Source organism: Pelophylax lessonae, assembly GCF_965119305.1.
Source record: "Pelophylax lessonae genome assembly, chromosome: 5".
Classification (NCBI taxonomy): Eukaryota; Metazoa; Chordata; class Amphibia; order Anura; family Ranidae; genus Pelophylax; species Pelophylax lessonae.
The window spans coordinates 560,374,866-560,663,223 of NC_138772.1; the positions used below are offsets into that span (position 1 = coordinate 560,374,866).

A 288,358-nucleotide genomic window follows, 5' to 3' on the forward strand; every position below is an offset into this window, starting at 1 on the left:
CCTGTGTGGCTGGAGGAAAAGGAGAGGGCCCCCTGGGTGGCTGGGGAAGAAGGAGAGGGGCCCCTGGGTGGCTGGGTAAGAAGGAGAGGGCCCCTGGGGGGCTGGGGAAGAAGGAGAGGGCCACTGGGTGGCTTAAGGAGAAGGAGAGGGCCCCTGGGTGGCTGAGGGAGAAGGAGAGGGCCCCTGGGTGGCTGAGGGAGAAGGAGAGGGCCCCTGGGTGGCTGAGGGAGAAGGAGAGGGCCCCTGGGTGGCTGAGGCAGAAGAAGAGGGCCCCTGGGTGGCTGAGGGAGAAGAAGAGGGCCGTGCGTGGCTGAGGGAGAAGGAGAGGGCACCTGGGTAGCTGGGGGAGGAGGAAAGGGCTCCTGGGTGGCTGGGGAGGAGGATAGGGACCCTGGGTGGCTGGAGGAGGAGAAGGATAGGGACCCTGGGTGGCTGGAGAAGGAGAGGGACCCTGGGTGGCTCAGGGAAAAGGAGAGGGCCCCTAGGTGGCTAGGGGAAAAGGAGAGGGCCCCTAGGTGGCTAGGGGAAAAGGAGAGGGCCCCTGGGTGGCTAGGGGAAAAGGAGAGGGCACCTGGGTGGCTGAAGGAGAAGGAGAGGGCCCCTGGGTGGCTGAAGGAGAAGGAGAGCACCCCTGGGTGGCTGAGGGAGAAGAAGAGGTCCCCTGAGTGGCTGAGGGAGGAGGAGAGGGCTCCTGGGTGGCTGGGGGAGAAGGAGAGGGCCCCTGGGTGGCTGGGGGAGAAGGAGAGTGCCCCTGGGTGGCTGGAGGAGGAGAAGGAGAGGGACCCTGGGTGGCTGGAGGAGGAGAAGTAGAGGGGCCCCTGTGTGGCTGGAGGAAAAGGAGAGGGGCCCCTGGGTGGCTGGGGAAGAAGGAGAGGGGCCCCTGGAAGGCTGGGTAAGAAGGAGAGGGCCCCTGGGGGGCTGGGGAAGAAGGAGAGGGCCACTGGGTGGCTTAAGGAGAGGGCCCCTGGGTGGATGAGGGAGAAGGAGAGGGCCCCTGGGTGGCTGAGGGAGAAGGAGAGGGCTCCTGGGTGGCTGAGGCAGAAGAAGAGGGCTCCTGGGTGGCTGAGGGAGAAGAAGAGGGCCGTGCGTGGCTGAGGGAGAAGGAGAGGGCACCTGGGTAGCTGGGGGAGGAGGAAAGGGCTCCTGGGTGGCTGGGGGAGGAGGATAGGGACCCTGGGTGGCTGGAGGAGGAGAAGGATAGGGACCCTGGGTGGCTGGAGAAGGAGAGGGACCCTGGGTGGCTCAAGGAAAAGGAGAGGGCCCCTAGGTGGCTAGGGTAAAAGGAGAGGGCCCCTGGGTGGCTAGGGGAAAAGGAAAGGGCCCCTGGGTGGATAGGGGAAAAGGAGAGGGCCCCTGGGTGGCTAGGGGAAAAGGAGAGGGCCCCTGGGTGGCTAGGGGAAGAGGAGAGGGCACCTGGGTGGCTGAAGGAGAAGGAGAGGGCCCCTGGGTGGCTGAAGGAGAAGGAGAGGCCCCCTGGGTGGCTGAGGGAGAAGAAGAGGGCCCCTGGGTGGCTGAGGGAGGAGGAGAGGGCTCCTGGGTGGCTGGGGGAGAAGGAGAGGGCCCCTGGGTGGCTGGATGAGGAGAAGGAGAGGGACCCTGGGTGGCTGGAGGAGAAGGAGAGGGCCCCTGTGTGGCTGGAGGAAAAGGAGAGGGGCCCCTGGGTGGCTGGGGAAGAAGGAGAGGGGTCCCTGGGTGGCTGGGGAAGAAGGAGAGGCCCCCCGTGACGCCAGAGTCAGTTGTGGAGCTGAGCCAGTCCTGCATATCTGACATCAAAGCCAAACATGGTGGAGCTGGAGCCCTTTGCTCTACACAATGACAGCACCCGAGGTGGAAGGTGAGGGGTAGCGGGGCTGTGACATTATATAGCATATGGACTCTGTACATTATTGGTAGTTTTGGTTGGAGTTGTCCTTTAGATGTTTAACTCTGTTGTTTTTCCCCCCCAGCTGTGAGGGACTGAGGAATGACAGCCCAATATGCTGGGACTTATAGTGCCCTAGAATGTGGAGGACTGAGGAATCCTCAGTCCCTCACAGAGGGCACTACAAGTTCCAGAATAGCAGGCTGCCATGCCTTAGTCCCCACAGAGGGCACTACAAGTCTTAGCATAGCAGGCAGTAGTTCCTCAGGCCCTTACAGAGAGCAGTACAAGTCCAAGCATAGCAGGCTTCCATTCCTCAGGGAGGAATGGCAGTGCACTATACTGGAATTTACAGTGCCCTCTGTGGGGACTCAGGTATGACAGCCTTCTGCAGTGGGACTTGTCGTGCCCTAGACTGTGGCGGACTGAGTAAGGGAAGTGTAAGGGGGTCTCTGGAAACTCTGATGCAAGGGGGAGCTTTGGTGACCACAGAGTTTCCTTTTACACCAGAGTCCCCAGCTTTCCCCCTCAAATCAGGGTTCCCAGAACTCTCCTTACATCAGATTTTCCAGCATCCCCCCTTAAATTGGGGTTCTTAGAACTCCTCTTACAGTGTTAGGGGGAAACTCTGGAGACTCTGATGTAAAGGGGGCTCTGTGAAATTTGATTTAAGAGGGGGACTCTAATGTAAAGAGGAATTCTGTGGACTCTGATGTAAGGAGGAGATGCTGGGGGGAATCTGATTTAAAGGAGAACTCTTATGTAAGGGGAGACACTGAACTCTGATGTAAGGAGGGACTCAGGTAATCATGACCTATAGGGAAATGCTGGGGACTGGAATGTAAGAGCAGACATATATATATATATACATACATACCCGATGTTTAATGATCTTTGATTAAAGAAAAATAGGTTGGAGAAAATTCTAGAAACTGTGAATTCATAGTACAAAGGTTAAGGCTCTTAACCACTTGCCGACTGCGCACAGTATATTTACTGTGTATATTAGTCTACGTCGCTCGCCTGTCACTCCTTCTAGAGCCAATAGCGAGCGAGCGCGCGCCCGCCTCGGCTCGTTCACGGAGGAGTGCGGGAGTGTGACTGGCGGACCCGATGTCCGCCGGTCACACTATGATCGCCGGTACAGCGGGAGAAAGACAGAGCGGCTTATGTAAACAAGCCGCCTGTCAGTTCTCCCTGTGTAAAAATGAAGATCAGATGGTTCTACTATGTAGAACCGTTGATCTTTTTTTTTACACCAATAGGAATGTCCCACTAAAGTTAGAAGCACGCCCCTAGGACACACTTAACCCCTCCCTGTCCAATACAGTTAACCCCTTCCCTGCCAGTGTCATTTTTGCAGTAACAGTCCATATGTATAGCACGGATTACTGTAGTAATGTCACCGGTACCCCCAAAAGTGTCAAAAATGTCAGTCAAGGGTCCGATCTGTCCGCCGCAATGTCGCAGTACCGCAAAAAAGAATCGCAGATCGCCGCCATTACTCGTTAAAAAAAAAAACACCAAAAATGACAAAAATCTTTCCCTTTGTTAGTAAACGCGATAACTTTTGCGCAAACCAATCAAAATACGCTTTTTGCGATTTTTTTTTACCAAACATATGTAGCGTAAAACAAATTTTTTGGGGGGGGGAATTTCATATAAAAAAAAGTGAAAAATATTGTTATTTTTGCAAAAATTACGCTTTTTTTATTTATAGCGCGTGATCAAAAAATCGCACAGGTGATCAAATACCACCAAAAGAAAGCTCTGTTTGTGGGAAAAAAAGGACGTGAAATTCGTTTAGGTACAGCGTCGCACGACTGCGCAATTGTCCGTTAAAGTCACGCAGTAAAAAATCGCAAAAAACCCCCTGGTCTTTTAGCAGGAAAATCCTCCGGTGGTAAAGTGGTTAATATATGCAATTTATACAGTTAATTTTTATCGCTTGAATTATTTTTCCAATTATGGGCGTGAGTGGGACCTCATGTCCAAGTTTTGCCTTAGGCCTCACAAAGCCTAGAGCCGCCTCTGCTGATCAATGTTTATAAACAATGTTACTTTGTATCTCTCTATCTTCTGTCTGATCAATGTTTATAAACAATGTTACTTTGTATCTCTCTATCTCCCGTCTGATCAATGTTTATAAACAATGTTACTTTGTATCTCTCCATCTCCAGTCTGAGCAATGTTTATAAACAATGTTACTTTGTATCTCTCCATCTCCCGTCTGATCAATGTTTATAAACAATGTTACTTTGTATCTCTCTATCTCCTGTCTGATCAATGTTTATAAACAATGTTACTTTGTATCTCTCTATCTCCTGTCTGATCAATGTTTATAAACAATGTTACTGTGTAGCTCCCTAAATAAAAGTGCCTATAAAAGCTTTCGATGTGAAAGGGAAATGAATCCTGTCTTGCTGACCTCACTGCTGAGTGCCCCTTGTGGGAGTGTCAGTCTGTCGGGTCCCCCGCCGCGCCCCCGTCCCTCGGTGGTTCCTCTTGCCTACAGCTATGCTACTGCTGGACACAGTACAGGAAATTAGTGACATGGGGGTCAGCAGGTGGAACCACCAATCACAGCGGGGGGACACAGAAGATTGACAGAAGTATGGACCTGACGGGGGGGGTGGGGGTTAATACACAATCCAGTGGCTGCAGCCCCCAAGATTGTGTGTAAAACTGGCAGGCAGACTCCTACCAATCAGGTGAAAGCATTGCTGCCGCCTGATTGCTCACCTACCAGTGCCCCCCCCTCCCCCCTGCGCGCACACGCCCCTGCCATGCTTACCAGGCTCTGCTTGCCCATCTGCTTGCCCGGGAGTGAGATGGTGGGTGCCGGCTGTTGCGTGGGAAGGAGAAAAGTGGGCACCCGCTCTCCTCCCCTTCTTGCTGTGACCTGGAAAGCGCCGCCTTTGACGTCACTTCTGGGTCAGCGCCTCGGGGTCCTCGGCTAACTCAGCCGGGAAGTAATGTTTTGCAATGCGATCTGCATTGGATCCCATTCAGAGGAGTCCAAAGTAGACATTGGGGGGGGGGGGGGTCTGGGGGGTCATATCTCAAAAAAGAGAACCTGTTACCTAAAAATCATCACATAGGGGACTTATTTGTGAAGTAAAAAATATATATATATATATATATATATTTTTTTTTTTTTTGCAAAAATGTAAGTTACACCTAAGCACATAACATCCCCCACTCAAAAAATGTTGAGCCCCCCCCCCCCCCAGCTCCGCAAATACGCACGAACGGACGTAAATGCATTCATCCAGGCCGAGGCGTAACTAGAACCTCCAGGGCCCTGGTGCAGGAAACCATGAAGAGCCCGCCTGGCCGGGGCCCTTCCCTGGGGCTCTTCCCACTGATCCTGGGGCCCTTTACTCCCATTGTGGGGCTCTTTATTACAGTCCCGCAGCGGGGGAGCACACAGGGGCCCAGAGACAGCATAGGAGGAATGGTGGGGGCAGCATACAGAGGAACCAATCTCCTCCATTTTCCTCCTGCAGCTACAGGAGGAAGAAGGAGGACAGTGATATCTCCTCATGCTGCCCCCGCCACCCCCCTCCTATGCAGGTGTACAGGGGAGCCGCACAGGAGCATGGGGCCCGGTTGCAATTGCAACCCCTGTAGTTACGCCCCTGCATCAGGGTCGCCTACGTGTGAAAACGTTGATTGCGATACACATCTAACACATCGCCGCGCACGCTGGAGAGAGAGCAATAATTCGAGCAGCAGACCTCCTCCGTAACACTAAACTGATACCCAGGGCTTTTTTTCAGCGGGAACGTGGGGGAACGCAGTTCCGGCACCTTCAGCCCTGAATGTATGTAATGGCAAGGAGTGCTGGGTTGTGCTACACTGTCTATTGATGCTGGCTGCTGCGGAACCTATTATTGCTGGAGGGGATCTATTTCTGCAGGAGGATTTATTACTGCTGGGAATATCTAATGCGGCTGCTGGGGGATCTATTGTCTCTGGAAGAGATCTCGTTTTGCAGGGGGGTCTATTGTTGCTGGGGTGGGTCTTATGTTGCTGAGGGGTTAGTTGTTGCTGGAAGGGATATACTGTTTAGGCAGCAGTCTATTGATGCTGGCTGCTGGGAGATCTGTTGTTGCTGCTGAGGGCCCATTGTTTCTGGCTGGATCTATTGTTGCTGGGGGATATATTGTTGTTGGCTGCATGGGATGTATTTTACTGCTTTTTTGTTATCATTAACAAATTCCATACAAATTACTTAGTACCAGAAATGTTACTTTGTTCTGTATTTTCTAAAAGGGGTGGTACTAGGAGGTGGGTAGTGGGAGGAACCAAGGAACGGTTCACGGAGGTAGGTAGGGGCAGAGACAAGGGGTAAGTCCAAAGGAGGGAGTTCCTGCACCTATTCTCTGAGAAAAAAAGCCCTGCTGATACCTATAGGGGGGCTTTTGAAGTGTCGCCTATAGAAAATACGCAGATTTAAGGTTTGGCATGTTGGGTATCTATTTACTCCTCCTCTTCTATATTTTACCTAAGAATTTGGGGAGTTCATTGCGATTGTTTGCTCTAAAATTCATTTTTAGTGTGTTTTTTACTGACATTTTGCGTTTCCTAGACCGTTGCGGTAATGAGGTGTGACATAAAAAAATTGGAACTACCGCTATTTTATTCTCTAGGGCGGCTTTTTTCAACTAGGGTGCATTGAGACTTTTTCAGGGGTTCCTTGGCAAAATGCCTAAAAATTTATGAAAAATGTTGTTGAAGCCGGCGGGTGGATGAAGCCTTTTAGTTACCCAGGCTTTCATTATTCACCATTACGACTTTTTAACCACTTCCCACCGAAGGACATGCCGTATGTCCTCGTGCCGTATGTCCTCGTGCCGTATGTCCTCGTGCCGTATGTCCTCGTGCCGTATGTCCTCCTGCCGTATGTCCTCGTGCCGGATGTTCTCCTGCCGTATGTCCTCCTGCCGTATGTTCTCGTGCCGTATGTCCTCGGGTTTGAGTGGTTTCACCGGGATGGCGGGCGCATCTACAGGTATCATCCCGGTACCGTTATTTATAGGCCGCAATTCTCTATAAAGCAGAAGTGATCTGAGTGGCTATTTTCTGCAGGTGGCACCCCCCTCCTGCCGCCGCCTCTTCTGGGCTCTCCTGTCCCATCGCGGTGCGGCCGACGGTGATGACTACCCTGTACAGAGAGAGCGGAACTGACATCATTCCCCTCTATCTTTAACCCTGGAAACCCGGGATCAACAAGTATTCGTCATTTCCGGTTCCGCCTCTTTATTTACCTGGCCACCAGAGGCCAGAGAAGCAGCGGATAGGGCCGATCTCAGTCTGATCAACTGCATGGGAGGCCAGAGGAGATATTTGGGGTGTAATAGACCCCAAATCTCTCCATAATGAGGACCTGGCACGGCCCATGTTATCACAAGGGAGGTTGTTTATCTCTTGTGATAGCAATAAAGTTTGTACAAATAAAAAAATTAAAAAAAAGTGTAAAAAAAAATGTATAAAATAAATTAATAAAATAAAAAATTAAAATTGAAAGAGCTCCAGTCCCACCTTGCTTACGTGCTAAAAGACCCCAAATCTCTCCATAAAAAGGGGCCTGGCATGGCCCATGCTATCACAAGGGATGTTGTTCATCCCTTGTGATAGCAATAAAGTTTGTACAAAAAAAAAGTATAAAAAAAAGTATTCATCACTTCCGGTTCCGCCCCTTTGTTTACCTGGCCACCAGTGGTCAGAGAAGCAGCTGATCGGACCGATCTCGGTCTGCATGGGGGGGGCCAGAGGAGAGATTTGGGGTCTAATAGACCCCAAAATCTCTCCATAAAGAGGACCTGGCACGGCCCATGATATCACAAGGGATGTTGTTCATCCCTTGTGATAGCAATAAAGTTTGTAAAAAAAAAAAGAAAAAAAAGTGTAAAATAAAAAAATGTATAAAATAAATGAATACAATAAAAAAAATAAAAATTGAAAAAGCCCCCGTGACACCTTGCTTACGTGCTAATAGACCCCAAATCTCTCCATAAAGAGGACCTGACACAGCCCATGCTATCACAAGAGATGTTGTTTATCTCTTGTGATAGCAATAAAGTTTGTACAAAAACATTTTTTTTTTTTAAAAAAAAGTGTAAAAAAAATAATGTATAAAATAAATTAATAAGATAAAAAAAAATTGAAGCGCCCCATCCCACTGTGCTTACATGCTAATAGGCCCCAAATTTCTCCATAAAGAGGACGTGGCAGGGCCCATGTTACAACAAGGGATGTTGTTCATCCCTTGTGAGAGCAATAAAGTTTGTACAGAAAAAAAATTGTGTAAAAAAAAAAGTTCTATAAAATAAATAAATAATATAAAAAATAAAAATTGAAGCGTCCCCGTCCCACTGTGCTTACATGCTAATAGACCCCCAAATCTCTCCATAAAGAGGACCTGGCATGGCCCATGCTATCACAAGGGATGTTATTCATCCCTTGTGATAGCAATAAAGTTTGTACAAAAAAAAATGTGTCACTTCCGGTTCAGCCCCTTTGTTTACCTGGCCACCAGTGGTCAGAGAAGCAGCCGATCGGACCGATCTCAGTCTGATCGACTGCATGGGGAGCCAGAGGAGAGATTTGGGGTCTAATATACCCCAAAATCTCTCCATAAAGAGGACCTGGCACGGCCCATGCTATCACAAGGGATGTTGTTCATCTCTTATGATAGCAATAAAGTTTGTACAATAAAATGTATAAAAAAAAAGTATTTGTCACTTCTGGTTCCGCCCCTTTGTTTACCTGGCCACCAGTAGTCAGAGAAGCAGCCGATCGGACCGATCTCGGTCTTATCGGCTGCATGGGGGGCCAGAGGAGAGATTTGGGGTCTAATACCCCAAATCTCTCAATAAAAAGGACCTGGCATGGCCCATGCTATCACAAGGGATGTTGTTCATCTCTTATGATAGCAATAAAGTTTGTACAAATAAAAAAATGTTAAAAAGTGTAAAAAAAAAATGTATAAAATAAATTAATAAAATAAAAATTGAAAGAGCCCCCGTCCCACTGTGCTTACGTGCTAATAGACCCCCAAATCTCTCCATAAAGAGGACCTGGCTCGGCCCATGCTATCACAAGGGATGTTGTTCATCTCTTGTGATAGCAATAAAGTTTGTATAAATAAAAAAATTAAAAAAAAAAAAAGGGAAAAAAATTTATAAAATAAATTAATAAAATAAAAAATAAAAATTGAAAGAGCTTCCGTCCCATCTTGCTTACATGCGAATAGACCCCAAATCTCTCCATAAAGAATACCTGGCACAGCCCATGCTATCACAAGGGATGTTGTTCATCTCTTGTGATAACAATAAAGTTTGTACAAATAAAAAAATAAAAAAAGTGTAAAAAAAATGTATAAAATAAATTAATAAAATAAAAAATAAAAATAGAAAGAGTTCCCGTCCCACCGTGCTTACGTGCTAAAAAGACCCCAAATCTCTCCATAAAGAGGACCTGGCATGCCACAAGGGATGTTGTTCATCTCTTCTGATAGCAATAAAGTTTGTACAAATAAAAATAAAAAAGCATTTGTCACTTTCGGTTCCGCCCTTTTGTTTATCTGGCCACCAGCGGTCAGAGAAGCAGCCGATCGGACCGATCTCGGTCCGATTGGCTGCATGGGGAGCCAGAGGAGAGATTTGGGGTCTAATAGACCCCAAATCTCTCCATAAAGAGGACCTGGCATGTGAAAGCAATAAAGTTTGTACAAATAAAAAAAATGTGTCACTTCCAGTTCCGCCCCTTTGTTTACCTGGCCACCAGTGGTCAGAGAAGCAGCCCCATCGGACCGATCTCAGTCTGATCAACTGCATGGGGGGCCAGAGGAGAGATTTGGGGTCTAATAGACCTGGCACAGCCCATGCTATCACAAGGGATGTTGTTCATCTCTTGTGATAGCAATAAAGTTTGTATAAATAAAAAAATTTAAAAAAAAAAAGGGAAAAACAATTTATAAAATAAATTAATAAAATAAAAAATAAAAATTGAAAGAGCTTCCGTCCCACCGTGCTTACATGCGAATATACCCCAAATCTCTCCATAAAGAATACCTGGCATGGCCCATGCTATTACAAGGGATGTTGTTCATCTCTAGTGATAGCAATAAAGTTTGTACAAAAAAAATGTATAAAAAAATTATTCATCACTTCCGGTTCCGTCTCTTTGTTTACCTGGCCACCAGTGGTCAGAGAAGCAGCCGATCGGACTGATCTAGGTCTGCATGGGGGGGCCAGAGGAGAGATTTGGGGTCTAATATACCCCAACATCTCTCCATAAAGAGGACCTGGCACGGCCCATGCTATCACAAGGGATGTTGTTCATCTCTTATGATAGCAATAAAGTTTGTACAAAAAAATGTATAAAATAAATTAATAAAATAAAAATTGAAAGAGCCCCCGTCCCACCTTGCTTATGTGCTAATAGACCCCAAATCTCTCCATAGAGAGGTCCTGGCTCGGCCCATGCTATCACAAGGGATGTTGTTCACATGTTCACAGCCACGTCATGCGATTTTGATGCAGGGAAAAAAGGGTCCACATTTGCACCAAAATGTTGTAGGACCCTTCCCCCGCACCTAAATCTTATCGCAGGGGTGTGAACATTCATGCAACGTGATTCTGGCATGCATTGCATTGTGGGAAAGTGGGAGTTACTAAAATAGCAGAGAGGTGATTATTAGCTAAAAAAGCTAAAAACCGCTGCAAAACTCGCTACAAAGATACCGGCGTTTTTATACCGTCCGGTGTGCAGGAGGCCGACAGCAAGAATGACTTTTTCCTGGCGTTACCCTCTTAGTCGGTGGGCAGTGATGGAAATACGGAACAGCAAACATGCAAAGAGAAATGCAAACGACTTCCTGTAAGTGTTACAATAATATATAGTGGGTGTGGCTAAAGACAGGAAATGTATTTCATCCAATCACAGGGTGCGGCAGAGAGGATGAAGAGGAACTCTAACAATAGAAAGAAGGACAGACCGCGCTCCGGATCCAGAAGTGCGATTGTGTCTCTCCCAAACCGAAAGGTCAGAGTTCATTCTGGCAGCAAATTTCCAATTTTAGCCGTATTTTAGTCATCTGAATTGTTTTTGTTTTAGTCATATTTTAGTCGAGTCAAAATCTCACATTTTAGTCAACTACAAATCAAATGGGTTTAGAGAAATTGTAAATACAGTATCTGACAAAAGTAAGTACACCCCTCCCATGTGACAACACTGAAGAAATGAGACTTTGCTACAATGTAAAGTAGTGAGTGTACAGCTTGTATAACAGTGTAAATTTACTGTCCCCTCAAAATAACTCAACACACAGCCATTAATGTCTAAACCGCTGGCAACAAAAGTCAGTACACCCCCTAAGTGACAATCTCCAAATTGGGCCCAGTTAGCCATTTTCCCTCCCCGGTGTCATGTGACTCGTTAGTGTTACAAGGTCTCAGGTGAGAATGGGGGGCAGGTGTGTTAACCACTTAAGGACAGCCCACCGCAGATTTACTGCGGCAGGCAGCCCCTTCTGTGCGAACCGATGTCGGTCTCGTGCCTGCTGCTAGGGGGAGAGCACCCCTACTCGGCAGCGGGAACTCCGATGCATGGGGCAGGCGGCTCCGATTGCCCCCTGACACCTGCGATCGTTCCCCACTGAGAGAGAAGGACGGTCAGATGTTGTAAACACAGCTGACCGTTCTTCTCTCTGGAATGATCACAGAGCTCCTTCTATATAGGATCACAGGTCTCTATGGTCATTTCAAAAGCTACACCCCCCACAATTAGAAACACTCCCCTAGGCTTACATTTAACCCCTTGATCACCCACAGTGTTAACCCCTTCCCTGCCAGTGTCATTAGTACAGTGACAGTGCATATGTTTAGCACTGATTACTGTAGTGATGTCACTGGTCCCCCCAAAAGTGTCTAAAATGTCAGTTAGGGGTCCAATCTGTCCGCCGCAATGTCGCAGTTCCGCAAAAAAATTGCAGATTGCCTCCATTACTAGTAAAAAAAATTAAAAAAAATGACATAAAACTTTCCCATAGTTAGTAAACGCGATAACTTTTGAGCAAACGAATCAAAATACGCTTATTGTGATTTTTATTTACCAAAAATAGCAGAATACAAATTGGCCTAAAATGATGAAAAAATTTGATTTTTACATTTTTTTTTATTAGGAATGTAATATAAAAATTTTTTTTTTTTTTTTTTTCAGAATTGTCGCTCTTTTTTTGTTTATAGCACAAAAAATAAAAATCGCACAGGTGATCAAATACCACCAAAAGAAAACTCTGTTTGTGGGGAAAAAAGGGCATCAATCTTATTTGGGTACAGCGTCGCACGACTGCGCAATTGTCAGTTAAAGTAACTCAGTGCTGAATTGCAAAAAATGGCCTGGTCATTAGAGGAAAATCCTTTCAGACTAGAAGTGGTTAAAGGGATGAGGTGACAACCCAACCACCCCTCCAAATGTGTTCTCTAGAATGATTACATTGTATCTTTTGTTACAAAGATCTCTGTATTTCCTGTGCTCCTCGGCTCCATCTGGTGGCCACATTGAGGTATTTTACTACTGTCCAATAAAACATCATTTGTTCAGAAGAGGAAAATACCCCAAAAAACATTTTCACCCAATTCACCGAGAATGAATGTGCATGGAGATTCACCGGGTGAATATATAAATACACCCCACTGTATTGTACTGAATATATAGTTATTATGTTATATTTATATATAATGAGACGTCATTTTGTGAGTCCTTAACGTTTTATCGCAATATTTACTAAATCTACCATGCTGCTGGGACGGGGGGAGTTTAGGTGTGGGGGAGGGGGGAATTTAGGTGTGGGGGAGGGGACAGTTTAAGTTGTGGGGGAGGGGGGAGTTTAGGTGTGGGGTGAGGGGTGCAGTTTAGGTGTGGGGGAGGGTGGGAGTTTAGGTGTGGGGGAGGGGGGAGTTTAGGTGCGGGGGAGGGGGAGGGGGGGTTTAGGTGTGGGGGAGGGGGCAGTTTAGGTGTGGGGGAGGGGGGGGGGGGTTTAGGTGTGGGGGAGGGGGCAGTTTAGGTGTGGGGGAGGGGGGAATTTAGGTGTGGGGGGAGGGGGGCAGTTTAGGTGTGGGGGAGGGGGGAGTTTAGGTGTGGGGTGAGGGGTGCAGTTTAGGTGTGGGGGAGGGTGGGAGTTTAGGTGTGGGGGAGGGGGGAGTTTAGGTGTGGGGGAGGGGGGAGTTTAGGTGTGGGGGAGGGGGAGGGGGGGTTTAGGTGTGGGGGAGGGGGGGGAGTTTAGGTGTGGGGTAGGGTGGGAGTTTAGGTGTGGGGGAGGGGGGGTTTAGGTGTGGGAGAGGGGGGAGTTTAGGTGTGGGGGAGGGGGGTGCCACCATTGCTGTTTTCTTCTAATAATAATCTTTTTTTTATTTTTATTTTTAATTCTAGACTGACTTTCTGCCGTCCGTGGCATGAATCCCCGCCCACTGCGATCCTATCTGACCGTCTGTGAACTTCCATTGTACCAATCGCATTTTATACCCACATTTCTATATAAATATATACATACAGCCACTCCGATATTTTCATATATTAATAAAAAATGTATTATTGTTTGTCTTCACATCGAAGTGTCAGCTCTTCTGTCTGGAATCTGGAATTATATTCATCTCATTGTATGGTAGAAGGTAACAATTATGATTATTATTATTATTATGTTTTGCTGTTGTAGTAAAATACCTCAAATACAGTATTATTATTCATTTTAATAATAACAATACTTATTATTATAATATTATTATTATTATTATTACAGTTATTATGAATAATAAATAATATTTCAGGTATTTTTATACAACAAATCCATTCACCAGTCATTGGACACTGATTAATATAATTAGTTACTGTTGTATTAAACTACCTCAAATATTATAATTTATAATTAATTTTTATAATAATAATTATTATTATTAAATACGATTAATAATATTATTATTGTAATGAATAACAAATAAATAATATATATATAAGTACCTGAAATAATAATAATAAAAAATAATATTTGAGGTATTTTTATACAACAAATCCATACACCAATCATTGGACACTGGTTAATATAATTAGTTACTGTTGTATTAAACTACCTCAAATATTATAATTTGTTATTAGTTTTTATAATCATAATAATTATTATTATTAAATAATATTAATAATATTATTAGTATTGTAATGAATAATAAATAATATTTGAGTTTTTTTTATACAACAAATCCATTCACCAATCATTTGACACCAATTAATAATATTTGTTGTTGCATTAAAATACTTCAAATATAATTATTTATTATTCAATTTAAAAATAATAGTTATACATTTCAATATTATTATTAATATTACTAATAAGAATATTAACAATTATTATTGTTATTGCAATTAATATTAAATATTTGAGGTATTTTTATACAACAACAAATCCATTCACCAATCATTGGACACCCATTATTATTATTTACTTTTGTATTATAATACCTCAAATAATATTATTTATTAATCATTGTTTAATAATAATAATTATTATTATTTGCTGTTGTATTAAAATACCTCAAATATTATTATTTATTATTCATTTTTTTAATTATTAATAATAATAATATTAATAATCATTATTATTCATGTTACTATTAATAATAATCCATTTACCAGTCATTAGACACCAAATGCTGGTTGGAAAATTTGGTACTTTTTACAAATTTCCTGCACATTCGGCATCATGAAAATGAGGATTTTAGCCGGAGAGCCTCCTTTTGCATATGGCAGGACCTGGCCCAGGGGAAGGGGGAGGGGGGACCACCGAGTAAATCCATAAACACCGATCAGCCATAACTTTGAGACCACTTATTGGGTAGGTCCCTCTTTCCTGAACCTCCAGGCCTCTGAAGGTCCGCTGTGGTATCTGGCCATCACCAGCAGATCCTTTAAGTCCTGTAAGTTGGGAGGCGGGGCCTCTGTGGATCGGAATTGTTTTTCCAGCACATTCCACCGATGTTTGATTGGATTGAGATCTGGAGAATTTTTGAGGCCAAGTCACCACCTCCAACTCGTCGTTGTGTTCCTCAAACCATTCTTGAACCATTTTTGCAGGGTGGCAGGGTGAAATATCCTGGTGAAAGTGGCCACTGCCATCAGGGAGTACCATGTCTATGGAGGGTCTATGGAGGGGTGAATTTGGTCACCAATAAGGTAAGAGGTACGTGTCACAGCCACATGAATGGGAGGAGCCAAGGTTTCCCAGCAGAACATTTCCTCCGCCAGCTTGTCTTCTTCTCATACTGCATCCTGGTGTCACCTCTTCCCCAGGTAGGTAATGCCCCCGGCTATCCACATAATTCATCAGACCAGGACACCTTCTTCCATTGCTCCGTGCTCCAGTGCTGATGCTCATATGTCCAATGTAGGCGCCTTTAGCAGGGGACACGGGTCAGCATGGACACCCTGACTGTCCTGTGGCAACACCCCCCCCCCCCATACACAACAAACTGCGGTGCCCATTTTCTCTTATGGCTGATCGATGAAGGTGATTGGCCTTCCCCATACTTTATTAATAACTTTTGTTCTTTTTTAAATGCTGCGTTATGCACAAACGTACCCCCTTAGACCCAGCCAGTCTGGAACAATGTGGCCACCTGCTGACTCGGCATCATTCACAGGCAGCTTAACTCTTCAAAAAGTCACAGAAGTTGAATCCACCAGAATTATATTTCAGATAATCGCAGTACAGAGAATGTCTTTCTGGTCTTCAAAGAGTACGTTAAAACAGGAGGGGGAAGACAGAGGAAGAAACCTAAATGACATAGTAGACATAGTAGATGTCCGCATACTACAAACAATAGTAGCCTGATGCAGTTTAATACAACTTACAAAAAATAGATATGTGGGGGCCGAACATTTACTCGATAGCCCCCTGTAGTATCCTGTGACCTCTGTGTATGTTTGGAGGTTCTCGGGAGGGTTCTCCATCATTGAGAGCCCCCTGTAGTATCCTGTGACCTCTGTGTATGTTTGGAGGTTCTCGGGAGGGTTCTCCATCATTGAGAGCCCCCCTGTAGTATCCTGTGACCTTCGTGTATGTTTGGAGGTTCTTCATCATTGAGAGCTCCCTGTAGTATCTGGTGATCTCTGTATTTTTGGAGGTTCTCGGGAGGGTTCTCCATTGATGATAGCCCCCTGTAGTAACCAGGGACCTCTGTGCATATTTGGAGGTTTTCAGAAGGGTCCTTCATCATTGATAGCCCCCTGTAGTATCCTGTGATCTCTGTACATTTTTGGAGGTTCTCGGGAGAGTTCTCCATCGTTGATAGCCCCCTGTAGTATCCTGTGATCTCTGTACATTTTTGGAGGTTCTCGGGAGGGTTCTCCATCGTTGATAGCTCCCTGTAGTAACCAGGGACCTCTGTGCATATTTGGAGGTTTTCAGAAGGGTCCTTCATCATTGATAGCCCCCTGTAGTAACCAGGGACCTCTGTGTATGTTTGGAGGTTCTCAGGAGGGTTCTCCATCGTTGATAGCCCCCTGTAGTATCCTGTGATCTCTGTACATTTTTGGAGGTTCTCGGGAGGGTACTTTATCATTGATAGTCCCCTTACATTTATTTACTGGTTCAAGGTGATCTACAAAATTAACAGCCCCTATTGTAGCATGACTGTCCCCTCCCCCTCACTCCAGACACCTTGTCAGACATTTTGGTGCGGGGACATTGTAATGATTTGAGAAGACACATTGTCTCCATAGGCCGTTACCGCCATGCATTTAGTGTATATAGGAGAACGTCCTATATGTAGAACTTTGGGTGTGTTTTCCATAATATTACAACAATTTAACTCAATTTACACTTTAAAATCACATCCAATGTGTCCAGTCACTACAAAACCCACCAATACAACCTGAACACGGCACGGTATAATCCATGAGATCTGACGTCTCACATTACCCTGTATACAGTATGAATCTGAACCGGGACATTCATGACCAGCACTGTTAGGTAGCTAAGGCCCCTTCTGCCCCCCACCCAGAGTGCAGGGGCCAGTAGTGTATAATACACAGAGTGCAGGGGCCAGTAGTGTATAATACACAGAGTGCAGGGGTCAGGAGTGTATAACACACAGAGTGCGGGGGTCAGGAGTGTATAACACACAGAGTGAGGGGTCAGGAGTGTATAACACACTGAGTGAGGGGTCAGGAGTGTATAACACACAGAGTGCGGGGGTCAGGAGTGTTTAACACACAGAGTGCGGGTGTCAGGAGTATATAACACACAGAGTGCGGGGGTCAGTAGTGTACAACACACAGAGTGAGGGGGTCAAGAATGTATAACACACAGAGTGCGGGGGTCAGGAGTGTATAACACACAGAGTGCAGGGGTCAGGAGTGTATAACACACAGAGTACAGGGGTCAGGGGTGTACAACACACAGAGTGCAGGGGTCAGGAGTGTATAACACACAGAGTGCAGGGGCCAGTAGTGTATAATACACAGGGTGCAGGGGCTAGTAGTGTATAATACACAGAGTGCAGGGGTCAGGAGTGTATGATACACAGAGTACAAGGGTCAGGAGTGCATAACACACAGAGTGCAGGGGTCAGGAGTGTATAATATACAGAGTGCAGGGGTCAGTAGTGTATAATACACAGAGTGCAGGGGTCAGGAGTGTATGATATACAGAGTGCAGGGGTCAGGGGTGTATAACACACAGAGCACATGGGTCAGGGGTGTATAACACACAGAGTACAGGGGTCAGGAGTGTATAACACACAGAGTACAGGGGTCAGGGGTGTACAACACACAGAGTATAGGGGTCAGGAGTGTATAACACACAGAGTAAAGGGGTCAGGGGTGTATAGCACACAGAGTGCAGGGGTCAGTAGTTTATAACACACAGAGTGCAGGGGTCAGGAGCGTATAACACACAGAGTGCAGGGGCCAGTAGTGTATAATACACAGAGTGCAGGGGTCAGGAAAGTATAACACACAGAGTGAGGGGTCAGGGGTGTATAACACACAGAGTACAGGGGTCAGTAGTGTATAATACACAGAGTGCAGGGGTCAGGAGTGTATGATATACAGAGTGCAGGGGCCAGGAGTGTATAATATACAGAGTGCATGGGTCAGGAGTGTATAACACACAGAGTGCAGGGGTCAGGAATGTATAACACAAAGAGTCACAGAGTGCAGGGGTCAGGAGTGTATAACACACAGAGTACAGGGGCCAGGAGTGTATAATACACAGAGTTCAAGGGTCACGAGTGTATAACACACAGAGTGCAGGGGTCAAGAGTGTATAACACACAGAGCACAGGGGTCAGGAGTGTATAACACACAGAGTGCAGGGGTCAATAGTGTATAACACACAGAGTACTGGGGTCAGGAGTGTATAACACACAGAGTGAGGGGTCAGGAGTGCATAACACACAGAGTGCAGGGTCTGGAGGTGTGTCGTTGAGTGCCCTGATTCTTGATGTGTGCGGTTGAGTGCCCCGATTCTTGATGTGTGTTGTTGAGTGCCCTGATGTCTGTGGGAGTGTATAACACACAAAGTGCGGGGGTCAGGAGGGTACAACACGAAGAGTGGCAGGGTCAGTAGTGTATAACATACAGATTGCAGGGGTCAGGAGTGTATAATATACAGAGTGCAAGGGTCAGGAGTGCATAACACAAAGAGTCACAGAGTGCAGGGGTCAGGAGTGTATAACACACAGAGTACAGGGGCCAGGAGTGTATAATACACAGAGTTCAAGGGTCACGAGTGTATAACACACAGAGTGCAGGGGTCAAGAGTGTATAACACACAGAGCACAGGGGTCAGGAGTGTATAACACACAGAGTGCAGGGGTCAATAGTGTATAACACAGAGTACAGGGGTCAGGAGTGTATAACACACAGAGTGCAGGGGTCAGGAGTGTATAACACACAGAGTACAGGGGTCAGGAGTGTATAATACACAGAGTGCAGGGGTCAGGAGTGTATAACACACAGAGTACAGGGGTCAGGAGTGTATAACACAGAGAGCAGGGGTCAGGAGTGTATAACACACAGAGTGAGGGGTCAGGAGTGCATAACACACATAGTGCAGGGTCTGGAGGTGTGTCGTTGAGTGCCCTGATTCTTGATGTGTGCTGTTGAGTGCCCTGATTCTTGATGTGTGTAGTTGAGTGCCCTGATGTCTGTGGGAGTGTATAACACACAAAGTGCGGGGGTCAGGAGGGTACAACACGAAGAGTGGCAGGGTCAGTAGTGTATAACATACAGATTGCAGGGGTCAGGAGTGTATAATATACAAAGTGCAAGGGTCAGGAGTGTATAACACACAGAGTGCAGGGGTCAGGAGTGTATAACACAAAGAGTCACAGAGTGCAGGGGTCAGGAGTATATAACACACAGAGTGCAGGGGTCAGTAGTGTATAATACACAGAGTGCAGGGGTCAGGAGTGTATGATATACAGAGTGCAGGGGTCAGGAGTATATAACACACAGAGTGCAGGGGTCAGTAGTGTATAATACACAGAGTGCAGGGGTCAGGAGTGTATGATATACAGAGTGCAGGGGTCAGGGGTGTATAACACACAGAGTACAGGGGTCAGGAGTGTATAACACACAGAGTACAGGGGTCTGGGGTGTACAACACACAGAATACAGGGGTCAGGAGTGTATAACACACATAGTAAAGGGGTCAGGGGTGTATAACACACAGAGTGCAGGGGTCAGTACTGTATAACACACAGAGTGCAGGGGTCAGGAGCGTATAACACACAGAGTGCAGTGGCCAGTAGTGTATAATACACAGAGTGCAGGGGTCAGGAAAGTATAACACACAGAGTGAGGGGTCAGGAGTGCATAACACACAGAGTGCAGGGTCTGGAGGTGTGTCATTGAGTGCCCTGATTCTTGATGTGCGGTTGAGTGCCCCGATTCTTGATGTGTGTTGTTGAGTGCCCTGATGTCTGTGGGAGTGTATAACACACAAAGTGCGGGGGTCAGGATGGTACAACACGAAGAGTGGCAGGGTCAGTAGTGTATAACATACAGATTGCAGGGGTCAGGAGTGTATAATATACAGAGTGCAAGGGTCAGGAGTGTATAACACACAGAGTGCAGGGGTCAGGAGTGTATAACACAAAGAGTCACAGAATGCAGGAGTCAGGAGTGTATAACACACAGAGTACAGGGGCCAGGAGTGTATAATACACAGAGTTCAAGGGTCATGAGTGTATAACACACAGAATGCAGGGGTCAAGAGTGTATAACACACAGAGTGCAGGGGTCAGGAGTGTATAACACACAGAGTGCAGGGGTCAGGAGTGTATAAAACACAGAGTGCAGGGGTCAGGAGTGTATAACACACAGAGTACAGGGGTCAGGAGTGTATAATACACAGCGTTCAAGGGTCAGGAGTGTATAACACACAGAGTGAAGGGGTCAAAAGTTTATAACACACAGAGTGCAGGGGTCAGGAGTGTATAACACACAGAATGCAGGGGTCAAGAGTGTATAACACACAGAGTGCAGGGGTCAGGAGTGTATATCACACAGAGTGCAGGGGTCAGGAGTGTATAACACACAGAGTACAGGGGTCAGGAGTGTATAATACACAGCGTTCAAGGGTCAAGAGTGTATAACACACATAGTAAAGGGGTCAGGAGTGTATAACACACAGAGTGCAGGGGTCAGGAGTGTATAACACACAGAGTGCAGGGGTCGAGAGTGTATAACACACAGAGTGCAGGGGTCAAGAGTGTATAACACACAGAGTGCAGGGGTCAGGAGTGTATAACACACAGAGTGCAGGGGTCAGGAGTGTATAACACACAGAGTGAGGGGTCAGGAGTGTATAACACACATAGTGCAGGGTCTGGAGGTGTGTCGTTGAGTGCCCGTTTGTTGATATCTGTCGTTGAGTGCCCCGATTCTTGATGTGTGTGGTTGAGTGCCCTGATGTCTGTGGGAGTGTATAACACACAAAGTGCGGGGGTCAGGAGTGTACAACACACAGAGTGGCAGGGTCAGGAGTGTATAACAGAGTGCAGGGGTCACAGAGTGCAGGGGTGAGGAGTGTATAACACACATAGTGCAGGGTCTAGAGGTGTGTCATTTAGTGCCCCTATTCTTCATTCTAAATGGCTTCCCAAACACGGTGCGATTTTGCCACAATTGTCACGCAATTGAATTGCACTGTAATCGCAGTAAAACAGCGGCTTTCATAATGGCAGGAAGCTTGTCACCCAAGAAGCAGCAGGGTTTCTTCTTGGGTGACAAACACGCATGGGGTAGCCCATTGATATGAATAGACTGCCCCGATGCCTGACACACAGAATCGCGTACAAATCACCCGCAGAAAATCGTGAGCTGGGAACGCCAACAGCGCTTTACAATATAAAGGGAGAAAATACAGCAACAATACAATTCAATAGAAGAGGGTTATAGAATGTTCAGCATGCTGGAAATTTATTGGAATAACACGCATTTTCCAGGTTCATCGTTACCAGGAAGGTTGGGATCTGTGGCACTGATTGTACAGATGTGATTGTACAGATGTGATTGTATGGTATGGGGAGGGCTGCGGTGTCATCGCTCTGTGCAGGTCAGAGTCAAATCTACACCCAGAATTCAAATTCTGAGAGCAGGAAAGATGTGTTTGTGTCCTCTGTACACACTCCCCCCTCCCCCTCCATAGTACTGGGGAGGAAAGGGTTACTGAGCAGCCCTGCCTGATGGACTCTACCATTCCACACATCAGAGGGGGGGAAGGGAGGAATGCTATGATCAGTTCCAGCAAAGGCCACAACCAACAATGTGAATCCCCACCCCCTCCTAATGGTTCATTCCACCCTGAGAGAGGATCATGGCCGATCACTGAGGTACAGAGGAGAAAACATTTACTAAATATACAAATAATATCACACCGATATACAATGTAACATCATATAATACAATGTAACATCATATAATACAATGTAACATCACACCGATATACAACGTAACATCACACCATATGATACAATGTAACATCACACCGATATACAATGTAACATCATATAATACAATGTAACATCACACCGATATACAACGTAACATCACACCATATGATACAATGTAACATCACACCGATATACAATGTAACATCACACTGATACAATAATAACAGAAAGCAAAACATTTACTAAATATACAAATAACATTACACCGCTATACAATGTAACATCATATAATACAATATAACATCACACCGATATACAATATAACATCATGTAATACAATGTAACATCACACTGATACAATAATAACAGAAAGCAAAACATTTACTAAATATACCAATAATATCACACCGATATAAAATGTAACATTACACCGATACAATAATAAGCGAAAGCAAAACATTCATACTAAATAACATCACAAATACAAAACAATCACAAATACAAAGATTCGTCCACATCACACCGATACATCACCACCATAGACTATCACCGCACTCCCATCATCCCACCATAGACTATCACCGCACTCCCATCATCCCACCATAGACTATCACCGCACTCCCATCATCCCACCATAGACTATCACCGCACTCCCATCATCACCACCATAGACTATCACCGCACCCCCATCATATCATCCCACCATAGACTATCACCGCACTCCCATCATCCCACCATAGACTATCACCGTACTCCCATCATCCCACCCTAGACTATCACCGCACTCCCATCATATCATCCCACCATAGACTATCACCGCACTCCCATCATATCATCCCACCATAGACTATCACCGTACTCCCATCATCCCACCATAGACTATCACCGCACTCCCATCATCCCACCCTAGACTATCACCGCACTCCCATCATATCATCCCACCATAGACTATCACCGCACCCCCATCATATCATCCCACCATAGACTATCACCGCACTCCCATCATATCATCCCGCCATAGACTATCACCGCACTCCCATCATCCCACCATAGACTATCACCGCACTCCCATGATATCATCCCACCATAGACTATCACCGCACTCCCATCATATCATCCCTCCATAGACTATCACCGCACTCCCATCATATCATCCCACCATAGACTATCACCGCACCCCCATCATATCATCCCACCATAGACTATCACCGCACTCCCATCATCCCACCATAGACTATCACCGCACTCCCATCATATCATCCCACCATAGACTATCACCGCACTCCCATCATATCGTCCCACCATAGACTATCACCGCACTCCCATCATATCATCCCACCATAGACTATCACCGTACTCCCATCATCCCACCCTAGACTATCACCGCACTCCCATCATATCATCCCACCATAGACTATCACAGCACTTCCATCATATCATCCCACCATAGACTATCACCGCACTCCCATCATATCATCCCACCATAGACTATCACCGCACTCCCATCATCCCACCATAGACTATCACCGCACCCCCATCATCCCACCATAGACTATCACCGCACTCCCATCATTCCACCATAGACTATCACCGCACTCCCATCATCCCACCATAGACTATCACCGCACCCCCATCATATCATCCCACCATAGACTATCACCGCACTCCCATCATATCATCCCACCATAGACTATCACCACACCCCCATCATCCCACCATAGACTATCACCGCACTCCCATCATCCCACCATAGACTATCACCGCACTCCCATCATATCATCCCACCATAGACTATCACCGCACTCCCATCATATCATCCCACCATAGACTATCACCGCACTCCCATCATATCATCCCACCATAGACTATCACCGCACTCCCATCATATCATCCCACCATAGACTATCACCGCACTCCCATCATCCCACCATAGACTATCACCGCAACCCCATCATATCATCCCACCATAGACTATCACCGCACCCCCATCATCCCACCATAGACTATCGCTGCACCCCCATCATCCCACCATAGACTATCACCGCACTCCCATCATATCATCCCACCATAGACTATCACCGCACTCCCATCATATCATCACCACCATAGACTATCACCGCACCCCCATCATATCATCCCACCATAGACTATCACCGCACTCCCATCATATCATCCCACCATAGACTATCACCGCACCCCCATCATATCATCCCACTATAGACTATCACTGCACTCCCATCATCCCACCCTAGACTATCAACGCACTCCCATCATATCATCCCACCATAGACTATCAACGCACTCCCATCATATCATCCCACCATAGACTATCACCGCACTCCCATCATCCCACCATAGACTATCACCGCACTCCCATCATATCATCCCACCATAGACTATCAACGCACTCCCATCATATCATCCCACCATAGACTATCACCACACTCCCATCATCCCACCATAGACTATCACTGCACCCCCATCATATCATCCCACCATAGACTATCACCGCACCCCCATCATATCATCCCACCATAGACTATCACCACACTCCCATCACTGGAGTCCACCTTTTATAAAAGTGCACCCTGAAAAATGTAATCCTTAGCGTTCCTTCTGTCTGCACCACTCAGCTTTGCTGTATTGAAGAGTTCCCCTGCTGGTAGACTCTTCAGCACCCAAAACACTTCCAGGAGAATCAGATTTCTGGTGCCCAACCTGTGGCCCGAGGACCAGTGCCATCTTAATAGCATTATGAGCCCCTAGGCAAAGTAATGCAATGGGCCCCTACCTTCCTGCATCAGGTGTCTCCTTCACAGGGTCCCAATACATCAGATTCCTCCATCACAGGGTCCCCATACATCAGGTTCCCCATCAAAATGCTTAATGCACTGGGCCCCCTGCCACCCTGCATTAGGTTTCCCCATCACAGGGTCCCCATACATCAGGTTCCCCATCACAATACCTATATACATCAGGTGTCCCTATTAGTATCCCCTTGCATCAGGTGTCCCCATACATCAGGTTCCCCCATCACAGTGTCCACATACATCAAGTTCCCCCATCACAGTGCCCCCATACATCAGATGTCCCCATTAGTATCCCCTTACATCAGGTGTCACCATCACAGTGCCCACAAAAATCAGGTTCCCCATCACAGTGTCCCCATCCATCAGGTTCCACCATCATAGTGCCCCCTTACATCAAGTGTCCCCATTAGTATCCCCTTACATCAGGTGTCGCCATACATTAGGTTCCCTGATCACAGTGTCCCCTTACATCAGGTGTCCCCATCACAGTGTCCCCTTACATCAGGTGTCCCCATAAATCAGGTTCCCCCATCACAGTGTCCCCATACATTAGGTTCCCTCATCACAGTGTCCCCTTACATCAGGTGTCCCCATCACAGTGTCCCCTTACATCAGGTGTCCCCATAAATCAGGTTCCCCCATCACAGTGTCCCCATACATTAGGTTCCCTCATCACAGTGTCCCCTTACATCAGGTTCCCCTTCACAGTGTCCCCATACATCTGGTTCCACCATCATAGTGCCCCCTTACATCAAGTGTCCCCATTAGTATCCCCTTAAATCAGGCATCCCCATTGCAGTGTCCCCATACATCAGGTGTCCCACTGGGTCCATTGGACTCAGGTCGGCACTTGGAGAGGGGCAGCAAATTGGCGCCCAAGATTTTTTTTTTCCAGCAGCTTTGTGTGTCATCCAAGGGCAGCCGTACTGCTGCCCTCAACATGCATACTAATAGCTGCTGGGCGCGAGGGTGCTCACGCACAGTTTAACACTGGCTATTAAACACCCGATTACACACTGTGAGGGATTAGCTCGGTGGCGGGTGTGGATGACCCCTTGGGGGGTGCGTTTTCCCAGAGAGGTAGCCGACAAGTGCTTGCAAACAAACAGTGTGGTTTATTAAATGGTGTTTTCTTCACCAGGCTGTATGCAGCAAAACATCCAAAATAAAATAAAACAGAAAATAAATCCTTGCCTCTGTGGGCGGCTACCTTCTCACAACTGGAACCTGCCTAAGTGTCTGTCTCCAACCTACCGTCGGGCAGACTTCCTTGTCCTCCAGCGGACACTCAATAGTCCTTTTATAATAGCTTCACAGGGCAACACAGTCCTTTTGTTTCTTTCACATCAACAGTTCGTCTTCTCACCTTTGAGACGTATTCACCCTTGGTTACCGTCCCGGGCACACATCACTCCGGGGGGTCTTCTCCCAGGCCCACACATCCTGTCGGGAGGCACACGCTGACTGTCCTCCTGCTCCCAGCCCACATGGCTTCAGGATGCAGCTTCTGGAGGCAGCAAACAATAGGACTTTCTCTGAACAAATTATAGAGCCTTAACTCCCTCATTCTGAACAGGTGAAGGCCTTTCAACTTCCTGCTGGCTAGCTCTGTAGCCAACACCCTAAATTAATTAATGGACTTTCTAAATCAGGTGGAAATGTATCTCCTTCCTGTGACTACATTCCCAGATTTAGCTGACTTCCTGTCACATACCCCCCCCTCTTGTTTCAACCCTAGGGTTGGGACACATATTTCCAGGCACGCATGTGTCAGGCACTGCTGACTCACTGATAAGCCTCCTATTATCCTCAAGCTTCCGGATGAAACTGTTTTGTCATCTTCATTGACGGATTTCTCATAAATGCCACACAGTTTGTCTCTCATCTCATATACACATTCTTCAACTGCATTTTTGGCATCATTTTGCTCCTTCTCGTTTCTGTCATCTTCATTGACAGCTTTCTCATAAATGTCAGACAGCTTGTCCCTCATAACCGTCTGTCCAATCCACCATGGAGGACCGTGATCCATAGGCAACTCAATTGGGCTAGTCTTAATGTCTTCAACATTCTTAAGACGCCTCTCTCTGCAATCCATAAATGTTTTCCACAAAACTTTGAGAACCTTTGCTTCACTAAGCTTTGTTCCAAGTAGGGACTCTTGACATCCCTCTGTGACTTGAGTTGCCTCTCCATACATCTGTACACAATCATTGACTTTTTGTTGTAAAAGGGAATGATCTTCCTTCTTGAGCTTTGCTTGCTCTAAGATGCTGTGCAGAGGATTTTCCAATTGAGACAACAGGCTGTCACACATTTCTTCAAAGTGACCCCTGTTCCTTTTCCCAGAGACATCAATATCATTCACCAAACATTTCATATTCATAGGCAGATCTGAAGCATTTGCACTCATCAACTTCTTAAACTTGTAGCACCACCCCCGCAGGAGCTGCTGATTATATTATTGGGTCTACACCCTGCCTAACAACCCAATCAAATTGGCTCGATCCCTCCTCAGGCACAACTGACCCAGAATAGGACTGGACTATCAAATAGATACACAGGTTGGAATACAATACTTCACTATGCAACAATACCTTGTTACCTTCTTGAATAGTAGTCCTTCTGGGTGACACAATGGAACAACGCACAAGATTGTAATTAACCAAACTTAGTTTACTATATATCAAATTGAATAGGGGAGATACAATACAATACAATACAAGTCCATAAAAGGTTATTTAAAACAGCTTTAAAAAGGTAAAAGAATACCCCCACACTCCTCCTGCATTAAGGCTAGACACAGTACCAGGTAGGTGGGCCTATCTGAGTCCCTCCCCCAGAGTTCTCTTCTTTCTTGTTGATCTTCGCTAGCAAGGTTATTGAATAGAGCTCATTTGTAATCCAGATTAGGAATAAAGATCAAGAGAGAGAAAACAACGAGCTGTTAGTTGTCACCGCAGGGTGTCTGCGTAACTGAGCAATAACTTCTGCGAGAGAGATAAGCCTCTGGCGACTCCTTTACAGACCTTATTGTTTGTCTATGAGTCTCCTGAGAGAGTATGGTGATAAACCCCGGGGTTTTATCACCTCCTGCTGCGCTACCGCTATCTGTAGATAAAACTGTCTCTTCAGCAGATAAAGTCAGTTATTGGGCATGTGCCCTCTCACCAACAGAAGTTTCTCCTTCGCGCGCTTCCACTGCGGTCTCAGTCCTTTGGCTATATGCCAGCCGCGCGGGGTCCTTCTGGCGGATGACTTCCGGTCTCGGCAAACAGCAGTATGACCTCCAGGAATGTGCCTCGTGCTTGAGATGGGACGGTTCCACGTCGTCCCTCCAGGCTAAAAGGCTCTGGCCCAATATCCAGTGTCAGTCCTTCACTCTCGCTCGCTGGTTCCTCAGAGTCCAGCGCAGAAAGGCGCCCCTTTCGCGCGCTTCTCTCTTCCTTTAAATAACCTCCCCCATAGTGCCGTGCGGTGCAGCCGTGCACCCTGGATCTTGCAAAGCAGCCTGGGAGATGTAGTTTCTTCATCTTGTGAAAAGGAAGTCACAGCCTGGGAAATTCCATGCAGCTACCACTAGAGGGAGCCTAGTTCCTGGATCTTGCAAAGCAGCCTGGGAGATGTAGTTTCTTCATCTTGTGAAAAGGAAGTCACAGCCCAGGAAATTCCATGCAGCTACCACTAGAGGGAGCCTAGTTCCTTCCCACATATCAAACAGTGTCTTTAGGCATGTTTAACCCCGCTACACACTCCCCCCACTTGAGAAACTTTGGTCCCCAAAGAGGTCAACAGTATGTACCCTAGTGCATAGGTTGGCATTATACAACAAAAACATTAACATTTTGCTGAAATAAGTCAATCTGAATATATCCAATTTTGTATTCTAATAGCAGTGCAACAGTAAAACGATAAAGTGCAATTAATAAGCAAATAAGTGATTTCTACAGTGTTAATATAGTGCTAATTTCTAGTGCTTTTATATAGTGCTCCTTTAAAAAGCACATGTGCCTTTGCAATTTCTTAAACACTTACATCTTAAAGTTTGTGTTGAAAAAAAAACATCAAAAGGTGAGAAAGAAAAAAAACATATAGTGAGGTCAGAGCAACAAAATGTGCGCAAACATTAACTCACAAAGTAAACCAAATTGTGAACCTCAAAAACTGTGCTTATTATAATGGCCAAACCCAATATCCTTATGTACAAACTTAAATGCAAACGTTTTCTACTTCAATACTTTGTTCTCATGATCTCTCACAGACCCCCCAAAACTTGGGTGGCTTGTACAGTTGTGCCTGGGGGTGAGCTAGGGTTGTCCCCCACCAAATCTACAGTGGAGGAACTAGGCTGGTCAGGAGACCTTTTGGAGATAAAAACAGCTTCTTCCGAACATTCACCCAATTGATCATAGGTCAGTCTCTTAGGTGGGTGAATGACTCTCCTTTCCCTCTGTTCCCGTGGAGGCATGCTCTCAGAGGTACTAGGATCAGGCACTTCTGAGGATTCTTCCATGTCCCCCTCCTCATGTTCCAACACAGAGGCACCTGATGGCTCAAGAGAGGTCAGTTCTTCTTCAGAGAAGGGTGCAACCTCCTCCTCAGGATCTTCATCCTCAGCTGCTTCTTCTGGAAGCATATGAAAGGGTATGAATTCAGGGGCTTCTGCCCGAAGGGCTCCTCTATCAGCCAAGTCAGACGAAGACAGGGAGGCAGGTGTGGGTTCTGGCAACTGAGATGACCACAACCAGTCGGGTACCTCCTCTTCATCTTCCAAATCTTCAGATGGAGAACTTCCCTCTCCCTCATCTGGGAGCATCGTCTGAGATCTGGTAACTGGTCTGGACCGGCGAGAAGTCGAAGGGGCCGCTGACAAGTCTTCCACAGGGGGCATACGAACCGCTTCAGAGAGAGGCAGCAAATGGTTCCGATGCCAAGCCTTCAATGGACCCACACTTCCCTCAGGCCGAATTTGGTACACAGGAAGGTTTGGCAGTTGCTTACAGATAACATAAGGTTGGGACTTCCAGCGGTCTGCCAACTTGTGTTTTCCCGGGACACCCAAGTTTCTCAACAAAACCCTGTCCCCTGGTTGCAGGTCATGGATCCGAACTTTTAGGTCGAAATTTTTTTTATTCCGCAGACCACGTTGATCAGATGTGGCCTGAGCCTTGTCATAGGCCGCTTTCAGACTCTTCCGCAGTCGGTCCACATATCCTCTATGCGATGCTGAAGAGGTATGATCAGGCGAAATGCCAAAGGCCAAATCCACTGGCAACCGAGCCTCCCTTCCAAACATCAGCCGATAAGGGGAATATCCAGTAGCATCACTGACAGTGCTGTTGTAGGCATGCACAATGGCAGCTACGTGCCTGCCCCAATGCTGTTTCTTCTCTGAGCTCAAAGTCCCCAACATATCCAAAAGAGTCCTGTTAAATCGTTCAGGCTGGGCGTCCCCCTGTGGATGGTAGGGAGTGGTTCTAGTCTTTTGAATGCCTAACATATCTAACAGTCTCTTGATCAGTCTGCTTTCAAAGTCCCTTCCCTGATCAGAATGGAGGCGCTGTGGTAACCCATAATGTACAAAGAACTTCTCTACAAGAACTTTGGCTACCGTTGAGGCCTTCTGATCCCTTGTTGGGAATGCTTGAGCATATCTGGTAAAATGGTCTGTTACCACAAGGACATTCCCCTGGCCACTCAGATCAGGCTCTAAGCAAAGGAAATCAATGCACACCAGCTCCATGGGTCCCTGACTTTGTAGATGGCCCATTGGGGCTGCTTGACGTGGCAGAGTCTTCCTCTGTATACACCGGACACAAGAATGACAGTATCCTTCAACTTCGGCCCTCATACAAGGCCAATAGAACCTGTCCCTGACAAGCTGAAAGGTTCTTTCGGGCCCCAGATGGCCATGATTATCATGAAGAGCGGCCAGAACTCCCTCTCTGTATTTAGCTGGTAAGAACAGTTGCCACTTCTCCTCCAGATCTTCAGATGGACCTCTCCGGTAGGCCACTCCTTCTCTGATCTGTAACCGGGTCCACTCTCTATGCAACAGACGGGCCCCCTGAGGGGAGTCAGTTAGAAGCAACTCAGGGCTCTGGATCTCCAGGGCTTCCAAGAGAAGTTTTCCCAAAGGGTCTTCCAACTGCTCCTTCCGCAAGTCCCTTTTGGACAGCCGGGGCAAACCCTCCCCTTCAACTTGGGTCACCTGGCAGTAGCATTTGGGTACTCCGATAGCCGAAACCCCAATCTCTTCTGCTCTTGACCCTCCTCGGGATCGAAATTCAGTTCCCTGATATAGGACACGCACCCCTTCTGGAGCCAAATGAGTCCATTCTTCCGCAGGTTCCTGTGGAACATGCAACCTTCTGGATAGGGCATCTGCATCCCTATTTCCGATTCCTGGCCGATACTTCAGGCTAAAATTGAAGCTAGAGAGGGCAGCCAACCATCGATGTCCTGTTGCATCCAGCTTGGCCGTAGTCAACAGATAGGTGAGGGGATTATCATCTGTCTTGACAATGAATTCAGCTCCGTACAGGTAGTCTTTCAATTTGTCAACCACTGCCCACTTCAAGGCCAAGAATTCAAGTTTGTGAGTAGGATAATTCCTTTCAGCAGGCAGTAGGCTTCTGCTCACATAGGCAACAGGTCGCAGATGACCCTCATGCTCCTGATAAAGTACCCCCCCCAGCCCATCTCGGCTGGCATCAACATGCAGTTCATATGGTTTTGTGGGGTCCGCATAGGCCAACACAGGGGCAGTGGTTAGGGTTTCCTTCAGCTGGACAAAGGCCCCTTCGCATTCCGGGGTCCACTGATCCTGGATGGATTCCTTAGCCTTCCGGGGGCCTATGGTGGACTTCGCCGGCTTTACCAACTCAGGGACATCATCTTCTTCATTCTTCAGGAGCTCATTTAGGGGTCGGGCAATCTGGGCGAACCCCTCCACAAACCTCCTGTAATAGGAGCAAAAGCCCAAGAATGACCGGAGTTCGGTCACATTTGTGGGTCTCGGCCAGGAAGCAACAGCATCCAGCTTGTCCGGGTCAGTGGCCACCCCTTCTTCAGACACGATATGGCCCAGGTAATGGACCGAGGACTGATAGAATTGGCACTTCTCAGGAGAAAGTTTCAGACCTTCTTCATGTAGCCTCTTCAAGACCTTTTCCAACCTCTCCTCATGTTCTTCTAAAGTTCTGCCAAACACGATAACATCATCCAAGTATACCAGTACCTCTATCAAATTCATATCTCCAACGGTCCTCTCCATCAGCCTTTGGAAGGTAGCAGGGGCCCCGGACAACCCCTGAGGCATGCGATTGAACTCAAAGAACCCCACAGGGGTGATGAAGGCTGTTTTCTCCCGATCTTCGGGGTGCATGGGGATCTGATAATACCCACTCTTTAAGTCCATCACACTGAACCACTTCGCCCCTGACAGACTCTGTAGGGCATCTTCGATTCGAGGAGTGGTATACTGGTCTGGGATGGTTCTTCTGTTCAGCGTTCGGTAGTCGATACAAAGCCTCAAAGATCCATTTTTCTTCCGGACTACCACTATCGGGGAAGCATACGGGCTCCTGGATTCTCGGATAATCCCGATCTTTTTGAGCTCTGCCAGCTGTTGACGTAGATCTTCTAAGTCACCTAAGGGGACTCGCCAGACTCTCTCCCTGAAAGGCTTGTCCTCACTCAGGCGGGTCTTATGAGTGGCGCTCCTGGCACATCCCACGTCAAACTCGTCCTTAGAGAATATTTCCCTCCATCGAGCAAGTTGTGCCTTGGCCCTCTTCACCCATTCCGGCGGGAGGGCAGCGCTTCCAGAGCAGAGCTCCTCTATAACCGCTTCACCCTGTTCCTTTTCTTTGAAATCAATGGGGGCAACTGGGGTAGCCGGGTTGACTTGGCCCAGGAGCACTCTGGCCGGTACCTTCACTGGTGTAATAGAGGTGTTTCTGACACTCACTAAAACCCTTCCACGGTTTTCCTGTAACACCTTCAAAGGGATCACCTCAGGGATCACTTCTATCCCTCTCTGTCTCTCCTTTTGACCTGATTCAAAGATAATGAAGGGACCCGGCTGTTGCCATGTGAGTTTAACAGAAGCCTTAAAACAGGCCACCTCTCCTGGCTGTAAGACCTTTTCTGCTCTATCCAGCTTCCAGAGTCGTCCAACTCCTTCTGCGGGGGTCTCTTGCTCCAACACTAATCGTTGGTAGGCCTGCCGTAGCATGGGATGGATCCTTGGCGCCTGAGCATCTTGTCCCTGGACCAGTTGTATCAGAAGGCGCCTTACCAGGTCAGTGTTTGTTCCTACGATGAGAGAGCTTTTGTTGGCCCCTGGTGGACGAGGACAGACCACCGCTAAGGTGTCGAAGGTTTCCGCTTCACCAGCCACTGATGGATCAAAGGTCAACTTGATTGGCAGATACCCGTCATAGGGAAAACTTTGGGTCCCAATACCCCATATCTCCAGATCTTCCAACTTCTGCAAAGGTAGATGGGTAAGATATTTATCATAGAAGTCTCTATACAAAAGAGTCACCTGGGCCCCTGTGTCAAGGAGGGCTCTTGTGTAAATTCCTTCCACCTGAACCGAGACCACTGGGGAGGGCCCGACCAAGTTAGTTGGGAATTCTCTTGATGTAGCCTTGTTATCTGATTCAGTTCTCTGTACCCTGGCCCTCTTCTCCTTTTTCTTCCTTGATCTAGGCCCCCGCCGAATCCGGTGTGCATTGACTTTCCTTCCCTCAGTAACCCGGAGTCTAGAACTGGGGGTGTTATATTTGGGTCTGACCCCCTGACTCAGTTTCCCTGATCCTGCACCACTTCTGGAGTCCCTTAAGACTGGCGGACACCCGGTTGACTCCTTCACCGGTGTCCTCTGAAGTTTCCCGCTGGCTCGCGAGGTTTCGCGGCAGCATTTCCTGAGCTGGGACATACCCTTCTAACATGCCCAACTCCCCCGCAGTTGAAACAAGTTAACAATCTTGCAGGCCGTGGCTCTGGATCTGTGCTGAGACTAACAGGTTCATGTGGCCTCTCCGATATACTCCCCTTGGGTAGAGTGGATACCTGACCAGTCAGGATGGACACCATTTCTATCAACTGAGACACTTGGGTCTTTAGGAGTTCAACTTGAGAGTCACCCTCTTCCACACTTATCACTCCAACCCGGGCAGTTGAGTCAAACTGCCGACTTTTCTTCTTGTTGTCCAACATGACCTCTTCCTCTCTGACCATTCGAATCAGATCGGGGTATTCTAGAATGCCGCCATCTCGACGAGTTCGTAACAGTATGGCAATGGGATCTAAAGGTTGAGCCCCTTTCAGAACCTGTCGTGCACGAGTCTCATCTATTTTCCGGGGGTCTATTCCTTTCTTTAACAGAATCTGGTGGATAATCCTATCCAGACGTTTAATGAATTCGGACAACTTCTCCCCCTCTTCTTGATAACAGTGGTCCAACTGGTAGAGAAGTTCAGCCGCGTTCTCCGTCCGACCAAACACATCTTGCAGAATGTCCAAATAATCCTGTGCAGTGCAGTTCTTCTTGCTAAGCTTTAGATTACGTACAGCCTCTAATGCAGGTCCCCTTAAACTCTCTGTGATCCTCTGCTTCTTGTGCTGTTCTGGTACCTCCCATTCCTCCAAAGCCTGAGTGGCGGTATCTAGCCACTCTTCGAACCCATCTTCTGCTGAAGGCACAGGCTGTTTCCCAGAGAATGTCCGGAGCTTCCTATATCCAGTCATCAGATAGCTCGAGGAGTCCCTGCTACATTTTGCCACAATCTCCCCAAGAACAGCACACAGTTCTGAGCTAAAAGTCGACAAAGGTGATGACTCAGGATGCCCTTCTTGGACACCTTTTTCTTGGCTGGATACCCCAGGGGTGGTGGATGAGGGACCCGCAGTAGGAACTCCTGGATGTATCAGGAAAAGTTCTGTTTGGTCAATAGTTTTTACACTGTTTCCATTGAAATAATCAGGGACCCCTTTCCTCCACTCACACAGTGCATACGTGTGTGGGGCAGTGGTGTCAGTTTTTATGTCAATCACCCAGAATTTCCTGTCTGTGGATAGTGCCCTTAAAACAGGGAGGAGCTTTTCTTCAGTCCAGGCTTCTCCCTTGATTTCAACCACCAGGCCATTTTCCACTATGACATTCTCTTCCTTGCACCACTCAGCAGCAGCAACAGGATCCATTTCTGCGTGGGAGGGGATTCTGGGGCTGAGAGGGTTGTGTTGCAGGACTGTAGAAATCCCGGACGAGCCCCCACGTGTAGCACCACCCCCGCAGGAGCTGCTGATTATATTATTGGGTCTACACCCTGCCTAACAACCCAATCAAATTGGCTCGATCCCTCCTCAGGCACAACTGACCCAGAATAGGACTGGACTATCAAATAGATACACAGGTTGGAATACAATACTTCACTATGCAACAATACCTTGTTACCTTCTTGAATAGTAGTCCTTCTGGGTGACACAATGGAACAACGCACAAGATTGTAATTAACCAAACTTAGTTTACTATATATCAAATTGAATAGGGGAGATACAATACAATACAATACAAGTCCATAAAAGGTTATTTAAAACAGCTTTAAAAAGGTAAAAGAATACCCCCACACTCCTCCTGCATTAAGGCTAGACACAGTACCAGGTAGGTGGGCCTATCTGAGTCCCTCCCCCAGAGTTCTCTTCTTTCTTGTTGATCTTCGCTAGCAAGGTTATTGAATAGAGCTCATTTGTAATCCAGATTAGGAATAAAGATCAAGAGAGAGAAAACAACGAGCTGTTAGTTGTCACCGCAGGGTGTCTGCGTAACTGAGCAATAACTTCTGCGAGAGAGATAAGCCTCTGGCGACTCCTTTACAGACCTTATTGTTTGTCTATGAGTCTCCTGAGAGAGTATGGTGATAAACCCCGGGGTTTTATCACCTCCTGCTGCGCTACCGCTATCTGTAGATAAAACTGTCTCTTCAGCAGATAAAGTCAGTTATTGGGCATGTGCCCTCTCACCAACAGAAGTTTCTCCTTCGCGCGCTTCCACTGCGGTCTCAGTCCTTTGGCTATATGCCAGCCGCGCGGGGTCCTTCTGGCGGATGACTTCCGGTCTCGGCAAACAGCAGTATGACCTCCAGGAATGTGCCTCGTGCTTGAGATGGGACGGTTCCACGTCGTCCCTCCAGGCTAAAAGGCTCTGGCCCAATATCCAGTGTCAGTCCTTCACTCTCGCTCGCTGGTTCCTCAGAGTCCAGCGCAGAAAGGCGCCCCTTTCGCGCGCTTCTCTCTTCCTTTAAATAACCTCCCCCATAGTGCCGTGCGGTGCAGCCGTGCACCCTGGATCTTGCAAAGCAGCCTGGGAGATGTAGTTTCTTCATCTTGTGAAAAGGAAGTCACAGCCTGGGAAATTCCATGCAGCTACCACTAGAGGGAGCCTAGTTCCTGGATCTTGCAAAGCAGCCTGGGAGATGTAGTTTCTTCATCTTGTGAAAAGGAAGTCACAGCCCAGGAAATTCCATGCAGCTACCACTAGAGGGAGCCTAGTTCCTTCCCACATATCAAACAGTGTCTTTAGGCATGTTTAACCCCGCTACAAACTTTTCGCCCTCCTGAGCGAGTCGCAGTAAAGGCCTACTATTTGATTTGATATTCAGTTTATATTTCTTGCCAAACTCTTCACAGAAGAAGCCAACCAGAACATCATCAACTTTCCTTCCACCAACATAGGGGTCAAAGGCAACAACACAGTTGAACCCAGCGATCTGGGTGGTATCCATTATAGACCTCCTCTCTGCATCAGTGAAGAAGCATGGAACTGCAACACATTCTTTTACAGGTTTCTTCAATGCACTTTCTGCTGAACTATTTGACCGCTCAAGGTCACCTAGTTCTTTTTCTCTATCTGAATTCCACATGGAATGCATCTCAAGATCACGATCAAACTTCTGCCACCCGTCTTTCACCAGTTCCATTTTGGAAACACTCCCTGAAAGGCACTTATTCATTTTCTTCACGTTTTCACCAACAGCCTTAGTTTTCTCCACTAGGTTTTCAGCCTGAACTGAGAAATCATCACATTTCTTACTCAGCTCCTTTGTTTGCTGAAGTTCTAATGATACATTTTCCAATGCTTGAAGTTTTTGAAGGAACGGTTTATTCCAAAGGGGTGATTCAAGCCACATGTCGTCACATTTCTGAGGCTCACTCAGGACAGACCCCAAAACACTGATCCTTTTAAAAACTGCATCAGGCACACTATCCCCTCTTTGGGACAGATCCTCTGTTGCCTGGAATTCCTCTTCCAGTTCCTGCAACGGAATCTTCATCTCTTCTACTTGCTGTTCTAAGGCTCGCTTAGACTTTTCTAGCTCCTGAACGCTTTTCACAACATCATCCTTGGAGCTGACCAATTCTTCCATTTCTGTACGCAGCTGTTTAACACTTTCTAGTTCAGCCTTACACTCTAGAGCTTCCTCCAAAGAGCGAGCCAAGAACAGGGCTTTGCTCTCGTTATCACGCACCTCCGTTTCTGCACGGGCACGTTCTTCTGCATATTTTGCAGACACAGTCTTCTCTTCACCAAGCATCTGATCAAACTTCTTTTTCACATCTTCAACACACTGTAATGAACCAACGCTTTCTTCCATGCGTTTTTTCATATCCGCTATCTGAGCTTGCAATGTTGCGACTTGCTCTGATAGGTTTTTCTTTGCTTCCGCCTCCTCTTTTAATTGTTCCAGGAAGCCATTTTTCTCATCTTCCATTTGTTTGAGCTTTGTGCTAAAACTCAGCCTTTGACACCTCTCTTCCTGTAAGAGTTCCTGCGTGTCTTGCAGCTGCGATTCCAAGATAGAAAAATCTTCCGCAATTTCTCTAGATTTGCTGTCTGCTTGAGAAAGCTGATTTGTAACATTGTCCAACTCAACCTGCAGTCGGTTTGCCTTCTCTGACAGCTTAGCACACAATCGGTCACCTTCTGACACCTTGACTTGCGATTCCAGAAGCTGTGCCTCTACTTTTTCCCTCTTATGTTCACAATCTTCTTTTCCCTGCATAAGAGCCTTCACCTCATTGGCTAGCATCTGGGAATAAGAATGTAATTCTGCCACACAGGCTTCTTTCTCCTTTAACTGCTGCTGGACACGTTGGGCTTCATCTTTCCAACTTTCACAGTCCGCACGCCATTCATCTACCACATTGCTCAAAGTAGTGAGCTCATACACAGTACTCAGTAATTTAGCCTCTCTTTCACTTTTCTCTTTGTCGCTGAGAGACAATGTCGCTTTCAGAGCGACATTCTGTTCCTGCGACTCCTGCAGGTCTATTTTTGTAACTTCCAAACACTGAAGACTTTTTTCCAGCTGATTACGCAACTCCAACATATCAGCCATACTTTGCTTCTGCAAAGTCTGAATTTCACTTTCCTTTTCCATGAGGATGGTATCTTTCTCCATTATAGTCTCTCTGCGTTTTTGCAACTCGACCAAAAGAAGAGCAGTGGATTCTTCCCACTGTAACACATGAGACTTGAGTAGTTCATTCATTTCCTGCAAGTTTCTATGCTCCATTTTAAGCAATTCCAAGGCTTGTTCCTTTTCTTCCATTTTCCGTTGCAAGGCATCCAACTCAGCCCTGCACACATACTCGGTTTCCTCCAAACCGATGGCCTCCATTGGCTGCTGGCGTCTCTGTTTCCAGCCTGCCATGCTCTCTTGATGAGCCTTTTGTTGAGCTGCAAAGCTCTGCTGAAAATCCGCATTTGCCTGCTGTTGAGCTGCATTTGCTTGCTGTTGAGCTGCATTTGATATAATCAGATGTTTCAACATCTCCTCCATTTTGAGTTTACTTTTCATCTGAGCACACTGCGTCTCCATAGCGGTTTCATCAGTGTTGCTAGGGACAACAACCTTCCTCTTTAGTAGACTCTCTTTAGGCATGGATGGGGCTGGTTCAGACGGCAACATCCCCTCCATCCATAGAATCCGGTCTCTCATTTCATCTATCTTTGCATTCTTCAGGCGTTTTGAACGCCCCATCTTCAATAACTCCACAAACAAATTTTTCACAGTCCAGCAAAAAATTTTCAGACCACTGTCTCTTTAACACATGTAGTTTTTCTCTCTCTCTTGCAAGATCTCTTTTCCTGCACACACAGTTTGTGCAGTCACTTGCACCAGACACAACAAAGTTCACCAAATAATTTTGAGACCGCTGTCTCTTTAAAACACTTTTTTTTTCTGTCAGGATCTTCTCTCCTGCACACATAGATACATAGATTGTGCAATCTCATGCACCAGATAAAGTTCATCAAACATTTGCACTTCCTTGCAGGGATCTCTGCTTATGCCCACTGCATACCTCCACCATATGTGAGGGATTAGCTCGGTGGCGGGTGTGGATGACCCCTTGGGGGGTGCGTTTTCCCAGAGAGGTAGCCGACAAGTGCTTGCAAACAAACAGTGTGGTTTATTAAATGGTGTTTTCTTCACCAGGCTGTATGCAGCAAAACATCCAAAATAAAATAAAACAGAAAATAAATCCTTGCCTCTGTGGGCGGCTACCTTCTCACAACTGGAACCTGCCTAAGTGTCTGTCTCCAACCTACCGTCGGGCAGACTTCCTTGTCCTCCAGCGGACACTCAATAGTCCTTTTATAATAGCTTCACAGGGCAACACAGTCCTTTTGTTTCTTTCACATCAACAGTTCGTCTTCTCACCTTTGAGACGTATTCACCCTTGGTTACCGTCCCGGGCACACATCACTCCGGGGGGTCTTCTCCCAGGCCCACACATCCTGTCGGGAGGCACACGCTGACTGTCCTCCTGCTCCCAGCCCACATGGCTTCAGGATGCAGCTTCTGGAGGCAGCAAACAATAGGACTTTCTCTGAACCAATTATAGAGCCTTAACTCCCTCATTCTGAACAGGTGAAGGCCTTTCAACTTCCTGCTGGCTAGCTCTGTAGCCAACACCCTAAATTAATTAATGGACTTTCTAAATCAGGTGGAAATGTATCTCCTTCCTGTGACTACATTCCCAGATTTAGCTGACTTCCTGTCACAACACGAAGAGCTCAGGTGTGTGTGCTGCCAGGTGTGGGGTACCCACAGGAGACAGACAGCAATGAAAGATCCCTTCCCCACTGTCATTCTTGGACCCAGGCAGCAGAGTGTCCTGGGTCAGCCCTGCCCATCACAGTGTCCCCATACACCAGGTTCCCCATCACAGTGCCCCCATACATCAGGTTCCCCATCACATCATATCCCCATCAGTGCCCCCATACATCAGGTGTCCCCATCACAGTGCCCATATACATCAGGTGTCCCCATTAGTATGCCCTTACACCAGATTCCCGTTCACAGTGCCCCCATACATCAGGTGTCCCCATCACAATGCCCCCATACATCAGGTGTCCCCATCACAGTGCCCATATACATCAGGTGTCCCTCCCATTAGTATGCCCTTACACCAGGTTCCCGTTCACAGTGCCCCCATACATCAGGTGTCCCCATCACAGTGCCCCCATACATCAGGTGTCCCCATCACAGTGCCCATATACATCAGGTGTCCGCCCCATTAGTATGCCCTTACACCAGGTTCCCCTTCACAGTGCCCCCATACATCAGGTTCCCCATCACAGTGCCCCCATACATCAGGTATCCCCACACATCATATCCCCATCAGTGTCCCCTTACATCAGGTGTCTCCATCACAGTGTCCCCTTACATCAGAATTGTGCTCCCCTCCCCTTATACCTTCTCCCTGGTACTCACAGATCACAAATGCTGTTCCCACCTGCAATGAAGTCAGCTCCTCTTTCCTCTCCTGCGCTGAGATTGAGGTGCATTCTCAGTCTCTTCCGCCCCCTGCAGGAGGAAGGAGAAATCTGAATCCTCTCTCCTGCAGAAGAAGCCTACCACTGCTCCTTCTAACAGGAGTGACACTGCAGTTTCTGCTGCCTAAGAAGAGTGGCACAAACAGCCAAATCACCAGTGCACCCCCCCAACACAGCGTCTGCCCCCCACCTTGTCCTGGATCTCATTCTGGGGCCCCCCTGCATCTGGGTCCCTCCTTCCTCTCCCATGCTGAGACTGAGGTGCGTTCTCAGTCTCTTCCACCCCCTGCAGGAGGAAGGAGAAATCGGAATCCTCTCTCCTGCAGAAGAAGCCTACCACTGCTCCTTCTAACAGGAGTGACACTGCAGTTACTCCTGCCAAAGAAGAGTGGCACAAATAGCCAAATCACCAGTGCACCCCCCAACACAGCGCCTGCCCCTGCCTTGTCCTGGATCTCCTCCTGGGGCCCCCCATGCATCTGGGCCCCTCCTTCCTCTCCCGTGCTGAGACTGAGGTGCCTTCTCAGTCTCTTCTGCCCCCCGCAGGAGGATCGAGAAATCTGAATATTCTAATATTCTCTCCTGCAGAAGCCAGCTGCTGCTCCTTCTAACAGGAGTGACACTGCAGTTACTTCTGTCAAAGAAGCACGGCACATACAGTCAAACGCCAGTGCAGCCCCCAACACAGTAATCACCCCCTTCCCCCCCTATCTTGTACTGGCTCTGTAATGGAGCCTCCATGCACCTGGGACTACCTGGGCCCCTCGTTTCTCTCCTGCTCTGAGACTGAGGTGCATTCTCAGTCTCTTCTGCCCCTTGCAGGAGGGAGGAGAAATCTGAAGCCCTGGCAAGGACCACATGTGGGCTTTTGGTGTTTGAATTGCGGCCCCAGCAGTCAGTAGAGGGAGCATTTATTTGTAAAGAGTCCCTTAATTGTAGTAAAATCCAGTGGTCCTATGCAACATGTCCTCAGTCTCTGACGGTTTCCTATAGCATGACCTCAGTTTCCAACCCATTCTAGTAGAATAATCTCTGCCCATTTCCTCTCATAGATCTTCAGTCTATGGCAGTTTTCTGTAGCATTACATGTAAAAAATGTTATATGTGGCCCTTTGGAGACATTAGGGGCCATATTTGAGGCCCCCTTTCCCTTGCAAGTTGACCACCAGTGCTCTAGCCCCTATATCACTACAGTAACGATGTAGAGGCTATTGCAGCGAAGCAGCAGATGCAATAAGGAAGTGTTGAATGGTGAACATTCTTCAGCTACCAGAAGTTTGAAGCAACTCTGTATCTAAAATAAATTCACCCAATTAAAGGAACCCCTTTTATTAATATAGTGACATGTGCTCACTGCTCACCTCTTCCATCACCACCAAATGCTGCTGAAAGGAAGACAAAAACAAGTGAATGAGGACTGGTGACATAAGGATAATCTGGAAGAACTAGTGAGCAGTGCAGGGGTCCAGGGCATGGACATTCCTGGAAGTGGGGGGTTCTGCAGTGTCTTCAGGATCTGCATTCTAGTTGTTGCTGCTGCTTGATGCACATTCCTTAACCACTTAAGCCCCGGAAGATTTTACCCCCTTCCTGATCAGGGCCTATTTTGCGATTTGGCACTGCGTGACTTTAACGGACAATTGCACGGTCGTGCGACGCTGTACCTAAACAAATCCTTTTTTTCCCCACAAACAGAGCTTTCTTTTAGTGGTATTTGATTACCTGTGCGATTTTTTGATCATGCGCTATAAACAAAAAAAGAGCGTCAATTTTGCAAAAATAACAATATTTTTCACATTTTTTTTATATGAAATTCCCCACAAAAAAATGTAAAAATCAAATTTTTTTAACATTTTAGGCCAATTTGTTTTCTGCTTCATATGCTTGGTAAAAAAAAATCACAATAAGTTTATTTTGATTGGTTTTGCGTTTACTAACTAAGGGAAAGATTTCTGTCATTTTTGTTGTTTTTTTTTAACGAGTAATGGCGGCGAACTGCGATTTTTTTTTTGCGGCGGATAGATTGGACCCTTGACTGACATTTTTGACACTTTTGGGGGTACCAGTGACATTACTACAGTAATCAGTGCTATACATATGCACTGTTACTGTAAAAATTACACTGGCAGTGAAGGGGTTAACTTTACTGGTGAAGGAGGGGTTAAGTATGTCCCTAGGGGCGTGTTTCTAACTGTGATTGGACATGGCTACTGGTGTAAGAACAGTGATCAACGGTCCTACATAGTAGAACCGTCTGATCTCCATTTTTACACAGCGGAGAATGACAGGCGGCTTTGTTTACATCAGCCGCCTGCCTTTCTCCCTTCACGGTGGACGATCGCGAGTGACCGGCGGACATCGGGTCCGCCGGTCACACGCGCGGACTCGATAGGGAATGAGCCGGGGCGGGAGCGCGCCTTCGGGGGCGCGCACTCTCCCACTATTGGCTCCCAGGCTAGTGACGTACCGATACGTCACTTTGCCTGGCCGGGGCTGACCGCCGCAGTATATGTACTTGCGGCGGTCGGCAAGCGGTTAACCGGTGGTGCAAGGGGTGAGCAATATGTTCTTTCCAGGGTAATCTTTTTTGGGTACATTTAAAGAAGAGTAATTCCAGTATAAAATAACTTTTGTGGTAGAATTTACATGTCCCCAGCATTCCAGAAGCTATATATTAATTATTTTTTATATTTTCTCTGATTGATGCAGGATGTCAATACGTCCAGGGATGTACAGAAATCAGGACTTGAAGTCTGCATCACTGGAAGCCTCCATTTCAGAATATACAGGGCACTTCAGAGTCTCACCAGATCACCAGAGACCAGATCCGCACACCGAAATTCCATCATGTAAGAGTTGATTTAACCCAGCATGGCTTTACATTTGTCTCCGAGAGGAAGGCTAACCACCAGGGCTGCCGTACAGAGTACTGAGATGTCTCCTAACAGGAAGAACCAGGCAGTGGAGACCGAGTCTAACCCAAACCTCCATCCAGCAGCTGATCCAAATGAAGTGGACTTTGTGAAAGTTCAGTATCTTGCAAAAGATGGAAATGACTTCAAAAGAGTCCCTGAAATTGAAATCAAATTGGAGTCAAGTGATGAGGAGGAGGACAGGTCTGAAGAAGGTTCCACCTGTTCGGCTCCTCCTGACAAAAGGAAAAATGGACCCAGCACACCTTCCAATGTATTCTCCACTGTACAGGGAAAAGGACACTGTGGGGAGGATGGAATTCTCTCTTCGATGATGCGTCCAATCAGAAAGAGAAAGTCCACCTCGGAGGTCTGGCAGTTTTTCTCCCGTAATCCCACCAACATCACCAGAGCCATATGTGGACTTTGTAAAATGAGCGTCAGCCGAGGGAAGCTCGGGGGTAATTTTGGAACCACAGCCCTGAAGCGCCATCTAGAATGCAAGCACCCGCTGGAATGGGCCCAGCGGAAGTCCATGAGACTGCAGAGAGCAGAGCTGGAGGAAGAAGAAAAGGAAACCTTTGATGCTGATGAGGAGAAGGATGAGGTCTATCAAAGTCCAGCCCCCGAGGCTCCACCCAGTGCACAACATGCTGCTCAGAAAGGTGTACAAACTAAATATTGCTCTTTTCTACCTTCTCAGGATCCCATTTCACCAAAAACATATGAGATCATTGATTCCAGCGATGAAGAGGAAGATAGAGGGGAACAAAATCTAGAACAGCTTGAAGAAGGCATTGAAAGGAAAAGAAATAAATTGGAGGACGTTGATAAGGTAACCCTTCCAAATGGCCATTTTACTATTGACACAGGAGACCCTTCCAGTGCTTCGCTTGGCATAGAATATGCCCAGCCTTCAAGTTCACTAACCTTCACAATCCCGGACTATTCTGCCGTGCCCCTAGGAGCTCGTCGAAGGAAATCCATTTCTGCCGTGTGGCAGTTTTTCTGCCTTGACCGCACGAACATCTGCAGAGCCATCTGCACCTTATGTCAAACAAGCGTCAGCCGCGGCAAAATGGGTGGACATTTTGGGACCTCAGCACTGATGAGACATTTGGAGGGCAAACATCCCGTAGAGTGGGGGAGGGGGAAGTTTAATAAACTGAACATTACCAATGCCATAGAAGTGGATGATGAGGAAGATGAAGACATGGATGAGTCGGTTATGTATCCAGAATTTCCATTCAGCAATTTTGGACCAGCAGATCTCTCTTTGTATTCTAATATGCCAGATGCTTTGAACCAAATGCATTATAACATGCCAATCGAGTACAACTTTGACAGTGAGGAACCTGTGATGGACAGTAGTGATGTCTCTTCACCGATATCTCTGCCATCGTTTAAAGGGAATGTTGCTGCACCAACAAACCGTAAAATAAAACCCATTGGCAGGTATCCCCCCAACCACCCGAAAGCCCAATCATGGAACAGGAATATCACTGAGCTTCTCTGTGAGTTGGCCTTACCCTACTCTTTTGTCAGCTCCAAGGCTTTTAAAAGATTTATGGGCAGAGCCGACTCGCAGTACTCCGTCCCCACAAAATCGTTTTTCTCTAAGAAGGCCGTCCCTCAGCTCTATGAAGCTGTGTGCGAGAACATATCGAGAGAGCTGAAGAGGTCATCGTGTCCCTTCATTCACATCACCGCCCATGTGTGGAGTGGTGACCTCACAGCTTACTATCTGTCTCTGACGGCACACTGGTCAGTTATGAGCCCCGAGGCTGACCAGCCTACCGAGAGGAAGTACGCTGTCCTTTGCGTTAAACGCTTCCCAAAAGAATTCACCGAAGTCAGCATTCAACAAGAACTAATTCGGCAGGCCAACCTTTGGCTTACATCGAATGCTTTAAGTCCTGGCTTTTTCATCTCCAATAGAGACTTTAATCTCGTTCAGGCCATCAAAGGCGCCAATTGCACCTACATTCCCTGCTTTACCCATTCCCTGTATTTGTTGGTCAAAGACTTTCTACAGAACAACCGTTACATTGCAGGCATGCTTGCCGTGGCCAGAAAAGTATGTGGACATTTCATCCACTCCGCCAGAGCAAGGAGAATCCTTGCAGGATTACAATACCAAAATAACTTGCCAAAGCAACCTCTAAAACTAGAGACAGTTCCTCACTGGACTTCCACGTTCTACATGCTGCAGAGGCTTCTGGAGCAGCAAAAAGCCGTCCAGGCATACTTCCTGATGCACAAAGTGGATACAGTGGACACCGTTCTCAACCCAAGTCACTGGAACCTTATGCTGTCCTTGGTGGATCTCCTGCAACCATTTGAAATGGCCACCCGTGAGGTCAATTCCCATAACTCCTGCCTCAGCCAGGTGTTGCCAGAACTTCGTTATCTCCATATCTTCCTGAAAAAAATCAGAGGACATTTCGAAAGCACGGGGGATGCCAATGGAGTTGTCATAGCCGACAGTCTGGCTCTCAAGCTTTCTACAGATTATGGAGTCAATGAAATGTTCCAGAAGGAAGAGTATGTTCTGGCCACATTGCTGGATCCACGATTCAAAGGAAGGATAGAGGCCATACTGCCTCCAGAGTCGGATATTGACCACTGGAAACAGGTCCTAGTAAAGAAAGTAAAAGAGGTCATGTCTTCCTCTAACTCCTCATCCCAGGGGAGTAGGACAGCTTGCCAGTTTCGGGACAGTGGAAACTCAGAGTCTGAGTTTCTTTCTGGTAAGGTAGGGAACTTGGAATCAGGTGGCCCTCCATGGAGTAGGAACATGGCTGCCGCACCATTAATTTACAAGGAGAAGTCTTTAATCGAACACTTGGAGAGTGTAGGCCTTCTGGCGTCAAAGTCTACAGGGGCCTCCTTGTCGACAGAAAGCCACTCTGCAAACGTCATGGTGGAGAACTACCTTCAGGACAATAAAACTATCGGAGCCAAAGATGACCCCCTGATCTACTGGCAGAAGAGAACGTGGCTGTGGCCGGCCTTAACCAAGCTGGCGATCATGTACCTGACGTGCCCATCCTCCAGTATTTTTGCAGAGCACGTTTTCAGCTCTTCTCAGACGTTTATGGACAAGCAGTGTTCTTCGGATGTCATGGAAGGAATGGAGCCCATCGTCTTTCTGAAATGTAACCTTGAGAGCTTTCCTAACTACAACCCTCCCCCGCTAATCTTCTCCTCTGACAACGAAGCCGAGCAGAGCGACTCTGATGAGGGGTTTTAATGTCAATGTTAAATGTCGTGAGGAGGATTAGGGAAATCATTTGCATATCATATTAGTTATCTCTTATTACATCATCACAGGCTCTTGAAGTGTCAGTGTGGTCATAGGGAAATGTTACTAGTTGGCACAGATAAGGAATTGTACATGTAGTCTATATTCTGCAGACTGCCATTCAGAGGTCCAAGTGGCCGAACATTTCTCAGCGGATACTTCCAGAGCCGGTACAGCTGCAATGGAAGACAGAATGTTTTATTTCTAGATTTAATAAATTTCATGTTTCTGCTTTACAATGTTGTCATAACGACCCCGAATTCTTCATCCCAAAGAGGAGCACACGGTACAACACTAAGAACCGATAGAGCAAATGACACATTACGGCCAGCAGGGGGTGCTATAGTGAGTGCTGGGCTCCTCTACATAGAGGCCCCCAGTAGGCATTATATAATGCATCTACCATGGATTGCATAAGGACCCCGCTAGGGATTACACATAGCCCCCACTAGGTATTATATAAAACCTCCAATTTGGATTATATAATGCCCCCACTAGGGATTACATAGCACCCCTGCTAGAAATTACTTGGTACCCCTACTAGATATTTGGTAGTAGTCCACACTAATGATTACATAGTGGCCCCCCTTGGGATTACATAGTGCCCCCCTAGGGACTACCTAGCACCCCCACTAGGGATTACATAATGGCCCTCTAGGGACTACCTAGCACCCCCACTAGGGATTACATAATGGCCCTCTAGGGATTACTTAGCACCCTCACTAGGAATCACTCAGCTGCTGCAACTAGGGATTATTTGGAGGACCCCACTAGGGACTACACAGCACCCCAACTAGGGATTACATAGCAGTTTCCACTAGGGATTATAGAGAGGACCCCATTTAGGATTACAGAGAGGACCCCACTAGGGACTACACAGCACCCCCACTAGGGATTACATAGCAGCTCCCACTAGGGATTATAGAGAGGACCCAGCTAAAGATTACACAGCACCCCCACTAGGAATTACATAGCGCCCTCACTAGGGATTACATAGCACCCTCACTAGGGAATTACATAGCACCCTCACTAGGGAATTACATAGCACCCTCACTAGGGTTTACACAGCCCCCCCACTAGTGATTACATAGCACTCTCACTAGGGATTACATAGCAGCTCCCACTAGAGATTACATAAAGGACCCCACTAAGGATTACATAGTGCCCGCACTAGGGACTACACAGCACCCCCACTAGGGATTAAAAACTAGTACCAAATAGGGATTACATAAAACCCCCACTAGGGATTACATAGAACCTTCCACTAGGGATTACATAGAATACACCACTAGGGATTGCATAGAACCTTCCACTAGGGATTACATAGAACCCCCCACCAGGGATTACATAGAACCCCCCACCAGGGATTACATAGAACCCCCCCCCCACTAGGGATTACATATCAGCTCCCACTAGGGATTACATAGAACCCCCCACTAGGGATTATATAGAGGATCCAACTAGGGACTACACAGCACCCCCACTAGGAATAACAAAGCGCCCTCACTAGGGATTACAAACTGGTACCAACTAGGGTTACATATCACAGTCACTAGGGATTACATAGAGCCCCACACTAGGGACTACACAGCAGCTTCCACTAGGGATTATATAGAAAACCCCACTAAGGATTACATAGTAAATATAAAATATGCAGGTTCTGGTGTCTGACCATTTAGATCGTGCCATTAACCACTTCTGGACCGGAAGATTTTTCCCCCTTAATGACCAGGCCCTTTTTTGCGATTCAGCACTGAGTTACTTTACCTGAAAATTTTGCGGTCGTGCGACGCTGTACCCAAATAAAATTGACGTCCTTTTTTTCCCACAAACAGAGCTTTCTTTTGGTGGTATTTGATCACCTGTGTGAAAAAAGAGCGACAAAAAAAAAAACAATATTTTTTTTTACTTTCTGCTATATAATATTCCCAATAAAAATGTTAAAAATCTAATTTTTTCATCCTTTTACACCAATTTGTTTTCTGCTACATATTTGTGGTAAAAATCACAATAAGTGTATATTGATTAGTTTGTGCAAAAGTTATCGCGTCTACAAACTACGGGACAGATTTATGATATTTTTTTATTTATTTATTTATTACTAGTAGCGGCGGCAATCTGCAATTTTTAGCGGGACTGCGACATTGCGGCGGATAGATCGGACCTCTAACTGACATTTTTGACACTTTTGGGGGGACCAGTGACATTACTACAGTAATCAGTGCTAAAAATATGCACTGTAACTGTACTAATGACACTGGCAGGGAAGGGGTTAACACATTAAGTGATCAAGGGGTTAAATGTGTACCTAGGGGCGTGTTTCTAACTGTATGGGGGTGGGGCTTGTGAAATGAGGTTAATACCAGGGGTGATCACAGGGTTAAATGAATGCCTAGGGGGTGCTTTTTAACTGTGAGGGGGATGGTCTTATGGAATCAACACAGAGACCTGTGATCCTAAACAGGAGAAATACAGGAGCCTGGTGTTGATTGATGACAGAACAACGGTCTGCCATGTTGTACAACAGCCGACCGCCGTTCTGTCTTCCAGGGGAGCGATCATCTTCCCCTGTAGTAAATCGCCGCGCGCGCCCACACGCTCGCTTCCAAGAAGCGATGTGTACAGGTACGGCGATTCGCGCAACCGAGCCAGCCTGCCGCTGTATATCTGCGGCGGGCGGTCGGCAAGCGGTTGAGGCCTTGGATAGAGTTGAGTGGCCATATTTGTTGGCCGTTCTTGAAAAATTTGGTCTTGGCTTCACCTTTTGCCAATGGAATTGCCTGTTGTTTATTACTTCTCCTTGAGCCTCAGTCAGGGTTAATGGCCTTCAGTCTCCCTCTTTCAGACTCTCTCCAGGTACTAGGCAGGGGTTCCCATTGTCTCCCTTGCTCTTTGCTATTGCCATAGAGCCCCTGGACGGCCTCCTGCGGACTTCTTTGGACGTTACTGGTCTGGTAAGAGTCTGGAATATTGGCTCATTTCTGCCTGGCAGTAATGAGATATGGTAATGAATTTGGCAAATTTTCAGGGCATAGTATAAACTGGGAGAAATTTATCTTATTGCCTTTAGACCCTTTCCCAGACTCTTTACCACCTACACTGTCTCATATTTAGGGGATGTCCTCCATAAAGTATTTGGGTATAACTATGTCAGCTTCTCCTTAGTCGATCATCTCCGATAATATTGCTCCAATACTGTCTAGATCAGCTTTTTTCAACCAGGGTGCCTTGAGGTTTCTCCAGGGGTGCTTTAACAAAATCCCCCAAAATTGATCCAAAATTGTATACAAACCAGCAGGTAGATTAAGCCTACCTTTAGGCTACATGGGTTTTCAATATGCACTATGTAAGGCATCACCTGGCACCCTGACTGGGTACCTCCGTTGACGGATGCTCCTAGTGCTTCCTGAGGGCTCCAAGCACTCCACCAGACACCATAACCACCGTAGACACCATGAACCTCCGCAGCTTGGTTGGGGTCTCGCCATCTCCTACCCACCCTAGACCTACGACAAGGCTCCAGGTTCCAGTGGGTGAACCTCTCTTTCCCCAGAGAGTGAAGCAGGAACAGGAACAAGCTCTTACAAGAGCTTAGTGATTATTCAAGGGAGTATGAAGAGCATAGCAATCCCTTGTAGCAGATTCCCCCAACGAGAGACAGGACTCTAGATTGAGGGTGAAGTAGAACTGTTTATTGAACCCACTCACACACATTATATACACTATCAGGTCAGGTGAGTCTGATTACATTATCATATGCAGATAAAATTGTATACAGAAACAGAATTAACCTGAAGTGTGTCTGCTTCCACAAATAACTGGGTGAGGCCAAGTTAGAGTTGTCCTTATCTACTGTATATAGTTCCAGTTGGAGTATCCCACTATTCCTTTCCACATCTGTAACGGATCAACTGGCACCCCGACTGGGTACCTCCGTTGACGGATGCTCCTAGTGCTTCCCGAGGGCTCCAAGCACTCCACCAGACACCATAGCCACCGCAGACCCCACGAACCGCCACAGCTTGGTTGGGGTCTTACTGTTTCCTACCCACCCTGGACCTACGACAAGACTCCAGGTTCCAGTGGGTGAACCTCTCTTTCCCCAGAGAGTGAAGCAGGAACAGGAACAAGCTCTTACAAGAGCTTAGTGATTATTCAAGGGAGTATGAAGAGCATAGCAATCCCTTGTAGCAGATTCCCCCAATAAGAGACAGGACTCTATATTGAGGGTGAATTAGAACTCTAGGTTTAATGGTACAGTGGCTCTTTTATACAGTTTTCCCCCACAAGGTTACCGCCCAGGTGGACCTTGTGGGGAACAGGACATGAAATTCACAATATAATAAAAACAGAGTTTTACACTCAGTCACTCCCATACAGTGTACACAATCCCTCCCCTCTACCTGATTACATTATCCTATGCAGATTAAATTGTATACAGAAATAGAATTAACATATCTAAAGAATAACCAACACAAACAGTATATTTCCACTCAGCAACTAATAGATGACAGTGATTCAATCAACCTGAGCCAATTAAGTAGCAGACGGCCATCTTCGAGCTCCTGCAATACAATACACAAACAATAGGTGTAAATACAGAACCAATTGTAGATAACAGGTGAGTACATCAGCATATTCAACGATGTCTGGAAGGCAGGTGGTTGAGCCGATGATATTAGCATATTGTCTGTCTTTCATTCCCAGTGTCACACACCATAACTACTTTCTAGACACTGGCATCCTAAAAACCAGTGATGCCAGATGATAAGGAGGATGTCTGTTGTTGCCTCCGCAGCATCCTTGTTTGACCCTCCTATGGCCTTCTCCCTCAGCAATGGGGTCACATTAGCTGACTGATAGAGAGAAATTGAGGGAGAAGAGAAACTTTGGTGTACTAGTCAGTACCAGTATGCTAAAGTGTAGTTGCTTTGGAAGAAAACATCACTTCTAAGGTTGGGTGTCCTACCTGTGGATGTTGCGGCCTTATGTAAAACTATTAGAATCGTTTTTTTACATTTTAGAATGGGGTGCCCGAGACTGTCCATAATTTCAAAAGGGTGCCCTGAGATTGTCTATAATTTTAAAGGGTGCCTTGACTGAAAAAAGGTTGAGAAACGATGGGTCAAGATTTCAAACCCAGAATAAAACTTGGAGTAAATGACCCCTATCTGTAGAAGGTTGTATTACCCTACCGAAGATGACATTGGATGCCTCAGCTCCTGTAATATTTATACAACTCTCCTCTTTGGATACAATCACGAAATCTTCATTAAGATTAATAGCATATTTAGGGGTCTAATTTGATGAAAGAAGGCCCCTCGTATAAAATTACAATACCCCAGGGATGCCGGAGGATTAGCAGTACCCAACCCCAGGATATATTTTCCTGCTGCCCAACTACAGCATTTTGCAGGATGGGATTCCGAACTACCACCATGTGCCTCTTACTTGTTTATTTTCTCAATTGTTTGGAGGTCGGCCACCATTGTATGCACTGGTGGGGGGTTTACTTAGTACTATGCCTACCTTGGGCTCAGGGGCAGACTGGCAACTTTCGGCACAGGGGGGAAGTACAAACCAGAGGCCCATGATGCAGAGACTCGGCCCCCTCCCACTCTTCCTTTTTCCGGACTCCTCCTGACCCCCATTCCAAACTGAAGCCCTGCTCCAGATACTCTCTACTTACCGGCTGAATTCGGGTTCCTGACCTGACCAACAGGGGGCGGTTGGGGGGGAGCTGGGGCTCCAGTGGGGCATGGATCCATCCTCTGCTCAGACACAGTTTACACCATCCATGCTGGGGAGGGAGGCCTGTGCTTTGTCCTTGTCTTCAACCCGCACTCCTTTAGGCATGTCTGTGGCAGAAGCGGTGAAGCCTTTTTATGGGGCATCAGAGCAGCCCAGGGGGCAATTGCCCCCCTGCCCCCTGGTCCAGTCCTCCCCTGCTTGGGCTTAATGTGTAAAGTATGGGAGGGATGCTGCTCAGAAAATTATAGGGATTTTCTAGTCTACTAGATACACCCCAATTCGGAGAAATTATAGGTTCCCCATTCTTTCTGTTCTCCAGGTCTTTCGGAGATGGGAGAGAGCTGGGGTAACTTACCTTAGTACAATTATATGAGAATGTCTCTCCTAAGACCTATGAGCAGCTGAAGACAGAGTTCTCCCTACATCCAAGGTGGTTTTATCAGTTTCTTCAGCTGCGTCGAGCATTACGTGCCCAATTCTCCTCAGCAGAAGTGATCTTTTCTACCACCTCTGCCCTGGCTAGAATATTCCAAGGAGGTCAACCAAGGGACTCATCTCTGCTACATACAGGAGCATCTCCGAAAATTAGAATATCATCAAAATTGAATTTATTTCAGTAATTCAATTCGAAAAGGTAAACTCCTATATTTTATATACAGTGCCTTGCGAAGGTATTCGGCCCCCTTGAACTTTTCGACCTTTTGCCACATTTCAGGCTTCAAACATAAAGATATAAAACTCTAATTTTTTGTGAAGAATCATCAACAAGTGGGACACAATCATGAAGTGGAACGAAATTTATTAGATATTTCAAACTTTTTCAACAAATAAAAAACTGAAAAATTGGGCGTGCAAAATTATTCAGCCCCCTTAAGTTAATACTTTGTAGCGCCACCTTTTGCTGCGATTACAGCTGTAAGTCGCTTGGGGTATGTCTCTATCAGTTTTGCACATCGAGAGACTGAAATTTTTGCCCATTCCTCCTTGCAAAACAGCTCGAGCTCAGTGAGGTTGGATGGAGAGCGTTTGTGAACAGCAGTTTTCAGTTCTTTCCACAGATTCTCGATTGGATTCAGGTCTGGACTTTGACTTGGCCATTCTAACGCCTGGATATGTTTATTTGTGAACCATTCCATTGTAGATTTTGCTTTATGTTTTGGATCATTGTCTTGTTGGAAGTCAAATCTGCGTCCCAGTCTCAGGTATTTTGCAGACTCCATCAGGTTTTCTTCCAGAATGGTCCTGTATTTGGCTCCATCCATCTTCCCATCAATTTTAACCATCTTCCCTGTCCCTGCTGAAGAAAAGCAGGCCCAAACCATGATGCTGCCACCACCGTGTGTGACAGTGGGGGATGGTGTGTTCAGGGTGATGAGCTGTGTTGCTTTTACGCCAAACATAACGTTTTGCATTGTTGCCAAAAAGTTTGATTTTGGTTTCATCTGAGCAGAGCACCTTCTTCCACATGTTTGGTGTCTCCCAGGTGGCTTGTGGCAAACTTTAAACGACACTTTTTATGGATATCTTTAAGAAATGGCTTTCTTCTTGCCACTCTTCCATAAAGGGCAGATTTGTGCAGTATACGACTGATTGTTGTCCTATGGACAGAGTCTCCCACCTCAGCTGTAGATCTCTGCAGTTCATCCAGAGTGATCATGGGCCTCTTGGCTGCATCTCTGATCAGTCTTCTCCTTGTATGAGCTGAAAGTTTAGAGGGACGGCCAGGTCTTCGTAGATTTGCAGTGGTCTGATACTCCTTCCATTTCAATATTATCGCTTGCACAGCGCTCCTTGGGATGTTTAAAGCTTGGGAAATCTTTTTGTATCCAAATCCGGCTTTAAACTTCTCCACAACAGTATCTCGGACCTGCCTGGTGTGTTCCTTGTTCTTCATGATGCTCTCTGCGCTTTAAACGGACCTCTGAGACTATCACAGTGCAGGTGCATTTATACAGAGACTTGATTACACACAGGTGGATTCTATTTATCATCATTAGTCATTTAGGTCAACATTGGATCATTCAGAGATCCTCACTGAACCTCTGGAGAGAGTTTGCTGCACTGAAAGTAAAGGGGCTGAAAAATTTTGCACGCCCAATTTTTCAGTTTTTTATTTGTTAAAAACGTTTGAAATATCCAATAAATTTGATTCCACTTCATGATTGTGTCCCACTTGTTGTTGATTCTTCACAAAAATTTCAGTTTTATATCTTTATGTTTGAAGCCTGAAATGTGGCAAAAGGTCGCAAAGTTCAAGGGGGCCAAATACTTTCGCAAGGCACTGTAGATGGGTTACACACAGAGTGAGAGATTTCACACATTTCTTTCTTTTAATTTTGATGATTATGGCTTACAGCGAGTGATACCCCTAAATTCAGTATCTCACAAAATTAGAATATTACATAAGACCAATAAAGAAAAAGAATGTTTAATACAGAAATGTTGGCTTAGTGAAAAGTATTCTAAAATAATTATAAGTAACAGTGTATCACTTTCAAAAGTGGCGCTGTGAAAAAAACATGTACAAACGCGTAATATATACATACACTATCTCAGAAAAGTAAGTACATCCCTCACATTTTTGTAAATATTTTATTCTATCTTTTCATGTGACAACACTGAAGAAATGAGACTTTGCTACAATGTAAAGTAGTGAGTGTACAGCTTGTATAACAGTGTAAATTTGCTGTCCCCTCAAAATAACTCAACACACAGCCATTAATGTCTAAACCGCTGGCAACAAAAGTGAGTACACCCCTAAGTGACAATGTCCAAATTGGGCCCAATTAGCCATTTTCCCTCCCCGGTGTCATGTGACTCGTTAGTGTTACAAGGTCTCAGGTGTGAATGGGGGGCAGGTGTGTTAAATTCGGTGTTATCGCTCTCACTCTCTCATACTGGTCACTGGATGTTCAACATGGCACCTCATGTAATCCAGTAATCCATGTCCTAAGTCTGCTTGTCTTCAGCAAACTGTTTGCGGGCTTTCTTGTCCATCATCTTTAGAAGAGGCTTCCTTCTGGGATGACAGCCATGCAGACCAATTTGATGCAGTGTGCGGCGTATGGTCTGAGCACTGACAGGCTGACCCCTCCCCCACCCCTTCAACCTCTGCAGCAATGCTGGCAGCACTCATTTCCCAAAGAAAACCTCTGGATGTGATGCTGAGCACGTGCACTCAACTTCTGTTGTGGAACTGTTGTGCACTGTTCTGAGTGGAACCTGTCCTGTTAAACCACTGTAAGGTCTTGGCCACTTTGCTGCAGCTCAGTTTCAGGGTCTTGGCAATCTTCTTATAGCCTAGGCCATCTTTATGTAGAGCAACAATTCTTTTTTTTCAGATCCTCAGAGAGTTCTTTGCCATGAGGTGCCATGTTGAACTTCCAGTGACCAGTATGAGAGAGTGAGAGCGATAACACCAAATTTAACACACCTGCCCCCCATTCACACCTGGGAACTTGTAACACTAACGAGTCACATGACACCGGGGAGGGAAAATGGCTAATTGGGCCCTATTTGGACATTGTCACTTAGGGGTGTACTGACTTTTGTTGCCAGCGGTTTAGACATTAACCACTTGCCGACCGCCGCACGCCGATCTACGTCGGCGGTCAGCCCCTCACAGGCAAAGTGACGTAGGGCTACGTCACTAGCTTGTGAGGGTCTAGGGAGCGAGCGCGCGCCGCCGGAGGCGCGCTCCCGCTCCCGCGTGGTCACGGACCCCCCCCCCCCCGCGTGTGACCGGCGGACCCGATTTGTCCGCCGGCCAATCTGCGATCGGCGGGGGAGAGGGCGAAAGTCAGGCAGCTTGTGTAAACAAGCTGCCTGTCATTCTCCCCTCTGTATGAGAGCTGATCATATGGATCTACTATGTAGATCCGTTGATCACTCTGCATACAGCTGAAGCCACAGCCAATCACAGTTAGAATCACGCCCCTAGGGACACACACAGCCCCTCCCTCTCAAATAAAGTTAACCCCTTCACTACCAGTGTATTTTTACAGTAACAGTGCATATATATATAGCACTGATTACTGTAGAAATGTCACTGGTAACCCCAAAAGTGTCAAAAATGTCAGTCAAGGGTCCGATCTGTCCGCCGCAATGTCGCAGTACCGCAAAAAAAATCGCAGATCGCCGCCATTACGCGTTAAAAAAAAAACAACAAAAATGACAAAAATCTTTCCCTTAGTCAGTAAACGCAATAACTTTTGCGCAAACCAATCAAAATACGCTTTTTGCGATTTTTTTTACCAAACATAGGTAGCATAAAACAAATTGGCTGAAAATGTTAAAAAATTTAGATTTTTACATTTTTTTGGGGGGGAATTTCATATTAAAAAAAGGGAAAAATATTGTTATTTTTGCAAAATTGACGCTCTTTTTTTGTTTATAGCGCGTGATCAAAAAATCGCACAGGTGATCAAATACCGCCAAAAGAAAGCTCTGTTTGTGGGAAAAAAAGGACGCCAAATTCGTTTAGGTACAGCGTCGCACGACCGCGCAATTGTCCGTTAAAATCACGCAGTGCCGAATCGCAAAATACCCCCTCGTCGTTTAGCAGCCAAATCCTCCGGGGCTTAAGTGGTTAATGGCTGTGTGTTGAGTTATTTTATGGGGACAGAAAATTTACTAATTTACACAGGCGATTTGTTATCCCATCACCAGCACTGCTCGGTCCAGGGTAGAAGCACTTTCTCACCTGTGTAAGCTGTCCGGGAGGCCTCGGAGCGTTGTAGGGCTGCTGGTTGGGGTAAATATCTGCTGACATTGGATCAGGCTAAGGCCTTTGATAGGGTTAATCATGAGTACCTATGGCTCCTTCTTGGCAAGTATGGCCTGGAGGGGGGTTTCATTGATTGGCTCAAGATTTTGTACTAAGGGGCTGAAAGCTTTCCTCTGGTTAATGGTTGGGTTGGGCAGCCCTTTGTGGTTGGCTCAGGTGTGTGTCAGGGGTGTCCTTTGGGTCCTCTGCTATATGCGTTTGCAATCGACCCCTTCATTAGAAGGCTAGAGAGTGGACCATTGTGTGGGGTACCTTTAGGCATCGCTGGTGAGCCTCCTTTGAAGGTTGTGGCTTATGCTGATGACGCTTCTGTTTTTGTCTCTGGGACTGGGGAAGCGCAGGAGGTGGTCTCAGTGACAAGGCAGCATGCGGACGCATCAGGTTCAAAGGTCAACCAGGACAAGTGTGAAGCTTTCTGGATGGGCGTGGAAGGTGAGAGCTTTGTTCTGCCGGATGACTTCCCGGAGCCCCAACAAAAAAGTTGAGTTCTAAGCATTGAATTTGGCCCAGGTGACTATGGTCATGCAAATTGGGTGAACAGGCTGGAGAATGCCAATGCCAAGGTGGCAAGCTGGAAAAGTTGGCGGTTTTCCTTAAGGGAAAAGGATAATCTGATCAAAGGTTACCTGATTCCAATTTTTCTGTATGTCAGTTTTGTCTGCGTTTTGCCAGTGTCTCTCTATACCAGGATCTATAGTTGTTTCTTCCAGTTGTTATGGGGGAACAGAATAAACCTTGTCAAAAGGAGTGTGACTTATCTTCCTAGGCGGGAGGGTGGTCTAGGAATGATCAACCCTGTAGTCTTTTTCTCTCTGATGTTTGTAAAGTACAACCTGGGTAACATGTTGGCAGAGAGACCGCCTGGGTGGGTGGGTATTTTCAAGTCCTGGTTTAGGCCCTTTCTGCGAAACTGGTGGACCAGTGAAAAGCCTGAGGGTCAAGCATGATAAGCTCCCGGCTTATGTTGCCCCGTGTTTGAAAATACTTCGGCAGTGGCAAGTAACGGCAGGGGAGGTCAGAACTCTTCAAAGGAAACTTCTTAAGAAGCGGATCATGAGCTCTGTTTTTTGCGAACCACTGGCCTTAAGGGGTTGCCCAAGCCTGGTTTTGGGGGAGGGTTTGCGTTTGATTAATTTGGAGAGAATCCCAATGAAGTTTAGGGATCAGGCTTGGCTCGCTTTCCATGGAAAACTATATGTGAAGGGCAACCTGAAGTTTCTCTCTGTGAGTGATCAGGCTGCCCGAGAGTAGAGTGTGGAGGAGCGGTGGAGTCCATGGATCATTTTCTGCTTCAGTGTAGTGATGTCGCGAACATAAAATGTAATGTTCGCGAACGGCGAACGCGAACATCGGCAAATGTTCGCGAACCGGCGAACATTGCGAACCGCCATAGACTTCAATAGGCAGGCGAATTTTAAAACCCAGAGGGACTCTTTATGGCCACAATAGTGATGGAAAAGTTGTTTCAAGGGGACCAATGCCTGGACTGTGGCATGGCGGAGGGGGATCCATGGCAAAACTCCCATGGAAAATTACGTAGTTGATGCAGAGTCGGGTTTTAATCCATAAAGGGCATAAATCACCTAACATTCCTAAATTGTTTGAAATAACGTGCTTTAAAACGTCCAGTGTGTGTATACGATCAGGTATGATGTTGTATCGATCAGGTAGTGTAAGGGTTACGCCCGCTTCACAGTGACAGACCAAACTCCCCGTTTAACGCACCACAAACATCCGCAAACAGACCAGAACCGACCAAAATGGGACAGGAACTGGGCTTTAAGGGTTAGGGTTAGGTTTAGTGTTAGGGGATTGTAAGGTTCTGGCACTCTCAGTGCCTCCTATCACATTATTTCCGGGTGATTTCCATCTACCTAGATAGAAGAAACACATATAGGTGTGTTTCCCTTTAAGACTGATGCTGTCATCACTCAGCGCCGGACTGGATGGCTATTTAGATCACCGGCTCTCACTCACATGTGTTCGTTCAAACACCCTTACCTGGATGCTAACTTGGCTTGAAGCTTTCGTGCTTGCAAGCATACCTCGCTGACGGAACCTCGCTGCATAGTAAAGACTATTTATCACATCTGCATATCTAGATTGCTAGCTCTTAAGACTACTGCTACTTATTCCTGCACTGGGTTGATCTCTCTTGTATGTCCACCTGCTACTCTGTCATCTGCTACCATACATGATTGCTAAACCTACCTGCATCCATCTGCTACTGTCTTACCTTCAAGTGTCTGTCACCTACCACCTCCACTCAACCTGTCTCTTAAATCTTCATCACTGTGTTACTACATACATAAAGTCACTCTAGGAACCAGCTTGTTGAGTGTGTGTATTTACTAGCTGAATTAAGACCTTCCACACATGATGAGTCATTGAGGTTGGGAATGGTATCTCAGCATTTCTCTTACATGACTACTGAAGTGGAATATTTCTGCAGCTGAAAATCCACACCATACATGAAACGCAGGAGCGTTACAGGGATAGGGTTAGGGCTATGGTGAGATACTTAGGGTTAGAGTTAGTAACCCTACCCCTATGCCTCTAACCCTAACCCTCTAACCCTAAGCACTAAAAATAACCCTAACCCTAGCCCTAACCCTAATTCTAATTTTTTTTCTGGTTCTGGACATGCTACAGAGCTGAAACTTCACAGGTACACTTTTTAGACCCCCCAGACACCAAATCACACAAAAAAAGTTCTTAAAAATTGTCATTTTTGATAGAGAGCCAATTATTGGAAAAATGAAAAAAATAAAAAATAATAAAAAATTTCTTTGGATTTAGTGCCTGTGGGGTCTAAAAAGTGTACCTGTGAAGTTTCAGCTCTGTAGCATGCCCAGAACCATAAAAAAAATTACGAATTAGGGTTAGGGCTAGGGTTAGGGGTTTAAGTTTAAGGTTAGAGGGTTAGGATTAGGGTTAGGGCTAGGGTTAGGGGTTTAAGTTTAAGGTTAGAGGGTTAGGATTAGGGTTAGGGCTAGGGTTAGGGGTTTAAGTTTAAGGTTAGAGGGTTAGGGTTAGGATTAGGGTTAGGGCTAGGTTTAGGTTTAGGGTTATTTTTATGGCTAGGCTTAGAGGGTTAGGGTTAAGGTTAGAGGGTTAGGGTTATGGTTAGAGGGTTAGGGTTAGGTTTAGTGTTAGGGGATAGGGTTAGAGTTAGTAGCCCTACCCCTACCCCTCTAACCCTAACCCTCTAACCCTAAGCACTAAAATAACCCTAACCTTAGCCTGACCCTAACCCTAGCCCTAACCCTAACCCTAACCCTAACCCTAATTCTAATTTTTTTTCTGGTTCTGGACATGCTACAGAGCTGAAACTTCACAGGTACACTTTTTTAGACCCCCCAGATACTAAATCCAAAGAAATTTTTATTTATTTATTTATTTTTTCCAATAATTGGCTCTCTATCAAAAATGACAATTTTTAAGAACTTTTTTGTGTGATTTAGTGTCTAGGGGGTCTAAAAAGTGTACCTGTGAAGTTTCAGCTCTGTAGCATGTCCAGAACCAGAAAAAAAAGATCATTTTTCAGTAGAGCAGGGATGGTGGGAACCCCTTTTACACCTATATGATCTTTTTTTCTGGTTCCGGGCATGCTACAGAGCTGAAACTTCACAGGTATACTTTTTAGATCCCCCCCCCCCGACTCTAATCCCAAAAAAGTCATGCCTGCCTCCAAAAATGCCTGATAAATATATAGAAAAAAAATACTCAAATACCAGCCCTAAAAAGAGCTTTTGGGGACATATATATATATATATATATATATATATCCAAAAAAAAAAAAAACCTCAAATACCAGCCCTAAGAAGGGCTTTTTGGGGTGCTGTCCTTACAGCAGGAGTGTACCAAGAACACTGACTAACAAGACCAGGAACACTGACTAACAACTGTCCCTAGCTATTAACAGCAGCAGCAGCACTTTCCCTGCTCTCACTACACACACTGCTTCAGAAATGATCTAAGATGGATGCTGCCCTTGCTTATTTATAGGAGGTGGGAGGGTGTGGGAGGGAGGTATGCTGATTGGCCTGGAATGTGTCTGCTGACTGTGAAGTTCAGGGTCAAAGTTTGCCTCAATGATGATGTATAGGAGGCGGACCGAACATAGCATATGTTCGCCCACCAAGGCGAACGCGAACATGCGAAGTTCGCCGGGAACTGTTCGCCGGCGAACAGTTCGGGACATCTCTACTTCAGTGCCCTTTTAATATAGAGGTGTACAAGAGGGTAGGGAGGGCTCTGAGTATTCCCTTCCTCCCCCATATGAGTTATGCAGAGTGGGTGTATGGGGCATTCCAGACTCGCCGGGATTATGATTTTGAAACACTTTTTTTAGTTAGTCTAGTAGTTTGTTATTTCACGTGGAGTGCACGGTGCCAGGTATCCTTACGAAGTAAAGTCCTCCCTGTCAAGGTGGTGGTGCAGAACATTCTGGGTGAGGTTGGGAAGATTTGGGGTCTTGAGAAAGACAGGTGGCAGCAGAAGGCCTGGATAAAGGCGTGGAGGAATATCAGGACTCTGTAGCTGCTGCCTGTTGATCTCGGGGTGTGCGGCTTTTCTTTCTGTCCTTGCTTCACTCCCCTAGATTTTCAGATAAAAGGCTCCATGCATGGTGACGGTGATGTTCCTTAGTCCGGCTCTCTCATAGGGTTTATGCTGTGCGCTATTCGGTTTATTTATTATGTTCTTGTTTTGTATCGTTATATTCAATTATTTAGTAAATATGTTATTTATAATTTATTTATTATGGTTTTATTGTATATAAGTTGTTGTTTGTAAGATTTTTCAATAAACAAAATTAACCCCTCATTATGGGCACAGCGGGGGTACAGACCCAGGAACTCAGCACAGGGATGGTGGGAACCCCTCATAATGGATTTATCTGGCTCAGTCTCCCCCCAAAATGTGTATGGCTACCTTTAAATATTCACCTGGAATACAGAATAAGAACAGATACCGAGAATTACACCCGGCATACAGGACAGGAGAAGTAGTACTGTGCAGAGTCCATACATACAGAATAAGAACAGATACTGAGAATTACACCCGGCATACAGGACAGGAGAAGTAGTACTGTGCAGAGTCCATACATACAGAATAAGAACAGATACCGAGAATTACACCCGGCATACAGGACAGGAGAAGTAGTACTGTGCAGAGCCCATACATACAGAATGAGAACAGATACTGAGAATTACACCCGGCATACAGGACAGGAGAAGTAGTACTGTGCAGAGTCCATACATACAGAATAAGAACAGATACCGAGAATTACACCCGGCATACAGGACAGGAGAAGTGGTACTGTGCAGAGTCCATACATACAGAATAAGAACAGATACTGAGAATTACACCCGGCATACAGGACAGGAGAAGTAGTACTGTGCAGAGTCCATACATACAGAATAAGAACAGATACTGAGAATTACACCCGGCATACAGGAGAAGAGAAGTGGTACTGTGCAGAGTCCATACATACAGAATAAGGACAGATACTGAGAATAGTATACAGGGAGGGGTGGATCTCCATTCACAGTGTGGGATGGTCACCATGGTGACAGTGTTGAGTGTTGAGCTGTGGACACGCCCCATCCAGGGTGTTATAGGAAGGAGATCGGATGCGGTGACCCCATTGCGTCTGATAGGTGAGTGACATTAACCCTCTCACTGCCAGAAATATGAGAGATGATCCCATCCCCCCGGGGAGAGTATATATCATATCATTATACAATAGTATACAATGTATCTATCATTAGATGTATATTATACAATGTATCACAGATCATCATATAATATTATACAATGTATGATCTGCTCTTCAGATCCCCGGGGATTCCTCCACTGTTCCCATGGTAACGGCGTTCGCTTTTTCCGGGCACGGTGGAAGATTTGGATGCCTGGGGTCGGTGGGGTCATGTGACCGGACTATAATGTCCATCACACTCTATACTGACCAATGGAAGAGCAGAGGAATATACACCAGGATACGCTAAGATTTGTAGTTCATCAGCAAATGGAGGTCTATAGGTTACCTGAGTCAGGTGTATAGGGTGGGGGAGGGGGATGTTGTATTATAGGGGGTGTCTGTTTATAGATCCCAGGGATATAGAGATAGGAGAGGGGATCAGAGAATGGGGGGAGGGGGGAATGAGATAATGGGGGAGGGGCTCTTTGAAAACACACAGACGCAGCATCCTGGGCCCAGGCAGCGACATCGCAGTGAGTGACAACGTATCGCCTTCTATCCAAAAATATTCCCCCCCCCCCCCCTCCCACGTTACATCTCATCCCCCATCCTATTATTTGTGTTATACCTTTATTTATTTATATTTATTTATATAACATTGAAACCCAATGATGTGTGTCACAGGAGCTTACACTCCAATGTCCCCTCCCCCACAGTCACATCAGTCTCTGTACCACAGGAGCTTACACTCTAATGTCCCCCCCCCCCCCACAGTCACATCAGTCTCTGTACCAGAAGAGCTTACACTCTAATGTCCCCTCCCCCCACAGTCACATCAATCTCTGTACCAGATGAGCTTACACTCTAATGTCCCCTCCCCCCACAGTCACATCAGTCTCTGTACCAGAGGAGCTTACACTCTAATGTCCCTCCACAGTCACATCAGTCTCTGTACCAGAGGAGCTTACACTCTAATGTCCCCTCCCCCACAGTCACATCAGTCTCTGTACCAGAGGAGCTTACACTCTAATGTCCCCTCCCCCACAGTCACATCAGTCTCTGTACCACAGGAACTTACACTCTAATGTCCCCTCCCCCACAGTCACATCAGTCTCTGTATCAGAGGAGCTTACACTCTAATGTCCCCTCCCCCCACAGTCACATCAGTCTCTGTACCAGATGAGCTTACACTCTAATGTCCCCTCCCCCACAGTCACATCAGCCTCTGTACCACAGGAGCTTGCACTCTAATGTCCCCTCCCCCACAGTCACATCAGTCTCTGTACCACAGGAGCTTGCACTCTAATGTCCCCTCCCCCACAGTCACACACTACAAAAAGCCCCCCCCCCAAACCTCTAATTGGAAGGATTTGAATATTTGTGACTCCGGTATAATTCCCAGCAATGTGGAAATTTTGGTGAATTCGGTGACTTTGTATCTCCGGGTGTCAGACTTAATTTCCTCATGGGAGCTCTGTAATCGCCCTCTAAGGGCCGGCTGTATCTGTAAGACTAGAGGACCCCACCCCCTCATCCCCTCACATCACAGTGCACCCCCCTTACCTTGTGCTTCTGCTGGGAATAAGCTGGGAAGCAGGAAGTGCAGAGTCTGGAGCAGGACCAGAGGAGGGCTGGAGTCAGCTGAATGCTAAGACTAGGGAAGGCAGAGACAGGGGCAAGCTGAGCTTATATGAGAGAGGTGCAGTATCTGTAGTGGGTGTTTTGTCCTCCTCTCTGTTGCCGACTGCTGAGATGGGGGCAGAGACGATCCTCTTTGCAGCTGCATAGAGAAGTGCAGGATCTGGTGGAGGAGTTCTGTCCTCTCTGCTCCTGACTGCTGAGGCATGGTGGGGGCAAAGACGAGGGGGTGCTGTAGCTATATTAGAGAGAAGCAGGATCTGTAGTAGGTGTTTTGTATTCCTCTCTGTTACCAACGGCTGAGATGGGGGCAGAGACGATCCTCTTTGCAGCTGCACAGAGAAGTGCAGGATCTGGCGGAGGAGTTCTGTCCTCTCTGCTGCTGACTGCTGAGTCATGGTGGGGGCAAAGACGAGGGGGTGCTGTAGCTATATTAGAGAGAAGCAGGATCTGTAGGAGGTGTTTTGTCCTTCCCTCTGCTGCAAACTGCTGAGACCTGGTGGGGATGAAGGGGGTGCCACGGCTGCAGGAGAAGTGCGAGGGCCACGTGAAAGACACTTGTGGGGGGCCGCATTCAGCCCTCGGGTCTTGTGTTTAACATGTGTTGTAATCAGGGCTTTTTTTCTAGGAGAATAGGTGCAGGTACTCCCCTCTTCTGAGTCACCCCTTGTCTCCACCCCCTACCCACCTCCGAGAGCTGTCCTTTGGTTCCACCCTCTGCCCACCTACCAGTAACCCCCCCCCCTTTTAGAGAATACAGAACCAAGTATCCTGTTGTGGTTCTAGGTAATTTCTATGGAATTTGTTAATGATAACTAGAAAAGCAGTAAAATAGATCCCCTGGAATCAGCAACAATAGACCCCCCCCCCCAACAATAGATCCCCCCAGCAGCAATAAATCTTCCCCTGCAACAATAGAAAAAACAGTAAAATAGATCCCCTACAATCAGCAACAATAGACCTCCAACTACAATAAATCCCCCCCCCCCAATAAATCCTCCCCTGCAACAATAGACCCCCCCCAAAAAAAACAATAGCCCCCCAGCAACAATAAATCCTCAACGCGTTTCGTGAACACAATTCACTTCGTCAGGAGTAGGCAGTAAAAGTAAGTACAGTTCAAAAATCTGAAAAAAGAAATACATAAGGTAAATAACAATATATGTCCAGTGAGCAGGTAGACCTGAGGCACCTGACAGTGATGTAACTTACAATGCGATATCAGTTTGAGTTTTCAAGGGGTAACCAGATTGTTCGGGAATATGTCCAACCTGGGAGCTGAAGGAGCGAAACCCCCGTGCATCGTGCAGGTGTATATAATATAGAGTGTAGAAGGCGGCTCTCAAACATGGGGGGATCCCAGAACTTAACCATAGTAATTGGGTATGTCTGTAAGAATATGAACGCTAAATGGGTAAATGTTATAGGCAAAGTATGCATGATAATATAGGGATACATATGGTAGAAACCCCAGGAGGGCCTGAGCCACGAAAAAGTGAAATAAGGTATAATGTAGTGATTATAGCCGTGCCAAACATATCAAGGGTAGGTGGGACTAGGAAATAGCCAATTGAATATAGCCATAGTGAACAGACAAGAGACTGTGAGATCGTGTGAAACCAACCAGGATAGTGAAAGGGAAAAAAGGAATGACCCGTGGACTAAGATTGTGATTGGTGAAAACGATATCTGAAATAGGTAATTACAATGAGACTAAGAGTGGGTGGCAATTTGCCGTGAAAAGGATGAGAAGAATACGATGGAGTAAAGTAAAGAGTGAAACAGCCGAAGATGTGCTCACCTGCATAGATCCACAGCGAGAATCGCACCCAGCGTCACACTAATGCTCAAACGTTGGGAAGCCGCCGGGCCAACTAATGAGTTCTACCATATACCAGAATGTATTAAGTCTAATTGTATTATCTGATTACCATTATTATTGTCTTTAGATCACTTATACCCATATGTATTTCATTTATGTAATTCCCACTACCATGGGATGCATGTGTATAGTGAATACTTTGGTTCTACCTATATTTGGTCCATAGACTTTTTAATAAATGATTTACTTTATCTCTACCTATCTGGTTCTTTCTACCATATATTTATAATTTAATTTTACAGCTGGACACACCTCATTTAAAGTCCCACATTGCTTTTATCTTGTGTTAACCAAATTAGGGATGGAGACTCTTTTGGTCAGGAGTCTCATATAAAGTCCCACTTTCCCTCCCCTTGCTTCATGTAACAATAAATCCTCCTCTACAAGAACCCCCCCCCCCATAAATCCTGCCCTGCAACAATAGACCCCCCCAACAACAATAGCCCCCCAGCAACAATAGTTCCCCCAAGCAACAATAAATCCTCCACTGCAAAAAAGCCCCACCCACAACAAAACGCCCACCAGCAACAATAGATTCACCCCAGCAACAATAGATCCCCCAGCAGCCTGCATCAATAGGCCCTTCAGCTCACCCCGCTGACCCCAGCACCCCTTTGGCATTGCATACATTCAGACTGGAGGTTCCGGAACTGCGTTCCCCCGCGTTCCCGCTGAAAAAAAGCCCTGGTTGTAATGAATCAAAGTTCGGGGGATTTGTTCATTATTGGTTCATTTCTCTCACACAGAAAACCAGGAGGGTGGGCATTTTCTAGAATACACAGGAACCTTGTATTACATGGCCCTAGCCTCACGATGGTCTCACTTTCTTGTTTCAGATTGTCCTGACGCCATCCAAGACTATAAAACAATGGAAGCCCAGTTGTAAGCCTGAGGAAAAGGTGACCAAGAAAACTCATCAACGTTTGGATGTGGCAAAGACCATAAAATGAGAAGTTGGTGGACTTTCTGAATTGTTCCCTCAGCCAAAGCCATTCACCTTATAAGTGGTCATTGTGGGGAGGATTGTCTCCAGCTTCTATAAGTGACTTCTGTTGATCACTTGTTGGGTGTCACTGCTCTACTGACACCAACCTTCTCCTCACCTACTGACTGACTCCACAGATCCCAACCCTACCATTAACCAGTCCAGAGTAGGTGACCATTGGGAAACCTCCAGACCATGGATAGCCGAATCAGCAGAGAGGAGAACTCGGACAATTCCCGCATCACTCCAGAGATGCTGAAATCCCGGACTGGCGAGTTTGACCTGGAGTCCATCCTTTTCCTGAAGCTGCGCTCTCTGGGGATCCATGAGTTGGGTTGTATCGGAGAGTGCCTAAACCTAGAGCGATTAGATCTCTCAAACAACAACGTCACCCACCTGGCTCCGTTATCCTCACTGAAGATGCTGGTGGCCCTTAACTTGTCCTGTAACCGGGTTTCCTCTCTGGAGCCCCTGGCCTCCTGCGACAACCTGCAAACCCTCAACGTGGCTGGGAACTCGCTGTGCAGCGTGGACAGTTTGCAGTGCTTAAAAGGACTTCGTAAGCTGGAAAGCATCCGGTTGAGGGATCCTCTCTATAACCTGAGTAACCCTTTTTGTGCCAACGGCTCCTACAGACATGCCGTGCTCAGTACCGTACCCAGTGTTAGAGTGATCGATGGTGAGAGGGTCACTGGCAGCGGCAGCGAACTTTACCATCTGTGCCGGGACATTGATAACTCCTTAAAGAGATTCACCACCAGCAATGGGATGGTGGAGATGCCGGGCTCTGTCAAGCCATGGGTGGAGGATGGCTACTTTGACCTGAAGCCTTCCCAGAGCACCATCATCGAAGAGGCCTACAAGCAGTTTAATGACATTCTGCAGGAGTGTAAAGAACTGAGCAAGAGGGCCGATGATGCTATCGCACAGGCGGAAAGAGCGCTCAGCATCAGAAGTGACACCAATTCTTATGTCTTCTGATTACCTGACTTCCCTTTCCACAGCCTGGACCTGCAGACCCTCCATAGCTGATCATTCCTCCTGCTTTTCTACACATTTGATCTACTAAAAGCTAGAGATACCTGGAAATGTTGAAGCCATGAGAAAAAATGAATCGCTTGATGAATGTTCTGATTTTCAGGTGTAATTTTCTCTATAAATGAAGGGATTGTGTATTTTTGGGAGGTTGTGGTTTGTAACACTTCCTTACCTGAAGATGCTGCTGGTGAAGAAACACTTTGTGATGATCCAGAAGCAGCAGAACGAGTGTTTCTGGAATAAGAACTCTGGAGGGAAAAGCTCCTCGCTCTTTCATTCCGATCCTCAGCATTTCATCGTATACATTGTATACTATTATATGATTATCTGTGGATGTGGAAAAAGACCATAAAATGAGAAGTTGGTGGACTTTCTGAATTGTTCCCTCAGCCAAAGCCATTAACCTTATAAGTGGTCATTGTGGGGAGGATTGTCTCCAGCTTGTATAAGTGACTTCTGTTGATCACTTGTTGGGTGTCACTGCTCTACCAACACCAACCTTCTCCTCACCTACTGACTGACTCCACAGATCCCAACCCTGCCATTAACCAGTCCTGATAAGGTGACCGCTGGGGAAACCTCCAGACCATGGATAGCCGAATCAGCAGAGAGTAGAACTCGGACAATTCCCGCATCACTCCAGAGATGCTGAAATCCCGGACTGGCGAGTTTGACCTGGAGTCCATCCTTTTCCTGAAGCTGCGCTCTCTGGGGATCCATGAGTTGGGTTGTATCGGAGAGTGCCTAAACCTAGAGCGATTAGATCTCTCAAACAACAACGTCACCCACCTGGCTCCGTTATCCTCACTGAAGATGCTGGTGGCCCTTAACTTGTCCTGTAACCGGGTTTCCTCTCTGGAGCCCCTGGCCTCCTGCAACAACCTGCAAACCCTCAACGTGGCTGGGAACTCGCTGTGCAGCATGGACAGTTTGCAGTGCCTTAAATGCCTTCGTAAGCTGGAAAGCATACGCTTGAGGGATCCTCTCTACAACCTGAGTAACCCTTTTTGTGCCAACGGCTCCTACAGACATGCCGTGCTCAATACCGTACCCAGTGTTAGAGCGATCGATGGTGAGAGGGTCACTGGCAGCGGCAGCGAACTTTACCATCTGTGCCGGGACATTGATAACTCCTTAAAGAGATTCACCACCAGCAATGGGATGGTGGAGATGCCGGGCTCTGTCAAGCCATGGGTGGAGGATGGCTACTTTGACCTGAAGCCTTCCCAGAGCACCATCATCGAAGAGGCCTACAAGCAGTTTAATGACATTCTGCAGGAGTGTAAAGAACTGAGCAAGAGGGCCGATGATGCCATCAGAAGTGACACCAATTCTTATGTCTACAGTCTTCTGATTGCCTGGCTTCCCTTTCCACAGCCTGGACCTGCAGACCCTCCATAGCTGACCATTCCTCCTGCTTTTCTACGCATTTGATCTACTAAAAGCTAGAGATACCTGGAAATGTTGAAGCCATGAGAAAAAACGCTTGATGAATGTTCTCCTGAATTTCAGGTGTAATTTTCTCTATAAATGAAGGGATTGTGTATTTTTGGGAGGTTGTGGTTTGTAAAACTTCCTTACCTGAAGATGCTGCTGGTGAAGAAACACTTTGAGGTGATCCAGAAGCAGCAGAACGAGCATTTCTGGAATAAGAACTCTGGAGGGAAAAGCTCCTCGCTCTTTCATTCCGATACTCAGCATTTCATCCCATAAAGTATTTTTAATGTCTTTGGGGAACCTCTGGCATGCCAGGATGGGTTTTGTCATCCGTGTAGCATTTGGAAAAGAAGATTTCTTCTCACAATTTCTGATAATTGTAGCTTTGCTCCCAGCGGAAATCGCACTCTGGAAATGTTTCTAAATTCGAAATGTTGGTCTCACCATTTTACTGAGAGGAGGAAAAGAAGAAACTATTTTCTGAGCAGACTTGTGCTGTGATGCTGGAGAACATTCCAAGTAATCATTTAAAGGTTATAAAGATAGACGAATAGACAAATTGATCCTGTTACATGTTAAATAAGGCCTCAGAGGACAGAAACTATCATCGACTGCAGGGGTCTCCAAACTTTCCTAACAAAGGGCCAGTTTACTGTCCTTTAGACTTTGAGGGGGCCGGACTGCGGCCAGTGGGAGTAAAATATGCCCTGGTATCAATGGGAGTAAAGAATGCCCAATCATTGGTACTAGAGGGAGGAATAGTGCCGCCATCATTGGTGTCAGTGAGATATACCCAACATCCCTGATCCAGTGCTTACCATGGTTGTCACTTTATAGTGATGGTGATTTCCCCTCAGAAATCGTACCTTGCTGGACTCTACCAGAAACCTAATTTCTCCTCAGTGTTTCCTCTTGGACTTCTCACCCTCAATTTCTTGTCAGGTTCAGTTCATATGTCTTGTATTGTGGACTGCACATCCCCCAATAAATGTTCTTCCTACTGGTTGGACCTCCTCCGAGCTTTTGTCCTTTCTAGAACCCTCATTTACAAGGCAATTCACCTGTGTAACTTCAGCAATTTCAAGGTTATATTTTTATGGAGTTGTATGATGTGACGGGACAAGGTCATCTAAAGCCCAGAGTGGACATGCCAAACTGCCCCTACCCCCCCCCCCCCCAAGATGTACAGTATGAGCATTAAGTGTGAACAAAAATCCCCCCCAAAAAAGACTAAGCATAAATTTCCCCTCCTCCCAGTACAAATCCCCCCCCCACTGAAATCCCCCCTCCCAGCACAGATCTTTGCCCCCTCCATCCCCCCAATCCCACCAGCACAAATGCTCCCCAAAATGAAAAACACCCCTTCTATCACAAATCTACCACCTATCAAATGTCCCCTCCAAGTACGCATCCTCTCCCCTCCACTCCAAATCCCCCACCCAGCACAAATATTCCCCCCCCCCACACACACACACACACACACACACACAAACATTTCCCCTCCTAGCGCAAATACCCCCTAATCATCCCTACTAGCAAAAATCCCCCCCCCCAAAAAAACGAAACAAAATTGAACACTAATCTTAGACTAAGCATAAACTTCCCCTCCTCCAGTACAAATACACCCCCCTGCTGAAATCCCCCCTCCCAGAACAAATATTTGCCCCTTCCATCCCCCAAATCCTCCCCAGCACAAATGCCCCCAAAACGAAAAAAAATTCAACACCTCCGAACCCCCCACCCAGGACAAATATTCCCCCCAATCCCCCCTCCTAGCACAAATTCCACACACACAATCCCCCCCCCCCCACACACACACACACACATTTCCCCTCCTAGCACAAATACCCCCTAATCATCCCTACTAGCAAAAATTCCCTCCCCCCAAAAATTTTCCCTCCTAGCATATATCCCCTTCCCACTCTGCTATATCTCCAGCACAAACCCCCCCAAGTCCCCCCCTCCTAGCACAAATCATTTCCCCCCTTCCATCACAACCCCCCCCCCTCCTTTTTAGGAGCAAAAAAGAATAGAATTGATGAGATGATTGATGTAAATGTACAATATATGTGTAAACTGACAGCGCTATATAAAGTAACAAATAAATAATAACTATGTGAAAAGTAAAGTAACTCAAAGTAAACAACAGGAATATTCAGTTGAATTAAGTAAAATGAGATCTGGTTGGTTGTTGTCGGCAGTGCCTGGACAAGATCATCCAAGATGTCAAAGGACAACCCCCCCCCCCCCCCCACTAATTTCCATTATATACAGTATCTGACAAAAGTAAGTACACCCTCACATATTGTAAATATTTTCATCTATATTTTCATGTGACAACACTGAAGAAATGAGACTTTGCTACAATGTAAAGTAGTGAGTGTACAGCTTGTATAACAGTGTAAATTTACTGTCCCCTCAAAATAACTCAACACACAGCCATTAATGTCTAAACCGCTGGCAGCAAAAGTGGGTGCACCCCACTCACTCATTGGGCCCAATTAGCCATTTTCCCTCCCCGGTGTCATGTGACTCGTTAGTGTTACAAGGTCTCAGGTGTGAATGGGGGGCAGGTGTGTTTCAATTTGGTGTTATCGCTCTCACTCTCTCATACTGGTCACTGGAAGTTCAACATGGCACCTCATGGCAAAGAACTCTCTGAGGATCTGAAAAAAAGAAATGTTGCTCTACATAAAGATGGCCTAGGGCAGTGATGGTGAACCTTGGCACCCCAGATGTTTTGGAACTATATTTCCCATGATACCCAACTACACTGCAGAGTGCATAAGCATCATGGGAAATGTAGTTTTCAAAACATTTCGGGTGCCAAGCTTCACCATCACTGGCCTAGGTTATAAGAAGTTTGCCAAGACCCTGAAACTGAGCTGCAGCACGGTGGCCAAGACCATACAGCGGTGTAACAGGACAGATTCCACTCAGAACAGGCCTCGCCATGGTCCACCAAAGAAGTTGAGTGCACGTGCTCAGCGTCATATCCAGAAGTTGTCTTTGGGAAATAGACGTATGAGTGCTTCCAGCATTGCTTCAGAGGTTGAAGGGGTGGGGGGTCAGCCTGTCAGTGCTCAGACCATACGCCGCACACTGCATCAAATTGGTCTGCATGGCTGTCGTCCCACAAGGAAGCCTCTTCTAAAGATGATGAACAAGAAGGCCTGCAAACAGTTTGCTGAAGACAAGAAGACTAAGGACATGGATTACTGGAACCATGTCCTGTGTTCTGATGAGACCAAGATAAACTTATTTGGTGTCAGATGGTGTCAGGCGTGTGTGGGGGCAACCAGGTGAGGAGTACAAAGACAAGTGTGTCTTCCTACAGTCAGGCATGGTGGTGGGAGTGTCATGGTCTGGGGCTGCATGAGTGCTGCCGGCACTGGGGAGCTACAGATCATTGAGGGAACCATGAATGCCAACATGTACTGTGACATACTGAAGCAGAGCATGATCCCCTCCCTTCAGAGACTGGGCCTCAGGGCAGTATTCCAACATAACGACCCCAAACACCTCCAAGATGACCACTGCCTTGATAAAGAAGCTGAGGATAAAGGTGATGGACTGGCCAAGCGTCTCCAGACCTAAACCCTATTGAGCATCTGTGGGGATCCTCAAACAGAAGGTGGAGGAGCACAAGGTCTCTAACATCCACCAGCTCTGTGATGTCATCATGGAGGAGGGGAAGAGGACTCCAGTGGCAACCTGTGAAGCTCTGGTGAACTCCATGCCCAAGAGGGTTAAGGCAGTGCTGGAAAATAATGGTGGTCACACAAAATATTGACACTTTAGGGTCCAATTTAGACTTTGTCACTTAGGGGTGTACTCACTTTTGTTGCCAGTGGTTTAGACATTAATGGCTGTGTGTTGAATTATTTTGAGGGGGACAGTAAATTTACACTGTTATACAAGCTGTACACTCACTACTTTACATTGTAGCAAAGTCTCATTTCTTCAGTGTTGTCACATGGAAAGATAGAATAATGAGAGGGGTGTACTTACTTTTGTGAGATACTGTAAATGTAAAAAGACTTAACATTAAAAAAAAAAAATAGAAGTTTTTATTAGTTTCTGTTATTAAATTTTGCAAATAAAAACTATATCTTCATAAATTTAGGCCAAAATGTATTTTGCTTCATTTCTTTGGTGAAAATAACCCAAATCTGTGTATTATTTATCTGTAGGAAACTTATAGAGTCCACAAACTATGAGATATATATCTGACAATCCACCAATCATTTCTTGAGGACAGTACAAATACACCCCAAATCACCCCTTTTTGGAAATTAGACAATCTTATGTATTTAATAAGAGAAATGGCGAGTTTTTTGAATTTGTCGATTTTTTTCCCAATTTTTTGGAAATGAAGACATTAAAAAAACAAAAAAGTTATTATTATTATTTTTTTTTTTTTACCATACTGTCACCAGTACAGTACAGCGCCATCATATGACTGGTGTGAGGTGATCAGGGTGTCACCAGTACAGTACAGTGCCATCATATGACTGGTGTGGGGTGATCGGGGTATCACCAGTACAGTACAGCGCCATCATATGACTGGTGTGAGGTGATCAGGGTGTCACCAGTACAGTACAGTGCCATCATATGACTGGTGTGGGGTGATCGGGGTGTCACCAGTACAGTACAGCGCCATCATATGACTGGTGTGCGGTGATCGGGGTGTCACCAGTACAGTACAGTGCCATCATATGACTGGTGTGGGGTGATCGGGGTGTCACCAGTACAGTACAGTGCCATCATATGACTGGTGTGGGGTGATCGGGGTGTCACCAGTACAGTACAGTGCCATCATATGACTGGTGTGGGGTGATCGGGGTGTCACCAGTACAGTACAGTGCCATCATATGACTGGTGTGGGGTGATCGGGGTGTCACCAGTACAGTACAGTGCCGTCATATGACTGGTGTGGGGTGATCGGGGTGTCACCAGTACAGTACAGTGCCATCATATGACTGGTGTGGGGTGATCGGGGTGTCACCAGTACAGTACAGTGCCATCATATGACTGGTGTGGGGTGATCGGGGTGTCACCAGTACAGTACAGTGCCGTCATATGACTGGTGTGGGGTGATCGGGGTGTCACCAGTACAGTACAGTGCCATCATATGACTGGTGTGGGGTGATCGAGGTGTCACCAGTACAGTACAGCGCCATCATATGACTGGTGTGGGGTGATCGGGGTATCACCAGTACAGTACAGCGCCATCATATGACTGGTGTGGGGTGATCGGGGTGTCACCAGTACAGTACAGTGCCATCATATGACTGGTGTGGGGTGATCGTGGTGTCACCAGTACAGTACAGCGCCATCATATGACTGGTGTGGGGTGATCGGGGTGTCACCAGTACAGTACAGTGCCATCATATGACTGGTGTGGGGTGATCGGGGTGTCACCAGTACAGTACAGTGCCATCATATGACTGGTGTGGGGTGATCAGGGTGTCACCAGTACAGTACAGAGCCATCATATGACTGGTGTGAGGTGATCAGGGTGTCACCAGTACAGTACAGCGCTATCATATGACTGGTGTGAGGTGATCAGGGTGTCACCAGTACAGTACAGTGACATCATATGACTGGTGTGGGGTGATCGGGGTGTCACCAGTACAGTACAGTGCCATCATATGACTGGTGTGGGGTGATCGGGGTGTCACCAGTACAGTACAGTGCCATCATATGACTGGTGTGGGGTGATCGGGGTGTCACCAGTACAGTACAGTGCCATCATATGACTGGTGTGGGGTGATCGGGGTGTCACCAGTACAGTACAGTGCCGTCATATGACTGGTGTGGGGTGATCGGGGTGTCACCAGTACAGTACAGTGCCATCATATGACTGGTGTGGGGTGATCGGGGTGTCACCAGTACAGTACAGTGCCGTCATATGACTGGTGTGGGGTGATCGGGGTGTCACCAGTACAGTACAGCGCCATCATATGACTGGTGTGGGGTGATCGGGGTGTCACCAGTACAGTACAGTGCCGTCATATGACTGGTGTGGGGTGATCGGGGTGTCACCAGTACAGTACAGTGCCATCATATGACTGGTGTGGGGTGATCGGGGTGTCACCAGTACAGTACAGTGCCATCATATGACTGGTGTGGGGTGATCGGGGTGTCACCAGTACAGTACAGTGCCATCATATGACTGGTGTGGGGTGATCGGGGTGTCACCAGTACAGTACAGTGCCGTCATATGACTGGTGTGGGGTGATCGGGGTGTCACCAGTACAGTACAGTGCCATCATATGACTGGTGTGGGGTGATCGGGGTGTCACCAGTACAGTACAGTGCCATCATATGACTGGTGTGGGGTGATCGGGGTGTCACCAGTACAGTACAGCGCCATCATATGACTGGTGTGGGGTGATCGGGGTGTCACCAGTACAGTACAGCGCCATCATATGACTGGTGTGGGGTGATCAGGGTGTCACCAGTACAGTACAGCGCCATCATATGACTGGTGTGAGGTGATCAGGGTGTCACCAGTACAGTACAGTTCCATCATATGACTGGTGTGGGGTGATCAGGGTGTCACCAGTACAGTACAGTGCCATCATATGACTGGTGTGGGGTGATCAGGGTGTCACCAGTACAGTACAGTGCCATCATATAACTGGTGTGAGGTGATCAGGGTGTCACCAGTACAGTACAGTGCCATCATATGACTGGTGTGGGGTGATCAGGGTGTCACCAGTACAGTACAGTGCCATCATATAACTGGTGTGAGGTGATCAGGGTGTCACCAGTACAGTACAGCGCCATCATATGACTGGAGTGGGGTGATCAGGGTGTCACCAGTACAGTACAGTGCCATCATATGACTGGTGTGGGGTGATCGGGGTGTCACCAGTACAGTACAATCATATGACTGGTGTGGGGTGATCGGGTGTCACCAGTACAGTACAATCATATGACTGGTGTGGGGTGATCAGGGTGTCACCAGTACAGTACAGCGCCATCATATGACTGGTGTTGGGTGATCAGGACGCTGAGCGGTGACAATACGAAAAAATTAAAAAAAATTTTTTTTAATTATATATTTTTATGATTTTTTTTAAAGCACACTTTGACCGAAGCAATATAATGTTCCCATGGTAACATTGTACTACTCTGGGGAAGTGATGAGGATTTTTCTTTGCTCATTATGTTTGCTTATAGTAATGAATTTCATTGCTATAAGCAAAGCATTTAACTGAATAAAATCGGTTCATTGAGTTTGTTCTGTTGTGATGGGCTGTGATTTTCCACAGCTGATCACATGGCACAGTTGGGCTGTGATTGGTCCTGTCTGTACCATGGGATCACTGTGACCAATCACAGCTAGCTACACAATTGTATACAATGAATGGCATGAGAGGAAGTCATCCATTGTGTGCAACCTGCTGTGATTGGTCACAGGGGTCACATGGTATAGGCAGCGGGCCAGTAGTGATCGGTCATCACACAGCGAGGCACGATTCGGGAGGACATCATATGACATCCACCCAGATCAACGAGAGACCCACCCAGCCATTGATTTACTTTTGCCCAGGCAGAAACTGGTTAAAAACATTTTTTTTCATTTTAAATACCAGTGTTATACGAAATCATTGCATCCAGCCAAATTCATTTTTTGGACTGGTATTTGTTCCCCTCCCCCTATATTTTTTTTGAAAAAATTTTTTGCCTATTAGCCCAGAAAACGGCTATATTTTTGATTTGACAGATTTGGTTCAGGTTCAGCATCCGAATTTCTTTGAAGTTCACTGAATCCCACCTAAACCGACCCCAGAGCAGTGCGACTCATCCCTACTCTTCACAGTATGGTCAGAGACCCCTGTCACCAGACCACTCACCTTCCCATAGGATTATATTCAATGTATTTTATCCGTGTCGTTTACCTGTAAAGCCTCCCTTGTGTGAACATCCAAAAGTCCTGAGCCTGCTACTGGGTGCCGCCATCTTGGATGTGATGTCAGCAGCCCTGAGAGCTCAGAGCTGTCACTCAATATTCCTCTTTAATCCTCCCCCAGCAGTGACGTAAATGTTATGTAGAGATGTGAGGGGGAGAGGCAGAGTAGCTGGGCCAGCACAGACAGTAAGTAGACACTCCCAGAAGAGGAGAGGGCTATGACCTGCAAGAAGACACGATTGGTGACGGAGGCCTGAGCATGCGGCCTACTGAGAGCGGAGCCCATCCTCAGCGGTGCAGATGCTGGTTTGAGGGCTGTATTAGGGAATTGCATGGCCCAGTGGGTATGGAATGGGGTGCAAATTTACAATTCCTGTGTAGGTGATGTGCTCCCCCATACCCTCCCCCCAGGTATACAATGGACACATTACAAGTTTTGTTACTTTATTCCATCCTCTGCAGGTGATTTCAGTGTCAAAGCTCTCCATAGACATAAAGATAGATTGTCCCATTAGTGGGGGTCTCTGGTGGCCTCATTGTCACGTCTCCTCTTCCCATCCTACAATAGTGTGACCCTTCTGTACATACATCACACTCTGCTACAGGACTATGGCTGTAATATTCATATGGAAGTGCTCTTATACTATATACAGATACAGTGGACTCTGTGTATATGGGATCTTCCCCACTGTCTGGGATTCAGGATCTTCTCATCCAACGTCTAGACTGGACCTGAAAACAAAGACAGAGAAATAATCAGTGTGGAGAATGAGGGACAGTTCCAAATCCTAAAACCTAACCATCCCCCCATTCTCTGTCCATATCGTTCCTCCTTCTCCTGCCCAACCTTGTCCATATCATCCCTCCTACTTCTCCTGCCCAACCTTGTCCATATTATCCCTTATACTGCTTCTGTCCAACCTTGTCCATATCATTCCTCCTACTGCTCCTGTCCAACCTTGTCCATATCATCCCTGATACTGCTCCTGCCCAACCTTGTCCATATCATCCTTCCTACTCCTTCTGCCCAACCTTGTCCATATCATCCTTCCTACTCCTTCTGCCCAACCTTGTCCATATCATCCTTCCTACTCCTTCTGCCCAACCTGTCCATATCATCCCTCCTACTGCTCCTGCCCAACCTTGTCCATATCATTCCTCCTACTCCTTCTGCCCAACCTTGTCCATATTATCCCTGATTCTGCTCCTGCCCAACCTTGTCCATATCGTCACTCCTACTGCTTCTGTCCAACCTTGTCCATATCATTCCTCCTACTTCTCCTGCCCAACCTTGTCCATGTCATCCCTGATACTGCTCCTGCCCAACCTTGTCCATATCATTCCTCCTACTGCTCCTGTCCAACCTGTCCATATCATCCCTCCTACTGCTACTGCCCAACCTTGTCCATATCATCCTTCCTACTCCTTCTGCCCAACCTTGTCCATATCATCCCTCCTACTGCTCCTGCCCAACCTGTCCATATCATCCCTCCTACTGCTCCTGCCCAACCTTGTCCATATCATCCTTCCTACTCCTTCTGTCCAACCTTGTCCATATCATCCCTCCTACTGCTACTGCCCAACCTTGTCCATATCATTCCTCCTACTGCTACTGCCCAACCTTGTCCATATCATCCCTTATACTGCTCCTGCCCAACCTTGTCCATATCATCCTTCCTACTCCTTCTGTCCAACCTTGTCCATATTATCCCTGATTCTGCTCCTGCCCAACCTTGTCCATATCGTCACTCCTACTGCTTCTGTCCAACCTTGTTCATATCATCCCTGATACTGCTTCTGTCCAACCTTGTCCATATCATCCCTTATACTGCTCCTGCTCAACCTTGTCCATATCATCCTTCCTACTCCTTCTGCCCAACCTTGTCCATATCATCCCTCCTACTGCTCCTGCCCAACCTGTCCATATCATCCCTCCTACTGCTCCTGCCCAACCTTGTCCATATCATCCTTCCTACTCCTTCTGTCCATATCATCCCTCCTACTGCTCCTGCCCAACCTTGTCCATATCATCCCTCCTACTGCTCCTGCCCAACCTTGTCCATATCATCCTTCCTACTCCTTCTGTCCAACCTTGTCCATATTATCCCTGATTCTGCGCCTGCCCAACCTTGTCCATATCGTCACTCCTACTGCTTCTGTCCAACCTTGTCCATATCATTCCTCCTACTGCTACTGCCCAACCTTGTCCATATCATCTCTGATACTGCTCCTGTCCAACCTTGTCCATATCATCCCTCCTACTGCTAATGCCCAACCTTGTCCATATCGTCCTACCTACTCCTTCTGTCCAACCTTGTCCATATCATCCCTCCTACTGCATTAAATTTTGCAATCAGTATGCAGTGCTAACCTGAACTCTGCACATAACGCACCCTCGAATTCTGCACGTTGCACACCCCTGAACTCTACACTATGTACGTAGCATACCCCGAACTCTGCACTATGTATGTAGCTCACCCCCTGAACTCTGCACATAACACACCCCTGAACTCTGCACTATGTACGTAGCACTCCCCTGAACTCTGCACATAACGCACCCCTGAACTCTGCACTATGTACGTAGCACTCCCCTGAACTCTGCACATAACGCACCCCTGAACTCTGCACTATGTACGTAGCACTCCCCTGAACTCTGCACATAACGCACCCCTGAACTCTGCACTATGTACGTAGCGCACCCCTGAACTCTGCAATCAGTATGCAGTGCCCCCCTGAACTCAGCACTATGTATGTAGCGCACCCCCGAACTCTGCAATCAGTATGCAGTGCCCCCCTGAACTCAGCACTATGTATGTAGAGCACCCCTGAACTCTGCACTATGTATGTAACACTCCCCTGAACTCTGCACATAACGCACCCCTGAACTCTGCACTATGTACGTAGCGTACCCCCGAACTCTGCACCATGTACGTAATGCACTCCTGATATTTAATGCCCCTTTAATACCCTCCCATTGTCTGAAATTTGACCACACCATTTATTTGATTCAGGTTGGGGTGTGTGTGCAGGGGGGGATTTTGGGGGGGGGGGTGGTGGTTGATTTTCTGCACCTATTTTATGGGAAGAAAAGCCCTGGGAGAGCCTGTATGTGCATGCACATCGCCGTACCCAACACCCTTATAACTGAAAGAACTAAAACACATGGAATGAAAGGAGTGAGCCAGGCATAGCCAGTTTGAGGGGGAAAGGGCTAGATGATGCTGGGCGTCCTTTAACCAGAAAATGAGGCGGGCTCTATCTATCTGTTTGGAAGCTCACAGTGTGCGGTGAAATCAGAGGATGCCGTTTCAGTGGAGCGGAGGAGCCGGTACACCTGTGCAGGACTGAAGGGAAGGCCGGGGGTCAGATTTAAGTGCAGTTACACTTGATTTGACTAACAATACCAGAAATAATAAACATGTTATTCGATTTTTACTCCAGGAGTATAGAATGTTCGGCAGTTCCAACGAAATAATGCATTCAAATTTAACTAAACCCATTTGATTTTAGTCAACTAAAATATGACTAAATCTAAAACAATTCAAATGACTAAAATACGACAAAAACTAAAATTACATTTTAGTCAAAAGACATCTATTGTTCATACATCTTGGGGGGGCGTGGTTTGGCATGTTCGCCCCGGGTTATAGGTGACCTTGTCCCGGCTCTGCTCCTGCAGCACAGCTGTCCTATGGGTGGTCAGCGCTCAGATGTCTGATATGGATACTTTGTTGCAGCAGCCCAGAGTTTGGATTGCGGTGTTCTATGATAGAACATTGTACTATTGGTAGAACATTGTACCATTGGTGGAACATTGTACCATTAGTGGAACATTGTACTATTGGTAGAACATTGTACCATTGGTGGAACATTGTACCATTAGTGGAACATTGTACTATTGGTAGAACATTGTACCATTGGTGGAACATTGTACCATTGGTAGAACATTGTACCATTGGTAGAACATTGTACCATTGGTGGAACATTGTACCATTGGTAGAACATTGTACTATTGGTGGAACATTGTACCATTGGTAGAACATTGTACCATTGGTAGAACATTGTACTATTGGTGGAACATTGTACCATTGGTGGAACATTGTACCATTGGTAGAACATTGTACCATTGGTGGAACATTGTACCATTGGTAGAACATTGTACTATTGGTGGAACATTGTACCATTGGTAGAACATTGTACCATTGGTAGAACATTGTACTATTGGTGGAACATTGTACCATTGGTGGAACATTGTACCATTGGTAGAACATTTTACCATTGGTGAAACATTGTACCATTGGTAAAACATTGTACTATTGGTGGAACATTGTACCATTGGTAGAACATTGTACCATTGGTAGAACATTGTACCATTGGTAGAACATTGTACCATTGGTGGAACATTGTACTATTGGTGGAACATTGTACCATTGGTGGAACATTGTACCATTGGTAGAACATTGTACCATTGGTAGAACATTGTACCATTGGTGGAACATTGTACCATTGGTAGAACATTGTACTATTGGTAGAACATTGTACTATTGGTAGAACATTGTACTATTGGTGGAACATTGTACCATTGGTGGAACATTGTACCATTGGTGGAACATTGTACTATTGGTGGAACATTGTACCATTGGTGGAACATTGTACCATTGGTAGAACATTGTACTATTGGTAGAACATTGTACCATTGGTAGAACATTGTACTATTGGTAGAACATTGTACCGTTGGTAGAACATTGTACCATTGGTGGAACATTGTACTATTGGTAGAACATTGTACTATTGGTAGAACATTGTACTATTGGTAGAACATTGTACTATTGGTGGAACATTGTACTATTGGTAGAACATTGTACCATTGGTGGAACATTGTACTATTGGTAGAACATTGTACCATTGGTAGAACATTGTACTATTGGTGGAACATTGTACTATTGGTAGAACATTGTACTATTGGTAGAACATTGTACTATTGGTAGAACATTGTACTATTGGTAGAACATTGTACTATTGGTGGAACATTGTACCATTGGTGGAACATTGTACTATTGGTGGAACATTGTACCATTGGTAGAACATTGTACTATTGGTAGAACATTCTACCATTGGTAGAACATTGTACCATTGGTGGAACATTGTACCATTGGTAGAACATTGTACTATTGGTAGAACATTATACTATTGGTAGAACATTGTACTATTGGTAGAACATTGTACTATTGGTAGAACATTGTACTATTGGTGGAACATTGTACCATTGGTGGAACATTGTACTATTGGTAGAACATTGTACCATTGGTAGAACATTGTACTATTGGTAGAACATTGTACCATTGGTAGAACATTGTACCATTGGTGGAACATTGTACCATTGGTAGAACATTGTACTATTGGTAGAACATTGTACTATTGGTAGAACATTGTACTATTGGTAGAACATTGTACTATTGGTGGAACATTGTACTATTGGTAGAACATTGTACCATTGGTGGAACATTGTACCATTGGTAGAACATTGTACTATTGGTGGAACATTGTACTATTGGTGGAACATTGTACTATTGGTAGAACATTGTACTATTGGTAGAACATTGTACTATTGGTGGAACATTGTACTATTGGTGGAACATTGTACTATTGGTGGAACATTGTACTATTGGTGGAACATTGTACTATTGGTGGAACATTGTACTATTGGTAGAACATTGTACTCAGTCAGCGGAGAGGTTATCACTGGAGGTCCATTCCTCCCGGATCACTCCAAGATCTCCATCACACTCACCTCCTTTCACAAAGCTGTACCTCCCCAAATTCTTTTTCCCATTGTCCTTCTTCTCCACCTCCATACACGATTCCTTCCTCCGATCCTGACGCGCCTATATAGAGAGAGGAGGGGAGGTCACATTACACGACCGCTTTGCCAATATTAAAACCAAGAGCCAAATATGATAATAATATAAATAGGGGTTTTGTTCTCTCCTTTTTGGGCAGTTTAGGGTCACCTGGGACACACAGGTAGAGCTCTGTAGTCTGGAGAGCAGACAGGAAGGATCTACCAGATCTTAGACCCTCTGAGCTTACCTTACCTTACCACATTGCTGGTGGTGTAGGAAGGTGACTGGAGTTTCTTCCATGGGAGCCACACCTGGAGAGCATATATGAGGCTTGAATGTTTGGAAGGATCATATCCAGGATCTTATGTTGAGACCCCCTGAGCTTACCTATAATCCTGAGAGGACTACTGATCCTGTAATCCCAAAACCCATATGCCCACACCATGAGAATGGGGGGGGGGGGCAACCATTTCTGGTAAGAATCCAACTAATGGGAGTGGTGTTTGCACATTGGTGGTGGTGTAGGAAGGTGACTGGAGTTTCTTCCATGGGAGCCACACCTGGAGATCATATATGAGGCTTGAATGTTTGGAAGGATCACATCCAGGATCTTATGCTGAGACCCTCTGAGCTTTCCTTCAATCCTGAGAGGACTACTGATATCATTATCCAAAAACGCATATGCCCACACCATGAGAATGGGGGGGGGGGGGCAACCATTTCTGGTAAGAATCCAACTAGAAGCCAAATAAGGTGAAAACTCTCCGATCCCGTTCACCACGCCATCGTACCCTGACACATGTCCAGCATGTTCTGTATAAGATTTGTAATCCTCACACGTGTTACATGAAGAAGGAATATTCTTTAGAATTTTTTGGAATTCGCAGCCAAGACCCAGCAAAAGAAATAAAACATCCTTCACCTTTATTGCAGCAAACCGCAACGCACAGCATGTTCCTTGGGATGGGCGGCAGTGCAGATCTGTCCACACCTCCTGTACTTGTGCACCAGCTGTCATTATAAATGTGTTGCAGTAACGTGCGTGTTCTGTTCCACTTTTCTATATTTTTTATGTCTCATTGAACTGAATGAGGCCATTATAGTGTAGCTCTGCCCCCGTAGGGCTTGCTGTGTGGACCTCCCTCTGGTTACCTGTAGACCGTTGCTGGGAATTCGTTACACATCCCTCCTTACTCCCAGTTGCTCGTTACTCAATGAACAGTCCAGGGGTTTTGGTTTGGTATTTTTGTTGAACTTGGATGGTGTGACGGTACTTACCGTCACTGGGGGTGAAAGACAGATACTTAATGGACACTGAGAATATGGGAGAGTAATATTTATCAACAATATCTCTCAAGAAATATGAAGAAATATGAAGATTTGATCCCACTTTACACTGTGAGACCTATAGCCTGTTGCCTTGAAGTCTGTGGCACCTAAATAATCATAGCAATATGTAGATGTGTATTCCATGTACTTCAATGTAGGAGTCTGCCTGTCCCATTGTTAAATGTTAATGACCTCACATTGTTCTGTCCAGATGGCTAGATAATTAGTTCAGGTTATTTCTGTTTCTGTATACAATTCCATCTGCATATGATAATGTAATCAGACTCACTTGACCTGATAGTGTAAATAATGTGTGTGAGTGGGTTCAATAAACAGTTCTAATTCACCCTCAATCTAGAGCCCTGTCTCTTATTGGGGGAATCTGCTACAAGGGATTGCTATGCTCTTCATACTCTCTTGAATAATCACTAAGCTCTTGTAAGAGCATTTTCCTGTTCCTGCGTCACTCTCTGGGGAAAGAGAGGTTCAACCACTGGAACCTTGAGCTTTGTTGTGGGTCTAGGGTGGGTAGGAGACGGCGAGACCCCAACCAAGCTGCGGAGGTACGTGGGGTCTGCAGTGGTTATGGTGTCTGGTGGAGTGCTTGGAGCCCTCAGTAAGCACTAGGAGCATCCATCAACGGAGGTACCCAGTCGGGTGCCAGTTGATTTGTTACAGATGGGGGAAGGGAATAGTGGGATACTCCAACTGGAACTATATACAGTAGATAAGGACAACTCTTACTTGGCCTCACCCAGTTATTTGCGGAAGCAGACACACTGCTTTACCCACACTGCCACTTGCATGGAAGAATTAAGTCTTCTTGCTTTCTCTAGCAGCAGACTTGAAGCAACTACTTTATCTTCAGGACACTCTCTAGCATCCCCTTGACTGACACCTGTCCCCTGACTCTTCCACTTGAAGGGGTGGCCCTCACATGACACAGATCTGTACTCACTGTAAGCAGAATCAGATCCTTTCCAGTGTCTCCCTTCCACTCAGCTCTGCAGAACATCTGGGTTTAGCTTCTCTCTCTCTCTCTCTGACTTTCAGGCCCTCATGTCGACCACCCAAGGCCGCATGGCAATTTCTACAGAGAAGGGGCAGCCATCCGGGACTCCCTCTCCAGCTGAAGACCCCAAGCCCATGAGCCCCTGGCATTTATACAGTCACCCGGCATGCAACGAGGCACATTCCTCTGCCAATAGCTAGGGCTGTAACAATGCCTGTGCCCTCACTTGTCAGGTTTCCTCCCACTGTCCAACATGCCTCCTTATTGGACCAGTCTGAAACATTTAGACAAGCTGAGCTGCACCTGAGCACCATGAGCAGACCCTATCAATAGATCCTGCTCTCTGGTAGGCAGAGAGCCAGGGGCAGCCCGTCCATGGATAGGGGGGGGTAGGTGCTGCCCCCCCTATCCATGCGTCCGGCCCCCTAATCTACATGCAGGGCGCCGGAGGCATGGATTCCAATAGGGGATTTTTTTTTTTTTTTTAAAGGACATGATTAGAGCCAGAGGCTCTAATAGGATTCAAAAAAGGGTGAGCTTGGGGTTTGTACACAGGGGGGCCTAGTCATGCTGGAACAGAGGGTCTTCACCAAACTGCTACCACAAGGTTGGAAGAGCACAATTGTCTCCAATGTCTTTGTATGATGGAGTATTACCTGACCACCAATGTAAGAAACACTCTTTCCACTGATCACCAATGTAAGGGACATTCTTCCCACTGACCACCAATGTAAGGAGCATTCTTCTCACTGATCACCAATGTAAGGGACATTCTTCCCACTGATCACCAATGTAAGGGACATTCTTCCCACTGACCACCAATGTAAGGAGCATTCTTCCCACTGACCACCAATGTAAGGAGCATTCTTCCCACTGACCCCCAATGTAAGGAGCATTCTTCCCACTGACCATCAATGTAAGGAGCATTCTTCCCACTGACCACGAATGTAAGGGACATTCTTCCCACTGACCACCAATGTAAGGGACATTCTTCCCACTGACCACCAATGTAAGGAACATTCTTCCAAAAAACAATAAGGTGTAACCACCCTTCTCCTGCGCTTGGTATCCAGACCCCTCGACCACACACTTTGCGGGATTGACAACTGGCTTCTCAGATGGCTCAAGTCTTGCTGCCCTTAACGGACTGGGGTAGTCCACCGGTACTAAAAGCAAAAAAGAACAAAAAAGGGCGCACCGACCTAGCGCATTATCCTCAATATAAGGCTTTATTAAATAACATAAAAATGGCTACTCACAGACGTAGATATAAGTAAGGCGTATCAAGCTGGATTGCTCGAGAGTCCGTGTTTAGTCCATATAATTGTCCATGATGAGATGACTGACGCGTTTCGAGGCCTAGTCTCTTCCTCAGAGTCACTCTGAGGAAGAGGCTAGGCCTCGAAACGCGTCAGTCATCTCATCATGGACAATTATATGGACTAAACACGGACTCTCGAGCAATCCAGCTTGATACGCCTTACTTATATCTACGTCTGTGAGTAGCCATTTTTATGTTATTTAATAAAGCCTTATATTGAGGATAATGCGCTAGGTCGGTGCGCCCTTTTTTGTTCTTTTTTGCTTTAAGGAACATTCTTCCCACTGACCCCCAATGTAAGGAACATTCTTCCCACTGACCACCAATGTAAGGAACATTCTTCCCACTGACCACCAATGTAAGGGACATTCTTCCCACTGACCTCCAATGTAAGGAACATTCTTCCACTGACCCTCTGATAAGTTAGATTTAGTGAATTTTCTCTGAGAACTGAAAATTGCTTCAAGAGTTCCTCTGGGGTAAAAGGGAAAACTGTCCTACACATATACAGGAGCATCTCATAAAATTAGAATATCATCAAAAAATTAATTTATTTCGGTAATTCAATTCCAAAAAGTAACCTCCTATACTTTATATAGATGTGTTACACACAGACTGATATATTTCACGCATTTCTTTCTTTTATTATGGTTTACAGCGAGTGACACCCCAAAATTCAGCATCTTCCACATGATTATTTAACCTACTGAACCAGACTCAGAGACCATTTAAAGCAGCCTTTCTCAACCTTTTCAACACAGAGGAACCCTTGAAATACATTTCTGGTCTCGGGAAACCCCTGCTAACAATTAAAAATCTACAACTCATGACACATTAGTGTGACAATCAGTGGGAAGAATGCTCCGTACTCTTGTCATCATTGGGAAGAATTACCCCCCTTACAGATAGCTAAAAGGAACAATGGTGTCATTGGGAACTTATCGTAGAGGCAGAAACTGTCCATTTCTCAAGGAAGCCCTAGGAACCTTAGGAGGAACCCCTAGCAACCTCAGAAGGAGCCCCTAGCAACCTCAGGAGGAACCCCTAGGACCCTCAGAAGGAACCCCTAGGATTCCACAGAACCCTGGTTGAGAAACCCTGATTTAAATGTTCAGTTGGAGTTAATTAGCTGATTAGAGTGTGACAACATGAGTCTACAATATTCAACTTTTTTCTAAGTATTCTAAATTTTCTGAGATACTGAATTTTGGGGTGTCACTAGCTGTAAGCCATAATCATCAAAATTAAAAGAAAGAAATGCTTGAAATCTCTCACTCTGTGTGTAATACATCTATTTAAAATATATGAGCTTCTCTTTTTGAATTGAATTACTGAAATAAATTAACTTTTTGATGATATTCTAATTTTTCGAGATACTCCTGTACTATATATAGTCATTGATGGAAGGATTTGAGAAAAAAAAAAATGAATCAGTAAAAAAGACATAAAGGAAAACTTGTCACCTACAGGAGGCAACTCCACACAACTGGGTAAGACTGAGGAGTAATAGCAAGAAGTACTGACTGGGGTTATAATTTGGGATTTACCGCATTTAGGTGTCGTGGCAGAATGCATTCTTCAACCTGAGACATAACAGAGTAAGATTCGTGTTCAAATTTGTAACAACCGAAGCAGTTATAGGTCTTCTGTGGAGACAAAACAATGGGAACACAATGTCACCAGGTGAGGTCAGAGAGTATTATAAGTCACAATGTCACCAGGGGAGGTCAGAGAGTATTATAAGTCACAATGTCACCAGGGGAGGTCAGAGAGTATTATAAGTCACAATGTCACCAGGGGAGGTCAAAGAGTATTATAAGTCACAACTGTCACCAGGTGAGGTCAGATAGTTCTATAAATCGCAACTGTCACCAGGTGAGGGCAAATAGTAATATACAGTAAGTCAAAACTGTCACCAGGTGAGGTCAGATAGTAAAATAAGTCCCAACTGTCAGCAGGTGAGGTCACATAATATTATAAGTCACAATGTCACCAGCTGAGGTGAAGTACAGATTGGAGTAGTGTGGAGTCAAAAATTTATAATGCACAGGGTACATCAGTGTGCAGTAGTTCATTCGCAATGTACAAGGTGGAGCAGTGTGAAGTAATTAATTCTCTATGTACAGGTTGGAGCAGTGTGGAGTCATTCATTCACAATGTACAGGGTAGAGCATTGTGGAGTAATTTATTCACAATGTACAGAGTGGAGACGTGTGGAGTAATTCATTCACAATGTAAAGGGTGGAACAGTGTGCAGTCATTTATTCACAGTGTACAGAGTGGAGCAGTGTGGAGTCATTTATTCACAATATAGAGTGGAGCAGTGTGCAGTCATTCATTCACAATATACAGAGTGGAACAGTGTAAAGTAAATAATTCACAATGTACAGTGTAGAGCATTGTGGAGTCATTCATTCACAAAGTACAGAGTGGAGCAGTGTGGAGTAATTCATTCACAATGTAAAGGGTGGAGCAGTGTGGAGTCATTCATGCTCTATCTACAGGTTGGAGCAGTGTGCAGTCATTTATTCACAAAATACAGAGTGGAGCAGTGTGCAGTCATTCATTCACAATATACAGAGTGGAACAGTGTGAAGTAATTCATTCACAATGTACAGTGTAGAGCATTGTGGAGTCATTCATTCACAAAGTACAGAGTGGAGCAATTAATTCACAATGTACAGAGTAGAGCAGTGTGGAGTAAATCATTCATAATGTACAGAGTGAAGTAGTGATTAGTCATTCATTCACAATTTACAGAGAGGAACAGTGTAAAGTAATTAATTCACAATGTACAGTGTAGAACTTTGTGGAGTCATTCATTCACAAAGTACAGAGTGGAGCACTGTGGAGTAATTCATTCACAATGTAAAGGGTTGAGCAGTGTGGTGTCATTAATTCTCTATGTACAGGTTGGAGCAATGTGCAGTCATTTATTCACAAAATACAGAGTGGAGCAGTGTGCAGTCATTCATTCACAATATACAGAGTGGAGCAGTGTGCAGTCATTCATTCACAATATACAGAGTGGAACAGTGTGAAGTAATTAATTCACAATGTACAGAGTAGAGCAGTGTGGAGTCCTTCATTCACAATGGAGCAGTGTGGAGTCATTCATTCACAATGCACAGAGTATAGCAGTGTGGAGTCATTCATTTACAATGCACAGAGTGGAGCAGTGTGGAGTAAATAATTCATAATGTAAAGAGTGAAGTAGTGATTGGTCATTAATTCACAAGGTGGAGCAGTGTGGAGTAATTAATTCGCAATGTACAGGATGGAGCAGTGTGGAGTAATTAATTTACAATGCATAGAGTGGAACAGTGTGGAATAACTCATTCACAATGTACAGAGTAGAACAGTGTGGAGTAACTCATTCACAATGTACAGAGTGGAGCAGTGGGGAGTAATTCAATCACAATGTACAGAGTGGAGCAGTGTGGCATAATTAATTTACAAAGTATAGGGTGGAGCAGTGTGGAGTAATGTTGAAAGGCACCTGAACTCCGCCCCCTATACTTCACCCTGGTATATAACCCACCAATCGCCAGGCTTGTCAGACACTTACTGCTTTTTTTTCAGTCTTACAGTCCGGTTTGCTCCAGTCTTGTTTGCGGCATGACGTCTGTTTCACCAGAAACTCCACATTGACGAATATCCCGGCAACGTACAACTGCAAGAAGATGAAGACAGTGAAGGGGCGGGGTGACATTCGCTCTATTGCTCCGCCCATAACGCTTCTCACATGTGTAAATGATCAGCCCTTGTGGGGAGGAGTTTTCACTTTTATATTGTTTTGATGTATAATACATACAGATGTAGAGAGTGTGCGCCCTTCCTATGGGGTGCTGTATGTAGAGTAGGGGGGGTGCACACTTGTTACCCTCAGCCATACAAATAGCCGCCCGCCTGTCCGGTGTACCATGATCAGGATGGGAACCGCTCAGATTTTATTTTAATGTTAAAACTGAATGAAGCCCAACCAAATTTTCACTTTAAATCATCTGAATGAGTTCCAGGAGCTTTAAAACTAAAGGTGTGCAAAGTCCTACAGATTGCATTCTCTAGAAAGCAGCCACAACTTGATTTAGAAAGCCTGTCCCCTGCCAGCCTGCTGCAGAGAAGGGCTCGTGCTTTCTGCCGATTGGAGAGCTCTATCTCTGACTGGGGATGGGAGGTATCAGACATCTGCAGAGAGGCCACTGCTTCCACACAGACAACAGGGGTCCCTCTTTGGGCATATGGCATATTATCAATATGGCAGCTTCTCAGCTAGTCTCTGCCAGTATTTCCAGTATTACTTCCAGGATCTTTTCATGTGCTTCCAAAGTACTTCTAGAATTCCTACCAGCACTTCCAATTGTATTTCTACAATTTCTGCCAGGAATAATAAAAATACTTCCAGAAGTTCCATGAAATGATGCATGATGTGTCCCGTAACCAATATGGTATTTATGCTCCAGGGCTGGAAGTGGCCAATGCTGGGTCTTTTCCCCATCTCCCCCTTGTTACAAAGAACTATGATACTTACCTGTAAGATTGCCTATGCTAACCTGGATTTTATTGACTACCCTCTTGATTTCTGCCTGCCTTGACACCTGCCTCTCTTGATTGCTGCCTCCCTCAACCCCTATCTGGATCTTATTAATCTTTTGATTGTTGCCTGCCTCGACCCCTGCCTGGACCTAACTACTCTCTTCATTGCTGTCTGCCTGAACCCTTGCCTAGACCTGTGTAAGGTTCTGGCACTCTCAGTGCCTCCTATCACATCATTTCCGGGTGCTTTCCATCTACCTAGATAGATGAAGCACATATAGGTGTGTTTTCCTTTAAGAGTGCTGACATCATCACTGAGCGCCGGACTGAACAGCTATTTAAATCACCAGCTCTCACTCACATGTGTTCGTTCAACCTGCTTTGTGCCTTGATGCTAACCTGTCTTGAAGCTCTCATGCTTGCAAGCATACCTCGCTGTCGGAACCACGCTGCGCTGATCCCTGTATCCCGCTACCGGATCATCCGCTCTTGTCGAACCTCTCCTCTACTACATTGCTACTAGTGATAAGTACCCCACAGGGGAAACCTCTATAACCTTCATACTAAAGCTTACACTGTCTAGCTCTGCATACTAAGGACTATTACTACATCTGCACTATCTAGATCGCTAGCTCTTGAGCCTACTATCATCTGCTCTTGCACTGGGTTAGTCTCTCCTGTATGTCATCTGCTATCCTATCATCTACTACCATACATAATTGCTAACCTATCTGCATCCCACCTGTCACTATCTCATTCTCAAGAACATTTCCTTTCAAGTGTCTGTCATCTACCATCTCTACCCAACCTGTCTCTTCAGCCTATCATCACTGAGTTACTATATACATAAGTCACTCTAGGAACATCTTATTGAGTGTGTGTATTTACTTGCTGAATTGAGATCATCCACACATGATGAGTCTTTGGGAGTCGGGATTGGTGTCTCAGCGTTTCTCTACATGACTACTGAAGTGGAATATTTCTGCAGCTGTAAATCCACATCATACATAAAACGCAGGAGCGTTATAGATTGAACGAACCAGATAAAATGGATTCAGCAGAAATGACCACTCAGGTGACACAGTTAACACAACAAGTACCTGCGTTAATACACGCACTTACTGAATTAAAAGAAGACAATCAGGCTCTGTCGCAGCAGGTGGCCAGACTGACACAGCCTACTGCTGCTCAACCCCCAGAACCTCTTGTCCTTCTACCAGACAGGTTTGATGGTTCCCGTTCCTCTTTCCTTTTTTTTCGTATGGATTGTGAGCTCCTATTTATCCTTAAGCCTAGGACCTATCATAATGACTTTATTAAAGTGCATGCTGCCATTAATTTGCTTTCTGGCAAAATGAAAACGTGGGCATACGAGAAACTGCAAGAAAAAAGTCCGATCCTAGACAATTGGGAATCATTTGCAATTGCGATGCACTCCCAGTCTCTCCCCTCCCAAAAATCTATTCCTAAACCTGCTCCAGGTAACTGCAGACCCCGGCTACCTAGGGAAAAAAGGAAACCAAATGAATATGGTGATCCTGCCTGGTCATGGTCCAAGCCTGCCTTAAACAGTCAGCCTTGTCACTCTGACACATCTCATTTGAACCCTGATCCTACAGAGATGGATGAGGAGCCTATGGAGATTGGTGCCGTACATACTAAGTTGTCCTTACAAAAAAAAAGAGATCACAGGAGAATCTGTGGCCTTTGTTTTTATTGTGGAGAAGGGGGACATTTCATTACATCCTGCCCAACCCGACCCCATAGGCCTAAGGCTCTCCCAATGGAGGCCAGGCGAATCCGAACTGTCTTCCCTGAAAAACAGCCTGGAAATTACCAAGGCTGTTGCCAGCCCTGTCCCCGTTCTATATCAGAAAAGGACACCCAGAAATTGGCAGATGTTGGAATAGATATTCCTTCAACTCCAGTGAACTCGATACCACGTTCTAAAAAACCTCCTGTACCACCTCCTGAGGATACTCTTATTTTTGCAAGCACATTTTTAGCTTCCAATGAAAACATTGAGATTCTTGCACCTGACTGCATACGCGCTTCTAATGGCACGGTGGTATGTAGGAAGGATCTGAGGATGTTTGAAGAAGCATTGGTTGCTAGGACTACTAGGATTACTTCGGATGGTTATGCGTCCGATTCTAGTGAGGGGTTCATGTAGCAGATACCCTAACAACAAGTCCGATCCGATTCTCACATCGGTTACCAACCTGATCCGATTCTCATATCGGCAACAAGTGATCAGATTCTCGCATCGGTTACCAACCTGATCCGATTCTCATATCGGCAACAAGTGATCCGATTCTCACATCGGTTACCAACCTGATCCGATTTTCATATCGGCAACAAGTGATCCGATTCTCACATCGGTTACCAACCTGACCCGATTCTCGTATCGGCAACAAGTGATCCGATTTTCACATCGGTTACCAACCTGATCCGATTCTCATATCGGCAACAAGTGATCCGATTCTCACATCGGTTACCAACCTGACCCGATTCTCGTATCAGCAACAAGTGATCCGATTCTCACATCGGTTACCAACCTGATCCGATTTTCATATCGGCAACAAGTGATCAGATTCTCACATCGGTTACCAACCTGATCCGATTCTCATATCGGCAACAAGTGATCCAATTCTCACATCGGTTACCAACCTGATCCGATTCTCACATCGGCAACAAGTTTTTTGTTTTTTTTTCGATTTTCACATCGGCAACCAGTCTTATCCGATTCTCGTATCGGCAACCAGTCTTATCCGATTCTCGTATCGGCAACCAGTCTTATCCGATTCTCGTATCGGCAACCAGTCTTATCCGATTCTCGTATCGGCAACCAGTCTTATCCGATTCTCGTATCGGCAACCAGTGTTATCCGATTCTCGTATCGGCAACCAGTCTTTTCTGATTCTCACATCGGCAACCAGCTTTTTCCGATTCTTATATCGACAACCAGCCTTAGAGGCCTTCCGGAGCCGGCCTTACGGGGGGGGGGGGTACTGTAAGGTTCTGGCACTCTCAGTGCCTCCTATCACATCATTTCCGGGTGCTTTCCATCTACCTAGATAGATGAAGCACATATAGGTGTGTTTTCCTTTAAGAGTGCTGACATCATCACTGAGCGCCGGACTGAACAGCTATTTAAATCACCAGCTTTCACTCACATATGTTCGTTCAACCTGCTTTGTGCCTTGATGCTAACCTGTCTTGAAGCTCTCATGCTTGCAAGCATACCTCGCTGTCGGAACCACGCTGCGCTGATCCCTGTATCCCGCTACCGGATCATCCGCTCTTGTCGAACCTCTCCTCTACTACATTGCTACTAGTGATAAGTACCCCACAGGGATAACCTCAATAACCTTCATACTAAAGCTTACACTGTCTAGCTCTGCATACTAAGGACTGTTACTACATCTGCACTATCTAGATTGCTATCTCTTGAGCCTACTATCATCTGCTCTTGCACTGGGTTAGTCTCTCCTGTATGTCATCTGCTATCCTATCATCTACTACCATACATGATTGCTAACCTATCTGCATCCCACCTGTCACTATCTCATTCTCAAGAACATTTCCTTTCAAGTGTCTGTCATCTACCATCTCTACCCAACCTGTCTCTTCAGCCTATCATCACTGTGTTACTATATACATAAGTCACTCTAGGAACATCTTATTGAGTGTGTGTATTTACTTGCTGAATTGAGATCATCCACACATGATGAGTCTTTGGGAGTTGGGATTGGTGTCTCAGCGTTTCTCTACATGACTACTGAAGTGGAATATTTCTGCAGCTGAAAATCCACATCATACATAAAACGCAGGAGCGTTACAACCTGACTACTCTCTTGATTGCTGCCTGCCTTGACTCCTGCCTGGACCTTTTTACTCTCTTGATCGCTGCCTGCCTTGACCCCTGCCTCTCTTGATTGCTGCCTTCCTCAACCCCTATCTGGATCTGACTACTCTCCTGATTGTTGCCTGCCTTGACCTCTGCCTGGACCTAACTACTCTCTTGATTGCTGTCTGCCTGAACCCTTGCCTAGACCTGACTACTCTCTTAATTGCTGCCTGCCTTGACGCCTGCCTGAATCTCATTACTCTCTAGTTTTCTGCCTGCCTCAACCTCTGCCTGAACCTGACTACTCTCTTGACTGCTGCCTGCCTCGACTCCTGCCTGGACCTTATTACTCTCTTGATTGCTGCCTGCCTTGATGCCTGCCTGAACCTCATTACTCTCTAGTTTGCTGCCTGCCTCGACTCCTGCCTGGACCTGACTACTCTATTTATTGCTACCTGCCTCAACTCCTGCATGGACCTTAATACTCTGTTGATTGCTGCCTGCCTTGGCTCCTGCCTGGAACTGATTACTCTCTAGATTGCTTATTGAATCCCTGCCAAGACCTGAATACTCTCTTGATTGCTGTCTGTCTCGACCAATGCCTGGGTGAGACTACTCTCTTCTTTGCTGCCTGAACCCTTGCCTAGACCTGACTACTCTCTGGATTGCTGCCTGCCTCGACTCCTGCATGGACCTTATTACTCTCTTGATTGCTGCCTGCCTTAACTCCTGCCTAGACCTGTCTACTCTATTGATTGCTGCCTGCCTCGACTCCTGCATGGACCTTATTACTCTTTTGATTGCTGCCTGCCTTGACTCCTGACTACTCTTTTGATTACGGCCTGCCTTGACTCCTGCCTGGAGCTGACTACTCTATAGATTGCTGCTTGAATCCCTGCCAAGACCTGAATACTCCCTTGATTGGTGTCTGTCTCGAACCATGCCTAGGTGAGACTACTCTCTTGTTTGCTGCATGAACCCTTGCCTAGCCTTGACTACTCTCTTGATTGCTGCCTGCCTTGACTCCTGCTTGAACCTGACTACTTCCCTGTCTGCCCCTGGTGTACCTTCTCCACATCATAGCCACCCCTGTTCCTGCTGTCCTCTTTGTGGAGTGATCCTGAGGGTCAAAGCCTGGTGACAAGTTACAGCAAAGCAGATTGGGACCGCTAGGATCTCTGACAAATCTCCACCTCCAAGGAGCTCTAGTGAAGACCACCAGTCACCTAGATCCCGTGCCTCGGTGATCCTGTGCCACCTGCCAGGGTGCCACCCTAACACAGCTGTAAGACAATGAATATACACTATATTACCAAAAGTATTGGGACGCCTGCCTTTACACGCACATGAATGGCATCCCAGTTGTTAGGATTATGTTTTATTTAAATGATATATAGTCATGCTTAAGCGAATAATGTGTAAATTAGACATTTTTACTGTTGCGGATGTAAATTTCCTCCCATTGTTATCTGAGTTGTGAGATCATTTTTTTTTTTTTTGCAGGATATTTTGCTATTCTGAAAAGTTGTTTCTTGAGTTTGCTTTCCTGTTGTATATACATCTGTTTTCTTTACATAAAGGCGTATTTTAGGGGGTCTCTTGCTGACAATTCTGCTGTTATGCAATGATTCTATTTTATTATATGTAGAATATGACGTGTATAGACTGGAAATATTTCCTGTTTTGTATACCGTATATAAGAGCCAAAGACTGAAATTAACCACTTTAAGACCCCGCCTATTTTTGACACTTGGTGTTTACAAGCTAAAATAATTTTTTTTGTGCTAGAAAACTACTTAGAACCCCATTTATTATATATATATATTTTTTTTAGCGGAGATTGTTGCAATATTTTTTATCACACAGTATTTGCGCAGCGGTCTTCCAAACTCAATTTTTTTGGAAAAAAATTCACTTTTTTTAATTAAAAAATAAGAAAACAGTAAATTTTTTTCCATAATGTGAAAGATAATATTACGCCGAGTAAATAGATACCCAACATGTCATGCTTCAAAATTGCGTACCCTCGTGGAATTGCGACAAACATTAGTACTTAAAAATCCTCATAGGCGACATTTTAAAAATTTCTACAGTTTACCAGTTTAGAATTGCAGAGGAGATCTAGAGCTCAAATGATTGCTCTCATTCTAAGGATCGTGGCGATACCTCACATATATGATTTGAACACCATTTACATATGTGGGCGGGACTTGGGTATGCATTCAGTTCCGCGCGCGAGCTAACGGGGACGGGGCGCTTTCATTTTTTTTTTCCTATTTATTTCATTTATTATTTTTAATTTTAATACATTTAAAAAAAAAAAATGTTTTGATCATTTTTTATTCCTATTACAAGGAATGTAAACATCCCAGAAATAGGCATGACAGGACCTCTTTATTGTTGTGAGATCTGGGGTCAAAAAGACCTCACACCTACACTAAAAAAAAAAAAAAAAAAAAAATTGCTGAAAAAAAATTGGCCCTTTAAACCGGTTGCTAGGCCGGAGAGTCAAGTGGGGGCCATCTTGCCCTCACTGGACTTCCTGTCTGTGAGGAGCGCGGACCGGACAGTTTTGCCCGCTGCCGGCGGGTCCGGTAAGTGGGGAAAACGACTGGGACACAGCGGGAGGTGGGGGGGGGGGTGGCACTTCTTCCGCCACACCGTAAGGGTGATCCCCTGGCGAATCCGCCCCTGGGACCACCCTTATCTTAAAGAGGACCCCCCATAACTGGGGGTTATGGTAGTTATCTAATGCCATAACCCCGTAATTTAGCGTCAAAGGACCGACGTATAATGACGCTAAGTAAGTCGGTAAGTGGTTACATTTAAGTAACCCATTCACTGTGCTCTTGGCTGGGTGTGAGGGAGTTGCTTCCAGGGCCCTGAAGTCTGGAAGTGGGGAATGGAAAGATCTGCCGGCAAAGGTTAGTAGAGATTACATAGACAGATAATATAGAAAGGGAGAAATCCCTCAGATAGAAAGATACAGTTCTGGGATAATCTTTTAATTATAATAAAGTAATATATAAGGGAATATGGATATGTACCAATAACTTGTTATATATCAGGTATAGTATTCTTTTACCAGTCTTAGTCCGTAGGGTTCAATATTGAGTTGGCCCACCCTTTGCAGCTATAACAGCTTCAACTCTTCTGGGAAGGCTGTCCACAAGGTTTAGGAGTGTCTATGGGAATGTTTCACCATTCTTCCAGAAGGGCATTTGTGAGGTCAGGCACTGGCTCGCAGTCTCCGCACTAATTCATCCCAAATGTGTTCTATTGGGTTGAGGACAGTCAAGTTCCTCCACCCCAAACTCGCTCATCCGTTGTCTTTATGGACCTTGCTTTGTGCACTGGTCCAAATCATTTGGTGGAGGGGGGGATATGGTGTGGGGTTGTTTTTCAGGGGGTTGAGCTTGGCCGCCCTTAGTTCCAGTGAAGGGAACTCTTAAGACATCAGCATACCAAGACATTTTGGACAATTTCATGCTCCCAAATTTATGGGAGGAGTTTGGGGATGGCCCCTCCCTGTTCCAAAATAACTGCGCACCAGTGCACAAAGCAAGGTCCATATGGTAATATAGTGTATATAGAGAGGGATCCCAATACTTTTGGTAACATAATGTATTTGGTTTTATTGCACCTGGCTGATTAGCTGATTTCAATTGGGCTTTCCTGGAGGAGTCCTATGGACAATATGAATCAGAGCTGCAACATTTTTCATCTTAAAATCATTTTTATAAATCCAGTGATGAATATTTCACTGGGGGGAACAAAGCCATTTACATGATCAGTATTGGAAATCTAATGATCAGCATTGACTACAAATATTGGCCCTTTAGGATTCTGACTACAGTTATGTTGGGGTCCTCCGGCCCGCAGCCCGGAATATTCTGAACTCCCCTACCCAGGCGCTCACCTCCTCCTCTGCCTTCACTACGGACGTCATCCTGTATCCATGCTGTAGATCTCTCTGATGGAACTTCTCCATCACCAGTCGGATCGTCTTGTCCTGGATCTCAGTCAGTTCCCCTGCCGGGACATCTGCCTGGACTCTCAGGACCAGCAGAGCGCTGGCCAGACACCATCCAGCAGCCAGTTTCATGGTTGTCCTTTTTGGAGTGGAGCTTAGTCACCTGATAATAAAAGTCAAAATGTCACATTGGTCACAGATGGAACTACACAGGAATAGGAGGACAACAGCTGGAAACAAGGGACTCTGATCTAAGAGGGTGTTATATTATCCAACAAATACCCGAACTGTACTGATGTAGCACCCTGCTCTAGGCTGGATACATTTAATTTTTTGGCTCTGCAATGCTTCGTTGAGCAGCAATCTATTATCTAGGTCTGGTCAGGTTTCCCTAAGTCTGGGGGTTGATTGCTCCTCCCTGCCTCTGGAAGAAGCTTCCACAGAGTTGGAGGGTCAGCCACTGGGTTATGAATATTTGATCCTTTCCGGTTCCTTGGCCCGGTCCTTAATGATATTTAAGATATTCTCAATTCTATATCTATTGATTGAGTACTTCTATCCTGGTGATTTGAACTGGAACATTGTGGTCGCGATACTTTAGGGGTCTCTTAGTAACCCTTTACTGGGTACCTTTTTTACTAATATTGTGCAAACAAACGGTTGATTTCCTTTCTTTAGATTCCAGTGCTGTATGGTGTCAGTGTATACTAAATGGCTTATTGTATTGACTCCCAGATTGAGCAAGAGATCGAGGTAGCCTTTGATACCCAGCCGGAATCATCCATTCCTAACTCAGAACCCTTGGTTGAATTGTTTAAGCAACATAAAAAACTGGTGATTAAATCATTAAATAGGAAGTGGGACATAGCGTCACTACAATCACATGTGTCTAATAACATTATCCCAAGGGGTCTGAGGGAAAGGGTGATTCCGGCCCAGCATCTTCATACCCCCAGATTTTTGGCATTATGGAAGGAGGATTGTATCGCTCGAGGTGTCCATATAATGAAATTGATTATTGACGAAGAGAAGCTTCAGTTGCAGGAATTACAGGCAGAAATAGTTAAGAGTTCATTGGCCTTAGAATCCTTCCAAGAAAAAGAAGAATTTATAAAACTTAACGAGAGTCTTAAAAAAGAGGTCGAACGAACTCAAAAAAATCTAAAAACTACAAAACAAAATAAATTTAGGCAGAATTTAGTAGACTGTGAGCGAGAGGATCTCTTTGATCCTACTCTTGTGAGGAGCAGAAGTAGATCCCGCGGCAATTATAGACAGAGGAGGCACCCCAGTAAATTCAGGGGAAACTCCTCTGGTAGTGATACTGAAGATAAATCGGTCTCTTTTTTGGTGCCAGGGACGGAGGAGGAAGACAGCGGTGGTCAAGCACAACAATTAGACAATCTAAAGTCTGTACACAGGGAGAGAGTCAATCAGAAAGTAAAAAACAAACAAATTCAACAGAAAACAGCCCCTCCCAGGGCCACTCGATCCAGCCAGAGACAGCAGAGGTAAATCAGTTGAGTCTAGATCTTAAGGTGGTTAATCTATCTGAATTTAATTTACAAAAACGTCATATTGATTTACTCAGCAAGGGCCTTTCTTTTTCTCCCACTTCTACCATGTGTGAATTTGAAGTTTTTAAGGACATTAATTTGTTCCTTAGAAGGGTCATTTTTCACGTTTCTAGTACTGAGTCTAATCAGGATACCCCACTTTCTGAACAGGACAGGGAGGCACTGGAGGCCCTTACATCCCTGTTGTTGGAGAATGTCTCATCGGATGATGAGTCCAATGACCCTTGTCAGATTAGAAGGGATGCCAACATCCGCATTAGATCCACGAAGATGCCCCCATTCACCAAATATAAAAATATCAAAATTTTCCTCGATCTAGTACAAAATGACCTTAGGAAAATTAACTGGGGGGACATAAAGAAACCGGATAACCTTTCTAAATCAGAACGACAGGCACTTAGAGAATTGGAGACAGCACCCAATTTGGTTATTAGGTGTAGCGACAAGGGCGGTAACGTCGTCCTATTAGGTGAAGAAATGTATGAAAGGGAAGTACTGCGTCAACTCAATGACACGAGTACTTATACCAAACTTAAACAAAACCCTTTCCCCTCCCTTGTCGCTACACTTAACCATAAAATTACTTTGGCGAAGGAAGTTAATTTAATATCCAAAAAAGAGGCGGACCATCTCCTTGTCAAGTGCTACAATGTGCCAACTTTCTACACCATCCCTAAGTTACATAAATCAGTAAGTCAACCACCGGGAAGACCGATTGTTTCGGCCGTCGGTGGACCCTTGGAGAAAGTTGGCAAATTTGTGGATGCATTGATTAAGGGGATGGTCTTTGAACTCCCCTCCTATGTGCAGGATACTAGAGACGTACTCAGTAAACTGGTTAACATCAATGTTCCCCCCGGGGTGATCTTTGTAGGCATTGATGTCGAAAGCCTGTACACGTCAATACCCCATGAATGTGGTCTACAGGCTGTGCATCACTTCCTGCAACGTAAATTTCCTAACTTGGGAGCCCATAATGAGTTTGTGGTGGAATTGCTGCAGTTTATGCTCAGCAACAATTGCTTTCAGTTCCTTTCCTCCTATTTCCAGCAGACCAGGGGCACCTCCATGGGGGCACCGTGGGCCCCGGCCTACGCGTGCCTCCATTTGGGTCTCTGGGAGGAGCAGGAAGTATACCCATCCCCGATGTACCTCGGCCATTCCCTTCTATGGCTGAGGTACATCGATGATGTACTGCTCCTCTGGGGAGGAACCTTGACGGAGCTGGAGGCTTTTGTTGAGGGGCTTAACTGCAACAATAGAAACATTAAACTGACTTACACTGCGACGGCCAATCATTTGCCTTTTCTAGATCTTCTAGTTTCCAGGGTGGGATCCACTGTTAAAACGACTACGTACCGCAAGGCAACGTCGGCCAACACATTGCTCTTTGCGGAGAGTCACCATCCACGATCTTTAATTAATGGTATCCCCGTCGGGCAGTTTCTCCGCCTCAAGCGGAATTGTACAGATGAGGCCGATTACCAAACTGAAGCTAGGGATCTACATAGACGCTTCAAAGAGCGAGGCTATTCCCATAACATCATTAGACGGGCTCGCAAGAAAGTGGGACCAAGACAGAGATCTGAACTACTCCTCAAAACGGATGATTCTTCATCTCTGACTGGGTCTGTTCAGCAAACCCATCCTAGGATTGTAACACGGTATGGCTCACAATGGGATCAGGTCAGGGAGGTGATCACAAAACATTGGCAGGTCCTAACCGTATCGCCTCTAATAGAAAAAATAGTGGGACCCAGACCCCTGATCACTGCCAAACGTGCAAAAAACCTTAAGGATGCCCTAGTTCATTCGGAGTTTGTGCGAACAAAAACCCAGCGTACTTGGTTAACCTCTTTACCTCCAGTTAAAGGGATGTTTGCATGCGGAAAATGTTCAGTATGCAAACTAGCGATAAATTCTAAAACCTTCTTCAGTTGTGATATGAGCCAAGAATTTACCATCAACAGTTTTATAAATTGTCAAACAGAAAGAGTCATCTATCAGCTCATATGCCCCTGTAATAAATCCTATATTGGGAAAACCAAACGCCAATTGAAGACTAGGGTTTTAGAACATTTGGCTGACATTAGGAACAAGATTGATAATAAAACTATACCCCTGCACTTTCTGGAGTACCACAGTGCCAACCCGGATGGATTACTATTTCGTGGCATTTATGCCCTCAAGCTCCCCGTGAGACGTGGAGACTTTGACACTGTGTTACTCCAGAAGGAGAAGTTATGGATATACAAAATGCTGAATGTGGAGTTCAGCTTGAAGCCATTCTTGTCCCCCTAATAATGTACGATGTTGTTCATCAGTTATCTTTACCCTGCCATTCCTGTCCATTCCTCTCAGAAATTATTTCCCTTTTGGAAGCCCTTATGGGTATGTCCCATGTGCCAATTTATGTATATTCTTTGTATGGTTCTCTACATATATATATATACATATAGTAAGTAACCATCATGGACATACATCCTTTAGGGGGACCACTTTTGTCCATAGAGTTCTGAATCTTGGTTTTCTCTCTGTGGTTCATTTTACTTTGGTTACCGTCGCTGGTGATACTTCCCTTTGATCATTACCTGGGAAGGATGGTATATTTACCCCCTGGAATTTTTCCAATATGATATCTGGGTTAGTCTGTTGATATGGCATTCATTATCAAATCCATTGCTGGATGTACAATTCAGCATCTTTTATCATTAACTATGTGTCACCAACCAGCACTGTGTATCTTTAAGCTTCTTCAGTCTTCAAGTTTGACTTTATTTGCACATTCTATATGATATTTGGTTATTAGCACCCCTGTGCACAGTGGGTTCTTTGAGACCCCTAATTTTTAAATTTTAATTTTTTAATCATAATTGTTTACACTCATATGAGCAGCTATACTCTACCACATCAGATAGCTCTTGTTTATCCCCTTGTTTTCAATGAGCAGTATATTGAGCAATTGTGGTTTAGCATTAGCAGCCAGTGAGATGCATTCTGTACAAATAACGTTAGGGGGAGTTGCATGGTTTCCTTTATAATATGTAAATGGCATACTGACATCTGGTGGCCAAATAATGGTTATTCACCTTAATGATTTTTTGTCTGGTTTTACACATCTGTGTTTGATCATTCAATTATTATTCACTATATAAAGGAACCCATGACCCCCCATGAATTAGCTCCGATTAAACCGACGTAAGGTCGGTGAAACGCGTCAGCAAGCTTAACAACCGGATTGCGCCACCCGGACCCATCTCTCCTGAGTGTTTAGGCGATCCCCGCAGCCTTGGCTTAGCTACGGCTCCCTTGATTCCGCTGCTCGCCACTGCCGGATGTGACGTGGGGCCGGCCACCTCGGACCCGCTCGTCACTACTCGGAAACGAGGCTGGAGCAAGCACTGAACGGGACCACGCCGTCTAGCAGTCTGCACGAGCCGCCGGGATATCGCTGCTCCACACTCGGAGGTATGAACTATCTTTAAATTGGCTTGATTATCGCATGGTATACATCCCTTTCTATAGTCGGCACGGAGGACCTACCCGCATTCTTCCCCCGCCACCATTGGGGTATGATATGTAACCGAACATGAAACAAGCAAAGATAAAATTCCCAGTTCAATTTGCCAACCAGTCTGCTTACCAACCAAATTGGCCTGTCTAACAGTTTGCGTCAATACAGGGGTTTAGTTAGCACACATTTGCAAACGCATGTGAAAGCTGCAGGGCCACGTCAAGGCTCCCTGTTACCTGCAGTCCTAACTCTAATGAATTTTAAAGAGTCTCCACAGTGGGAGCACATGCAAGCTAATGGATAGATGGGGGGCAGGTGAGCCTGGAGGTGGCCCATCCCTCCTGAAAGGTAATTGGGGGCATAATGGAAGCCCAGCTGATAGTATTACAGCAAAGGCATTTCTGATTCATGAGAGTAGGACTGCAGGTAACAGGGAGCCTTGACGTGGCCCTGCAGCTTTCACATGCGTTTGCAAATGTGTGCTAACTAAACCCCTGTATTGACGCAAACTGTTAGACAGGCCAATTTGGTTGGTAAGCAGACTGGTTGGCAAATTGAACTGGGAATTTTATCTTTGCTTGTTTCATGTGCATTGCCCTTCCATGTGTTCTTTGCTATGAAGGCCAGTAATAGGTGGGGGCAGAGGCCATTTTCTTTGTTTTATGATATGTAACCACAGAACGGATAGCCTGTAACTCCACAAACAGTGCTCACGATACTTAAAGGAGGAAACTATACCTGCTTTTTGGCCGGTTCACATCATCAGGGACAATATCATCTATTGGTGCCTATATCATCCACTTTGTAAAATTTCTTCTACAGCATTACTAACAGCACCATCCCAACCCCTTCATTCAGGATTGGAAATTGATCAAGCGGACCTTTCCTCTCTATCTTTTTTCCTGCAGGTTTTTGCTACAGGTTTTTCAACCATCTTTTTTCATTTTATACAGGCATACCTGTGATTATATTCAGGAACTTTGCAGGCAGCATATATCCTCATATATGGGTTGGGTCCATGATCTCTAATCTACCTTGAACCACCCAAGCATATAATAATTTTTCTTAATTGTGGTCTGTGTTGGTGCAATCCATTGTATGTACATGGTTTTAATGGTTTTTCATGTATTGTGTCTATTCATGTTCACAGTTCATTCACCAGGCACAAGAGCCTTAATAAATTCATTGCTATTTTTTCACCACCACTCAGCCATCATGTGTTTCCTTGGTGCCTATATCTGATCACCCTTGATTTGTGAAGAGTTTTGGAAGCAATCCTTGTTTTCATTACATTCACAGATGTTGTTTGTATGGGTTATGAATATTTATCTGGCCGCAGCCAATCCCTAGGAGGGGGCACCCAGAAGGTGGCTGGGGAGAACACAAATGTTTGGGAGGAATGTTCAGAGCTCTCTCTGGCCTGGAAGGCAGCCTGTGATACTGAAGATCCATTGTTTTCAGGCTTGACTAAAGCCTCGTACACATGCGTCGAAATTCGGCCGGGGATTTTCGTCCGACGACCGATCTGCCGATTTTCGGCTTGTTAGTATGATGCTTCCGACAACCGACTCCGACTTTTCGGGCGAAAAAATCCTGGTGGCTATAAAATTTTTGTCCACCATCAAAACACGTCCGATTTTCTTGCAGTCAGTACAGATTTCGGCAGGGGAAAATCTTATGAGCAAGACTGGGCATGCTCAGAAATGAAAGAACACATTCAAAGCAATCCAACACATGACATCACTTCTGAAGTAGAATTTTGTCGTGCGGGAAAATTTGTGTGCAGTCTAGGCACATTCCAACCAACAAAACACCACTTTGGACAAAAGATAGACGTCCGGTCGACAGAAATTCATTGCGTGTGTACTAGGCTTAAGGGACCTGAACCCATTTGCTGGAGGACACTACCCGAAGAAGCTGGACTGGACAGGGAACCCTTTCACTAAAGAGTGTTGCAGGGGAACTAGTGTGGAGTTGTCTCATTGTGAGTAGGACCTTCTGCTTATAGCTCCAGGTGTCCTTGTCCTTTGATGGTCAGATGTCAAAAGTTACTTCAAAGACTGTGATTGCTCCTACAGAATCTCAGATGGACTGGCTGACCCATTTACCTCCAGCAATAGTTAAAGTTGCTGCTAAAGGAGGTTTGCTTAAGAATCATTCCTCCTGTACCCATTGGTGTTTTTGGAGTACCCTGTAGCCTTTTTCCTCTCCCCTGTCCAAATACAGTAAAAACTCAACAAAAAAGACATCTGCTAGACTGATCCTGTGTTTGTTGGTGTGCTTGGAACTGCTGTCTGGGCCTGGCAGCCTCTGAACAAGTAAGAGGGACCTGGGTAATTTCCAGTGCCCCCTGGGGGTTAGCTAGTAGGCAGGTGTTGTTAGCCACTTTGCCACTAGGTGGCTCTTTATCAGAATAGTATCTGTTACAGCAGATATTGACACTAGGTGTTAGGCCACTTTTAGGTAGAACCCTCCCACCAGTGATGTCAGGAGTCAGCACCCACATATAAGCTAGGTGGAGAAGGGGCACAGAGAGACTTGGGGCATAGGAGCCAAACACCCCACACCTGTGAGCATGTAACCTACACACATGGGCCCTGGACAGGGGGGGAAGCCAGGTGGAGTGGACCTGTATGCAGGAGGAACTGTAGCCCAGGGGCGTAACTACAGGGGTTGCAGGGGTCGCAATTGCAACCAGGCCTCATGCTCCAGGGGGACTGTGCGGCTCCCCTGTACACCTAGATAGGAAGTGGGGGCAGCATGTAGAGAAATCACTGTCCGCCTTTTTCCTCCTGTAGCTGCAGGAGGAAAATGGAGGAGATTGGTTCCTCTATATGCTGCCCCCGCCACTCCTCCTATCCAGTTCACTTGTGTTCTGTTGTCTCTGGGCCCCTGTGTGCTCCCCTGGTCCCCCCCCCCCCCCCACACACACACACACACTGTGAACTGTGCTCCCTCCCCTCTCCTGCTGGCTGCTGCAGGGGATGTGTCACAATAGAGAACCAGGAAGGGGTCGGCAAATATGTAATTTACCAGCTCCTTCCTTTTCTGAATGGACAGAGTCATAGTCAGTAACATTGTAAAAAAATTTAAATAAAATGATAAAAAATAATACAATTAAAATACCAGAAAATAAAAACTACTGACACCAGTGGATGAGCTTCCAGGATCACAAAGGTCACACTTGCGACCGGACCCTGGCATTCCACCACCGTGGGGAGGCCCAAAGATGGCAGGAGGAGAGCCCACTGCAGAACGTGTGAAAAGGTCCCGCCATAATAAAGATTTCCACAACGAGAGAAAAGGGCCCCAGGATCAGTGGGAAGAGCCCTAGGCTTGAAGGGAAGGGCCCCAGCCAGGGGTCCAGGGGGCCCTTCATGGATTCTTGCACCGGGGGCCCTGAAGGTTCTAGTTACGCCTCTACTGTAGCCATTTTGTCCCTTAGGGAGATGAAGGTTAGGGCGGATTGAAAAAGGTCTTATAGGCCAGGCTGGAGATCCCTGTGTGAGGCTGCTTCCCTGGAGGGTTCTAGGGAGAGATGTACCCAGCTAGGAGGTGACTTCAGAGAGCACAGTTCTGTTTGTACTAATGACCCCAGGAACAGTAGGGAGATGACTGGGAAGTGCTGCACGTTCTTTCACCTGAGACTACTGCGGACCGGCCACTTTATGTGATTGACTGTATATGTCACTCCGGAATGTATGTTCTTGTGATGTGACTGTCTTGTCATTGCCTGAACAGCCCCAGTAAGGTGCAGTGAAGCCCCACTATCTTGTGGGCATTCCTTCTTCTGGATAGAAAGGTCTATGGCCAGGAACCTCGTAAGGAGGTCTATGGTGAGGAGCAGGGCACAAGATGGTGAAGGAGTCGGCCTCAGCAGGTGGTCACATGTTTTAGCGGGGTAGGATCAGGGGTAGAGACTTGTGCTTGGCATCAAGATTAGCCAACCACGAAGCCCCTCTTACACTAGTATCATAAAAAGTCTTCTGTTATCCTAAGCACCCCGCTGTCTCAGCTTCCTGTATCAGAAATCACATGATAGGTGTGAAGCTGTGAAAAGCTTCATGGTGCCGACACTTGTTTAGGTTTACTTTTGTGAGAGACAAGGAGGAGCCTGCGGGGGGGGGGGGGGGGGGGGTTGTCTGGGAACTCCATTCCTACATCACAAGGCAGGGATCCCAGATCACCAGGTCACAGGCAGAGGTGTTGAGTGATGTAGAACTCATCTGTTCCTCAGCCTAGTGCTGTGTCTTCTCCACAGTGTGTGGTGGCTGACACTTCCAGGTCTCTCCCGGAGCAACTGTGCCACGGCCAATCAGAAGACAGCTCTTCTGATTGTCACCCGTTCAAAATGACAAAGTGATACATGGCTCTCCATTTGAGCAATGCTTCACAATGTTAAAGCGGGGCCCCCTGCTCCCATGCCCTCCAGTGACCTCAACAATCCTGAGCCCTCCAAGGACTCCTGCTTCCCTATGCTTCCAGTGACTCCTGCTCCCCTGAGCCCTCCAGTGCTTCCTGCACCCCTATGCTTCCAGTGACTCCCGCTATCCTGAGCCCTCCAGTGCTTCCTGCACCCCTATGCTTCCAGTGACTCCCGCTATCCTGAGCCCTCCAGTGCTTCCTGCACCCCTATGCTTCCAGTGACTCCTGCTCCCCTGAGCCCTCCAGTGCTTCCTGCACCCCTATGCTTCCAGTGACTCCTGCTCCCCTGTGCCCTCCAGTGCTTCCTGCACCCCTATGCTTCCAGTGACTCCTGCTCCCCTGTGCCCTCCAGTGCTTCCTGCACCCCTGTACTTCTAGTGACTCCTGCTATCCTGAGCCCTCCAGTGCTTCCTGCACCCCTGTACTTCTAGTGACTCCTGCTATCCTGAGCCCTCCAGTGCTTCCTGCTCTCCTGTACTTCCAGAGACTCCTGCTATCCTGAGCCCTCCGGTGCTTCCAGCACCCCTGTACTTCCAGTGACTCCTGCTCCCCTGTGCCCTCCAGTGCTACCTGCACCCCTGTACTTCTAGTGACTCCTGCTATCCTGTGCCCTCCAGTGCTACCTGCACCCCTGTACTTCCAGTGACTCCTCCTATCCTGAGCCCTCCAGTGCTTCCTGCTCTCCTGTACTTCCAGAGACTCCTGCTATCTTGAGCCCTCCAGTGCTTCATGCACCCCTGTACTTCCAGTGACTTCTGCTATCCTGAGCCCTCCAGTGCTCCCTGCACCCCTGTGCCCTCCATTGCTCCCTGCACCCCTGTACTTCCAGTGACTCCTGCTCCCCTGTGCCCTCCAGTGCTCCCTGCACCCCTGTACTTCCAGTGACTCCTGCTATCCTGAGCCCTCCAGTTCTTCCTGATCTCCTGTACTTCCAGTGACTCCTGTTATCCTGAGCCCTCCAGTGCTCCCTGCACCCCTGTACTTCCAGTGACTCCTGCTCCCCAGTGCCCTCCAGTGCTTCCTGCACCCCTGTACTTCCAGAGACTCCTGCTATCCTGAGCCCTCCAGTGCTTCCTGCACCCCTGTACTCCCAGAGACTCCTGCTATCCTGAGCCCTCCAGTGCTTCCTGCACCCCTGTACTCCCAGTGACTCCTGCTATCCTGAGCCCTCCAGTGCTTCCTGCACCCCTGTACTTCCAGTGACTCCTGCTATCCTGAGCCCTCCGGTGCTTCCAGCACCCCTGTACTTCCAGTGACTCCTGCTATCCTGAGCCCTCCCGTGCTTCCTGCACCCCTGTACTTCCAGTGACTCCTGCTATCCTGAGCCCTCCGGTGCTTCCTGCACCCCTGAACTTCCAGTGACTCCTGCTCCCCTGTGCCCTCCAGTGCTACCTGCACCCCTGTACTTCTAGAGACTCCTGCTCCCCTGTGCCCTCCAGTGCTCCCTGCACCCCTGTACTTCCAGTGACTCCTGCTATCCTGAGCCCTCCAGTTCTTCCTGATCTCCTGTACTTCCAGTGACTCCTGCTCCCCAGTGCCCTCCAGTGCTTCCTGCACCCCTGTACTTCCAGAGACTCCTGCTATCCTGAGCCCTCCCGTGCTTCCTGCACCCCTGTACTTCCAGTGACTCCTGCTATCCTAAGCCCTCCGGTGCTTCCTGCACCCCTGTACTTCCAGTGACTCCTGCTATCCTGAGCCCTCCGGTGCTTCCAGCACCCCTGTACTTCCAGTGACTCCTGCTATCCTGAGCCCTCCGGTGCTTCCTGCACCCCTGAACTTCCAGTGACTCCTGCTATCCTGAGCCCTCCAGTGCTACCTGCACCCCTGTACTTCCAGTGACTCCTCCTATCCTGAGCCCTCCAGTGCTTCCTGCTCTCCTGTACTTCCAGAGACTCCTGCTATCTTGAGCCCTCCAGTGCTTCATGCACCCCTGTACTTCCAGTGACTTCTGCTATCCTGAGCCCTCCAGTGCTCCCTGCACCCCTGTGCCCTCCATTGCTCCCTGCACCCCTGTACTTCTAGTGACTCCTGCTATCCTGAGCGCTCCAGTGCTTCCTGCACCCCTGTACTTCCAGTGACTCCTCCTATCCTGAGCCCTCCAGTGCTTCCTGCTCTCCTGTACTTCCAGAGACTCCTGCTATCTTGAGCCCTCCAGTGCTTCATGCACCCCTGTACTTCCAGTGACTTCTGCTATCCTGAGCCCTCCAGTGCTCCCTGCACCCCTGTGCCCTCCATTGCTCCCTGCACCCCTGTACTTCCAGTGACTCCTGCTCCCCTGTGCCCTCCAGTGCTCCCTGCACCCCTGTACTTCCAGTGACTCCTGCTATCCTGAGCCCTCCAGTGCTTCCTGATCTCCTGTACTTCCAGTGACTCCTGTTATCCTGAGCCCTCCAGTGCTCCCTGCACCCCTGTACTTCCAGTGACTCCTGCTCCCCAGTGCCCTCCAGTGCTTCCTGCACCCCTGTACTTCCAGAGACTCCTGCTATCCTGAGCCCTCCAGTGCTTCCTGCACCCCTGTACTCCCAGAGACTCCTGCTATCCTGAGCCCTCCAGTGCTTCCTGCACCCCTGTACTCCCAGTGACTCCTGCTATCCTGAGCCCTCCAGTGCTTCCTGCACCCCTGTACTTCCAGTGACTCCTGCTATCCTGAGCCCTCCGGTGCTTCCAGCACCCCTGTACTTCCAGTGACTCCTGCTCCCCTGTGCCCTCCAGTGCTCCCTGCACCCCTGTACTTCTAGTGACTCCTGCTATCCTGAGCCCTCCAGTGCTTCCTGCACCCCTGTACTTCCAGTGACTCCTGTTATCCTGAGCCCTCCAGTGCTTCCTGCACCCCTGTACTTCCAGTGACTCCTCCTATCCTGAGCCCTCCAGTGCTTCCTGCTCTCCTGTACTTCCAGAGACTCCTGCTATCTTGAGCCCTCCAGTGCTTCATGCACCCCTGTACTTCCAGTGACTTCTGCTATCCTGAGCCCTCCAGTGCTCCCTGCACCCCTGTGCCCTCCATTGCTCCCTGCACCCCTGTACTTCCAGTGACTCCTGCTCCCCTGTGCCCTCCAGTGCTCCCTGCACCCCTGTACTTCCAGTGACTCCTGCTATCCTGAGCCCTCCAGTTCTTCCTGATCTCCTGTACTTCCAGTGACTCCTGTTATCCTGAGCCCTCCAGTGCTCCCTGCACCCCTGTACTTCCAGTGACTCCTGCTCCCCAGTGCCCTCCAGTGCTTCCTGCACCCCTGTACTTCCAGAGACTCCTGCTATCCTGAGCCCTCCAGTGCTTCCTGCACCCCTGTACTCCCAGAGACTCCTGCTATCCTGAGCCCTCCAGTGCTTCCTGCACCCCTGTACTCCCAGTGACTCCTGCTATCCTGAGCCCTCCAGTGCTTCCTGCACCCCTGTACTTCCAGTGACTCCTGCTATCCTGAGCCCTCCGGTGCTTCCAGCACCCCTGTACTTCCAGTGACTCCTGCTATCCTGAGCCCTCCGGTGCTTCCTGCACCCCTGAACTTCCAGTGACTCCTGCTCCCCTGTGCCCTCCAGTGCTACCTGCACCCCTGTACTTCTAGAGACTCCTGCTATCCTGAGCCCTCCAGTGCTTCCTGCACCCCTGTACTTCCAGTGACTCCTGTTATCCTGAGCCCTCCAGTGCTTCCTGCACCCCTGTACTTCCAGTGACTCCTCCTATCCTGAGCCCTCCAGTGCTTCCTGCTCTCCTGTACTTCCAGAGACTCCTGCTATCTTGAGCCCTCCAGTGCTTCATGCACCCCTGTACTTCCAGTGACTTCTGCTATCCTGAGCCCTCCAGTGCTCCCTGCACCCCTGTGCCCTCCATTGCTCCCTGCACCCCTGTACTTCCAGTGACTCCTGCTCCCCTGTGCCCTCCAGTGCTCCCTGCATCCCTGTACTTCCAGTGACTCCTGCTATCCTGAGCCCTCCAGTGCTTCCTGATCTCCTGTACTTCCAGTGACTCCTGTTATCCTGAGCCCTCCAGTGCTCCCTGCACCCCTGTACTTCCAGTGACTCCTGCTCCCCAGTGCCCTCCAGTGCTTCCTGCACCCCTGTACTTCCAGAGACTCCTGCTATCCTGAGCCCTCCAGTGCTTCCTGCACCCCTGTACTCCCAGTGACTCCTGCTATCCTGAGCCCTCCAGTGCTTCCTGCACCCCTGTACTCCCAGTGACTCCTGCTATCCTGAGCCCTCCAGTGCTTCCTGCACCCCTGTACTTCCAGTGACTCCTGCTATCCTGAGCCCTCCGGTGCTTCCAGCACCCCTGTACTTCCAGTGACTCCTGCTCCCCTGTGCCCTCCAGTGCTACCTGCACCCCTGTACTTCTAGTGACTCCTGCTATCCTGAGCCCTCCAGTGCTTCCTGCACCCCTGTACTTCCAGTGACTCCTGTTATCCTGAGCCCTCCAGTGCTTCCTGCACCCCTGTACTTCCAGTGACTCCTCCTATCCTGAGCCCTGCAGTGCTTCCTGCTCTCCTGTACTTCCAGAGACTCCTGCTATCTTGAGCCCTCCAGTGCTTCATGCACCCCTGTACTTCCAGTGACTTCTGCTATCCTGAGCCCTCCAGTGCTCCCTGCACCCCTGTGCCCTCCATTGCTCCCTGCACCCCTGTACTTCCAGTGACTCCTGCTCCCCTGTGCCCTCCAGTGCTCCCTGCACCCCTGTACTTCCAGTGACTCCTGCTATCCTGAGCCCTCCAGTTCTTCCTGATCTCCTGTACTTCCAGTGACTCCTGTTATCCTGAGCCCTCCAGTGCTCCCTGCACCCCTGTGCCCTCCATTGCTCCCTGCACCCCTGTACTTCCAGTGACTCCTGCTCCCCAGTGCCCTCCAGTGCTTCCTGCACCCCTGTACTTCCAGAGACTCCTGCTATCCTGAGCCCTCCAGTGCTTCCTGCACCCCTGTACTCCCAGAGACTCCTGCTATCCTGAGCCCTCCAGTGCTTCCTGCACCCCTGTACTCCCAGTGACTCCTGCTATCCTGAGCCCTCCAGTGCTTCCTGCACCCCTGTACTTCCAGTGACTCCTGCTATCCTGAGCCCTCCGGTGCTTCCAGCACCCCTGTACTTCCAGTGACTCCTGCTATCCTGAGCCCTCCCGTGCTTCCTGCACCCCTGTACTTCCAGTGACTCCTGCTATCCTGAGCCCTCCGGTGCTTCCTGCACCCCTGAACTTCCAGTGACTCCTGCTATCCTGAGCCCTCCAGTGCTTGCTGCACCCTTGTACTTCCAGTGACTCCTGCTATCCTGAGCCCTCCGGTGCTTCCTGCTCTCCTGTGCTTCCAGTGACTCCTGCTATCCTGTGCTACTGTTTGCTTCCTGCGCCCCTGTGTCTTCATTGACTCCTGCTATCCTGAGCCCTTCTTTGCTACCTGCACCCCTGTGTCCCCAATAACTCCTGTTATCCCGAGCCCTTCTTTGCTTCCTGCACCCTTGTATCTCCAGTGACTCCTGCTCTCCTGAGCCCTTCTTTGCTTCCTGCATTCCTGTGTTTCCAGTGACTCCCACACTTCTGTGCCTCCAGTGACTGCTGCGCCACTGTGTCTTTAGTGAGTCCTGCACTTCTGTGCCTCCAGTGATGGCTGCACCCCAGTGACTCCTGCAGTTCTGTACCTCCAGTGACTGTTGCACTCCTGTACCTTCAGTGACTGCTGCACTTCTGTGCTTCCAGTAACTGTTGCACCCCTTTGCCTCAAGTGGCAGCTGCACCCCTGTGACTCCTGCACTTCTGTTCCTCCAGTGACTGCAGCACCCCTGTGCCTCCAGTGACGGCTGCACTCCTGTGCCTCTAGTGACTGTTGCGCTTCTGTACCTTCAGTGACTGCTGCACTTCTGTGCCTCCAGTAACTGCTGCACCCCTTTGCCTCAAGTGGCGGCTGCACCCCTGTGACTCCTGCACTTCTGTGCCTCCAGTGACTCCTTCACTTCTGTGCCTCTAGTGATGGCTGCACCCCTGTGCCTCCAGTGATGGCTGCACCCCTGTGACTCCTGCACTTCCGTGCCTCTAGTGACTCCTTCACTTCTGTCCCTCCAGTGACTTTTGTGCCCCTGTGCCTCCAGTGACTCCTGCACTTCTGTGCATCCAGTGACTGCTGCACCCCTGTGCCTCTAGTGACTGCTGCACCCCTGTGCCTCCAGTGACGGCTGCATTCCTGTGACTCCTGCACTTCTGTGCCTCCTGTTACTGTCCCGCCCCTGTACCTCCAGTGACTGCTGCACTTCTGTGCCTCTAGTGACTCCTGCACCCCTGTGCCTCCAGTGACTGCTGCACCCCTGTGCCTCCAGTGACTGCTGCACCCCTGTGCCTCCAGTGATGGCTGCACTCCTGTGACTCCTGCACTTCTGTGCCTCCAGTGACTGTTGCGCCCCTGTACCTCCAGTGACTGCTGCACTTCTGTGCCTCTAGTGACTCCTGCACCCCTGTGCCTCCAGTGACTGCTGCACCCCTGTGCCTCCAGTGATGGCTGCACTCCTGTGACTCCTGCACTTCTGTGCCTCCAGTGACTGTTGCGCCCCTGTACCTCCAGTGACTGCTGCACTTCTGTGCCTCTAGTGACTCCTGCACCCCTGTGATTCCTACACCTTTTGTGCCTTCTGTGACCACCGCACTCCTGGCAATGCGTTTCTTGAAGTTCATGCAACATGATTATATGCCTAAGCCAAGCCCCCTGCTACCTGTCTGCCATGTATCCAGTGAACCCAGTATTCTGCTGTTTCCATTGACCACAGCGCTCCTTTGACTCCAGTGACTCCCCAGTGTGTCTAGTGACCCCAATGCTCCTGTGACTCCAGTAACTCAAAGCGTTTTTGGTGACCCCAGAGCTCCTGTGTCTCCGGTGATCCCCAGTATTTCTAGCGGGCTTAGTGCTCCTATGTTTTCAGTGACAGCATATCTCCAGTTACCCTGGCATTCCTGTGTCTCCGGTGACCTCAGCACTCCTGTGACTTTAGTGATCGCCTGTGTCTCTAGTGACCCCAATACTTCTGTGTCTCAATTAACCCTTAGTGTCTCCAGTAAAATCATGTCTCTAGTGACCTTAACACTTCTGTGTCTCCATTGACCCCCAGTGTCTCCAGTGACCATGGCACTCAGTGAATGCATGCCTCTAGTGACTCATTTGACTCAATTAACCCCCAGAGTCTCTAGTCACCCCAGAACTCCTATGTTTCCAGTGACCACTAGTGTCTCCAGTGACCCTATGTCTTTATTGATCCCATAGCTCCTGTGTCTTCAGTGACCTCAGCTTCCTCCAGTGACCACAATGTTCCTGTGCCTCAAGTGACTGCATTTCCCCAGTGGCTCCTGTGTTTCCTGCAACTCCTGTGCCTCCCATGCTCTGCTGTGTCTCCCCTGACCTCCATGAACCCTATCTACTCTTGTGTTTTCAGTAAACCTTGCATTCTGTGTCATCTCATCACCCTTACAACTCCAAGGGCATCCAGAGCATCCTGCATCATCCTTTGACTCCAGAGTACACTAGGCATCCTGTGTCATCCTGTGACTCTTAGTGTGACCTCTGAACCTCTGTGACACCTGTGTCTATACACGCTCTGGGGTACGCTCCTTCTGTAACCTGGAGGGTCTTCCTTTCTTTGTACACAGACCCCCATCATGATATTAATTGGAGTTTTCAGCCTTCCTCTGCAGCAGCTGCAGGTTTATGGTCCTGAGGATATACAATTAGTGGTTTTGTTTGGTTTTTCTTTTGTTTATCCTTCATAACTCGTGTGCCTTTATTAAATAAATATACATACAGTATATATACTGTATATGTACTGTAATTTTTCAAACTCCTCTGTAAATCCAGAAAAAGGCAGAAGATACATCTACAGAACAGCAACATTTTCTTCACAATAGAGAAATATTTGTGTGCTTTTTACCCCCCACCCGAGACACGGGACCTTCCCATGAGAAGTCCTCTCTTCCCTCCGGTGACCTCTCTACCCCGGAGCAGATGAAGTGGAAACAATCCCTATGACGGAGTGTGAGGAAACCATGGCCTGTTTACAGGAAGAGGTTCCATCCTGCCAGATAAAACTCCGGCTCTTCTGTCTGGGAAGACAATGGCTACATCTGCACCAACCAGCAGATCATATGAGCTGTGCCATGTATCATTGTATATAACTAGGAACTCAGCTACTTGTATGGATACATTGTATATAACTAGGAGCTCAGCTACTTATATGGATACATTGTATATAACTAGGAGCTCAGCTACTTGTATGGATACATTGTATATAACTAGGAGCTCAGCTACTTGTATCGATACATTGTATATAACTAGGAGCTCAGCTACTTGTATGGATACATTGTATATAACTAGGAGATCAGCTACTTGTATGGATACATTGTATATAACTAGGAGCTCAGCTACTTGTATGGATACATTGTATATAACTAGGAGATCAGATACTTGTATGGATACATTGTATATAACTAGGAGCTCAGCTACTTGTATGGATACATTGTATATAACTAGGAGCTCAGCTACTTGTATGGATACATTGTATATAACTAGGAGATCAGCTACTTGTATGGATACATTGTATATAACTAGGAGCTCAGCTACTTGTATCGATACATTGTATATAACTAGGAGCTCAGCTACTTGTATGGATACATTGTATATAACTAGGAGATCAGCTACTTGTATGGATACATTGTATATAACTAGGAGCTCAGATACTTGTATCGATACATTGTATATAACTAGGAGCTCAGCTACTTGTATGGATACATTGTATATAACTAGGAGATCAGATACTTGTATCGATACATTGTATATAACTAGGAGCTCAGCTACTTGTATGGATACATTGTATATAACTAGGAGCTCAGCTACTTGTATGGATACATTGTATATAGCTAGGAGATCAGATACTTGTATGGATACATTGTATATAACTAGGAGCTCAGCTACTTGTATGGATACATTGTATATAACTAGGAGATCAGCTACTTGTATGGATACATTGTATATAACTAGGAGCTCAGCTACTTGTATCGATACATTGTATATAACTAGGAGCTCAGCTACTTGTATGGATACATTGTATATAACTAGGAGATCAGCTACTTGTATGGATACATTGTATATAACTAGGAGCTCAGCTACTTGTATGGATACATTGTATATAACTAGGAGATCAGCTACTTGTATGGATACATTGTATATAACTAGGAGCTCAGATACTTGTATCGATACATTGTATATAACTAGGAGCTCAGCTACTTGTATGGATACATTGTATATAACTAGGAGATCAGATACTTGTATGGATACATTGTATATAACTAGGAGCTCAGCTACTTGTATGGATACATTGTATATAACTAGGAGATCAGCTACTTGTATAGATACATTGTATATAACTAGGAGCTCAGCTACTTGTATGGATACATTGTATATAGCTAGGAGATCAGATACTTGTATGGATACATTGTATATAACTAGGAGATCAGATACTTGTATGGATACATTGTATATAGCTAGGAGATCAGATACTTGTATGGATACATTGTATATAACTAGGAGCTCAGATACTTGTATGGATACATTGTATATAACTAGGGGCTCAGATACTTGTATGGATACATTGTATATAACTAGGAGCTCAGCTATTTGTATGGATACATTGTATATAACTAGAAACTCAGCTACTTGTATCGATACATTGTATTATTTCTACATAGTCATAGGTGGTGTGACGTCATGTGATCCCCCCAAAGCCCATGTAGTGAAAGCTGGCAGCTGGACAAGGTCACATAGTGAACACTGGAAGTCTTCTACAACATATCACATGGTCATAGAGAGCCAATGAGGTGACAAGTCAGACTGATGATGTCAGATGAACATTTTGAGCCATTGTAGCAAATATGGGTAATGTAATATTGTCATGTGATCACTAGCAGCCAATCCAGGGAAAGGTATCAGTATTCTCTACCAGGGTACACCTTGATCTTTCTTCTTCCCCTGTACCTCCTCCCCCAACACATACACCTCCAGCACAAACACATATTGCATATATGTAAGGGGGCGGGCTCATGGATTTGTATATATTTCCTCTCTTTGTTTTTATGATCAGGACTAATAAAATATAAAAACAATGTTTCCTGTTCTTTGTTATGTAAATATGACAAATGTAAATATTTTGTATTCTTCTCTTCAGCCAGCAGGTTACAATCTTTGATTCCTCTTTACCTTCTCCTGCAAAAATCATGTTGTTTACGGAGCTCAGTAGCTCAAGCTGAGATTTTAACAACAGAGGTGAATGAATCAGAGCTATAAATCCACCCCCTTTAGAGCAGTGACTCCTCCCCCTACCACATTCTCTTTCAGCCAATATCAGCTCCAGCCTCCTCAGCGGAGATTCCCTTTATAGGAGAATATCGGGGTGTGCTGGACTCACATTCTGTATATCTATCGTGTTCTAGAAGTCAGACTTTCACTTTCATTTCCTGAGACACATATGAGTGCACCAAACATTATCTACTATGTGCAAGAGACTTATACAGTGTATATAGAATGTATAGTACATACGTGTGTCTGGTGGGGGGGTCTGTATATAAACTATATAAAACATACGTGTGTCTGGTGGAGGGTCTGTATATAGAATATATAGTACATACGTGTGTCTGCTAGGGGGGGGGGGTCTGTATATAGAATATATAGTACATACGTGTGTCTGGTGGGGGGTCTGTATATAGAATATATAGTACATACGTGTGTCTGGTGGGGGGTCTGTATATAGAATATATAGTACATACGTGTGTCTGGTGGGGGGGTCTGTATATAGAATATATAGTACATACGTGTGTCTGGTGGGGGGTCTGTATATAAAATATATAGTACATACGTGTGTCTGGTGGAGGGTCTGTATATAGAATATATAGTACATACGTGTGTCTGGTGGAGGGTCTGTATATAGAATATATAGTACATACGTGTGTCTGGTGGAGGGTCTGTATATAGAATATATAGTACATATGTGTGTCTGGTGGAGGGTCTGTATATAGAATATATAGTACATACGTGTGTCTGCTGGGGGGGGGGGGGTCTGTATATAGAATATATAGTACATACGTGTGTCTGGTGGGGGGGTCTGTATATAGAATATATAGTACATACGTGTGTCTGGTGGGGGGTCTGTATATAGAATATATAGTACATACGTGTGTCTGGTGGGGGGGTCTGTATATAGAATATATAGTACATACGTGTGTCTGGTGGGGGGTCTGTATATAGAATATATAGTACATACGTGTGTCTGGTGGGGGTCTGTATATAGAATATATAGTACATACGTGTGTCTGGTGGAGGGTCTGTATATAGAATATATAGTACATACGTGTGTCTGGTGGAGGGTCTGTATATAGAATATATAGTACATACGTGTGTCTGGTGGGGGGTCTGTATATAGAATATATAGTACATACGTGTGTCTGGTGGGGGGTCTGTATATAGAATATATAGTACATACGTGTGTCTGGTGGGGGGTCTGTATAAAGAATATATAGTACATATGTGTGTCTGGTGGAGGGTCTGTATATAGAATATATAGTACATACGTGTGTCTGATGGGGGGTCTGTATATAGAATATATAGTACATACGTGTGTCTGGTGGGGGGGTCTGTATATAGAATATATAGTACATACGTGTGTCTGGTGGGGGGTCTGTATATAGAATATATAGTACATACATGTGTCTGGTGGGGGGTCTGTATATAGAATATATAGTACATACGTGTGTCTGGTGGGGGGTCTGTATATAGAATATATAATACATACGTGTGTCTGGTGGGGGGGTCTGTATATAGAATATATAGTACATACGTGTGTCTGGTGGGGGGGTCTGTATATAGAATATATAGTACATACGTGTGTCTGCTGGGGGGGGGGGGGGTCTGTATATAGAATATATGGTACATACGTGTGTCTGGTGGGGGGGTCTGTATATAGAATATATAGTACATACGTGTGTCTGGTGGGGGGGTCTGTATATAGAATATATAGTACATACGTGTGTCTGGTGGGGGGTCTGTATAAAGAATATATAGTACATACGTGTGTCTGGTGGAGGGTCTGTATATAGAATATATAGTACATACGTGTGTCTGATGGGGGGTCTGTATATAGAATATATAGTACATACGTGTGTCTGGTGGGGGGTCTGTATATAGAATATATAGTACATACGTGTGTCTGGTGGGGGGTCTGTATATAGAATATATAGTACATACGTGTGTCTGGTGGGGGGTCTGTATATAGAATATATAGTACATACGTGTGTCTGGTGGAGGGTCTGTATATAGAATATATAGTACATACGTGTGTCTGGTGGGGGGTCTGTATATAGAATATATAGTACATACGTGTGTCTGGTGGGGGGGTCTGTATATAGAATATATAGTACATACGTGTGTCTGGTGGGGGGGTCTGTATATAGAATATATAGTACATACGTGTGTCTGGTGGGGGGGTCTGTATATAGAATATATAGTACATACGTGTGTCTGGTGGGGGGGGTCTGTATATAGAATATATAGTACATACGTGTGTCTGGTGGGGGGTCTGTATATAGAATATATAGTACATACGTGTGTCTGGTGGGGGGTCTGTATATAGAATATATAGTACATACGTGTGTCTGGTGGGGGGTCTGTATATAGAATATATAGTACATACGTGTGTCTGGTGGGGGGGGTCTGTATATAGAATATATAGTACATACGTGTGTCTGGTGGGGGGTCTGTATATAGAATATATAGTACATACGTGTGTCTGGTGGGGGGTCTGTATATAGAATATATAGTACATACGTGTGTCTGGTGGGGGGTCTGTATATAGACTATATAGTACATACGTGTGTCTGGTGGGGGGTCTGTATATAGAATATATAGTACATACGTGTGTCTGGTGGGGGGTCTGTATATAGAATATATAGTACATACGTGTGTCTGGTGGGGGGTCTGTATATAGAATATATAGTACATACGTGTGTCTGGTGGAGTACATACGTGTGTCTGGTGGGGGGGGTCTGTATATAGAATATATAGTACATACGTGTGTCTGGTGGGGGGTCTGTATTCTCCGGTTGGGTTGCAGGGGGTCCGTCGGATCTCTGAAGTTTTCTTGGAATGACAGCGGAGGGGAAAAACAGAGAAGAGGAGGAGAGGCAGAGGAAGTGTGGGGGGCCGGCCCAGAGAGGGAAGGGGGGCCAGTTAACCCCCCAGAACCATCTCAGCTTTTGGCATCCAGCAGAGGAATGGGGGCATCTGAGGGGTTGGGGGGGAGGTGTCTGAGGGGGGGGGGGGTGTCAGAAGATTTGAACTCTGAAAACATTTATAGAAATTGATAAAAATTTCCAGAATGATACAATTTCACAACTACAAACCACAGCAAGCAAAGCTGCATCCTGTCCTTCTGCTGGACCCAAACCCCTCCACTCCTCACCCCTTCACTCCACCCCTCGCCCCCCCCCCCCCCCCACTCCACCCCTCCCCTCACTCCCCCTCCACCCCCTCACCCTCCACTCCAACCCTCACCCCCCCACTCCACCTCTCACCCCTTCACTTAACCCTCACCCTCCACTCCACCCCTCACCCACCACTCCACCATTCCACCCCTTCACTTCATCCCTCCACTTCGCCCCTTACCCCCCCCCCACTCCACTCCACTCCTCACTTCCCACTCCACCCCTCACCCCCCACTCCACCCCTCACCCCTTCACTTTACCACTTCATTCCACCCCTCCCACTCCACCCCTCACCCCTTCACTTTACCACTTCACTCCACCCCCCCCACTCCACCCCTCACCCTTTCACTCCACCCCTCGACTCCCCAATCCACTCCTCACCCCAACTCCACCCTTCACCCCCCCACTCCACCCCTCACCCTTTCACTCCACTCCTCGACTCCCCAATCCACTCCTCACCCTAACTCCACCCTTCACCCCCCCACTCCACTCCTCACCCCACCACTTCACCCCTCAACTCCACCCCTCACCCTTTCACTCCACCCCTCGACTCCCCAATCCACTCCTCACCCTAACTCCACCCTTCACCCCCCCACTCCACTCCTCACCCCCCCCACTCCACTCCTCACCCCCCCCCACACCACTCCACCACTCACCCCTTCACTTCACCCCTCCACTCCTCCCCTCACCCTGCAACTTTCCCTCCAATAGATTGGAGGAGGGACACACTGTTATATTTTTGTAATCATTTTACTTTATAGATTACTAGACATTAAACCCGTTAAATTAACGGGCGCTAGAACATATGTGGTCAAACATTTGTAAAAACAGACTTGTTTGCGCATAGCGTCCCTGTTGCCCTAGCAACATTGGGGACACGCACAGAGCTGACCGAGCGGCTCTTGCGTGCGAGCGCGCACTTGCTGGCGCACGCTCGCCGCTTCAACATTTTCGCCCGGCCGCCCGAAGTCTCTGCGCTCCAAGTCCCAACGGCTGTCCGTGGGGCACATGCGCAGTAGCGCAATCCCACGGACACAGGGACTGGACGCAGAGACACTTGGACTTTATATAGTAAGATATGTATAAACGGAGGGTATATGTAATGCATACTGCTTATCAGAGTAAAGGGTCACCATATGGAAAAATCACATGTTTAGGTACACTCACATCTGGGACAATGATTAAGTGGGTCCAACCATTTATGCATAAAAATGTGCCGATGATGTTCAAATTGGCTTTCGGTCAAAAATTTACAAATTATGTCCAAGCAGAGAAAGGCTAAAGCAGAGAATAAGGTAAATCAAAACATACCAAAGTGTAGCTAAATAGGCATATCATCAAGTTATAATGATCATCAGTTGGATGCAGCTCCCATAAATAGTAAAACAACCTACCAGGATTACAGCCATATATACATGTGCAGCAAGTGCAGTCTAGGTAACACTGAAGCCAAGCAAGGCTTCAGCAGTTATATGGACCACCAAGGATCGAGAAGGAGCCAATCAGTGTTCAAAAGGGAACATCTTATAGTAGCAGCCAATGGCGATGAGGCTGGGAGAAGGGCTGAGAGACACCCCCCTGGGCCGAGGGAAGGAGTGATGTTGTGTCACGTCGTCCATCCACTGGCACATGACATTACTGTGGGTGGTATTGAAGGGGGCGGATACCTGAGGCGACTGCATTTTCGCCCGGCCGCCCGAAGTCTCTGCGCTCCAAGTCCCAACGGCTGTCCGTGGGGCACATGCGCAGTAGCGCAATCCCACGGACACAGGGACTGGACGCAGAGACACTTGTACTTTATTATAGAAGATGTCTATGCATCAACCCCTGAACTCTCGAAATGCGTCGGGTCACCACAGATGCCATGACACATTTACTTTGTACTATTTGATTACTGTATGTACCAATGTAATGGATTTGTAGACTTCGGCCAACTGTTTGGCGTTATGACAGCTTTTCCCAGTTTTATTGCTGTCATATACTCAATAAACTTCTACTATGTTTTTATTACTGGTTGTGTGACGCTTCATCTAAAGTCCCAATGGGCAAAAATCTGCAATTGTCAAGAGTGGAGGAGGAGGGGCACACTGTACAGGGACAATAGTATTCCCATAGATTGGAGGAGGGGCGCACTGTACAGGGACAATGGTATTCCCATAGATTGGAGGAGGGGCACACTGTACAGGGACAATGGTATTCCCATAGATTGGAGGAGGAGCGCACTGTACAGGGACAATGGTATTCCCATAGATTGGAGGAGGGGCACACTGTACAGGGACAATGGTATTCCCATAGATTGGAGGAGGAGCGCACTGTACAGGGACAATGGTATTCCCATAGATTGGAGGAGGAGCGCACTGTACAGGGACAATGGTACTTCCATAGATTGGAGGAGGAGCACACTGTACAGGGACAATGGTATTCCCATAGATTGGAGGAGGGGCACACTGTACAGGGACAATGGTATTCCCATAGATTGGAGGAGGAGCGCACTGTACAGGGACAATGGTACTCCCATAGATTGGAGGAGGGGCGCACTGTACAGGGACAATGGTATTCCCATAGATTGGAGGAGGAGCGCACTGTACAGGGACAATGGTATTCCCATAGATTGGAGGAGGGGCACACTGTACAGGGACAATGGTATTCCCATAGATTGGAGGAGGAGCGCACTGTACAGGGACAATGGTACTCCCATAGATTGGAGGAGGGGTGCACTGTACAAGGACAATGGTACTCCCATAGATTGGAGGAGGAGCGCACTGCACAGGGACAATGGTACTCCCATAGATTGGAGGAGGAGCGCACTGTACAGGGACAATGGTACTCCAATAGATTGGAGGAGGAGCGCACTGTACAGGACAATGGTACTCCAATAGATTGGAGGAGGGGCGCACTGTACAGGGACAATGGTACTCCCATAGATTGGAGGAGGGGCGCACTGTACAGGGACAATGGTACTCCCATAGATTGGAGGAGGGGCGCACTGCACAGGGACAATGGTACTTCCATAGATTGGAGGAGGAGCACACTGTACAGGGACAATGGTACTCCCATAGATTGGAGGAGTGGCACACTGTACAGGGACAATGGTATTCCCATAGATTGGAGGAGGGGCACACTGTACAGGGACAATGGTACTCCCATAGATTGGAGGAGGGGCACACTGTACAGGGACAATGGTATTCCCATAGATTGGAGGAGGGGCACACTGTACAGGGACAATGGTACTCCCATAGATTGGAGGAGGGGTGCACTGTACAGGGACAATGGTACTTCCATAGATTGGAGGAGGGGTGCACTGTACAGGGACAATGGTACTCCCATAGATTGGAGGAGGGGCGCACTGTACAGGGACAATGGTACTCCCATAGATTGGAGGAGGAACATTTTGTACAGGAGAACTGGAGAAGGCTTTGTTCTGATTGGTTTTTACAGACTACACAGACAATTTCTTTTTAGGCTTTGATACATTTATAGAACATTTTTTATAGAATATATAATAAGTTACAGATAATAAAGTGTATATAATATCTCACTGTATATTGATACCAAAGACTTCCCTGAATAATATTTAGAATGATATATATGACTTCTATTATATATACAGGCATAAAGGAGCTCTCCCCTCTACACATTCCACTCTCTATTCTCTAATGGCGGGGCATTAATAAATGGGAGGTGTGCTTGTGTTTGTGCTCCGCCTCCTTAGGCGAGAACTCATTTACACGAGCAGAGTCAGCAGGGTGATGTCATGGTCTCAGGGTGATGTCATGGTCTCAGGGTGATGTCATGGTCTCAGGGTGATGTCATGGTCTCAGGGTGATGTCATGGTCTCAGGGTGATGTCATGTTCTTAGGGTGATGTCATGGTCTCAGGGTGATGTCATGTTCTCAGGGTGATGTCATGTTCTCAGGGTGATGTCATGGTCTCAGGGTGATGTCATGGTCTCAGGGTGATGTCATGGTCTCAGGGTGATGTCATGTTCTTAGGGTGATGTCATGGTCTCAGGGTGATGTCATGTTCTCAGGGTGATGTCATGTTCTCAGGGTGATGTCATGGTCTCAGGGTGATGTCATGGTCTCAGGGTGATGTCATGGTCTCAGGGTGAGGTAATGTTCCTGGGTCTTGTCACATTCTCAGGCTGATGTCATGATTTCAGAGGAAAGTATAGTTCTCAAGGTGATATCATGATCTCAGGGTGAGATCGTGTCCTATTGGAACGTCATGATCTCAGAGTGATGTCACAAACTTAAAGTGATATAACGTTTTAGGTGAAAGGCCACAATCTCATGGTGATGTCATGTTCTCAGGGTGGTGTCATGTTCTCAGGGTGATGTCACGTCTCAGAGGAAATCCATGATCTTATGGTGTTGTGATGTTCTCAGGGAGATCACTCAACTCATGACTTATCAGGATCGAAATATGGGAGCTGCTGTTGCCTACTTTTATTTTTCAGGTCCAAACATGGGTTGTCATTCTCATCCTTGTTCACTACTTGGGGGGAAGGGGGTACTGCGGGGGATCAAGAGAATCTTCTGGAAGTCCAGTCCCGTGTTCTTAGTGGAAATTGTCCTACTGGAAGCCATATGGACCAACCATAAATTGCCACCTTTTATAGCGACAATGACATCCTGAGGGTGAAGAATGACTGAGCACAGCTCCTGTTTATATTACATCCTCACATGTGCCTGACTGTTATATCCATAGAGACTTATCATAGAGGAGTCATGTAGAAGTCTTCTTCTCTTTTTTGATTGGCTCTGGGGTTTTGTGATGTTTTGTGATGTTGGTCTGTCTTTATAAAATAGTTCATAGCGGAGTTCCTTTTTAAGGGCCCTCATATAAAACACATGATGTCTTCTATCCCATAGCAACTTCATAGACAGTGGCCACTTCTCTGGTCATTTACAATGGGGGTCCGTTTGTATGAAATAGTCCTTTATTCATATTCTCTCATAATCCAATCATGGCTCCTCATTTTCAGGAGGGGACCTGGAAATTGTATGGGGTTGAAGGGGCAGGGAGAGGGAGGGAGGGAGGGAGGAAGGAATGAATTAGAGGCATAGAGAGGTGGGGTATAGCATGGGTTGGGAGGAGAGGAGGAATTGGTAGAGAAGGGTGAGAAGTAGGTGGGTGGAGTAGGGATTAGAAAGGGAGCAGGAGGTAGAGAAGATGGAGAGGGAGGGAAAGGCAGAGGGAGAGTGGGAAGAGGACAGGTGGGGGGGGGGGGGATTGGACAAGGTAGAGAGGGGGTAGAGGTGGAGAGAGAAGGGGGAGGGAGAAGAGGAGAGGGAGGGAAAAGGATAGAGAGCAGAGTATAGTGAGAGGGAGAAGTGGTAGAGTGGGAGGAAGAAGGGGGTAGAGTGGGGGGGGGTAAAGTGGGGGAAGGAGTGGAGTGGGGGAGAAGGCGGTAAAGTGGGGGGGGGATTGGAGTGGAGTGGAGGGAGAAGGAGGTGGTACAGTGGGAGGGAGATGGGGTAGAGTGGGAGGGCGAAGGGGGTAGAGTGGGACGGAAAAAAGGAAAAGGGGGTAAAGGGAAAATAGTGGAAAGGAAAAGGAGGCAGAGTGGAAGGGAGAAGGTGGTAGAGTGGGAGTAAAAACAAGGAAGATTGTGGGGGGGGGGTGTTAGAGTAGGGGGGAGTAGGGTGATGGGGAAGGGTAGATTGGGGGGTAGAGTGGGAAGGAAAAGGGAGTTAAGTGGGAGGGAGAAGGGGGTACAGTGGGAGGGAAAAGGGGGTAGAGTGGAAGGGAAAATGGAGAAGAGTGGAAGGGAGAAGAGGGTAGAGTGAGTAGGGAGGGGGTAGAGTGGGAGGAAAGAAGGGGTAGAGTGGGAGGGAAAAGAAGGGAGCAGAGTGGGGGGGAAGGGGGTGGGGGAGGAGAGGGAGTGGAAGGGGCAGAGCGGGGGGGGGGGAGAGAAAGAGAGAGCTGTTATCTCTGCAGAAACATGGGTGTACAAAACAAAATTGTCAAACACTTTCCACCTCAACCTCATCTGCTCTGTTCCAATGACAACTTCCTATCTTCAATATAGAATATAATATAGTCTTTACATAGTTTGTGAGGTTGAAACAAGACATCAGTCCATCCAGTTCAATCTATGATGTGTGTGTGTATTTGCTGTTAACCGTACATTGTATACCCCTGTATGTTGTACATTGTATACCCCTGTATGTTGTACATTGTATACCCCCTGTATGTTGTACATTGTATACCCCTGTATGTTGTACATTGTATACTCCTGTATGTTGTACATTGTATACCCCTGTATGTTGTACATTGTATACCCCTGTATGTTGTACATTGTATACCCCTATATGTTGTACATTATATATCCCTGTATGTTGTACATTGTATACCCCTGTATGTTGTGGTCTTTAAGGTCTCCATCTAATAGTTTTATGAAACTATCGATGCTCCCTGCTGATACGACTGCTTGTGGAAGAGAATTCCACATCCTTACCGCTCTGACAGTGAAGAACCCCTTACGCATTTTAAGGTTAAACCGTTTTCCCTCTAGTTTTAGTGAGTGGCCACGTGTAGGGTTGAGCAAACACGGACTGTATTATTCGTGTTCGTACCGAATAATTGGATTTTTGTTACCCGAAAACTTTACTGTATATTCGGGTAAAAATCCGTGTTCGGTAATTTTATTTCTGGGTTTTGTATGTAATGCCGCGCTTTTCATAGCGGGCTTTCAACAGCCAATCAACAAGCGTTTAACTGGTGTGCCTTAAGCCATCCCAGCCATGCCTACAAATGTATTAGTAGCTGTGATTGGCCATCTGAAACATGTGACCAAGTCTTTATAAGTTTGAGCCAGCGACGCTGCGTCATTATGCTGTAGTTCAGGGACAGAGCACACATCATACGTGCTGGCTGCTGATTAGGGACAGACAGGCAAAAATCATTTGTGTCCGGATAGAATTGAGGGACAGGTCGGAGTGTGTTAGGCAGGGCGAGTTGTAGGGCATTTTAGGGCGAGGCTGCTGATTTTTAGGGTCAATGTTCTACAATCGATTTTGCTGTGTGGGGGGGGTTTGCAGTGACCGATCTTATCAATCCTTTTAGGGAGAGGCTGGAGATAGGCAGGTGTCAGTGGTCCACATCGATTTTGCTGTGTGTGGGGTGCAGTGAAAACAATCTTTTTTGCCCACTGAGGAGGAGGGAGAAAAGTCTTTTTCTATCAGTCACTGTGTGCAGCGTTTTTCCTTCAGTGCTGCTGTGCTGACTGATCATACACTGCTGTGTTCACATGTGCTATTATTGAGTGATTTCAAAAATTATACACTTTTTTATATTCCACTATTCAATATACACCCTTGGGTTAAAAAAATTAAATTGTGGCATAGTCTGTACTAATCTAGTTAAAAATTACAAACTTAAAAGGGGAATTTTTTTTTCACATGTGCTATTGAAAAATCACCAATTTTATATCATATTTTCTATTCCGCTATTCAATAAAAACCTTTGGGTATAAACAATTAAATTGCGGGATAGTCTGTGTCGGTACGTGTGAGATACACCTTTCCAATTTTTGGGGTGCATCTCATACTTCTGAAGATTTGAGGGTGCTGCCTGTTCCGAACTCCTCCTACTCCTCATCCTGCCTTTGGGGGTACAAAAAATAGTTATTGGGGCCTAGTCTGGTTCTGTACGTGTGAGAAACATACACCTTTTTTTTTGATAATATTTTCTATTCCGCTATTTAATCTACACCTTTGGGTAAAAACAATTAAATTGCGGGATAGTCTGTGTCGGTACGTGTGGGATACACCTTTCCAATTTTTGGGGCACATCTCATACTGCCGAGGATTTGAGGGTGCTTAAGTCTGCCTCCTGCCTGTTCCGAACTCCTCCTACTCCTCATCCTGCCTTTAGGGTACAAAAAATTGTAATCGGGGCCTAGTTTGTGTTTGTACGTGTGAGATACAACGTTTTGTAAAATTTGTCCTATTCCGCTATTCAATATACACCCTGTTTGAGTGTAAAAAATTAAATTGCGGGATAGTCTGTATCGGTACATGTGAGATACACCTTTTTAAATTTGTTTGGCGCATCTCCTTCTACCGCCGAGGATTGCAGGGCGCTTCAGTTTGCCTCCTGTTCCCAACTCCTCCTACTCCTCTTCCTCATCCTGCCTTTAGGGTACAAAAAATTGTAATCGGGGCCTAGTTTGTGTTTGTACGTGTGAGATACACCGTTTTGTAAAATTTGTCCTATTCCGCTATTCAATATACACCCTGTTTGAGTGTAAAAAATTAAATTGCGGGATAGTCTGTATCGGTACATGTGAGATACACCTTTTTAAATTTGTTTGGCGCATCTCCTTCTACCGCCGAGGATTGCAGGGCGCTTCAGTTTGCCTCCTGTTCCCAACTCCTCCTACTCCTCTTCCTCATCCTGCCTTTAGGGTACAAAAAATTGTAATCGGGGCCTAGTCTGTGTTTGTACGTGTGAGATACACCGTATTATAAAATTTTTCCTATTCCGCTATTCAATATACACCCTTTTGGAGTGTAAAAAATTAAATTGCGGGATAGTCTGTGTCGGTACGTGGGAGATACACCTTTTAAATTTGTTTGGCGCATCTCCTTCCACCGCCAAGGATTGCAGGGCGCTTCAGTTTGCCTCCTGTTCCCAACTCCTTCTACTCCTCTTCCTCATCCTCCCTTTAGGGTACAAAAGATTTTAATCGGGGCCTAGTCTGTGTTTGTACGTGTGAGATACTCCGTTTTTTATCCTTTTTCCTATTCCGCTATTCAATATACACCCTTTTGGGGTCAGAGATGTATAGTAACTAAGTAGAACTACTTCACTACTGTACTTAAGTACCGAAAGGCGGTATCTGTACTTTCCTAGAGTAGAATTTTTTTCTCCTACTTCCACTTTTACTTCACTACATTTTTTCGATGATTTCAATACTTCTACTCCGATATTTTTTTTTTGTGCTGCATAGTTACTCGTTACTATTATAAAAATTACCACTGCCAGAACAGTAGATGGCAGGTTTCATGAAGCTCAAAACATGTTCTAACGAGCAGGGCCCTCTAGTTCCTCCTGTTTTGAACTGTATTGTAACTGTATTGTCTTCCTTCACATTGTAAAGCGCTGCGCAAACTGTTGGCGCTATATAAATCCTGTATAATAATAATAATAATAATGTTTATTATCAGCACATACGAAAATAAATGCTACTGTATGTATAAATAAAAGCTGCATTTGAAATAATAAAAAACAATTTGATGTTCAAACTTTTGACTTCTTTCTTTAATAACTACGTAACACAGTACTTGTACTTTTACTTTCAGTACTTGAGTAGCAAAATTTTTAAAAAAACTTCTTGCAATACTTAAGTACAAAAAATGTTGAATACTTTAGTACTTCTACTCAAGTCACTTTTTGATTGAGCACTTCCACTCCTACTCAAGTCACTTTTTGATCGAGCACTTGTACTTTTACTCAAGTATGGGTTTCGAGTACTTTATACAACTCTGTTTGGGGTAAAAAACATGAAATTGCGGCATAGTTTGCATATTTGACTGTGAGATACACCCGTGCGATACTGTTGTTGTTTTGTTCTGCTATTCAATAAACACCTTTCTAGGGCAAGATCATAAATTACAGAAATATGAGGAGACCGTCAAATAGGGGCCGTGGCCTGGGTCGTGGTGCTGCTGGTAGAGCTCCTGTTGCAAGGAGAGGACGTGGTCGATCTGTGCCAGCTACACGCACAAGTGAAACACCTTCCTCAAGTGTTAGTAGGCGACAGAACCTGCATCAGTATTTGGTAGGGCATCATGCGCCTCTAGAAGTGATGATGCCAGAACACGTAGAGGCGATAGTAGATTGGTTTGTTGCTGACAGTGCCTCCAGTTCCTTCACATTGTCTCCCACCCAGTCTACTGCAGAAAGATCAGAGTTGGCACCTGCAGCCGATGTCCAACCGTCTTTCACCTCACCCCCTTGCAAATCAGGCAAGCAGTCTGAGCCCCAAGCCATACAGCAGTCTCTTCTTCTTTTTGATGACTCTGTCAGCAGGGTTTCCCAGGGCCATCCACCTAGCCCTGCCCCAGAAGTGGAAGAGATTGAGTGCAGCGATGCCCAACCACTTATTTCTCAAGATGAGTACATGCAAGGACCATCGCAGCACGTCTCCGATGATGACGAAACGCAGGTGCCAACTGCTGCGGCGTTCAGAATTGTGGAGACCGACAAGGAGGGCAGGGGTGAAGACTGGGTGGAAGATGATGTGGAGGACGATGAGGTCCTCGACCCCACATGGAATGAAGGTCATGCAGGTGACCTGAGTAGTTTGGAGGAAGAGGCGGTGGTCGCACAGAGCCACCAGCACAGCAGAAGAGGGAGCAGGGTGCAGAAGCGGAGCGGCCGTGCCCAAGACACTACGCCTGCTACTGCCCAACGCAGCAAGGGAACGAGCGCAGCAAAGCCAGCTCAAAGGAGTTCTCTAGCGTGGAAGTTCTTTAGAAAATGTGCTGATGACAGGACATGAGTGGTTTGCACCCTGTGCAATCAGAGCCTGAAGCGGGGCATAAACCTTCTCAACCTGAGCACAACCTGCATGATCAGGCATCTAAGTGCAAAGCACGAGCTGCAGTGGAGTAGACACCTTCAAAACCAAGAAACGTCTCTGGCTCATCCTGCTTCCTCTTCTGCTGCAGTCTCGGCCGCTCCATCCACATCTGTAGTGATACCGGCACCTGCCACCCCGCAAACAGACGATCTGTCAGCAACACCACCACCTGGGTCACCAACCATCTCCATAATGTCCCGTGGAAGCGTTCAGCTTTCCATCTCCCAAACACTTGAGAGGAAGAGGAAGTACCCCCCTACCCACCCGCGATCCCTGGCCCTGAATGCCAGCATTTCAAAATTCTTGGCCTTTGAAATGCTGTTTTTCCGTCTGGTGGAGATGCACAGTTTTAAAAACCTTATGTCGGTGGCTGTCCCACAGTACGTCGTGCCCAGCCGCCACTACTTTTCCAGGCAAGCCATCCCTTCCCTGCACAACCAAGTGGGGGAAAAAATCAGGTGTGCACTGCGCAACGCCATCTGTGCCAAGGTCCACCTAACTACCGATACGTGGACCAGTAAGCACGGTCAGGGGCGTTATATCTCCCTAATGGCACACCGGGTAAATGCAGTGGCGGATGGGCCTGAGGCGGATAGCAATTTGGCGCATGTCCTTCCACCACCGAGGATTGCAGGGCGCTTCAGTTTGCCTCCTGTTCCTAACTCCTCCTACTCCGCTTCCTCATCCTCTACCGCCTCCTCATCCGGACAGCGTAACACCTTCACCACCAACTTCAGCACGGCCAGGGGTAAACGACAGCAGGCAGTTTTAAAACTTGCCTGTTTGGGGGAAAAACCACACACCGCGCAGGAGTTGTGGAGGAGCATGGAACAGCAGACAAATGAGTGGTTGCTGCCAGCGAGCCTCAAGCCCGGCCTGGTGGTGTGCGATAACGGGCGAAATCTCATAGCAGCTCTGGGCCTAGCCGGTTTGACGCACATCCCTTGCCTGGCGTATGTGCTGAATTTGGTGGTGCAGAGGTTCCTTAAAAACTACCCCGATATGTCAGAGCTGCTGCAGAAAGTGTGGGCCATCTGTGCACACTTTCGGCGTTCTCACCCTGCTGCTGCTCGCCTGTCAGCGCTGCAGTGTAACTTCGGCCTTCCCGCTCACTGCCTCATATGTGACGTGCCCACAAGGTGGAACTCCACCTTGCACATGCTGGAAAGACTGTGCGAGCAGCAGCAGGCCATAGTGGAGTTTCAGCTGCAGCAGGCACGCGTGAGTCGCTCTGCGGAACAGCACCACTTCACCACCAATAACTGGGCCTCCATGCGAGACCTATGTGCCTTATTGCGCTGTTTTGAGTACTCCACCAACATGGCCAGTGCCGATGACGCCGTTGTCAGCTTAACTATCCCACTTCTATGCCTCCTTGAAAAAACAATTTGGGCGATGATGGAAGAGGATGTGGCACAGGATGAGGAGGAGGAGGAGGATGAAGAGGTAACATTTCCAAGGCTTTCAGGGCAGTCATTCACAAGGGGCTCCGAGGGTGGGTTCCTGCACACACAAACGCCAGGGACACAATTGTCCAGCAGGGGCACAGTTCTGGAGGATGAGGAGGAGGAGCTGGAGGAGAAGATGGAACCATGTTCACAGCAGGGTGGCACCCAGGCCAGCTCATGGCCATCACTGGTGCGTGGCTGGGTGGATACAGAGGACACAGACGATACACCTCCCACAGAGGACAGCCTTTCGTTGCCTCTGGGCAGCCTGGCACACATGAGTGATTACATGCTGCAGTGTCTCCACAACGACCGCCGAGTTGCCCACATTCTAACTTGTGCTGATTACTGGGTGGCCACGCTGCTGGATCCCCGTTACAAGGACAACGTACCGTCCTTAATTCACTCACTGGAGCGCGATCGCAAGATGCGCGAGTACAAGCGCACGCTGGTAGACGCGATGCTGCTGGCATTCCCACCTGACAGCGGGGCCACAGTGGAAGCACAAGGCAGAGGAGGAGGAAGAGGTCGCCAACGCAACCAGGGCACCGCCAGCACCTCAGAAGGCAGGGTTAGCATGGCCGAAATGTGGAAAAGCTTTGTCAGCACGCCACAACAAACAGCAGCACCAGCAGCTCATATGGAACGTCTTAGCAGGAGGCAGCATTTCACCAACATGGTGGAGCAGTATGTGTGCACACGCCTAGACGTACTGAATGAGGGGTCTGCCCCCTTCAACTTCTGGCTCTCCAAATTGGGCACATGGCCTGAGCTTGCCCTTTACGCCTTGGAGGTGCTGGCGTGCCCTGCAGCCAGTGTATTATCTGAACGGGTATTTAGCATGGCTGGGGGCGTTATCACAGACAAGCGCAGCCGCCTGTCCAGAGACAATGTGGACAAGCTCACATTCATTAAAATGAACCAGGCATGGATCCCACAGGACTTTTCCGTACCTTGTGCAGAATAGAGATAGATACCGACCTTACCCAGCCATTGTTCTATTTTTGCTCTTTCTCACTCTTTTGGGGTGTACCCTCATTTAAAATTTCTGAAAAAAAGCAGTGTTGGCTACCTCGTCCTCCTCAGGGCCAGATTAACATAGGGGCTATTGGAGCTGCAGCTCCAGGCCCCTACCTTTATTTAGGCCCCGGGTTGGCCATATTCACTGTGACCGCTCTTCTGTCACTTTCTAAACACAGAAGTCTGGCTTCTATGCTCGCTTCCCCAGGCAGCACCCTCAGAACCTCCCCACACAGCACGAAGGCCGGACAAGGAGGGACAGTTGCCGATGCATGGATGTGTTTATGGGCTTCAGAGACAGCATCCCATGTTGAATTAGGCATGCATGGCTGCACCCTTCCTCCTCTGGGTGCATGCCAAGGCACGGCCCTTAAGGCCCTTCAAAATCCTCAGCACCAAGCCCATGATGCTCTTAATCCGGCCCTGGTCCTCCTCCACCGCCGCTTCCACCTACACCGCCCATAGGTGTGCGCAGCCTATTGCATTAGGGTGTGCACACCAAAGTTTAAATACACATGCATGTGTTTGCCTACATGTACATGGCCCCGATACATTACTCTCCCTGCTGGCAAAGTGAAATAGAGCAGAGCAGGTCCGAGGGAGATCTTTCCCATCTCCTCACTGGCAAACAGAGCGATAATGCTAATGTGCCCTAGGTGATTAGGGTGTGCCCAGGTACACCCGGCACACCCTGTGCGCACGCCTATGACACCGCCACATCCACCACCACCTCAACCTCCCTCCTACTCCATATGGGCCTCGTCCTTCAGAGATGAAGAACATTGTTTTATTTTTCTGTTTTTTTTTTGTTGTTTTAAGTTATTTCCCTATCCACATTTGTTTGCAGAGCACTTGCCATGCTCTTAACTACGTTTTGCTGCCATTTGCAGCACTCTAGCCCTTTCCATTGGTGTTTTAGAGCCATTTTAGTGCCTGAAAGTTCGGGTCCCCATTGACTTCAATGGGGTTCGGTGTCCGGGAAAACCCGGACACCGAACCCGCCGAACGCGGACATCCAGGTGTCCGCTCAACTCTAGCCACGTGTCTTATTGTATTCCCTTTCTCTGAATAGTTTGTTCCTTATGCTAGGGTCACCAGTACAGTATTTGTACATTGATATCATATCCCCCCTCAATCGTCTCTTCTCCAGAGAGAATAAGTTCAGTGCTTGTAGTCTTTCCTCATAGCTGATGTCCTCCATTCCCCTAATTATTTTTGTTGCCGTTCTCTGGACTTTCTCCAGTTCCAGCACATCCTTCCTGAGGACCGGTGCCCAGAACTGGACAGAATACTCCAGATGTGGCCGGACCAGAGTCTTGTAGAGCGGGAGAATAATCTCTTTATTTCTGGAGTGAATCCCCTTTTTTATACATCCCAGTATTCTGTTGGCTTTGCTTGCAGCAGCTTGGCATTGCATGCCACTGCCAAGCCTGTTGTCTATATTGTTGTACATTTTTCAACATTAAACCTCATCTGCCATGTAGTTGCCCACCCCATTATTTTGTTCAGGTCCGCTTGTAAGGTTTCCACATTCTGCATAGAAGATATTGGCATGCTTAGTTTAGTATAGAATACAGTATAGAACATACAGGCAGATTCTCGGCAGATCTGGTCCTGATGGCACCTATTGTACATTCGGTGTCTCATTTGTATGGGAATCATTTTTATTTGTCATTCTGTGATGTCTCTGGATATCAGAAGTAACAACATCCAATCTTCTGCCCCTTTGTACCACCCAGGAATCGGATGGAGGGAGATGGAGATATCTGACAGGCTGGAGGTAACTGGCCCTCCCCAATTATAATTCTGGGTGGAGAGGGGCCCTATGTACTGGTAGCCACAGTCACAGGACATCATACAAAGGGCTCACACGGCACTCTATGTGTTCCCATATGCTCAGATAGACATTACCCCTCACCCTCCATGTACCTCTGTATCCTGACCCCCTCCAATACATTCCATCTCCTAGCCTGACCTCCACTATGACAACTCACGATATCTCAGGAAGGTGACATCTTATCAATGTCTCAGGAAGGTGACTACTCACAGATATCCTAGGAAGGTGACAACTCATTGATTTTCCAGGAAGGTGACAAGGGAGGGAGGAGGGGAGGGCAAAATGAAGGAAGTAAACTGGTAGATAGATGGAGAGGTGGGAGTAGAGCATGGGGTGGGAGGAGGGGGTAGTGCGTTGGGAGAGGAGGAATGGTTAGAGAAGGGGGGGGGGGAACAGGGTAGAGTGAGGAAGGGGGTGAAGTAGGGGTTAGAAAGAGTGCAGGGGGTAGAGAGGGGGGGAAAAGGAGGGAAAGGAAGGGGGAGAGTGGGAAGAGGACAGGTGGGGATAGAGATGGGGAGAGGAGGGGGGGTAGAGCCAGGGGGTAGGGAGAAGAAGGGGGTAGAGTAGGGAAGTAGAAGGAGTAGAGAGGGGGGTAGAGTGGGAGGTAGGAGAGAGTAGAGTGAGAGGGAGAAGGGGGTAGAGTGGGGGTGGGGGGAAGAGTGAAGAGAGGGAGGGAGGAATAGGTAGAGAAGGGGGGGGGGAGACAGGATAGAGGGAGGAAGGGGGTGGAGTAGGGGTTAGAAAGGGTGCAGGGGGTAGAGAGGGAGGGAAAGGAAGGACAAGGGTGGGAAGAGGACAGATGGGGATAGACGTGGGGAGAGGAGGGGGTAGAATCATGGGGTAGGGAGAAGAAGGGAGTAGAGTGGGAGGGAGAAGGGGGTAGAGTGGGGGGGGGGTAGGGTAGGAGGTAAAAGAGAGTAGAATGAGTGGGAGGAGGGGTAGAATGGGAGGGAGAAGGGGGTAGAGTGGGGGAGGAGGGGGTAGCGTGGGGGTTATAGCGAGTGCAGGGGGTAGAGAGGGGGGAAAAGGAGGGAAAGGAAGGGGGAGAGTGGGAAGAGGACAGGTGGAGATAGAGATGGGGAGAGGAGGGGGGTAGAGCCAGGGGGTAGGGAGAAGAAGGGGTAGAGTAGGGGGGTAGAAGGGGTAGAGTGGGGGGGGTAGAATGGGAGGTAAGAGAGAGTAGAGTGAGAGAGAGAAGGGGGTAGAGAGGGGGGGGTAAGAGGGAAGAGAGGGAGGAATGGGTAGAGAAGGGGGGGAGACAGGGTAGAGTGAGGAAGGGGGGTGGAGTAGGGGTTAGAAAAGGTGCAGGGGGTAGAGAGGGAGGGAAAGGAAGGATAAGAGTGGGAAGAGGACAGATCGGGATAGAGGTGGGGAGAGGAGGGGGTAGGGAGAAGAAGGGGGTAGAGTGGGTAGAGTGGGAGGGAGAAGGGGGTAGAGTGGGGGGGGGGGTAGGGCAGGAGGTAAAAGAGAGTAGAGTGAGTGAGAGGAGGGGGTAGAATGGGAAGGAGAAGGGGTTAGAGTGGGGGGAGGAGGGGGTAGAGTGGGAGGGAGAAGGGGGTAGAGTGGGAGGGAAAAGGGGTTAGAGTGGGGGGAAGAAGGGGGTGGAGTTGAGCGATGAGGGGGTAGAGAAGGAGGGAGAAGGGGGTAGAGTAGGGAGGGAGAAGGGGCTGGAGTTGAGGGAGATGGGGGTAGAGTGGTGGGGAGAAGGGGGTGGAGTTGAGGGAGATGGGGGTAGAGTGGTGGGGAGAAGGGGTTAGAGTGGGGGGAGGAGGGGGTAGAGTGGGAGTGAGAAGGGAGTAGAGTGGGAAGGAAAAAGGGCAAGAGTGGTAGGGAGAAAGGGGTAGAGTTGGGGAGGAAGAAGAAGGTAGAGTGGAAGGGAAAAGAGAATAGAGTGGGGGGGAAGAAGGGGGTGGAGATGAGGGAGCAGAGTGGGAGGGAGAAGGGGGTAGAGCCAGAGATGTATGGTAACTAAGTAGAACTACTTAACTACTGTACTTAAGTACGGAAATGCGGTATCTGTACTTTCCTAGAGTAGAATTTTTTTCTCCTACTTCCACTTTTACTTCACTACATTTTTTCGATGATTTCAATACTTCTACTCCAATATTTTTGTTTTGTGCTGCATAGTTACTCGTTACAATTATAAAAATTACCACTGCCAGAACAGTAGATGGCCGGTTTCATGAAGCTCAAAAAAAGTGTATTATCAGCGCATACGAAAATAAAAGCTACTGTATGTATAAATAAAAGCTGCATTTGAAATAATAAAAAACAATATGATGTTCAAACTTTTGACTTCTTTCTTTAATAACTACATAACACAGTACTTGTACTTTTACTTTCAGTACTTGAGTAGCAAAATTTTTAAAAAAACTACTTGCAATACTTAAGTACAAAAAATGTTGAATACTTTAGTACTTCTACTCAATTCACTTTTTGATCGAGCACTTGTACTTTTACTCAAGTATGAGTTTCGAGTACTTTATACAACTCTGGGTAGAGCAGAGAGAGAGAAGGGGTAGAGAGGGAGGGAGAGAAGAAGGTAGATTGCGGGAGTGGGTAGAGTGGGGAGGGAGAAGGGGTAGAGTGGGAGGGAAAAGGGGGTAGAGTGTGGGCGGAGAGGGGGTAGAATGGGGGGGGAGGGGGTGGAGAAGGGGGAAAAGGATATAGAAGGGACAGAGCGGGGTAGGGGGGAGAAAGAGAGAGCTGTTATCTCTGCAGAAACATGGGTGTACAAAACACAATTGTTGGACACTTTCCACCCCATCTTCTGCCCTGTTCCAATGACAGCTTCCTATCTACAAGAGGTATCTCAAGAAGGCAACAACTAATCAATATTTGGGGAAGGTGACAACTCACCGATATCTCAGGAAGGTGACAACTCACCGATATCTCAGGAAGGTGACACTGCCCACGCTGTAGACTGGTGGCTTCTGTTTTGGCTTCTTTATATTGTTGCAGTTTTCTCTCCTCGCATTAATAATTTTTTCCTTGGTTGGTCAATGAGACAGAGACATGATGTAATACAATGTAACACAACATAACATAATTCAATACAATGTAACACAACATAACATAATTCAATACAATGTAACACAACATAACATAATTCAATACAATGTAGCACCCTACAGGTAGGTGCTAGGTAAACGTATAGTGGGCCTTGTCTGCCTAACAGCAGGGCTGTGATTGGCTAGGTAGGGTGTCAGGGCTTCCAGATGTGCCTTCTGAGGGGAGAAGTATCCCCATTGGCTCCTGTGAGAGGCTTCTCATAGGGCAGTGGAGGAAACCCAAATAGGGGACACATCCCACATTGTAACTACCCCTGAAGGCAGATTTTGCTGCAAAGGATTCTGGGAGTGGGTATAAGTTTGGGGGAAGTGCATGACCCGGTGTCTTTGGTGGGAGAAGAGTCCCTGGAGGGAGAGTACGGCTGTCTCTCCTCCTGTCTGAGGAAGGTGGATGTCTCGGGGGGTCACCTGAGTATCCAGAGAGTGCTGAGTTGAGCTGAGGGGATCCGGTGTGCCGAGAACCAGCGGAGAGTCAGAGGGGTCCAGTCCCAGGAAAGCCTACAAAGGTCGTGAGTACTGAGGATTGCCCCTGGGGGTCTGCCTAGAGTCAGAGGGGACCACTCCGGAAGAGGTTCTGGGATCCAGTGTCAGCTAGCTGCAAAGGGGGTACCTAGGTTGAAGGTTCTACAATCCACAGTCTTGGATCTTCTGGACTTATAGTCGAGGATCCAGCACTTCTATCAAGCTACAGAGTGTTCTCAGTGTCAGTGAGCGTCGGCTGGCGTCAAGGAAGCGCCAACGGGCATTTTTCCTGGATTTAGTCCCAAGTGTATTTAGTTAGGCCAAAGGAGTATCCCACTCATTCCCTTCTCCCATCCCTCAGACACAATAAAAATCACGAAACCAAGATGGCGGAGTCGTCCATGTCTCAGTTCTCACACCCAGGGTCGGGCTGGAGAGGTAACCGATGACAATGGCAGACCCACATCCGGCCACAGGCCTGGAAAACCTGCTACAATAATGTAAAACAAAGACAGAATAAAAGCTGCCCATCAGATTTCCCTCATAGAATTGATTGCCTCTATTTTATAGGGATCATTAATATTTTGCTAATAGTCCCGAAGGATTTATTCATCAATATACAGTGCATCTGGAAAATATTCACAGCGCTTCACTTCCTCCACATTTTGTTATGTTACAGTCTTATTCCAAAATGGAATAAATTCATTATTTTCCTCAAAATTCTACAAACCCCTCCCCCATAATGACAACGTGAGAGAAGTTTGTTTTAAATCTTTGCAAAACTATTAAAAAGAAAAAAGAAAATCCCATGTACATAAGTATTCACACCCTCTGCCATGACACTCAGAATTGATCTCAGGTGCCTCCTGTTTCCACTGATCATCCTTGAGATGTTTCTACAACTTGATTGGAGTCCACCTGTGGTAAATTCAGTTGATTGGACATGATTTGGAAAGGCACACACCTGTCTATAGAAGGTCCCACAGGTAACAGTACATGTCAGAGCACAAACCAAGCCATGGATTTCAAGGAATTGTCTGTAGACCTCGGAGACAGGATTGTATGGAGGCACAGATCGGGGGAAGGGTACAGAAACATTTCTGCAGCATTCAAGGTCCCAATGAGCACAGTGGCCTCCATCAACTGTAAATGGAAGAAGTTTGGAACCACAAGGACTCTTCCTAGAGTGGGCCACCCGGCCAAACTGAGCGATCGGGGGAGAAGGGCCTTAGTCAGGGAGGTGACCAAGAACCCGATGGTCACTCTGACAGAGCTCCAGCATTTCTCTGTGGAGAGAGGAGAACCTTCCAGAAGAACAACCATCTCTGCAGCACTCCACCAATCAGGCCTGTATGGGTGTGGCGAGACGGATGCCACTCCTCAGTAAAAGTCACATGACAGCCCACCTGGAGTTTGCCAAAAGGCACCTGAAGGACTCTCAGACCATGAGAAACAAAATTCTCTGCTCTGATGAAACAAAGATTGAACTCTTTGGCCTGAATGGCAAGCATCATGTCTGGAGGAAACCAGGCACCGCCCATCACCTGGCCAATACCATCCCTACTGTGAAGCATGGTGGTGGCAGCATCATGGTGTGGGAATGTTTTTTAGCAGCAGGAACTGGGAGACTAGTCAGGATGGAGGGAAAGATGAATGCAGCAATGTACAGAGACATTCTTGATGAAAACCTTCTCCAGAGCGCTCTGCACTTCAGACTGGGGTGAAGGTTCATCTTCCAACAGGACAACGACCCTAAGCACACAGCCAAGATAACAAAGGAGTGGCTATGGGACAACTCTGTGAATGTCCTTGAGTGGCCCAGCCAGAGCCCAGACTTGAACCCGATTGAACATCTCTGGAGAGATCTGAAAATGGCTGTGCACCGACCCTCCCCCATCCAACCTGATGGAGCTTGAGAGGTCCTAAAAAGAAGAATGGGAGAAACTGCCCAAAAATAGGAGTGCCAAGCTTGTAGCATCATACTCAGAAATACTGGAGGCTGGAATTGGTGCCAAAGGAGCTTCACCAAAGTATTGGGCAAAGGGTGTGAATACTTATGTACATGGGATTTTTTTTTATTACATTTGGAAAGATTTCAAACAAACTTCTCTCACATTGTCATTATGGGGGAGGGGTTTGTAGAATTTTGAGGAAAATAATGAATTTAATCCATTTTGGAATAAAGCTGTAACATAAAATGTGGAAGAAGTGAAGCGCGGTGAATACTTTCCGGGTGCTCTGTATCCAGCTGGCTCCATCAAATTCCACAATAAAAGTTCTCTCCAACGTGGATCCTAAGTAACATTATTTGATACATAGTTGTTACATTTATTCACTTTGGGGGCGATGACTATTTAGGTGACAAAAGAATTGTATTTAGGACCGGAGGATTTTCCTGCTTTACGTCCAGGCCACTTTTTTCAACTTGGCACTGTGCGACTTTAACTGACAATTGCGCGGTCATGCAACGCTGTACCCAAACTAAATTGATGTCCTTTTTTTCCAACAAACAGAGCTTTCTTTTGATGGTATTTGATCACCTCTGCGCTTTTCATTTTTTGTGATATTAATAAAAAAATAGCGTAAATTTTGCGAAAAAATTGAAATTTTCTATTTTGACAGTTAAAAAATATCCAATATATTAAATTTTTGTCATATATTTAGGCCAAAATGTATTTAGCTCCATGTCTTTGACAAACAAATCCTCAATGAGCGTATTTTTAACCGCTTTAAGACCGGAAGATTTTACCCCATTCCTGACCAGGCCATATTTCGCGATTCGGCACTGCGTTAATTTAACGGACAATTGCGCGGTCGTGCGACACTGTACCCAAATTAAATTTATGTCCTTTTCCCCCCCACAAATAGAGCTTTCTTTTGGTGGTATTTGATCACCTGTGGGATTTTACATTTTTTTAAAAAAGAGCGACAATTTTGGAAAAAAAAAAAAAACAATATTTTTCACATTCTGATATATGAAATTCCCCCCAAAAAATGTACAAATCAAATTTTTTTAACATTTTAGGCCAATTTGTTCTCTGCTACATATTTTTGGTAAAAAAAAAAATCACAATAAGCGTATTTTCATTGGTTTGCGCAAAAGTTATTGCGTTTACTAATTACGGGAAAGATTTGTCATTTTTATTGTTTATTTTTTTTTTACTAGTAATGGCGGCGATCTGCGATTTTTTTTGCGGGACTGCGACATTGCGGCGGACAGATCGGACCCTTGACTGACATTTTTGGGGTTACCAGTGACATTACTACAGTAATCAGTGCTATACATATGCACTGTTACTGTAATAATGACACTGGCAGGGAAGGGGTTAACACTGTTGGTGATCAAGGGGTTAAATGTGTGCCTCATGCTTACTGATGTGTGTGGGGGGAGGGGATTGTGTGACACAGACAGAGATCGCAGGTTGAGCTATGCTGAATCCTGTGATCTGTCCCTGCCTGTCACAGAGAAGATCCGCCTGCTTTGTTTACACAAGCAGGCGGATTTTCTCAGTCTTTCCCCGACGATCGGGGAAGAGCAGCGGTGATCACCGCCTCTCCTCCCCTGGCTTGACTCCCGCTGTGTCTGAATAAAATGGGAGCGAACCTCCGGCACCGCAGAGAGAGGGAGGAATCCAGCGACGTAGGTCTACATCACCAGACCCAGCCGAGCTGCTCTGCTGCAGTAGCAGCAACGTGAGCAGTCGGCAAGCGGTTAAATGTGTGAATTTGTATTTATAGTGAAGATTTGGGATTGGTGGGAAACGCTGTGAGCGGAGGACCGGTGTAGAGCAGCACGTGGGTAATCCGCACCTTTCCCAGCTATACCAACTCCAGAGCTGGAAGACGGCTTCATATTTAGTCCATTGAATGGTTCTATAAAAGGAGTAAGATAAGAATGGAAGGCGGTCATACCTGGGCGACGCGGTTCGGGGGGACGCAGTGGATGTATCTGGAGCGAGCTTTCTGCTCTCCGAAATCAAACTTGAAGCATCCGACACAATTGTAGGACTTCTGAGGATAAAACACAAAGCAGGAATGATGAAGTTTCCATATTTCATGTAAAGACCGACTTTTTATTATCTTGGTTTAGGGGGAAGTGAGATCTTCTGCCAGCTGTCTGTAGGGGAGCACCAAAAACTTCAAAGAATCCAAAAGTTTTCATTTTATAATGAAAATCCACATTTTATACAGTTCAAGCATCAGCGACCCCCAGCATGCAGGCCCAGGTAGGTACACGGTGCCGTTTCTACTGGTGACCACTGCCATTGGATGGAACTGAAAGCTCACTAGGTTCAGCTCCTCAGCCTGGTCCACCCTTCTCCCTGGTGTCACTGGAAGCCAATCAGTGGCTGGGGACATCGGTGTGCTGTGTGGAGGAAACCCAACCTTACACATATAGTGGTACCTAATGATCGTAAAGGCAAAGGGTCTGGGTCTGACCTGAGGTGTGAAGTGCATGCATTGCAGCTGATCTGAGGTGTGAAGGAGATGCACTGGAGCTGATGTGAGGTCTGAAGTGCATTCATTGGGGTGAAGTGCATGAACTGGGCTGATCTGAGCTCTATAGTGCATGCACTGCAACTGATCTGAGGTCTAAAGTGCATGCATGGAGCTTATCTGAGGTGTGAAGTGCATGCATTGTGACTGATCTGAGGCCTGAAGTGCATGCACTGCAACTAATCGGAGGTCTAAAGTGGATGCATTAGGCTGATCTTAGGTGTGAAGTGCATGCATTGCAGCTAATCTAGGCTCTGAAGTGCATGCATTTGACTGATCTAAGGTCTAAAGGGCATGCATTTGACTGATCTAAGGTCTGAAGTGCATGAACTGGGCTGATTTGAGGCCTGAAGTGCATGCATTGAGCTAATCTGAGCTCTGAACTGCATCTATTGCAGCTGATCTGAGGTCTGTAGTGCATGCATTGCAACTGATCTGAGATCTGAAGCACATGCGTTGTGACTGATCAGAGGTGTGAAGTGCATGCACTGCAACTGATCTGAGGTGTGAAGTGCATGTATTGTGACTGATCTGAGGGCCGAAGTTCATGCACTGTAACTAATCTGAGGTCTAAAGTGCATGCATGAGGCTGATCTGAGGTGTGAAGTGCATGCATTGCAGCTAAACTGAGCTCTAAAGTGCATGCATTTGACTGATCTAAGGTCTGAAAAGCATCCATTGCAGCTGATCTGAGGTCTGTAGTGCACCCTTTGCAACTGATCTTAGGTCTAATGCCCCATACACACGTGCAGATTATCTGCAGACTTTTGTCTGCAGACTTACCAAAACCATATAATATGAGGTCAAACCTAAACACTTTCAATTTGTATGCAATCCGGCAGGCCCTTGCACTACATAGAAAAGGTAAGTCTGCAGACAAAAGTCTGCAGATAATCTGCACGTGTGTACGGGGCATAAAGCGCATGCATTGTGACTAATCTGAGATGTGAAGTGCATGCACTGCAACTAATCTGAGGTGTGAAGTGCATGCATTTGGGCTGATCTGAGTTGTGAAGTGCATGTATCGGGGCTGTTTTTAGGTGTGAAGTGCATGCATTGGGCTGATCTGTGGTGTGAAGTGCATGCATTGGGGCTGTTTTGAGGTGTGAAGTGCATGCATTGGGGCTGTCTTGAAGTGTAAAGTGCATGCATTGGGGCTGTTTTGAAGTGTAAAGTGCATGCATTGGGGCTGTTTTGAGGTGTGAAGTGCCTGTATTGGGGCTGATCTGAGGTGTGAAGTGCATGCATTGGGGCTGTTTTTAGGTGTGAAGTGCATGCATTGGGGCTGTCTTGAGTTTTGAAGTGCATGCATCGGGGCTGTTTTGAAACGTAAAGTGCATGCATTGGGGTTGTTTTGAGGTGTGAAGAGCATGCATTGGGGCTGATCTGATTAGTGAAGTGCATGCATTGGGGCTGATCTGAGGTGTGAAGTGCATGCATTGGGGCGGTTTTGGGGTATGAAGAGCATGCATTGGGGCTGATCTGATTAGTGAAGTGCATGCATTGGGGCTGATCTGAGGTGTGAAGTGCATGCATTGGGGCTGATCTGAGTTGTGAAGTGCATGCATCGGGGCTGTTTTGAGGTGTGAAGTGCATGCATTGGGGCTGATCTGAGGTGTGAAGTGCATGCATTGGGGCTGATCTGAGGTGTGAAGTGCATGCATTGGGGCTGATCTGAGTTGTGTAGCTCAGTACAAACTTTTATGGAGTTTGGTAAGTAAAAATTTTAGAGGTTTTCCAATGATTAGAAATGTCAGTCAAACCACAGCGGAGTACATGTCCACCTGAGACTGTCCTGTGCGCAGGGTGACAACGCTGCTGTGTGATTTCACAGAATGAACAGCGTTGTCACCGAATTGGAAAACCAACAGGTCTATTGGCAGGATCAACGGGTGATAAGGTGTTCTTATTGGGGAACTCATGGATGTCATGCGCCTGGCAGACTGTTTTTATTTTGCACGGAGTTCACCTCTAAAGGCCGCTCACCCCATGCCAGAGCATTACTGTGTGCCTGGGAAGCGGAGCCGCCTCGCTGCAATGACTGCACACAATGCACCCCATTACTGACCGCATTGTGACCTCATCTCTTCCCCTCCCCCCCCCCCTCCCCTCGCTGGGAAGGTTGTGTTTTACTTTTCATATTTCAAAAAAATAAAAATCATTAAAAGACTCGTCCGCCCCTCACCCCATCTCTGGTGGGTTCGCAGTCCAGGTTCATCCATTGCTGCTTATGGCATTTCGTTTGCTTCAAGATTATCTCCAAATTCACAAACAGCCCGACATCCAATTCCTGAAAATAAGAGAGGAGAGTGTAGATACAGTACCTGACAAAAGTAAGTACACCCCTCACATTTCTGTAAATATTTTCTTCTATCTTTTCATGTGACAACACTGAAGAAATGAGACTTTGCTACAATGTAAAGTAGTGAGTGTACAGCTTGTATAACAGTGTAAATTTACTGTCCCCTCAAAATAATTCAACACACAGCCATTAATGTCTAAACCGCTGGCAACAGAAGTGAGTACACCCCAAAGTTGGGCCCAACGTGTCAATATTTTGTGTGGCCGCCATTATTTTCCAGCACTGCCTTAACCCTCTTGGGCATGGAGTTCACCAGAGCTTCACAGGTTGTCACTGGAGTCCTCTTCCCCTCCTCCATGATGACATCACAGAGCTGGTGGATGTTAGAGACCTTCCCCTCCTCCACCTTCTGTTTGAGGATCCCCCACAGATGCTCAATAGGGTTTAGGTCTGGAGCCATGCTTGGCCAGTCCATCACCTTTTCCCTCAGCTTCTTTAGCAAGGCAGCGGTCATCTTGGAGGTGTTTGGGGTTATTATGTTGGAATATTGCCCTGCCCCCCAGTCTCTGAAGGGAGGGGATCATGCTCTGCTTCAGTATGTCACAGCACATTTCATTTCATTTATATTTTCCAGCAGGACTTGGCACCGCCCACACTGCCAAATCTACCAATACCTGGTCACATGATCATGGGATCACTGTGCTTGATTGGCCAGCAAACTAGCCTGACCTAAACCCCATAGAGAATCTGTGGGGTATTGTGAAGAGGAAGATGAGAGACACCAGACCCAACAATGCAGAGGAGCTGAAGGCCGCTATCAAAGCAACCTGGGCTTCCATAACACCTCAGCAGTGCCACAGGCTGATCGCCTCCATGTCACGCCGCATTGATGCAGTAATTCATGTAAAAGGAGCCCCGACCAAGTATTGAGTGCATCCTATACTCTACATGGACAGACTTCTTCTCCTATACTGTACATGGACAGACTTCCCATCCTATACTGTACATGGACAGACTTCTCCCCCTATACTGTACATGGACAGACTTCTCCTATACTGTACATGGACAGACTTCTCCTCCTATACTGTACATGGACAGACTTCTCCTCCTATACTGTACATGGACAGACTTCTCCCCCTATACTGTACATGGACAGACTTCTCCTATACTGTACATGGACAGACTTCTCCTCCTATACTGTACATGGACAGACTTCCCATCCTATACTGTACATGGACAAACTTCTCCTCCTATACTGTACATGGACAGACTTCTCCCCCTATACTGTACATGGACAGACTTCTCCCCCTATACTGTACATGGACAGACTTCTCCTATACTGTACATGGACAGACTTCTCCTCCTATACTGTACATGGACAGACTTCTCATCCTATACTGTACATGGACAGACTTCTCCCCCTATACTGTACATGGACAGACTTCTCCTCCTATACTGTACATGGACAGACTTCTATACTGTACATGGACAGACTTCTCCCCCTATACTGTACATGGACAGACTTCCCATCCTATACTGTACATGGACAGACTTCTCCTCCTATACTGTACATGGACAGACTTCTCCTCCTATACTGTACATGGACAGACTTCTCCCCCTATACTGTACATGGACAGACTTCTCCTCCTATACTGTACATGGACAGACTTCTATACTGTACATGGACAGACTTCTCCCCCTATACTGTACATGGACAGACTTCTCCCCCTATACTGTACATGGACAGACTTCTCCTCCTATACTGTACATGGACAGACTTCTCCTCCTATACTGTACATGGACAGACTTCTCCCCCTATACTGTACATGGACAGACTTCTCCTCCTATACTGTACATGGACAGACTTCTCCTCCTATACTGTACATGGACAGACTTCTCCTCATACTGTACATGGACAGACTTCTCCCCCTATACTGTACATGGACAGACTTCTCCTCCTATACTGTACATGGACAGACTTCTCCCCCTATACTGTACATGGACAGACTTCTCCCCCTATACTGTACATGGACAGACTTCTCATCCTATACTGTACATGGACAGACTTCTCCTCCTATACTGTACATGGACAGACTTCCCCCTCCTATACTGTACATGGACAGACTTCCCCCTCCTATACTGTACATGGACAGACTTCTCCCCCTATACTGTACATGGACAGACTTCTCCTCCTATACTGTACATGGACAGACTTCTCCTCCTATACTGTACATGGACAGACTTCTCATCCTATACTGTACATGGACAGACTTCTCCTCCTATACTGTACATGGACAGACTTCTCCTATACTGTACATGGACAGACTTCTCATCCTATACTGTACATGGACAGACTTCTCCCCCTATACTGTACATGGATAGACTTCTCCTATACTGTACATGGACAGACTTCTCCCCCTATACTGTACATGGACAGACTTCTCCCCCTATACTGTACATGGATAGACTTCTCCTATACTGTACATGGACAGACTTCTCCTCCTATACTGTACATGGACAGACTTCTCATCCTATACTGTACATGGACAGACTTCTCCCCCTATACTGTACATGGACAGACTTCTCCCACTATACTGTACATGGACAGACTTCTCATCCTATACTGTACATGGATAGACTTCTCCTATACTGTACATGGACAGACTTCTCCTCCTATACTGTACATGGACAGACTTCTCCCCCTATACTGTACATGGACAGACTTCTCCTCCTATACTGTACATGGACAGACTTCTCCTCCTATACTGTACATGGACAGACTTCTCCCCCTATACTGTACATGGACAGACTTCTCCTCCTATACTGTACATGGACAGACTTCTCCTCCTATACTGTACATGGACAGACTTCTCCTCCTATACTGTACATGGACAGACTTCTCCCCCTATACTGTACATGGACAGACTTCTCCTCCTATACTGTACATGGACAGACTTCTCCTCCTATACTGTACATGGACAGACTTCTCCCCCTATACTGTACATGGACAGACTTCTCCTCCTATACTGTACATGGACAGACTTCTCCTATACTGTACATGGACAGACTTCTCCTCCTATACTGTACATGGACAGACTTCTCCCCCTATACTGTACATGGACAGACTTCTCCTCCTATACTGTACATGGACAGACTTCTCCTCCTATACTGTACATGGACAGACTTCTCCTCCTATACTGTACATGGACAGACTTCTCATCCTATACTGTACATGGACAGACTTCTCCTCCTATACTGTACATGGACAGACTTCTCCTCCTATATTGTACATGGACAGACTTCTCATCCTATACTGTACATGGACAGACTTCTCCTCCTATACTGTACATGGACAGACTTCTCCTATACTGTACATGGACAGACTTCTCCCCCTATACTGTACATGGACAGACTTCTCCTCCTATACTGTACATGGACAGACTTCTCCTCCTATACTGTACATGGATAGACTTCTCCTATACTGTACATGGACAGACTTCTCCTCCTATACTGTACATGGACAGACTTCTCCTATACTGTACATGGACAGACTTCTCCTCCTATACTGTACATGGACAGACTTCTCCCCCTATACTGTACATGGACAGACTTCTCCCCCTATACTGTACATGGACAGACTTCTCATCCTATACTGTACATGGACAGACTTCTCCTCCTATACTGTACATGGACAGACTTCTCCTATACTGTACATGGACAGACTTCTCCTCCTATACTGTACATGGACAGACTTCTCCTCCTATACTGTACATGGACAGACTTCTCCTCCTATACTGTACATGGACAGACTTCTCATCCTATACTGTACATGGACAGACTTCTCCCCCTATACTGTACATGGACAGACTTCTCCTCCTATATTGTACATGGACAGACTTCTCCCCCTATACTGTACATGGACAGACTCCTCCCCCTATACTGTACATGGACAGACTTCTCCTCCTATACTGTACATGGACAGACTTCTCCTCCTATACTGTACATGGACAGACTTCTCCTCCTATACTGTACATGGACAGACTTCCCATCCTATACTGTACATGGACAGACTTCCCATCCTATACTGTACATGGACAGACTTCTCATCCTATACTGTACATGGACAGACTTCTCCTATACTGTACATGGACAGACTTCTCCTCCTATACTGTACATGGACAGACTTCTCCCCCTATACTGTACATGGACAGACTTCTCCTCCTATACTGTACATGGACAGACTTCTCCCCCTATACTGTACATGGACAGACTTCTCCTCCTATACTGTACATGGACAGACTTCTCCTCCTATACTGTACATGGACAGACTTCTCATCCTATACTGTACATGGACAGACTTCTCCCCCTATACTGTACATGGACAGACTTCTCCTCCTATATTGTACATGGAAAGACTTCTCCCCCTATACTGTACATGGACAGACTTCTCCTCCTATACTGTACATGGACAGACTTCTCCTCCTATACTGTACATGGACAGACTTCCCATCCTATACTGTACATGGACAGACTTCTCATCCTATACTGTACATGGACAGACTTCTCCTATACTGTACATGGACAGACTTCTCCTCCTATACTGTACATGGACAGACTTCTCCCCCTATACTGTACATGGACAGACTTCTCCCCCTATACTGTACATGGACAGACTTCTCCTCCTATACTGTACATGGACAGACTTCTCCTATACTGTACATGGACAGACTTCTCCTCCTATACTGTACATGGACAGACTTCTCCTCCTATATTGTACATGGAAAGACTTCTCCCCCTATACTGTACATGGACAGACTTCTCCTCCTATACTGTACATGGACAGACTTCTCCTCCTATACTGTACATGGACAGACTTCCCATCCTATACTGTACATGGACAGACTTCTCATCCTATACTGTACATGGACAGACTTCTCCTATACTGTACATGGACAGACTTCTCCTCCTATACTGTACATGGACAGACTTCTCCCCCTATACTGTACATGGACAGACTTCTCCCCCTATACTGTACATGGACAGACTTCTCCTCCTATACTGTACATGGACAGACTTCTCCTATACTGTACATGGACAGACTTCTCCTCCTATACTGTACATGGACAGACTTCCCATCCTATACTGTACATGGACAGACTTCTCCCCCTATACTGTACATGGACAGACTTCTCCCCCTATACTGTACATGGACAGACTTCTCCCCCTATACTGTACATGGACAGACTTCCCATCCTATACTGCACATGGACAGACTTCTCCCCCTATACTGTACATGGACAGACTTCTCCCCCTATACTGTACATGGACAGACTTCTCCCCCTATACTGTACATGGACAGACTTCTCATCCTATACTGTACATGGACAGACTTCTCATCCTATACTGTACATGGACAGACTTCTCCTATACTGTACATGGACAGACTTCTCCCCCTATACTGTACATGGACAGACTTCTCCCCCTATACTGTACATGGACAGACTTCTCCCCCTATACTGTACATGGACAGACTTCCCATCCTATACTGTACATGGACAGACTTCTCCTCCTATACTGTACATGGACAGACTTCTCCTCCTATACTGTACATGGACAGACTTCTCCTATACTGTACATGGACAGACTTCTCCTCCTATACTGTACATGGACAGACTTCTCCCCCTATACTGTACATGGACAGACTTCTCCCCCTATACTGTACATGGACAGACTTCTCCTATACTGTACATGGACAGACTTCTCCTCCTATACTGTACATGGACAGACTTCTCATCCTATACTGTACATGGACAGACTTCTCATCCTATACTGTACATGGACAGACTTCTCCCCCTATACTGTACATGGACAGACTTCTCCTATACTGTACATGGACAGACTTCCCATCCTTTACTGTACATGGACAGACTTCTCCCCCTATACTGTACATGGACAGACTTCTCCCCCTATACTGTACATGGACAGACTTCTCCTCCTATACTGTACATGGACAGACTTCTCCTATACTGTACATGGACAGACTTCTCCTCCTATACTGTACATGGACAGACTTCTCCTATACTGTACATGGACAGACTTCTCCCCCTATACTGTACATGGACAGACTTCTCCTCCTATACTGTACATGGACAGACTTCTCCTATACTGTACATGGACAGACTTCTCCTATACTGTACATGGACAGACTTCTCCTCCTATACTGTACATGGACAGACTTCTCCCCCTATACTGTACATGGACAGACTTCTCATCCTATACTGCACATGGACAGACTTCTCCCCCTATACTGTACATGGACAGACTTCTCCTATACTGTACATGGACAGACTTCTCCCCCTATACTGTACATGGACAGACTTCTCATCCTATACTGTACATGGACAGACTTCTCCTCCTATACTGTACATGGACAGACTTCTCCTCCTATACTGTACATGGACAGACTTCTCCCCCTATACTGTACATGGACAGACTTCTCCTCCTATACTGTACATGGACAGACTTCTCCCCCTATACTGTACATGGACAGACTTCTCCCCCTATACTGTACATGGACAGACTTCTCCTCCTATACTGTACATGGACAGACTTCTCCTCCTATACTGTACATGGACAGACTTCTCATCCTATACTGTACATGGACAGACTTCTCCTATACTGTACATGGACAGACTTCTCCCCCTATACTGTACATGGACAGACTTCTCCTATACTGTACATGGACAGACTTCTCCTCCTATACTGTACATGGACAGACTTCTCCTCCTATACTGTACATGGACAGACTTCTCCCCCTATACTGTACATGGACAGACTTCTCCTCCTATACTGTACATGGACAGACTTCTCCTCCTATACTGTACATGGACAGACTTCTCCTATACTGTACATGGACAGACTTCTCCCCCTATACTGTACATGGACAGACTTCTCCCCCTATACTGTACATGGACAGACTTCTCATCCTATACTGCACATGGACAGACTTCTCCCCCTATACTGTACATGGACAGACTTCTCCCCCTATACTGTACATGGACAGACTTCTCCTATACTGTACATGGACAGACTTCTCCTCCTATACTGTACATGGACAGACTTCTCCTCCTATACTGTACATGGACAGACTTCTCCCCCTATACTGTACATGGACAGACTTCTCCCCCTATACTGTACATGGACAGACTTCTCCCCCTATACTGTACATGGACAGACTTCTCCTATACTGTACATGGACAGACTTCTCCTCCTATACTGTACATGGACAGACTTCTCCTCCTATACTGTACATGGACAGACTTCTCCTCCTATACTGTACATGGACAGACTTCTCCCCCTATACTGTACATGGACAGACTTCTCCTCCTATACTGTACATGGACAGACTTCTCCTCCTATACTGTACATGGACAGACTTCTCCTCCTATACTGTACATGGACAGACTTCTCCTCCTATACTGTACATGGACAGACTTCTCCTATACTGTACATGGACAGACTTCTCCTATACTGTACATGGACAGACTTCTCATCCTATACTGTACATGGACAGACTTCTCATCCTATACTGTACATGGACAGACTTCTCCTCCTATACTGTACATGGACAGACTTCTCCTCCTATACTGTACATGGACAGACTTCTCCCCCTATACTGTACATGGACAGACTTCTCATCCTATACTGTACATGGACAGACTTCTCATCCTATACTGTACATGGACAGACTTCTCCTCCTATACTGTACATGGACAGACTTCCCATCCTATACTGTACATGGACAGACTTCTCATCCTATACTGTACATGGACAGACTTCTCCTATACTGTACATGGACAGACTTCTCCTCCTATACTGTACATGGACAGACTTCTCCCCCTATACTGTACATGGACAGACTTCTCCCCCTATACTGTACATGGACAGACTTCTCCTCCTATACTGTACATGGACAGACTTTTCCCCCTATACTGTACATGGACAGACTTCTCCTCCTATACTGTACATGGACAGACTTCTCCTATACTGTACATGGACAGACTTCTCATCCTATACTGTACATGGACAGACTTCTCCCCCTATACAGTACATGGACAGACTTCTCCTCCTATACTGTACATGGACAGACTTCTCATCCTATACTGTACATGGACAGACTTCTCCTCCTATACTGTACATGGACAGACTTCTCCTATACTGTACATGGACAGACTTCTCCCCCTATACTGTACATGGACAGACTTCCCATCCTATACTGTACATGGACAGACTTCTCATCCTATACTGTACATGGACAGACTTCTCATCCTATACTGTACATGGACAGACTTCTCCTCCTATACTGTACATGGACAGACTTCTCCTCCTATACTGTACATGGACAGACTTCTCCTATACTGTACATGGACAGACTTCTCCCCCTATACTGTACATGGACAGACTTCTCCTCCTATACTGTACATGGACAGACTTCTCCTCCTATACTGTACATGGACAGACTTCTCCTATACTGTACATGGACAGACTTCTCCCCCTATACTGTACATGGACAGACTTCTCATCCTATACTGTACATGGACAGACTTCTCCTCCTATACTGTACATGGACAGACTTCTCCTATACTGTACATGGACAGACTTCTCCCCCTATACTGTACATGGACAGACTTCTCCTCCTATACTGTACATGGACAGACTTCTCCTCCTATACTGTACATGGACAGACTTCTCCTCCTATACTGTACATGGACAGACTTCTCCTATACTGTACATGGACAGACTTTTCCCCCTATACTGTACATGGACAGACTTCTCCTCCTATACTGTACATGGACAGACTTCTCCTATACTGTACATGGACAGACTTCTCCCCCTATACTGTACATGGACAGACTTCTCCTCCTATACTGTACATGGACAGACTTCTCCTCCTATACTGTACATGGACAGACTTCTCCTCCTATACTGTACATGGACAGACTTCTCCTATACTGTACATGGACAGACTTTCCCCCTATACTGTACATGGACAGACTTCTCCTCCTATACTGTACATGGACAGACTTCTCCTCCTATACTGTACATGGACAGACTTCTCCTCCTATACTGTACATGGACAGACTTCTCCCCCTATACTGTACATGGACAGACTTCTCCTATACTGTACATGGACAGACTTCTCCTCCTATACTGTACATGGACAGACTTCTCATCCTATACTGTACATGGACAGACTTCTCCCCCTATACTGTACATGGACAGACTTCTCATCCTATACTGTACATGGACAGACTTCTCCCCCTATACTGTACATGGACAGACTTCTCCTCCTATACTGTACACGGACAGACTTCTCCTATACTGTACATGGACAGACTTCTCCTATACTGTACATGGACAGACTTCTCCTATACTGTACATGGACAGACTTCTCATCCTATACTGTACATGGACAGACTTCTCATCCTATACTGTACATGGACAGACTTCCCATCCTATACTGTACATGGACAGACTTCTCCTCCTATACTGTACATGGACAGACTTTTCCCCCTATACTGTACATGGACAGACTGACTTCTCCTCCTATACTGTACATGGACAGACTTCTCCCCCTATACTGTACATGGACAGACTTCTCATCCTATACTGTACATGGACAGACTTCTCCTCCTATACTGTACATGGACAGACTTCTCCTCCTATACTGTACATGGACAGACTTCTCCTCCTATACTGTACATGGACAGACTTCTCCTCCTATACTGTACATGGACAGACTTCTCCCCCTATACTGTACATGGACAGACTTCTCCTCCTATACTGTACATGGACAGACTTCTCCTATACTGTACATGGACAGACTTCTCCCCCTATACTGTACATGGACAGACTTCTCATCCTATACTGTACATGGACAGACTTCTCCTCCTATACTGTACATGGACAGACTTCTCCCCCTATACTGTACATGGACAGACTTCTCCTCCTATACTGTACATGGACAGACTTCTCCTATACTGTACATGGACAGACTTCTCCCCCTATACTGTACATGGACAGACTTCTCCTATACTGTACATGGACAGACTTCTCCCCCTATACTGTACATGGACAGACTTCTCCTCCTATACTGTACATGGACAGACTTCTCATCCTATACTGTACATGGACAGACTTCTCCCCCTATACTGTACATGGACAGACTTCTCATCCTATACTGTACATGGACAGACTTCTCCTATACTGTACATGGACAGACTTCTCCTATACTGTACATGGACAGACTTCTCATCCTATACTGTACATGGACAGACTTCTCATCCTATACTGTACATGGACAGACTTCTCCTCCTATACTGTACATGGACAGACTTCTCCTCCTATACTGTACATGGACAGACTTCTCATCCTATACTGTACATGGACAGACTTCTCCTATACTGTACATGGACAGACTTCTCCTATACTGTACATGGACAGACTTCTCCCCCTATACTGTACATGGACAGACTTCTCCCCCTATACTGTACATGGACAGACTTCTCATCCTATACTGTACATGGACAGACTTCTCATCCTATACTGTACATGGACAGACTTCTCCCCCTATACTGTACATGGACAGACTTCTCATCCTATACTGTACATGGACAGACTTCTCCCCCTATACTGTACATGGACAGACTTCTCCTCCTATACTGTACACGGACAGACTTCTCCTATACTGTACATGGACAGACTTCTCCTATACTGTACATGGACAGACTTCTCCCCCTATACTGTACATGGACAGACTTCTCCTCCTATACTGTACATGGACAGACTTCTCATCCTATACTGTACATGGACAGACTTCTCCTATACTGTACATGGACAGACTTCTCATCCTATACTGTACATGGACAGACTTCTCCTCCTATACTGTACATGGACAGACTTCTCCCCCTATACTGTACATGGACAGACTTCTCCTCCTATACTGTACATGGACAGACTTCTCATCCTATACTGTACATGGACAGACTTCTCCTATACTGTACATGGACAGACTTCTCCTCCTATACTGTACATGGACAGACTTCTCATCCTATACTGTACATGGACAGACTTCTCCTATACTGTACATGGACAGACTTCTCATCCTATACTGTACATGGACAGACTTCTCCCCCTATACTGTACATGGACAGACTTCTCATCCTATACTGTACATGGACAGACTTCTCATCCTATACTGTACATGGACAGACTTCTCCTCCTATACTGTACATGGACAGACTTCTCCTCCTATACTGTACATGGACAGACTTCTCCCCCTATACTGTACATGGACAGACTTCTCCCCCTATACTGTACATGGACAGACTTCTCCTCCTATACTGTACATGGACAGACTTCTCCTCCTATACTGTACATGGACAGACTTCTCCCCCTATACTGTACATGGACAGACTTCTCCCCCTATACTGTACATGGACAGACTTTTCACTAAGACAACATTTCTGGATTAAAAAATCCTTTTTTTTTATTGGTCTTATGTAATGTTCCAATTTACTGACATACTGAATTTTGGGGTGTCACTTGCTGGAAGCCATAATCATCAAAATTAACAGAAAGAAATGTGTGAAATCTCTCACTCTGTGTGTAACATCTATAGAAAATATAGGAGTTTACCTTCTTGAATTGAATTACTGAAAAAAAATAACTTTTTGATGATATTCTAATTTTTTGAGATTACTCTATATATATATATATATATATAAATTTATGACAGAGTTGTTTTGTGTTCTAACAGAAAATGAGATCATCCATTTCCATCATTGTCCTGAAAAGAAAGTATAACCTGCGGGGCAATACCAATTCTGAACAGCAGGTGGAGACCTCCAGGAAGGATGAGTAATCAACAGACTTCCAGAGGATGAATGCAATATTATCATCATAATTATTACTATTATTATTATTAACATTATTATTATCATCTTTTTCAATATTATTATTATTATCATCATTATTCTTCTTTTTAATATTATTATTATCAATATTAATATTCTTATTCTTATTAATTTTATTACAATAATAATTAATATTATCGCCATTAATATTATTATTATTATTAATAATAATAATAAGAAGAAGAAGAAAAATAAGAATAAGAATAATAATAATTATAATTGTTATTCAGGATTTATATTATAGAGTGATAACAGTTTGTGTAATGCTTTACAAAATACAGTCCAAGGCAAGACAAGAGGGTCAGAAGGCCCTTGCCCATAAGAGCTTACAATCTAAAAGGGAGGCAGAGCTGAAATAGGGGAGATGGTAGAAGTATAATATAATATTTAATATAACATATTAAAATATAATATATTAAAATATAATTTAATATAATATATTAGATTAGATTAGAATAGAATAGAATAGAATAGAATAGAATAGAATAGAATAGAATAGAATAAAAGTTACGTTTACTTTAAAGTTCCAGTCACAAATAAGAATGTAAATGATATCTAAAGCCAAAATCACAATTCAGGATTTATATTATAGAGTGATAACAGTTTGTGTAATGCTTTGCAAAATACAGTCCAAGGCAAGACAAGAGGGTCAGGAGACCCTTGCCCTAAGAGCTTACAATCTAAAAGAGAGGCAGAGCTGAAATAAGGGTGATGGTAGAAGTATAATATAATATAATATTTAATATATTAAAATATAATATAAGATAATATTAAAATATAATGTAATATAATATAATATAATATAATATAATATAATAGATTAGAATAGAATAGAATAGAATAGAATAAAAGTTAAGTTTACTTTAAAGTTCCAGTCACAAATAAGTATGTAAATGATATCTAAACCAGAAAAGAAAATCGTGTTACAGCGCCCCCATTCTTAGATGTGGCGGCTGCATGCGTTTTCTTTTTTTTTCCTTTATTCTCACCTGGTGATCCTACCAGTAACACACTTCCTGTCCTGCGGTGACAACACTCACTCTACTGTATCGCTTGAGGAGCAGTGTTGTCACCTTCGCTCAGCATGAGAGAACACCCCCTCCTCCAGTCATCTCAGCCACAATGGGGGAGGTGTTCTGTAGTCCATAGAGCTAGCTGGAATCAGTATAACTGCAGCACAGGAAGTGATTGTCTTATAATATTTCTGGCAGGATCAGCAGAGATTATTTGTACTTATCAAAGAGAAGAGAACACGTTCATTGCTGTGTTACCACACACATGCTGAACGGTGTTATTGCGCTTTATTATGAATCTCCTTCACTCTGAATGAAGGTGCAAATAACGGAAGATCCCGCCTCCCGCGCTTTCCTTGTGCAGATCCCACACCTCTGTGCGCCGTCGGTGCGTCATTCAAAATAAACTGCTGTGCGTTTGCTTTATTGCAAGGTACAATGTCTCCTAATGCTCCGCCCTGCTGTATTTGGTCCCCACCCCCTCACCGGACACTTTATTAGGTACACCATAGTGACATGATGGCATCACACAGGTGCTGCAGATTTGTCGGCTTCACATCCATGATGGGAATCTCCCGCTCCACCACATCCCAAAGGTTCTCTATTGGATGAGATGTGGGGAGTGTGGAGGCCATTGGAGGACAGTGACCTCATTGTCATGGTGAAGAAACCAGTGGTGAGATGATTGGAGCTTTGTGACATGGAGCATTATCCTCCATGAAGATGGGGACACTGTAGTCATAAAGGGATGGACATGGTCAGCGACAATACTCAGGTTATACTAGAGATCGACCGATTATCGGCAACACTGATATACCAGGGGCAGATATGCACTTTCCCCGATATATCGGAATCGACCTCTGAAGTTACTGATATTGCCAATATTTTCGTGACGTCATTGCGTATGTTGCGCTGCACACGTTCTGCCTTCTAACACCGCCTCCCACGCCTCGGACAGCCTTGTGTGCAGCCAGCTGCAGTCCAGTCACTGTGCTCACGGTGCCCACCCACAGGTCCTGGTCTCAGCCACCCACCACAGGGTGCCAGCAAACCAGCCACCCAGATGACACCAAGCCAGCCACCCACTACTGTGTTAGAGCAAGCCAGCCACCCACAACAGGGTGACCCCAAGCCAGCCACCCACAACAGGGTGACACCAAGCCAGCCACCCACAACAGGGTGACACCAAGCCACCCACCCACCACAGTGTTCCAGCAAGCCACCCACCCACCACAGTGTTCCAGGAAGCCAGCCACCCACAACAGGATGACCCCAAGCCACCCACCCACCACAGTGTTCCAGGAAGCCAGCCACCCACAACAGGATGACCCCAAGCCAGCCACCCACCACAGTGTTCCAGCAAGCCACCCACCCACCACAGTGTTCCTGCAAGCCAGCCACCCACCACAGGGTGACACCAAACCAGCCACCCACCACAGTGTTCCAGGAAGCCAGCCACCCACAACAGTGTTCCAGCAAGCAAGCCACCCACAACAGGGTGACACCAAACCAGCCACCCACAACAGTGTTCCAGCAAGACAGCCACCCACAACAGGGTGACAGCAAGCCACCCCACACTGCCAGCTATCAGCCACCGACTCACAACAGGGTGCCAGCAGCCAGCCAGCCATTTTTTTAACTTTTTTGTCTCTTTCAAATTGAAATTGCAATGGAGATGGATGAGGAGAGAAAAAGTAAAAGTGTGGTCTGGGACTATTTCTCGTCTCAACCTTCTCCAGGAAAAGCAGCCGTGTGCAACACATGTACAAACAACATAAGCGTGGGATCAGTAACTGCAAAAAACAAAAATACATCAAATCTTTGGGCCCATCTAAGAGTTCATCATATTGAATTGTATCATGCAGCACAGAAAAAACAAAATGAATATCAATGTGATTTTGAAATTCCTCCTCCACAATCCCAGGCAACAATAAGAGATATGTTTCTGAGAAAAAGCAGATGTCACTGTCTAGATTCAGATGGAAGATCCCAACTACTGGACAGAGTAATCACAGAGATGATGGTCACTGATAAGCAGCCATTTACAATGGTGTCTGACTCTGGATTTCAGCGGTTGATGTCCATAGTTGAGCCAAGCTACAAACTGAGGAGTGAGAAGTATTATCAAACCGAAATGCTGGGAAAGATTCACCAAAAGGTCATTGAGAAAGTAAAGACTATGCTGCAACCAGAGAATGCTGGCAACTCACTCTCATTCACAACTGACTGCTGGTCAGGACAAACAGAATCACTAATGATTCTTACATGCCACTTCATTGACAGCGGATGGACAAAAAGGCAATTGGTGTTGAATACCCCCCACCATTACACCCCCACCACCAGCCTGAGCCATTACCCCCCCGCACCATTACACCCCCACCACCAGCCTGAGCCATTACCCCCCCGCACCATTACACCACCACCAGCCTGAACCATTACCCCCCCCCCCACACCATTACACCACCACCAGCCTGAACCATTACCCCCCCCCCCACACCATTACACCACCACCAGCCTGAGCCATTACCCCCCCACACCATTACACCACCACCAGCCTGAACCATTACCCCCCCCCCCCCCCCACACCATTACACCACCACCAGCCTGAACCGTTACCCCCCTCCCCCACACCATTACACCACCACCAGCCTGAACCATTACCCCCCCCCCCCACACCATTACACCACCACCAGCCTGAACCGTTACCCCCCTCCCCCACACCATTACACCACCACCAGCCTGAACCATTACCCCCCCACACCATTACACCACCACCAGCCTGAACCATTACCCCCCCCCCCCCCACACCATTACACCACCACCAGCCTGAGCCATTACCCCCCCACACCATTACACCACCACCAGCCTGAGCCATTACCCCCCCACACCATTACACCACCACCAGCCTGAACCATTACCCCCCCCCCCCACACCATTACACCACCACCAGCCTGAACCGTTACCCCCCTCCCCCACACCATTACACCACCACCAGCCTGAACCATTAATCCCCCCCCCCACACCATTACACCACCACCAGCCTGAACCGTTACCCCCCCCCCCCTCCCCCATACCATTACACCACCACCACCAGCCTGAACCGTCCCCCCCCCCCCCCACACACACACACACACACACCATTACACCCCACCACCACCAGCCTGAACCATTCCCCCCCCCCCACACCATTACACCACCACCACCATCCTGAACTGTCCCCCCCCCATACCATTACACCACCACCACCAGCCTGAACCACTACCCCCCCCCCCACACCATTACACCACCACCAGCCTGAACCGTTACCCCCCTCCCCCACACCATTACACCACCACCAGCCTGAACCGTTACCCCCCTCCCCCACACCATTACACCACCACCAGCCTGAACCGTTACCCCCCCCCTCCCCCATACCATTACACCACCACCACCAGCCTGAACTGTCCCCCCCCCCCTACACCATTACACCACCACCACCAGCCTGAACCATTCCCCCCCTCCCCCACACCATTACACCACCACCCCAAACCATTCCCCCCCCCACCCCACACCATTACACCACCACCAGCCTGAACCACTACCCCCCCCCCCCCACACACCATTACACCACCACCACCAGCCTGAACCATTCCACCCCTCCCCCACACCATTACACCACCACCCCAAACCATTCCCCCCCCCCACCCCACACCATTACACCACCACCAGCCTGAACCACTACCCCCCCCCCACACCATTACACCACCACCAGCCTGAACCATTAATCCCCCCCCCCCACACCATTACACCACCACCACCCTGAACCGGTGATAGAAGGCAGGGTGGATCCATGACACCAAATTCTGACCCAACCATCTGAATGTCGCAGCTGAAATCCAGACTCATCAGACCAGGCAAAGTTTTTCCAATCTTCTATTCTCCAATTTTGGTGATTCTGTGCCAATTGTAGTCTCAGTTTCCTGTTCTTAGCTGACAGGAGTGGCACTCGGTGTGCTCTTCTGCTGCTGTAGCCCATCTGCTTCAAGGTTGGATGTAATGTGCGTTCAGAGATGGTATTCTGCATACCTTGGATGTAACGAGTGGTTGAGATACTGTTGTCTTTCTATCATCTGGAACCAGTCTGCCCATTCTCCTCTGACCTCAACAAGGCATTTTCCTCCACACAACTGCCACTCACTGGATATTTTCTTTTTCCCACCATTCTCTGTAATCCCGAGAGATCCCAGAAATACTCAGAGCAGCCCGTCTGCCACCAACAACCATGCCACCTTCAAAGTCACTGAAATCCCCTTTCTTCCCCATTCTGATGCTCTGTTTGAACTTCAGCAAGTCGTCTTCACCACGTCTAGATGTCTAAATGCATTGAGTTGCTGCCATGTGATTGGCTGATCAGTAATTTGTGTTACCAAGTATCTGACCAGGTGTCCCTAATAAAGAGTCCGGTGGGTGTCCTGAGCAGATTGGATGAAGGAGTTCTCTGTAATCCCTCAGACTCACACCTGGAGATATTCGGGGGTCCCCCCAGGCGGAATGTTTGATGGTGTCATTCCTTGTCAGCTCCCTGGATTGTGCCTGAGGGACTCTTCACTATGATCACCGCACAGGAAGAGGAGCGCGCGCAGGAAAACGCTTCCCCCCAGGACACAAACTACGATTAACCCCTCAACCTCCAACAGAGAGGAGAGGGGAGATATTTTCACACTTCTTAGAATAAATGTGATTTTTCAAGGATGTCTTTACAATCTAAACCCCGCCTCTTCTTTTTTCGGATGGGGGGCAGAGTGGGGTGAGTTGACCCCCTGTATTGGTCCCCGCCATGTCCTCTGGTTCCCCTCTCTCCTCTCCCTTCACATGGGGGGCAGTGTAGAGGTTGGTTGGTCCCCTGTATTGGTCCCTGCCATGTCCCCTGCCCCCCCCCCCCAGTTTCTTCTCCCTTTGGATGGGGGCAATGTAGGGGTTGGATGGGCCCCTGTATTGGTCCCCGCCATGTCCTCTTGTCCCCCCGGCCTTTTCTCCCTTCAGATGGGGGGGCAGATTGGGGTGAGTTGACCCCCTGTATTGGTCCCCCGTGCCCTTTGGTTCCCATCTCTTCTCTCCCTTCACATGGGGGGCAGTGTAGAGGTTGGTTGGCCCCCTGTATTGGTCCCCGCCATGTCCTCTGGTCCCACTCTCCCCTCTCCCTTCACATGGGGAGCAGTGTAGGGGTTGGTTGGGCCCCTGTATTGGTCCCCGCCATGTCCTCTGGTCCCCCCGGCCTTTTCTCCCTGCAGATGGAGGCACGGTGGGGTGAGTTGACCCCCTTTATTGGTCCCCCATGTCCTTTGGTTCCCCTCTCTTCTCTCCCTTCACATGGGGGACAGTGTAGAGGTTGGTTGGCGCCCTGTATTGGTCCCCACCATGTCCCCTGATCCCCCCTAGTTTCTTCTCCCTTTGGATGGGGGCAATGTAAGGGTTGGTTGGCCCCCTGTATTGGTCCCTGCCATGTCCTCTGGTCTCTCTGGCCTTTTCTCCCTGTAGATGGAGGCACAGTGGGGTGAGTTGACCCCCTGTATTGGTCCCCCATGTCCTTTGGTTACCTTCTCTTCTCTCCCTTCACATGGGGGTCAGTGTAGGGATTGGTTGCCCCCCCCCCCCCGGTGGGTTTAGGTGACAAGTACCATAAAGAGGACCTGTCACCAGGCAGAGAACACTCCTCTGTGTAGTAATGCAGATATAAAATGACATCTTCCACCAGGATTGATGTTACAGTGAAAAAGAAAATGTATTCTGTGTAAGAGAACGATCGTCCCCGGGTCACAAAAAGACTAAAAGAGACAAGGCAAAAGGAATTCTTCACCACTGACTGCTCAGCAATAGACCTGCCAACATATAAGTGAAAGTGAATTCCTCAATGTTTCACTCTGTTCTACAATACTGTGACCTCCCTTCACCTGTGACCTGCCTTCACCTGTGACCTCTCACCTGTGACCTCCCTTCACTTGTCACCTGCCCTAACCTGTGACCTGCCTTCACTTGTCACCTCCCTTCACCTGTGACCTGCCTTCACCTGTGACCTCTCACCTGTGACCTCCCTTCACCTGTGACCTCTGACCTGTGACCTGCCTTCAGCTGTGACCAATGACCGGTGACCTCCCTTCACCTGTGACCTATGACCTGTGACCTGCCCTCACCTGTGACCTGCCTTCACTTGTCACCTGCCTTCACCTGTGACCTCTGACCTGTGACCTGCCTTCACCTGTGACCTCTCACCTGTGACCTCCCTTCACCTGTGACCTCTGACCGGTGACCTGCCTTCACCTGTGACCTATGACCTGTGACCTGCCCTCACCTGTGACCTCTGACCTGACTTCACCTGTGACCTGTCCTGCCCATGACCCGTGAACTGCCTTCACTGGTGACTTGTAAGAGGGGTATATGCTAATGCCAGGAGCCTAGCTAATAAAATGGATGAGTTGGAAATGTTAGTACATGAGGAGGACAGAGACCTTGTGGGAATAACGGAGACTTGGTTCGACCCCTCACATGACTGGCTGGCCAATATCCAAGGGTATTCGGTGTACCGGAAGGACAGGGTAGGAAAAAGAGGGGGAGGGGTACGTCTATATGTCAAGAACAATATAAAGGTGATAGAAAGGAGTGACATTACGGATGGGATGAGTATGGATTTAGAATCTGTGTGGGTAGAACTCCATAGGGAAGGAGAAAAGGGGAAAGTAGTTGTGGGGGTTTGCTATAGGCCACCTAAACAAGGGGAGGAGGTAGAGCTGGAATTTATATCACTGTTGGGTAAAGTGGCAAAATTGGGATCAGTCATCATATTGGGGGACTTCAATTATCCCGACATTGACTGGGAAGAGGGGACTACACACTCACAGAAGGCCCGTCTATTCATGGAAACCTTACAGGATAATTACATGTCACAGTTGGTGGATTCTCCTACTAGAGAAAATGCAGTCCTGGATCTATTGATCACTAATGACCCAGACATAATCTCGCAGGTAGGAGTCCAGGACAACCTGGGCTCTAGCGATCACAGGATGATCACATTTAGTATAAGGCTGCATTCACATGTCAGCTTATAATCGCGGGCAGAACCGCCGCGGTTCCGCCCGCGATTCGGAGATTTATTGCAAATCGCGGGACGCCTAGCGTTGCCCGTTGATTTGCAATAGCCCCCCAAACGCCGAGCGATGTTGCCGCGATTTACGCCCGCCGAATCGCGGCAACATCGCGCAAACAAAATCGCGGGACGCAATACGCTCCAAAGAAGCTCTTGTACTTTTTTGGAGCGTATTGCGTCCCGCGATTTTGTTTGCGCGATGTTGCCGCGATTCGGCGGGCGTAAATCGCGGCAACATCGCTCGGCGTTTGGGGGGCTATTGCAAATCAACGGGCAACGCTAGGCGTCCCGCGATTTGCAATAAATCTCCGAATCGCGGGCGGAACCGCGGCGGTTCTGCCCGCGATTATAAGCTGACATGTGAATGCAGCCTAAATAACAATATAACACGGCAAGTGGGGAACATAAGAACCCTAAACTTCAGAAGGGCAAACTTTCCAAAATTGTACTCATTGATGGAAAGGGTAAACTGGGACCAAACCCTGGGATCCCTGACCACAGAGGAAAAATGGGAATGCTTTAGGAATATATTAAGCAAAAGCATCTTGCAGTGCATTCCTATGGGAAATAAATTTAGAAGAGACAAAGCCAAACCTGGCTGGCTAAACCGTAGCATTAAAAAACTTATTAGGGGATAAAAATTGGCCTTCAAGAAATATAAATCAGAGGGCACAGTATCGGCCTTCCAGCAATACAAGGAGGCAAATAAGAAAAGTAAACAAGAAATCAAGATGGCTAAAATCAACTTTGAGAGACAAATAGCGGAGGATAGTAAAAAAAACCCAAAGAAATTCTTTAAATATATCAACAGCAAATAAACTAGGGCAGAGCATATTTCACACATAATTAACGATGATGGGAGGATGGTTACAGAGGACACTGAAAAAGCAACCGTGATGAATGCTTTTTTCTCGTCAGTATTTACACAGGAAAAGGAGGGGTACACTGGCCATGACTGTATGGGGTACACTGACCATGACTGTATGGGGTACACTGACCATGACTGTATGGGTTACACTGACCATGATTGTATGGTTAGTAGTAATACACAGGACTTGCCACTATGGCTAACAGAGGGTGAAATCAGGGAAAGGCTGGATAAACTTAACACAAACAAATCCCCAGGCCCGGATGGCGTACATCCGAGAGTACTCAAGGAACTCAGTAAAGATATATCTAGACCACTGTTCCTGATCTTTGCTGACAGTATTAGGACAGGAGATGTACCAGGGGATTGGAGGAAGGCTAACGTGATTCCGATATTCAAAAAGGGTCAGAGGCATATACCGGGAAATTATAGGCCTGTCAGTCTGACATCAGTAGTATGTAAACTTCTGGAGGGGATGATAAGGGACTATATCGTAGAGTTTGCTAAAGACAACAACATCATCAGCAATAATCAGCACGGGTTTACAAATGGGCGTTCTTGTCAAACCAATCTCTTAACATTCTACGAGGAGGTGAGCTGTGAGCTAGATAGGGGCAGACCAGTGGATGTGGTGTACTTAGATTTCGCTAAGGCGTTTGATACAGTTCCCCACAAGCGCTTAATTTATAAAATAAGGTCTGCAGGTATCGACAGCAGGGTTTGCTCTTGGATACGAAACTGGCTAAAAGGGCGTGTCCAAAGCGTGGTAATAAACAGCGCATACTCAGACTGGTCTGAGGTGGTAAGCGGGTGCCCCAGGGCTCAGTCCTGGGACCAACCTTGTTCAATTTATTCATAAACAGCATTGAGGACGGGATCAGTAGTTCGATCTCAGTTTTTGCAGATGACACAAAATTGGGCAGGGCAATAACTGCACAGCATGAAGCAGATATCCTACAGAATGACCTGGATAAAATAACAGAGTGGGCAACGACATGGCAAATGAGGTTTAACGTGGAGAAGTGTAAGGTTTTGCACTTGGGGACTAAAAACATAAAAGCACAATACACGTTAGGAGGGGAACCTTTGGGGGAATCAAAAATGGAGAAAGATCTGGGAGTCTTGGTTGATGATAGACTAAGCAATAGCATGCAATGTCAAGCGGCAGCTTCCAAAGCCAGCAGAATATTAGCATGCATAAAGAAAGGGATGTATTCCAGAGATAAGACTATAATCCTTCCACTTTATAAAACTCTGGTCCGACCGCATCTGGAGTATTCTGTCCAGTTCTGGTCGCCAGTCCTCAGAAGGGATGTGTTGGAGCTGGAGAGAGTCCAGAGAAGGGCAACTAAACTAATTAGGGGATTGGAGGACCTTAACTATGAAGAACGGCTGCAATCGCTCGATTTATTCTCCCTGGAGAAGAGACGTCTGAGGGGGGACATGATAGCAATTTATAAATATCTTAATGGGGATCTTAGCTTAGAAAAAAAGCTGTTCATTCGAAGGGATTGCATGAGGACTCGAGGGCATACAATGCGATTAGAGGAGAAGTGTTTTAACCTCAGGCAACGTGGGAAGTTCTTTACTGTTAGGGCTACAAGATTGTGGAATTCTCTACCACAAGAGGTGGTTTCTGCAGGAAGTATGGTGGCTTTCAAAAGACTCTTAGACTTACATCTCAAGGATCAGAACATTCAGGGGTATGAGAGATGATTACAGCCACACACATCTACACAGGGGGAACTGGATGGACTATTGTCTTTATTCAACCTCACCTACTATGTAACTATGTGACCTGTCCTGACCTGTGCCCCATGAACTGCCTTCATCGGTGACTTGTGACCTGTCCTGACCTGTGACCTGCCATCACCGTCGCAAGTTGGTAAAGACCAACACCAGGCAGAGTTTGGGGTTTTCTTGACTTTAGAAAATAAAGAGTAACTTTAACAGAAAATGAGAGGACTGGGGGTCTCAAGGACAAGAAATGAGGAAACCTGGGGTCACCTAGACAAAACATGAGTAAATGGGGGTCACCAGGGCACAAAATAAGGGAACCGATGATCTCCAAAACAAGAGATTAAATGAGAAGGGGTTCCATTAAAGGGAATGAGGGGAAAGGGTGTCCCCAGGAGAGGAAATGAGGACACCAAGGGACACCTGCACAGGAAAAAAAATTAGTGGGGGTTCCCAGGATGGGGAATTAGGGGACTGAGGGCCACCGGGGACTGAGGGTCACCATGAAAGACAACAAAGTGATTGAGGATCTCCAGGACAGGAAATGAGGGGACCAAGGGGGTCACTTGGACAGGAAATAAGTGAATGAGGGTCTCCAGGATGGGAAATGAGGGGTCTGGGGGTCTGGAGGGGGTTACTAGGACAGGAAATAAGTGAATGAGGGTCTACAGGGCAGGAAATGAGGGGAGCGGGGGTCACCATGAAAGCAAATTAAAGTACTGGGTGTCATTAAGACAGGAAATTGGGTGACTGGGGGTCACCAGGACAGAAAGTGAGAACAAAGAGTCACCAGGACAGGAAATAAAGAGAATAGGGGTCACCAGGACAGGAAATGAGGAAGCAGAGGTCACCAGAAAAGGATATGAGATAACACAGGGAGACCAGGATGGAGAATGAGGGAAAATGAGCCACCAGGACCATGAAATAGGGAAACAGGGGGTCCCCCGGGTAGGCAAAGAGGTAACAATGAGTCACCAGAAAATAAGGAAACAGGGGGTCACCAAGACAGGATATGAGAAAAGATGGTGTAACCAGGACAGGATTTAAGAAAACAAGGTGTCACCAGGACAGGAAATGAGGGAAAAGGGGACAACAAGGACCATGAAATAGGGAAACAGGGTCATCAGGGCAGGGAATGAGTTAGCAAGGGGTCACCAGAACAAGCAATTAGGGGACTGGGGGTCACCAAGACAGTAAAATAGAGGGCAAGGCGTCAAAGGACAGGATATGAAGGGACTGGGAGTCACCAATGAAGGAAATGAGGGGACTGAGGGTCACCAGGACAGGAAATGAGGGGACTGGGGGTCACCAGGACAGGAAATGAGGGGACTGGGGGTCACCTGGACTGGAAATGAGGGGGCTGGGGGTCACCAGGACAGGAAATGAGGAGACTGGGGGGGGTCACCCGGACAGGAAATTAGGGGACTGGGGGGTCACCCGGACAGGAAATGAGGAGACTGGGGGTCACCAGGACAGTAAATGAGGGGACTGGGGGTCACTAGGACAGTAAATGAGGGGACTGGGGTCACCAGGACAGGAAATGAGGGGACTGGAGGTCAGCCGGACAGGAAATTAGGGGACTGGGGGTCACTTGGATAGGAAAAGAGGGGACTGGGGGTCACCAGGACAGTAAATGAGAGGACTGGGGGTCACCAGGACAGGAAATGAGGGGACTGGGGGTCACTTGAACAGGAAATGAGGGGACTGGGGGTCACCAGGACAGGAAATTAGGAGACTGTGGGTCACCAGGACAGGAAATGAGGAGACTGGGGGTCACCAGGACAGGAAATGAGGAGACTGGGGGTCACCAGGACAGGAAATGAGGAGACTGGGGGTCACCAGGACAGGAAATGAGGAGACTGGGGATCACCTGGACAGAAACACAGACAATCATAAAATCCTAGAAACATTTTGGATAATCAGAAATAAAAGTGATAATGGGGATTTCTTACCTCCTCGCTCTCCTGCAGTACAGAGGTCATCCTGAACCCATTCCTGATATTATTCTTCTTATGGAGGTTCTCCATCACCAGCCGCACCGCCTTGCTCTGAATGTTGGACGTTTCCTCCGGGACTTCTCCCCAGACACTCAGGACCAGCAGAGCTGAGAGGAGACCCCAGGAGACGGCGGACAGCGCCATGGTGGTCCTCTGCCGGGATGGATCTGCGTGCAGGACGGAGGATGGGAGAATCTCACTCAGAACCACAAAGCACAGCAAATCCAGAACTTTCCATGTGCTGAGAGTCGGGGCGGATCCCGGGAGGGACGTCTGTCCAAAATATTGATTCAGGAATGCCGACAAGTTCCGACACGACAAATCCGTCACCGAGGACTGACTGATGATTGACAGGCGAAATCTGAGCAGAGAGGACGGAGAATGCAGGATAATAAGAGAAGAAAGTACCATGTCTGCAGTCTCTGACCGTCTCCTGTACTATGTCTGCAGTCTCTGACTGTCTCCTGTACTATGTCTGCAGTCTCTGACCATCTCCTGTACTATGTCTGCAGTCTCTGACCATCTCCTGTACTATGTCTGCAGTCTCTGACCATCTCCTGTACTATGTCTGCAGTCTCTGACTGTCTCCTGTACTATGTCTGCAGTCTCTGACCATCTCCTGTACTATGTCTGCAGTCTCTGACCATCTCCTGTACTATGTCTGCAGTCTCTGACCATCTCCTGTACTATGTCTGCAGTCTCTGATCATCTCCTGTACCATGTCTGCAGTCTCTGACCATCTCTTGTATCATGTCTGCAGTCTCTGACCATCTCCTGTACCATGTCTGCAGTCTCTGACCATCTCCTGTACTATGTCTGCAGTCTCTGACCATCTCCTGTACCATGTCTGCAGTCTCTGATCATCTCCTGTACTATGTCTGCAGTCTCTGACCATCTCCTGTACTATGTCTGCAGTCTCTGACCATCTCCTGTACTATGTCTGCAGTCTCTGATCATCTCCTGTACCATGTCTGCAGTCTCTGACCATCTCTTGTATCATGTCTGCAGTCTCTGACCATCTCCTGTACTATGTCTGCAGTCTCTGACCATCTCCTGTACTATGTCTGCAGTCTCTGACCATCTCCTGTACTATGTCTGCAGTCTCTGACCATCTCTTGTATCATGTCTGCAGTCTCTGACCGTCTCCTGTATCATGTCTGCAGTCTCTGACCATCTCCTGTACTATGTCTGCAGTCTCTGACCATCTCTTGTATCATGTCTGCAGTCTCTGATTATCTCCTGTACCATGTCTGCAGTCTCTGACCATCCCCTGTACCATGTCTGCAGTCTCTGACCATCTCCTGTACCATGTCTGCAGTCTCTGACTGTCTCCTGTACTATGTCTGCAGTCTCTGACCATCTCCTGTACTATGTCTGCAATCTCTGACTATCTCCTGTACTATGTCTGCAGTCTCTGACCGTCTCCTGTACTATGTCTGCAATCTCTGACTGTTTCCTGTACTATGTCTGCAATCTCTGACTGTCTCTTGTACTATGTCTGCAGTCTCTGACCATCTCCTGTACTATGTCTGCATCTCTGACCCCCTCCTGTATCATGTCTGCAGTCTCTGACTGTCTCCTGTACTATGTCTGCAATCTCTGACTGTCTCCTGTACTATGCCTGCAGTCTCTGACTGTCTCTTGCACTATGTCTGCAGTCTCTGACTGTCTCCTGTACTATGTCTGCAGTCTCTGACCGTCTCCTGTACTATGTCTGCAATCTCTGACTGTCTCCTGTACTATGCCTGCAGTCTCTGACTGTCTCTTGTACTATGTCTGCAGTCTCTGACCATCTCCTGTACTATGTCTGCATCTCTGACCCCCTCCTGTATCATGTCTGCAGTCTCTGACTGTCTCCTGTACTATGTCTGCAGTCTCTGACCATCTCCTGTACTATGTCTGCAGTCTCTGATCATCTCCTGTACTATGTCTGCAGTCTCTGATCATCTCCTGTACTATGTCTGCAATCTCTGACCATCTCTTGTATCATGTCTGCAGTCTCTGACCATCTCCTGTACCATGTCTGCAGTCTCTGATCATCTCCTGTAGTATGTCTGCAGTCTCTGATCATCTCCTGTACCATGTCTGCAGTCTCTGATCATCTCCTGTACCATGTCTGCAGTCTCTGATCATCTCCTGTACTATGTCTGCAGTCTCTGATCATCCACTTTACTATTTCTGCAGTCTCTGACCATCTCCTGTACCATGTCTGCAGTCTCTGATCATCTCCTGTACCATGTCTGCAGTCTCTGACCATCTCCTGTACTATGTCTGCAGTCTCTGATCATCTCCTGTACTATGTCTGCAGTCTCTGATCATCTCCTGTACCATGTCTGCAGTCTCTGACCATCTCCTGTACCATGTCTGCAGTCTCTGATCATCTCTTGTACCATGTCTGCAGTCTCTGATTATCTCCTGTACCATGTCTGCAGTGCAGTCTCTGATCATCTCCTGTACCATGTCTGCAGTCTCTGATCATCCCCTGTATTATGTCTGCAGTCTCTGACCGTCTCCTGTACTATGTCTGCAGTCTTTGACCATCTCCTGTACTATGTCTGCAGTCTCTGACCATCTCCTGTACTATGTCTGCAGTCTCTGACCATCTCTTGTATCATGTCTGCAGTCTCTGATCATCTCCTGTACTATGTCTGCAGTCTCTGATCATCCCCTTCACCATGTCTGCAGTCTCTGATCATCTCCTGTACCATGTCTGCAGTCTCTGATCATCTCCTGTACCATGTCTGCAGTCTCTGATTATCTCCTGTACCATGTCTGCAGTCTCTGACCATCTCCTGTACCATGTCTGCAGTCTCTGATTATCTCCTGTATCATGTCTGCAGTCTCTGATCATCTCCTGTACCATGTCTGCAGTCTCTGATCATCTCCTGTACCATGTCTGCAGTCTCTGATCATCTCCTGTACCATGTCTGCAGTCTCTGATCATCCCCTGTACCATGTCTGCAGTCTCTGACCATCTCCTGTACCAGGTCTGCAGTCTCTGATTATCTCCTGTACCATGTCTGCAGTCTCTGATCGTCTCCTGTACTATGTCTGCAGTCTCTGACCGTCTCCTGTACTATGTCTGCAGTCTCTGCCATCTCCTATACTATGTTTGCAGTCTTTGACCATCTCCTGTACTATGTCTGCCATCTCTTACCATCTCCTGTAGTATGTCTGCAGTCTCTGACCAACTCCTGTATCATGTCTGCAGTCTCTGACCATCTCTTGTAGTATGTCTGCAGTCTCTGACCATCTCCTGTACCATGTCTGCAGTCTCTGACCATCTCCTGTAATATGTCTGCAGTCTCTTACCATCTCCTGTACTATGTCTGCAGTCTCTGACCGTCTCCTGTAGTATGTGTGCAGTCTCTGACCATCTCCTGTACAATGTCTGCAGTCTCTGACCATCTCCTGTACAATGTCTGCAGTCTCTGACCATCTCCTGTACTATGTCTGCAGTCTCTGACCATCTCCTGTACTATGTCTGCAGTCTCTGACCATCTCCTGTATCATATCTGCAGTCTCTGACCATCTCCTGTATCATATCATATTGGCTTGGAAGACCCCAACTGCACATGTGGATCTTGCTATTCCTTTAATATTCTAATTAGGAATATATGGTTTTATCATGTATTTTACTCTTTTGGATCAAATAAATTTACGTTTTTATTCAATTGTAATCACCCCTCCTTTTGTGGCCTCTGAAATCCAATTTACCATTTTTTCTTTTTCTATTAGCTCCTATAGTATGTCTGCTCTCTCTGACCATCTCCTGTATTATGTCTGCAGTCTCTGACCATCTCCTGTATTATGTCTGCAGTCTCTGACCCTCTCCTGTAGTTTTCCTGCAGTCTCTGACCCTCTCCTGTAGTTTTCCTGCAGTCTCTGACCGTCTCCTGTAGTTTTCCTGCAATCTCTGACCCTCTCCTGTAGTTTTCCTGCAGTCTCTGACCCTCTCCTGTAGTTTTCCTGCAGTCTCTCACCATCTCCTGTAGTTTTCCTGCAGTCTCTGACCCTCTCCTGTAGTTTTCCTGCAGTCTCTGACCGTCTCCTGTAGTTTTCCTGCAGTCTCTGACCGTCTCCTGTAGTTTTCCTGCAGTCTCTGACCCTCTCCTGTAGTTTTCCTGCGGTCTCTGACCGTCTCCTGTAGTTTTCCTGCAATCTCTGACCCTCTCCTGTAGTTTTCCTGCAGTCTCTGACCCTCTCCTGTAGTTTTCCTGCAATCTCTGACCCTCTCCTGTAGTTTTCCTGCAGTCTCTGACCCTCTCCTGTAGTTTTCCTGCAATCTCTGACCCTCTCCTGTAGTTTTCCTGCAGTCTCTGACCATCTCCTGTAGTTTTCCTGCAGTCTCTGACCTTCTCCTGTATTTTTCCTGATATCTTTGACCATCTCCTGTAATCTTTCTGCAGTCTCTGACCACCTCCCGTATAATGTCTGCAGTCTCTGACCATCTCCTGTAGTTTTCCTGCCCTCTCTGACCATCTCCTGTAGTATGTCTGCAGTCTCTGACCATCTCCTGTAGTTTTCCTGCAGTCTCTGACCATCTCCTGTATCATGTCTGCAGTCTCTGACCATGTCCTGTAGTATATCTGCCGTCTCTGACCATCTCTTGTACCATGTCTGCAGTCTCTGACCATGTCCTGTAGTATATCTGCCGTCTCTGACCATCTCCTGTATCATTTCTATGACCGTCTCCTGTAGTCTTCCTGCAGTCTCTGACCATCTCCTGTAATCTTCTTGGAGTCTCTGACCGTCTCCTGTATCATTTCTTTGACCGTCTCCTGTATCATATCTATGACCGTCTCCTGTAGTCTTCCTGGAGTCTCTGACCGTCTCCTGTAGTGTTTTGTAGAAATACAAGAAAACATTTTTTAAATTCCATTTGGTGGGGAGAAGCTATAAGAAAGAATAAAGTCAAACATTATTTATGGAAAATTCCTTTAAATGACTCGCCTAGGGGAAGCCATGAACCCGCCTGGGAAGTCACTTATCTATACAATGTATCACAGCAGAAGAATATAAAGTATATCGTTTTCTACTTGATGATGTTTCCCTGTTGGATTATTTTTTTGTTAAAAAAAAAAAAAAAACACCCGAAATCATACAATGGGGGGTGGGCACTGCCCTGGCGGACTTTTGCCAATGCAAAAAATTTCCTGCTCAGTGGGGATGGAGTCCTATAATGTGTAACATGACAATGACACAACTCCTTCATATAACAATGCCTGGGGATATCCTAATCCTGCCTGTGAAGTGGCACCTCTGCCATACACTACAGCAATGGTGACCTCTGCAAAGATAAAAAACAGCATTTATATTGCTGGTAAATGACATTTTCCTGACACTTTGTTCTGTTTGTAATTAAGCACTTGCCGACCGCAGCACGACAATTCACTGCGTCAGTCAGCCGGTCCTGGGCAAACCGACGTAGGGCTACGTCGCTCGCCCAGGAGCCTGTAGGGGGCGAGCGCGCGCCGCCGGAGGCGCGCTCCCACCCCCGCTCGTTCACAGGGATCCCCACGCGTGTGACCAGCACTCGCGATCTCCCGCAGGAGAGGGAGAAAGGCAGACGGCTGATGTAAACAAAGCCGCCTGTCATTCTCCCTGATGTAAGCACAGAGGCTATGTGATCCTGCTATGTAGGATCGTATGTCTCTGTGGTTACATCACAAGCCACGCCCCACCACAGTTAGAATCACGCCCCTACTGATATATTTAACCCACTGATCCCCAATAAAGTTAACCCCTTCCCTGCCAGTGTAATTTTTACAGTAACAATGCATATTTATAGTAATGTCACTGGTACCCCCAAAAGTGTCAAAAATGTCAGTCAAGGGTCCGATCTGTCCGCCGAAATGTCGCAGTACCGCAAAAAAGAATCGCAGATCGCCGTCATTACTAGTTAAAAAAAAAAAAAAAACAATAAAAATGACATAAATCTTTCCCTTAGTTAGTAAACGCAATACATTTTGCGCAAACCAATCAAAATACGCTTATTGCGATTTTTTTTTTTTTTTACCAAAAATATGTAGCAGAAAAAAAATTGGCCTAAAATGTTAAAAAATTTAGGTTTTTACATTTTTTTTGAGAATTTCATATAAAAAAAGTGAAAAATATTGTTATTTTTCAGAATTGTTGCTCTTTTTTTGTTTATAGTGCAAAAAATAAAAATTGCACAGGTGATCAAATACCACCAAAAGAAAGGTCTGTTTGTGAGAAAAAAAATGACGTCAATTTCATTTGGGTACAGCGTGGCACGACTGCGCAATTGTCCGTTAAATTCACGCAGTGCCGAATCGCAAAATAGGGCCTGGTCTTTGAGCAGCCAAATCCTCCGGGGTTTAAGTGGTAAAAGCAGCCGGGGATTCCCTTTATTTATAGTAGACCCTTAGAATTGATGAGGGTCTGGTATGGATTATGTGATGGAGCACTTGGCATCCCGCTTGCGTGCTTCCTCCAAACAGTGCCTCCTGCTCTCCAAACTCTTCCAGCAAACTGAGAGTTAATACCAGCCCTTTTACCCTCAATCATTGTACACAGACAAGATGTTGGGAGAGAACCAAAGGAATGACTGTTTATTGAACAGAAATACAGGTTTTTATACATTTCACAAATAGGGGCAGTCACCACATGAACAATAAAACCAAATATTATCCAAAACATCACACAATGGTTAGATAACGAGGTAGAGCTGATACAAGGCTAATCCCATCATGTAGGAACCTCCAAGTGTTACCTTAAAAAGCCAACAGACAGAAATAATCGGTGACTCAATCAATTAAATTAACAAGGGGAATGCACACCTTGGAGGCACACAATGGGAGAGACACAAACTTGTATATTCTGTCCACTAGACACGTCATCAGAAGACCAACAATGTTCCCGCAGTCTGATAAAGTTGAATTAATTTTTCTTCATAGATTTCTTGAGGGAGGTTGTTAATAAATATTTCTGTCCCAAGTGAAGGAGCCTCTCCAGCCCAGTCTGCGGAAGGGCCATCATATTCCTCAGACCATTACCCTGTACTTGATTAATATTACACCTTTCAATCCACTCCAGAAGAAGTTTTATTGTCCTTATTCAGGGAAATAATTTAAGCCTCCCTCTCAGTGTTCATCATGTTGTTGTCCATCATTAGAGAATGATCTGCTCTCTCCGTGTGCCTTAATCAGTGGGTAGGAGGCTTGTCCCCTGTCCCCTCCAAAAGCCCCTGTCCCAGTTGGGTCTGTCACATTTCTCCTCCCATCAAAAGTAGACTAACAAGGTCCCAGACCTCCACCTGGTCTGGACCTGCGATAGTCAAAAATGGGGGAAATTGCTTAGTGCCTCGGGCCAAGAAGTGGGGTGGGACTTTTACGGGCAAGTGAGTTACATACAATTTATAAAAGATAATCAAAAATATTTATTTATGTACAATGTTAGGATACAATTATTTGTACTTATATCCAGTGCATAGGTGTTTGGGTTATAGACCCAAAGTGTGTTTAGAGGAAGGTAAAGTTTTGGAAAAATATCCGTGACATAGGTGAAAAAGGGTGACTTTTGTTTTTGGACGTTTGTTCTCTGTTTTTTCCAGGCTTGTTGCTTGGAAAAATCTGTTCACAGAGATCCAACTATGGGTCCAATGCATGTTTATCCAACGCGTTTCGGCTACTGGGTAGCCTTTTTCAAGGATTATATGGTTATCACCAGTTCTGTGGAAGTAGTGATAAATATTATTTTTATCCTTTATATATATTTATTAGTATATTTATTGTTTATTTATTAGTATATACATACTTTCTCTGTCTATTCTTGCGAGCCTCTTTGTGTCTGGATGAGTTCGCAGCAGGAACCACTATGGTGCAGCCTGAGGGATATATATATATGTATACATTATATATAATGTATTTAGTAAGTTTCTATAGGTTTGAATTATATGTCTGACAACTTACTATATGGTTGTCTTCCAATGTTCTTACGATTATTGAGTGCAGGGGTTGGTATCCTATTCTTTTGCTGAATAGATCTAAGGATACATGTATGTAATATCAATGATTGTATCGGGTATAGGAGTAGGTTTTTTGGTTGGTTTGTAAGGTACTTACAATCAAAGTAGCCTGTTTCACCTTAATATAGATGTTTTGGATGTTTTTTCTTTGGTGTAAGGTACTGAAAAATATTCCCAGATCTTTTGTAAGAATACTTGTATATATATACGTATTTGTACATGCATATATACAGGCATAAGCATATAGGCTTACTCTTATGTAGTAGATACGTGATCAAGGGGCGAAAAAGCCTTTGTCCTCCCGTACAATCATTGAAAGCATAGTAGTCATAGGTATTCAGTTTGGTAGACTTTCTGTTGTAAAATAAAGTACAGTACATAAGGTCCAATAAGCTTGTAAGTGCAAGTTTATTTGTGGGTGACTTGTGATATTTACAGTGGATGGTGTATCATCCTTTGAAAAAACTTACTATTTTTGGGTGGTTTGTTCCTCGTGCTGCTGTTCTGTCTTCTCCAGTCCCTTCAGTGTGAAGGAGTGGAGAGACGCTGGTTCCCCGGCCTTATAAAGCCCGTCGCGCAGGCGCCGTAGGTCCCGCACGTACTAGGTTTCTTGCGCAATTACAGTCGACGTAGAATCACTGTACAATAATATCCCGCACAAAAAAGGAATAGATATCATCAAAAGAACACTCAGCCAAAGAAGCGACCACGAATCCAAGTTCAATGACTTCATCATTCAGATGCTGGAATATATCCTCAACCACAACTTCTTCACCTTTGATGGTAACTACTATTTGCAGACATGTGGCGTAGCGATGGGCACAAGTTGTGCCCCATCCTACGCCAATATTTACCTAGGAGACTGGGAAAGGGAATTCCTAAACAACGAAGAAAACTACATATACACTGACCATATAATATTATGGCAAAGATATCTAGACGATATTCTGATCGTCTGGGATGGACCGGAAGAACTAATAGAAGGATGCCTAAAAAAGATGAATACCAACAGTCATAATATGTTCTTCACGTCAAATTACAGCAACACAAAAGTAGCATTTCTGGATACTTGGATAATGAAGGATGAAATTGGCCAAATACAGACAACACTCTACAGGAAAGATACTGCAGGAAATACGATCTTACACGCCTCCAGTTTTCACCCTACCCCACTCAAAAGAGCTATTCCATATAGCCAATATCTTAGACTTAAAAGAAATTGTACTGTGGATAAAGACTTTCAACACGAAGCAAGACTCCTAACTGAAAGACTCACGGAAAGGGGATACACAAAAAGTGGCTATTCCATATAGCCAATATCTTAGATCTTTTCCGCAGGGAAGGGTTGTAGTCAGTAGGTGTGGGACAGAGGTCATAAACTCTCTGTCTGGCTGCCAGCGCTTCAGCTGGGTCTTCTTTATTTTTCCAGGGCTCAGTCTGCCGCTGTGGGGAGGGGCCGACTGCCATGGCTCCCTGAAACCATGGACACACTATAGGTGCTAGGCAGAGGCCAGCGGCGCTCTGTCCTGTTGTCAGCACTTCAGCTGGGTGGTCATTACTGTTCCAGGACTTAGTCCGCTGCTGGGGAGAGGGGCTGAATGCCCCAGCTCCCTGAAGATGTGGAGACACTATAGGTGCTAGACAGATGCCAGCTGCGCTCTGCCCTTTGAAAGCTCTTCAGCTGGGAATAGGAGCTTCACTACATAAGCTTGTCACTGGGGAGAGGGGCCACCCCCCCCCCCCCCCTGGCTTCCTAGAACTCTGGAGTTGGTGCCGGTGCTGGGCAGAGGTTGGTAGCATTCTGCCCTGATGCCAGTGCTTCTGCTGGGGACCCCACATTATACACTCTGGCTATCTGGTAGGGAGGGAGGCTGCCTTTCTTCACTCCTAGACTGTGGATCTGCCGCTGGGAGGGGGAATGGCTTCCTCCCCTCCCTTCATCTCAGACTGCTGCTTGGGAGTGAGGACGGCCACCTCCTCTTCCGAACTGTGGGTCTGCTGTTGGGGAGGATAGACCACCACCTTCTCTCACTGGTTTCCCGGAAATGCTGTCAGTGTAGGGAAGAGGTGTGTAGCACTCTGCCCTGTGGCCAGTGCTTCGGACGGAGAAGTTTGTTGTAACCCCACAGATGTTGCTGGCAGGAAATCCCAAGTCCCTGTCAGGTGTTGTGGGAGAAAGGCCGGCTGCTTCTTCTCTCAGGTAGACTGCTGCTTTTGGTGCTGAGCTCAGGGAAGTTGTGCCTTGATTCAAGCTGTTCTGCTGGAGGGTCTCGGGGTTGTTCTTCCTCAGCAGCAAAGTCTATTAAATCCTTAGTCTCTGGATCTGGTGGTGGGGATAGAGATTCACAATCTCTTCTCCCTGGATTCCCAGAGCCGCTGAAGGTGCTGGGCAGAGGTTGGCACCAATCTGACCCGATGCCAACACTTCAGTTGAAAGTTCAGTAAATGTTACATCCTCCGATGAAAAGTAAATTAAACCCTAGCTTTCTGGGATCTGTGGCTGGGGAGTGAGGACAGCTTCCCTGGCTCCTCCCTGGTCCTTGAACTGCCCCTGGGGAGAAGAGCCAGCTGCTCCATCTCCCATACCCTTATCTGCCTGCTGGACAGATGCATTCCTCCATCTAAGCCCATCCTGTGCTGAAACAGATTAGTCAAGGTGAGTCAGCACTTGCTGCAACTACCATAAGAGCTTTGTTTCCATAGCTGGAGGTGGGCAAAGCACACTGTTATTCTCCCACTTTGCCGACACTTTAGCCAGAATTTCATAGCTGTCGGCTGATACTTCCTTATAGTCCCTGGCAAAGGGAGCCCAGCCCAGCTGCTGCGCTAAGTCTATCAGGCATCTGTAGGCGATCTCCAGCTCCCATTCCTGAAGGCTAGAAACTCCAAATCTTCCTGTACCCAGAGCACTTCCGAGACGTTCAGCATCCTGTCTCTGCACTCCATGACTTATTTCAAATGCTATTCCAGATCACTCTCAATCTCAGGGTCCTTGGACAGCCTCCCGTACAAACAGCCCCAAGCTGCTGTAGTGAAAGCCTTCTGTACACTGTCCATGGGCACACTTGTGCTACATACCAGCAGAGGGCTCTTTAGCTCTTGTCCAACCGCATCTCTGCCCAGACCAGCCTTCTTAACTCAGCTGTCAGCTTCTTCTTGTGAAGTTGTTCCCCCAATAACAGCAGCCGCACTTCATAATGCTACCAGTAAATTTCCTGTATGTAGGGGAGACTTTTTCCTTGGTGGCTGCTGCACAGGGTGACTAACACATAAGAGGGGCCTGGGGAGCCGAAACAAAACCTCTCCAAGGGAAGCTGGGTTCCGGGGCCCCCCCTGCCTAACATGACTCCCGTCACATCTCTCCCATTCGGCAGGAGACTAACACTGGAGGAGACCCCAGACTGTTTGACTTTGAAGGTAGTCTGTAGTTCCAGTCCCCCAATGCCTGTACCCACATTGTACCTCAAACAAATTGTCTCAAACAGAACATTGCTTATCCAGCCCACCTCTGCCTGTTTGTAGAACATACCTGCCGCTGGGGAGATATGCAGACCGGCCCCTCTCCCTGGAGTGCTTTCAGCCGCTGGAGAGAAGAATGGGTGGCTGGACTCACTCTGTCATGCTGTTGGGGATCTGGGCCAAATGCACTCCATCCCTGGGGTATAAAAGCGGAGACCATAGTCCCATACACTACCACAGGAAATCCATCTTTTGTTAGTTGAGAGTAGAGTGAACTCACATAGTCGGTCCACATGATTTCCATCCTGGGCCTGCCAGGAAAAATTGTCATCAGCAGGTTGACTCTCTGCCCAGCTGCCAGCGCTTCAGCTGGGTAGTCTTTACCATTTCGGGGTTCGGTCTGCTGTTGGGGGGGAGGCTGGCTTCCTAAACTCCTAGACTGTGGATCTGCCATTGGGGAGATGAGACGGCTACTCTATTTCCCATTCACTCATCTGGCTGCTGCGATGACCTTTCTCTAGTACTGTCTCCCAGGTGCACAGATCCTTGCTGGGGAGGAAAGACAGTTTCCTCTGCTCTGGCTGACTGTTGGGGAGGGAGGACAGCTTCCTCCTCTCCCTTTTCCCCCTGGATCCTGATCTGCTGCTGGGGAATGACCATCACCTTCTCACCCTAGGCCTCCAGAACTGCCACAGGTGTGGGGCAGAGGTCATGGACCCTCTGCCTGGTTGCCAGCACTTTAGCTGGATGAGGATTTTTATCTCCACAGGTGCTGCTGTCGGGAAATCCCAGAGCCCTGTCAGTGGTGTGGGAGAAAGGCCGGCTACTTCTTCTCTCAGGAAGGCTGAAGGCGGATGCCACCTTTTCCGCTGGGAAGTAAACTGAAAACTCAGTGGCCTTGCACACATCCTCCAGGTTCACCAATTGTTGCAGGCAGAGATCAGCAGTGCTCTGCCCTGATGCTAGATCCTGTGTTGGAGGTTCACTGAGTTGTTCCTCCTCAGCAGAAAAATCTATTATATCCACAGTCTCTGGAACTGCTGAAAGTCCAGAGCACGGGCTGGTGGCACTTGGGCACAGTGCCAACACTTTGGCAAGTGACTCATTATCCATTACATCCTCCAATTAAAAATCAAATAACGCCATGCTTTCTGTGATCTGTGGCTGGGAAAATGAGCCGGCTGCTCCATCTCCTGTACCCTCATCCTGCTGCTGGACGGACGCATTCCTCCATCCAAGCTCATCATATGCAGAAACAGGATCGTCAAGATGAGTCAGCACTTGCTGCATCCGCCATATGAGCTCCGCTTCCACAGCTTCAGGCGTAGATGGGCAAAGCACACTGTTGCTCTGCCCCATTGCCCACACTTCAGCCAGGCTTTCAGAACTGTCGGCTGCTACTTCTGGATAGTCCCAGTCAAAGGGAGCCCAGCCTCTGCTGCTTAGCAGAGTCTAGCATTCATCTGTAGGCGATCTCCAGCTTCCATTCCTGAACGACCAGAAACTCCATATCTTTCAGTGCCCAGAGCACTTCCGAGATGTTCAGTATCTCTTCTCTGCACTCCATGATTTCCTCCAACAACCACTCCGGATCATTCCTAAAGTTAGGGCCCTCTGATAGCTTCCCATACAACAGTCCCAGGCCGCCGTAGCCAAAGCCTTTTGTTGGGCTGTTGTCCACTTTACAAGGGCACGCTTGGGATACATGCCACCGGAGAGCTCTCTAGCTCTAGTCCAGACATATGTCTGCCTGGACCAGCCTGTCTAACTCAGCTGTCCTCTCCTTGTGCGATTGTTGTCCCGAAAAAAGCACGCGTAATCCATACTGCGACCAGTACCTTTCCTGGATGTAGGGGAGAATTTTTTCCTTGTGGCGCTGCTCACGGGCTAGCGCTTCCTTCCAGAGGTCCCAGCGAACAGAATCATTTCATCCTAGCAGGACCTGCATTGACACCGGTCCCCTGTGCTGTATCCGCATCTCTCGCAACCTCCTTCCAAATTTCTCTTCCATGGCCACTGGTATCTTTACCTCTCCTCTTCTGCTATCCGGACTTTGGATCCCGGTGGAGGTTTGGATGTCCCAGACTTCAGGAAGCATCCCACCGCTTAGCACCGCTTAGCACCGCTTAGCTTAGCACCGCTTAGCACCCCGAATATAGGTCTTCCATCCGTATCCGGATCTTTCCCCTCTCACCACCCCCGATTTGTTGATTACGTGCTTGGTTGTTTAGGGTTCCCGGTTCCAAATTCCGTATGGGTATATAGTATCTTGACTTATTTTGACCTGTCCACGGTCAATGGATCCCGCTCACTGCACAGGTTTTACCGGTATCCCTTCCATCCGTATACCGCTTCCTTCAGTCTGGACATAGGAACCAGATATTATAGCCGTATAGCATACAAGACTAGCCGACAAATAGCTTGTATGTGAACTGGAATCATTTATTGAAACTCAGACATACTTTATACCCAACTCCAATCTATGGGAGTACCATTGTCCCTGTACAGTGTGCCCCTCCTCCAATCTATGGGAGTACCATTGTCCCTGTACAGTGCGCCCCTCCTCCAATCTATGGGAGTACCATTGTCCCTGTACAGTGTGCCCCTCCTCCAATATATGGGAGTACCATTGTCCCTGTACAGTGTGCCCCTCCTCCAATCTATGGGAGTACCATTGTCCCTGTACAGTGTGCCCCTCCTCCAATATATGGGAGTACCATTGTCCCTGTACAGTGTGCCCCTCCTCCAATCTATGGGAGTACCATTGTCCCTGTACAGTGCGCTCCTCCTCTCCAATCTATGGAGGGTGTTGGTCTCCAGGGGTTGTTCCTTGTTTTGAGTTGTCATGGTGTGTAGTTGTGAAATATATTATTAATGTGTTGTGTCATTCTCTAAAGTTTCAGAAATTTCCTTAAAAGCTTTTAGATTTTAGATCTGCCCGGGGCTCCCCTCTTAGATGCCCCTCACCCCATAGATTACCTCCTCTCAGATGCCCCTTACCCCATAGATTACCCCCTCTCAGATGCCCCTCACCCCAAAGATTACCTCCTCTTAAATGCCCCTCACCCCATAGATTACCCCCTCTTAGATGCCCTCACCCTATAGATAACCCCCTCTCAGATGCCCCTCACCCCATAGATTACCCCCTCTTAAATGCCCCTCACCCCATAGATTACCCCCTCTTAGATGCCCCTCACCCTATAGATTACCCCCTCTCAGATGCCCCTCACCCCATAGATTACCCCCTCTTAGATGCCCCTCACCCTATAGATTACCCCCTCTCAGATGCCCTTCACCCCAAAGATTACCCCCTCTTAGATGCCCCTCACCCCATAGATTACCCCCTCTCAGATACCCCTCACCCTATACAATTCCCCCTCTCAGATGCCCCTCACCCTATATAATTCCCCCTCTCAGATGCCCCTCACCCTATATAATTCCCCCTCTCAGATGCCCCTCACCCTATATAATTCCCCCTCTCAGATGCCCCCATTCCTCTGCTGGATGCTAAAAGCTGAGATGGTTCTGGGGGGTTAACTGGCCCCCCTTCCCTCTCTGGGCCGGCCCCGCACTTCCTCTGCCTCTCCTCTTCTTCTCTGTTTTTCCCCTCCGCAGTCATTCCAAGAACACTTCAGAGATCCGACGGACCCCCTGCAACCCAACCGGAGAATACAGAGCCCCCACCAGACACACGTATGTACTATATATTCTATATACAGACCCCCCACCAGACACACGTATGTACTCCACCAGACACACGTATGTACTACATATTCTATATACAGACCTCCCACCAGACACACGTATGTACTGTATATTCTATATACAGACCCCCCACCAGACACACGTATGTACTATATATTCTATATACAGACCCCCCCACCAGACACACGTATGTACTATATATTCTATATACAGACCCCCCACCAGACACACGTATGTACTATATATATTCTATATACAGACCCCCCCACCAGACACACGTATGTATTATATATTCTATATACAGACCCCCCACCAGACACACGTATGTACTATATATTCTATATACAGACCCCCCACCAGACACACGTATGTACTATATATTCTATATACAGACCCCCCACCAGACACACGTATGTACTCCACCAGACACACGTATGTACTACATATTCTATATACAGACCTCCCACCAGACACACGTATGTACTGTATATTCTATATACAGACCCCCCACCAGACTCACGTATTTACTTCACCAGACACACGTATGTACTATATATTCTATATACAGACCCCCCACCAGACACACGTATGTACTATATATATTCTATATACAGACCCCCCACCAGACACACGTATGTATTATATATTCTATATACAGACCCCCCACCAGACACATGTATGTACTATATATTCTATATACAGACCCCCCACCAGACACACGTATGTACTATATATTCTATATACAGACCCCCCCACCAGACACACATATGTACTATATATTCTATATACAGACCCCCCACCAGACACACGTATGTACTATATATTCTATATACAGACCCCCCACCAGACACACGTATGTACTATATATTCTATATACAGACCCCCCACCAGACACACGTATGTACTATATATTCTATATACAGACCCCCCCACCAGACACACATATGTACTATATATTCTATATACAGACCCCCCACCAGACACACGTATGTACTATATATTCTATATACAGACCCCCCACCAGACACACGTATGTACTATATATCCTATATACAGACCCCCCACCAGACACACGTATGTACTATATATTCTATATACAGACCCCCCCACCAGACACACGTATGTACTATATATTCTATATACAGACCCCCCCACCAGACACACGTATGTACTATATATTCTATATACAGACCCCCCACCAGACACACGTATGTACTATATATCCTATATACAGACCCCCCACCAGACACACGTATGTACTATATATTCTATATACAGACCCCCCACCAGACACACGTATGTACTATATATTCTATATACAGACCCCCCCACCAGACACACATATGTACTATATATTCTATATACAGACCCCCCACCAGACACACGTATGTACTATATATTCTATATACAGACCCCCCACCAGACACACGTATGTACTATATATCCTATATACAGACCCCCCACCAGACACACGTATGTACTATATATTCTATATACAGACCCCCCCACCAGACACACGTATGTACTATATATTCTATATACAGACCCCCCCACCAGACACACGTATGTACTATATATTCTATATACAGACCCCCCACCAGACACACGTATGTACTATATATCCTATATACAGACCCCCCACCAGACACACGTATGTACTATATATTCTATATACAGACCCCCCCACCAGACACACGTATGTACTATATATTCTATATACAGACCCCCCACCAGACACACGTATGTACTATATATTCTATATACAGACCCCCCACCAGACACACGTATGTACTATATATTCTATATACAGACCCCCCCACCAGACACACGTATGTACTATATATTCTATATACAGACCCCCCACCAGACACACGTATGTACTATATATCCTATATACAGACCCCCCACCAGACACACGTATGTACTATATATTCTATATACAGACCCCCCACCAGACACACGTATGTACTATATATTCTATATACAGACCCCCCACCAGACACACGTATGTACTATATATTCTATATACAGACCCCCCACCAGACACACGTATGTACTATATATTCTATATACAGACCCCCCACCAGACACACGTATGTACTATATATTCTATATACAGACCCCCCCACCAGACACACGTATGTACTATATATTCTATATACAGACCCCCCACCAGACACACGTATATACTATATATTCTATATACAGACCCCCCCACCAGACACACGTATGTACTATATATTCTATATACAGACCCCCCACCAGACACACGTATGTACTATATATTCTATATACAGACCCCCCACCAGACACATGTATGTACTATATATTCTATATACAGACCCCCCACCAGACACACGTATGTACTATATATTCTATATACAGACCCCCCCACCAGACACACGTATGTACTATATATTCTATATACAGACCCCCCACCAGACACACGTATATACTATATATTCTATATACAGACCCCCCCACCAGACACACGTATGTACTATATATTCTATATACAGACCCCCCCACCAGACACACGTATGTACTATATATTCTATATACAGACCCCCCACCAGACACACGTATGTACTATATATTCTATATACAGACCCCCCACCAGACACACGTATGTACTATATATTCTATATACAGACCCCCCACCAGACACACGTATGTACTATATATTCTATATACAGACCCCCCACCAGACACACGTATGTACTATATATTCTATATACAGACCCCCCCACCAGACACACGTATGTACTATATATTCTATATACAGACCCCCCACCAGACACACGTATGTACTATATATTCTATATACAGACCCCCCACCAGACACACGTATGTACTATATATTCTATATACAGACCCCCCCACCAGACACACGTATGTACTATATATTCTATATACAGACCCCCCCACCAGACACACGTATGTACTATATATTCTATATACAGACCCCCCACCAGACACACGTATGTACTATATATCCTATATACAGACCCCCCACCAGACACACGTATGTACTATATATTCTATATACAGACCCCCCACCAGACACACGTATGTACTATATATTCTATATACAGACCCCCCCACCAGACACACGTATGTACTATATATTCTATATACAGACCCCCCACCAGACACACGTATATACTATATATTCTATATACAGACCCCCCCACCAGACACACGTATGTACTATATATTCTATATACAGACCCCCCCACCAGACACACGTATGTACTATATATTCTATATACAGACCCCCCACCAGACACACGTATGTACTATATATTCTATATACAGACCCCCCACCAGACACACGTATGTACTATATATTCTATATACAGACCCCCCACCAGACACACGTATGTACTATATATTCTATATACAGACCCCCCACCAGACACACGTATGTACTATATATTCTATATACAGACCCCCCACCAGACACACGTATGTACTATATATTCTATATACAGACCCCCCCACCAGACACACGTATGTACTATATATTCTATATACAGACCCCCCACCAGACACACGTATGTACTATATATTCTATATACAGACCCCCCCACCAGACACACGTATGTACTATATATTCTATATACAGACCCCCCACCAGACACACGTATGTACTATATATATTCTATATACAGACCCCCCACCAGACACACGTATGTATTATATATTCTATATACAGACCCCCCACCAGACACACGTATGTACTATATATATTCTATATACAGACCCCCCACCAGACACACGTATGTATTATATATTCTATATACAGACCCCCCACCAGACACACGTATGTACTATATATTCTATATACAGACCCCCCACCAGACACACGTATGTATTATATATTCTATATACAGACCCCCCACCAGACACACGTATGTACTATATATATTCTATATACAGACCCCCCACCAGACACACGTATGTATTATATATTCTATATACAGACCCCCCACCAGACACACGTATGTACTATATATTCTATATACAGACCCCCCACCAGACACACGTATGTACTATATATTCTATATACAGACCCCCCCACCAGACACACATATGTACTATATATTCTATATACAGACCCCCCACCAGACACACGTATGTACTATATATTCTATATACAGACCCCCCACCAGACACACGTATGTACTATATATCCTATATACAGACCCCCCACCAGACACACGTATGTACTATATATTCTATATACAGACCCCCCCACCAGACACACGTATGTACTATATATTCTATATACAGACCCCCCCACCAGACACACGTATGTACTATATATTCTATATACAGACCCCCCACCAGACACACGTATGTACTATATATCCTATATACAGACCCCCCACCAGACACACGTATGTACTATATATTCTATATACAGACCCCCCCACCAGACACACGTATGTACTATATATTCTATATACAGACCCCCCACCAGACACACGTATGTACTATATATTCTATATACAGACCCCCCACCAGACACACGTATGTACTATATATTCTATATACAGACCCCCCCACCAGACACACGTATGTACTATATATTCTATATACAGACCCCCCACCAGACACACGTATGTACTATATATCCTATATACAGACCCCCCACCAGACACACGTATGTACTATATATTCTATATACAGACCCCCCACCAGACACACGTATGTACTATATATTCTATATACAGACCCCCCACCAGACACACGTATGTACTATATATTCTATATACAGACCCCCCCACCAGACACACGTATGTACTATATATTCTATATACAGACCCCCCACCAGACACACGTATGTACTATATATTCTATATACAGACCCCCCACCAGACACACGTATGTACTATATATTCTATATACAGACCCCCCACCAGACACACGTATGTACTATATATTCTATATACAGACCCCCCACCAGACACACGTATGTACTATATATTCTATATACAGACCCCCCCACCAGACACACGTATGTACTATATATTCTATATACAGACCCCCCACCAGACACACGTATATACTATATATTCTATATACAGACCCCCCCACCAGACACACGTATGTACTATATATTCTATATACAGACCCCCCACCAGACACACGTATGTACTATATATTCTATATACAGACCCCCCACCAGACACACGTATGTACTATATATTCTATATACAGACCCCCCACCAGACACACGTATGTACTATATATTCTATATACAGACCCCCCCACCAGACACACGTATGTACTATATATTCTATATACAGACCCCCCACCAGACACACGTATGTACTATATATTCTATATACAGACCCCCCCACCAGACACACGTATGTACTATATATTCTATATACAGACCCCCCCACCAGACACACGTATGTACTATATATTCTATATACAGACCCCCCACCAGACACACGTATGTACTATATATTCTATATACAGACCCCCCACCAGACACACGTATGTACTATATATTCTATATACAGACCCCCCACCAGACACACGTATGTACTATATATTCTATATACAGACCCCCCACCAGACACACGTATGTACTATATATTCTATATACAGACCCCCCACCAGACACACGTATGTACTATATATTCTATATACAGACCCCCCCACCAGACACACGTATGTACTATATATTCTATATACAGACCCCCCACCAGACACACGTATGTACTATATATTCTATATACAGACCCCCCACCAGACACACGTATGTACTATATATTCTATATACAGACCCCCCCACCAGACACACGTATGTACTATATATTCTATATACAGACCCCCCACCAGACACACGTATGTACTATATATCCTATATACAGACCCCCCACCAGACACACGTATGTACTATATATTCTATATACAGACCCCCCACCAGACACACGTATGTACTATATATTCTATATACAGACCCCCCACCAGACACACGTATGTACTATATATTCTATATACAGACCCCCCCACCAGACACACGTATGTACTATATATTCTATATACAGACCCCCCACCAGACACACGTATATACTATATATTCTATATACAGACCCCCCCACCAGACACACGTATGTACTATATATTCTATATACAGACCCCCCCACCAGACACACGTATGTACTATATATTCTATATACAGACCCCCCACCAGACACACGTATGTACTATATATTCTATATACAGACCCCCCACCAGACACACGTATGTACTATATATTCTATATACAGACCCCCCACCAGACACACGTATGTACTATATATTCTATATACAGACCCCCCACCAGACACACGTATGTACTATATATTCTATATACAGACCCCCCACCAGACACACGTATGTACTATATATTCTATATACAGACCCCCCCACCAGACACACGTATGTACTATATATTCTATATACAGACCCCCCACCAGACACACGTATGTACTATATATTCTATATACAGACCCCCCCCACCAGACACACGTATGTACTATATATTCTATATACAGACCCCCCACCAGACACACGTATGTACTATATATATTCTATATACAGACCCCCCACCAGACACACGTATGTATTATATATTCTATATACAGACCCCCCACCAGACACACGTATGTACTATATATATTCTATATACAGACCCCCCACCAGACACACGTATGTATTATATATTCTATATACAGACCCCCCACCAGACACACGTATGTACTATATATTCTATATACAGACCCCCCACCAGACACATGTATGTACTATATATTCTATATACAGACCCCCCACCAGACACACGTATGTACTATATATTCTATATACAGACCCCCCACCAGACACACGTATGTACTATATATATTCTATATACAGACCCCCCACCAGACACACGTATGTACTATATATTCTATATACAGACCCCCCACCAGACACACGTATTTACTTCACCAGACACACGTATGTACTATATATTCTCTATATACTGTATACGTCTCTATATACTGTATACATATACCTCTGCACATAGTAGATAATGTTTGGTGCACTCATATGTGTCTCAGGAAATGAAAGTGAAAGTCTGACTTCTATAACACGATAGATATACAGAATGTGAGTCCAGCACACCCCGATATTCTCCTATAAAGGGAATCTCCGCTGAGTACAGAGAGGCTGAAGCTGAAAAATGTGTTACTGCGTGCAATATATATATAAATTTCCACACTTTTTTATAGTTAATAGAGTTACAAAAAAGTGCAGAAACTTTTTCAAGAACCCTCGTAGAACTTTCACAGCTTCCCCGAGAGACACGAACAATACAAGCTAGAACCCGCTATGATACAGATCAGTGAAGAATTCCTATAAAAGATCAGGAAGGATCCATGGAGGCGGATTTACTAAGGGATCCTTCACTCCGTATTCCATAGCTAGACATTTCTAAGTCCATCACAAAACTGCATGACAATGAACAGCGTGCCTTACCCTCAATGTTATTTTGAGGTATATAAATGGGTGTTTACAAACTGCGTTTTTATATATGATATTAGTTTTACAAATAAACATTTAATACATGACAAAGGATTCACTGAGAACTATGGTTTAACTGAAGCCCAATGCCTGGCTGCAGTACCCATCATTAATCCAGAGCTGCTCCCACAGTACCTCTTCTTCACCACAAGATGTCCTCAGTCTTCTTGGCTGCATGATGTCCATCTCCAGCCAATCAGAAAACTAAGGAATGACTATTAGGGCAGGAATATCAGGCCCCGCCCTCTGCGCACAGTGCTGAGAGGGATGCATCTGCGTTGTTCTCTGCATCATCAAGGACTTAGGTGAAGATCAAATAGAAAGAATACCCATTGTGTCATGTTACTGGCCATAAGAAAATGGTAAAGAAAAAAAAAAAGAATATCATACAGCCAGTGAGGGCCTTAGGGGGGTCCTCTGAGGAAGGGGGTGGGGGGGGGGACACAGGGCACACAATTGCGCTTTAACAAGGAAGCACATCAACAGCCCCCAGCTTTAAGGCTTGCTTTGTCTGATTGAAACCTCAAAAGGTGTGTCAGGAAGAGAATTTGGTAAGGGGAGGGGGGTCATTAGTCTGGAGGGGGCGGAGTCATAACTCTGACTCATTCATCTCTGTAGTGTAGATCTCAGTTTGAGCTACTGAGCTCTGTAAACAACATGATTATTGAAAGAGGAGGTAAAGAGTAAATCAAACATTGTAACCCACTGGCTGAATAGAATAATACAAAATGTTTACATTTCTCATATTTACATAACAAAGAACAGGAAACATTGTTTTTATGTTTTATTAGTCCTGATCATAGAAACAAAGAGAGAAAATATATACAAATCCATGATCCCGCCCCCTTACATATATGCAATATGTGTTTGTGCTGGAGGTGTGTGTGTTGGGGGAGGAGGTACAGAGGAAGAAGAAAGATCAAGGTGTACCCTGGTAGAGAATACTGATACCTTTCCCTGGATTGGCTGCTAGTGATCACATGACAATATCACATTACCAATAATTACCACCATGGCTCAGAATCCCCACCTGACATCATCAGTCTGACTTGTCACTCCATTGGCTCTCTATGACCATGTGATACATTGTAGAAGACTTCCAGTGTTCACTATGTGACCTTGTCCAGCTGCCAGCTTTCACTACATGGGCTTGGGGGGATCACATGACGTCATCCTGTCAATGACTATGCAGAAATAATACAATGTATCCATATAAGTATCTGATCTCCTAGTTATATACGATGTATCCATACAAATAGCTGAGCTCCTAGTTATATACAATGTATCCATACAAGTAGCTGCGTTCCTAGTTATATACAATGTATCCATACAAGTAGCTGAGCTCCTAGTTATATACAATGATACATGGCACAGCTCATATGATCTGCTGGTTGGTGCAGATGTAGCCATTGTCTTCCCAGACAGAAGAGTCAGAGTTTTATCTGGCAGGATGGAACCTCTTCCTGTAAACAAGCCATTGTTTCCTCACACTCCGTCATAGGGATTGTTTCCACTTCATCTGCTCCGGGGTAGAGAGGTCACCGGAGGGAGGAGAGGACTTCTCATGGGAAGGTCCCGTGTCTCGGGTGGGGGGTAAAAAGCACACAAATATTTCTCTATTATGAAGGAAGTTTTTCTGTTCTGTATACTGTACATGTCTCCTGCCTTTTTCTGGAATTACAGAGGAGTTTGAAATTGTACAGCATATATATATATATATACAGTATCTCACAAAAGAGTACACAGCTCACATTTTTGTAAATATTTTATTCTATCTTTTCATGTGACAACACTGAAGAAATGAGACTTTGCTACAATGTAAAGTAGTGAGTGTACAGCTTGTATAACAGTGTAAATTTACTGTCCCCTCAAAATAACTCAACACACAGCCATTAATGTCTAAACCACTGGCAACAAAAATTGGGCCCAAAGTGTCAATATTTTCTGTGGCCACCAATATTTTCCAGCACTGCCTTAACCCTCTTGGGCATGGAGTTCACCAGAGCTTCACAGGTTGTCACCGGAGTCCTCTTCCCCTCCTCCATGATGACATCACAGAGCTGGTGGATGTTAGAGACTTTGCGCTCCTCCACCTTCCGTTTGAGGATCCCCACAGATTCTCAATAGGGTTTAGGTCTGGAGACATGCTTTACCAGTCCATCACCTTTACCCTCAGCTTCTATAGCAAGGCAGTGGTCGTCTTGGAGGTGTTTGGGGTCGTTATGTTGGAATACTGCCCTGCCCCCCAGTCTCTGAAGGGAGGGGATCATGCTCTGCTTCAGTATGTCACAGTACATGTTGGCATTCATGGTTCCTCAATGATCTGTAGCTCCCCAGTGCCGGCAGCACTTATGCAGCCCCAGACCATGACACTCCCACCACCATGCTTGACTGTAGGCAAGACACACTTGTCTTTTTACTCCTCACCTGTTTGCCGCCACACACGCCTGACACCATCTGACACCAAATAAGTTTATCTTGGTCTCATCAGAGCACAGGAAATGGTTCCAGTAATCCATGTCCTTAGTCTGCTTGTCTTCAGCAAACTGTTTGCGGGCTTTCTTGTCCATCATCTTTAGAAGAGGCTTCCTTCTGGGATGACAGCCATGCAGACCAATTTGATGCAGTGTGCGGCGTATGGTCTGAGCACTGACAGGCTGACCCCTCCCCCACCCCTTCAACCTCTGCAGCAATGCTGGCAGCACTCATACGTCTATTTCCCAAAGACAACCTCTGGATATGACGCTGAGCACGGCACTCAACTTCTTTGGTGGACCATGGTGAGGCCTGTTCTGAGTGGAACCTGTCCTGTTATACCGCTGTATGGTCTTGGCCACCGTGCTGCAGCTCAGTTTCAGGGTCTTGGCAATCTTCTTATAGCCTAGGCCATCTTTATGTAGAGCAACAATTCTTTTTTTCAGATCCTCAGAGAGTTCTTTGCCATGAGGTGCCATGTTGAACATCCAGTGACCAGTATGAGAGAGTGAGAGCGATAACACCAAATTTAACACACCTGCTCCCCATTCACACCTGAGACCTTGTAACACTAACGAGTCACATGACACCGGGGAGGGAAAATGGCTAAATGGGTCCAATTTAGACATTGTCACTTAGGGGTGTACTCACTTTTGTTGCCAGTGGTTTAGACATTAATGGCTGTGTGTTGAGTTATTTTGAGGGGACAGTAAATTTACACTGTTATACAAGCTGTACACTCACTACTTTACATTGTAGCAAAGTCTCATTTCTTCAGTGTTGTCACATGAAAAGATAGAATAAAATATTGACAAAAATGTGAGGGGTGTACTTACTTTTGTCAGATACTATATATATATATGTATATACAGTAACAGTTCTTCAATACATTTCATAACTTTTTTCTCTCTGAATTGAGATCCATTTCTGATGTGATACTGCTGATTCCACCAGCCCAGTAACCCGTCACTTTACTTCCAGTCACCTAAATTTGTATGATTCCCATGAATAATAGTGAGGATTGGCCCAGTCTTGGGTTCTGATCGCGAGGCAAGGAGTCTACACAGAAAAGTTCAATCACTACCAGGGCCTTCGTTACCTGTGCCAAGTCACTGCTTCCCGACTGGCTGGCTACATATACACTCATCACTGTAGTCATTGGGAACGGTAACATATCCTCCTCTGAATAGCGTCACTGCACATTAGACAATTGCACTGCTTCTTCTCTATCTCACCTTGTCCCCTTATTATCTCTAATCTTTGCGATACGCCCTACATGCATTGCACCCCTTCAAGTGTTCTCGAGTATCTTCAGACCAGGCCAAGTTGAAAAACAATAAACATTCTTTACCGAAGTTGATAAAAAGTAACAAATTAACAATTCTCGTGGCATCTTCAGTAAACATTCCTGTACATGTTCTGTAAAGTGCCCCAACGCTGTTCTCCTGGTGCCCCTGAAAGAGGAAGTAAACCCTCCTCAGGAAGTTGTACCTATAGGTTAGCCTATGATAAGACTTACCTATAGGTACTGTAAATATCTCCTAAACATGCACCGTTTAGGAGATATTTACCTTACATGCAGCCAGTGACGTCACTGGCGCATGCGCTCTGAAGGAACGGCTGATCGTGCCGTTCCTTCAGAGCCCCGTGCCATGACCGTCGGCTCTAGTGCGCGTGCACGGGAGTGACGTCACCGTGGCTCCGGCCAATCAGATGGCCGGATGCCGCGATCCCGGAAGACGGGCGACTGAACATGTCGCCCGTCATACAGGTGAGTGAGCGGCACGGCGGGGGCTCGTTCTAAGGTAAGTATTTCATAATGAGCTAGTATGCGATGCATACTAGCTCATTATGTCTTTCTCTTGCAGGTTGTAAAAAAAAAAAAAAATTTTTAAACGAGTTTACAACCTCTTTAATGCCCATGTCACGTACCTGGTTGGTGAGCCTGACGTGCAGAGGAAGGCCTCTCATACAGCTCCGACTTGTGGGCCACTGGAGGTGAGACAGTAGCCCCTGGAGCACGGCGGAGTAAAAGCGCCTATGATCAGTCCAGTAGTCTGTGCAGGTAGTAGCTGGGAAGGAAGCCAGGAGTAGCTGACAGCGGGCAGATGAGACAGCAGCAGGGGCTGACTGGCAACTTTCAGCCCAGGGGGCAAGTGCAAACAGGAGGCCCATGGTGCAGCGACTTGGCTTCCCTAACACTCTTCCTCTTCCCAGCGTCCTCCTGACCCCCATTCCAGGCTGAAGCTCCGCTCCAGGTAATTTCTACTCACTGGCTGAATCTGGGTTCCAGACCTGGTCAGCAGGGTTTTGGGGGAGCTGGGACAGCTCGGTTGAGGAGAGTCTCCAGTGGGGCATGGAACCCACCTCTGCTCAGACACAGTTTACACCATCCATGTTGGTGGGAGGGGGGGGGAGGGAGGCCTAAAATTATGAAAAAATTAAATGTTTTATTTTTTTTATTGGGAATGTTATATAGCAGAAAGTAAAAAATATATTTTTTTTTTTTCAGATGTCGGTCTTTTTTTGTTTATAGCGTAAAAAAAAAAAAAAAAAAATCACACAGGTGATCAAATACCACCAAAAGAAAGCTCATTTTGCAGGAAAAAAAGGACAATTTTATTTGGGTACAGTGTCACACGACCGCGCAATTGTCAAATAAAGTAATGCAGTGCCATATCGCAAAAAATGGCCTGGCCATTAAGGGGGAAAATCCTTCCGGTCCAGAAGTGGTTAAGTGGGGAGACCTGGAACTGTGCCTTTCGCCATCTTACATACTGTGGTGCCCCCAAGAGGTGGTTTCCTCCATTTTATTTTGTGTTTGCCCCAGCAGAGGGTGGAACTTCCCCAAAAAGCCCAGGAAAATCTGGCCAGCAGAGTTAACTCTTACCTCCCAGGAAGTACCGCCTCAGCAGGGCGAGCACAGCTAAAGAGTGCAATCAACTTACATTAGAATATACAGTTTTACAGAGAAATGCAAACAAAGTAATCAAAACCACTGATGTAAAAAAGTAACAAAAGAGCAGGCAATATATTTCTAAAAAAAAAAGAAGGGACGTTTAACCACTTTACGTCCGCTCACAGTAATACTACTGCGGCAGAGTGGTTCGTTATCGTCTGACGACTTAGTATTAACGTCGTCAGACACTCCCCCTTCTGGGCGGCGCTTGCGCGCCGCCGGAGGCTCGCTCCCGCTGTTTTCATTCACAGCGGGAGTCGGGCCAGGGGAGGAGCAGCGGCGATCGCCGCTGCTCTTACCCGATCGTCGGGGATCGAGTCTGGAGATCCGCCCACTGTGTGTAAACACAGCGGGCGGATCTCCATAGTGACAGGGAGTGACAGATCGGACTGTTCAGCATAGCTGGACATCCGATCTGTCCCTGTGTCACTCAGTCACCTCCCCCCCTACACGTCAGTAAGCACCAGGCATACATTAACCCCTCCCTCTCCAATAAAATTAACCCCTTCCCTGCCAGTGTCATTAGTACAGTAACAGTGCATATATATAGCACTGATTACTGCAGTAATGTCACTGGTACCCCCAAAAGTGTCAAAAATGTCAGTCAAGGGTCCGATCTGACCGCCGCAATGTCGCAGTACCGCAAAAAAAATCGCAGATCGCCGCCATTACGCGTTAAAATAAAAAACACCAAAAATGACAGAAATCTTTCCCTTTGTTAGTAAACGCAATAACTTTTGCGCAAACCAATCAAAATACGCTTATTGCGATTTTTTTTACCAAACATATGTAGCAGAAAACAAATTGGCCAAAAAATTTTTAAAAAATTGGTTTTTACATCTTTTTTGGGGGGAATTTCATATAAAAAAATGTGAAAAATATTGTTATTTTTTCAAAATAAACGCTCTTTTTTTGTTTATAGCGCAAAAAGTAAAAATCGCACAGGTGATCAAATACCACCAAAAGAAAGCTCTGTTTGTGGGAAAAAAAGGAACGTAAATTTTGTTTGGGTACGGCGTCGCACGACCGCGCAATTGTCAGTTGAAGTCGCACAGCGCCGAATCGCAAAAAGTGGCCTGGACGGAAGACAGCAAAATCCTCCGGTGGTAAAGTGGTTAATAACTACAGCTGCAGCTGGGAACAAATTCATTATTTGTTCAAAGAATGAAAGGCACGCAGGCCTTCTTATAAAAATATTTGACGATAGAATTACATGTGGTACGATATAATTGGTTGTCAAAACATACGTCATTGTAATTACCATAAATAAAAAAATAATGGACATCTGCAGCTTCAGACATCAATGCCTGAAACTGTCTGACCTTTATCCTAGGAAACTTTCACCCAGTAAACTTGGGACTGTCTTATAAAAAAATACAAGAGGTCATCGAGAGTTCAACTTTTGGATATGAAATAATATAGTATACATTACTAAAGACTGATAACTATTGCTTTAATATTGATTAATAATATTGATGATAATTCCACTACTGCTATAATAATATTAATAATAATAAAATCTATATAAATAACATATGCTATTGATATGAATAATATGAAATAAATGGGTTAATATGAAATTCTACAACACCACAGTAGTCAAAAAATCTATAAAAAACACACAATGCAGTGCACCCCTTGGAAGCTCCGCCTTACACGTCCCCTGCAGGCTCCTCCCTGTTTCTCACTAACAACCTTAAAGCGGAGTTTCGGCCTCAAAATCGATAAAATCGATTTTGTGCCATCCGCTTGCTAAGGGGAACCTGAAAAAGAAATGGATACTGGCGATTATTTTTTTTTTTGGTCACTTACCTTATTATAGAAGAAAATATACTCAGCTTCATTCCACTTCCTCCCTCTGCGGCCGCCGTCACTTCCAGTTTGCGATGATTCCTGGGAGCTGAACGCCATCGCTCCCAGGAGTCAATGCGCCTGCACCGGCCCCGCTCGTCACTTCCGGTGCAGGCGTGGCATTCACTGCTAAACAGCTTGTGGGCATGCCAAGAAGCTGTGCAGAGATGCACCGGAAGTGACGAGTGGGACCGGTGCAGTGCATTGTGGGACTCTGACGTCACGAAGAGGACATGAAGAGGGACGCTGCGGCTTCAGCTGCCCACACCTGAGATGGCAGCGCTGGAGAAGAAATTTTCAAGGTAAGTATTTTTTCTTACAGGTAAGTGCGACCCGGGACAGTTCAGAATCTATCCATTATGGAATGTACTAGCCCTGACTGTCCCGGGGGTATTTTTAGCTCAAATTGACCCCCGAGGCCGGAACTCCGCTTTAACAAATGTGTCGGCATCGAGAAGCTTCTCCCAGAGTCACCCCTATCATGTGATTTCTGATACAGGAAGCTGAGACAGCGGGGTGTTTAGGATCACAGAAGATATGGTATGATTTTTTCTGGTATTAGCACAGCTTCAGTATTTGCTGGATATTATAACAAAGCTCTTAGATTTCCATTCCTTCCATCTGTGACCAATGTGACATTTTGACTTTTGACTCATTACCAGGTGACTGTTTGAGCTCCACTCCAAAAAGGACTGCCATGAAAGTAGCCGCAGGATGGGGTATAGTCAGCGTTCTGCTGGTCCTCAGAGTCCAGGGAGATGTCCCGGCAGAGGAACTGACCGAGCACCAGAACAAGATGGTCCAGCTGGTGATGGAGAAGTTCCATCAGAGAGATCTACAGAACGGATACAGTATGACATCCATATTGAAGGCAAAGGAGGTGAGTGCTGGGGGAGCTCAGAGTATTCTGGGACCCCACCAAACCAGTAGTTACAGGACTGATATTTATAGTCCTCAGGATCACTCCACAAAGGGGATAGCAGGAACAAGGATGTCTACGGTGTGGAGACTGTACGCTAGGAGGCACACATGAAAGTAGTCAAGTCCAGGCAGGGGACAAGGCAGTGTAGCACTGCCTCCTAGAGGGCTGCTGAATATTACACTTTAGGGATTCCCCTGGGTTACCCATAGCAACTGTTTGCAAAAACAGTCAAAGATAAGTTCAGGGATTGTTGTTTTTGTGGTTTTATTTAAATTGGGATGGGAGAAGGGACTAGTGGGATACTCCAACTCAGTGGTGGCCGGTGCGTTGGGGGCACAGGGGCGCCGCCCCCCCCATCCATGCGTCCGGCCCCCTAATCTGCATGCAGGGGCGCCGGACACATGGAGTTCAATGGGGCTTTTTTTTTTGGCATCACCTGATTAGAGCCAGAGGCTCTAATAGGGCGATGCAAAGGGTGGACCCGGGGCGCAGAGCAGTGCGTCCCGAGCCCACCCATTGTGTGACAATAGCGAATGAAAATTCACTATTGTCAAATGGATCCTCCTCCTGGCCAATCAGGGAGCACGTCCGATACACGCTTCCTGATTGGCCGCCAGGCAAACCCCATGCCATTGGCTGAGGAGGAGGCGGGAGTGGGAGGACTCAATCCCCCGGCGGGGGAGGACAATCCCCCGCTGGAGGTTGAAAAGAAGCCGGCCGCTGGGACACTGAGGAGAAGGCGCCACCGCGGCTGCTCCAGGGCTCCAGGTAAGTGCACTGGTCTGGGGGGGGGGGCACACTGCATTGAAGGGGGCATGCACACACGCTGATCTCTGCATTGAAGGGGGCATGTAATGCTGGTCCCTATATTGAAAGGGGGCATGTATGCTGGTCACTGCATTGAAAGGGGGCATGTACGCTGGTCACTGCATTAAAGGGGGCATGTACACTGGTCACTGCATTGAAAGGGGGCATGTATGCTGGTCACTGCATTGAAAGGGGGCATGTACGCTGGTCACTGCATTGAAAGGGGGCATGTACGCTGGTCACTGCATTGAAGGGGGCATGTACGCTGGTCACTGCATTAAAGGGGGCATGTACACTGGTCACTGCATTGAAAGGGGGCATGTATGCTGGTCACTGCATTGAAAGGGGGCATGTACGCTGGTCACTGCATTGAAAGGGGGCATGTACGCTGGTCACTGCATTGAAGGGGGCATGTACGCTGGTCACTGCATTAAAGGGGGCATGTACACTGGTCACTGCATTGAAAGGGGGCATGTATGCTGGTCACTGCATTGAAAGGGGGCATGTACGCTGGTCACTGCATTGAAAGGGGGCATGTACGCTGGTCACTGCATTGAAGGGGGCATGTACGCTGGTCACTGCATTAAAGGGGGCATGTACACTGGTCACTGCATTGAAAGGGGGCATGTATGCTGGTCACTGCATTGAAAGGGGGCATGTACGCTGGTCACTGCATTGAAAGGGGGCATGTACGCTGGTCACTGCATTGAAAGGGGGCATGTACGCTGGTCACTGCATTAAAAGGGGGCATGTATGCTGGTCACTGCATTGAAAGGGGGCCTGTACGCTGGTCACTGCATTAAAGGGGGCATGTACACTGGTCACTGCATTGAAAGGGGGCATGTATGCTGGTCACTGCATTGAAAGGGGGCATGTACGCTGGTCACTACATTGAAAGGGGGCATGTACGCTGGTCACTGCATTGAAAGGGGGCATGTACGCTGGTCACTACATTGAAGGGGGCATGTATGCTGGTCACTGCATTGAAAGGGGGCATGTACGCTGGTCACTGCATTGAAAGGGGGCATGTACGCTGGTCACTGCATTGAAGGAGGCATGCTGGTCACTGTTTTGAAGGGGGCACACTGGTCACTGTACATTGAAAGAAGGGTCACTGTGCATTGAAAGGGGGCACGCTGGTCTCTCTGCATTGAAAGCGGGCACACTATACTTTGATTACTGAAGGCCCCTTTCACACTTTTGCGACCTCAAAGTCACGCAATTTTTACAGCGTTTTTTGCCGCAAAGCAATGCCTATTACATTTTTCTGTTTGCGCCCCCCCCCCCCCCAAAAAAAAAAAGAAAATTTGAGTACCAGCCGCCACTGCTCCAACTGTTAACTATACACAATGCTGAGGACTTTTAACTTGAGAATGCGGCAAGGCCGCTTCTTCATCCTGTAACCTGAATGAAGCTGAGGTAAGTGTTCCTATTGTGCACATAAACTTTAAAATGTATAAAATGCATAAAAGTCCATAAAGTCCTTAATAGATGGCAAATCTCCAGAGTGAGAAAGGTAGGTTTTTAAGACACCACAGCAACCGCGATTCCTCCACCATAGATAATACAGCCTCTCACTTCCTGCATTCGACCACCAGGGGTCACTAAGCCTTTATGCATTAATAGAAGACAGCCAAAAGGACCAACAGAGCAGCGATCTCCACAGGATTCTCAGGATTCCAAAGGACTCAAGTTCAGACATCCAGAAAAATAAATAAAAAGGGATCTAATGCTCTCAGTTTAATGATACATTTATTGTGTACCATCCACCTTTATCTTCAGGCCGGATCACAATGTCTTTCCTTCCCTCTAATGATTGAATCCCTCTCTTAATCTGCTGGGGGTCGCTAGCCCTCTTCAACCTAAGGGAATCTAGATCCCTGCAGACCATGTTTTTAAACACATCCAGGTGTTTAGTGTCTACATTAGGTGGGTTGAACACCGACAAAGATCTAGATTCCCTTAGTGCCGGGTCACACTTGTGCGGTTTGCCAGATTGCATGTAATTCGGAGCGCACTGCTCCTTCATTACATGCGATCTCATGTGCGGATGCGAGTTCAGCCATATACTTTGTATGGCTGAATTTGCAGCGCATCCGCAGCAAACTCGCACATGAGGCTTTTTTTGAGCCGCATCAGAATCGGATCGCACGGTGGTTCACACTTGTGTGATCCTATTCTGTGCGTACTTGCAGATCGCACAGAACGTAGATTTTGATATAAATTGTTTCATTTCCAATAGGGGATTTATTTTCTTTTTTTTTTCTTTTTTATTTTATTTTATTGCTTTTAAATGTTTTTATATTTGTATGGATTGTGGTTCTTATTCGGAGTGCATACGTCACACTTTGATTATTATTATTTTTATTTTTGTTATTTTTATAAGTATCTGAATGTCTTTGGAATGGATGTTGCAAAATGCCTCTTGCTTCTGGTAGGCAGCTATTAACTGTCACATTTTATCATCCAGGCATCAGTTATATAGATTTTTATCTTTTTAGGCTGTAGCTGAATTGCAGGGGTTAATCCGTGTATTCATTTTCCCTTGTCACATCAGCTGGCTTGTATTTCAAGTTCCGGTGTCCACAGGAAGCTGGGCGGGTTCCAGGCAGAGAGGCGGAGTGTTTTACATTCCCCCTCTACTTCCTGGTACTGTATACCAACATTAGCGTCTTGCTGCTAGGAGATGTCCTTAAAAAGAGCAGGTGCAGTCTTTTTCCTTACCCCGCTGACGAAGTCACGCCCACTGACGTAACGCGTACGGGGGGGAAGAGTCTGACGTCACCCGTGGCGCTCCGATGATCTGAACCTATGCCTGCATGTGAGCACTGTGTCAGCATAGGTGTGCGCAGCCTATTGCATTAGGGTTTGCACCCCAAAGTTGAAATACACATGCATGTGTTTGCCTACATGTACATGGCCCCGATACATTACTCTCCCTGCTGGCAAAGTGAAATAGAAGTGTGTGGCACTTCTCTTATGGCAGAGCAGGTCCGAGGGAGAACTTTCCCATCTCCTCACTGGCAAACAGAGCGATAATGCTAATGAGCCCTAGGTGATTAGGGTGTGCCCAGGCATACCCGGCACACCCTGTGCGCACGCTTATGTGTGTCAGTGCCATCTATGTGAGTGTTATTCCTTTTATGTTTGCTTAATAAATGTATCATCAAACTGAGAGCATTAGATCCCTTTTTATTTATTTTTCTGGATGTCTGAACTTGAGTCCTTTGGAATCCTGAGAATCCTGTGGAGATCGCTGCTCTGTTGGTCCTTTTGGCTGTCTTCTATTAATGCATAAAGGCTTAGTGACCCCTGGTGGTCGAATGCAGGAGGTGAGAGGCTGTATTATCTATGGTGGAGGAATCACGGTTGCTGTGGTGTCTTAAAAACCTACCTTTCTCACTCTGGAGATTTGCTCTATTAAGGACTTTATGGATTTTATGCATTTTATACATTTTAATGTTTATGTGCACAATTTATGTTTAGCGCTGCACTATTTTTCCTTTAATTGTCTATTATAGGTATTGTTAGGTTTGACCTATCCTGGTGTACAGCTGCTTCCTTATCCATCTGATCGTAGCGCTGAATAATCCATTTCTTTTAAGTGTTCCTATAGTACTTCTCTTCAGGGCACTCCCCTAGTACCTCCTTTTTCTCTGGGCTAGCTGACACCTGTCCACTGACTCTACACTCTGGAGTGGTCCCCTTCCGGGGCAGACCCCTGGGCAAGTTCCTCTGTGCTCACAACACTGTTTTTCCAGATTCTCCAATGCCCCAACTCCTGTAGTCAGCTTTCCTGGACCTCTGGGTTCAGCCTCACACCATCGGTACACCAGGCCGCCTGCCTGTGACCACCATCAACCGCTGCAGAAGAGGAGGCAGCCGCCACCCTCCTTCTGGGACTTTGCTTCTCGCCAAAGACCTCTACCTCATGTGCCCATGGCTTTTTATACCCTGTCCCATAATGCACCACTCTCTGTGCCAACCCCTGGGACAGTACCAAAAGCCTGTGTGTCATTGGTCAGGTTTCCTCCAGCATCCAACATGCCTCCCCATTGGATCAGCTGGGGACACTCCCTGAGACCAGATGAATCACACACTGGGCACCCTGAGTAGACCTAACTACCAATCATGCTCTCATAGTGCACAAATATTTTGCCTGCTGCTCTTCTGGTAACCAGAGAGAGCCAAAACTAGACTCTCTTGCCTAGCACCTGACTAGGAGGGTGCTACATCAGGTATCAATCAACTGAGTAGTCAAGTCTAGGCAGGGGTTCAGACATGCAGCAATCAAGAGAGTAATAAGGTTCATGCATGGGTCAGGGCAGGCAACAATCAAGAGAGTCGTTTGGTCCAGGTAGGGGTTGAGGGAGGCAGCAATCAAGGTCCATGAAGGGGTCAGCAAAGGCAACAATCAAGAGAGTAGTCAAGGTCTAGGTAGGGGGTTTAGGAAGCAATTAAGAGAGTAATAAGGTCCAGGCAGGGGTCTGGGGGCAGAAAGCAATCAAGAGAGTAGTCAGGTCTAGGCAGCGGTTCAGATAGGCAGCAATAAAGAGAGTAATAAGGTCCATGCCTGGGTCAGGGCAGGCAACAATCAAGAGAGTGGTCAACTCTAGGCCGAGTTTCAGACAGGCAGCAATCAAGAGCATGGTCAAATCCAGGCAAAGGTTGAGGGAGGCAACAATCAAGAGAGTAGTCAGGTCTAGGCAGGGGTCAGGGCAGGCAAAAATTAAGAGAGCAGTCAGGTCCAGGCAAGGATCAAGGCAGGCAGCAATCGAGAGGGTAGTCCATAAAATCCAGGTGAACAATGGTCAGGCAATCTCACAGGTAAGTATTATAGCTTCTTGTAACAAGGGGTAGCTGGTGAGAAGACCTGTCTTGATGCCGACACACCGGACAGGTGGGCGGATATTTGTATGGCTGAGGGTAACAAGTGTGCACCCCGCTACTCTACAGACAGCACCCCATAGGAAGTACAGGTGGATTTTTTATACATCAAAACAAATTAAAAGTGAAAACTCTTCCCCACAAGTTCTGATTGTTTTCTCACGGGAGAAGCGTTTTGGGGGATCATATCAGCAAATGTAACCCCGCCCCTTCACTATCTTCATCTTCTTGCAGGTGTACAATTCCGGGATATTCGTCAATTTGGAGTTTCTGGTGAAACAGACGTCATGCCGCAAACAAGACTGGAGCAAACCGGACTGCAAGGTTGTAAAAAATGCAGTAAGTGTCTAGCAAGCCTGGTGATTGATGAGTTACAGTGCCTTGCGAAAGTATTCGGCCTCCTTGAACTTTGCAACCTTTTGCCACATTTCAGGCTTCAAACATAAAGATATAAAACTGTAATTTTTTGTGAAGAATCAACAACAAGTGGGACACAATCATGAAGTGGAACGAAATTTATTGGATATTTCAAACTTTTTTAACAAATAAAAAACTGAAAAATTGGGCGTGCAAAATTATTCAGCCCCCTTAAGTTAATACTTTGTAGCGCCACCTTTTGCTGTGATTACAGCTGTAAGTCGCTTGGGGTATGTCTCTATCAGTTTTGCACATCGAGAGAATGAAATGTTTGCCCATTCCTCCTTGCAAAACAGCTCGAGCTCAGTGAGGTTGGATGGAGAGCGTTTGTGAACAGCAGTTTTCAGTTCTTTCCACAGATTCTCGATTGGATTCAGGTCTGGACTTTGACTTGGCCATTCTAACACCTGGATATGTTTATTTGTGAACCATTCCATTGTAGATTTTGCTTTATGTTTTGGATCATTGTCTTGCTGGAAGACAAATCTCTGTCCCAGTCTCAGGTCTTTTGCAGACTCCATCAGGTTTTCTTCCAGAATGGTCCTGTATTTGGCTCCATCCATCTTCCCATCAATTTTAACCATCCTCCCTGTCCCTGCTGAAGAAAAGCAGGCCCAAACCATGATGCTGCCACCACCATGTTTCACAGTGGGGGATGGTGTGTTCAGGGTGATGAGCTGTGTTGCTTTTACGCCAAACATAACGCTTTGCATTGTTGCCAAAAAGTTTGATTTTGGTTTCATCTGAGCAGAGCTCCTTCTTCCACATGTTTGGTGTCTCCCAGGTGGCTTGTGGCAAACTTTAAACGACACTTTTTATGGATATCTTTAAGAAATGGCTTTCTTCTTCCCACTCTTCCATAAAGGCCAGATTTGTGCAGTATAGGACTGATTGTTGTCCTATGGACAGAGTCTCCCACCTCAGCTGTAGATCTCTGCAGTTCATCCAGAGTGATCATGGGCCTCTTGGCTGCATCTCTGATCAGTCTTCTCCTTGTATGAGCTGAAAGTTTAGAGGGACGGCCAGGTCTTCGTAGATTTGCAGTGGTCTGATACTCCTTCCATTTCAATATTATCGCTTGCACAGAGCTCCTTGGGATGTTTAAAGCTTGGGAAATCTTTTTGTATCCAAATCCGGCTTTAAACTTCTCCACAACAGTATCTCGGACCTGCCTGGTGTGTTCCTTGTTCTTCATGATGCTCTCTGCGCTTTAACCACTTAAGCCCCGGAAGATTTTACCCCCATTCCGACCAGGGGGTATTTTGTGATTCGGCACTGCGTGACTTTAACGGACAATTGCGCGGTCGTGCGACGCTGTACCTAAACGAATTTGGCGTCCTTTTTTTCCCACAAACAGAGCTTTCTTTTGGTGGTATTTGATCACCTGTGCGATTTTTTGATCACGCGCTATAAACAAAAAAAGAGCGTCAATTTTGCAAAAATAGCAATATTTTTCACATTTTTTTATATGAAATTCCCCCCAAAAAAATGTAAAAATCCAAATTTTTTAACATTTTCGGCCAATTTGTTTTATGCTACCTATGTTTGGTAAAAAAAAATCGCAAAAAGCGTATTTTGATTGGTTTGCGCAAAAGTTATCGCGTTTACTAACAAAGGGAAAGATTTTTGTCATTTTTGCTGTTTTTTTTTTTAACGCGTAATGGCGGCGATCTGCGATTTTTTTTGCAGTACTGCGACATTGCAGCGGACAGATCGGACCCTTGACTGACATTTTTGACACTTTTGGGGTTACCAGTGACATTTCTACAGTAATCAGTGCTATATATATGCACTGTAACTGTAAAAATACACTGGTAGTGAAGGGGTTAACTTTATTTGGGAGGGAGGGGCTGTGTGTGTCCCTAGGGGCGTGCTTTCTACTGTGATTGGCTGTGGCTTGACCTGTAAGGACACTGATCAACGGATCTACATAGTAGATCCATGTGATCAGTGTCTTTACAGCGAGGAGAATGACAGGTGGCTTGTTTACACAAGCTGCCTGACATTCTCCCTCTCCCCCGCCGATCGCCGAGTGGCCGGCGGACATCGGGTCCGCTGGTCACACGCGCGGGGGGGTCCGTGACCACGCGGGAGTGGGAGCGCGCCTCCGGCGGCGCGCGCTCGCTCCCTAGACCCTCACAAGCAAGCAACGTAGCCCTATGTTAGTTTGCCTGTGAGGGGCTGACCGCCGACGTAGATAGTCGTGCGGCGGTCGGCAAGTGGTTAAACGGACCTCTGAGACTATCACAGTGCAGGTGCGTTTATACAGAGACTTGATTACACACAGGTGGATACTATTTATCTGTCAGGGAACCATGAACCAGACGTACAACAACAGATAAGTGAAAATAAGAAGGCTTTATTGAAAATCAAGCTGTAAAGCAAAAGTCCAAACGGATGGCAAAACCGAAGCAGAGTCTTGCGAAGCCAGAGGTCAGGAGCCAGGAGGGTAGTCAGACGAAGCCGGAATCAGGAACCAGCAGGGTAGTCAGACGAAGCCGGAATCAGGAACCAGCAGGGTAGTCAGACGAAGCCAGGATCAGGAACCAGAAGCAGCAGCAGTCTTAGAAGCATGTGAACACAGGAGGACCAAGCAAGGAACTGAAGCCACAGACCTCCTATATATATGAGCTAGGCATCCAGCTCCTCCCAGTGGGAAGGAGGAGCCGCAGAGTGGGAGGCTACAAGAAACCCAGAAACCAAGATGGCCGCCAGCACATGTCAAACGAAGGAGAGCAGCAAGAAGGTAAGACCATGACAGTACCTCCCCCTCAAGGGCCCCTCCTCCGCGGAGTAAAGAACGGTTTCTGAGGGAAGCGTGCGTGGAAGGCACGGAGCAAGGCAGGAGCATGGACATCTGCGGAGGGAACCCAGGAACGCTCCTCTGGACCATAACCACGCCAATGAACCAAAAACTGCACCCGACCGCGGACCAGGCGTGAGTCCAGGATATTGCTCACCTCATACTCCTCACGATTGCCCACTTGGACCGGACGAGGCCGAGGAACCGAGGAAGTGAAACGATTACACACCAGTGGCTTCAACAGGGAGACATGAAACACGTTGGAGATCCGCATGCCAGGAGGAAGCGCAAGGGCATAGGCTACCGGGTTTACCCTGCGAAGCACTCGGAAGGGACCAACAAAGCGAGGCGCCAGCTTGGAAGTGGGCACTCGAAGGTTGAGGTTGCGGGTGGACAACCATACACGGTCTCCGGCCTGGTAGGAAGGAGCAGGCGCTCGTCTGCGATCAGCCTGGAGTCTCTGGCGCTGCGCAGAGGCCTCAAGGGACTTCTGGATCTGTACCCAAGAAGCACGTAGGACGGAAAGGTGATCCTCCACAGCCGGAATATCCTGGGGAGAGAATACCTCCGGTAACACGGCAGGTTGGAACCCATAGTTGGCCATGAAGGGAGACGTCCCAGAGGAAGAGTTCACCGCCGTGTTCCTGGCAAACTCAGCCCAAGGCAGGAGGTCAACCCAATTGTCTTGGTGATCGGAGACATAGCAACGAAGGAATTGCTCCAAGGCCTGATTGGATCGTTCTGCGGCCCCATTGGACTGAGGGTGGTAGGCCAAGGAGAAGGAGAGATGAATCCCCAACTGGGAGCAAAAGGCGCGCCAGAACCTGGACACAAACTGACTCCCCCGATCCGACACAATCTCCTTGGGCAAACCGTGCAACCGGAAAACCTCCCTGGCAAAAATCGTGGCCAACTCCTGTGCAGAGGGTAACTTTTTGAGAGGAACACAGTGGCACATTTTGGAAAACCGATCCACAATCATGAGAATGACCGTATGGCCTCGGGATGCAGGGAGGTCCACAATGAAATCCATCCCCAGGTGTGACCATGGGCTCTCCCCGGTGGCTATGGGTTGCAGAAGGCCCAACGGAAGGTGCCGAGGGGACTTACTCTGGGCACAAACGGAGCATGCCGCTACATATGCGGCAATGTCGGAACGTAGGGAAGGCCACCAGAACAGACGTGAAACAGCCCAGGACAGCTGATTCTTTCCAGGATGCCCCGCGGTCTTGGAGTTATGGTAGGTTCGCAACAACCGAGTGCGCAACTCCTCAGGCACAAAACATCTGCCGTTGGGTCTCCCAGAGGGAGCACCAGATTGAGCCACCAAAATCTGCTCACCCAGGGGAGAGGTCAGGCTGGTGCGAATGGCGGCCAGGATCTGATTCGGAGGTATGACCGAAGTCGGAATTGACTCCTCCCTGGACAGGTCGGAGTACTGCCGTGATAAGGCATCCGCCCTGATGTTCTTGGAACCGGGTAGGTAGGAGACCACGTAATTAAAACGTGACAAGAACAGAGCCCATCTGGCCTGACGTGGTGTCAATCTCTTGGCCTCAGAAAGGTAGGTCAGATTCTTGTGGTCCGTCAGGATGAGGACCGGAACCACCGAACCCTCGAGCAAGTGCCTCCATTCTTTAAGGGCCTGCACGATGGCCAATAACTCCCTGTCACCAATCTGATAGTTGCACTCCGCGGAAGACAGTTTCCGGGAGTAAAACCCACAAGGAAGCAGAGGACCCTCTGGTGTTCTACGCTGAGACAGAAGGGTGCCTACTCCCGTCTCAGACGCGTCCACCTCGAGGACAAAGGGCAACCCAGGGTTGGGATGCGACAGAATCGGAGCCGACACAAAGGCGGACTTTAGAGCCTCAAAAGCTCGGATGGCCTCGAGCGGCCAGACCTGGGAATTACTGCCCTTCCTGGTCAGATCTGTGAGAGGCTTGGCTAGCATGGAAAAGTCCCTGATGAACTTCCGATAATAATTGGCGAAGCCCAAAAAGCGCTGCAGGGAGCGAAGGCCACTGGGCTGGGGCCACTGTAAGACAGCCGAAACCTTCTCAGGATCCATGGAGAACCCCTCAGCGGAAATGATGTAACCTAAGAAGGTTACCTGGGATCGGTGAAATTCGCATTTCTCAAGCTTACCGAACAGCTTGTTCTCTCGTAACCGTTGCAACACTCGTCTGACATCCAGAATGTGGGTCTCCATGGATTCAGAATATACCAAGATGTCATCCAAATAGACCACCACACACTGCTGCAACAGGTCACGGAAAACATCGTTGATGAATTCCTGAAAGACTGCGGGCGCATTGCACAACCCAAAGGGCATAACCAAGGATTCATAATGACCGGTCCTGGTGTTAAACGCGGTCTTCCACTCATCGCCCGCCTTGATCCTTACGAGGTTATATGCCGCCCTCAGGTCGAGTTTGGTAAAGACCGTGGCCCCTTTAAGGCGATCGAACAGCTCGGAAATCAAGGGTATCGGGTAAGCGTTCTTGATCGTGATGCGATTGAGACCCCTGTAATCGATGCAAGGCCTCAACTCACCGCCCCTCTTTTTCACAAAGAAAAATCCAGCCCCTGCCGGGGACGAGGATTTGCGAATGTGTCCGCGTGAAAGCGCCTCCTTCACGTACTCCTCCATGGCCTCATTCTCCGCTACCGACAGTGGATAGACCTTGCCACGAGGAGGAACGGCACCAGGTTGTAACTCGATGGCACAATCGTATGGGCGGTGCGGAGGTAGGGCAACCGCGCGCACCTTATCGAATACATCCCGGTACTCCTCGTATTCAGGAGGCAACAGAGAGTCCGAGGAAGTACACAGCAACTTGACAGGCCCATGGATGCAACTAGCCCCAAACTGTGGTGACCACGAGAGGATCTCGGCCGATCTCCAATCGAAAGTCGGATTATGCTTCTGGAGCCAGGGGTACCCCAAGACCACCGAGTAGTGTGGAGACGAAATAACCTGGAAGCAGACCGACTCTCTGTGAACGGCACCAATGGCTATCCCCACTGGAAGGGTCTCATGAGTCACGTGTGGCGGCAGAAGGGGTCTGCCGTCTATCGCCTCAAGAGCCAGTGGAGAACCTCGGGCCTGCAGAGGAATGGAATTGGCGGCAGCGAACACACTATCAATGAACAAACCACCAGCACCAGAGTCCACCAACGCCTGGGTCGTCACTGAGCCCCCGACCCAGGAGAGGACAACAGTGATCAGTGGTTTGTCAACACGGGAAACCGGGGACGAGGAGACTCCACCCAAGATCTGCCCCCGACAGGATCTCAGGTGCGAGCGTTTCCCGGACGGTTCGGACATGCCAACCGAAAATGCCCACCGAGACCACAGTACATGCATCGGCCCTCGCGTCTCCGGAGTACCCTCTCCCCCTCGGACAGGCGAGCAAAGCCCAGCTGCATGGGTTCATCCCCAGCCAAGTCATCCCCAGGAGGCGTGGGAGGAGAGGGAGGCACGGGTGGGACAGCAAAGGAATGCGCCAATCTGTTAGGAGGCCTCCGCAGACTCTCCTTAAAGGAAGGTCTCTCCCTGAGTCTGGTGTCAATCAAAATCAGGAAAGAAATAAGAGACTCGAGCTCCACTGGTAGGTCCTTAGCTGCAACCTCATCCTTCAAGGCATCCGAGAGACCATGAGAGAAAGCAGCGACCAGAGCCTCATTATTCCAGCCCACCTCTGCTGCCAGGGTACGAAACTCAATGGCGTATTCAGCTACGGATCGTGAACCCTGTCTGATGGACATAAGGAGCTTCGCAGCAGAGGCAGCACGAGCCGGCACATCGAATACCCTCCGAAGAGAAGCAACAAAACCGGAAAACTCGGCAACCACCGGATTGTTGTTCTCCCATAAAGGGCTGGCCCAGGCCAAGGCCTTGTCCGAGAGCAGCGAAATTAAGAAGCCCACCTTTGATCTCTCAGTAGGAAAGGCATGTGGCAGCAACTCGAAATAAATGCCCACCTGGTTAAGGAAACCTCGGCACTGAGTTGGCTCTCCCCCAAAGCGCTGTGGAAGGGGGGCAGAACCGGTCATACCCCGAAACACCGCAGGCGCAACAACAGGTGTCGGGGTAGACTCTGGCGCAACAACCGGAGCGGCAGTAGGAGCGGACCCAGGAGCGACAACCGACCCATCGGCAACGGGAGCGAAATGAGCCGTGCGTTCAAGCAGGATTTGCAACGCCACGGCGAACTAACCCAACAGGTGATCCTGCTGATCAAGTCTGGCAACCAGCATGGGTAGCGAGGATGGCCCTGTACCGTCAAAATTCATGGCTTGGTCCTAATGTCAGGGAACCATGAACCAGACGTACAACAACAGATAAGTGAAAATAAGAAGCTTTATTGAAAATCAAGCTGTAAAGCAAAAGTCCAAACGGATGGCAAAACCGAAGCAGAGTCTTGCGAAGCCAGAGGTCAGGAGCCAGGAGGGTAGTCAGACGAAGCCGGGATCAGGAACCAGCAGGGTAGTCAGACGAAGCCGGAATCAGGAACCAGCAGGGTAGTCAGACGAAGCCAGGATCAGGAACCAGCAGGGTAATCAGACGAAGCCAGGATCAGGAACCAGAAGCAGCAGCAGTCTTAGAAGCATGTGAACACAGGAGGACCAAGCAAGGAACTGAAGCCACAGACCTCCTATATATATGAGCTAGGCATCCAGCTCCTCCCAGTGGGAAGGAGGAGCCGCAGAGTGGAAGGCTACAAGAAACCCAGAAACCAAGATGGCCGCCAGCACATGTCAAACGAAGGAGAGCAGCAAGAAGGTAAGACCATGACATTATCATCATTAGTCATTTAGGTCAACATTGGATCATTCAGAGATCCTCACTGAACTTCTGGAGAGAGTTTGCTGCACTGAAAGTAAAGGGGCTGAATAATTTTGCACGCCCAATTTTTCAGTTTTTTATTTGTTAACAAAGTTTGAAATATCCAATAAATTTTGTTCCACTTCATGATTGTGTCCCACTTGTTGTTGATTCTTCACAAAAAATTGCAGTTTTATATCTTTATGTTTGAAGCCTGAAATGTGGCAAAAGGTCGCAAAGTTCAAGGGGGCCGAATACTTTCGCAAAGCACTGTATATACCTGGGAGAGGTATAGGGGGTGGAGTTCAGGTGCCTCTTTTTCATATTTCTTCAACCTGCACATCATGCATTGCACACTCCACACTGTACATTGTGAAGGAATTACTCCACACTGCTCCACCCTGTACATTGTAAATAAATTACTCAACACTGCCCCACTCTGTAGATTGTGAATGAATTACTCCACACTGCTCCACTCTGTACATTGTGAATGAATTACTCCACAATGCCCCACTCTGTACATTGTGAATGAATTACTCCACACTGCCCCACCCTATACATTGTGGAATGGTTTCTCCACACTGTTCCACTCTGTACATTGTGAATGAATTACTCCACACTGCCCCACCCTGTACATTGTAAATTAATTACTCCACACTGCTCCACCCTGTACATTGTGAATTAATGACTCCACACTTCTCCACTCTGTACATTGTGAATTAATTACTCCACACTGCTCCACCCTGTAAGTTGTGAATGAATTACTCCACACTGCCCCACCCTGTACATTGTGAATGAATTACTCCACACTGCTCCACCCTGTAAGTTGTGAATGAATTACTCCACACTGCTCCACCCTGTACATTGTGAATGAATTACTCCACACTGCTCCACCTTGTACATTGTGAATGAATTACTCCACACTGCTCCACTCTGTACATTGTGAATAAATTACTCCACACTGCTCCACCTTGTACATTGTAAATGAATTATTCCACACTGCCCCACTCTGTAGATTGTGAATGAATTACTCCACACTGCTCCACTCTGTACATTGTGAATGAATTACTCTACACTGCCCCACTCTGTAGATTGTGAATGAATTACTCCACACTGCTCCACTCTGTACATTGTGAATGAATTACTCTACACTGCCCCACTCTGTAGATTGTGAATGAATTACTCCACACTGCTCCACCCTGTACATTGTGAACAAATTACTCCACACTGCTCCACCCTTTACATTGTGAATGAATTACTCCACAATGCCCCACTCTGGACATTGTGAATGAATTACTCCACACTGCCCCACCCTGTACATTGTGAATGAATTACTCCACACTACCCCACCCTGTAAATTGTGAACTAATTACTTCACACTGCTCCACCCGGTACATTCTGAATGGATTGCTGCACACTGCTCCACTCTGTATATTGTGAATGAATTACTCCACAATGCTCCACTCTGTACATTGTGAATAAATTACTGCACACTGCTCCACCCTGTACATTGTGAATGAATTACTCCACACTGCTACACTATCTGACCTCACCTGGTGACATTGTAACGTATAATACTATGTGACTTCCTGGTGATTTTGTGTTCCCATTGTTTTGTCTCCACAGAAGACCTATAACTGCTTTGGGTGTTTGAAGCTTGAATACACCTCTCACTCTATTATATCTCAGTTTGAAGAATGCATGCAGCCTCATAACCTAAATAAGGTAAATTTCAAACTAAAAAATGCTAACCAGCACTTCCTGGTATCAGTACTTCAGTTTCAGAACTTTCACCTCATCCAGCAGGTGGACACTTCTATCTGTTTTATTTAATATCATTATGTTTTTTTCCTTCTACCTTCCATCGGTGACCAAATATTTGTGTAGAACAGCCACAAAAATAAATTCACATGGGGGGGGGGAGAGAGAATGGGAATAATGTCCTTTAAAATGGAGGACAATAGATGGGAAGTAGTAGTCCATAGCAGAAAGAATGCCCTCTTACATTGGTGGTCAGTGGGAAGAATGTCCCTTACATTGGTGGTCAGTGGGAAGAATGCCCCTTACATTGGTGGTCAGTGGGAAGAATGTCCCTTACATTGGGGGTCAGTGGGAAGAATGTTCCTTACATTGGTGGTCAGTGGGAAGAATGCCCCTTACATTGGTGGTCAGTGGGAAGAAGGAGGAGGACACACCCAAGGAGCTCTCTGTGAGAACCAGCCCTTTTCAAGCCTGGGCCTTGCCTGCTAGCTTGGCCCAGGAACAATGCCTGATCCTGGGGGAGGCCCTGGGAGGGATCCCCCTGATGACACGGGGCCTAGTGAGGAGGAGGTGGAGGACCTGTCTGTGAGTCCAGGCCCCGATGAGAATGCAGATGTCTTCAGCCAGAAGGTTATCAATCGTTTTAGGGCGATTGGGAGAGCGGAAGAAAAACTTAAAGTTTTGAAGGCTGAACACAAATCCTTCAAAACCAAGTATTTCCAGGCCTGGAGTAAAAATCGCACAGCCATGAAGCCTGAGTTACAGGAATTGGAGGAAAAGGTAAAGGAACAATCTTTATTATTGGAAAGGCTGAAAGACAGAAGTGGAGCATTTAAAGAAAAGTTTGACAATGAGAGGAGATTTACCAGCCAAGCATCAGCAAGTTCTGTGGATCAGCAGCCTCCGTTAATGGATGACCAGGCTCCATCTGCCTCTGCACCTCTCCCCCCATGCCAGAACTGGGAATCACCAGCGGCAACCAGCCAGGGGGTTGAGAGTGGGCATGGATCCCTGACATTCATCCAGGAGATGGAGTCACCCCTGAAAGCAGACAAGTTTGTCTTTTCTGATGATCCATCAGAAATCCCTGAAGATGGGCAGAGGAGATACAAGCCAGCAAAGCCAGTAATGGTGGAGAAATCCCAGTACACCATGCTGCCTTCCAGCATGTCTGCCCCACCTGCTGTAGTGGATGGTGTCCCAGGTGAGAAGGAACTGCATATTGCAGTTATTGCTGAGGAGAAATCCGGTGCAGACATGCAGGGTAAATCCCTGACAGAATCACCAGATTGTGAAAGAAAGGTGGATGGACCTGCATCTAACACCCCAGGCATAGATTTTTCTGCTCCTGCTGAGACCAGTAGTCCCTCTACAAGCAAAATGGCTGCAAACTTCAAAGAGTTTGCTTCAGCTGAGTTTCCCAGTGTTCCAGGGCTGATTGACCAGCTGATTGCTGGTGGGGGAGGGGATCAACATGGTGCTGCGAGTGGAATGGAAGTAGCAATGGAAATATCCTGCAATGCTTTACCTGCTGCTGTGTTAAAACAGGTTTCTTTTTCTACAACTGAAAACTCTGTCCCAGTGGAAGAGAAGATGACCGCTGAAACTCTTACCAGTGCAGCAGCAACTATGGATTCTGCTGTGAAGACAACAGGAATAATAAATATCCCAGCAAGTATAAAAAATGACATTAATGTTAAAGCAATGAATGTGGTGGGTGGTGGTGAAGGGGTTAGTAATGCTGGGAAAAATAAAAATGACATTTCTCCTCCTGCTCAGCAGAGGAAAGATTCGAATGTACAGATCAATCCCGAATCTGTGCAATCGTTATCTGCTAAGTCTGTGTCAGATAATTTAAAACAAACTGATGGATTTTCTGCTGGGAGGAATGTTGGCAGCTATGCTTCAGCTTTGGGGAGTCGCACCAGGGTGGTGGTGGGAATTCTGTTAATAGTCAAAATTCAGGGAGGTTTGGTGGGTTTGGTGGGGGGCTGGTTAGTGGGTATAGGAGGAGGAATGTGGTTCAGTTGAGGTGGGTGGGGGATGGAACTCCACCAGTAAGGGGGAGGGTGGCTGAGTTGATTTTGGAAATGGAGTTTAAAGCCTGTGATATTTTTTCTTTAATTTGCCCGGTGGAGAGTTATGAATTTGATTTGTCGTTTGTAAAACCTGAGAGTTTGGATCTCTTCTGGGAGAGATATAGGAGGTGCAAGGGCCTTCAGCAGTGGAGTGGTTTGGTGCCAAAGGTGATTTCAAGGCAGCCTCTGATAAAATCAGTGACCATTTTGGTGCGTAACGAATCCATACCAGAGGCTGATTTATTAGTATGGCTACGCCGATATGGCGAGGTTCTCACTCCACTGGTCCTTGTTGAGCATGGGATATGGACAGGGGCCTGGACCGTGTCACTAAAATTGGGGGTGCTGGGCGATGTAGTTCAGCACCTTCCCTGCTCAGCCTTTCTGGGTAGGGATAGGCTGACCATTTTCTACCAGGGTCAGCCTAAGGTGTGTAATAAATGTGGTGATAAAGGCCACTTTGCATCGTCCTGCACCCACAAGAAGTGCTCACTGTGCCAGGATTTAGGCCATTTGGCCAGAGAATGCACCCAGATTCGGTGCAATTTGTGCCAGCAGCTGGGTCATCCATATAGCCAGTGCCCAGAGGCACTGCATAACTAGCCAGGATTGGAGACTGAGCTGCAGAGGCTTGATAAAGAAGATGAAGCAGCTGAAGTTAGGGAGGAAACTGTTGTTGCCCCTCCTGTGTCTGTTGTGTCAGATTCTGTTTCCCCTAGTGATGTGGTCCCTGAGTCTGTCCCTCCTGTGGTTGTTCCTACATCTACTGTGCGTAGATCCTCCAGACTAGCGGAAGCTGCTGGGGGGGCGGGTATAGTGGATCTTCCCCCTCGGCCTACTCCACCTCCAGTCCCTGTCTCTTGACACCGCAAACGCGGCCAAGAGGGTGCAGGGGTGCTGGATGGTGGTAGGGTCGATGGGGTTGAGGGAGGGGTGTCCATGTCCCATGTCTCACCCTCTGTTGTGGAGGATTCGGATGATGAGGGGTGGGAGAGGACAAAGAGGAAGAAAAAGAAGAAGAGGAAAACCAGTAAAGCGGTCATTTCTTCCTTACAGTTAGAGCCAGGAGGGGTTCCTCTTGGCAACACATTTTCGGTTTTATCAGGGGAGGAGTTAGTATCTGATTTATCTACTTCTTTATCATCTATGGATGAGGGGGAGTCACATAGTGTAAAGAGAGCTGTTTCGGGTGATGAGAGTGTGGTGGAGGTTAAGAAACGACTACCCCAATCATCCTGATGGCAGTGCCCGCTCTGATAAAGGTGGCGACCATTAATGTCGCCAGCGTGAAATCTGCAAGAGCTCGTGATATTGCCTTATTTTTGCTCAGTGAGTTTGATGCTGAGATTTTATTTTTGCAAGAGACCTGGCTCAATACTTTGGCCGATGTCCATCTAGCAAAAAGGGAGTGGAGATGCGGTCCCTCCTTTTGGTCTCTTGCGGCTGAGCCTTGCAGCGGAGTTGCGGTTCTTTTTAAAACCGATATGGTAACGTGCCGGCGGATAATTGAGGTAGAAATGGGGAGATGCATGGTCTTAGACGTCTCTGTTAGGGGGCAGGACCTGCGCCTGATCAATATCTATGGACCGCAGTCAAAATGGGACAGGAAATGCCTCTTCACAAAGATCAAGCCCTTCCTTTTTACATCCCAGCAGGTTGTCTTTGGAGGTGACTTTAACACCATAATTAGGCCTGAAGACAGGAGGGTCTCCATAGACAGGCTGGGTTATGATAGCGTTTTTCTTAGAGATATGGTTAGACAAGCAGGCCTGGTAGATGTGCACATTAAGCACTGCCCTGGCAGCACGGGATTCACGTTTCAGAGAGGGAATAGTCAGAGTAGGATAAATAGGTTTTTTTTAAAGGAGAACTCTGCTTTCTCGGCTCCTGAGTTGAGGGCGGTGGAGTTCTCTGACCACTGTATGCTGTCTGTGACTCTGAATGCCTCGGACACTCCACCCAGGGGAAGGGGTACCTGGAAACTGAATTCGGCTCTCCTGGAAGATGTAGAGGTAAGACAATCCTTTGAGGATTTTTTTCAGGCACAGGTTTCTATTCTGGACTTTTGCAGCAGTAAGTCAGAGTGGTGGGAGCTTGTGAAACAAAGGGCGATTGGACTTTTCAAGGCCATAAGTAAGAAGAAGCAGCTTGGTATGTATATTGCCTACCAGCATTTGCGGAGGAAGCTTGATCGTCTTGTCTCGTATGGAGGAGATCCAGGGGAGATCTCGGAGGTAAAGCTTCTTCTTAGGAAGTGTCAATACGACCGGCATGCCTCCTTGGTTCTGGAGAGAGATTATGGGAAATATCACTCGCCTGATCCTTACCAGAACTGTAAGCAAGGCATAGCAGTTAAGACGGTCATAGGTCTGAGGGATAGTACGGGTTCCCTGGTGAAGTCCAGATCAGGGATCCTGGAGATCTTCAGGTCATATTACGCAGACCTTCTGGGAAGAAAGGACCTTAGTCGGGACAGGATGGAAAGCTTTCTGGATTCTACTCCAGGATTGGGAAATGATACATTGCCTTTGATGGATTTGACAGAACCAATTTCAGCGGATGAGGTAGTTCGTGCTATAGAGAAGCTGGCTACCAAAAAGTCGCCTGGGCCAGATGGGTTGACAGCTGAATTTTACAAGTGTTTTAAGTCCATTCTGTCTCCCTTTTTAGCAGAGGTTTATAACAGCTGTTTAGAAGAGGGTTCTCTCCCTCCCTCCATGAGGCAATCCGCTGTGATTCTTCTGTCAAAAGGTAAAGACCCCTCAATAATTGAGAACTGGCGCCCCATCAGTCTTCTCAATGTTGATAGAAAGATCTTGGCGAAGATTCTTTTTTGGCGCTTGTCGTCAGTAGCAGGCGATTTGTTGTCCAATCATCAGCACTGCTCGGTCCAGGGCAGAAGTACCTTTTCAGCAATTTTAGCTGTCCGGGAGGCTTTGGAGCGATGCAGGGCTGCTGGATGGAGAAAGTACTTGCTGGCATTGGATCAGGCGAAGGCTTTTGATCGAGTCAATCATGAGTACCTGTATTTGCTACTTGGTAGATACGGCCTGCAGGGGAGGTTTATTGATTGGCTGAAAACATTATATAAAGGGGCTGAGAGCTTACCACTTGTTAATGGTTGGGTTGGACGGCCTTTTGAGGTTGGCTCTGGTGTGCGCCAGGGGTGTCCTTTGAGCCCCCTGCTATATGTATTCGCAATCGACCCCTTCATAAGAAGGTTAGAGAGTGGATCGTTGTGTGGGGTGCCTTTGGGCATTGCTGGTGTGCCGCCTTTGAAGGTCGTGGCCTATGCCGATGATGTGTCTGTTATTATCTCTGGGATGGAGGAGGCGCAGGAGGTGGTCTCTGTGATAGATCAGTACACTGAGGCTTCTGGCTCTAAAATCAATCATGAAAAGAGTGAAGTTTTCTGGATGGGTGAGGAGGGTGAAAGCTTCGAACTTCCGGATGCCTTCCCAGAGCCCCAGCAGGAAATTAAAGTGTTGGGCATCAAATTTGGTCCTGGTGACTATGGTCATCGAAATTGGGAAAGCAGGTTGTTGAATGCCAATGCCAAGGTGGCAAGCTGGAAGAAATGGAAACTTTCCTTGAGGGAAAGGGTTGACTTGATTAAAACTTACCTGATCCCAATCTTTTTATATGTCAGCTTTGTCTGTATCTTGCCGGAATCTCTCTATGCAAGGGTGTACAGCTGCTTTTTCCAACTGTTATGGGGAAATAGGCTGAACCTGATCAAACGCAATGTAACTTACCTGTCCAGGCGGGAGGGTGGTCTAGGAATGGTCAACCCTATAGTTTTCTTTTCTCTGCTTTTTTTAAAGTATAATCTTGGTAATATGTTAGCAGAGACCCCGCCGGGATGGGTGGGTATTTTTCAATCTTGGTTTAGGCCTTTTCTGCGATGCTGGGAAGATGGCGGGCCAGTGAAAAGTCTGAGAGTCCGACATGGCAAGCTTCCGGCTTATGTTGCCCCGTGTCTGAAAATACTTAGGCAGTGGCAGGTGACAGTGGGGGATATCAAGTCCCTCCCCAGAAAGCTTCTGGAGAAGAGGATTTTGGGCTCTGCTTTCAGTGTGTCGCTGACTTTAAGGGATTGCCCAGGCCCCATAATGAGGGAGGGGTTGCGTTTAATTAACTTAGGAAGAATCCCTTTGAAGTTTAGGGATCAAGCCTGGCTCGCTTTCCATGGAAGGCTCTATGTGAGAGGGAACCTGAAGCATCGCCCTGTGGATGATCGGGATTGTCCTAGAGCGGAGTGTGTTGGTAAAGTGGAGTCTATGGACCACTTTTTGCTCCAGTGTCCCTTTAACATAGAGGTGTATAAAAGGGTGGGGAGGGCTCTAGGCATCCCCTTTCTCTATCGCATGAGTTATGCGGAGTGGGTGTACGGGGCATTCCCGACTCGCTGGGATTTTGATTTGAATACACTTTTTCTAGTTAGTATAGTTGTCCGTTACTTCACGTGGAATGCACGGTGCCAGATTACCCTGCGGAAGAAAGTCCTCCCTGTCGAGGTGGTGGTGTACGATATTCTTGGTGAGGTTGGGAAGATTCGGGGTCTGGAGAAGGGCAGGGAGCCTCGAGCGGTCTGGATAAGGGCGTGGAGGAATATCAGACCTGCTTTTGGTGAACTGTCCATCTCTGGGTGAAAAGCTTTTTTCCTATGCTATTTTTTTCACGCCCTTAGCTTTTGTTAGTTAATATCTTCATTTTTGAAGAAGGGCTGCATGCATAATGGGAGTGGTTTTGTTTCTTGACCTCGCAGGTTTGATGTCTGGTGTGGTGGTGTGAGTCTTATTAAGATTATTTTTCCCGGTAATGATGTGTTTCATGATGTGAGTTTTGTTTTTGCTGTAAAGGCAGTCTTTATTTGAGAGCAGAATTTGCTATGTATTTTTTTTTTCCCCCCTTTTCATGTAAATATGTATATATTTATTTATGTATATTGATTTTATGCTTATTGATTGCAAGACTTTTAATAAACAAAATTGGGAAGAATGTCCCTTACATTGGCAGTCAGTAGGAATAATGCTCCTTACATTGGTGGTCAGTGGGAAGAATGTCCCTTACATTGGTGGTCAGTGGGAAGAATGTCCCTTACATTGGTGGTCAGTGGGAATAATGCTCCTTACATTGGTGGTCAGTAGAAAGAATGTCCCTTACATTGGTGATCAGTGGGAAGAATGTCCCTTACATTGGTGATCAGTGGGAAGAATGTCCCTTACATTGGTGGTCAGTGGGAAGAATGTCCCTTACATTGGTGGTCAGTGGGAAGAATGTCCCTTACATTGGTGATCAGTGGGAAGAATGTCCCTTACATTGGTGGTCAGTGGGAAGAATGCTCCTTACATTGGTGGTCAGTGGGAAGAATGTCCCTTACATTGGTGGTCAGTGGGAAGAATGTCCCTTACATTGGTGGTCAGTGGGAAGAATGTCCCTTACATTGGAGGTCAGTGGGAAGAATGTCCCTTACATTGGAGGTCAGTGGGAAGAATGTCCCTTACATTGGTGGTCAGTGGGAAGAATGTTCCTTACATTGGAGGTCAGTGGGAAGAATGCTCCTTACATTGGTGGTCAGTGGGAAGAATGTCCCTTACATTGGAGGTCAGTGGGAAGAATGTCCCTTACATTGGAGGTCAGTGGGAAGAATGTCCCTTACATTGGAGGTCAGTGGGAAGAATGCTCCTTACATTGGTGGTCAGTGGGAAGAATGCTCCTTACATTGGTGGTCAGTGGGAAGAATGTTCCTTACATTGGTGATCAGTGGGAAGAATGCTCCTTACATTGGTGATCAGTGGGAAGAATGTCCCTTACATTGGTGGTCATTGGAAGAATGTTCCTTACATTGGTGGTCATTGGAAGAATGTTCCTTACATTGGTGATCAGTAGGAAGAATGTTCCTTACATTGGTGATCAGTGGGAAGAATATTCCTTACAACTGTGCTCCATAAAGACATGGGTTGATCAGTTTGGTGTGAAGGAAATCTAGTGTCCTGTACAGAGCTCTGATCTCAACCCTAATGAACACCATGGGAATGAAGTGGATCTCCAAGGGTGAGACAGTTCTTCTCTTCCAACATCAGTCCTCTCCCTGGAGGTTCATGATTAAAGAACTCCACCAATAATGGTAATAGGGTAGGGTCACCCCACTCCAAACAGTTATTGTACATTATATGGCCCAAAGGAAGTGGACCCCCCTACCGATGATGGAGGTGAAGACCCTTTTCTGTTCCAGCATGATGGTGCCCCCTTCCGTGTTGCAAGGTGGAATGTAGCACCTTAATATGTTAGCACATAGGTTGGTGGTTTTGTGTGGTGTGATTTTAATAAAGTCTTTAACGCTATTCTTTCCTGCTTTTATGGTATAATATAGCATTTATGCAGAAAGGACATAGAATTAATCCCTAGATGGTTGGTCCTTAGACTAGAGGCAGAGCTGCTGATAAAGCGGTACAGCTAGCCCCTTTTTTTTCTTTCTTTTACTTGGCCTTGGCAGCACATTCCAAATGCACTATATTGTCAAAAGTATTGGGACGCCTGCCTTTACACGCACATGATCTTTAATGGCATCCCAGTCTTAGTCCGTAGGGTTCAAAATTGAGTTGGCTCCACCCTTTGCAGCTATAACAGCTTCAACTCTTCTGGGAAGGCCGTCCACAAGGTTTAGGAGTGTCTATGGGAATGTTTCACCATTCTTCCAGAAGTGCATTTGTGAGGTCAGGCACTGATGTTGGAGAGAAGGCCTGGCTCGCAGTCTCCACTTTACTTCATCCCAAAGGTGTTCTATCGGATTGGGGTCAGGACTCTGTTCAGGTCAGTCAAGTTCCTCCACCCCAAACTCGCTCATCCATGTCTTTAAGGACCTTGCTTTGTGCACTGGTGCACAGTCATGTTGGAAACGGAAGGGGCCATCCCCAAACTCTTCCCACAAAGTTGGGAGCATGAAATTGGAACTGGAACTAAGAAGTCAAGCCCAACCCCTGAGAAACAGCCCCACACCATAATCCCCCCTCCACCAAATGATTTGGACCAATGCACAAAGCAAGGTCCATAAAGACATGGATGAGTGAGTTTGGGGTGGAGGAACTTGACTGGCCTACACGCATAGGCGTGAACCTGGGGTAATTCATCCCAAAGGTGTTCTATTGGGTTGAGGTCAGGACTCTGTGCAGGCCAGTCAAGTTCCTATTAATGATGGCTGCTCTATTGTCACTGGGAGGAACTATTGTTGCTGAGGAGGTCTATTGCTGCTGGTGGGGGAGGACTATTGTTTCTGGTGGGTCAATTGTTGATGGGAGAGATTAACTGAGGAGGGAGGAGTCTATTGGTGATGGATATTGGGAGATCTATTGTTGTGGGGGGACCTATTGTTGCTTGGGGGTCTATTGTTGCTGGGGGGGTTGCTGTTGCCGGAGAGATCTGTTGTTGCTGAAGGGATCTATTTTTGCTGGGAGAGATCTGTTGTTGCTGGAGGGATCTAGTTTTGCTGGGAGGGATCTGTTGTTGCTGGGGAATATAGACATAGAGGTTCCCCAGTTGTGGGACTTTATAGGCACTTCATACACTTCAACAGATAAATTGATAAAAACAGATATTTATTATGAATTATCAGTAAAAGACAATAAACATGAAATATTTATAATATGGACAACTGAAAATACACCAACTGAAACAATGATGGGACAATCTGGTATCTTCTATCCAACACGTTTCAGAGACTATGTGGCTTCTTCATCAGAGGTAAGAGGTAACCTTGTCCCAGTTGCTGGGAGGGATCTTTTGTTGCTATGGAGATCTATTGTGGTTTAGGGGGTCTACTGTTGCTGGCTGCAAGGGGGCCTATTTTACTGCCTTTAATTAGCAAATTCCATACAAGCTACTTTGCACCAAAAAAGGATACTTGGTTCTGTATTCTCTAGGTTGGAGGTGGAACCAAGGGATGTTGCTCAGAAGTGGGTAGGGGGGTGACTCAGAAAGGGGGGGGGTACCTGCACCTATTCTCTGAGAAAAAAAGCCCTGCATGTGTCAATGTACAATGTCGGGGTGAACAGGATCGGAAGTTTTCGTTTAATTTTGAAAAAGCAGCTGTGTAATGGGATCTCCGCTTCTCTCTTTAGAGACGTCAGACTTGGAGGAATGATCGGTGTAAAGAGGTGGAGAAGAAGGACCCTGTAGAAAAGATTGTGGGGGTGTACAGCTTCCTGAAAACGGAGTGAGGGGGTGAGTGTGACAGAGATCTTGGAGTGATCCAGTAGGATTGGATCTGGTGATAGCCTTCTATGAATGGAAAACTCCAGTCTATGCTCCCAGGTGCTGTAACAAATTATCCATATCAGACCACCAGTGTTTAGAGCACTGACCCCCCATGATAAAGCAAAGTCATGCTGAGAGGGGTGGATGAGGGCACCCTCTGCTGGTCGACTTTTCCTGCTGATCCTCTGGCTTCATTCTGCTTCCTGAATTCCTGCCAATAACCAAGACGATCTACTACCTCCCATCATGCTGCGGCCAATAAAGCTTAAAGTGGTACTAAAGTCCACTTTTTCAGTTGTACCCTCAGGCAAGACTATAATAAAGGGTACCTGTAGATAAATGTGTACCGTTTAGGAGATGTCCACATCTGTAGAAGCCAGTGACATCACTGCCGCATGCGCACTAGGATACTTGGGTAGGAGTAGGGATGATGTGGACAAAGTTGGGGAGGAGGAGGGGTAATATGGACAAGGTTGGATAGGAGGAGGGATGATATGGACAAGGTTGGATAGGAGGAGGGATGATATGGACAAGGTTGGATAGGAGGAGGGATGATATGAACAAGGCTGGGTAGGAAGAGGGATGATATGGACAAGGTTGGATAGGAGGAGGGATGATATGGAGAAGGTTGGGTAGGAGAAGGGATGATATTGACAAGGTTGAGTAGGAGGAGGGATGATACGGACGAGCTTAGGCAGGAGCAGGCAGGAGAAGGGACAATATGGGCAAGGTTGGGTAGGAGGAGGGATGATATGGACAAGGTTGGGGAGGAGGAGGGATAATATAGACAAGGTTGGAGAGGAGAAGGGATGATTTGGACAAGGTTGGGAGGAGGAAGGACAATATGGACAAGGTTTGGTAGGAGGAGGAATGATATGGATCAGATTGGGTAGGAGTAGGGATGATGTGGACAAAGTTGGGGAGGAGGAGGGATAATATGGACGAGGTTGGATAGGAAGAGGGATGATATGGACAAGGTTGGGGAGTAGCAGGTGTAATATGGACAAGGTTGGAGAGGAGGAGGGATGATTTGGACAAGGTTGAGAGGAGGAAGGACAATATGGACAAGGTTTGGTAGGAGAAGGGATGAGATGGGCAAGGTTGGGTAGGAGAAGAAGGATGGATGATACAAAAATGTTAGACAGGAGCAGGAGGAAGGATGATATATATACAAGGTTGGGTAGGAGGAGGGACAATATGGAAAATGTTGGGTAGGCAGAGGGATGATATGGAGAAGGTTGGGTAGGAGGAGGGATGATATGGAGAAGGTTGGGTAGGAGGAGGGATGATATGGAGAAGGTTGGATAGAAGGAGGGATGATATGGAGAAGGTTGGGTAGGAGGAGGGATAAAATGGAGAAGGTTGGGTAGGAGGAGGGATGATACGGACGAGCTTAGGCAGGAGCAGGCAGGAGAAGGGACAATATGGACAAGGTTGGATGATGAGGGATGATACAGACAAGGTTGGTTAGGAGCAGGCAGGAGAAGGGACGATATGGGCAAGGTTGGGTAGGGGGAGGGATGATATGGCAAGGTTGGCTAGGCGGAGGAACGATATGAACAAGGTTGGACAGGAGCAGTAGGTAGGACAATATGGGCTAAAGAAGGGGCATGGTTAGGTTTTAGGATTTGAAACTGGCCCTCATTCTCCGCACTGATTATTTCTCTGTCTTTGTTTTCAGCTTGAGTCTAGACGTTGGATGAGAAGATCCTGAATCCCTGATAGTGGGGAAGACCCCATATACACCGAGTCTGTCCTCCTCCTATAACCCACTGTATCTGTATATAGTATAAGAGCACTTCCATATGAATATTACAGCCATAGTCCTGTAGCAGAGTGTGATGTATGTACAGAAGGGTCACACTATTGTAGGATGGGAAGAAGAGAGGTCAAAATGAGGCCACCAGAGACCCACTAATGTGACAACCCATCTCTGTGTCCATGGAAAACGGTGACACAGAAATCACCTGCAGAAGATGGAATAAATTGACAAGACTTGTAATGTGTCTATTGTATACCTGGGGGGGGGATCACCAACATAGGAATTTTCAGTTTACACTTCACATTGCATACCCGTTGGGCCTTAACCCCTCAGTAGCCATAAAGAGACCCCGTCACCAACTTTAGAAAAAAAGGTTAAAGCACAGAACAATCAGGTATTCTAAATCCCTACTTGCAGTATTTTCCCTTTCTATCAATGATTTTGTATTTTCTGGCAATGTGCCTCTGAACTTGCTAGAAAATCTGACTTTTCCTGGAAGAGTCAATTCCCCCATACAGCCCCCTCCTTCTACGTCATGACCCCCACCTCTTCTGGGAGTGTCCAATTACTGTCTGTGCTGGCCCAGCTACTCTGCCTCTCCCCTCACATCCCTACATAACATTTACTTAGCTGTGGGGGGAGGATTAAAGGGGAATATTGAGTGATAGCTCTGAGGGCTGCTGACATCACATCCAAGATGTTGGCAACCGTTAACAGTCTCAGGACTTTTGGATGTCTACACAAGAGAGATAAATAACCTTTTATTTGTTTGTTTGGTTTTTTGTTTTTGTTTTCTCCCTCTCCTCCTGGGTGACCCCATGAATTGTTTACTTGCTGGTATTATTTTACTTTTAAATGGCATTTAAATATATGTAACATCTAGTCATTGTAATTTTATTATGGTAGAATAATGTATTGCTTGTATTGTTCACCAGTTTGAAAAGCAAAGTGGATCCTGAGGAAGCCCACTCCGGGCGAAACACATCGATCCAATCGCTTTCCACTTTTGCTTGATGCGCTAGGCATTGTAAACACATCGAACAAACCGCTTTCCACTTTTCATTGTAATTTCATTATGGTAGAATAATGTACTGCTTGTATTGTTCACCAGTTATTAACAATACAAAGTTTGAAAACCAAAGTGGATCCTGAGGAAGCCCACTGTGGGCGAAACACGTCGATCCAACCCCCTTCTACTTTAGCTTGATGCTCTAGGCATTGTATTATATGCTTGGAAGTGATCATTATAGGATTTTACAATACATTGAATATTTTAACTATGTCAAATAAACATTACTTTTTTAATATCATTTTTTTAATGTAGTTACACTGTTAGGCGCGCTTAACCCCCCCCCCCCTTAGATGTGGGGATACTCTTCCTTAAAATTTGTCTACTATTTGGGGATTGTCCCTGCCTCTCGAATAAGATCTCCTACCTCATATCGAAATAAATGACATAAATAAAATAAACTATATTACCAAAAGTATTGCAACGCCTGCCTTGAGAGGATCCGGCCCGCCGTCAGTTGTCTATACAGCGGGTGAGAAGTAGTTAAAAAAAACTGCACACAGACCCTTCTAAAGTTCCACCCAAAATATTTAGGGGACTTTTGGAGGGGGTCTGTGTGCTGTTTATCATTTAAAAAACCAGACCGGCAGTGAAATGTCATTTGCCGGCAATTTAAAATGTATCGTTTTTATCTTTCTTTGTAACTTTGTGACTTTTGCTGTAGCAAAAATGAAAAAGAAAATATATTTTGCGTAGACTCCTCCCCAAAATACACATATAACCCTTTGAGTCTGATATGGATTTAAAGGGGGCGCTTCATGCATAAACAAACAAAAAATTAAAATGTTCCCCCTGGAAATTCATCTCAGACCCCAGGATCCCGGATGAGTGCGCAGCCTCTTCCCCTTGAACCATACCAGGTCACATGCCCCTCCAAGGCAAAACACCTTGTCCCCATGTTGATGAGGACAAGGGCCTCATCCCTAAAACTCTAACCCAGTGCTTGTGGGCGTCTGGGGGTGGGGGCCTTTTGGAATCTGGAAGCTCTCTTTAAAAAATAAGGAGACACCCAGATACCGCCCCCTCCTATGTGAATAAGAAAGAGGTACATAGTGCAAAAATGTACCCTAGAACAGGAGTTCCCAAACTGAGGACCGGGACCCACTGGTGGGTCGTGAGCTGCGTTTGAGTGGGTCGTGCAGAGACGGAAATCACTGAGAGCGGGCCCGCTGTGCTGTGTGAGCCTGCGCAAATTACAGAGAGTCAGAGCAGTCAAATCGTGCTGCATTTCCCGCGAGGAGGATGCTTCCATCAGTGAGTATGTATGTGGGCTGTTATGTAGGATATGTTCATGGGGTGAAGAGCCAGCTCCTCGGTACTGCTAGCGGCAGCGGTGGTGGCTAGACTGGCGGCGGGATTCTCTCAGCTATAGACGGCAGCCTTGGTGGCATAGGAGGACCAGGTGGCACGGCGGTGTCAGGAGTTCATGGCAGCTTCTGTGACCCCAGTAGAGGATCTGAAGGAGAAGAGCCAGGACACCAAAACCAGCATAGAGCTCCTGATCATGGAAACTGTGGGTGGGGTGTGCTGGGCCCTGGAGAGGGCAAACAGGGGCTTCAACTTCACTGTGGACCCCTGGGAGAGAAAAGAGGGTGAGTGCCATATAGCCTGCTGATCACTGTCCTGGGGTGGTTGATTTCTGTCCTCTGCCTGCCTTATACTGTCTATGAGGGTTCTGATTACTTACAACTCCGCTTATATGCCACACATGCCACAGGTTTCTGACCCCTCACTTAGAACATCTGGCAAGTGTATTCAATAATAAATTAATAAGTAATAAATTGATATTATGGTGTGGGGTTGTTTTTCAGGGGTTGGGCTTGGCCCCTTAGTTCCCATGAAGGGAACTCTTAAGGCATCAGCATACCAAGACATTTTTGACAATTTTATGCTCCCAACTTTGTGGGAACACTTTGGGGGTGGCCCCTTCCTGTTCCAACATGACTGCACACCAGTGCACAAAGCAAGGTCCATAAAGACATGGATGAGTGAGTTTGGGGTGGAGGAACTTGACCGGCCTGCACAGATTCCTGACCTCAACCCTGAAGAACACCTTTGGGATGAATTAGAGCGGAGACTGCAAGCAGGGGCATCACTAGGGGGCAGAGGGGGCAATGGCCCCCCAACATTATGCTGTGCCCCCCAACAGGATCCCACCTCCTGCTCTGTGATGGCGTGTCAGTAAGCCCAGCTTGTGGGTTCCTGACCCGCCATCCCCGAGCCTTAGTGTGAAGAATGGAGCTGGCACTAGAGGAAGCAGAGCCGATGCTTCCTGTATAGTTCCAGGTCCTATCACAGGTGGAGTGATACAAAAATGTACTCCACCTGTGACAGGAGCAATACCTGAAGCATCAGCTCTGCTCTCTACTGCAGCTGCATGCTTCCTCCAGAGGCGCTCCTGTCACACTCTGTTGGTGTCCCAGAGAAGCCAGCAGTACCCAACCAGCAGTATCCGCCAGCAGTATCAGCCAGCAGTACCAACCAGCAGTACCGGCCAGCAGTACCAGACATTTTGGACAATGTCATGCTCCCAACTTTGTGGGAACAGTTTGCGGATGGCCCCTTGATGTTCCAAAATGACTGCGCACCAGTAAACAAAGCAAGGTCCATAAAGACATGGATGAGCGAGTTTAGGGGGGAGGAACTTTACTGGCCTGTTGATAAATAGTGCAGCGCAATCCTAATGGTAAATTAAGAATAAGAAATAAAATCCAAACAGTTTTCAAGTGTCCATAAGGCAGATAAATGTCCCCAGTGGTATGTGGTCCTAGAACAAACTTCATGCAATTCTGTGTCCACACGGGTGCTCACGCGATCCCACCACCTGTCATCACTGCCGATCACCTTATCATATAGATCCTACAGGGTCAGCCAGCATATCACATCAGGGGTTTGTAAAAACCATCACTCCTCATCCCTTAATAATATGAATGCACCTCCCAATTCACCAAGATAGCAGAAAGCTACAGGCAGATCTTCCACAGACGAAGGAACGAAGGAAAGAGAAATCTTTATTCTCTGACTGTGCTTCCACTGCCAATCGTGCTCCTCCTTAGTCTTCTGCTGGCCTTGGCCCCTCGGCTCTAGGCTCCTCCCCGGGCTCCCTCTCTTCCTACATGCTCTGTGTGCTCACAGAGTCCTGACCTCAACCCGATTGAACACCTTTGGGATGAATTAGAGCGGAGACTGCGAGCAGTGTCATCACTATTGGGGGCCAGAGGGGGCCATGGCCCCCCCAACATTATGCTGTGCCCCCCAACAGGATCCCACCTCCTGCTCTAGGATGGCGGGTTCCCAGCCCAGCTTTAGGGTTCCTGACCGGCCATCCCCGAGCCTTAGTGTGAAGAATGAAGCTGGCACTAGAGGAAGCAGAGACAATGCTTCCTGCATAGTTCCGACTCCTATCACAGGCAGACCTGTGACAGGAGCAATACCTGAAGCATCGACTCTTCTCTCTACTGCAGCTGCATGCTTCCTCCAGAGGCACTCCTGTCACACTCTGTTGGTGTCCCAGAGAAGCCAGCAGTACCAACCAGCAGTACCAGCCAGCAGTACAAGCCAGCATTTCCCACCAGCAGTACCAGCCTGCAGTACCCACCAGCAGTACCAGACAGCAGTACCCTTCAACAGTACTAGCCAGCAATAACAGCCAGCAGTACCCACCAGCAGTACCATCCAGCAATATCCACCAGCAGTACCAGCCAACAGTACCCATCAGCAGTACCAGCCAGAAGTACTTACCAGCAGTTCTCGCTAGCAGTACCCACCGGCAGTACCAGCCAGAATTACCCTCCAAGAGTACCCATCAGCAGTACCAGCCAGCAGTATCCACCAGCAGTACCCATTAGCAGTACCAGCCAACAGTACCCACCAGCAGTACCAGCCAGCACTACCCATTAGCAGTACCAACCCTGGAGGACAGCCGGCAGCAGCCACCAGCCATATCCGCTTGGGGGACAGCAGCAGCCAGCGATACCTTCAGGTTGTAACGGAACCGCGACCCACACTGTGCTTGTGGGCTTCCATCAGAATACCGCTTCCTTCAGTCTGAACATAGATATCAGATATTACAGCCGCCCTACATACAAAGCTAGCCAACAACTAAGCTTGTATAAGTTCTGGAACATTTATTGAACAAACTCACACCGAATATATACCTCATGAGGTCAGGTAAGCCTGATCACATTATCATTAAGGATGATCGAACTTTTGAAAAGTTCGGTTCGACCAGAACACCCGAATTTTCCAAAAGTTCGGTTCGGATTTCAGAACCCCATTGAAATCAATGGGACCCGAACTTCGGTAATCAAAAAACACCATTTTGAAGCCCTAAAACCCAATAAATGCCCATAAAAAGTGCCTAGGGTTCTGGGTCATGCCCCATTAACTATTAATCACACAAAAAAAGTTCTTAAAAATTGTCATTTTTGATAAAAAAGCCAATTATTGAAAAAATGAAAAAAAAAAGAGAGATTTTTTGATTTTTACTTTGGATTTAGTATCTGAGGGGTCTAAAAGGTGTGCATGTGAACTTTCAGCTCTGTAGCATGTCCAGAACCATGAAAAAAAAAGATAATTTTCCAGTAGAACAGGGATGTGGGTCGGGACCCTCCTTTAACTTTAACACCTATATGATCTTTTTTTTCTGGTTCTGGACATGCTACAGAGCTGAAACTTCACAGGTACACCTTTTAGACCCCCCCAGACACAAAATCACACAAAAAAAAGTTCTTAAAAATTGTCATTTTTGATAAAAAAGCCAATTATTGAAAAAATTTAAAAAAAAAAAAAAGAGATTTGGATTTCCGATCTGGGGGGTCTAAAAAGTGTACCTGTGAAGTTTCAGCTCTGTAGCATGTCCAGAACCAGAAAAAAAAGATCGTTTGTATTAGAACACTTTCAGGACAGGGGGTTGGCTTCGCTGCTGTAACACCTTGCCGGTTTAATAGAAGGCATTTTTTTGGGTTCTTTGCAGTCAGGAAAAACATCTGAACTTGTGTATAGTGGTACTGTGCACAAGTTCTGATGTTTTGCCTGCCTCCAAAAACCCTCAAAAAATGCCAGCAAAAACACACCTGGGCATTTTTTTTTTGACGCTAGCGTTTTTTTGGCATTTTTTGGGGTTCTTTTGAGGCAGGCAAAACATCTGAACTTGTGTATAGTGGTATATATACACACATCCATATATTTATATACACACCTAGACATATATAGGTGTGATAGTAGCAGAAATATATTACTGTAAATGATTTCATTAGCGCAAGCATATATTTCTGCTACTATCACACCTATATATGTCTAGGTGTGTATATAAATATATGGATGTGTGTATATACACCACTATACACAAGTTCAGATGTTTTGCCTGCCTCCAAAACCCCTCAAAAATTGCCAGCAAAAACACACCTGGGCATTTTTTTTTGACGCTAGCGTTTTTTTGGCATTTTTTTGGGTTCTTTTGAGGCAGGCAAAACATCTGAACATGTGTATAGGGAGTATATATACACCTATATGTCTGAATTTATACCCCTAGACATATATAGGTGTGATAGTAGCAGAAATATATTACTGTAAATGATTTAATTAGCGCAAGCATTTATTTCTACTACTATCACACCTATATATGTCTAGGGGTATATATACAGACATATATGTCTATATATACCCCCTATACACATTTTCAGATGTCATGTCTGACATCAAACATGTCCTCAAAAAAGCACTGGCAGTGGCAGCCCCTGCAGCATGAAAAATGCTTGGCTGGTGAGAAGCCATAATGGTGTCCCGAAGCAATTCAGAGAAATGATCATTTCTCTATAGCGGTCACCCTGCTATGGAAGGGTTTTGTCACCCTGCCATAGCAGTCACTGCCAGTTAACCCTACACTACACTACGGTCCCCTGACACTTAACACTTTCCCTACAGAAACTCAATTTTTGAAGCTAACTTAAGTGTAAAGGAGCACTCTAACTACACTAGATATCCCTTTCCTCACACTAATAAATGCTAAATGACACTTTTAAAGTAAAATTAACAGAACTTCTTCCACTCTCTTCCATGTCCAGTATTACAATGCTAGGAATATGGCGGGGGCGATCTTATATACTGGGGGGCGTATTCACTAATGATTGGTCTAGGGACCCCCTAGTCACTCCAATCACATTCCTAGCATTCTCCTGCCCCCTCAATTGGCTTTTGCTAATGGTTCTGGTCCAATCACGGGCTTTTAAAGCCCATTTCCTGAAGCATTGCATTTTGGGCGGTTCTGGTTGCCGAATTCCGAACTTTTTGGGCAAAAAGTTCTAAATTCGGCCAAACCTCGAACACCCAATGTTCGGGCCGAACCGATGGTCGACCCGAACCGTTCGATCATCCCTAATTATCATATGCAGATGAAATTGTATACAGAAACATAATTAACCTGAACTAATTACCTAGCCATCTGGACAGAAACAATAGGTGAATGGGAATGCAGACCCAGACAATGTAATCATTAACATGTTAATTAACTCAGCACTGCAACAAGGCTAAAACAAAATACATTACACATTATCCTAAGTATAAACACAGAACCCATAGTAGACAATAGGTAAGCAAATCAGCATAATCAACAATGTGTGGACGACAGGTGGTTGAGCTGATGATATTAGCATTTTCCCCTCAAAAGTAGACTAACCAGGTACCATACCTTCAATCAGTCTGTGCCTGAGTTAGTCAGGTAACAAGTCCCAAAGAGTCAGTCCATCCTGGCAGCCTCCTCGACAGAGTTCCCCATAGTTTGTAAGTTTGTCCTGGCAGGGCACATGGAACTCTCATAGCCGATCAGTCTGTGGAAGTCTGGTTTGGGCAAGCCAGACTGGGCTTCTCGGTCACCTTGTGCCCCTAATAAGCACAGGGTGGCTTAGACTTAAGGGGGGCCTAGGGGGCTGAGAGAGGGATTTCTCAACCTCTCCAAGGTAAGCTGGGTTCCACGGGCCCCCCAACTCCCGTCACACAGGTATCCTCAGGAAGAAGTGAAGATTGAGGACAGTTGAAGTGTAGGTAAACTGCAGTGCATCCATGTGAAAACAGCCTTAGGCCCCTTTCACACCATCGGCCCGATCGGGTCCTCCATTCACCTCTACAGAGTGGCAGATGTAAATTATCTTGTATCCGTTTACACCCGCCTATCTCCAATCCGATCCACTTAAAAAAACAGAAGGGGATCCGTCCACTTTTGTCTGGGCAGATTGGATCGGAGGGTCCATAGAGTAGAGCAGGCTGTGTCCGCGTCTGCTCTGCATATGCCGAGTGGACACAGACCTGTCATCTGCCCGCTCTGCTCATTGTGGCCCGTGAACGGTTACCAAGTCGCTAAAGTGGCCCTCACTTCTCAAAGGGTTGGGCACCCCTACTGTAGGGGCATGAGTCCCGGATGGAAAGGTACACTGTAGTAGCCTTTCCCCTTAGTTTTGCCGCGTTGTGTGGGGGAGGGAAGGAGTCCTGGATAAAGAGGTGCGCTGTACTGTAGCGCATCAGGAGACCCGCTGGGAAATCATAAACATCTCCCATGATAAAAGTGTTAAGACCGCCGCCAATGTTGCAGCTGGCCTTAACACTTTCATCACTGTGGTTGTCAGGTCTACTATTCTTCCCTACCTCCTCCATGCTGAGAGCATGGCATCAATACTAGGCTTTATTACTGTGTAAACTGGCACCAATACTAGGGGTTATTACTGCGTAAACTGGCACCAATACTAGGGGTTATTACTGCGTAAACTGGCAACAATACTAGGGGTTATTACTGCGTAAACTGGCAACAATACTAGGGGTTATTACTGCGTAAACTGGCACCATTACTAGGGGTTATTACTGTGTAAACTGGCACCAATACTAGGGGTTATTACTGCGTAAACTGGCAACAATACTCGGGGCTATTACTGCGTAAACTGGCAACAATACTAGGGGTTATTACTGCATAAACTGGTACCATTACTAGGCTTTATTACTATGTAAACTGGCACCAATACTAGGGGTTATTACTGCGTAAACTGGCACCAATACTAGGGGTTATTACTGCGTAAACTGGCACCATTACTAGGGGTTATTACTGTGTAAACTGGCACCAATACTCGGGGCTATTACTGCATAAACTGGCAACAATACTAGGGGTTATTACTGCATAAACTGGTACCATTACTAGGCTTTATTACTATGTAAACTGGCACCAATACTAGGGGTTATTACTGCGTAAACTGGCAACAATACTCGGGGCTATTACTGCGTAAACTGGCAACAATACTAGGGGTTATTACTGCATAAACTGGTACCATTACTAGGCTTTATTACTATGTAAACTGGCACCAATACTAGGGGTTATTACTGCGTAAACTGGCACCAATACTAGGGGTTATTACTGCGTAAACTGGCACCAATACTAGGGGTTATTACTGCATAAACGGGCACCAATACTAGGGGTTATTACTGCGTAAACTGGCACCAATACTAGGGGTTATTACTGCGTAAACTGGCACCAATTCTAGGGGTTATTACTGCCTAAACTGGCACCAATACTAGGGGTTATTACTGCGTAAACGGGCATCAATACTAGGGGTTATTACTGCGTAAACGGGCCCCAATACTAGGGGTTATTACTGCGTAAACTGGCACCAATACTAGGGGTTATTACTGCATAAACTGGCACCAATACTAGGGGTTATTACTGCATAAACTGGCACCAATACTAGGGGTTATTACTGCATAAACTGGCACCAATACTAGGGGTTATTACTGCATAAACTGGCACCAATACTAGGGGTTATTACTGCGTAAACTGGCACCAATACTAGGGGTTATTACTGCGTAAACGGGCATCAATACTAGGGGTTATTACTGCGTAAACGGGCCCCAATACTAGGGGTTATTACTGCGTAAACTGGCACCAATACTAGGGGTTATTACTGCATAAACTGGCACCAATACTAGGGGTTATTTCTGCATAAACTGGCACCAATACTAGGGGTTATTACTGCATAAACTGGCACCAATACTAGGGGTTATTACTGCATAAACTGGCACCAATACTAGGGGTTATTACTGCGTAAACTGGCACCAATACTAGGGGTTACTATTGCATAAAATGTTTGCTGAAATTGCTTTCAACTTTAAAGAACAGTTTTAAAGAGTTTTTCTCGTTCTCAGATATTAAGCAATATGTGAGGAAGAAATTAAAACTCTTAAAGGCTTCTTTCACGCAGTCCGCCTCCCTAGGCGGATCCGTGCTGCTCAGCGGGGGATCTGAGGGCTGAGCAGGGGATCAGCAGAGCTGGGGGTTACTACTGAGCAGGGGATCAGCAGAGCTGGGGGTTACTACTGAGCAAGGGGTCAGCAGACCTGGGGGTACTACTAAGTGGGGGATCAGCAGAGCTGGGAGTTACTACTGAGCGGGAGTTCAGCAGATCTGGGAGTTGCTACTGAGTAGGGGATCTGCTGAATGTGGGTACTAATGAGCTGAAGTTAGAAAGAGTGTCTCCATGGGGCCCGTGTCTTATACAATGTATCACCCATGATAGTAAAGTGTGTTCATGGGGCCCGTATCTTATACAATGTAACACCAGTGATAGTAACGTGTATTCATGGGGCTCGTATCTTATACAATGTAACACCAGTGATAGTAAAGTGTATTCTTGGGGCCCGTATCTTATACAATGTAACACCAATGATAGTAAAGTGTATTCTTGGGGCCGTATCTTATACAATGTAACACCAATGATAGTAAAGTGTATTCTTGGGGCTCGTATCTTATACAATGTAACACCAGTGATAGTAAAGTGTATTCTTGGGGCCCGTATCTTATACAATGTAACACCAATGATAGTAAAGTGTATTCTTGGGGCCGTATCTTATACAATGTAACACCAGTGATAGTAAAGTGTATTCTTGGGGCCCGTATCTTATACAATGTAACACCAATGATAGTAAAGTGTATTCTTGGGGCCATATCTTATACAATGTAACACCAATGTTAGTAAAGTGTATTCTTGGGGCCCATATCTTATACAATGTAACACCAATGATAGGAAAGTGTACTCTTGGGGCTTGTATCTTATACAATGTAACACCAGTGATAGTAAAGTATATCCTTGGGGCCCGTATCTTATACAATGTAACACCAATGATAGTAAAGTGTATTCTTGGGGCCTGTATCTTATACAATGTAACACCAATGATAGTAAAGTGTATTCTTGGGGCCCGTATCTTATTCAATGTATCGAATTGATCTTTACGAAGATGAACCTTCTCTCGGCTTCCCTTATGACTCTGGAATTCCATTCTGAGGTGGGTCTTGTCCCCATTGTTGGGGGATTATTGGAATGAGGAGGGGCCCCATGTCTGAGGTTTCCTGGAGATGGGGGTTGAATGAAAAATTTGGTAATTAATATCTGATGGCCGGTAATGAGATGGAAACTTCTGCTTCCAAATGTTCACATTCATTCCCTCTGTTCTTCATTCTTTCTCTGGATTGGTTCCTCCTCTGGAGCATTTCTAGGTGGCTTCCCACACACTTTGGAAGTCCCCAGATTTTCCACACTTGAAAACCTATTGAGAAATCTTACCAAAAATAACTTTATTCACCACAACATCCTTCCATTATTAGACACGAGTGTCCAATTACGTGTGACCTGAGATGTATGTCGTCTATAAATCGGGACCATTCCCTCTCCCTGAATCCAGGCTACAGACAGACCCACTTACAACTTGGATGACATTGGAGCTCCTGGGAGGTTCCCCCGGTTTTGTTTCTGATTGGTTTCTATTTTTTTGTTTCATTATTTTCTCCTTATTTGTGAATTTGGTGTATTGTGTGGGTGAGATGCTAAGGCAGGATGACCAGAGACTGACTGACAACTGAACCCAACACATCGCTGAGTGTTCATCTATCTACACGGTCACCTCTTTCCTCTACTAAACAATCTATTAGGTATAGATGGGTATTTTATTTTTTATTATTGATCACATGACCTCTGTTCTCAGTTGCACTAGGGGGCTTAAAGAAGAGGGGGAGGAGAGAGAGTACTACATTGATCTTCCCAGCGAATGGTTATATGGTGGGAAGGTGTCAGCACACATCTTGGCTATTGGAGCAAAGGCAGGAAGTGCAGGGGGGCATGTCAGCACAAGTCTGATCACTGTAGGGCAGGCAGGCTGTGGAGGGGGGCGTGCCAGCACAAGTCTGATCATTGGAGGGCAGGTAGGCTGTACAGGGGGCATGACAGCACAAGTCTGATCATTGGAGGGCAGGCAAGCTGTGCAGGGGGGCGTGCCAGCACAAGTCTGATCATTGGAGGGCAGGCAAGCTGTGCAGGGGGCGTGCCAGCGCAAGTCTGATCTTTGGAGGACAGGCAGGCTGTGCAGGGGGCGTGCCAGCGCAAGTCTGATTATTGAAGGACAGGCAGGCTGTGCAGGGGGCGTGCCAGCGCAAGTCTGATTATTGAAGGACAGGCAGGCTGTGCAGGGGGCGTGCCAGCGCAAGTCTGATTATTGAAGGAGAGGCAGGCTGTGCAGGGGGCGTGCCAGCGCAAGTCTGATTATTGAAGGACAGGCAGGCTGTGCAGGGGGCGTGCCAGCGCAAATCTGATCTTTGGAGGACAGGCAGGCTGGGCAGAGGGGCATGCCAGCACAAGTCTGATCATTGGAGGGCAGGCAGGCTGTGGAGGGGGGCGTGCCAGCACAAGTCTGATCATTGGAGGGCAGGCAGGCTGTGGAGGGGGGCGTGCCAGCACAAGTCTGATCATTGGAGGGCAGGCAGGCTGTGCAGGGGGGTGTGCCATCACAAGTTTGATCATTTGAGGACAGGCAGGCTGTGAATGGGGGCATGCCAGCACAAGTCTGATCCTTGGAAGGCAGGCAGGCTGTAAAGGGTGGCATGCCAGCACAAATCTGATCATTGGAGGGCAGGCAGGCTGTACAGCAGTGTTAATTTTGGCAGCAAATTTCAATTTAATTTTAGTCTTAGTCTTAGGACTAAAATGGCATTTTAGTTTTAGTCCCATTTTAGTCTTCTGCAAGTGTTTTAGTTTTAGTCGTATTTAGTCAACTAAAACTCCAGTACATTTTAGTCGACTAAAACTCATTTTAGTCATCTATAATGGAATGGGTGTAGTTCAATTGTAATTTGTAATGCATTATTTAAGCATTTCTCTACAATTTCCAAACTCATTATATACTACTGCTGGTCCTGGAGTGAAAAATCTAATATGTTATTATTTATGGTATTAAGCTTTCAGCATGCACCAGTGTTAATTTTGGCAGCAAATTTCGATTTAGTTTTAGTTATAGTCTTTTGACTAAAATGCCATTTTAGTTTTAGTCGTATTTTAGTCACCTGAATTGTTTAAGTTTTAGTTGTATTTTAGTCAACTAAAATTGTGTTAATTTAGTCGTCGAAAACGTTTTAGTCGACGAAATTAACACTGCTGTGCAGAGGGGCGTGCCAACAAAAGTCTGATATTTGGAGGGCAGGCAGGCTGTGCAGGAGGGGCGTGGCAGCACAGGACTGATCATTGGAGGACAGGCAGGCTGTGCAGGAGGGGCGTGGCAGCACACGTCTGATCATTGGAGGACAGGCAGGCAGTGCAGGGGGCATGTCAGCACAGGTTTAATCATTGGAGGACAGACAGGCTGTGCAGGGGGGCGTGTCAGCACAAGTCTGATCATTGGAGGACAGGCAGGCTGAGCAGGAGGGGTGTGTCAGCACAGGTCTAATCATTGGAGGACAAGCAGGCTGTGCAGGGGGTGTGTCAGCACAAGTCTGATCATTGGAGGGCAGGAAGGCTGTTCAGGGGTGTGTCAGCACAGGTCCAACCGTTGAAAGGCAGGCAGGCTGAGCAGGAGGGGTGTGTCAGCACAGGCTTAATCATTGGAGGTCAAGCAGGCTGTGCAGGGGGGGTGTCAGCACAAGTCTGATCATTGGAGGGAAGGCAGGCTGAGCAGGAGGGGCATGTCAGCACAAGTCTGATCATTGGAGGGCAGGTAGGCTGAGCAGGGGGCGTGTCAGCACAAGGCTGATCATTGGAGGGCAGGCAGGCTGAGCAGGAGAGGCGTGTCAGCACAAGTCTGAATATTGGAGGACAGGCAGTCTGTGCAGGGGGTGTGTCAGCACAGGTCTAATCATTTGAGGACAGGCAGGCTGTGCAGGGGGGTGTGTAAGCACAGGTCCAGTCATTGGAGGACAGGCAGGCTGAGTAGGAGGGATGTGTCAGCACAGGTCTGATTATTGGAGGATAGGCAGGCTGTGCAGGGGGCGTGTCAGCATATGTCTAATCATTGGAGGACAATCAGGCTGAGTAGGAGGGGTGTGTCAGCATATGTCTAATCATTGGAGGACAATCAGGCTGAGAAGGGGAGGAGTGTCAGCAAAAGTCTGATCATTGGAGGACAGGCAGGCTGAGTAGGAGGGGTGTGTCAGCATAGGTCTAATCATTGGAGGACAATCAGGCTGAGAAGGGGAGGAGTGTCAGCAAAAGTCTGATCATTGGAGGACAGGCATGTCGCCTACACCTGTGAGATTAGACTCTGTGGATTTCCCTTCACTTCCTGTGTGGTCACCAGGGCAGGAATTACATGAAAATCTCCCAAATAGGAGCACAGGAAACAAAAAAAACCTGACAAAAGTTCTAACCCATCCCCACTCCATCCATCAATATAAGATATACTATCATTCACCAACAGGATTCATTCATGGGACACGCAGTGATACATTGTAATATTTAATAATGTCTGTATACAGAACAGAAGACAGAATTATATTAATATTATTAATTCTCCACTTAATTAAAGTTACCCCTCCCCCCCCACTCCGCAGTCAGCAGAGTCGTAACACAAAGCAGGCTGAGCCACAAAGCTGACACTCTAACAGAATGATATGAGGTTGGTCCCCCATGATTGGTGTTTTCTATAATGTGCCCTACTGAGTTAGTGATCATGTTGTGAAAATATAATAATGAGGTACACGCCCCCTTCCTGTCTAGCTAATTTGCATAATGTGTCACTAACACTACAATGACTGAATACTGATGAACGTGCGACAGACGGACAGACGCCTCCAACGAGCCGGCCTATCATCCAGCCAGAAGGCCTCGGCTCCCGGGAATACGGTCAGAGAACTGCGACGGCCTCCCACCTGTAAAGAACAGAAATATGACAGGGAAAGGGTTAATGCATAAAGCTGATTGCAAAGTCATGTCATGTGACTGCACTCAACCAATAATAAACTAGCTGCATAGAGATATCATGTGACCACCCTGAGCCAATGTAGTGGTGTCACATGATCACAATGAGCCAATGTAGTGAATAGTGATGGGCCAAACCCCTCCCCCCGGTTCTGTTCACACCAGAACTCCTGAACAAGGAAAAGGTTCGGCCCGAGCCGTGAACCCTATGGGACCTGAACTTGAAAAATCAAAAGTCCCCGTTTTTAAGGCTATTGGCCATAAAAGGGGTACGGGGGCCCAGATACTGCCCTAGGGCCCATGTATCAATGCAAAAAAATTATATTGTTAATATAACAATATATATTATATATATATATATATAATTATATATATGAGCCAATATCGGAAAGTGGCAGTAAAATGATGTCATGTGATCTTTCTTACTGGCAGATCAGTCCTCCTCGCTGGAGCTGGAATCATCCACAGTGGACCCAAGAGGAGATGTACAGCCATGACGGCGGCAGCGGACTTCCATCCTGCTTCTGATTGGCTGCAATCTGCTGCGTGGTGGAGGGTGCCTGACCCTGGAGATCTATGGAGAAGGTGAACTGGTCATTACCGGGACACGGGACACACATTTCACATTACCCGACACCCAATCAGAGGGACCATTCCAGACAGAACAATGGAGCTAAACCTTCTTCTGAGGTCAGATACATTGCCCCAGTTCACCTTTAAACATTTCCAGCAGACTGAGGAGGGTTCGGACGGTCCTCCATCTTTTAGGTCTCTCACATGTTTCAGTCTTTGGAGCTTTGCTGGGCAGTAATAATAAAGCAATGGCTGGTCTCCTGGGACGGGTGGTACTCCCAGCACTGTGAAAACAACAATAAGGATGAGTCATTCCCTCACCTCCTCACTGGAGCTGGAAGATTCGAATCTCCAGTTTGGGTTCTCATAGGGCGCTCCCCGCTGGGTCTGCCACACCCGCTGTCTGCCTGTTATGGGGACCTTCATGACCCTCCCAGCCTTGGTGGTGCTGGTGGTGGTGGTGCCGCTCTGCCAGGAGAGAAAGAAATCAAATATTGGTGGTGGAATGATGAGGATTCATTTATGGAGCTGCAGAGAACAACAACAAATGTTACCCATGTGCTTGTCTCCGTTATATCTCAATGTGCGTACCTCCAAACATTTGAAATTCAGTGTATCACGCTGCGGCAAAATATGGGTGTGCCCAATAGCTTAGCAGTGGGAGGTGCCTAAGGGATGTTGTTAAAACCCTGGCTTCCTTGTACCTATAAAATATGCCTCTCGCCTCTATTCCATGCCTTCCTTCTCTGCTTCATGCCTCCATCCTCTGCTCCACGTCTCCCTCTGCTTCATGTCTCCCCCTCTGCTCTATGCCTCCCCTCCTCTGCTCCATGACTCCCTCCTCTGCTCCATGCCTCCCTCCTCTGCTCCATGACTCCCCCCTCTGCTCCATGCCTCCCTCCTCTGCTCCATGCCTCCCCCCTCTGCTCCATGCCTCCCTCTGCTTCATACCTCCCCCCTCTGCTCCATGTCTCCGCCCTCTGCTTCATGTCTCCCTTTGCTCCAGGTCTCCCCCCTCTGCTCCAAGTCTCCCCCCTCTGCTCCATGTCTCCCTCCTCTACTCCATGCCTCCCTCCTCTGCTCCATGTCTCCCTCCTCTACTCCATGTCTCCCTCCTCTACTCCATGTCTCCCCCCTGCTCCATGTCATCCCCTCTGCTCCATGCCTCCCCCCTCTGCTCCATGTCTCCCTCCTCTACTCCATATCCCATACTCTGCCCCATGTCTCCCCCCCTCTGCTCCATGCCTCCCCCCTCTGCTCCATGCCTCCCTCCTCTGCTCCATGTCTCATCCCTTTGCTCCATGCTCCCCCCCCCCCCTCTGATCCATGTCTCCTCCCTCTGCTCTATGCCTCCCTCCTCTATTCCATGTCTTTCTCTGCTCCATGCCTCCCTCCTCTGCCCCATGCCTCCCTCTGCTCCATGTCTCCCTCTGCTCAATGTCTCCCTCCTCTGCTCCAAGTCTCCCGTCTCTGCTCCATGTCTCCCTCTGCTCCATGTCTCCCTCCTCTGCTCCATGTCTCCCTCCTCTGCTCCAAGTCTCCCTCCTCTGCTCCATGTCTCCCTCTACTCCATGTCTCCCTCCTCTGCTCCATGTCTCCCTCTGCTCCAAGTCTCCCTCGTCCGCTCCATGTCTCCCTCTGCTCCATGCCTCCCTCCTCTACTCCATGTCTCTCCCCTCTGTTCCATGTATCCCTCCTCTGCTCCATGCCTCCCTCCTCTGCTCCATGTCTCCCCCCTCTGTTCCATGCCTCCCTCCTCTGTTCCATGTCTCCCCCCACTGCTCCATGTCTACCCCTTCTGCTTCATGTCTCCCTCTGCTCCATGCCTCCCTCCCTGGAGTAGATAAAAATCACAGACCTCAGATCAGCAGTGTCTTGCAGAGTGGTGTGCTGCTCCCCTCCTCCTCCTCCTCCATGTACAGGAAAACACAGGAAGGAGGAGGGGCAGGTTCAGTGCATGGCGCTCTGCACTGTCAGAGCAGCGGGGAGAGATGCCGGCTGGAATGTATTGTTTGCAGCGTGCGGGGAACCAACCTGCCCGCACTGCCGTGGGCATTCTGGGACTCGGCCCTGACTCACCAGATGGCGGGACACGGACCATTTTCTGGGATGGTCCCGGTGAATCAGGGATGGTTGGGAGGTATGAATGTGGACAGGTTGGTCCACCTCATCTGGTTATGGAGGTGCAGGAGAGGGACCCGAACCCCAAAAAATTCAAACCCCAATTATGCTTTTAGTTTAGAAAAACGAAATACGGTCTGACCCTTCCTTTTCTTTAGAAAGTTTTGCCTTGCTTTGTGAGAAAGCAGCGGCCTCTCTGCAGAGGTCTGGCATGCCCCCTGCTGAGTCAGAGCCATAGCTCTCCAATCAGTGGAGAGAAGGAGCTTTGCTGATTGGAGAACTCTATCTCTGACTCAGCAGAGAGGCGTGTCAGACCTCTGCAGAGAAGCCTCTGCTTCCACAAAGACAGCAAGGCTCCTCCTCTGCAGGGGACAGGCTTTAATACTCAGGCTGCGGCTGCTTTACAACTCACAGTAAGATTTTGCACACCTGGAATGGATTTATCTGATTTGAACTGAAAATCCACTTAGGATTATTGGCTCGCTCCACAGACAGCTGCCCTTGCCACCCCAGCGATTTGTGGTGGGTCACTTTTCAGAGGGCAGTAGAGAAGGGGCCACTGCCCCCTGTACGGCAATCGTTTTTTTGACAGCCAAGTGGGGATTCTGTATGTAAATACGGCACCACAACCAGAAGCCAAGAGTTTGATCTGAGGTTGCAGCACAGCCCCATTCACTTGCATTGGTTGCGTTCGGTGGCGGTGCTGCAGCTGAAAATAATGGGGGGGGGGGCATCATTTATTCTGTGACCACTAAGCAAAGCATTGCGACCACATTGTCTAACCCCCGGGGAGCTGCATGCTATCTTTTAACTGGCCAGCCGCCCCTAAGGTGCTTCCTATCCTGGACCCGCCATGACAGTTGTAGTTTGGGGAGGATTCTTGGGGGGGGGGGGTGTCACTGAGTTTTATTTAACCACTTCCTGACCACGCCTTTTCCTGACACTTGTTGTTTACAAGTAAAAATCTGTATTTTTTGCCAGAAATTTACTTAGAACCCCCAAACATTATATATAGAGGCCCTAAAGAATAAAATGGTGGGTGTTGCAATTTTTCTATGTCACACGATATTTTCGCAGCAGGTTTTTCAAACGCATTTTTTTTTTGGGAAAGAATACACTTTAACAAATTAAAAAAAGAAAAACAAAATATAACACCCAATTTTTTGTAAGATTTAAAGGATGATGTTTGGCCCAGTAAATAGATATCTAACATGTCATGCTTTAAAATTGCGCACGCTTTTGGAATGGCGCCAAACTACGGTATTTTAAAAATCTCCATAGGCGACGATTAAAAAATTTCTACAGGTTACTAGTTTAGAGATGCAGAGAAGGTCTGGGGATAGAATTATTTCTCTCCCTTAGACGTTGGTGTTGATACCTCACATGTGTGCTGCGAGCACCGTTTACATATGTGGGTGGGCATGATATCTATACGTTCACCACTGCGTGCGAGCACAAGGGGACAGGGACTTTAAAAAAAAAAAAAAAAGTATTATTATTATTATAATTATTATTTTATTACATTTTTTATTTTTACACTGTCCCTTTAAAAAAAATATTGATAACTTTTATCAATAAATAAAATGCTTTAAATTTTTTTCCCCCAATTTTTTTTTCCCCTTTTATTGGTTGAACTGGATAGACTTGTGTCTTGTTTCAAACATACTAACTATGTAACTATGACAGGTCCTATTTATGGAGAGACCCCAAATCTCTCCTCTACCTTTAAAAGCAAAAAAAAAAAGTTTGATCTTTTGCAAAAAAAAAAAAAAATTGTTTACATGGGCCCAGAACCAGGAAGGTCCTCTTTTTGGTGAGATCAGGGTTTTAAAAGACCCCACATCTCTCCTCTACATTTAAAAGCAAAAGATCAAAAAAAAAAAAAAATCTTTTGGTTAAAAAAAAAAATGGCCTTGTTTACATAGGGACAGAACCAGGAAGGTCCTCCTTTTGGAGAAATCAGGGGTCTATAGGACCCCACATCTCCCCTCTACCTTTAAAAGCAAAAGATAAAAAAAAATAATAATATTTTGGATTAAAAAAAAAAAAATTGGCCTTGTTTACATGGGGCCAGAACCAGGAAGGTCCTATTCTCGGAGAGATCAGGGGTCTATAAGACCCCACATCTCTCCTCTACCTTTTAAAGCAAAAGATAAAAAAAAATGGCCTTGTTTACATAGGGCCAGAACCAGGAAGGTCCTATTTTTGGAGAGATAAGGGGTCTATAAGACCCCACATCTCTCCTCTACCTTTAAAAGCCAAAATATTAGAAAATATATATATATTTTGGTTTAAACAAAAAAAAAAAATGGCCTTGTTTACATGGGGCCAGAACCGGGAAGGTCCTATTCTCGGAGAGATCAGGGGTCTATAAGACCCCACATCTCTCCTCTACCTTTTAAAGCAAAAGATAAAAAAATGGCCTTGTTTACATAGGGCCAGAACCAGGAAGGTCCTCTTTTTGGAGAGATCAGGGGTCTATAAGACCCCACATCTCTCGTCTACCTTTAAAAGCAAAAGATCAAAAAAAAATAAAAAATCTTTAGGTTTAAAATTTTTTTTAAAATGGCCTTGTTTACATAAGGCCAGAACCAGGAAGGTCCTCTTTTTGGAGAGATCAGGGGTCTATAATAGTGGTCCTCAACCCTGGCCTACAGGGCCCACTAACAGGCCAGATTTTAGGTATTTCCTTAGGGAGATGCAGACTAGAGTACTGCAATCACTGAGCAGCAAATGATATCACCTGGGATGTATTTCAGTTATCTTGAAAATCTGGCCTGTTAGTGGGCCCTGTAGGCCAGGGTTGAGGACCACTGGTCTATAAGACCCCACATCTCTCCTCTACCTTTAAAAGTGTAAAAGATCAAATAAATAAATAAATCTTTTGGTTTAAAAAACAATGGCCTTGTTTACACGGGGCTCGAACTGAAAGTGACCATCACTTTGGTCCTCCAAGGCCATAGAGATGAGCAGAGGCCATCTTTTCTTTGCTCATCTCTGTGTCCAGCCACCGTCAGTGATGGATCGGTTCCTGGAGCTACCGATTAGCCAGGTAAGCCCGGGAACCACCGGAAAGCGGCGGGAGGTGGGACCACCCCTCCTGCTGCTTCTAAAAATGATCCAGCAGCTAATTAGCTTCTTGGATCATTTTTATCAGAAAGTTCAGCTCCTGAGGAAAATTTTATTATGGAATCTAGCTGCAGTCATATTAAATGTCAAAGTCATGGCGTATTTTCCCAGTTAAGCGGTCGGCAAGTGGCGGATGTACTTTTAAAACAAATAAAGGTAATTTAGGGTCAGCCAGCAGGGGGCACTCTGTACACCAACAGCATCATGCCAACTATGGAGGAGGACAGAAGAGCTAACACTCTAGGTGACCTGTATGGCCATCAGTGATTATTGCTACTCTATACGCTAGGCGTATTCTTCTTTAGCACTTTATTGGCCAATAACAATGAAATTAAAATCAATACAGAACCCGTAAAAAGTTCTCCAGCATGGAGACCCCGAAATATGAGATCTGCAGATCATTTCTAGACCTCCTGCCCCAGGATAACATCTGCAGCATCTGGATCCAGCATGGTGTCCACAAACAACATTACACGTCACCCTCCCATCAGAGGAAGCTGTCCCTATCATGTGGTCACATCAAACCATTCGCACTGAGACTGCACATGACCACATGAGAGGGAGGAACATGACCAATGATGATACATTGACACCAAAGCCACAACCCGACCCCCGACCACAGGACGGGCACACCAGGACGCAGAGCCGAAGAGCTGCAAATGTTGCATGCTGACACTGATTGTATGTGAGAGACCAACCAGGACTACCCAATATGTATATGGAGGGGGGGGGCTCCACCAACCACATCAGGGTAAAAAGGGGCCCTGGTATCAGAACAAAAGGCCATCGGAAAAGTCTCACATCAACCTGGGAAACGATTATATGTTTTCACCACAGAGGGCCATTATTTCATCCCTGTTATGGTGCCCCCTGGTAGATGTCATGGGCTCACCTTAGGCACGGAGTCTAAGTACCAGCGATTGCTTACCAGATCTCATTATGGTGGAGTTGGACCAGAAACCCTAGTGGTTCTCGGGTTTTCTGTGCTACAAACTGGCAGCGGGTCGAGGCCCTCACCCCACCAATGGGTTGCTGTGATAGAAGGGCTGCAACCCATTGGTGGAGTACATTAACAATGACTACAAGAGAGTAGTCAGGTCAAGGCAGAGGTCAAGGCAAACATCAAGACAGGCAGCAGGCAACAGAGTAGTGAGGTCCAGGCAGGGGTCAAGGGAGGCAGCAGGTAAGCGAGTAGTCAAGTACAGGCAGAGCTTTAGGTAGGGGACGGGAAAGAGAGTAGTCAGGTCCAGGCAGGGGTCATGGGAGGCAGCAGGTAAGCGAGAAGTCAAGTACAGGCAGAGGTTGAGGCAGGCGAAAGGCAAGAGAGTAGTTAGGTCCAGGCAGGGGTCAAGGGAGGCAGCAGGTAAGCGAGTAGTCAAGTACAGGCAGAGCTTTAGGTAGGGGATGGGAAAGAGAGTAGTCAGGTCCAGGCAGGGGTCATGGGAGGCAGCAGGTAAGCGAGAAGTCAAGTACAGGCAGAGGTTGAGGCAGGTGACAGACAAGAGAGTAGTCACATGAAGGCAGAGGTCGATGCAGGAAAGAGAATATTCAGGTCCAGGCAAGGAAATTAGGCAAATGACAGGCATGAGATTAGTTAGGTTCTTGAAGGGATCAAGGCAGGCAGCAAACAAGAGAGTACTCAAGTCCAGGCAGGGGTTGAGGCCGGCAGCAGGCAAGAGTAGTAAGGTCAATCTAGGTCAGCAACAACCAGGCAACTGGTAAGTATTTTAGCTCTCAGGCAGCTGGTGATTACACTTATTTAAAAGGCTCGAGCCTAAATACCCTTCTGGTTAGAAGACACTCCCAGCATTGTCACCAGGAACTTGGGAAGTCCTGGAGGTAGTGGAGGCCCTAGGAATCCTGGAAATCCCAGCAGTAATCCTGCAAGTTCTGTACAATCCAACCAGAAGAACGTTAGGTGACCCTATGTAGTAGAAGATTCATGGACATCTATCTGTTATACCTGAAGGGTTTCACATGTACTGTCACTTTAAGGCTGGCTCCAACCAGGAGTGATGACAAGGGTCAAGGGGCAGAGTGGCCATCTTTAGACACATGCAGAGATGTATTGATATGCAGAGCTGTCCTGTAATGCTGTACAGTGAGTCCTGAATAAACAACCGTTGTTCCAGACCAGAGTCCTGTGTCTCTCACAACACGGAGAATATAACAGTGGCGACGAGGATGGGATTTACAAGGTTACTATCCGTGTGAGAAAGGAAAGGAAGAAAAAAAACTCTGGATTGTCAGGAATACAAAACCCACAGAGCCCAGCAGGAAAATGTCATTGATCGGGACATTAAGTGAATTTGATGGCGAACAGACAACGTGGATTTCTTGGATTGAAAGATTAGAACAATATTTCTGTGCAAATGCCATCCCAGGCGACAGGCAAGTAGCAGTGTTTCTGACAGTGGTTGGTGCTAGGACATATGACACTCTTAGGGATCTCCTTTTCCCTGAAAAACCAGCAACCAAGACTTTGGCAGAGCTCCTGACACTGTTAGGGAATCACTTCCAGCCTAAACCACTAGAGATTGCAGAAAGATTCAGGTTCTATCAGCGGCAGCAGCAGCCGGGTGAAGATATTAAGGCTTATGTGCTCGCCCTTCGCAGACTAGCCTCAACCTGTTCTTTTGGGGAGTATTTACCAACTGCACTGAGGGATAAGTTTGTCATGGGACTAAATAGTGAGTCTAGCCAAAAGAGACTGTTAACAGAGAAAGACCTTACCCTTACAAAGGCAATTGAGATAGCTTCAGTGATGGAAATGGCTGTGAAAGATACAGAAGCTTTGAACCCCCAGAGCAGAAGGGAAGAGGTTAAAGAGGAAGTTTTCAGAACAGCAGTCAAGCAAACTGCAGCTAACTGTAAATATAGACCCTCACCAACCAGGACGTCAGCTTGCTACCGTTGTGGGAATACAGACCATGATCACAAAGTCTGCCGGTTTAAGGATCAGCTCTGTCATAATTGTGGAAAGGCAGGCCATCTGAAACGAGTCTGCCATAGTAAGAAGGTGCGAAATAAACAACCTCTGAACCCCAGGACAAAGGCATATATGGTGGGAAGATATCCATCGTCATCGGAATCAGGGGATGAGGAAGTGCTCCACAGATTGGACATACATCATATGCATTCAGCACCCTCAGCAATGACTGTAGAGGTAACCGTGGAAGGAAAGAAACTCAAGATGGATGTAGACACAGGAGCAGCAGTTTCAGTTATCACCCAGAAACAATGGAGAAAACTTCTGATCCGAACAACTGTCCGTCCAACACCAATAAAACTGCAGACATACTCAAAGCAGATACTCCACCCACTGGGGTACGTGAAAGTACAGGTATCCTACAAGGGTCAGACAAAGAGAATGCCATTGTATATCCTAGAACATGGGGGACCCCCTCTCTTTGGGAGAGACTGGATTGCTCACTTTGGCATGCCAGACATCGCCATTAACCCCTGCAACACTGTGACCATCACATCAAGAGATAACGAGGGATGGGTGGAATCCCTGAAACAGCGATTCCCACAAGTCTTTGATCACCATTTGGGAAAAATAAAGCATGACTGTGTGAGACTCAGGCTGAAACCCAATGCCCAGCCTAGGTTCTTCAAAGCTCGGACGGTACCTTTCGCACTCCGAGCAGGTGTGGAAGCTGAACTAAGCCGGCTGGAGGAACAAGGTGTCATCTCAAAGGTAGAGCACAGCGAGTGGGCATCACCAGTTGTACCAGTAAAGAAAGCGAATGGGGACTTACGCATTTGTGGCGATTTCCGCATGGCACTAAATTCTCAACTGGAGATAGACCAGTATCCCCTACCCAGAGTAGATGACATTTTTGCCTCTCTTGCAGGAGGTCAAAACTTCACCAAGCTTGATCTCAGGCAAGCTTATTTACAGTTTGAGGTCCACCCTTCGTCCCGCAAGTTTCTAACAATCAACACTCACAAGGGACTGTATGAATACAATCGGATGGTGTTTGGGGTAGCCTCCGCCCCAGCCATTTGGCAACGCAAAATGGATGAGATTTTGGCGGACATTCCTTTCACACAGTGCCTGTTAGATGACATGCTCATCACGGGCCTGACGGACCAGGAACACAAGCATAACGTGGAGCTTGTGTTGGCGAGACTGCAAGAACAGGGTCTAAAAGTGAACTTGGCGAAATGCCAATTCATGGTACCTAAATTGGAGTTTTGTGGCCACCTTGTGGATGCAGAGGGTATACACACCACGGAAGCCAAAGTTGATGCTTTAGTAAAAGCTCCAGCCCCGACCAACGTCCAGCAGCTGAGATCATACCTGGGCTTGCTGAACTATTACCACAAATTCCTGCCGGATCTAGCACACACTTTGTTTCCATTAAACAAGCTTTTGGAGACACACTCCAGATGGAACTGGTCGGCTGCATGCCAACGTGCTTTTGAAGTTTCTAAGCGAAAGCTGTTGGCGTCACGCATGCTCGTGCACTATGACCTCCAAAGGCCTCTCACCTTGGCTTGTGATGCCTCACCCTATGGTCTAGGGGCTGTACTATCTCACGTTTTACCAGATGGGTCAGAGAAACCTGTGGCATTCGCCTCCAGGTCCTTGACAAAAGCAGAAAGCAATTACTCTCACATTGACAAAGAGGCTCTGGCGCTCATATGGGCAATTAAGAAGTTTCATCTTTACCTGTATGGTAGGGAATTCACCATACTGACTGATCATAAACCACTCCTTCAGATCTTTAGCCCTGACAAAGGCATCTCCCAGACGACTGCAGCCCGTCTTCAACGCTATGCCCTATTCTTGGGAGCATATAACTACAAAATCCAGTATCGCAGCCATGATGCCAACGCTAATGCAGACGCCATGTCCCGTCTGACAAGGACATTAACAGACTCTTCTCCACCTGTCAAGAGTTGTCGTTACACCAGCCTGTCCTTTCTGTCTTCCGGGGAAGTAGCAGCCCATACAGCCAAGGATACCTTCCTTAAGACAATACTCTCCTGGGTACGTTACGGTTGGCCTGCAACTGTCACACAGGATTATGAGCCTTACTTCCGTAGGCGTCTGGAATTAACTGTGTCTGGCAACTGTGTTTTATGGGGAGACCGAGTGATCGTTCCACAGACCCTCCGGAGACACATTCTGGAATTGCTACATACTGGTCATCCCGGGGGCACACGTATGAAACAAAAGGCCCGAGGCTATGTGTGGTGGCCGAACCTCGACTCCGATATCACGACATATGTGAATGCGTGTGCTGGATGTGCACAAACTGCGAGAGACCCTCCTCGAGGGTGCGTCCAGCCCTGGACTTGGCCCACGGTTCCCTGGTTTCGCCTACACTTGGACTTTGCAGGCCCGATCAGAGGACACACCTTTTTGATCATTATTGATGCCCATTCAAAGTGGCCTGAGGTCGTTCCTGTTACTCAGCCAACGACTAAGGCGACGATTTCCATACTGTTACATCTCGCTGCTACGTTTGGATACCCCAGAGAAATTGTCACAGACAACGGTGCACAATTCACAAGCCAGGAGTTTCAGGGTTTCCTGACTGCCCACAACATCAAACACAAGTTGACCGCACCTTACCACCCGGCTACAAATGGTCAAGCAGAAAGGTTTGTACAGACCTTCAAACGCTATTTCAAAGCTACTGTGGCTACAAGTAAACAACAGTCCCTGTCACCCCAGCAGCTGGACTCCTTCCTTTCTGCTTACAGAACCACACCACATGCAACCACTGGGAAAACTCCAGCTGAACTTCTTTTGGGTCGGCAGCCATGGACTGTTTTGGATATGCTCCGCCCTCAAACGGTCCAGGAACATGTACGGCAGTCCCAAGACAAGAGGGTCGAACACGACGAGATTCCCCGGTTTACAGCCCAGCAAAAGGTATGGGCCCGATCTTATGGCGCTTCCAACACTCGTTGGCTTCCTGCTATCGTCGCAGAGACTTTGGGACCCAAAATGTATAGGGTCTGCCTGGAAGATGGTTCCATTTGCAGAAGGCATGCGGACCAATTGCGTCCTCGTTCTCAGCTGCCCGAATCCCTGACATCGGCTGCACCTCCAGTGTCTCAAGGATCTGCTCCTACCGGATCAGGAGGCATTGAGACTGATGCTTGGGGAGACTCTGAACTTTTGAACTCAGCTCCAACAGAGCCCTCCAGCCCTGGACCAGAGGTCTGCTCACCCTCTGAGCTAGGGAATCCCCTCTTGGCCCCGCCGGTGTCCATTCCGGCCAGCCCTGCTTCCTCCAGCCCCGAGTCGCTGGGTGCCCGTCCTCAACGACACTGTCGCCCTCCTGACCGGTTTCAAATGCAAGACCGGTTACGAGACTTTCGACGGGCCCGCCGAAAGTGATCCGCTGCCATTTTCTCCCCGGAGCTTCCCTGGAAGTTGTTCTCACATCCGGACATGGAAGAAACCATGTAAATCTCCTGAGTTGGAGGACTGTATTGGACAATTATGAGTACTGTTTTATGCCTGTTCTTGTTTTGTTGTTTTTTTTTTTTGTTTTTTGGTTTTTTTTTAGGTATGGATGGAAGGTGTTATACCTGAAGGGTTTCACATGTACTGTCACTTTAAGGCTGGCTCCAACCAGGAGTGATGACAAGGGTCAAGGGGCAGAGTGGCCATCTTTAGACACATGCAGAGATGTATTGATATGCAGAGCTGTCCTGTAATGCTGTACAGTGAGTCCTGAATAAACAACCGTTGTTCCAGACCAGAGTCCTGTGTCTCTCACAACACGGAGAATATAACAGTGGCGACGAGGATGGGATTTACAAGGTTACTATCCGTGTGAGAAAGGAAAGGAAGAAAAAAAACTCTGGATTGTCAGGAATACAAAACCCACAGAGCCCAGCAGGAAAATGTCATTGATCGGGACATTAAGTGAATTTGATGGCGAACAGACAACGTGGATTTCTTGGATTGAAAGATTAGAACAATATTTCTGTGCAAATGCCATCCCAGGCGACAGGCAAGTAGCAGTGTTTCTGACAGTGGTTGGTGCTAGGACATATGACACTCTTAGGGATCTCCTTTTCCCTGAAAAACCAGCAACCAAGACTTTGGCAGAGCTCCTGACACTGTTAGGGAATCACTTCCAGCCTAAACCACTAGAGATTGCAGAAAGATTCCGGTTCTATCAGCGGCAGCAGCAGCCGGGTGAAGATATTAAGGCTTATGTGCTCGCCCTTCGCAGACTAGCCTCAACTTGTTCTTTTGGGGAGTATTTACCAACTGCACTGAGGGATAAGTTTGTCATGGGACTGAATAGTGAGTCTAGCCAAAAGAGACTGTTAACAGAGAAAGACCTTACCCTTACAAAGGCAATTGAGATAGCTTCAGTGATGGAAATGGCTGTGAAAGATACAGAAGCTTTGAACCCCCAGAGCAGAAGGGAAGAGGTTAAAGAGGAAGTTTTCAGAACAGCAGTCAAGCAAACTGCAGCTAACTGTAAATATAGACCCTCACCAACCAGGACGTCAGCTTGCTACCGTTGTGGGAATACAGACCATGATCACAAAGTCTGCCGGTTTAAGGATCAGCTCTGTCATAATTGTGGTAAGGCAGGCCATCTGAAACGAGTCTGCCATAGTAAGAAGGTGCGAAATAAACAACCTCTGAACCCCAGGACAAAGGCATATATGGTGGGAAGATATCCATCGTCATCGGAATCAGGGGATGAGGAAGTGCTCCACAGATTGGACATACATCATATGCATTCAGCACCCTCAGCAATGACTGTAGAGGTAACCGTGGAAGGAAAGAAACTCAAGATGGATGTAGACACAGGAGCAGCAGTTTCAGTTATCACCCAGAAACAATGGAGAAAACTTCTGATCCGAACAACTGTCCGTCCAACACCAATAAAACTGCAGACATACTCAAAGCAGATACTCCACCCACTGGGGTACGTGAAAGTACAGGTATCCTACAAGGGTCAGACAAAGAGAATGCCATTGTATATCCTAGAACATGGGGGACCCCCTCTCTTTGGGAGAGACTGGATTGCTCACTTTGGCATGCCAGACATCGCCATTAACCCCTGCAACACTGTGACCATCACATCAAGAGATAACGAGGGATGGGTGGAATCCCTGAAACAGCGATTCCCACAAGTCTTTGATCACCATTTGGGAAAAATAAAGCATGACTGTGTGAGACTCAGGCTGAAACCCAATGCCCAGCCTAGGTTCTTCAAAGCTCGGACGGTACCTTTCGCACTCCGAGCAGGTGTGGAAGCTGAACTAAGCCGGCTGGAGGAACAAGGTGTCATCTCAAAGGTAGAGCACAGCGAGTGGGCATCACCAGTTGTACCAGTAAAGAAAGCGAATGGGGACTTACGCATTTGTGGCGATTTCCGCATGGCACTAAATTCTCAACTGGAGATAGACCAGTATCCCCTACCCAGAGTAGATGACATTTTTGCCTCTCTTGCAGGAGGTCAAAACTTCACCAAGCTTGATCTCAGGCAAGCTTATTTACAGTTTGAGGTCCACCCTTCGTCCCGCAAGTTTCTAACAATCAACACTCACAAGGGACTGTATGAATACAATCGGATGGTGTTTGGGGTAGCCTCCGCCCCAGCCATTTGGCAACGCAAAATGGATGAGATTTTGGCGGACATTCCTTTCACACAGTGCCTGTTAGATGACATGCTCATCACGGGCCTGACGGACCAGGAACACAAGCATAACGTGGAGCTTGTGTTGGCGAGACTGCAAGAACAGGGTCTAAAAGTGAACTTGGCGAAATGCCAATTCATGGTACCTAAATTGGAGTTTTGTGGCCACCTTGTGGATGCAGAGGGTATACACACCACGGAAGCCAAAGTTGATGCTTTAGTAAAAGCTCCAGCCCCGACCAACGTCCAGCAGCTGAGATCATACCTGGGCTTGCTGAACTATTACCACAAATTCCTGCCGGATCTAGCACACACTTTGTTTCCATTAAACAAGCTTTTGGAGACACACTCCAGATGGAACTGGTCGGCTGCATGCCAACGTGCTTTTGAAGTTTCTAAGCGAAAGCTGTTGGCGTCACGCATGCTCGTGCACTATGACCTCCAAAGGCCTCTCACCTTGGCTTGTGATGCCTCACCCTATGGTCTAGGGGCTGTACTATCTCACGTTTTACCAGATGGGTCAGAGAAACCTGTGGCATTCGCCTCCAGGTCCTTGACAAAAGCAGAAAGCAATTACTCTCACATTGACAAAGAGGCTCTGGCGCTCATATGGGCAATTAAGAAGTTTCATCTTTACCTGTATGGTAGGGAATTCACCATACTGACTGATCATAAACCACTCCTTCAGATCTTTAGCCCTGACAAAGGCATCTCCCAGACGACTGCAGCCCGTCTTCAACGCTATGCCCTATTCTTGGGAGCATATAACTACAAAATCCAGTATCGCAGCCATGATGCCAACGCTAATGCAGACGCCATGTCCCGTCTGACAAGGACATTAACAGACTCTTCTCCACCTGTCAAGAGTTGTCGTTACACCAGCCTGTCCTTTCTGTCTTCCGGGGAAGTAGCAGCCCATACAGCCAAGGATACCTTCCTTAAGACAATACTCTCCTGGGTACGTTACGGTTGGCCTGCAACTGTCACACAGGATTATGAGCCTTACTTCCGTAGGCGTCTGGAATTAACTGTGTCTGGCAACTGTGTTTTATGGGGAGACCGAGTGATCGTTCCACAGACCCTCCGGAGACACATTCTGGAATTGCTACATACTGGTCATCCCGGGGGCACACGTATGAAACAAAAGGCCCGAGGCTATGTGTGGTGGCCGAACCTCGACTCCGATATCACGACATATGTGAATGCGTGTGCTGGATGTGCACAAACTGCGAGAGACCCTCCTCGAGGGTGCGTCCAGCCCTGGACTTGGCCCACGGTTCCCTGGTTTCGCCTACACTTGGACTTTGCAGGCCCGATCAGAGGACACACCTTTTTGATCATTATTGATGCCCATTCAAAGTGGCCTGAGGTCGTTCCTGTTACTCAGCCAACGACTAAGGCGACGATTTCCATACTGTTACATCTCGCTGCTACGTTTGGATACCCCAGAGAAATTGTCACAGACAACGGTGCACAATTCACAAGCCAGGAGTTTCAGGGTTTCCTGACTGCCCACAACATCAAACACAAGTTGACCGCACCTTACCACCCGGCTACAAATGGTCAAGCAGAAAGGTTTGTACAGACCTTCAAACGCTATTTCAAAGCTACTGTGGCTACAAGTAAACAACAGTCCCTGTCACCCCAGCAGCTGGACTCCTTCCTTTCTGCTTACAGAACCACACCACATGCAACCACTGGGAAAACTCCAGCTGAACTTCTTTTGGGTCGGCAGCCATGGACTGTTTTGGATATGCTCCGCCCTCAAACGGTCCAGGAACATGTACGGCAGTCCCAAGACAAGAGGGTCGAACACGACGAGATTCCCCGGTTTACAGCCCAGCAAAAGGTATGGGCCCGATCTTATGGCGCTTCCAACACTCGTTGGCTTCCTGCTATCGTCGCAGAGACTTTGGGACCCAAAATGTATAGGGTCTGCCTGGAAGATGGTTCCATTTGCAGAAGGCATGCGGACCAATTGCGTCCTCGTTCTCAGCTGCCCGAATCCCTGACATCGGCTGCACCTCCAGTGTCTCAAGGATCTGCTCCTACCGGATCAGGAGGCATTGAGACTGATGCTTGGGGAGACTCTGAACTTTTGAACTCAGCTCCAACAGAGCCCTCCAGCCCTGGACCAGAGGTCTGCTCACCCTCTGAGCTAGGGAATCCCCTCTTGGCCCCGCCGGTGTCCATTCCGGCCAGCCCTGCTTCCTCCAGCCCCGAGTCGCTGGGTGCCCGTCCTCAACGACACTGTCGCCCTCCTGACCGGTTTCAAATGCAAGACCGGTTACGAGACTTTCGACGGGCCCGCCGAAAGTGATCCGCTGCCATTTTCTCCCCGGAGCTTCCCTGGAAGTTGTTCTCACATCCGGACATGGAAGAAACCATGTAAATCTCCTGAGTTGGAGGACTGTATTGGACAATTATGAGTACTGTTTTATGCCTGTTCTTGTTTTGTTGTTTTTTTTTTTTGTTTTTTGGTTTTTTTTTAGGTATGGATGGAAGGTGTTATACCTGAAGGGTTTCACATGTACTGTCACTTTAAGGCTGGCTCCAACCAGGAGTGATGACAAGGGTCAAGGGGCAGAGTGGCCATCTTTAGACACATGCAGAGATGTATTGATATGCAGAGCTGTCCTGTAATGCTGTACAGTGAGTCCTGAATAAACAACCGTTGTTCCAGACCAGAGTCCTGTGTCTCTCACAACACGGAGAATATAACACTATCTGAAGGGGGAGAGGGTGAGATAAGAGTGCCACACCGCAGTGCCAAAATCCAAAATGGGTTTACTCCAATAAAAGTTCCAACAGAGGCCACAGAAGAGCACATTTCGGCAGTTAAGCCTTACCTTTTTCTTTTCTTCAAGTTATATTTCTACATCATTTTATTTGAATTTCAGTCCTGATAAAGGGGTGTCGTGTTCCTGGTGGATTGATGAGTGGACTTCCCCTGCATACCTCCTGGAGATGGTGGCTGGGTGTAGCAGGACAAGGAGTGGCCCGGTGTAGCAGCACATAGATTGGCGGGGAGTAGCAGGACAAGGAGTGGCAAGGTGTAGCAGGCCAAAGCGTGGCCAGGTGTATCAGGACAAGGAGTGACCGGATGTATCAGGACAAGGTGTGACCGGGTGTAGCAGGACAAGGTGTGACCAGGTGTAGCAGCACATAGAGTGGCCGGGAGTAGCAGGACAAGGAGTGGCCAGGTGTAGCAGGTCAAAGCGTGGCCGGGTGTATCAGGACAAAGAGTGACCAGGTGTATCAGGACAAGGTGTGACCAGGTGAAGCAAGACAAGGTGTGGCCGGGTGTAGGAAAACAAGAAGTGGCTGGGTGCAGCAGGACAAGGAGTGGCTGGGTGTAGCAGGTCAAGGAGTGGCTGGGTGTAGCAGGACAAGGAGTGGCCAGGTGTAGCAGGTCCAAGTGTGGCAAGGTGTAGCAGGACAAGGAGTGACTGGGTGTAGCAGGACAAAAGGTGGCCGGGTGTAGGAGAACAAGGAGTGGCCAGGTGTGGCAGGACAAGGAGTGGCCAGGTGTTGCAGGACAAGGAGTGAACAGGTGTAGCAGGACAAGGATTGACCAGGTGTAGCAGGACAAGTAGTAGCCAGGTGTTTATTTTTATTTTTTTTTTTCAAGTTATTTTTCTACATCATTCTATATCAATTTCAGTCTTGATGAAGGGGTGTCATGTTCCTGATGGATTGATGAATGGACTTCCCTTGCACTTCCTGTCCGATACTCTCTGGAGATGGTGGCTGGGTGTAGCAGGACAAGGAGTGGCCGGGTATAACAGGACAAGGAGTGACCGGGTGTAGCAGGACAAGGAGTGGCCCGGTGTAGCAGCACATAGAGTGGCCGGGAGTAGCAGGACAAGGAGTGGCCAGGTGTAGCAGGTCAAAGCGTGGCCGGGTGTATCAGGACAAGGTGTGACCAGGTGAAGCAAGACAAGGTGTGGCCGGGTGTAGGAAAACAAGAAGTGGCCAGGTGCAGCAGGACAAGGAGTGGCTGGGTGTAGCAGGTCAAGGAGTGGCTGGGTGTAGCAGGACAAGGAGTGGCCAGGTGTAGCAGGTCCAAGTGTGGCAAGGTGTAGCAGGACAAGGAGTGACTGGGTGTAGCAGGACAAAAGGTGGCCGGGAGTAGGAGAACAAGGAGTGGCCAGGTGTGGCAGGACAAAGAGTGGCAAGGTGTTGCAGGACAAGGAGTGAACAGGTGTAGCAGGACAAGTAGTAGCCAGGTGTTTATTTTTATTTTTTTTTCAAGTTATTTTTCTACATCATTCTATATCAATTTCAGTCTTGATGAAGGGGTGTCATGTTCCTGATGGATTTCTGTCCGATACTCCCTGGAGATGGTGGCTAGGTGTAGCAGGACAAGGGGTGGCCGGGAGTAGGACAAGGAGTGGCCGGGTGTAACAAGCAAAGGAGTGGCTGGGTGTAGCAAGACATAGAGTGGCTGGGTGTAGCAGGACAAGGAGTGGCCGGGTGTAGCAGGACAAGGAGTGGCCAGGTGTAGCAGGACAAAGAGTTGCCGGGTGTAGCAAGACCAGGAGTGGCTGGGTGTAGCAAGACATAGAGTGGCTGGGTGTAGCAGGACATAGAGTGGCTGGGTGTAGCAGGACATAGAGTGGCTGGGTGTAGCAGGACAAGGAGTGGCTGGGTGTAGCAGGACAAGGAGTGGCCAGGTGTAGCAGGACAAGGAGAGGCCGGGTGTAGCAGGACAAGGAGAGGCCGGGTGTAGCAGCACAAAGAGTTGCCGGGTGTAGCAAGACCAGGAGTGGCTGGGTGTAGCAAGACATAGAGTGGCTGGGTGTAGCAGGACATAGAGTGGCTGGGTGTAGCAGGACATAGAGTGGCTGGATGTAGCAGGACAAGGAGTGGCTGGGTGTAGCAGGACAAAGAGTTGCCGGGTTTAGCAAGACAAGGAGTGACTGGGTGTGGCAGAACAAGGAGTGGCCAGGTGTAGCAGGACAAGGAGTGGCCGAGTGTAGCAGGACATAGAGTGGCCGAGTGTAGCAGGACAAGGAGTGGCCGTGTGTAGCAGGACAAGGAGTGACAGGGTGTAGCAGGACAAGGAGTGGCTGGGTGTAGCAGGACAAAGAGTTGCCGGGTTTAGCAAGACAAGGAGTGACTGGGTGTGGCAGAACAAGGAGTGGCCAGGTGTAGCAGGACAAGGAGTGGGCGTGTGTAGCAGGACAAGGAGTGACAGGGTGTAGCAGGGCAAGGAGTGGCCGGGTGTAGAAGGACAAGGAGAGGCTGGGTGTAGCAGGACAAGGAGTGGCTGGGTGTAGCAGGACAAGGAGTGGCTGGGTGTAGTAGAAAAAGGAGTGGCCGGTGTAGCAGGACAAGGAGTGGCCGGGTGTAGCAAGACAAGGAGTGGCTGGGTGTGGCAGAACAAGGAGTGGCCGGGTGTAGCAGGACAAGGAGTGACCAGGTGTAGCATGATATAGAGTGACTGGGTGTAGGAGAACAAGGAGTGGCCGTGTGTAGCAGGACAAAAAGTGGCCAGGTGTAGCAGGACAAGGAGTGGCCAGGTGTAGAAGGACAAGAAGTGGCCAGGTGTAGCAGGACAAGGAGTGGCCAGGTGTAGCATGATATAGAGTGACTGGGTGTAGGAGAACAAGGAGTGGCCGTGTGTAGCAGGACAAGGTGTGACAGGGTGTAGAAGGACAAGGAGTGACAGGGTGTAGCAGGACAAGGAGTGGCCCGGTGTAGCAGGACAAGGAGTGGCCGGGTGTAGCAAGACAAGGAGTGGCTGGGTGTGGCAGAACAAGGAGTGGCCGGGTGTAGCAGGACAAGGAGTGACCAGGTGTAGCATGATATAGAGTGACTGGGTGTAGGAGAACAAGGAGTGGCCGTGTGTAGCAGGACAAGAAGTGACAGGGTGTAGAAGGACAAGGAGTCACAGGGTGTAGCAGGACAAGGAGTGGCCAGGTGTAGCAGGACAAGGAGTGGCCGGGTGTAGAAGGACAAGAAGTGGCCAGGTGTAGCAGGACAAGCAGTGGCTGGGTGTAGTAGAAAAAGGAGTGGCCGGGTGTAGCAGGACAAGGAGCGGCTGGGTGTAGCAGGACAAGGAGTGGCTGGGTGTAAAAGAACAGGTACTGATCGGGTGCAGCAGGACAAGGAGTGGCCGGGGTATAGCAGGACAAGGAGTGGCCGGGTATAGAAGGACAAGGAGTGGCCGGGTATAGCAGGACATAGAGTGGCCGGGTATAGAAGGACAAAGAGTAGCCAGGTGTAAAAGGACAGGTACTGATCAGGTGCAGCAGGACAAGGAGTGGCCGGGTATAGCAGGACATAGAGTGGCCGGGTATAGCAGGACAAGGAATGGCCCGGTATAGCAGGACAAGGAGACTGTGGCCGTGTGTAGCAGGACAAGGAGTGGCTGGGTGCAGGCAGTGGGTCCAGGTGCAGAGGGGAAATTCTGACCAGTTCTGTGCAGATATTGGGCACAGGAACACACAGGTTCAGGTGCAATATTCACATGCACAGATTTTTCATCAGGACTTTTCTGCCGGGGGTGGGGAAGGCTTAACTGCTGAAATGTGTTAAAAAACTCAACTTCCAGCCTCTGATAAGTGTGCCAGAAAACAACTCACAATACTGAGCATCTCTCATCAGGAACACGCTTGGATTTCATCCTCACATATAAACAATCTCTTTCCTCTACAAGCACTGATGAAGGGAGCTTAGTCCCTGAAACGTTTTGGCCTGTTGCGGTGCCGCACTTCAGTCTCACCTAATCCCTTTTCAGGTCGCAGTCTGAAGTGACAGGAGCCTCATATTCAGACACTGAGCTCAGTGCCAAGACTAGGACATCCAGTGCCCAGGGGGAAGATGCCAAGTCCTGGACCAGCTAGAAGCAAAATGAAAGGCAAGGCAGATATGTGATGAGGAGGGTGCAGCCCACCATGAGGTGCCTACCAACCTATGTGTAAAAAACTGTGCTTGGGACAGCTGCCTGTCCCCCCTCCCCCCACATCCCGGCCCTGACTGTACCACACTGTTAAGAATATGAAAAACCTTCAGGATTCATCGCCATCCTTCCATCCCTTCAAGTATTCACACCAGATGTATACCATATCTAATGAAGAGTATGGGGGAGGGGGGGGAGTCCCACCAATCTGGACTGCAGGTCAGTGATATTTCAGTGTTTGGAGAGTTAAAGCATATCTCCGGGAAATCTTAGTTTTTAGCCCAACCCCCACCCAATCAGATTTCCCCAAGATTTCCCCAGTACCTCCCAATGGCAGCTCTGTCTCCTCCATCATGACAACATGTTCACATCTCCACATTCTGACTTTCTCCCAGTTTAGACTGTAAGCTCCTGTGAGCAGGAATGTATTTCCTCATTGTACCTCAATCTACATGTTTTGTAATTATAATCACACCAGAAATAATTAGAATATTCCAGGGATATCTGAGTGTGCCCCATTTCTCATCCCCCTACCCAGGTCTCACCGTAGTCACCGTCGTCACTCCATTGATGGTAGTCACGCTGTCCTCGCAGCAGCCCAAGCACCGGTCATTCACAGAGTTCGGTTCTGTTCCAATCACAGCTAAACCATCGGGGCGTAAGACGAGCCGACCGACTCTATTAGATGGCTGCGGGCTGGAGGTCGTTTTACTCTGAAGAGAGAGAAGAGAAATGTTAGCATGATGTTCATACAGATAGAAGTGCAGCAACCATTCTCACAGAATAAACTGTGATTACTAGTTCAGCCACTAGGTGGTAGTGATTACTAGTTCAGCCACTAGGTGGTAGTGATTACTAGTTCAGCCACTAGGTGGTAGTGATTACTAGTTCAGCCACTAGGTGGTAGTGATTACTAGTTCAGCCACTAGGTGGTAGTGTGCACTGTTGGTATAATAATTGTTCTTTCTAGTGGAACTACATGGAGGTGATGTCATTTCCTGTTTCAGTTGTTTCCAATTAAACAAGAAGGGCTCAGCTATTTGTCTGGTAAATCTTGACTAGAAAGAGTCATATCAGCAGCAGATTTCCATCTAAAAGGACAAACCTTCAACCTGACACCCAAACCAAACACTGGGGGCACATATATGGGTTACTGATACAATCTATGAATTCCAGGGGGGACATACTGTATGTAATTCATCACCTGATGCTGGCGATGGGACCCTATTCTGTCCCCGGTGACACCACAGTATCTGCCCCTGGTATGGATATATATATATATATATATATATATATATATATATATATATATAAAACCCCCACTGCTGCCACACTGAGGGCTGGGAAAATAGGTATAGGAAATCAACCACGACCCCCCAAAACCCTCCTCCCCCCCAAACACATACACCCTCCAATCCGCATCAAATAGTTGGTGTGGTCAAATGTAACAGTGGGAGGGTCTCAAAGGGGTATTTAAAACCAGGAGTGAATTATGTACAGTGTGCAGAGTTTGGGAGAGGCTACACACAGAGTGCAGAGTTCGGGAGAGGCTACACACAGAGTGCAGAGTTTGGGAAAGCCTACACACAGAGTGCAGAAATTGGGAGAGGCTACACACAGAGTGCTGAGTTTGGGAGAGGCTACACACAGAGTGCAGAGTTCGGGAGAGGCTACACACAGAGTGCAGAGTTTGGGAAAGCCTACACACAGAGTGCAGAAATTGGGAGAGGCTACACACAGAGTGCTGAGTTTGGGAGAGGCTACACACAGAGTGCAGAGTTCGGGAGAGGCTACACACAGAGTGCAGAGTTCGGGAGAGGCTACACACAGAGTGCTGAGTTCGGGAGAGGCTACAAAACAGAGAGCAGAGTTCGGGAGAGGCTACACACAGAGTGCTTAGTTTGGGAGAGGCTACACACAGAGTGCAGAGTTTGGGAGAGGCTACACACAGAGTGCAGGGTTCGGGAGAGGCTACACACAGAGTGCAGAGTTTGGGAGAGCCTTCACACAGAGTACTGAGTTTGGGAGAGGCTACACACAGAGTGCTGAGTTCGGGAGAGTTCCTGTTTCAGTTGTTTTCAATTAAACAAGAAGGGCTCAGCTATTTGTCTGGTAAATCTTGACTAGAAAGAGTCATATCAGCAGCAGATTTCCATCTAAAAGGACAAACCTTCAACCTGACACCCAAACCAAACACTGGGGGCACATATATGGGTTACTGATACAATCTATGAATTCCAGGGGGGACATACTGTATGTAATTCATCACCTGATGCTGGCGATGGGACCCTATTCTGTCCCCGGTAAAACCACAGTATCTGCCCCTGGTATGGATATATATATATATAACCCCCACTGCTGCCACACTGAGGGCTGGGAAAATAGGTACAGGAACTCAACCACGACCCCCCAAAACCCTCCTCCCCCCCAAACACATACACCCTCCAATCCGCATCAAATAGTTGGTGTGGTCAAATGTAACAGTGGGAGGGTCTCAAAGGGGTATTTAAAACCAGGAGTGAATTATGTACAGTGTGCAGAGTTTGGGAGAGGCTACACACAGAGTGCAGAGTTCAGGAGAGGCTACACACAGAGTGCAGAGTTCGGGAGAGGCTACACACAGAGTACTGAGTTCGGGAGAGGCTACACACAGAGTGCTGAGTTCGGGAGAGGCTACACACAGAGTGCTGAGTTTGGGAGAGGCTACACACGGAGTGCAGAGTTCGGGAGAGGCTACACACAGAGTGCTGAGTTCAGGAGAGGCTACAACCAGAGTGCAGAGTTTGGGAGAGGCTACACAAAGAGTGCTGAGTTTGGGAGAGGCTACACACAGAGTGCAGAGTTTGGGAGAGGCTACACACAGAGTGCTAAGTTTGGGAGAGGCTACACACAGAGTGCAGAGTTCGGGAGAGGCTACACACAGAGTGCAGAGTTTGGGAGAGGCTACACACAGAGTGCAGAGTTTGGGAGAGCCTTCACACAGAGTACTGAGTTTGGGAGAGGCTACACACAGAGTGCTAAGTTTGGGAGAGGCTACACACAGAGTGCAGAGTTCGGGAGAGGCTACACACAGAGTGCAGAGTTCAGGAGAGGCTACACACAGAGTGCAGAGTTCAGAAGAGGCTACACACAGAGTGCTGAGTTCGGGAGAGGCTACAACACAGAGTGCAGAGTTCAGGAGAGGCTACACACAGAGTACTGAGTTTGGGAGAGGCTACACACAGAGTACTGAGTTTGGGAGAGGCTACACACTGAGGGCTGGGACCCTGTGCTGTCCCCGGTGACACCACAGTATCTGCCCCTGGTATGGGTATATCCAGGGCTTTTTTTTCTCAGAAAATAGGTACAGGAACTCAACCAAAACCCCCCAAAACCCTCCTCCCCCCCAAACACATACACCCTCCAAACCGCCTCAAATAATTGGTGTGGTCAAATTTAACAGTGGGAGGGTCTCAAAGGGGTATTTAATACCAGGAGTGAATTATGTACAGAGTGCAGAGTTTGGGAGAGGCTACACACAGAGTGCTGAGTTTGGGAGAGGCTACACACAGAGTGCAGAGTTCAGGAGAGGCTACACACAGAGTGCAGAGTTTGGGAGAGGCTACACACAGAGTGCATAGTTTGGGAAATCCTACACACAGAGTGCAGAAATTAGGAGAGGCTACAAACAGAGTGCAGAGTTTGGGAGATGCTACACACAGAGTGCTGAGTTCGGGAGAGGCTACACACAGAGTGCAGAGTTCGGGAGAGGCTACACACAGAGTGCAGAGTCCGGGAGAGGCTACACACAGAGTGCAGAGTTCAGGAGAGGCTACACACAGAGTGCAGAGTTCAGGAGAGGCTACACACAGAGTACTGAGTTTGGGAGAGGCTACACACTGAGGGCTGGGACCCTGTGCTGTCCCCGGTGACACCACAGTATCTGCCCCTGGTATGGGTATATCCAGGGCTTTTTTTTCTCAGAAAATAGGTACAGGAACTCAACCACAACCCCCCAAAACCCTACTCCCCCCCAAACACATGCACCCTCCAAACTGCATCAAATAGTTGGTGTGGTCAAATTTAACAGTGGGAGGGTCTCAAAGGGGTATTTAATACCAGGAGTGAATTATGTACAGAGTGCAGAGTTTGGGAGAGGCTACACACAGAGTGCAGAGTTTGGGAGAGGCTACACACAGAGTGCCGAGTTTGGGAGAGCTTACACACAGAGAGCAGAGTTTGGTAAAGGCCACACACAGAGTGCAGAGTTTGGGAGAGGCTACACACAGAGTGCAGAGTTCGGGAGAGGCTACACACAGAGTGCTGAGTTTTGTAGAGGCTACACACAGAGTGCAGAGTTTGGGAGAGCCTTCACACAGAGTACTGAGTTTGGGAGAGGCTACACACAGAGTGCAGAGTTTGGGAGAGGCTACACACAGTGTGCTGAGTTTGGTAGAGCCTACACACAGAGAGCAGAGTTTGGTAAAGGCCACACACAGAGTGCAGAGTTTGGGAGAGGCTACACACAGAGTGCAGAGTTCGGGAGAGGCTACACACAGAGTGCTGAGTTTGGTAGAGGCTACACACAGAGTGCAGAGTTTGGGAGAGCCTTCACACAGAGTACTGAGTTTGGGAGAGGCTACACACAGAGTGCTGAGTTTGGGAGAGGCTACACACAGAGTGCTGAGTTTGGGAGAGGCTACACACAGAGTGCAGAGTTTGGGAGAGCCTTCACACAGAGTACTGAGTTTGGGAGAGGCCACACACAGAGTGCTGAGTTTGGGAGAGGCTACACACAGAGTGCAGAGTTCGGGAGAGGCTACACACAGAGTGCAGAGTTCAGGAGAGGCTACACACAGATTGCATAGTTCCGGAGAGGCTACACACAGAGTACTGAGTTTGGGAGAGGCTACACACTGAGGGCTGGGACCCTGTGCTGTCCCCGGTGACACCACAGTATCTGCCCCTGGTATGGGTATATCCAGGGCTTTTTTTTCTCAGAAAATAGGTACAGGAACTCAACCACAACCCCCCAAAACCCTCCTCCCCCCCCCCAAACACATGCACCCTCCAAACCGCATCAAATAATTGGTGTGGTCAAATTTAACAGTGGGAGGGTCTCAAAGGGGTATTTAATACCAGGAGTGAATTATGTACAGAGTGCAGAGTTTGGGAGAGGCTACACACAGAGTGCCGAGTTTGGGAGAGCTTACACACAGAGAGCAGAGTTTGGTAAAGGCCACACACAGAGTGCAGAGTTTGGGAGAGGCTACACACAGAGTGCAGAGTTCGGGAGAGGCTACACACAGAGTGCTGAGTTTTGTAGAGGCTACACACAGAGTGCAGAGTTTGGGAGAGCCTTCACACAGAGTACTGAGTTTGGGAGAGGCTACACACAGAGTGCAGAGTTTGGGAGAGGCTACACACAGTGTGCTGAGTTTGGGAGAGCCTACACACAGAGTACTGAGTTTGGTAAAGGCCACACACAGAGTGCAGAGTTTGGGAGAGGCTACACACAGAGTGCAGAGTTCGGGAGAGGCTACACACAGAGTGCTGAGTTTGGTAGAGGCTACACACAGAGTGCTGAGTTTGGGAGAGGCTACACACAGAGTGCAGAGTTTGGGAGAGCCTTCACACAGAGTACTGAGTTTGGGAGAGGCTACACACAGAGTGCTGAGTTTGGGAGAGGCTACACACAGAGTGCTGAGTTTGGGAGAGGCTACACACAGAGTGCAGAGTTTGGGAGAGCCTTCACACAGAGTGCAGAGTTTGGGAGAGCCTTCACACAGAGTACTGAGTTTGGGAGAGGCTACACACAGAGTGCAGAGTTCGGGAGAGGCTACACACAGAGTGCAGAGTTCGGGAGAGGCTACACACAGAGTGCAGAGTTTGGGAGAGGCTACACACAGAGTGCTGAGTTTGGGAGAGGCTACCCACAGAGTGCAGAGTTTGGGAGAGGATACACACAGAGTGCTGAGTTTGGGAGAGGCTACACACAGAATGCAGAGTTTGGGAGAGGCTACACACAGAGTGCTGAGTTTGGGAGAGGCTACACACAGAGTGCAGAGTTTGGGAGAGGCTACACACAGAATGCAGAGTTTGGGAGAGCCTACACACAGAGTGCAGAGTTTGGGAGAGGCTACACACAGAGTGCAGAGTTTGGGAGAGGCTACACACAGAGTGCTGAGTTCGGGAGAGGCTACACACAAAGTGATGAGTTTGGGAGAGGCTACACACAGAGTGCAGAGTTCGGGAGAGGCTACACACAGAGTGCAGAGTTCAGGAGAGGCTACACACATAGTGCAGAGTTTGGGAGCGGCTACACACAGAGTGCAGAGTCCAGGAGAGGCTACACACAGAGTGCAGAGTTTGGGAGAGGCTACACACAGAGTGCTGAGTTAGGGAGAGGCTACACACAAAGTGATGAGTTTGGGAAAGGCTACACACAGAGTGCAGAGTTCGGGAGAGGCTACACACAGAGTGCAGACTTCAGGAGAGGCTACACACAGAGTGCAGAGTTCGGGAGAGGCTACACACAGAGTGCTGAGTTCGGGAGAGGCTACACACAGAGTGCAGAGTTTGGGAGAGGCTACACACAGAGTGCAGAGTTTCGGAGAGGCTACACACAGAGTGCTGAGTTTGGGAGAGGCTACACACAGAGTGCTGAGTTTGGGAGAGGCTACACACAGAGTGCAGAGTTCAGGAGAGGCTATACACAGAGTGCAGAGTTCGGGAGAGGCTACACACACCATTGCCTCAATGAGGGTTGGGACTGTGTGCTGTCCCCGGTGACACCACAATATCTGCCCCTGGTATGGGTATATTACGTGCTGCTGGTACACTGAAGGTTGGAACCCTGTGCTGTCCCCAGTGACACCATAGTATCTGCCCCTGGTATGGGTATATCACCCACTGCTGCCATACTAAGGACTGGGACCATGTGCTATCTCTGGTGAAACCATATGATCTGCCCCTGGTAGGGGGTATGTCACCTGCTGCTGGTACACTGAGGGTTGGGACTGTGTACTATCCGCGGTGACACCATAGTATCTGTCCCTGGTATGTGTATATCACCCACTGCTGCCATACTGAGGACTGGGACCTTGTACTGTCCCTGGTGAAACCATAGTATCTGCCCCTGGTATGGGTATATTGCCTGCTGCAGCCACACTGAGGGATGGGACCATGTGCTGTCCTCGGTGACATGGTGGTATCTGCCCCTGGTAAAAGTGACTTGTAAGTGGACATATTTTTACTTTTATAATCTCAGTACCTGCCCCCCCACCCCACCCCACATGGGCAATTTACCCCAACTGGTGCTCTCTCTCTGCAGCAGCCGAGGCATCGATACTCCTCTCCAGTCACCGCATCCACCGGGGGAGGGGAAACCACTTCTACTTCTCCAGCAACCTGAGCAAACACAGAAAAAAAATGATGCTGTGACACCATTCCGGGATATTAGGGACCCGCTATAGGAAATCCTATATTCTGGTACCTGTATGGGGGGAATTATAATGTTCAGTAAATTAATTCCTTGATAGATTCCCCCCCCCCCATTTCCTGTCCGCAGGGTGACAACTCTGCTGTGTGATTTCACTGCAGAAAGGACAGTGTTGTCACCCATTTACAGGAAATGGAAAGTAACAGAACTCCTGACAAATTACAGGGGGGGGGGTATGTGGCCATGGAGGGGTTCATGTCATACCACCCCCTTCATAGATCAGAGTTTATATTGTCATGACAAACCATAGTGGTGTAGCCCCAATTATCACCACTAGATGGCGATCTCTGAGCGCTCTTACCAGGAAGGCCAGGGATCGGTGTCCGGGGTTATAGGACCAGATCGTCTTCTTCCGCCCCCGCTGAGTCACAGCGCCCCGCCTCTTAATGGGCTCCGCAGGGGCAGAGTTCCGCACCTACAGGATACAGATAGAGAGAATGTGAACGGACATAAAACCAGCCACTGAGAGGAATATCATCACTGCATGAGGACAAGGGGGACCCCAGATTCTGCAGATAAAGGTTCAAACGCCACTTACAGACAGGGGGCGCTCCGTACCCCACTTCATACACATAGCAAACAGGGGGCGCTCTGTACCCCACTTCATACACATAGCAAACAGGGGGCGCTCTGTACCCCACTTCATACACACAGAAAACAGGGGGTGCTCTGTACCCCACTTCATACACACAGCAAACAGGGGGCGCTCTGTACTCCACTTCATACACATAGCAAACAGGGGGCGCTCCCTACCCCACTTCATACACACAGCAAACAGGGGGCGCTCCATACCCCACTTCATATACACAGCAAACAGGGGGTGCTCTGTACCCCACTTCATATACACAGCAAACAGTGGGTGCTCTGTACCCCACTTCATACACATAGCAAACAGGGGGTGCTCTGTACCCCACTTCATATACACAGCAAACAGGGGGTGCTCTGTACCCCACTTCATATACACAGCAAACAGGGGGTGCTCTGTACCCCACTTCATATACACAGCAAACAGGGGGTGCTCTGTACCCCACTTCATACACATAGCAAACAGGGGGTGCTCTGTACCCCACTTCATATACACAGCAAACAGGGGGTGCTCTGTACCCCACTTCATACACATAACAAACAGGGGGCACTCTGTACCCCACTTCATACACATAGCAAACAGGGGGCGCTCCCTACCCCACTTCATACACATAACAAACAGGGGGCGCTCTGTACCCCACTTCATACACATAGCAAACAGGGGGTGCCCCATACCCCACTTCATACACACAGCAAACAGGGGGAGCTCCATACCCTACTTCATATACACAGCAAACAGGGGGCGCTCTGTACCCCACTTCATACACATAGCAAACAGGGGGTGCCCCATACCCCACTTCATACACACAGCAAACAGGGGGAGCTCCATACCCTACTTCATATACACGGCAAACAGGGGGCGCTCTGTACCCCACTTCTGACACACAGAAAACAGGGGGTGCTCCGTACCCCACTTCATACACACAGCAAACAGGGGGCACTCCGTACCCCACTTCATACACATAGCAAACAGGGGGCGCTCTGTACCCCACTTCATACACACAGCAAACAGGGGGCGCTCTGTACCCCACTTCATACACGCAGAAAACATGGGGCGCTCCATACCCCACTTCTTACACACAGAAAACAGGGGGCGCTCTGTACCCCAATTTATACACTCAGCAAACAGGGGGTGCTCCATCCCCCACTTCATACACACAGCAAACAGGGGGCGCTCCATACCCCACTTCTTACACACAGAAAACAGGGGGCGCTCCATATCCCACTTCTTACACACAGATAACTGGGGGCACTCTGTACCCCAATTTATACACTTAGCAAACAGGGGGCGCTCCATCGCCCACTTCATACACACAGCAAACAGGGGGGGCTCCATACCCCACTTCTTACACACAGAAAACAGGGGGCGCTTCATCCCCCACTTCATACACACAACAAACAGGGGGCGCTCCATACCCCACTTCTTACACACAGAAAACAGGGGGCGCTCCATATCCCACTTCTTACACACAGAAAACAGGGGGCGCTTCATCCCCCACTTCATACACACAACAAACAGGGGGCGCTCCATACCCCACTTCTTACACACAGAAAACAGGGGGTGCTCTGTACCCCAATTTATACACTCAGCAAACAGGGGGCGCTCTGTACCCCACTTCATACACACCACACCCCCATCAAAATCATATTAAATTGTAGAACATTTTTCCCTCACCGCTCTGTTGCTGGAACTCTCCGCCTCTGCGATGACACTCAGGACAACCAGCGCCACAGCCAGGTACGCCGCCATTCTCATATCGACTCCGCCCCCACTTTTTCCTGTATTCTGCCTGGACAAGAGGTGACAAGTTACCCAAAATGTGGAACTCCGACCCAAACACACTGAGCTCTGAACCTCCCAAATCTCTCTGCCATAGGGCCCATCCCCCAACACCCCAACCACCACCATAGAGGATTCTACGCACCCCCACCACCACCATAGAGGATTCTACGCACCCCCACCACCACCATAGAGGACTGCATGAAACTGGACACAATGTATCACAAATTACATCATACATAAACTGGACACAATGGGGCTTATTTACTAAAGGCAAATAGACTGCAAAGTGTGAAGCATTGTATCATTGTGTCTGTATAGCATTGTATCATTGTGTCTGTGTAGCGTTGTATCATTGTGTCTGTGTAGCGTTGTATCATTGTGTCTGTGTAGCGTTGTATCATTGTGTCTGTGTAGCGTTGTATCATTGTGTCTGTGTAGCGCTGTATCATTGTGTCTGTGTAGCGTTGTATCATTGTGTCTGTGTAGCGCTGTATCATTGTGTCTGTGTAGCGTTGTATCATTGTGTCTGTGTAGCGTTGTATCATTGTATCTGTGTAGCGTTGTATCATTGTGTCTGTGTAGCGTTGTATCATTGTGTCTGTGTAGCGTTGTATCATTGTGTCTGTGTAGCGTTGTATCATTGTGTCTGTGTAGCGCTGTATCATTGTGTCTGTGTAGCGTTGTATCATTGTGTCTGTGTAGCGTTGTATCATTGTGTCTGTGTAGCGTTGTATCATTGTGTCTGTGTAGCGTTGCATCATTGTGTCTGTGTAGCGTTGTATCACTGTGTCTGTGTAGCGCTGTATCATTAGTCTGTGTAGCGTTGTATCATTGTATTTGTGTAGCGTTGTATCATTGTGTCTGTGTAGCGTTGTATCATTGTGTCTGTGTAGCGCTGTATCATTGTGTCTGTGTAGCGTTGTATCATTGTATTTGTGTAGCGTTGTATCATTGTATTTGTGTAGCGCTGTATCATTGTGTCTGTGTAGCGTTGTATCATTGTGTCTGTGTAGCGTTGTATCATTGTGTCTGTGTAGCGTTGTATCATTGTGTCTGTGTAGCGTTTTATCATTGTGTCTGTGTAGCGCTGTATCATTGTGTCTGTGTAGCGTTGTATCATTGTGTCTGTGTAGTGTTTTATCATTGTGTCTGTGTAGCGTTGTATCATTGTGTCTGTGTAGCGTTGTATCATTGTATTTGTGTAGCGCTGTATCATTGTGTCTGTGTAGCGTTGTATCATTGTGTCTGTGTAGCGTTTTATCATTGTGTCTGTGTAGCGTTGTATCATTGTGTCTGTGTAGCGTTGTATCATTGTATTTGTGTAGCGCTGTATCATTGTGTCTGTGTAGCGTTGTATCATTGTGTCTGTGTAGCGTTGTATCATTGTATTTGTGTAGCGCTGTATCATTGTGTCTGTGTAGCGTTGTATCATTGTGTCTGTGTAGCGTTTTATCATTGTGTCTGTGTAGCGTTGTATCATTGTGTCTGTGTAGCGTTGTATCACAGTGTCTGTGTAGCGTTGTATCATTGTGTCTGTGTAGCGTTGTATCATTGTGTCTGTGTAGCGTTGTATCATTGTGTCTGTGTAGCGCTGTATCATTGTGTCTGTGTAGCGTTTTATCATTGTGTCTGTGTAGCGTTTTATCATTGTGTCAGTGTAGCGTTGTATCATTGTGTCTGTGTAGCGTTGTATCATTGTGTCTGTGTAGCGTTGTATCATTGTGTCTGTGTAGCGTTGTATCATTGTGTCTGTGTAGCGTTTTATCATTGTGTCTGTGTAGCGTTGTATCATTGTATTTGTGTAGCGCTGTATCATTGTGTCTGTGTAGCGTTGTATCATTGTGTCTGTGTAGCGTTTTATCATTGTGTCTGTGTAGCGTTGTATCATTGTGTCTGTGTAGCGTTGTATCACTGTGTCTGTGTAGCGTTGTATCATTGTGTCTGTGTAGCGTTGTATCACTGTGTCTGTGTAGCGTTGTATCATTGTGTCTGTGTAGCGTTGTATCATTGTATTTGTGTAGCGTTGTATCTTTGTGTCTGTGTAGCGTTGTATCTTTGTGTCTGTGTAGCGTTGTATCATTGTGTCTGTGTAGCGTTGTATCATTGTGTCTGTGTAGCGTTGTATCATTGTATTTGTGTAGCGCTGTATCATTGTGTCTGTGTAGCGTTGTATCATTGTGTCTGTGTAGCGTTGTATCATTGTGTCTGTGTAGCGTTGTATCACAGTGTCTGTGTAGCGTTGTATCATTGTGTCTGTGTAGCGTTGTATCATTGTGTCTGTGTAGCGTTGTATCATTGTGTCTGTGTAGCGTTTTATCATTGTGTCTGTGTAGCGTTGTATCATTGTGTCTGTGTAGCGTTGTATCATTGTGTCTGTGTAGCGTTGTATCACTGTGTCTGTGTAGCGCTGTATCATTGTGTCTGTGTAGCGTTGTATCATTGTATTTGTGTAGCGTTGTATCTTTGTGTCTGTGTAGCGTTGTATCATTGTGTCTGTGTAGCGTTGTATCATTGTGTCTGTGTAGTGCTGTATCATTTGTTACAGGAAGTCAGGTGAATCTGTGGATGTTGTCACAGACGGGAGATACATTTCTGCTTTGTTTAGAAAATTCACCAATTACTATAGGGTGTCGGCTGCAGAGGTAGCCAGAAAGGTGTAAGGACGTTGAAAAAGCTTCAGCTATTCAGAATGAGGCAATTAAGGCCTCTATAAGTTATCCAGAGGATGACTACTGATTGCTGAGGAGAGCAGTCAGCTGAAGACTTCTCAAGGTGAGGTCATGGACATTTTCTGTGTGAAGAGAAAATAAATGGACTATTGATTGTCTGCTGTATGACCAGCAGTGTCTGCCCAGCAGTAGGTTGGGACAGACTCCCTAGGTAGGTTCCTGTGTGTGTGAAGGTAGACGCCCCAAGTGGCCAGGGTTTATTTTATTTTATGTTTGTTTTAAATTATGCTGTTTTTGATGCTTGCACTTGTGTGAAGAAAATTGCAAGAATAAACCATAGACTGTTGTTTTCAACTACTCCTCGGCTATCTCCCTGTGTAACGAACCCACCCCCCCCCCCCCAAGGGGTCACCCTCTCTCGCTACCGAGCTAACCCCTCACACATTGTATCTGTGTAGTGTTGTATCATTGTGTCTATGTAGCGTTGTATCATTGTGTCTGTGTAGTGTTGTATCATTGTGTCTGTGTAGCGTTGTATCATTGTGTCTATGTAGCGTTGTATCATTGTGTCTGTGTAGCGTTGTATCATTGTGTCTGTGTAGCGTTGTATCATTGTGTCTGTGTAGCGTTGTATCATTGTGTCTATGTAGCGTTGTATCATCATTGTGTCTGTGTAGCGTTGTATCATTGTGTCTCTGTAGCGTTGTATTATTGTGTCTGTGTAGCGTTGTATCATTGTGTCTGTGTAGCGTTGTATCATTGTGTCTGTGTAGTGTTGTATCATTGTATCTGTGTAGTGTATCATTGTGTCTATGTAGCGTTGTATCATTGTGTCTGTATAGCGTTGTATCATTGTGTCTATGTAGCGTTGTATCATTGTGTCTGTGTAGCGTTGTATCATTGTGTCTATGTAGCGTTGTATCATTGTGTCTGTGTAGCGTTGTATCATCATTGTGTCTGTGTAGCGTTGTATCATTGTGTCTGTGTAGCGTTGTATCATTGTGTCTGTGTAGCGTTGTATCATTGTGTCTCTGTAGCGTTGTATCATTGTGTCTGTGTAGCGTTGTATCATTGTGTCTGTGTAGCGTTGTATCATTGTGTCTGTGTAGTGTTGTATCATCATTGTGTCTGTGTAGTGTTGTATCATTGTGTCTCTGTAGCGTTGTATTATTGTGTCTGTGTAGCGTTGTATCATTGTGTCTGTGTAGCGTTGTATCATTGTGTCTGTGTAGTGTTGTATCATTGTATCTGTGTAGTGTATCATTGTGTCTATGTAGCGTTGTATCATTGTGTCTGTATAGCGTTGTATCATTGTGTCTATGTAGCGTTGTATCATTGTGTCTGTGTAGCGTTGTATCATTGTGTCTATGTAGCGTTGTATCATTGTGTCTGTGTAGCGTTGTATCATTGTGTCTGTGTAGCGTTGTATCATTGTGTCTGTGTAGCGTTGTATCATTGTGTCTCTGTAGCGTTGTATCATTGTGTCTATGTAGCGTTGTATCATTGTGTCTATGTAGCGTTGTATCATTGTGTCTCTGTAGCGTTGTATTATTGTGTCTGTGTAGCGTTGTATCATTGTGTCTATGTAGCGTTGTATCATTGTGTATCATGTTGTGTCTTTGTGAAATTAAGAAACAACATTTTTCGTCACTCTTGACCTTCATGATACCATAAATCCATCTAAACAATGTAACACATCGGGGTCTCCACATGTTAAAGGTTTATCCTCCATCGGATGAGAAGGACAATAATGCCAATCCATCTTCTCCGCGCAGATAGACCCCGCCCACAGCGATGAAGCCGGGAAGACATAAAATCCCGCATATTGTGTGTAATTCGAACACAAAACAATCCGAATCCATCCCGAGTCACATGACATCATTCTTTATTTATTCGTCTTTTGGGAATGTATTTAGAAGGTTCCATTGTTTGTCATTCTTCTCCTCCTCTCACATGTGGAACATCTGTGAGCTTCCTTCATCTCCCCCCTAAATGAAAGCACAGAGAGAGAAAGAGACTGCTCCACATTGCACCACAGAGAGAGAGAGAGAAGGAGACTGCTCCACATTGCACCACAGAGAGAGAGAGAGAAGGAGACTGCACCACATTCCCCGCAGAGAGAGGGAGAGACTGCACCACATTCCCCGCAGAGAGAGAGAGAGAGGGAGACTGCACCACATTCCCCGCAGAGAGAGAGAGAGAGGGAGACTGCACCACATTCCCCGCAGAGAGAGAGGGAGACTGCACCACATTCCCCACACAGAGAGAGAGAGGGAGACTGCACCACATTCCCCGCAGAGAGAGAGAGAGAGAGAGACTGCACCACATTCCCCGCACAGAGAGAGAGAGAGAGACTGCACCACATTCCCCGCACAGAGAGAGAGAGACTGCACCACATTCCCCACACAGAGAGAGAGAGAGAGACTGCACCACATTCCCCACACAGAGAGAGAGAGAGAGACTGCACCACATTCCCCGCACAGAGAGAGAGAGACTGCACCACATTCCCCACACAGAGAGAGAGAGAGAGACTGCACCACATTCCCCGCACAGAGAGAGAGAGAGAGAGACTGCACCACATTCCCCGCACAGAGAGAGAGAGAGAGAGAGAGACTGCACCACATTCCCCGCACAGAGAGAGAGAGGGAGACTGCACCACATTCCCCGCACAGAGAGAGAGAGGGAGACTGCACCACATTCCCCACACAGAGAGAGAGAGAGACTGCACCACATTCCCCGCACAGAGAGAGAGAGACTGCACCACATTCCCCACACAGAGAGAGAGAGAGAGACTGCACCACATTCCCCACACAGAGAGAGAGAGAGAGACTGCACCACATTCCCCGCACAGAGAGAGAGAGGGAGACTGCACCACATTCCCGCACAGAGAGAGAGAGAGAGACTGCACCACATTCCACGCACAGAGAGAGAGAGAGAGACTGCACCACATTCCCCGCACAGAGAGAGAGAGGGAGACTGCACCACATTCCCCACACAGAGAGAGAGAGAGAGAGACTGCACCACATTCCCCACAGAGAGAGAGAGAGAGAGAGAGAGAGACTGCACCACATTCCCCGCACAGAGAGAGAGAGGGAGACTGCACCACATTCCCCGCACAGAGAGAGAGAGAGAGACTGCACCACATTCCCCGCACAGAGAGAGAGAGACTGCACCACATTCCCCACACAGAGAGAGAGAGAGAGACTGCACCACATTCCCCACACAGAGAGAGAGAGAGAGACTGCACCACATTCCCCGCACAGAGAGAGAGAGGGAGACTGCACCACATTCCCGCACAGAGAGAGAGAGAGAGACTGCACCACATTCCACGCACAGAGAGAGAGAGAGAGACTGCACCACATTCCCCGCACAGAGAGAGAGAGGGAGACTGCACCACATTCCCCACACAGAGAGAGAGAGAGAGACTGCACCACATTCCCCACAGAGAGAGAGAGAGAGAGAGACTGCACCACATTCCCCGCACAGAGAGAGAGAGGGAGACTGCACCACATTCCCCGCACAGAGAGAGAGAGAGAGACTGCACCACATTCCCCGCACAGAGAGAGAGAGAGAGAGACTGCACCACATTCCCCACACAGAGAGAGAGAGAGAGACTGCACCACATTCCCCACACAGAGAGAGAGAGAGAGACTGCACCACATTCCCCGCACAGAGAGAGAGAGGGAGACTGCACCACATTCCCGCACAGAGAGAGAGAGAGAGACTGCACCACATTCCACGCACAGAGAGAGAGAGGGAGAGACTGCACCACATTCCCCGCACAGAGAGAGAGAGGGAGACTGCACCACATTCCCCACACAGAGAGAGAGAGAGAGACTGCACCACATTCCCCACAGAGAGAGAGAGAGAGAGACTGCACCACATTCCCCGCACAGAGAGAGAGAGGGAGACTGCACCACATTCCCCACACAGAGAGAGAGAGAGACTGCACCACATTCCCCACAGAGAGAGAGAGAGACTGCACCACATTGCACCACAGAGAGAGAGAGAGAGAGAGACTGCACCACATTCCCCACACAGAGAGAGAGAGAGAGAGACTGCACCACATTCCCCACACAGAGAGAGAGAGAGAGACTGCACCACATTCCCCGCACAGAGAGAGAGAGAGAGAGACTGCACCACATTCCCCGCACAGAGAGAGAGAGGGAGACTGCACCACATTCCCCACACAGAGAGAGAGAGAGAGACTGCACCACATTCCCCACAGAGAGAGAGAGAGAGAGACTGCACCACATTCCCCGCACAGAGAGAGAGAGAGAGACTGCACCACATTCCCCACAGAGAGAGAGAGAGAGACTGCACCACATTCCCCGCACAGAGAGAGAGAGAGAGACTGCACCACATTCCCCGCACAGAGAGAGAGAGAGAGACTGCACCACATTCCCCGCACAGAGAGAGAGAGAGAGACTGCACCACATTCCCCGCAGAGAGAGAGAGAGACTGCACCACATTCCCCGCACAGAGAGAGAGAGAGAGACTGCACCACATTCCCCGCAGAGAGAGAGAGGGAGACTGCACCACATTCCCCGCACAGAGAGAGACTGCTCCACATTGCCCGCAAAGAGAGAGAGAGGGAGACTGCACCACATTCCCCACAGAGAGAGAGAGAGAGACTGCACCACATTCCCCGCACAGAGAGAGAGAGGGAGAGAGAGGGAGACTGCACCACATTCCCCGCACAGAGAGAGAGAGAGAGAGACTGCACCACATTCCCCGCACAGAGAGAGAGAGGGAGACTGCACCACATTCCCCGCACAGAGAGAGAGAGAGAGAGACTGCACCACATTCCCCGCACAGAGAGAGAGAGAGAGACTGCACCACATTCCCCGCACAGAGAGAGAGAGGGAGACTGCACCACATTCCCCGCACAGAGAGAGAGAGGGAGACTGCACCACATTCCCCGCACAGAGAGAGAGAGAGACTGCACCACATTGCCCGCACACAGAGAGAGAGAGACTGCTCCACATTGCCCACACAGAGAGAGAGAGTGAGAGAGAGACTGCTCCACATTGCCCACACAGAGAGAGAGAGACTGCTCCACATTGCCTCCACAGAGAGAGAGAGAGAGACTGCACCACATTCCCCGCAGAGAGAGAGAGACTGCACCACATTGCCTCCACAGAGAGAGAGAGAGAGACTCTCCACATTGCCTGCACAGAGAGAGAGACTGCACCACATTGCCCGCACAGAGAGAGAGACTGCACCACATTGCCTCCACAGAGAGAGAGAGAGAGACTCTCCACATTGCCTGCACAGAGAGAGAGACTGCACCACATTGCCCGCACAGAGAGAGAGACTGCACCACATTGCCCGCACAGGAGCAGTCTCTCTCTCTGTGGGGGCAATGTGGAGCAGTCTCTCTCTCTCTCTCTCTCTCTCTCTCTGTGAGGGCAATGTAAAGCAGTCTCGCTCTCTCTCTCTGTGCGGGCAGAGTGGAGCGATCGCTCTCTTTACGGGCAGTATGGAGCGGTCACTCTGCACTCTAGGCAGGCAGTATGGAGCGGTCACTCCCTGTGCGGGCAGTGTGAAGCGGTCTCTCTCTGTTCGGGCAGTGTGAAGCGGTCTCTCTCTTTGTGGGCAATGTGAAGCGGTCTCTCTCTGTGCGGGCAGTGTGAAGCAGTCTCTCTCTTTGTGGGCAATGTGAAGTGGTCTCTCTCTGTGCGGGCAGTGTGAAGCGGTCTCTCTCTTTGTGGGCAATGTGAAGCGGTCTCTCTATGTGCGGGCAGTGTGAAGTGGTCTCTCTATGTGCGGGCAGTGTGAAGTGGTCTCTCTATGTGCGGGCAGTGTGAAGCGGTCTCTCTATGTGCGGGCAGTGTGAAGCGGTCTCTCTCTGTGCGGGCAGTGTGAAGCGGTCTCTCTATGTGCGGGCATTGTGAAGCGGTCTCTCTATGTGCGGGCAGTGTGAAGCGGTCTCTCTATGTGCGCGCAGTGTGGAGCGGTCTCTCTCTGTGCGGGCAGCGTGAAGCGGTCTCTCTCTGTTCGGGCAGTGTGAAGCGGTCTCTCTCTGTTCGGGCAGTGTGAAGCGGTCTCTCTCTGTGTGGGCAGTGTGAAGCGGTCTCTCTCTGTTCGGGCAGTGTGAAGCGGTCTCTCTCTGTGCGGGCAGTGTGAAGCGGTCTCTCTCTGTGCGGGCAGTGTGAAGCGGTCTCTCTCTGTTCGGGCAGTGTGAAGCGGTCTCTCTCTGTGCGGGCAGTGTGAAGCGGTCTCTCTCTGTGCGGGCAGTGTGAAGCGGTCTCTCTCTGTGCGGGCAGTGTGAAGCGGTCTCTCTCTGTGCGGGCAGTGTGAAGCGGTCTCTCTCTGTGCGGGCAGTGTGAAGCGGTCTCTCTCTGTGCGGGCAGTATGAAGCGGTCTCTCTCTGTGCGGGCAGTGTGAAGCGGTCTCTCTCTGTGCGGGCAGTGTGAAGTGGTCTCTCTATGTGCGGGCAGTATGAAGCGGTCTCTCTCTGTGCGGGCAGTGTGGAGCGGTCTCTCTATGTGCGGGCAGTGTGAAGCGGTCTCTCTCTGTTCGGGCAGTGTGAAGCGGTCTCTCTATGTGCGGGCAGTGTGAAGCGATCACTCTCTGTTCGGGCAGTGTGAAGCGGTCTCTCTCTGTTCGGGCATTGTGAAGCGGTCTCTCTATGTGCGGGCAGTGTGAAGCGGTCACTCTCTGTTCGGGCAGTGTGAAGCGGTCTCTCTCTTTGTGGGCAATGTGAAGCGGTCTCTCTATGTGCGGGCAGTGTGAAGCGGTCTCTCTCTGTGCGGGCAGTGTGAAGCGGTCTCTCTATGTGCGGGCAGTGTGAAGCGGTCACTCTCTGTTCGGGCAGTGTGAAGCGGTCTCTCTCTGTTTGGGCATTGTGAAGCGGTCTCTCTCTGTTCGGGCAGTGTGAAGCGGTCTCTCTCTTTGTGGGCAATGTGAAGCGGTCTCTCTATGTGCGGGCAGTGTGAAGCGGCCTCTCTATGTGCGGGCAGTGTGAAGCGGTCTCTCTCTGTTCAGGCAGTGTGAAGCGGTCTCTCTATGCGTGGGCAGTGTGAAGCGGTCTCTCTCTGTTCGGGCAGTGTGAAGCGGTCTCTCTCTTTGTGGGCAATGTGAAGCGATCTCTCTCTTTGTGGGCAATGTGAAGCGGTCTCTCTATGTGCGGGCAGTGTGAAGCGGTCTCTCTATGTGCGGGCAGTGTGAAGCGGTCTCTCTCTGTGCGGGCAGTGTGAAGCGGTCTCTCTATGTGCGGGCAGTGTGAAGCGGTCTCTCTATGTGCGGGCAGTGTGAAGCGGTCTCTCTATGAGCGGGCAGTGTGAAGCGGTCTCTCTCTGTGCGGGCAGTGTGAAGCGGTCTCTCTATGTGCGGGCAGTGTGAAGCGGTCTCTCTATGTGCGGGCAGTATGAAGCGGTCTCTCTATGTGCGGGCAGTGTGAAGCGATCTCTCTCTGTGCGGGCAGTGTGAAGCGGTCTCTCTATGTGCGGGCAGTGTGAAGCGGTCTCTCTCTGTGCGGGCAGTGTGAAGCGGTCTCTCTATGTGCGGGCAGTGTGAAGCGGTCTCTCTATGTGCGGGCAGTATGAAGCGGTCTCTCTATGTGCGGGCAGTGTGAAGCGGTCTCTCTATGTGCGGGCAGTATGAAGCGGTCTCTCTATGTGCGGGCAGTGTGAAGCGATCACTCTCTGTTCGGGCAGTGTGAAGCGGTCTCTCTCTGTTCGGGCATTGTGAAGCGGTCTCTCTATGTGCGGGCAGTGTGAAGCGGTCACTCTCTGTTCGGGCAGTGTGAAGCGGTCTCTCTCTTTGTGGGCAATGTGAAGCGGTCTCTCTATGTGCGGGCAGTGTGAAGCGGTCTCTCTATGTGCGGGCAGTGTGAAGCGGTCTCTCTCTATGTGCGGGCAGTATGAAGCGGTCTCTCTATGTGTGGGCAGTGTGAAGCGGTCTCTCTATGTGCGGGCAGTGTGAAGCGGTCTCTCTCTGTGCGGGCAGTGTGAAGCGATCTCTCTCTGTGCGGGCAGTGTGAAGCGGTCTCTCTCTGTGCGGGCAGTGTGAAGCGATCTCTCTATG

General features: G+C 47.2%; 6 protein-coding genes and 1 pseudogene across 10 annotated transcripts; 4 read left to right on the forward strand and 3 right to left on the reverse strand.

Moving 5' to 3' along the window:
* Nucleotides 1-43,416: 43,416 nt before the first annotated feature.
* On the forward strand, nucleotides 43,417-46,647 carry LOC309556614 (zinc finger BED domain-containing protein 6-like; the record flags this gene model as incomplete). The annotated part of the gene is made up of 1 exon (XM_082259049.1): nucleotides 43,417-46,647. The coding sequence occupies one exon, from the start codon at nucleotides 43,417-43,419 to the stop codon at nucleotides 46,645-46,647; it is 3,231 nt and encodes a 1,076-aa protein (XP_082115175.1).
* A 16,777-nt stretch (nucleotides 46,648-63,424) lies between these two features.
* On the forward strand, nucleotides 63,425-68,518 carry LOC309556215 (leucine-rich repeat-containing protein 61-like). Its single transcript, XM_082258616.1, has 2 exons — nucleotides 63,425-63,472; nucleotides 67,296-68,518. Exon 2 carries the CDS (start codon nucleotides 67,640-67,642, stop codon nucleotides 68,423-68,425), a length of 786 nt encoding a protein of 261 aa, XP_082114742.1. The 5' UTR covers nucleotides 63,425-63,472; nucleotides 67,296-67,639; the 3' UTR covers nucleotides 68,426-68,518.
* Nucleotides 68,519-69,070: 552 nt separating this feature from the next.
* LOC309556615 (leucine-rich repeat-containing protein 61-like) lies at nucleotides 69,071-69,883 on the forward strand (annotated as a pseudogene). The gene has a single exon. The product of its transcript is annotated as a leucine-rich repeat-containing protein 61-like (transcript).
* Nucleotides 69,884-78,502: 8,619 nt separating this feature from the next.
* LOC309556397 (retinoic acid receptor responder protein 2-like) lies at nucleotides 78,503-122,410 on the reverse strand. Its single transcript, XM_082258861.1, has 6 exons — nucleotides 122,287-122,410; nucleotides 99,654-99,870; nucleotides 90,917-91,021; nucleotides 88,896-88,994; nucleotides 83,635-83,728; nucleotides 78,503-78,575 (listed from the first exon to the last, which is right to left on the reverse strand). Exons 2-6 carry the CDS (start codon nucleotides 99,837-99,839, stop codon nucleotides 78,565-78,567), a joined length of 495 nt encoding a protein of 164 aa, XP_082114987.1. The 5' UTR covers nucleotides 99,840-99,870; nucleotides 122,287-122,410; the 3' UTR covers nucleotides 78,503-78,564.
* Nucleotides 122,411-126,976: 4,566 nt separating this feature from the next.
* Nucleotides 126,977-172,994, reverse strand: LOC309557074 (retinoic acid receptor responder protein 2-like). 3 transcript variants are annotated; one of them, XM_082259679.1, is made up of 5 exons: nucleotides 172,595-172,994; nucleotides 147,813-147,917; nucleotides 145,043-145,141; nucleotides 140,484-140,587; nucleotides 126,977-127,025 (listed from the first exon to the last, which is right to left on the reverse strand). In XM_082259679.1, the coding sequence occupies exons 1-5, from the start codon at nucleotides 172,781-172,783 to the stop codon at nucleotides 127,019-127,021; spliced, it is 504 nt and encodes a 167-aa protein (XP_082115805.1). In that variant the 5' UTR covers nucleotides 172,784-172,994; the 3' UTR covers nucleotides 126,977-127,018. The 3 variants fall into 3 exon arrangements, with proteins under 3 accessions (XP_082115805.1, XP_082115804.1, XP_082115806.1); XM_082259678.1 differs by lacking the exon at nucleotides 126,977-127,025 and adding an exon at nucleotides 127,467-127,693; XM_082259680.1 differs by lacking the exon at nucleotides 126,977-127,025 and adding an exon at nucleotides 127,467-127,693 and having other exon boundaries at nucleotides 140,457-140,587.
* A 14,573-nt stretch (nucleotides 172,995-187,567) lies between these two features.
* On the forward strand, nucleotides 187,568-231,368 carry LOC309557230 (retinoic acid receptor responder protein 2-like). Its single transcript, XM_082259897.1, has 6 exons — nucleotides 187,568-187,781; nucleotides 203,307-203,524; nucleotides 209,495-209,599; nucleotides 218,938-219,036; nucleotides 229,271-229,373; nucleotides 231,088-231,368. Exons 2-5 carry the CDS (start codon nucleotides 203,342-203,344, stop codon nucleotides 229,367-229,369), a joined length of 486 nt encoding a protein of 161 aa, XP_082116023.1. The 5' UTR covers nucleotides 187,568-187,781; nucleotides 203,307-203,341; the 3' UTR covers nucleotides 229,370-229,373; nucleotides 231,088-231,368.
* A 14,604-nt stretch (nucleotides 231,369-245,972) lies between these two features.
* Nucleotides 245,973-277,658, reverse strand: LOC309555852 (uncharacterized protein). Of its 2 annotated transcripts, none has more exons than XM_082258018.1 (7): nucleotides 277,551-277,658; nucleotides 275,592-275,705; nucleotides 275,098-275,199; nucleotides 268,356-268,523; nucleotides 247,342-247,488; nucleotides 246,874-247,021; nucleotides 245,973-246,398 (listed from the first exon to the last, which is right to left on the reverse strand). In XM_082258018.1, exons 1-6 carry the CDS (start codon nucleotides 277,629-277,631, stop codon nucleotides 246,881-246,883), a joined length of 753 nt encoding a protein of 250 aa, XP_082114144.1. In that variant the 5' UTR covers nucleotides 277,632-277,658; the 3' UTR covers nucleotides 245,973-246,398; nucleotides 246,874-246,880. The 2 variants fall into 2 exon arrangements, with proteins under 2 accessions (XP_082114144.1, XP_082114145.1); XM_082258019.1 differs by having other exon boundaries at nucleotides 247,342-247,468; nucleotides 268,345-268,523.
* Between the last annotated feature and the right edge of the window lie 10,700 nt (nucleotides 277,659-288,358).

Excerpts from the sequence above, each read along its gene's own strand:
- LOC309556215 (XM_082258616.1), top strand. The coding sequence starts at position 67,640 with ATGGATAGCCGAATCAGCAGAGAGGAGAACTCGGACAATTCCCGCATC.
- LOC309556397 (XM_082258861.1), bottom strand. The coding sequence starts at position 99,839 with ATGAAACTGGCTGCTGGATGGTGTCTGGCCAGCGCTCTGCTGGTCCTG. Across the intron at positions 91,022-99,653 it reads TAGTGAAGGCAGAGGAGGAG|TTGTACGTTGCCGGGATATT; the intron begins GTGAGCGCCTGG and ends ATCTTCTTGCAG. Across the intron at positions 88,995-90,916 it reads GTAAGACTGAAAAAAAAGCA|AAGACCTATAACTGCTTCGG; the intron begins GTAAGTGTCTGA and ends TTGTCTCCACAG.
- LOC309557074 (XM_082259678.1), bottom strand. The coding sequence starts at position 172,783 with ATGGCGCTGTCCGCCGTCTCCTGGGGTCTCCTCTCAGCTCTGCTGGTC. Across the intron at positions 147,918-172,594 it reads TACTGCAGGAGAGCGAGGAG|GAATTGGATGTCGGGCTGTT; the intron begins GTAAGAAATCCC and ends TCTTATTTTCAG. Across the intron at positions 127,694-140,483 it reads GTCACCTTCCTGAGATATCG|GTCCCCTCCTGAAAATGAGG; the intron begins GTGAGTTGTCAC and ends TACAATTTCCAG.
- LOC309557230 (XM_082259897.1), top strand. The coding sequence starts at position 203,342 with ATGAAAGTAGCCGCAGGATGGGGTATAGTCAGCGTTCTGCTGGTCCTC. Across the intron at positions 203,525-209,494 it reads CCATATTGAAGGCAAAGGAG|GTGTACAATTCCGGGATATT; the intron begins GTGAGTGCTGGG and ends ATCTTCTTGCAG. Across the intron at positions 219,037-229,270 it reads AGCCTCATAACCTAAATAAG|AGACGTCAGACTTGGAGGAA; the intron begins GTAAATTTCAAA and ends TTCTCTCTTTAG.
- LOC309555852 (XM_082258018.1), bottom strand. The coding sequence starts at position 277,631 with ATGAGAATGGCGGCGTACCTGGCTGTGGCGCTGGTTGTCCTGAGTGTC. Across the intron at positions 275,706-277,550 it reads AGAGTTCCAGCAACAGAGCG|GTGCGGAACTCTGCCCCTGC; the intron begins GTGAGGGAAAAA and ends TGTATCCTGTAG. Across the intron at positions 247,022-247,341 it reads CTTCCAGCTCCAGTGAGGAG|ATCTCCAGGGTCAGGCACCC; the intron begins GTGAGGGAATGA and ends CCTTCTCCATAG.